This window comes from Oreochromis aureus, linkage group 19, assembly GCF_013358895.1.
Source record: "Oreochromis aureus strain Israel breed Guangdong linkage group 19, ZZ_aureus, whole genome shotgun sequence".
Taxonomy (NCBI): Eukaryota; Metazoa; Chordata; class Actinopteri; order Cichliformes; family Cichlidae; genus Oreochromis; species Oreochromis aureus.
The window spans coordinates 4102675-4332301 of record NC_052960.1 but is presented as its reverse complement, the minus strand read 5'-3'; the positions used below and the strand labels follow the sequence as shown (position 1 = coordinate 4332301).

The 229627-nt window shown below is 41.7% G+C and overlaps 5 protein-coding genes, 1 long non-coding RNA gene and 1 other non-coding gene across 15 annotated transcripts; 2 read left to right on the top strand and 5 right to left on the bottom strand.

The window, feature by feature from the left end:
* Nucleotides 1-19386: 19386 nt before the first annotated feature.
* sdsl (serine dehydratase-like) lies at nucleotides 19387-25072 on the bottom strand. 2 transcript variants are annotated; one of them, XM_039603469.1, is made up of 9 exons: nucleotides 24951-25072; nucleotides 22820-22973; nucleotides 22696-22732; nucleotides 22467-22606; nucleotides 22290-22378; nucleotides 21970-22203; nucleotides 21753-21883; nucleotides 20223-20309; nucleotides 19387-20116 (listed from the first exon to the last, which is right to left on the bottom strand). In XM_039603469.1, exons 2-9 carry the CDS (start codon nucleotides 22964-22966, stop codon nucleotides 20013-20015), a joined length of 969 nt encoding a protein of 322 aa, XP_039459403.1. In that variant the 5' UTR covers nucleotides 22967-22973; nucleotides 24951-25072; the 3' UTR covers nucleotides 19387-20012. The 2 variants fall into 2 exon arrangements, with proteins under 2 accessions (XP_039459403.1, XP_031583928.1); XM_031728068.2 differs by lacking the exon at nucleotides 24951-25072 and adding an exon at nucleotides 24163-24315.
* Nucleotides 25073-25131: 59 nt separating this feature from the next.
* LOC116311097 (apoptosis-stimulating of p53 protein 1-like) lies at nucleotides 25132-84722 on the bottom strand. Of its 5 annotated transcripts, none has more exons than XM_031728126.2 (24): nucleotides 74378-74579; nucleotides 69132-69279; nucleotides 67162-67269; nucleotides 62862-62926; nucleotides 49849-49944; nucleotides 45408-45464; nucleotides 44703-44823; nucleotides 44354-44433; nucleotides 44092-44259; nucleotides 43520-43660; nucleotides 43236-43431; nucleotides 42765-42890; nucleotides 34599-34666; nucleotides 34133-34331; nucleotides 33809-34036; nucleotides 33498-33716; nucleotides 32118-32268; nucleotides 31978-32015; nucleotides 31530-31897; nucleotides 31285-31422; nucleotides 29756-29889; nucleotides 27923-28089; nucleotides 27642-27841; nucleotides 25132-26715 (listed from the first exon to the last, which is right to left on the bottom strand). In XM_031728126.2, exons 1-24 carry the CDS (start codon nucleotides 74504-74506, stop codon nucleotides 26674-26676), a joined length of 3387 nt encoding a protein of 1128 aa, XP_031583986.2. In that variant the 5' UTR covers nucleotides 74507-74579; the 3' UTR covers nucleotides 25132-26673. The 5 variants fall into 5 exon arrangements, with proteins under 5 accessions (XP_031583986.2, XP_031583985.1, XP_039459400.1 ...); XM_031728125.2 differs by lacking the exon at nucleotides 74378-74579 and adding an exon at nucleotides 84234-84722 and having other exon boundaries at nucleotides 25133-26715; XM_039603466.1 differs by lacking the exon at nucleotides 42765-42890 and having other exon boundaries at nucleotides 25133-26715; nucleotides 74378-74577.
* A 3410-nt stretch (nucleotides 84723-88132) lies between these two features.
* LOC116311095 (protein tyrosine phosphatase type IVA 2-like) lies at nucleotides 88133-97065 on the bottom strand. 3 transcript variants are annotated; one of them, XM_031728120.2, is made up of 8 exons: nucleotides 96925-97065; nucleotides 96235-96380; nucleotides 94849-94974; nucleotides 92983-93608; nucleotides 92801-92893; nucleotides 91376-91506; nucleotides 89515-89589; nucleotides 88133-89430 (listed from the first exon to the last, which is right to left on the bottom strand). In XM_031728120.2, exons 4-8 carry the CDS (start codon nucleotides 93076-93078, stop codon nucleotides 89319-89321), a joined length of 507 nt encoding a protein of 168 aa, XP_031583980.1. In that variant the 5' UTR covers nucleotides 93079-93608; nucleotides 94849-94974; nucleotides 96235-96380; nucleotides 96925-97065; the 3' UTR covers nucleotides 88133-89318. The 3 variants fall into 3 exon arrangements, with proteins under 3 accessions (XP_031583980.1, XP_031583983.1, XP_039459519.1); XM_031728123.2 differs by lacking the exon at nucleotides 96925-97065 and adding an exon at nucleotides 96811-96829; XM_039603585.1 differs by lacking the exon at nucleotides 96925-97065 and adding an exon at nucleotides 96711-96729.
* Nucleotides 97066-102243: 5178 nt separating this feature from the next.
* On the top strand, nucleotides 102244-111407 carry LOC116311057 (gap junction beta-4 protein-like). The gene is made up of 4 exons (XM_031728067.2): nucleotides 102244-102577; nucleotides 106996-107203; nucleotides 109919-110220; nucleotides 110303-111407. Exons 2-4 carry the CDS (start codon nucleotides 107033-107035, stop codon nucleotides 110634-110636), a joined length of 807 nt encoding a protein of 268 aa, XP_031583927.1. The 5' UTR covers nucleotides 102244-102577; nucleotides 106996-107032; the 3' UTR covers nucleotides 110637-111407.
* A 2528-nt stretch (nucleotides 111408-113935) lies between these two features.
* trnas-gcu lies at nucleotides 113936-114017 on the bottom strand. Its single transcript has one exon. It is a non-coding gene; the product is annotated as a tRNA-Ser (tRNA).
* Nucleotides 114018-114976: 959 nt separating this feature from the next.
* On the bottom strand, nucleotides 114977-117789 carry marcksl1a (MARCKS-like 1a). Its single transcript, XM_031728119.2, has 2 exons — nucleotides 117488-117789; nucleotides 114977-116344 (listed from the first exon to the last, which is right to left on the bottom strand). Exons 1-2 carry the CDS (start codon nucleotides 117566-117568, stop codon nucleotides 115820-115822), a joined length of 606 nt encoding a protein of 201 aa, XP_031583979.1. The 5' UTR covers nucleotides 117569-117789; the 3' UTR covers nucleotides 114977-115819.
* Nucleotides 117790-143053: 25264 nt separating this feature from the next.
* Nucleotides 143054-146938, top strand: LOC120435010. 2 transcript variants are annotated; one of them, XR_005609463.1, is made up of 4 exons: nucleotides 143054-143076; nucleotides 145556-145671; nucleotides 145747-145850; nucleotides 146052-146938. It is a non-coding gene; the product is annotated as an uncharacterized LOC120435010 (long non-coding RNA). The 2 variants fall into 2 exon arrangements; XR_005609462.1 differs by lacking the exon at nucleotides 143054-143076 and having other exon boundaries at nucleotides 145413-145671.
* Nucleotides 146939-229627: the final 82689 nt, after the last annotated feature.

Sequence of the window (229627 nt, the reverse complement as noted above, 5' to 3'; positions counted from 1 at the left end):
TTTAAAACATCCTTAAATCCATCTGACTGCAGCTCGCTGGCTCACTAAACATGGATTGAAAATGGATCTGACTGCACAAAGCACCACTGATCCTTATCCATGAGAAAAAACTGGAAGCTCAGGGTGCCTTTTAATCCCTCTGCATATCCTGGAATAAACCACACAGTCGTGTATCACAGTTTGATTGTTGCATAAATAGTACAGTATCTCATAATAAAAATGAGAACCAAACAAATAGTTAAGGGAGTTTGATCTGAAAGTCTGGCATCAGACAACAGTTCAGCTGCTGACGTCCTTTGTCGGTCTGAGTTTTATCAACACTCTGTCAGCCCAGCGGGCCGAACTCGATGGATGGCAGCTCCACGGTGAGCTCAGCAGTGGGCATCCACCTAAGCTTCAGTATATCATGAGGTAGACACCCAGTCACCGTTTTTCAAACTCTTTACAGAGAGTTCACAGCAGCTTTCTGCCGCAGACGGCCTTCCAGACGGTGACTGTAATTCAGAACTATTACTCACACTTGTGAGGGCCTCCCGGTCTCTGAGCTCAACGGCTGCCTCTGGGATCTGCCTACAGGTTGAGCAGCTCTGGCTGAATTCAGACAGTGTAGTGGTTTGTACAGGGCTGAACAAAGGCAACAAAAGGCTGAAAGCACTGAAACAAAAGGCATCACAGCGGTGTAAAGCCAAAGAGTCTGGACCTTTACTTCACAGCATTACTTGTACCAAGCTAACAGTTGGGACACGGTGGAAAGTCCAGGTCAGTTTGTCAGTGAAAAAAAAAAAGAAAAAGATGTGAAACTATCAAAACTCATAAAATTAAATCCAACAAATGAGAAAAAAAGGATACTTTAAAATGGGATGCCAAAATTATAAAATATAAAAGTGTACAAACCACAGAAAATATAGAAAATGGGTTTAACCTCCTAAGACCTGAACTCTTTCATGGCATGCATTTTCTCTTCATTATTTGGACCGATTGGGACCTGATGAATTTAAAAACAAAGGATTACCTGATTTTCTTTTCAACTGATTTTTGTTTCTGGGAAAAATGAGATCCACATAAGAGGCCATTCGTTTTAAATCTCGATAGAACAGTGGCAGTATAACGTCTACGTAAGTGGATATCAGGTCCTTGTAGAGCAAAATTTAGTATTTCGGTCTAGACAACCCAAAATGTGATGTTCACATATGTGGACGCCAGGTCCGAGGAGGTTTAAGGGTCTAAACAGAGAGGCCAACATTGAACTACCTTAAACCTGCCTTCCCTTTGATGGCCAGCAGAGGGTCAGAGTCAAAGCTCGCCAGGTCAAAAACAACTTTATTTATATATTACTACAGTGGCTCTTTGACAGTCTTGCTGACCAAAGGGCCAAAAGCAGTGCTGTAGAGCTGCACAGTGCTTTTCCCCCTCACACACAGAGCACTGCTTTGTCTGCAGCAGCTGTGTTGCTTTCCTGTCTGTATGACACATTTACCATCTTCATATTGCTCCCATAATACAATTTCATTTTCCTTACAAAAGAAAAACATTGTTCATTGTACAGAGAAATGCTTTTTCTTTGCACACATGACAATAAACGCTTTGAATCTTGAAAGGTAAGTGAATTCAAATAGCATCGAGATAACCTGGCTATGTTGAAATCGCTTCACAGTAAAGACCTCAGGCTTCCTAACACGGCCACATCCAGCTCTCACACTGTTACAGCTAACACGCAGCATCATTAGCACCACCATCAGTTTTCAGTGAACATGAAAGCAACTCAGCGCTGCTCAAACAGCCTCAGGAAGTGCTATCAATCCATTAATCCAACGCCACAGAAAACCTGATAAAACCTGAAGACCTGAGCCGGTGTGTGACAGATAGTTACTGCATGTAAACACAGACTCTTAAGGAAGTTGCGCCTGAAATCTTTCCTGCCAAACAAGCAGCCGAGGACGGATCTGCTGTTCGATTTGGCAGCTGTGTGTGGGAGGATGCTCCTTTTTCATTCCTCCTTCACTCATCTCACACACAAACACACACACAGACTTCATGTTTGTCAAAAATAACATTTTCCCCGTTGCCAGTCCGCAGTGCTGGTTGCTCGTATCGCTCTACCAGCCAAATATTTAGCTGATAAAAACTTGAAACAGCCATTTCATTTGGCATTGTTGCATTCTTATGCTCATGTCACAAAACTGACTAGTCTCTCTATGACAAAGCAAAACCTTTACAAACCAACTACAAAGCAGATTATGGGAATCCACTGTGCATCCACTGGTGTTTCAATGTTTCTGTGATACATTAAAAGTGACTTAATAGCTTCGATAAAGCTCTGCATTAATGTGTGTTTGTGAATTTGGGTTGTAGTCCAACAGCACTTGGAAGTATTCAGAAGAAGCAAAAAAACCAAAGCAGCATATTAACAGGCTACCAGTCCATTTACTATCTCCCCTTTCCTGTCACAACTATGATGAGCACAGTCGGTAATATAAACGATGGATGATGTAGCTACAGAGTTCTTGAGGAAATCCATCCCCAGTTCTTTAAATACAATCAGACGTATGTGAAGAACCGAGATAAGAGACTCCAGATAAGCTTCAGTGTGTAAACTTCACTTTTAATATTGCAATTCAGAAATGAGAAGAAAAACCTGATCTATGCAGTAAGTTTACAGGTGTATGTCAGCTGATGATGCAAACGGACAGACAGGCTTTTGTCATCACATGGAGTCTCGCATGATCACATGATCTCCAAGCAAACTGCCGCTGTCATTAATACACAGCATGAAGATTTGGGTTCTTGTTTATCCCCCTTGCTTTCACCAGGGAGCATTTCTTCCTACTGCAAACTAAATCAAGGTGAAGTCTGTGGCTTCCCAGTCTTTCCTCATTCAGACGTCTGGGGCCAGACTAGGAGCATTTATAGAGTTTGTCCCAGATTTTTTAAGGAATCTCCTCGACCTGCCTCCTGTAATCAGGCTGCCGAGGCGTACGTGTCTGGTCGGGAGAGATGGATGGACTCAGGCTGCGGCACAGAAAGTTCAGCTAAAACAAAAACGGACAGATAATTTTTCCTGTTTGAGGTCGGTGCAGAAAAGGAAGTGTTATGAAAAGAAAACTCGGGGAGACAAACTTATTGTGTTTCTCTTGTTAACAATCAAAGTTATATTTGGTATGCCTGATACAAAAATGTTTTAAATTAAACAAGTAGCCAAAAAGTGTATTTTCTTTTTATTCACCAGAAATCCCTGACTTTTTAATGTGTATGTGAAAAAAATGCTGAATGACTAATTGAAACGATCTCTTTCGGTTTGTTTATTAATAAATTATATTAAACAAATAGCCAAAAATAGGCAAGTACAACTGAGTGTACATAGGGAACTGAGCCACGTGCAGGAAAATCACTAAATGTCTGTCTTGAAGCTGCAGGAGGGAAAGTTGTGCTACATCAGGCTGTTCATGAAACATGTCTGTGCTGCGATGAGTTCAGAATAAGCTCCAGCTAAGCCAATTAGCTGCTGGATGATACAGTATAATAAAGATTAGCCTGCTTTACCAACAGCTCAGCTCTAAGATGGCAAAGCAGCACCAGTTTCCTTCATACCTATATCTCCACAGCACCGTCTGCTGAACTGGATTTCCTTCCTTTCCTTCCCGGTGTGAAATCACAGCTAACCACTGCTCCGTAATACAGCAGCATCCAACATCCCAGCCGATGGAAACATTTCTTTAAACATACTGAAGTTCATTCTTTATTTTTAGACCGGATTTGCCTAATTTAGTGTCACTCATAGATGTTAATAGCTTGATCATGAAATTAAGATGACAGACAATTAACTCCAAATCAACCCAAAGCTGTTCTATTTAAACCTCAATCTGTCTCTGGATGTTGCTGCTGGAACAAAGTCTGTCGATGTCACAATGAGCTATGAATTAACATTTGCTCTACTCGCTTATAATCGGTTTAATTTTTTTGCCAGTCTCCCTCGTTGGTCCTATGCCAAGTGGACAGCCAATCAGTCGCTAAACTGCACAAAATCCTCCCAGTAACAAATCCCTCAGTCTGCCTCAAATGGATAACAAGCGCTGAAATGACAGGAACATCAAATATACAGCAAAAGCATTGTTGATGATGCGCCACAGCGCTGCTGTAAATTCATCTTTTGTTGTGCCAATGGGTAAAAAACACAGACCACGTGAGTGCGTCCAAGGGAAACGTACACTCTGGAGAAAACCTGCTTGCTCATTAAAAGCTTCACATCCCGCGAGAGATAAACAGTTAAAGACAAGAGTCTGAAACAACGCAGAAGAGTGAGGTCTGTGTCCACATTTCATCTTCATCTTACAATATAAACAAGTCAAAGTTTTTCTGTGGAAACCTTTAGAGACTTTCCTTTTAGTCCAGGATTAATCGTGTCTTGGAAGCTGATAATGACACCTGACAGTGTTCTTAATCAAACCAGTGAGTTTAATTTAGTTAATCTGTTAAACAGATTTAACAGAAAGTCCTTTCAGGCTCCTCTCAGCCTGTCTCAGTCCAGATAGACTATTTCTGTTAGCTCATTAACAATTTTAACTTTTGTTTACATACCATGACTGACAAAACCAGTCACCATCAAAGTTCAAATATATAATGCTGAATACTCCAACAATGGAGATGACAATTTAACATTAATACAACGTCATTGCTCGGTCAATTGATCTGGCAGTTTAGGTGATGTTTTCTTTTTCTCACTAGCTGGAAATAGGTAGATAAAGTACATACATTCACTGACCACTTCAGTCAGTACACCATTCAACTGCTTTGGCGCAAATATCCGATCAGCCAATCACATGGCAGCTAATCAGAAAATTTAGATTTGTAGATTTGTAGATTTGGTCAACATGACCTGCTGAAGTTCAAAGCAAAGGAGGAAAAAAAGGTGCTTTAGTCAGCAGTCCCCAGCCTTTTTTGCACCACGGACCGGTTTATGTCCGACAAGATTTTCATGGACCGGCCTTTAAGGTGTTGTGGATAAATACAACAAAATAAAACCAGTACCAATACCAAACAAAAAGAAGATTTATAACACACGGGAAAAGACCCAGGGAAACTGAGTTAATGATAAAAACGGTTTAAAAACTAACGACAAAAAACAATAAAAACCCTAAAAACCATAAATGTCACACCCGAGCCTCAACTCTGGCAGCCCGGTACCAAATGACACACAGACCGGTACCAGATCATGGCCCGGGGGTTGGGGACCGCTCCTTTAAGTAACGTTGAATGTGGTGCCAGATGGACTGGTCTGAGTGTTTTGCATCAATGAGTTTCACATCATGGATGAGCAGCTGACAAATGTGCAGTATCTGTGTGACGCTATTATGTCAATATGGACCAAAAAACTTCATTTTGGACTCTACCAGCTGTTGGGGGAGATATTTTTAGCTGGTAATGCTGAGTTGTGTTAACCAGAGATATGTTCAAATGTTTGTGGACACAACAGAAATCCTCGTGCCGTTAGATTTATACACTACGTCTTAAAGTTGACCTGAAAACCAACCAATTAGCAAAAACAGCTAAAGCAAATCTACAGGTGAAATTTGTCCACAGGTTTCTCACTCCAACACCACACATGATCAGTTCATCCAGTTTTGTTTTAGATATATGGGATGAACTTTAATTGGAGCATCATATAATCAATTAACAATAATAACTGCTTTCCAAGTAACGTGCTCTTTTCCAGCTACACTGTCTCACAGCTTGTTTCATCTCAAATGGTCGGCAGATACTGGCAATCATCGCCTCACATCCTGTTTCTCGCTCTGCAATAACAAACAGTGACATGTCATGAAGATGGAGAGGAAAATGGAGATGGAGTCTCCAGTCCAGAGGAAGCACGGGCTTAATGTTTTCAGATGTTTTGTCTATCGGATCTAAAATGACATATGGGACAACCATATATTTCTAACTGGCAAAACCGGTGGAAAAAAGGTGCCAGAAGCAAAGTGACCTGGCAGGCATTTCACTTCGATTTGGAAGTCTAAATGTCAGCACGAAGAGCTCCACTTAACACATAATATTTCCACAGCTCAACACATCCCGGCCTGCCTACTCTGCACTTGGCTCTGGCTCAGGATTCGACAAGTCTTCATGCACGCCGTGCAGACAGAACAGCACGCACGCGAGCAGCCCGCTTTCGATCTGCCAGCCAGAGAGCCGGACTAAACCAGGATATGTGAAATCCATTTGGGGTGGCAGTCGATTTGAGTACAGCTTGTTGCAGGAGCCGATGCATGCAGTGGAGCCCGTCGACATAACATTTGGTTTCTGTAAAATTGGTCTCTTTTAAGCAAATTAAAGAGTGCTTTCAGAGATTTTTAAAATTTCACAAGCTCCTTTAAACTGCTCAGCGATCTTTTCACAAACAGCATGCTGGGCATGTCCAAATGTGATGCTTTAGGAGCTCTAACATTTGAGAAGCAGCAGGCTTTGATAATGGTGGTTTAAGACGATTCAGCGGCGCATTAGTAAAATAAACAGAGCTGATCACACAGCTGAATGTCACTGAATACATTATTAAAGTCTCCCAATACTCTCTAAAGTAGCCTTTAGACATCAAGGTAGGTGAAACTGGAGAGCCGCACTTCACTCAAGCCTTCAGGCTAAAAATGAAAAAATTAACAATGCTTATAATGTTCCTGCCAGTTTCTTTTTAAAACTCATCTTAAATTTTAAGCACGCAAAAGCTTCTGCAAACTGACTCCCTCCGGCTTCTTAAATGTGAGAATTTGCTGCTTTTCCCACAGATTCCTATTGTGTTTATAGATGAAGAGATGGGTGTATGAGAAGCTTTCTAAAATGAAAGATTTAAAAATAACTGATTCTCCTCTGCAACGTGCAACATGTGCATCCTTGCTTTGCTCTGGTAAAACTGGTGGAGCAGCATATGAACCAGTTCTCCACCTGCAGCAGGTCATGGTTAGACTGACCCTCCTCCTTAATGCACATCATGAGAGGAGAAACAGTAATGCCAGTCAGCTGCAGGCCAAGACAGAGGATTACCCAGTGATTAATCATTGAAATAAAAAGCTAACATGAGCTGCAAAATATACCTGGATAGGTGTTAATACCCAAAGACAGGCTGCCCAAGTAAAGTTGGTGATATCCCTTCGTTTCTTTTCTTTTTAGACTTTTAACTGAAAATAAATTAAAATTTGTCATTTTTTTTATTTCACCACTTTTTCTAATATTTAATTCAATAAACGCAAGAGATGATAAATATTATCTTCCTCAAGAGTGAAACCATTCACGTTGCACCTTTGCATGTCTTTGCGGTTTCTTGATATTAAGAGTTGTGCATCACTCCTCGAGCAGTTTAAACACTGCTCTACTATCTTGCACCAGAAATAACAGTTGGTTGAAGAAATCTTTCCTATATTATTGAAGCGCAGCAGCCTTGATTGCCTTTTAGTTCTAAGATGTTACACCATCTCCTGCCATTAGCTGGAGCCGCTGTCCCAACAGGCGACTGACACGTCCTCCCTGAGGAGGGCTGAAAAGTAGATAACAGCTGTGCAAACCGGTACACTTTTATGCAGAAAATGAGCGACTGTTTGTTGGTAATGTAAAGTAAAACTTGCATAATGTGAGCGGAGAGACAAGTAACCACAGTCTGCACAGGTGACTGAACACCAGTCTGCAAACGTAGCTGACATTGTGCACGTGTAAGTTGATAAACAGCACCAATGCCGCAAGTTTCAGAGATTACTGAAAACGTTCATCTAAAATACACATGCAATATTAGCATGGCCAGTGTTTAATCTGGTCCATTAGCTTGTGCTCAGTTTTAAGTGGTTTCTTACTGAGAGACTAATTCTCGTTTAAAAAGGTCATAAATTATTCATCAGAAATATCCCTACTTTAAATTAGATGATGTGCTGTGATCTAAACAACGCCTTCCCCACAGCTCAATTCGTTGCCTTGAAATGAATCGACTTGTGTTTTCAACACCTCGTGACGTTCACCCAACCTAACATCACAAGTACAGACAGAAACACAGCCTCCCACTGGTGCCGAGAGACCGATCCCTGGATGCTGCAGGTGTCAGTCAGCCCCACAGCTGCTCCATAAATCTCAGCGGGGCCGACTAGTTCCAGCAAACTGCTACTCTTCAGGAAACGGCACTTTGCTGACTAATGCTAGTGAGGAAGTTGAGGTAAGCGGGTGTGGTTGAATAAAGCTCATATGGCATCAAGGAGACATGATGTTGTTATGTTATTCAAAGTGAAATCTGACATGTTTCATCCACATGACTGTTTTGTTTAAAGTCTTGAACCTGTTGTTAAAATTTTAGACATAAAAAAGCAAACTGAAAGACAAAGCTGCAGCAGCAAATTTTGCTCTTCCATCACACATGAATGACTCTCACGCTTAAAGTGTTTCTTTACTTTATGTGCTGATCAAAGCCCGAAGGCCCAAAGAGAATGGATGGTCTATTTGCCTAGATTACAGCTGGAGTTCACGTCACTGTGCTGTTTTCTAGAGGTGATCTCTGCTGTCCTGTATTCCTCATGACCTATTATTTTATCACCTCCCTCCAAAGACTAGCAAGAACTTTAAACTTTTACAGGTTCAGATGGTAAGATATATGTTTATTTTTATAGATATAATATTAGAAAGATAAAAAGCACCCGGCTTCTTATCTTCTGTGCACTGTGCAAAGAATCAAGAATCGATAAGCTCAGATACTGCCCGGGTAGGTGGGCAACATTTCTGAATTTCCATCCCCAACTCTCATATTCTACATACTAAACAAAAGGGAAACATAGCAGGAGAGCATACTGTATCAAACATATTAAATTACCTAAACTGAAATCAATCCTTCAGCATATGTCTGTGAAGGTTCTCAGTCATCCAGGTCATCGTAGTCTAAGGAGCTTGGAAAGAAAAGCGTCTGGACTTCTTTGAGTTGCTTGAAGACGTTTCACCTCTCATCCGAGAAGCTTCTTCAGTTCTAAGGGTCAATGGTGGAGAGTCCCAGATTTAAACCCAGTGGGAGTTTCCCTCCAAAGAGGGACAAAAGGACCCCCGATGATCCTCTACCTAATCACATGGGCCAAGGTGTGAAAGTGGATGTGGGTCCCAATCAGCCAGGGTTTCGGGCCAGGTTTCTCGTTGTGAAACCTGGCTCCACCCTATCATGTGATTTCCTGAGGTCAGATGGCCCAGGATGTGAGTGGGCGTTAAGGCGTCTGGGAAGGGATCTCAAAGCTGGATTATAGATGGCAGACAGTTGGTGTCGTAAACCACCGCCTCTGTTCAAAGATGGTCGCTCACAGTGGATGTAAATGGCTTCTTTCACTCCTCTTTCAAACCATCTGTCCTCTCTGTCCAAAATGTGAACGTTTCATCCTCGAAAGAGTGACCTTTGTCCTTTAGATGCAGATGGACTGCTGAGTCTTGTCCTGTGGAGGTGGCTCTTCTATGTCGTGCCATGCGCTTGTGAAGTGGCTGTTTGGTCTCTCCGATGTAGAGGTCTGGGCATTCCTCACTGCACTGTACAGCATACACCACATTGTTAAGTTTGGGTTTAGGAGTTTTGTCTTTCGGGTGAACCAGTTTCTGTCTGAGTGTGTTGCTGGGTCTGAAGTACACTGGGATGTCGTGCTTGGAGAAAACTCTCCTGAGTTTCTCTGATACACCGGCTACATAGGGGATGACAACGTTGTTGCGTCTGTCTTTCTTATCCTCCCTCGCTGGTGTCTGATCTTCTTTTCTGTGCATCTTTGCTGACTTTATAAACGCCCAATTAGGATAGCCACATGTTTTACATGTGTGTCCTTTACATGTGTGTACTGGTCAACATATCTGCTGATTTGTGGCAGTAATAACCAGCTATAAAAAAAATCTCTGCATGTCTACATACTTAATTATATTGCATCTTTAGTGCAGACTCTAGCTTTTCACTCTTATTGGTCCATAACTTGATAGAATAAAGAAAAGGCTCTGTGTTATCCACACAAAAAAGGGAATACTGTATATTATGTATATTATGTATATTATGGCATGTCCTCCTTCCTGTGACATTTAATGTATCGCAGCACTGTCATCATGGGATCCAAAGTGATCAAACAAACTAAGCACCAAAGCTGCTTACAACCTGCAAAGTTACATAATCGGAGTAAGGTGAGCAGTAAAAGCACACGGTGGACACTGGAATAGAAATCACGGCATTCATTATCCGCATTAATAGTGCGTTAATGTGGTTTGTGTGAGCTCTGCTCCGAGTTGTTAAGTACAGACGTGCAGCAGCGAGACTGCAAACCAAATGACAGCTCGAGTTCCGTGAAATTAAAACACACACACACACACACACACACACACACACAGACACACACACACACACACACACACACGCTCGGTCTGAATGAATGTCATGCAGTTTAAAGAGCGGAGTGCAGCTTTCCTTTCAGCACCACCTTTGCAAACAGAGCAAGCGCCGCTTCCAGCTTCCTCCTGCCTCTCTTCTATCACACTGCAAAGGAAAATTACCGACTAAAAGAAAATTAGAAAAGCAACTTTCACTGCTTCCAGCCGAACCAAGCACTCATCTCTTGAGCTCACGAACACTTTTAAGCGGAGGCAAATCACCGCTGACACGTATAATTTCCAGCTGAAGTTAATTAAAAGGAGAGGAGAGCCGTTATTGGCCTACTTACCATCAATCGCCATGATGTTCTGTTTTGGCTTCAACCAAAGTGGGCGGTAAAGAAGGGGGAGCGGCCCACTGCAAGGGTGAGGGAAGGGGGGAACTCACGGTGTGGTACAGTCCGTGAGATGCCCGGGGAGGAAGCTGAATGTCTGCTGCACAAATACCACACACAGCTGAGAGGATACAGGCTGAATCATATGATCAGGACTTCTATTACTTATCAGATTTTTGCTAGTCCGCTTAACATGACTAATTACATTATATATATTAATACTATTCAGATCCTGACACATCTGAATCTAAAATCTATTGTGTTAATATAAATTATTCTGGTTCACAAGACATTATAGCGGCTAAAATGGTAGAATGGGATCATTTAATTGCTCTGTTTGTTTATCATACCCATATTAATTCCTTTGCTTCTATGCAGATATACTAAAATGTTCATCATCAGTCATTTTTATGTGAAAGGAGCTAATTCCTTTCACATAAAAATGACTGACTGCCTTATCGTCACTTTGGGCATCAAGTATCTGCCTCAAGGCTTCTGCAGGAAGAAATCTCTCTCCTCTGCGTCTGTTAGCCACGGTTCACTGCAGAGCATTTATTTCAAAGCAGCTATTACAATAAAATCACAGACTGACAAATATATGGTAGAAAACATTTTTGCGATTGAAAATATCAAAGCAGCACAGGTCGCACGAGAGTGCCGACAGGGACTTTGGCTCAGTCGCAGTTCAATTCAGTTTATTTATATGGCACAAAATCAAAATAACAGTCATCTCAAGGTGTTTTATTTTGTAAGGTAAAGACACTAAATAGTACAGAGAAAACCCACTAATCAGATGACCCTCTATGAACAAGCACTTGCGAGAGTGGGCTGGAAAAACTCTCTTTTAACAGGAAGAAACCTCCAGCAGAACCAGGCTCAGCAAAGGTAAGTTTGCCGTGACTGGATGGAGGTGAGGGGAGGAAGACAGGACAACAGAAACACTGTGGAAAAGAACCAGATATTAATAATAACTGATGATGAAATGCAAAGCAGTGTATATAACAAAAATGGTCCCAAGTTAAATCCAGAATATAATGTAATCTCCTTCTTCCTTAACCATCTCTGTCATGGGGACAGGGTTACGGGATCGCCTTTCTTCCAGCTTGTCCGGGAGAAGACCAAGGCGTTTCCAGGCCAGCGGAGAGCCACTTGGGTACACCGAGAAATTCTGTCCAAAAAAACTAAGAACAGAATAATTGTCACTGATTCTTTTACTTTTGAACAAACAGTCCTGAACAATTTCAGAATTTCTTCTCTCATATTTTATGTTCTGTTGTCCTTGCCTCTCTATGCTTCTCTTTTGTCTTTTTTCCCCCTCAACTGGTTCCAATTTGAGTGTGGCTCTGTTAAAAGGGAGTTCTTCCCACTGTTGCCATAGTGCTGTTCACATGGGATAGTTTGATCACTGAGACTTTCTCACTTTGATTTGAAGGGTCTATTTTATAGATACAGTATATATAAAAACTGATATATACACCTCTAGTAATAACTCCAGTGATATCAGTCTCTCACTCACCCTCATGTTTTCATGTAACAGACACACCAGCTTGTTTAAGCTTCTTAAAAAATACCTCAAAATGGAAAGACATTTTTCCATAGCATCCAGCTTGACCAATAACTTTCTTTGATTGCAGCTGAAGGCCCAGTTCCAGTCCATCTCCTACACCCTCCCACTCCATGTGGAGTCCCACATGCAGCCGCTGGAGAGTCTTAAAAGGTATTGTGGTAGAAATACAGAGGCACGCTTTGGGATGTCCTCGCCTTTCTATGATGGAAACAGAAACTTTCTCTGCAGCTTCAGTAGTTTAGACTATCAGATGGTGCACTGAGATCATCAGTTACTGAAAATGTATCTATTGCAATTAAGTTTCATTCATACCCTGCTTTATCTTAATTTTATCTTTAGTAATAGCATTTGTAACATTTAAAATAAACTAGAAATTAGATTAAAACTAGCTCTTTTTTATAAATATTAAAAGTTGGTTCATTTTGTGCATTGCTGAGACATGAAAGCAATGTCAGTTTTGTGAGCTTATTCTAGTAAGCCTTGATGCAGACTGGTTGCTGGAGGGCTTTTATAACCCACTTCCGTTTAAAGCTAGTTGGCTTGGAACAGCACTTAATGTGATGGACCCTCCATGGCGATGGAAATGCAGTGAACGTAGGGAGGTGCTGTAGTGGCAGCAGCAGAATTTAGTTAAACAGTAAAAAGAAAAAAATCCCACCTACATCTTTTCTTAAGCAGTGCTGCTTACCCTCAGTAGAAAATTACATAAGGTCAATAAAAATGAGAAGCAGAACTCCAAAATAGAAAAGAATGCAGTGCAGCAGATCCCAATGACACAGACAGGCTGTTTAATGGGACAGATATTGCAGATGTGGCTCTGCAGTGCGTTCTACATGTTTTGGTCAATTTGTTCCATTTTATGCAACACTTCCAATCCTGGTAAATAGATTATCCACTTTAACTTTTGCCTTTAAGGCTTTCAATATCTATAAAGTAAAAAAGAAGCTGGCAGTACAGCAGTGCTCAGAATGAGGACCCAGATATAAACTTCACTTTGATCATTTTAATGTATTTCATCACCTCGGTTTAAAGAACATTTTTCTATTGCATGTTCCAGTGCGCTTCACCCCTTTTTCTTTTTTTTCTTTTCTTTTTTTAAGGTAGTGCAAACAGTAAATGAGCCATTATTAGTACAATGCTTGGGTAACAGGATCGTCAGTGCATTCAGTGCAATGGAAAACCTAATTGGTAGCGCTGAAAGGGGACAGGAGGGGGGTTCACTCTGAAATACTGCACTGGCACATGGTTATAAACAGAATTGCAGTCCTGTTTAGTCCAGAATTTAATTTCATATCCTTCTTCCTGAATTATCAGGCCCTTTCATACATTTAAGACAATTTGGTAATTTTGACCCTAAAATATGTGAAAGATTCAGGAAATCCAGAGAAAACTACACAGAGACAAAGCTGAAAAGCAGCATTGAATGTCTGTTTAAAGCTTCACAGTCCAAAGACAAAAGATGGATATTCAAAAACCTGTGCTTTGGTCTGATCAAATATTAATTCAACTGAACCTTCATGCTAATTATCCATATTTTATTGTCACTGCACATCAAAAAGCCAGCATGTGTATAAAGGAATTACATATAGCATAGAATATGCTGCGATGCTGCAGACAGTGCTATTGCTTATTTCTTCATTCTGCACACATTCACATCCATGCCTCTGTATCGAGGGACTATACTCATCTGCCTGCAGTCCTGAGCTGTCACTAAATGAAAACACGTCGGCATGAAAAGCACAGGAGACCCTGATCTGTTGAGAGCTGAAATCCTGACTCAAACAAGCTTGAACAGTAATTTTGCTTTCAAAAGCTGCAGCATGTGCTTTTAGCTCCCAAACTGAAGAAGCGTGTAATTAAGGGCCTCTTCATTAACTCAGTAAAACATGTCACAGATTTTCATTTTAGTAATTTATAAATCTAATTGGTAATGTATAATTGGAAGCACAGATTAAAGATTATGTTCATTTAGCATTTCTCTGCTGAGATCTGATTTCTTGCCACTAGATGTTCAGCTGATGCTGATGGAGGCCAGGCCTGTGGGAGGAAGGAAGCACAGATTAGTTTAGATGGTTTAGGTAGGAAGTATTTTGAATAGTTCAGCCCCTGAAGTGATTAACCTAAAGACTGATTATTTGTGGGTCAGGCTCCACCTGCTGAATGGTGTGGCTTACAGGTCAGTAAGTGGAAATCAATAAAAAGGTGTCAGCTGTAGGTGATTGTAATGTACCTCTAAGCTGGTTTGACAGCTGCTAATTATTGCATGCCATTTACTTAAATTTTATGTAAAGTGTAAGGAATAGATATTAGTATTCTGCATTTTAAATATTTAGGTGTTGTTTTTTTTCCTGATACATCTGGTAAATTGATTTTCAGTTCAGCAGTGCTTCTCTGTCGTGCTTCACATGACTCAGTGCTGCTTCACCCACCAACTCAGATGTTATCACCAATTGCTGACGGTTGAAAAATAAAGCAGGAGGGCTCTGGTTCAGACTGCCACTTTAAAAAAAATCAACATGAAGTGTTTGTCTTAGCTCTTCAGATACAAAGAACGAGCTTCTTTCAACACACAGCCCACTGACATCCCTCACCTGAGTGGCAGGTATCAGTATCATCACTGGTGTCACAGCAGTCGCGGAGCAATAAGTTATTTCCAGTGTTTTTATGCAAGCTGATCGTTTCTGTTATCGTGGTTAAAAAGCACTTTTGAGTTTCCAGGAGATATCAGAACACCTGAACTGTTCTCGATTTACCGACAATTACACAGTGTAGTGTAGTGTGAAATCATTGCCCCCCTGCAGTGTGAATCTTAAAGGTCAGGTATTAAATACAGCACTGAGATTAAATATTCATACAGCATGCATTATTGAAATGAAAACCACTGCTGCCTGGGGTGTGGTGGGTATACTGTAATTTTCTATTGTACTACAATCCTACAAGCCACAAATACCCTGCTTTAAACAGCTTCTGTGTATAAACAACAACGTCTGGAGCTCAAAATTGAAAACCACAAGCATCGTTACTCACCATGTCCATCCCTTTATGACCACAGTGTACTCATCACCTTCTAAACACACCATGGCACTTGAAACTCAGATCATCTCAAACTGATGTTAACTCTAATGAAATGGCCTTCACAGATCCAATTTGCATTGTGAATGTGCAGCTGAAAAATCTGGGGCAACAGTGTGACGCTGTCATGTCAATATGTACCAAAATCCCAGAGGAGGCTTGAATGTATGCCATGAAGACTTAAGGCAGCTCTGAAGGCAGAAGAGATCCAATCTTTTACTAACAAGGTGTACCTAATAAAGTGGCCAGAGTATTTGACCTAACCTGAGCTCACTGTGTGGCTTCCATCACCCCATTTACTGATGAAGCTCAACCAACCTTTATTCATTTTTAATCAAAATTAAACTGTAGTTAAAATCATCCTGTAAAAAATTAAAATGCAAATGTATAAAGTATCTGAGTTTTCCTAAAGCCCCTGAAACCGAGCAGCTGTTGAATAACAAGTATTTTAATAGGAACCTGTTGCCATGATGAAATCCTAAACTCATCAAGCTTCATTTTAAGATTCAATATATGCTCCTATGGCGTCATCAGGTTGCCTTGGATACGCACAGCAGCTGCTGAGCTCTACCTTGTGATTCCCTGTCAAAAAACATGAGCAAACATTCCCAAATCGAGGCATCAATAACACGCTGTCTCTGCATCCTCATTCTGCTCCTCTTACTAATTTTAGAAACACAGTTTTTCAGTAAAAAAGGAGCGGTGGCTCATGCCGTGTGGCATGAGTTAAAAGCAGCATGTTCGCAGGACGCCGCGCACTTTGAGATGAATATCAATTACAGTGCATTCACTGCAGTGAGCCTGTGCATGTAGGGTACATTCAACAATGGGAAAACAAAGGGGATGAAAAATGTTGATCACTGGCCGGCTCAGCCGAGCAGGACTGACCACTCACTGTGACCTTTACACTGCCACATGCAGTACGTGACAAACAGGCTGCAAGACCTTTGTAAAGTAACAGAGCCCAAACATAAATCATTAATCAGTAGACAAATAAAATGTCAAGCTTCCTTTCTTTGTGTGTAATCTGCAATTAAAAATATATTTTGTCTCTTTTATTTTTATTATTTCATTTGTCTGAATGCTGCAAAACACCTTCATCCCAGTGAGAAAGGATTAAATAATTTCTTTTAGAGTCAGTGGAAGTGAAGTCACCTCGAAGTAAATAGTTATATTATCTGTACATTTCTATAAATGTAAGTTTGCTGATGTGGTGAGTATATACTGTAAGAATACTTCTACACTGACTTTGTTCACATGTGGTAAACTGTGTTCATAAGGTGGGATAAAACCTAACATCAAATGCTTGTTTTCCAAGAGTTTCACAGGGTGGAAAATGGAGGGGATTAATGGACAGGATAAATGGGACATTAATCGCATAAATAAATATGTGCAAATTACATGTACATATGTAGAGACGTGCATAACACATAAACACAGACATGCACCGCTCTCGACACCTCCTCTGCTCATACTTGTTTACTTGTTCTATTTATAGCCGCAGCTCTGTTCAAATGCCCTCTGCTGGGCTCATCAAAGCTTTCTGTTGTCATAGAAATGGGCTGCTGCGTCCATTAGCTCCTCTGTCAGCCCGCTTCCCAGATCACATCCACCAGAGGTGGGAGCACAGCTGCAGGTCAGGTAGATGGATGATGCAGACCAGGAATCTTTAATCATGTGGGAACAGAGCGGAAAACTGCTCAGCCATTAACAGAGCAGGTGGGCAGGTGAGACGACACGTACCGGTTTCTCCCAGTCTTGTGAATGGACTGTGAGGCTGTTGTGTCACAGTGAGCAGCGTTTACAACACAATCATGTCCGCACGATGTGTGACCTTGAAGTGCGAAGTGTCGACTGCGCTCCTGGGATTTACCTAGTCTAACCAGACTGCTCAGGGTTACTGCTGGAATAAACTGGTTTCTGCTTTCAACCAGCGACTGCAGCTGAATGAGAAGCATATACATTAATGCTGTCTGAGCTAATCCTGAGATAACCTGCTTTTATATTTGCTCCTTTGTTACTGAATTAGATCCGATAGGGACGACGTGATGACAGATTTCAACCTCTTTAAAATTTTCAGCAACAGATGTCCTTGAAAACCAAGCAGAGTGTTGATCAGAGGAGCATAACAGGAAGACGATTTTCACTATTTCACATTCAAAAATAAAAACACAGTACTGATTAGTTTTTTGCTGTGTTGCACAATTTTGAGTAATGCACCAAATGAAAAGGGCAATGAGCACTTTTGGTCCTGCACCCACCCTGCTTTGAGGGTCATTATACATGCGTAAGAGCTGCGATCTGGGACCGAGCTCCAGCTATAGCTTGTTTTGAGCAGCCATCTAACCCACAGGATGATATGACCTTTGAATGTTTACCCAAAATGCAGTTTTTGCCAGTGAATTTCCAGAAACAGATCCCCCCCTCCAGAGCACCAACGTTTGTTTGTGTTCTTCTACACTGTGGACATTGTGTTTTGCCACCAGAACTATGATTCAGTCATGCAAAGCAGTCTTTTAAAAAATTAAGTACACGCCTACTTCTTCTAAGGGAATCAATAAGAGCAGCAGCAGGCAGGTGCTGGTCACCAAATGCACTTGATTAACTGATCATCATCAAGCATGATCATCTCTGTAAAAAGAGCAGTTTTGCTGGCCTGTAGCACACAGATGTTTCAATAATACAATGCCACAGCCTTCTAATCTTCCAGGCTTTTCTTCTGTCTATGCAGATTGCATAAGTCTTTATTAATATTGCCAGTAATTCTGCAAAGGAAACTATCTAATATTTTCATTATAAAACTATAACAAATGCCTCAAAGGCTGTCTGAAATGCAGATTGAACCAGAACCCACATTGCAACATGCACCTCTGTCATAAATATCATTTTATCATCACAAAAAACTCCCATTTTCACCTCCACAAGATTACACGTGGAGCTGTTCTTATTTTAAAATTCAATCTTTTGTCGCTCGGGCTGCTTCTGAACAGACAATGCAGAGGAATACACTGGATTATGCAAGTGTTCGCATCAAGTCCATTATCTGCCAGTGCTCTTTGTGAAGAACCTGACATCTTATGCAACTGTCTGAGAGCTGAGCAGGCAAACACTATCTACAAGTTGTTAAAATGAACTCTGCACAGAGCAGCGAGGAGCTGTTTCCATAGTAATAGCCGCCTACACACAACATAAAGTGACCTGACTGCTAATTTTAATGTGACATGAAACAATCCAGAAGCAAAAGTCTGTTGTTTTCACTTAAAACACATCAAAGCAACAGCCTGGGAGTTAATACTGGGGTGTGTGTGTGTGTGTGTGTGTGGGTGGGGGGCATGTGTTTAACCACCCTGCAACCCACCTTAAATTAAAAATTGTATGTAAACTATAGTAAATCCTGGCCTTTAAATTATCTAAAAAAGGTAAAACAAACTTCTTTTACTGCTTATCTACTTCAGGATTGTGGCAGGCTGGACCGGATCCCAGCTGTCGGGGTTAGAGGTAAGAGTTAAACCAAACCAATCCAATTGCAAAAACAACCTGACCAGCAGATTTTTCATTTGCAGTAACACGTGCATGAAAATTCAGCAGAGCATCACAAAATGCACGGGGGAGTGTCGGAAATGCACATCAGAGGAAGGCAATAAAGCTGATTTGGTGGTTAGCACCACTACCTCACAGCAAGTTCCTGGGTTTGAATGCACCGACTGGGGCCTTACAGTGCGAGTTGTGAGGCCTGCGAAAGACTGACCTCTCTGAGGTGTCCCCCACCCTCACCCTATGACAAGCTCCACCTCAACCACTACCCTGACCTGGATAAGCAGAAGAATATGGATGGATGGGTATTTATTTACAATATGAAAAATTTCCAGTCCTCTCTTTGCAATTTATTGCTATTTTGGCAGTTCTCTTTAGATAGCACTTTACTAAACTGTGACACCTCAGTGCAGTGTAGTGTCCTTATCAGCTGCTTCTGGGGGAACAAGGCAGTGATGGATATTTCAATGAATGACCCACGAGTTCAGTTACGCATGGCACACACTTTATTTTTATCTTGTTGCTTTGCTCTGGGTTTTATACTGTTTTTTTCATTGCATGTAATCAAAACTGCCCATATTTGATGCTCTCTCCTTTCACTCTGAACACCACAGGGATCACAGCAGAGATATTATCAGTGCTCTTTCTTGCTATAACCAATACTCATTTTGTTGTCAACACACATGTGGGTAAACACAGTGACTGGCACTTCACTCAGACTTACTGCGGACTTTCTGACAAATACAACGGAATAAAGATAAGCTAACACTTGTCTGTAGTGTTTCTAACTGTGGGGCACTTTTGATTAGAGAGCTGTGACACCACCATGTGACAAAACTGTGTCACTGCATGCTAAGCAATAATTACTCAAAATGACATTTAAATTAAAACACTTAATAATTTATAGAGATTTATCTTAGTTACTTAACATATAATCACACTAAAATATTATAAACTTTCTTTTAAATTATACAAAAAGAGACTTTTGCTTTTAAATTTACAGTAAAACTGCACATTTCTTTATTTTTCAGCTCATCCTTCCATTCACTGAAGTTTTTTCATCGTTATACACACCCTGCCCACACACACACCTGCACGCATACAAAAGTTTAGCTCTGCAGTTTGTGCTTCAGGTAGGTCAGTTGCTCCATGTTGATGGTGGAGCCACCGCATACAATCACCACCAGAGGGCCCAAGAGAGCTGGCAGACGGCCTAAAATGAGGAGAAGCAGTAACTGATGTAAGTCATTTCTCTGAACTGAGAAGGTCTCAACCGTCTCAGCCTGTATGAAGAAAACAGAAGGAAGGTGAGGACTTACCTTCATTTTGTAATCTGACTATGACACCGCTGTAGACAGCTGCCAGCGCTGCTCCACACGCCATCTCCACCAGCACGCGCTCCTCATCTGCAACCGGCGTACCATCACATTAACTCCGGTACAATTTCCACTTAGTTGTGGATAATTTTTCAAACATTTTCCACCATTTGGCAAAGCCACAAAGCAGCACGCTTAAAAGTTATTGATGAAAAAGTTTTGTCATGGCGTGAACATTGCCATAGTTACTGGAGGTAGAGGTATTCAGACCCTTCACCTAAATTCTTTGCATGCGTGAATCATTCAAAAAACAACTAAAGCTTTGTACAATTCACATTTCCTCTGTAGAAGCCAGTCAAGGTGGCTCGGGCATCTGGTTAGGATGCCTCCCGAGTTCCTCTCTTTGCAGGTGTCCAGTCACAGTAACTGGGAGGAGATCCCAGAGGAGACCCAGAAATGGCTAGAGAGACTATACATCTCATCTGGCCTGGGAATACCTCAGGATCTCCAGGAGGAATAGAAAGTGTTGCTAGTCTTTAAAGCCTAAACTGTCCTCTGAGTGGCTGGCCCATGCAAACAGAAGGTCTGACCAGCAGGTGGGTGGGGCTCCTGACTTCATACAGATATGAAGTTCAAATAAACCAGCAGCAAAACGTTTCTTAAAGTCTCAATGGAGAAGTGTTTATTCTGTTATAAAATGGTAAATTAGCACGTTTAGGGGCTTTTGTGACACTGCATCATTTTCTGAGGGAAATTTAGGCAGGATTTTACTGCAAACCACAGAGGCCAGGCTGCTCTGGAGGTAGCCAGATAAATCTGAGAAGATTAATGTGCGAGGGAAGAATTAAAAGTGTTGCTGCACAGATCTGTGTTCTTTAGTTACATATTTAAGTTTATAGTGCAAAGCAACCCTAGTCTAATATTTCACAAAGTGCTGTGCTATATAAGATTAGTATGTGTTTTGTTGTATTAGATAAATTAACTACAACTAATGTTGTTCAGTATAAGTTAATAATAAGTACCAACAAGTATAGTGCTTGAATAAATGTGCTAATAAATTACTGCCTTCCCAGGCTGTAGCTCTGTCATTAATCATTAGACTTTCTCTGCCCACAAGAATCCCACAAGAGGGCAGAAAATGGCTTCCAGAGGCCTGTATGGTTTGCAGTTAATTTCATTCATTCTGGGGCATAAAGACATGCTTGTCCAGCAGCTCAAAGTGAAGAAAAACATTGTACGGGGAAGCAAAACTGGTTATGAAAGCATTTATGTATAGGAAGTCTTTTACAGAGTAAAACCTTCTAATTTTCTGCAAAAACTCTTCTTTATACTCCTTATTATCAAAGTAACCGTGGAAGCCGGAGGTATTAGGACACACAGCATAGAAACAAAAGTCTACCATGCTGATTTGGACACCAACTTAATAGGATTTGGTGAGAATAAATGTGATGCAATATGAAGAAAACCAATTAAAGATTCATTAACTGACACTCATCACCAAGCTTAAAGGCAAATTCAGAGAAACACACTCACCCAGGAATGTTTGGATAGCGTGCAGAGCCTGCTGGTCGGTCACCAGCTCAGAGATGATCGTCAGCTCGCTGCTCTGGCTGTAGTCGAAGACTTGTTTACAGGCCGTCTTCGCTCCAAGACATTTAGCCTCGCTGTGGAGAGGCAGTAGGTGGGACGGATGAGGATACGTTCGAAACACTTCACTGCAAAAAACTTTGAAACTCCTTTAAACTCAAACCTGGTGATGTCATCTAAAGTGACCAACTTCCCCGCTTTAACTGCAGCATTGAAACAGTCTGCCCCCACCGTCTCCATCGCGACGATGGGCACGTCTGTCCAGCCCACATCCTTGAGGCCCTGGATGACCCCACACAGGAGGCCCCCTCCGCCCACAGACACCACCACAGCTCCGGGCTTCACGCTGGGACCCAGAGATGCAGTGACCTCTGCAATCATACTGGCGTGGCCTTTCCTGTATGGGTGAGTGTGTGGACACAGGTACAGTTTGAAAGTGAGTCGTTTTAAAGTGCTCTGTGCTTTAATGAGGAGGTTTTCTACCATAGCAAGGGGTGATCGAATGGAGGAACATAAGCAAGCCCTTCAGTTTCTGCCAGTTTGAGAGCCTCTGTGTTGGCATCATCCCACACCTGCAAAGATAAGAGTCTTAGTCTTCTTTAAAAAAGATAAAATAAATCTAAATTCTGGATTTTAAACCACCATATCAGTGAGCTTCACCTTGCCTACAATTTTGACAGTAGCACCCTGATCCTGGAGTCTCTGGACCACCAATGGAGGAGTGGAGGAGGGAACTATGATGGTAGCTGGCACGCCCATTTTTTGGGCTGCATATGCTGCAGCCATACCTGCATTACCACCTGAAAAAACACCACCTTCAATACTAAAGAAAAGCACTAACGACACTGAATTGTAATGAGAATATGATGTGTAACAGGACAGGGGTCACCTGAAGAGCAGACTACTCCTTTGGAGTGTCTGGCGAGCTGCAACGACACATTAAACAGTCACTGTCTGGCACTGTGGATCTGAAGGAAGGGAGCATGTGTGAGGGGGGCTGTAAAGATTCCCACCTGCTGGCAGAGGTGCCCGATGCCGCGGATCTTGAAGGAACCAGAGGGCTGTGTGTTCTCCATTTTTAGATAGACAGTGGTTCCCACCCTCTTGGACATGTTGATGCTCTCCAGCAGCGGTGTGTTCAGGTGGAAAACCTCTGCCATGGTGCACCTGGATGCCAATGAAAAAGAACCAGTAAAAGCTCCACAGAGTCCAAGTGGGTGGTAGAGTGGAAAAGTTCTTCATCTTTTATACACATTTTCATCTTCTGTTACGTTTATTGGTAGTCAGAGCATAACCATCACCAGCTCTCAGATTGCAGTGCTGAAGAAAGAGGAGAAACAAAGAAGTTGCCTCTGCAGAATTTGTATTAGTTTAAGACACTGAACTCTTATCGAGTCATTTTTCATTGGTAGACTGTCTTTCATGTGTAATTTCACTTTAATCTTTCTGATGTTTAAAATCAACTGTGGGCATCATATTTTATCAGTAACCGTGAGAATATCATCCCCCCCTCCTTCTCTGTCTCTTCTGTTTCTTACTGCACAAATCATTTCTCCCACTTTCCACCGAACTCTGTAAAACTACCATCCTTCACTTTCTTCCTTCCTTCCATTTTTTTGCCACCTTCAGTTTCTGCTTCTTTCCTGATAAAACCGAGTGTTAAATTATTTTCTTTGGCTTCCTTCGAAACCTAATCTGACATTTTCCACTGATACCAAATGTGCAAGGGCACATAAAAACACCCCAATGTGTGAATTCTTGAGTATTTCTCTGAAAGTGCCCCGTCTATTGCCTGAATAACTACACTGAACATGGGTTCGTTTTTAATAATAACTACTATCACCGTTTGAATTATGTGACCAAGCATGGGCAGTGCGGCTTTCAGCAATAAAATAAAATGTCCAAAGTGGAAAATCAGGTATTTATATTCTTCACTTTAATCTTCTGCGGCTCTCTTTAGGGGTCGCCACAGCGGATCACCTGCCTTCATCTCACGCCTTTTCTAGAACTATTTCACAATAAATAAATAATAAATAAATAAAATAATAATTTAAAAAAAGGTCAAGGGTCAAAACAAAACCAATGCAATTTAATAAAGAAAAATACTGAAAATATCTTTTTTGTTGCTAAAAGAATATTTTTGACATATAGTTCCCTTTGGGAAAGAAAAAAAATGTGTAATTGTTGATATAAATATTTGGGAGAAATCCAATCTTCTCGCCTCTGCGACAGCAAAACCTGTCTGCCAGCGGGACTTTATTAACACAACAAAGCAATAATTAACATAAAGCGTCCGAAATGCTACGTTGTACTTCGGGATATCAAATACAAACCATTATATAAACCTCTGACTTACGTTCGGTCACAATGTCTTCGTGAATGAGCCCCGCAACAAAAATTAATTAACTGTTTACTTCTGGAAAATGTATTACAGTTTCACCTGACGCTACAATGTGCTAGGAATGTAACACATTGTACCGGAAAAGCATCCAATAGTAACAAGACTACTTCCGGTCACTGCTTCAAAATAAAGGTAAGTGCTTCTGTTAAAACCAATGACTGAAGAAACTTAAAGTGAATTTACTGCTGGAAACAAGATTATATTACTTTTACCTAAAATAAACTTAAACTAAGCGTGAAAAAAGCATTTTAGTCAAATAAAATTACAAGATAACATAACTAAATAACATAATTTATCTAAAAAATGTCTTAACAATTCATCAGTTTCGCCAACTATGTCATCGCACCCACTCTAAGCCAGCTTTGGTACGCATGTAAACTGGGCTTTTACATGAGTACAAGTATGTGTGTTAGTAGTGTTTTGTAATTTTGTACAGTTCTGAACTCATCAAATAACGCCCATTTCACAATGAATACAATCTAAACTCCAACTAATAAAACTAACTGAAGTGAACAGTTTAACAATAAGAACTAAACTGGAAAACTGCCCACTAACTCTACTGATTTCGAACTAATACATTCCCAACAGATCGGTTTGCCAAGTGTTTTTATTTTGAAATTTCAAAATAAAAGGTTGGCAGTTTTCTGTAGTTCACCTGTAGGTAAGCATTAGAGTTTAGTTAAATTACATAACAAACTCCACAGTGTGATTGCATTTAGGATTTTAATCTAGAAAAAACTTACGAGTGAAGAGCTTTCTGTCGGTGCTGGCTCTCCTGAATGACCTTTGAACTTTAATTCCCCTCTAAAGTCCACGGTTTATTACTTGTGGCTTGTAATTATGTAAGTTCACGTGTGTCTGCCTGTAACTAACTGTTCCAGCTGTGCATTGTTTGAAAAAAAAAACGAGCTGAGTCATTGTTTTTTTTCTCTGTAGGGATTATAATTTCTTTATTAATATTGTACAGTAGCTGTATAGTTACAGTTTGCATATACACAAAGTGATGGTAAGCACTTCTTAGAACAATATCTCACTCTCACACCAAACATCACTCATCTTATTGCTTCATATTTTACACAGCACGTGCTGAAGGAAACGGCGCTTTATTTTGTGTCAAACCTTTCCTGTACATTAGGTGGCAGCAGTGAGCAGCACCAGCACTGACACATGAAAAGAAACAGGAGCAGCGTGTGCTAGTAATGAGGAAAATAATAATAGAAAGCAATGTTTTGTTTTAAATAAAGCAATATAAATCAGGGACTGTGACCACAGCAGCAGTGGAAGCAGTTCTTCCTCCACTAGCGGCTAATTTAGCCCCATTTTAACACTGACACAGGTTATCTTTCCCAGGCCAGAATTAGGCTGGGTTTGCCTTGAAGCCACCTTTCTGGGCAGCCACAGGAGCTTAACAGCAGATTGACGGAGTAGCTTTTAGTTGATGGGTTATTGTCAGTTTTACATGAGGGCTGGTATCTTTAGTCTGAAGAAAAATATGCAACAACTAGCAGCATTTTTTTTTTTACCTCCTCTAAATAAAAGTATCATCCATCCTTCACTTTCACACCCTTTTTCTCCTCTTTCTTGTTTTCCTTCCTCTTTTCCTCCTTTCTCCTCCTTTACCCTCAACAACCATTTTGGCAGTTGAACAAATGTACATGTGAGAATGTGCATTCATCCCATAATAGTTGACAAATGCTTGAATATCAGATTAGGAACTCAGAAACAGCCCATTATTCTGACTTGACTTCAAACCTTTTTGCTTCACCGTGCGTGGGTGGATGCAGATCCCAGCTTCCACGTGTCACAGTCTTGTGGTTGCACTTCCAACTCTTTTCCTCTGATTCATTTTCTGCCGAAACCCGACTCCCGTTAACGTTGCTTACTCTCCCCTCACTTTCCTCTTTCCAGCTCCACTTTCACATTTCACATCTCACACGTACTTTCAGCCTGTAAATTTACTGCATTTACAAATCTTCACGCCGTGCAGCGTGAAGGTGTCCACTGTAGCTGAGAAAGAGCGCATTCCTTTGCTATGTCGCTGATGAGGCTGGCATTATAAACATCCATCTGGGTGTTGTGTTTTTCTTTAAATTAACACAGTACAAAAATAAAGCGACATTTAAAGAATATTTAGAGAATATCAGACAGAGCTTTATAACTCCAAGCTCATGGTTTCATATTTTAAGCTGGGTGGAGCTTAAAAAAAGCTTAAATTGCTTTTTTAATGCTCTTTTTTTATTCAGCATCTCTCATGCAGCTGAACACTTTTGAGTTATGAATTTACGTCAGCTCTGCAACATCTCGGTGAAAATACACACTGCATCTATCACGATGTGGCTCTGTTGCATCCACACAAATAGAAGAAAGTGGCTCCATCTTTGTCCTCCCCTCATTCTGCTCCTTCTTCTGCCTTTTCTTTCCCGCATGCATGCCCCCTCTGCGAGCATGAGGCTCCTGATCTGGGCTTTATGCCAGTGAGCGTTGTCTGGGTTTGATCCTTGGATACAGCTGCAGAGAAAACAAGACAGACACAGAGAGCTAGAAAGAGCAAGCAAGGATGTAGGTGAGGTCACAACATCATGTCAACATGTTCTCAAGGCGCCTGAACATCTGAAGGCCAGCAGACTGAGGGGCATTGTGTGGGAAGAAGGTCTTCCTGCATTTGCATGTTTTCTGTGTGGCATAAACTGAACAGAAGATAGGACAGACAGGTACTTGACATAGTCTTGCTGCTCTTTTACACCATCTATGTTGGATGGGGCAAACTTTTCTGCAGTTAAATAGCTCAAAATCAGAAATCTCATCTTTTCTAAGCGTCCTTGCTGTCTTATATGCTAACATGAAGCCAGCCGCTTGAAACTTCAGAGCAGAATTTCAGTCAGCCCCAACCTTTGAATAAAACTGGGCTATTCTTTGAAATAAAATCCTTGTCAAACTTAAACCATTGTTCTAAAAATCTGACTTGGAACAAGTCGTCCACACTTCTGTTTTCTCTTGATCAATTTACTGCAACTCTGCTCTTTGTGGTTCACATGAAAAGTTTCTCTCTTGCCTCCCAGAGAGCAGCATCTCCACTTCCTACTTTCACATAAACCCTCATCTGGCTTCTCTCCACTGGCTCTCTGTATGTCTTAGAGTTGATTTTAAGATTTGCTGCTACATAGCACAACTGTTGCCACCATATGAATATGTTTACAGGCTTCGATCCTCAGCTGGGTCCTCCTAAAGTAAGGTGATCGTGTTTATATGATCAGGGTCACTCTACTCTGCCTGAGGAGATAAAACTCACAGTATCATCGACTCCTTTGAAGTCTTTCTCTCTCTTTTGTTCTTATCCCTCTTTTTGTCCTTGAGTTGTACCTGTTCTTATACTAATGTCTAACTTTCTCACTGTAACATTTTCAGAGTTGCTGTTTTGGTTTTGGTTCTCTCACCCCCAGCAGATTCCTGGGCACGTATCCCTCGCGGTCATTCAGGCGCGCCCACCACCACTCTGTCTCAGTGTCGTCATGGCGACGCACCACAGTGATAGCATCACCTTCGCTGAAGGAGAGCTCATCAGACTGCTGGGCTGTGTAGTCCCACAGGGCATAGACTAAACCTTTGTTCATCACACCCAACTTTTCTTGCACACCTGCGAGAGACACAACGATGACTTTAGACGTTTACTTGTGCGATGATGGTAATTCAGATGAGTGCGTCTGTATCTTCCTACCGTAAAGGAACTGGGAACACTGGGTGTAGCCCTCTTCCATTTCTTCACATTTGTCCGCAGCTGTTTCCACGTCACTGATCGTTGTGGCAAAAATGGCCGCCCCTGACTCCACCAACATCTTACAGAGGTGGACGCTGTTACATGAAGCTGCACAGTGCAGCGGGGTCCTGCGAAGGCAACAACATTAAATGGGACCTTGCATGCTAGTTTACAACTCCATGTTTCATTCTTTTGCTCTGTTATAGGAGATCAAAATAAAACCTAATTTTTTTGCATTGATCGCCTGTCAGCTCAGTGTCAGACTATGCCGAATGTCCCTGCCGTCACTTTGACTGCACCGCCTCACGTATACGCGAGGAAGAAAAAAAGTAAATTTGATGATATGTTATGTTACTGTAATCGCAATAAAGATCTTTCGTATGTGACAACCCAAAAGGAAAAGCAGAGTCAGCTGAGCATTTTAGTCGCCTTAACCCTTAACTTAATCAAATTTTGTATGACTGGCACAGTTTGTGACTTAACAACAACAAGTAAAAGCTGTTAGCGTAGCAGATACCAAACTGCTGTCCCTTTGCTGTTAGCTTCCTTCACAAATAGATCCACCCATAGGTGGGTCTGATCCAGCTTTATTAGCCAGTATTGGGCTCATAAATTCCCCTTATTATTAGGGCTATCCCCTCTTTTTGATATTATGTAAAAGTAGAAAAAACTGCATATACCAAGCATTTAGAGCAGTATCTGAAACTTTACCTGAGTTTAATATGAGCATCGCAATTGGGTCAGTATATGCAGTCCTATGAAAAATGAGGTACACCATTACCGTTTCCATAGGAATCAGGAGGGTAAGTGTAAGCACCTTTATAAAAACAGAAGTTTTGGTAGTTTGTTATTCTCAAGCATTCAGGTGTGTTATCACAATCTACTCAGGAATTGTTTTGTTTGGAAGTGTTGCCAAGAGAAAGCCTCTTCTTTATAAAGCTAATAGCATGGCTTAGGTCTGCAAAGATTCCAGACGCCAGCATATCAGCACAAACTCCTCGTACCAGTTCTCAAGCACGGTGGTGGAAGGATGATGATTTGGGCACCTTGTAGGCATTGAGTCGCCACTTCTGTATACCAAAGTATTCTAGAGTCAAATGTGACAGATAAAGCTTGACTGAAACTAGGTCATGCAGCGGGATGATGATCATAAGCACAGCAGGAAATCTACAACAGCTGCAATGGCCCATTCAAAGTCCAGACCTCCAAAAAAGGTTGGGTTAAATTTCCTCCACACTGATGTGAGAGAGTGATGAAATCCTACAGAAAATGATTTCTCCAAGTTACTTAGTTTAACTGCTATAGGTGGTTCTGCAAGCCACTGAATCGTGGGCTATATTTTTTCACAGCACTGCGCACATTCCATGTGAGAGGAAATAAAGAAAAGGATTAGGTCCTCCTTCAACATGAATATTTCTCTTTTTACCAAAGTTCATTCACTTCCAATCAAAGAAAGAAAAAAAAGATGTTCCTGTAATGTACTTTAAAACAACTACAGTTTAAATTAAACTGACCATGAAGGAGTCAAACGCATCAGTAATTAAATCAAGTAACTTGTGGATACAGACCCTAATTGCATATGCTAATCTCCTCCTTCAATACTGCTAAGGCAGCTGAGTCAAAATGAAATTGGAGTCAATTATCTCTGCTACTGCTGCCTCTGAGCCGAGCTCCAGCATCGCCACCACAAAGCGTGCTCATTACTCAAACTCTCTCAAGTCCTTCATACAGCCGCTGCTCTGTTATTAGTCTCTGTATTACTGCATGATGCACAGACCGAATGAAGGCACTGACCATCCGTCACTGTCGGCTGCGTTCACGTTAACTCCAAAGTCCAGCAGGAACTTCACAATATGGTGATGACCAGCGCAGACGGCATTATGAAGAGGTGTTATGCCTTCGTCGTTGGGCATACTGGGGTTTTCCACCTGAAATAAAAAGAGATGCGTATAAAGAAATATTAGACTTGAAGAACGCCGGAATAAGTTATTAGCTGCTCACCTCCACAACGGTGATATCAGCCTGGAGAAGCTGAGAATGATCTCAGTGCAAAAGTCAGGAAACAACATGTTTTGAGCAGGTTGAAAACTGTTGAGTCTCACAGCCTCAGAGTGTAATACTATCAAACTGAGCTTGTCGTGGATCTGACTGTTTCCTTGAGAACATTAACTTCAGTTTGAAGCCTAAGAAGTCAGTAAGGACTCTCTTCTCCCGTGAGTGATGGCAGGGTTTCCATCGAAAGATGTAAGGCTCTGTTTTCTCTGCTGCTATAAAGTGCATCCCCGACTATAACTTGTACAGTTCCCTGCTGAGACTTCGTCTCTACCGGCACAGATTAAAGGGAAGTATTGTCAGGAAGGTACTGAAAATGCTTTAAAACTGCCTGGTAAATGGCAAATTTGTTGCAGCAGTCTGCATGTGGGTGTAATTACTGGCATGTAAAAATATTACACTGTTGCATAACCCAATGTTTTTTTTAATGCAACACAGAAAAGCAACCTTTACAAGTGTAACCACATTGTGTGATGATTTTCAGCTCTGCTTAAAAGCTATCTCAAAATCTGAAGGCTCTGCAGAAGTTTCCCTTGTCTTCTAAAAAGGCCAACTTTCCATAGTTGACCAGCTGCTACCTCGCACTTCAGAGACTATTTGTTCAACAGGACTAAACAAAATATCATTAGGACAATTTCTGAGTTCAAATGCACTGGTTATTTTTTCAGGTTTACTGTTGTATGACACAAGATTTTTGTGGTTTAGGTCATTCTCCAGATGCAGATCATATCTCTCTTGATGATAACCACCAACGACGTATCTCAAGCCTTGTCACTCATTCTGACACATTTCAGTGTCTTCACTACAATAAGTTTCTTCTTCTGCTCTCAGCCGGATGCTGGGTATCGGCTTCTGGCCCAAATCCTAAATGATAGCGATCCATTTCTGTCTCATCGGTGTTCCAACCTGATCACAGTCTGTGTGCTTCTGCTTTTTAATCACTGACCACATGAAAAATGTCCTCAAAGACCTGTCTTGATGCCTGCTCATTCATCCAGGTAAGAGCATCATCCAAACCGACGACCAAACTGAGGTCACTTTGATGAGTGATGAAACCAAAACAGTGCTTTCAGATGTCTGTGAGTCAGTTTTCTTGTTTTAGCTTCAGCGTTTAGGAATCATTTGGAACTATGGTTGATGTAGTTATAGAAATAAACTACATTTAACTTAATTTTACCTTTGCAAAAACAACAGAGTAATCTTTGCAAGTATGAAAAGTGAGACTGTGTTATACGAGCACTATAATTGCACAACATCATGTTCTGATTTACCTCATATATGATTCTCTGCACCAGGTCAAACTCTCCCTCCAGTGACGCATCCAGCAGAAGAGCCAGAGGGTTAAACTTGACTCTCAGGCCGTGACCCGTTCGCTCTGATGACGGCTTCTTCAGATTGGTTCGCTTTACCTGCAGCAAACAGCGTGAGAGAAACGGGAAAGGAAATGAACCTGGTGTATTGTTGTGTGACAGAAGCCCAGGTTTAATGTGTATGCTTTGTGTCGTTTTATACATACCTTAGGCAGAGTGGGCGGGGCAGGAGGAGATGGTGAAGGAGAGATGTGGCCAACTGAGTTTTGAGCAGGACTAGAGCCTCTCTGGTTGTTATTATTTTGGTCCTCTGGTCTCTCAGGTGCAGGAATCGGGCTTGATTGGGTCGATGGTGAGACACCGTTGCCAGTCTCTGCCGCTGCTGTTGTCTCTTTGGATAATTCTGTTGCAACTGTGGGAGGAGACGAACGGCGGGAATCTGAATTCAGGTTTTGGGCTTCACTCTCCGCGGCTGCTGCAGCGACCTGTTTATCTCCAGGTTCTACGTTTCCATTAGCTGAATGAATGTTGTCCATATCTCCCAAAAGGCAGTCAGGTTGGTAGAAAGTGTTGCCTGGAATAAAAAAAGAAACTTAAATCTATATCTATTTAGGCACACAGATATCACGTGACCATCACATGTCGGTGTCTTACCTGAGCTTCCCTCCATGCCTCCTGCTAATGTGTTGAACCTGCAAAAAAACGGCAAAAACAAATTACATTTTTCTGTTTTGATTCTGTTTCTGAAAGTTTTTTGCTTGTCCTGGTCCAGTTAAACATGTGGTAGCGCCAACCTCTGGTAGAGCAGTTTTTGGATGTTTGGCCCCTGAGGGCCTTCAGGTTCAGTGATCGAGCTCCGTTTCTTGAGGGGCCGCGGCGCGTTGCTGAAGCGTCGGCGGAGAACCTCCAGGTCTGCATCACTCTGGTATCGGAGCTGAGAGTGGGCTGTGGGGGACAAAGCTTTAAAGCTACTTTCTTCTTTTGTCATTTGTTCTTTGTAAAATGTATTTTTTTCTGCTCCTGTTTCCGAGATTGTATCTTTTATCTTTTGCTAAAATTCCCAAAAGCTCTTCAGGATAATGTGATCTATGACTGATAAGCACACTACGATAACGTAATGAGAACTTTCTTTAAGACTTACAGTATAAAAAGATCTAAATGTAATATTCTGGGATTTAAAAATCTAGTCCTGTTTTTAGTATTTCCTTTTAATGATTTCCAAGGTGTGGGCTACAATTCAAGTGGGCCAAGAGAGATTGATTTTTTAAATGTCTTTTTTTAACATGTTCTCGCATCTTATTTTTGTCATCAGGGGACAAAAGTAAAGTACAAAAAGATCTAAATGTATCATTGGAAAAACAAAGAATGAAATATATTTTATTTGGCTCACGTGATTAAAGGTTTGGGTGTGTTTCAGGAGATTTGGAAACAGGCTGCAGTTTGGCTGATTTAGCTCTTTCTAAGGAATGTCCTCTGACTTAATTCTAGGGCTGCTCCCAGGAAATCAACGCTTGACTGCACAACTGACTAAGATTCATAACATTTGTGGTTAAATGATGAAGGAGGCTGGAACTTGCTTTAGTAAGAATAAAAAGCTAATAAGAAGAGTATCACTCAAAGAGACCAGTGAAGACACGGGAAATTTATGAACCTATGAGAGCAAGTAATATTTCTGCAGCCAGTGTGACTGAGTGACTGGGTTACTGTAATAAACTATAAAGTGTGTAGACATGCATTTCAGAGTAACACCCAAACAGAAAATAAACAAATGCATTTTTTATAGTTCAAAGAGCGTTAATTTATAGGCTTCTTTTGCATATCTAGATTGCTTGAAATGCACTTTTTCAATCCTTAGTTTAGTACAAGCAGGTTTATATCTACAAAGTTTGGCCTAAAATGTGACAGTGCATTAAGTGCTGCTCCATCATCTGCCTCCATCCTATCCCTGGCTATCATCTGTCACACCAACCCTCTGCATGTCCTCTTTCATTACATCTGTGAATCTTTTCTCTGGTCTTTCTCGTTTCCTCCTGTCTGGCAGCTCCAGCGTTCAGCATCCTTTATCACTCTTCTTAATTTAACATGAAATGTGTTTTCTGGTATTAAACACATACACGAAGTAGAAACATTTGAACAAAGAAAGTTCACATTTATTGGTGACTGGTTGCACCTACCAACTGGGGTGAGCTTAGTGGGACTGAGGGGACGAGGGATGTTGTCCACACTGGGTGGAGGTTGAATTTGGCCCTCGCCGCTCTCTCCTCCTTCTCCTTTTCCTCCATCTTTATCTGGAGCTTCCTCCCCTGATACTTTTACTCCTCCTCCTCCCCCCTGCAGGAAAGAGACAGGGGATGGAGAAGTGGAGGAGGAGGGGAGGATGGGTTTACCGTAGACTGTGGAGAGACAGGAAAAAGGATGGGTTATGATTTGTTTTCACCTGCAGACACTGTCAAACTGTCTAAACAGGTAATTGCTGTTTAATCACCTGCTTTGACAGTAGCCCTGTTGCTCAGAGATCCATAGTTTTTGGCCTGAGGCTGCTGGAGGTACATGCTGTAGATGGAGCTGCTGTTCATAGTAGCAGGGCCCTTCCTGGGGGACTGTGGCCTGGAGGGATGGTCCGGGACGTAGGGACGTACGGCCACCGCTGGAGGGGGATCTGTCCGCTCTGTTTGTGGGGACAGTGGGGAGGGCTGGGAGGTGGTGGCAGAACCTAAGCGCAGAAACAGAAAAACAAAGTTATACCTTCAACAGGACTGAAAGAAGAAGAAGATAAGCTTTTATTTTAATAAATAAAACTTTTTATTACCTTGGCTTGAGTTAGGAGGGACAGAAATACGTTGCTGTATTTGCTGTGAAGAGCAGGATGATGAATGGGGGGATGAGGCGGCACCGGATCGAGGCCAACCCAGTGTACCAGGGGCAGAACGAGGCAGGGAGCTCGTGGCGCAGTGATGCGCAGCTGCCTGGTGGGTGGCACTGGGGTACGTACCATAACCAGAGGGAAGCTGGTGGGAGGGAGACACAGATATGAAGTATAACTGCATAACCTATTCTTTTTTCTTCTTACACAAAAACATTCAGGATTGCTTTCCATGGAGATTTTCCTCCTTAGACAGTTTGAGTTGAAAAGTTCACACCATCACTTCACTGCTAAGCAGAAGCCTCAAGCGTGCCTTAATGCCTCTATAACATCGCTTACAGTGCAATAAATCACTTATTATGGTCACAGAATTCATGAGAATAGCTAATATAACTGAGAATTACAACAGTACCTGTTCTGGACTGTTGGTCCTCCAGTCTGGTACGCTCTTAGTGATAGTTGGCCACGGTGCTTCATTGGCTGAAGGGAGAAAGCGGCAGAGAGTCAGAGAGCCGAGGAAGGGATCAAAACAGGAAAGGAAATTAAAGTGAGAAAGAAGCAAATAAATCCAAATGGAAAAGACAGATGAAAAAAGATACTATGAATGGTTAAGTAACTAAAAAATTGATTGGTTAAAGGGAGTGTATATAATGTGTATATGTTACATATACATGTATATTTTAATGCTGCTAAAATAGCATACACAGAGCATGTCTGTAGTTTACTCAGCAACATAAATCCAAGTGGACAATGCACTGATTCCCAACCAGGCGTACTCCAGGCGCTTACACCTTTCACTTTTCAAGAGTTAAAATTTGCAATTAAATTAAAAAGAAAAAAAGAAAAAATGGGTTCTTAGCAAGAAAAGGTGAGAAAATTAAGAATGAATGGTTGAAAAGGACATCTAAAATAACATCCATCCATCCATCCATCCATCCATCTTCATCCGCTTTATCCGAGGCCGGGTCGCGGGGGCAGCAGCCTAAGCAGAGAAGCCCAGACCTCCCTCTCCCCAGCCACCTCCTCCAGCTTATCCGGGGAACACCAAAGCGTTCCCAGGCCAGCCGAGAGATATAATCTCTCCAGCGTGTCCTGGGTCTGCCCGGGGCCTCCTCCGGTGGGACATGCCCGAACACCTCACCCAGGAGGTGCCCAGGAGGCATCCTTGTCAGATGCCCGAACCACCTCAACTGGCTCCTTTCGATGTGGAGGAGCAGCGGCTCTACTCTGAGCCCCTCCCGGATGGCCGAACTTCTCACCCTATCTCTAAGGGAGAGGCCAGCCACCCTTCGGAGGAAGCTCATTTCTGCCGCTTGTATCCGCGATCTCGTTCTTTCGGTCACTACCCACAGCTCGTGGCCATAGGTGAGGGTAGGGACGTAAATCGACCGGTAAATTGAGAGCTTCGCTTTTACACTCAGCTCCCTCTTCACCACGACGGACCGGTGCAGCGTCCGCATCACTGCAGCCGCAGCACCAATCCGTCTGTCGATCTCCGGCTCCCTTCTCCCATCACTCGCGAACAAGACCCCGAGATACTTGAACTCCTCCACTTGGGGCAGGAACTCATCCCGACCGGAGTGGGCACTCCACCCTTTTCGGCTGAGAACCATGGCCTCAGATTTGGAGGTGCTGATCCTCATTCCCGCTGCTTCACACTCGGCTGCGAACCGTTCCAGTCTGCGAGCTGGAGGCCTTCACCGATGAAGCCAACAGAACCACATCATCCGCAAAAGCAGAGATGAGATTCTGAGGCCACCGGCGAAAGCCCTCCGCCACTTGGCTGCACCTAGAAATCCTGTCCATAAAAATTATGAACAGAACCGGTGACAAAGGGCAGCCCTGGCGGAGCCCATCACCCACCGAACGAGTCCGACTTATTGCCGGCAATGCGAACCAAACTCTTGCAACGGTTGTATAGGGATCGAATGGCCCGTAGCAATGGGCCAGACACCCCATACTCCCATAACACCTCCCACAGGACACCCGAGGGACACGGTCGAATGCCTTCTCCAAGTCCACAAAACACATGTAGACTGGTTGGGCAAACTCCCATGCACCCTCGAGTATCCTTGAGAGGATAAAGAGCTGGTCCAGTGTTCCGCGACCAGGACGAAAACCGCATTGTTCCTCCTGTATCCGAGGTTCGACTAGCGGACGAACTCTCCTTTCCAGCACCCTGGCATAGACTTTCCCAGGGAGGCTGAGGAGTGTGATCCCCTGTGGTTGGAACACACCTCCGGTCTCCCTTCTTAAAGATGGGGACCACCACCCGGTCTGCCAGTCCAGGGTACTGCCCCTGATCTCCACGCAACATTGTAGAGGCGTGTCAACCAGGACAGCCCTACAACGTCCAGAGCCTTCAGGAACTCGGGCGGACCTCATCAACACTAGGGGCTCTGCCACCAAGGAGTTGTTTAACTGCCTCAGTGACCTCTCCCGGAAATTGGCGGGTCATTCCCTCATCCCCAGACTCTGCTTCCTCCTCGGAAGACATGTCAGTGGGATTAAGGAGGTCCTCGAAGTATTCCTTCCACCGCCTGACAATTTTCTCAGTCGACGTCAGCAGCGCTCCGCCAGCACTATACACAGTGCAGGTAGAGCACCGCTTTCCCCTCCTGAGACGCCTGACGGTTTGCCAGAATCTCTTGAGGCAGTCCGAAAGTCTTTTTCATGGCCTCTCCGAACTCCTCCCACACCCGAGTTTTTGCTTCAGCCACTGCCCGAGCCGCATTCCGCTTGGCCTGTCGATACCTGTCGGCTGCTTCCGGAGTCCCACAGGCTAACCAAGCCCGATGGGACTCCTTCTTCAGCCTGGTGGCTCCCTTCACCTCTGGTGTCCACCATTTGGTTCGGGGGTTACCACCACGGCAGGCACCAACCACCTTGCAGCCGCAGCTCACTGCAGCAGCCCGGCAATGGAGACGCTGAACATGGTCCATTCGGACTCAATGTCCCCAGTCTCCCTCGGAATGCTGTTGAAGCTCTGCCGGAGGTGTGCGTTGAAGATCTCACGGACTGGGGCCTCTGCTAGACGTTCCCAGCACACCCTCACTACACGTTTAGGTGCACCGGGTCTGTCCAGCGTCCTCCCCGCCACCTGATCCAACTCACCACCAGGTGGTGATCAGTTGACAGCTCAGCCCCTCTCTTTACCCGAGTGTCCAGAACATATGGTCGCAGGTCTGGTGATACGATTACAAAATCGATCATCGACCTGTGGCCTAGAGCATCCTGGTGCCACGTGCACTTATGGACACTCTTATGTTCGAACAAGGTGTTCGTTATGGCCAAACTGTGATTTGCACAGAAGTCCAATAACAAAACACCGCTCGGTTCAGATCAGGGAGGCCGTTCCTCCCAATCACGCCCCTCAGGTCTCGCTGTTGTTACCCACATGAGCATTGAAGTCTCCCAGCAGGACAACAGAGTCTCCAGATGGGGCACCTTCCAGCACCCCAGGGACTCTAAGAAGGCTGGGTACTCTGAACTGCCACTCGGCGCATAAGCGCAGATGACAGTCAGGACCCGTTCCCCGACCCTAAGGCGCAGGGAACAAACCCTCTCATCCACCGGAAAAACCCCAACGTACCAGCAGCAAGCCGAGGGATATTAGAATACCCACCCCAGCCCGCCGCCTCTCACCAGGGGCAACTCCAGACTGAGACAGAGTCCAGCCCCTCTCCAGGAGACTGGTTCCAGAGCCCAAGCCATGTGTAGAGGTGAGCCCGACTATATCTAGCCGGTACCTCTCAACCTCACGCACTAACTCAGGCTCCTTCCCCACCAGAGAGGTGACATTCCATGTCCCTATTGCCAGTCTTGGCAGCCGGGATCAGTCCGCCAGGGCCTTACGCTCCTGGCCGCCGCCCAGCACACAATGCACCCGACCCCTATGGCGCCTCCTGCGGGTGGTGGGTCTGCGGGAGGATGGGCCCATGTCTCCTCTTCGGGCTGTGCCCGGCCGGGCCCCATGGACTAAGGCCCGCCACCAGACGCTTCGCCTCGGGCACCCTCCCCGGGCCTGGCTCCAGGGCGGGGCCCCGGTAACCCTATCCCGGGCAGGGTAAACTGTTCCCTCGATATTCTCTTCATAAGGGTTCATAACAATACTAAATAAAGGTAACTCATCAATACTTAACCAATATAATGTAAGTTGTAATAACGCACAGTGACTGACAATAGCAGTCACAGAAAATGACTCGTGGCTGCTGTTAAACTATTTTTACTAGAAGAATAAAACCTCTAAAAAAAACAGGAAGCTGCTACAATGAAGGTTTAAAACAGAACAAAACTCTACAATGTGGAGTTTAACTCAGCCTCTGTCTCTGCAGAGGTGTTGTTACATAATAAACTGGCTCAGTTCAGTGCTCCAGAGTCACAGTAGTAAATCTTCAGCCACTGTTGTCTGTGACAGCTAAGGTCAACAGCCTCGCTCAGTGCTTTGGAATTTCATGGCAACTTGGCCACACCCTTGAAGACATTTAACAGGAAATAGCTTTGTGAAGAAGTCAGGTGATCTTCCAAGGTATTGCAGAAGTGGAGGAGAAATGACTGATGGAGATTCGGCATCAAAGCCGTGGTGCTAAAATGGCTAAATAAGTGGTGCTTATTAAGATTCCACATAATGTTAAACTCCAGCATCCATTTCCAAACTGTTACCTAACCATTTCGCCCAGTCACGTCACAGTCCTGGCTCATACCAGACTAATACTGATTAACTCTTCAACCCAGGAGCCACGCAGTCTGTACAGTAAGTAGTGCTGTGAAACCTGTTGGCTGCTTTAACCTGCTGACCTCAGGAAGAAAACAGTCAGACAGGAAACAAGCAGTCAGTTCTGTGAGAGGTGGAAACTTGGCCGCCTGCCCCTGAGAGCCCAGATTAGAAGCAGTCACTCAGTGTTATAGAGGAAAGACAGTTTACAGCACTAGCACAGTCACGGTACGTCCTGGTGCAAACGACAAACGGGGTCATGCAGGAAAGCGTTTCCGCCTCATCACCACTCAAGTCTCTTTAGTTCGCCATTTTTGAGCGTTTGAGTTTGATATTCTGTCTGTAAAATATGATGTTGCAACAATCAGCTGCTTAGCTTATCATGTAAGCCACAGCATTTAATGCAAACAAATGATTAAATGCAGTGCTCTGCTGAGAAATCTCTCCTCCTGGCTTTGACGTAGACAACAGCCCAGCTCTGAGACTGTATCTGAACAGCGTGATGGTGGCTCTGTGGTTCCAGGCAGACCATCCTGTGAGCTCCAGTTTCTCTCTCCATTGAAAATTTAATGGTGTGAGGATGCTTTCACAAGAGAGATTTCACTTCCTGTTTAAATTAAGGTTTGACTGAAAAACTGGATGCTCATACAGTAATGAAATCAATAGGCACACATGCTAAAGCATAACCTGATTTATAGTCTATTTTTCTTTAAATGCAAACATGTTTTACAAGATAAAATCATTTTGTATTAAAAACAGACAAAACTGCAAAAGTAAAAGAGAATTCATGACAATGTTTTTCAAACGTGAAGCATAGTTTTGATTTTCTTTTGCTGGTTCAGTGAATTTTGGTCAGAGAGTGACGAAACCTGCTGTTTCAGAATCTGTGAGATGTTGAGTTTCAGCCCTGACGGCGTGTCTGTGTCCATGGACGTGCCGTCAGGTCAACGATCCGCGCTTTGTGTTTACATCTTTTTTGCGGAATCCGTTTATCTGCTCTTTAATCGTTTTGCTGGTTGTTGAAATAGTTTTGTGAGCTTTAACCTAAGATTCTGGCATTTCTGGCAAAATACATTTATATTCAAAAATCGATTCAGGATTTAATGAATCAATATCGCATTTTTCCAAACTAAAATCGATTTGAATCGGAAAAAAATCGATTTTTTAAACCCATCCCTATTATTGAGGTCATAAATAAGAGAGGATCGCGATCATTTTCTCTCAGACTTTTGAGCCCGTTCTCACTCCCGAGGCGTAACATCCTGATGTTTTGTCACGTCCCGCGGCGTTCCTGAGGAACGCCAAAGGTGACCTTCCACGTTGTTATGGTACGCGGCGGGTTCCAGCCCTGTATTGCAGCCCTAAACCTAACCTTATCCCTAAGCCTAACCATAACCTTATTTGTAACCTTAACCATAACCTTACGCCTAACCATAACCTTATACCTAACCTTAACCAGCACTTTAATGACGTGAAATAGTGTTTTCCCAAGCGATTTTAAGGGAAAGAGCGAAGATGTGTAGATTGAGTCCAAACAGTTCTCATGTGTCCGCAGTTTTCCGATGTCCTCATGTAGGAACGCGTTGGGTGCCCGAAAACGTAATATGTTGACGATTTGTCACCTAGTGTAAAATGTTACGCTTTGGGAGTGAGAACGTGTTGGACTTTTATATAATCTGACTTCTATTTACAACCGGAGGAGTCGCCATGGCCATGAATAAAACTGCAGTTTTAAAACTTTTCAGAGCCAGAGTCAACAGCCACCTTTTACATACAGTCACACTACAAAAACTGCTTACAAATGGTCTCGTGTAATGAGAAGGAACTGAAGGAGTTCACCAGAAACAGATCCGACTGAGCATCTTCCACCCAACCATCAGGATGCACAACAGAAAGGCGGTGGCTTTAGATCCAAATATAAAATTATTATAAAAAGTTGTGTAATAAATATCCATCGTTTCAGCACTTTCTAGCAAATATGGGCCAGTTTTGTTCAACATATTTTAAACAAATAAATGATTCCTTGCTTTGCTTCTTTTTTTTTGTTCTGGACTAATCTCCTCGATGACATCACCCTCTCACCTAAAACCTCTTGTTATCCGACTCCCTCACACACTCATCACACATAGTATAGATAGCTACCATTCAGGCTTTCTCTCATTCATGTGCTATGGCCCCCTGCCCAGTAGACTGTTGATTTGATTTACAACTACAAATTTTCCGCATTACATAAGCAGCGACATTAATAGAACTGTGGCATTTGCTTTGGGATTCAAGCACACAATGGGTGTTGAAACAAAGCTGGTTCAAGACTCTTCATTTTACTTCAGTGTAAGTGAAAAAAATAGATATCAGCAGTTTAAATTGTGTTTTTCCACACTGTGTAGGAAGACATGGCGGAATAAATAAACTTGAGTCTAAAGCCAGACTTTGGTTTATTTTCTGAGGCTGTGCTTCTTAACCCTGAGCAGCTGTTGGCTATCAGATGGCATGTCTGCGCCCTTGTACACTCGACCTTTACAATTTAGGGTCGTTTTGAGCAGCTGATTCAATTATGTTTTGTCTCTTTACCATCTGGTCTGCATAGCAGTTTAAACACGAGTGTGCTCGGTTTGAATGCATCCACCCTGGGAGTCAGATTAAGAAAATGTGTGCTGTGAATGCCGTTTTCTATTTTGGGTCTTTGCAGCTGGCTCCAAAAGTGAGTCAGTCCCTATAAACTCCCATGTTAAAATGTTCAAGTTTACAGCAGAAATAAACACGTTTAGAACCACATACACAGAAATTTTAAGCTCTCTGTATTAAATTTCCCCTTCATGACAATAAAGGAGGTCAATTTTTAGTAAATTCAGTTCCTTAAACTGAACTGCTCAACTACATCTGTGGCATTTTGGAACATACTGGAATCTTTTTTAAATCCATTATCTGATAATGACAGTGATCGCTATGTAGTCTGCTGGACTAACCTCCTAATTAACTTGCACTAATTAGCAGGAATACAGTCTATGATAACGGCTCATGAACATGTCTTTCTGACACACACACACACACACACACACACACACACACACACACACACACACACACACCTTGGACAGAAAAATAACTTGCTGGACTGGGATGGTTTATAAATCGAATAAAACATCTTGCTCTGAATGAGCACCATCACTGGATCTTTCTAAATAGTGTCATACCTAGTGTCATACCTAGATTTATTTCCCACATATTCAAGCTTTAATTTGAAACCTCTGACCTGATTTGAACCGATTTAACGAATCTTATGTGCCTTGTGTATGAGGAGCTGTAAACAAAATCTCAGTCCCCTACCTGCAAAACTGTGTTTTCTACAAGGCTCCAAATCTGCTGTCTCAGATCACACGTCTGACATTAACTTTCTATGTCAACTCAAGCTGCGTGTCTCCAGTTACTCTCAAGAGCTGCAACCCGACCTCCATAGAGGCCACATTTACAGAGCCATACTACCAAATATTCACCCTAAAAAACTCGCACAAGTAGTTTCTAGATAACAGAATGTTTAAACGTCCACTCAAAAAATCTATTAAGAAGTGAATCTTTCCCATGGTCATCCCATTCTTTGAGAACGACTCAATTTTTTTTTCCACATAAACATGTGGTGCTATGTTGAAACAATATTATAACCTATAAACATCTAAGTTTCACTAATATCCCATACCCTGTTTTGATACTTTACATTTGGATTTGTATGAGGTGACTTTTGGCAACTGAGCAACTTGTTTTTTGTATAAAAATGAGGAGTTAAGGCTCAAGGTGCTGCTAGTATTGTGCTATCACCAATAAACCCAACGGTGAGTAAGTTTGTTTAGTGGTTTCTCCTGGACTCACTGTTACTGTCGCCCCCCTGAGGGGACAGAGGCCCCTCCCACCGCTCAGTGGGCTCTGACAGGACGATGTCTAAATCTGACTCTTTCCATTGGCTGGGAGGCTTCCTGATGGCACTCCTCTCTCCCTCTGTAAGGCCACACCCACCACCACAGACAACACCAACCACGAGACAGCAACCAAACAACAGCACAGACGTAAACATCACCACCATGACATCAGAATGACGAAAACAACAGCGAGACCCACACCAGCACCACAACACGTTACAAAACAGCAATCACAGAACCACCACATTAAATCATTGAACATTGGAGAGAACACCAACACCGACAGAGAAGGGGAAGAGGAAAAAAAACAGGACAGGAGAAAGAAATGGAAGGAGAGCAAGTTAGAGGTCAGACGGCAATAAAGACAAACCAAGTCTGGTAAAGCACGGAGACTTAAAATGAAAAAAACAAAACATCCACCAACCTGAGAGGGAGCGAATATGGCTGAGAGGGGTGGGTTTGGGCGGTGGGTCAGCTGGGAGCGGGTACCCTGGCTCTTGTCTCCCCTCGGATGGAACCTGGATGTAGGGGCAGACAGCTGCCACTCGACCCGAAACTCCAGCACCAGGGTGGGAAGAGCTTTGAGGGGAGGACAGAGTGCCTCCATTCATACGACTCAACTGAAGTGGACACACACAGACACCCAGAATGAGACTCATATTACATGATAAAAGAAACAGACCAGACTTTTTTTTTTGCGCACTGCACCTCTGCTCTCTTCTTATGCAGGCGTTCTCTCAGGTCACCGATTCGTTGATCCATCACGGTCACCTGGGCGTTCCTCTTGTTCAGCAGCTCCTTATTCTGGGCCAACTTGCTGCTCTGCTCCAGATTGTGCCGGTTACGAGCCTGAAAAAAATTATTTTTACTCACATTTGTGACTTTTGACACCGAAAGCAGGCAGGAGAAGGAGGTATCCCACTAAACACCAATCTTTTTTTCTGCAACATTTTATTATGTTTTTGATTGGTTATAAAATAGCTGTGATCAGACAAGCCACAGGATATCCACTGTAGGTACCCAAACTAGTATTACCTCATGGCATTTACATAGTGTTTATGGCATTGCTTGTTTGCATGAACGTCTAGACAGTTAAAACATATTGTTCCCACATGCTTAGATGGCGTGGTGGTGCAGCGGAGGTGTTGGTAGATAATGAGGAAGAACAGGTGTCCTTTATCTTTCCAACCAGATTGAGACAAACATTTACTACACATCTCTTTAATTAGCCGTAAAGACTGCTTGGCAAAGGCCAAGTGTTTGCTCGGGGTATAGTTTACCTGCAGCTCCTGGTAAAGTTTCCTCAGCTCCAGAGCTGCAGGGCCTGAAAGAGGCGATCCTTTATGACCAGTGCCTGCACCCTGGGGTCCCGTGGGTGCCCCATGACCTGGTGCACCAGAGTGTAGCTGCAGGCGCCCTCTCCTCAAATCCTCCAGCTGCTGAGTCAACTGTTAGACCAAAATTAAATACATATATGTGCACATATATCTTATCAAATGAAATCTGCTTCAAAGTTTATAGAAACCAAATGAATTTTCGTACCTGGTCGACTCTGATCACCGCAGACTGCAGCTCCGCCTGCTTCTCCTGAAACAGGCTGCTCACATGGTCAATCTCTGCAGCTGCACACAGAGAGCAGGAAGTCAGATTGAAATTACATCGCTGCTATTCTCTGTAGTTATTAATATTTTAGTGCTCACATTCTACAGAAATGCATATAAACACCGAACACACTGTAAGTCATGAGTAAACGGTCAAAAAAAATCCCTCAGGCTGCAGCATCAAGGTTATATGAGATCGAATTCATGGTCTTTTAATATGCACTCGTTTACTTCAGGGCCTGTAATCCACAGTCACCAACTCTACAGTGTTACAGAGTGTTTAGGCTTACAGAGGTTTCCGTTGATCAGTTTGCTGTAGTCGACTTGGCCTCTCATGGCTCGGATCTTCTTCAGCTTTGCTTCCTGAGTCTCCACTCGCTCTTTGAGCCGCTGCAGCTTCTCAGCTTCAGACTGAAAAAGAGAAGTCAGCGTTTAAAATGGTTAAAAACTCCCCATGCACTCAGGTGGTGGCAGTTCCAGTCATTTAGGTATACTGAAAGGATACCTGCTCTGTAATTTAACTAAACTGTGACCCAAGATGCAGAAAAATACACGTTTTAGTTGATTATGTACTGTCTCAGTTTCAGGAATAAATGGCTACAACGTGTTTAATTTGAAGATGCTCAAATGAATTCTGAAGGTTATCCAATGAAAGCGTAGGTATTTGCTTTACTTGGAAAAGACTTGCAGACAGCAGTAATCAACAGACAGAGCTTCAGCACCTGTTAACATTTAGCCCTCCTACAGACAAACAGGGAACTTAACCTTCAACGAACTGGCCTGTAGGTTAGACCACAGTCACATTATTAGATATAAACCACATAAGGGAAGCAGTATGCAGATTATTGTATTTTAAACTGTATTAGTTTGATGAAAATATTGCTACCGTGATCACTCACACTATTGTGTGTGAGTAAAGCATGGAGCTTAACTTTAAATAGGGTGTCCTTGTGCTGTATAGACTCAAAGAAGACCAACAGAGGTGTGGATCGCACCTGTGACTGTCCCTGGTTGGATCTGCCTCCTTGCTGAAGATACCTCAGTCTCTGTTCCTGCAGGAAACAGAAGTACAGTGAAAGTAGAATCATTTCCAGACTTTCATTCATTTCATTTGAAAAGTGGCACGGCATTTTCAGTTTTAAAGAAACTAAATCATGTTTTGCAAACCCAGCCAGAAAAAAACTGCTATAGAAATAAGATTATCTGGTATACCAACTAAACTCAGCGAGGTCGAGCCCTTTTTCACTTCGAGAACCTGAAAGCCTGTTTTCTAAATCTGCTCACTGACTGAGGAGGATCCCACACAAACAGAGGAGCAACAGTGGGATTTGTTCTTTTATGTCTGCGCTTCAAGGGCGATCGTGGCTCAAGAGTTGGCAGTTTGTCTTGTAATCAGAAGGTTGCCGGTTCGAGCCCCGGCTTGGACAGTCTTGGTCGTTGTGTCCTTGGGTAAGATGCTTCACCTGCCGCCAGAGGGGCCTATGGTGCGATATGGCAGGCTTGCTTCTGTCAGTCTGCCACAGGGCAGCTGTGGCTATAACTGTTGTAGCAGTTTGCCTCCACCAGTGTGAGAATGAATGAATAGTGGAGTTGTACAGTGCTTTGAGGGTCTTGAAAAGCACTATATAAATGCAACCCATTATCAATCAGCAGAATTCAAATTTGATAAATGTGTTGGTGTTATTCGGTTACATTTTCAGCACTGCCTGTTAAATCAAACTAAATGACTATATATATGAAAACTACTTTTCAAGTGGTTTTTGGGTCTTTGATGAATTCAGGCTGGTGCTGTCGACTGATTGGCCAGTTTGCTGTCTGGCTCATTATTTGTCAAGCTGTCATTCAAAATTTTGACGAGTTCTCAGTGAAAAACAAATCCCATTCAGTTTATGCACCGATAATAGAATTATTTCACGGTGCTCATGAATTTGAGTTCCTCTGTGACCTTTCCAGGGAGTGCCCTACGTTTCGCCCTGTGACAGATGAAATAGGCTCCAGCTCCCAACTGCACCCCTGAATTGGTTGAGTGATTAAGAAGATTAATGGAAAGATGGATAATATTTCCTGGTTTTTAGTACTTTGAGAACACATGCATGGGTTTTCACATTGTTCCCTCTCATTTTGCACACCTGCATGTTAATCTTATTTTTCATAAATAAAATCTTCTTTCAAATGCTGCTGAAATAGATGCATGTACCACTTCAGACCATGCATCATGTTGTACACACATAATATCAGATTATATATATCAGCAGCACTAGCACCAGCTGCTTATTGCAGTGTTTAAGTGTTTATCTTTACTCTACATAAAACATGCATTTTCTGGACCAGCACATCTGCAACTTCACACAGCCGTCATCTATCTCAACCTCAACTTTTACCTTAGCATTAAGATCTTAATAAAGCTGAAACTGTAAACCAAACTTGGAGACACCAGTTACCCCACTCATCTACCATTTTACCAAAGAACAGAATGTTAGATTCCTCATTAATGAGGAATTAATTAAAGGCTGGCATTGCTTTACCAGGAGCAACAGTGAACTGGAGTACTTAATGACTTCAGTACAATTTCTACAACTTGTAGAGCAATCCAGTGGGATAAACTGGGCCCTTTGGTGTGCAAGTACTGGTCCCTGGTCCACATGTTGGATGCCCATGTGTTAGACCTAACAGTCAGCTGGTCTCATGCATTCATAAAATATGAATTATTCATTTAAACGAGAAGTGTTTTCAGTGCTGAATAGCGAGGGCAGGAACACTTAATCATCTAGCCGTGCACATCCTTAGTCAACAGCATAATACTATAATAACTGCCATGCATGCAGTTTATTTTCACCCGATCATCACATCCAACTCTGAAAACCATCAGCTGCTATTGATTTTCATTTAAGCTTGTGTGTATCTATGTATCTGACACACACAATAAACTACAGTAAAGAGAGAGAGAAAGGCTGTGATGTGTGATGCTGACTGAAGCAGTTTACTCCACTCACTCTGCATTTTGCAGGCTGACCTGTGTGTGTGTGTCTGTGTGTATGCGCGCGCAAGTGTTTGTGTGTCTCTCTCTTTCACACACACACAAGGGAAGGAGGAAAAGGGCATGTTGGCAGGAAGCCGCCCTGCTAACACATTACATAACAGGAGGGTGTTTAATTACAGACGTAGTGCAGGAATAAAAGTTATTATGTTTTCGACTTTTTATTTTCCAGGAAGTCATCAATCTACGTTTTGTTATATTAATGTTGAGAAGACAGAAAATGCTTCTACATCAGCGCCTGGGAATTTTTTTCATCCAGCAAGGAAATGCTTGAGCAAGCTGGAAGGAAACACTTAATAGCTGTCAAATTACAGAAGCAGTTAAACTGCTGCTTTCAAAAAAAAAAAAAGCTGAATATCAGCGTAAAACTGACAGGCAAAAAAAATCACTTCCACAGCAGTCTTGAAAACTCAAAATGGCCAACTAAAAGTTTGTGGTTGATGCATTTTATCAAAAACTTTACCAAATAAATCCTGTTTGGCTCACTTTCCTGACTCCTTCCTGGAGTACAATACTGGGTAAACTTCCCAGCAGCTGTAGGTCCCTGCTGAACTCATTTCCTGCTAACTCAGAAGGCCACTTCCTGAATCTGGGGACGGGGACGAATGACCATGATCTGTGTCTCCAGATATTTTCTCACATGTGTTGCAGCCCTGAAGCCTTGTAAACATCAGCCAACAGAGGCAAAAGTGAGAAAAAGTCGAGCTAAAGACCTCTGTTCTGAGTCCAGGCAGTATTTGTTCAGTGTGTTTGTGGTTGCTCTTAGACAGATGGGCTAGTTTAGGTATTTGAGAAACTGCTGATCGACTGAGATTTTCCCATACAACCATCTCATTTACAGAGAATGATCTGAAAAAAAGAAACTATCCAGTTAGCTGCAGTTCTTTAAGTGAAAATGCCTTGTTGATAGAAGACAACCATAACAGAAATAACCACTCCTTACAACCAAGGCAGGCAGAAGAGCCTCTCTGAATGCACAACACATCAAACCTTGAAGTAGATGGACTACATCGACAGAAAGCCACACTGGATGGTCTGATGAGTTTTGACCTGTTTTTGCAGAATTTGGCATGAAGAACATGAAAGCATGGATCTATACTGCCTTTTATCAATGCTTCATGCTTGTGGTGGTGGTTTCATGGTGCAGGAGATATTTTCCTGGCACCCTTTTGCCCCACTAGTACCAACTTAGCATTGTTTAAATGCCACAGCCTACTTGAGCATGTCCATCCCTCTATGACCACAGTGTACTTATCTCACACTCAATTTAATCTCAAATTAGTTTCTTTTACATGACAATGAGTTCACTTTCAGTGCAGTACAGCATGCTTGGGATGTATTGGAATGGGAGATCTGCATCATGGTTGTTCAGCTGATAAATCTGCAGCAGCTGTGTGAGGCTATCACGTCAATATGGGCCAAAATCTCAGCACTAGCAAGGTCCACCAAATAAATTTCTACAAGTCTAAATTCTTTTTTATGGTCAGGCTAGCTAAAAATTATCATAAAATAATCACAATATTGTCAACTTTACAGCTGAGTCTTCTGCAACAAAGCCGGCTGCAAGGAAAAGCAAAACTTTGAAATGGGCTAGAGCAAACTCAGTCTGTGGTGCTGTAGTTGGATTCCTATTTTTAAGTTCAGCTCCTATGTGAAGGCTTTCCAACTGTCCAAACGACCCAAATTATGTTCTTCTAAAACAGAAACTCTCTCATGACAAAACGGACGCACTATGTAAAGACCTACACTGTCCAGTCTCTCAAATCTGCTCAAACTGTCTCCCTTCAACATCAACAACGTGTGCACATCTACAACTGACTGGGTATATATTTATTTGGAAGAAAAACCCAACTTTATCTGGGCATAGCAATATTTTGACCGATGTCACCTTGGGCTTAAGGGGTTAACGTGCAAACTCCCCAGCACAAACTTACTGTGACCTTCAACTGTGCGAGTTTTCATCGATTTGTGCTGATGTGAGAAGAGCGCTGGTAATAGTCCAGAGAGCAGCTGTCATGTGCCCTTCCTCCTGCACGCTCCACCCATGCAGCTCCCTCAGGTAAACCTCACTGAGTATTTCTGAACCAGACTATCTCCTGTGTGGTGCATGTAAGAAACTGCAGCCTCTGAAAAAGTCTTAACTCAATTCTCCCCAGCCTACGTCTGAAAACGACATCTGTCCTCCAGAGCCAATCTTTCACGTCATTCCTCAAACCCTGAACTCGATCACAAAAAAGAAAAAGATGCATGTGCTGTGATGCACACACACATTCATCTGAGGCTCCAGGGGCCTCAAAGCTGACCTTTTCAGACAGACTCTAATGTAGCTAACCTTACATTAACTGACAGGCAATCCATCCAGCAGCTGTGTGTGCGTGTACAGTATGTGTGTGTTTTACCTTGGCGAGCAACATCTGTTGCTGAGCCTCTATTTGTTGTTGTTGTCTTGTGGCCATTTCTTGGAGCTCAGAGAGGGTCAGCTCCACACGGGGAACCTACACCGGCACACAGGGGTTATACATTAATACATTATGTACATAGAGACAGGCAGTGTTTTCCCACAGTTTCCATCCATTACACGTCTCACTGTTGCTGTCGAGATGAAAACCCAAACAGTGACAGGAGATAAAGCACAGCTGCACACGTATATCACCTCACATTTTAGGTCACTGAGCAGCTTCACTGAATGTTATTAGGCAGGCAGCCGGTGGCTTTGGAAGAGCGACAGAATTATAGTTTAGGGTTAAGGAGAAAAGAAAAATCACCAGAATCTTCCCCTTTTCCTCACAGCATTTCCTTACAGATATCAACATCTCTGGGAGAGTGCTTTGTTCAGGAATATCTTTCTTGAGACTGATGTGTGTTTGCGTGTACGTGTGAGGGTGGGAAACGGGGAGGAATGCCTTTAGCAGACAACAGCGGAAGGTTTCAACCCAGCTACATCCTACTATTGTGCACATTCACTTATGAACACACACAGACACACACTGCACCTGGTGTGTTATATTCATTTCCAGTTCACAGTGAAGTCAGACAAGCTGGATATGACTACATCTGTCCTTTAATAACCAGGTTATCAGAACGTGGCTCCACGATTACAATACTTTTCAACAGACTGCGGTGCAGTATCATAATATTTAATAATTATTGTTTGACAGTTTGACTCCCACAACATCAGAAAGGTCTGGCCTTACAGGGGAGATATTTTACTATCAGTGTGTGAATGACTGATTATGATATAATACACTACATCAACTTAAGCCATCCTAGGACAGAGAAAAAGGAGTTTCAACCTGGGATTAAAAATGCGATCATACTATTAAACCTCAGACAGGCTTACAGCTTCATTTAGTTTAACCCCCGATCCAGAGTAACACTGATGTATGAATATCATCCATCACTCCCATTTGGGCTGAACAAACTCCACCTATTGTGCTGCAACTGTATTCTTATGTGAAGTTAATCTAAAATCTGAAGGTTTTCCAAATGTCAAAATGACTCCGATGATGTTCCTCAAAAGCAGAAACTGTCTTATGGGCAAATGAATACGTGAGCATTAAAGATGAAGACTCGGTACACTGGTATCTATTGAAATTTGCTCCCATCAACATCTTCCATTTTAAGACTCACTGTGTGGCTGTTGTTTCCTATTTTGAACAGATGAGCCATCTGCCCACATCACCAGGCGAGAATGTGTGTTGTGAATAATTTTTAAAACTGTGAAACATATTATAAACAATTAGTTTTAACTGCAGCTGCTTTTATGGTATTGCCTTTATAAGCTGCTTGTTTTTAAGTTATGCTTAGTTTATTGCATTACATCACCAAGATGTATTTATGTCCTTGGTCAGCCGAAGAAACACTATATGATTAGTATAGCAGATTACTTATATGGCACAGATATGTATTAGGGCAATTTGATAATCTAAAAGGAATCAGTCGAGGCCTCAGATGAAACCCTGAGGAATGCCAGAGTTAACAGATTGTGGTGGGACAACATCATAAGCAATATAAAAGAGTATGGCAAAATCTGAGATGGTTATTAGTATAAATGATATACTCACAAACAGTGAGTATCAGAGTATCAGTAACAGAGGTCTAAACAGTAAAACCAGTGCAGAAGGGCCTTAAATGGGAATCCCTTGTAAAGGCCAGCAGGAGGCGGTTGCTCAAGAAAAAGACAGATTGGATAAAATTCTTGGCAACTTGACTTTAGTAAACCCTTTTCTCCTGAGTTTATGGGTTCAATCACTTGTTTCAAGTCCAATTTAATAAAACATGATGTTCATTTTATAAGTTATGGTCCTTATTAGTGACCCTGAGACCTTGAGTATGCAATGTCCTTCTGTTTCTTTGTCACATGATTTCAATCGTGTCATCTGGTTTCAAAGAGCTGAAATGGTAACGGCCAAAATGCTTCAGAAACCAGCAATTACAATGTTATTGGCTGACATTACAGTGGCTACTTCCTTCTTATACTCAGTCTATGGATACACAGTTTTAAAGGGTCAGTTCATCTATGTTCAGTGCACGAAAATCATTTTTACTTATGTGAGTTCTGCTCATTGCAGGTTTTTGCTGGATGTCTGCTTGAAACCATGGATGGGTTTTTTTTAATGGCGCTCAAGGAAAAAAAAAAAAATCCCAAATCAGTCTTTTTATCGAAATAATCTACAGTCTTCTCTGCGAGAGCTACATTGATTAGAGCTACATTGGTGTCTATTTGACTTGAATATGATTATTGACAGTACTTCAGTGGCCTGAATTTGGGGACTGCTCCGATTATCGGACATAGAAACTGAAGACAGAAGAGTCTGTTGTTACTGGCATTTAATGGGACTTGGATTAAGGGTTGAGTAGTTTAAATAAAAATGATTTTTTTCCCCAGTGATAAGACAGAAATGTGTGAAAAACTATTCATGTCTAAGTGGAGACTTAGATGTGCCATGACTAAGGGAGGCGCTGATGAAAAACTCCATTACCCTGAACGGCGCCCTTGGGTTATGACACAAGATATGAAATCAGTGAAACAAATTAAAATCATCATCAATTTAACTACTGGAAGCTGTAACTCTGGCAGCACTAGTGCTATGCGAAATATCAGTATTGATGATTAACAGCCCTGACAGCCACACTGCGCTATAGACGGCGGACTGACTTACGGAAATCTACGTAAAACATAATGCACACATAGTGTATTCCACTGTAATACATCATGTGTTAGACAGTGACATTATGCACATTACACAAGGTTTTCCAGCCAGTGTCGCCACATAACATTAGCTAATTGCTGACTTTTGGGATCCTGCGGTTCCTCACTTTGATGTGCATTATGGGGAGATCTCCTGCTAGTGCCATCTTAAAGGAGATGTTACATAGTTTGCATTATTGGGATATGAACAAATTTGCAACAATAATTGCATTGTTTTCTCATATCTCAAGAGCACAGATACATTAGTAATATCAGAGCCAATCAGCATAAGACACTATTAAGATTTTTTTTTTATTTTTTAAGCCCTTTCAGGCTGATATCCCTTTAAAATGTATATAATGCATAGATGGAACTACGAGGTGGGGCTTCAGACAAGCAGCAAAAAGTACAGAAGTTTTTATGTTTCCATGCAGTAACCATACGTGGTTGATGAAGAATGCAGTCAGACTAGGCACACTTGTCTTGTGCCATGCCTGAGCCTAATAGCCTCCCCTCCACACTGACGAAACTAAAACTGCGCAACAGCATGCTTCAGTCTTTTCTGTCCACTGCTGAAACCACTGCTCCTTTCTCTCTTTCCTCTCAGTTCCTCGTTCTTTTTCTCATTGCTCTTTTTTCTCATGAAGAAAAGTGCTTTTGCAGAGCATCGTGAGGTTCATGAGTTTATGTATTTGTGCTTTAATTGGTGTCGTTTCACATCGGCCTTTCTCGTCGCCTTATTGATTTATGAATTTGTTAACATGGCGATTTTCAGTTAAACTTTAGAAATGCTTTTGTTGGTGCCAAAATGTTGAAGTTCTACATAGTTACAACATGTTAAACATGTCCTCCTGGACCCACCTGTTAAAGTCAGACAGGGCAGAACGGATGGATGGTCTGATCTGGGGGTCAAACATGCTCAGGCACAGCACTGATCACCTAAAGGGAGTATACGCTTCATTTTTACTAAGCTATAAAGCCGTCCAGACACCATATATAGATTTCAAGCACCTAGTGACATAATGTGGGCAGGACCTAAGATAAATTCTCTCAACTTCCACAGAGTGCAGGATGCCTCTGATTGACATATGACCTCATGGTAAATACATTAGTGGCTTACCAAGGCAGCCAGAGCCTAAAATGCCCACTAGTGACCAGCAGTCAGTTTCAAAGTCATGCATGATGATGGACTCGTTTCCAGTTGCAGTTTAATGCCCGTACAGTCACCTGGATGAATTTTCAGCATTCTTCCTCCATGCATATCAATCCTACTACTGCCATATTATATATTGTCATCTTTTTCTGTCTCTGCTCTCCATCACAGCAGAGCCTGCTCCTAAGCAAAAAAAGTAATTGTTTTTTTTCTATTGCTTTTGTATCAAGAGTACAGTCTTTTGTACAGGAGTACACGTGTGTGTTATTTGAAGATGTACTAAACTAAAACCCTGCAATGCATCAGCACTTTTCACATTTTGGAGACATCACAAATACATTTTGGAAGCATCTAGAAAAAGCTCTGAAGATTCAACTATAGCTGGTTTCACAAAAGCAAACATGATACGTATTGCTCTGTAAACACCCTGCGCAGTTTTGCTGACTTCCTCAGTTTAAAAACCTCCGTTTGCAGGACTGAGGCTGAGGATCGCTTGTCAGTCAAAGCAGTGTGTGAGACAGTTTTCCTGGGATTTCCTGCCACTGACGTCCTCTAAATGCTTCAGCTTCTAGCTTTCCACTGATTCAAATGAGAACATGCACTCCAGCTACAGGAAAGTTAAAAATTCACCTGACACTTAACCACAGTGTCATGCTGCTAAGACACTCTAACACATCCTGCAGACTGTGTTGCTGCGAGCCCCCCGCTGACGTTAACATGCGGTTCCTACCAGCATCCCGCTGTGCTGTATTTACCTGCAGGCTGTCCCATGTGATCCTGCAGGAGCGGACTTTAATTTTGCTGCATTGTCCTTCAACAGTAAATTCCTGCACCAAATCTACCTCATTCCACTCCATCCTTACAAGCGTCTCAGAGACACGCCGGACCTTAATGGTTTCTGATGGAAAAGCGTTGCCAGAGGCTCGCACGAGAACCGCTTAAAGAGGAGGAAATGAGAGCGATCCTTATCACAACTTTCCCTCTCGTCCGCCTGGTGATGTGCTGAGATTTACGACACTCGCTCTCCCTCACTCGCTCGGCCCACACACCCTCCCTTCTCCTCCTTTCTCTCTCGCTCTCTCTCTCTCAGAAACTCTCTCGATTATTAGTGCGTTCTCATGTGACGTTTTTACAGAGAGCAAATCCCACCGATGTGACACCGCTTTCAACTGCCACAGTAAACATGAAAAAACACAAATAGGTGCAAAACAAGAGAAGGGAACTCATCACCTCCCTCGTTTTCTCTGTTTTCTTTCAGTATCACCCTCTTTTTCTGTTATTGCTCTCAGTTTCCAGTCTCTTCGACCTCAACCTTTTTCTTCATCTATTCGTCTCCACTCCTCCTCCACTTTTCTCTCTGCTTATTAAGTCCCATCTTTCTCCATATCTGTATTCTTTCATCTCTCTTTCTCTCAGTCCTTGTCATTTCTCTGCAGCTGGCTTTTTGCTGCAGCGACATCCTCTCTCACTCTCTTTCCCTCTCTCTCCTCTCACACCTCCCTTTTTCTTTCTCCTACTTTCTCTCAGAAGGAAAATCACTGCACCACAGCCTGATGGGGCACTAGCTGCTCTCATCAACCTCTGCCTCCCGCTCCAGATGTGTGGTGTAAAAAAGGTGAAGATGATCAATGGCTGTGGTAGTATGCATGGCGCACACACTATACAGTTAACAGCTGACTGCTGCTGCGTCACATTTTCATTCTCTCTTTCTCAATTTTGCTGTCTGCAACACACACACACACACACACACACACACACACACACACACACACACACACACACACACACACACACACACACACACACACACACACACACACACACACACACACACACACACACACACACACACACACACACACACACAGAGTGACATGTGACTTAAATGCTGCATCACACATTTTTATCTTTCACACAGACAAACACACATTAGTTATTCCTCCTGTTCTGGGTGCAGCCCTCCATGGGTGTGACTGTGCCGTGTGTATAGTATGTTGAGCTACGTAAGCCATTTATAACCAGTAACACTGATTTTAACATGTTGTACTTTAGGATGTGAATGTTATTTCTTTATAACGGATGGAAACTTTGTATCATTTTCACTGCAACAGTATGCTTGAACATTTAGGTTTTATTGTTCTTTCAGGCTCATGAAACAACATCAAAGACATGAAAACTCTCACAACAACCTCCAGCTTTTAATGGAAACCACAGCCAACAGATATGTTGCCAGAACAACACTAAAGTCATTTTAATTGTTTAGATATGACAATTTTGCACATATCCAAGAAGAAATAGCAAAAATGTTAATTTTAACATTTTAATAGTTGAAGCTCAGATCTCCCAACTAATCTAATTCTTACAATGTTTTTACAAACTTGACTAAAACGTGACCTCTTTTCTATGAGTGACTCCTGGTATGATGGGAAGCTTGGCACAAAGCTTGGGTTTTTAAGGAAATGGAAATCTTGACGCTAGTATCTGCAGGCTGCAATGGAAACACCAAGAACATTAGCTGTTACACCGGTGCCATCAATGAGTTCAGTCTGCAGCCACTTAAAGAAGAGGATCACAGGGCAGTGATCTAAGTTGGGTAAGTTTAAGGGAGATAACAGAGGTTTTAACTTAGTTACTTCTGTAACTAAACATCAATTACATTTAAAGTGTTTTCTTGTTGTGGCCTGAATTGTTGCTCTAAATGTTTTATAGCATGTACACGAAAGGCGAATAGTCCGTTTCAGGTTTGCATCACTCATTTAACAATGTATAACACAAAGATTTCAATAAAGAGCTTCAATATTTTTGTAGATCCAGTGTTATAGATGCAACATGAGGATGTTCAAAGATCCATATTTGGACTTTGCTTTTAGATGGAGGTGTTCTGGTGCTTTGTTTGGCTCCAGGATCCACATTTTGGCTGTAGAAACCCTCTTCCACCAACACTTTGCTGTGCCAGTGTAGAGCCAGTTCTGTCTTGGTGTCTTTTCAGAAACAGCCCACATTTACAGAATACCGAGAACAAAATATTTACTAATAGAAGTTTGGATCCACTTATCTGTCCTGATTTTCATTTCATTGAAGTTACCCAACTTTTTGTTTTTGGTGAGAACATGTGGAACCAGTTCTAGACTGGAAAAGAGCAATTTGTGCCGTGGACTCCTGATAGACAGAGGAGCTGCTTTCTCACTCATGGTCCAGGTGGAAAACAGCGATCTGAAGGTGACTGAAGTTTCTGACGTGCTTTTTATGCTGTGCCACGTTTCCTTCTTGAAAAATATGATTAAACGTCCACATGCCTGGATGGCAGTAGAGTGTGTGATCTGGGTTTTGATCTCAACCATGTGGGTGCTCACCTGCTTTGCTCAGTTGTCAGTTTTGTTGGCTCTAACTGGTGGGGAAGCCCCAGTTTAGGGCAAACAGAATTGGGCTACTTTGATGACTGCTAGGGTTACCAGACAAACCTGGCAACCCTAGCAGTGTGCGTTTTTCAGCCGTAAACTACTTTCTCATGGTGCGATCGTGCCCATAATCTGAAGCACATGGAGATATTTGACCTTCTTAGTGTGTGCACACTGCCTTTCTCAACAGTGCTCAAAGTTATGCATACAAACACACACATTGTTCTGATCATAGGTCCCTCCAGTAATAAAACCCATCCCCTGCCCATCTGCTGTGCACCTCCAGTAAAAATATTTCTCTAAATCTACAATAACAGCCTTCAGACATTCCTGAAGCCCCAGGCCAGACCAAAGGGGAAAGCTCTGTTATCAGAAGAGCTTCAGTAACCAACATCCACACAGCAGGGTGGCCTGGTGGGCGCAAACATCCTATAACTGAAAGAGCTCATCTTTGAACTTGTCCATCATGTGTCCTTGGGCAAAGCAGTTAACGGCATTTAATTTAAGAGTATAGGAAGCTCCGGCACAGCAGCACCTGGACTTGCGTCACAGGAGGCAATTCAAGTCCGCAGACGCCCCTGACCCTGGACTTTGAAAGCCTTCATATTAATTTAAATCAACACATCCCCTGATGTGTGTTTGGTCAAGAGCGCTCAGACACACCTGACTGCTTAATATATCCCACAGCAGCGCTCCCACATGCAGCTGGATGGGGTTGAGTTACACAGAGCAGGATCAGCAAAATGAATTCTGTGCCTTAACTCAAAGTGTGTGACGGCCCTCGTGGTTACTCTGAGGTCAGGGGCGAGGTTTGTAAGAGGGTGTGCTGCAAAAGGAAAGGTCTGCAAGACACCAGCATTAAGTAGTAACAGCTACTCATTTATTGAGCAACTAGCACAGTGTCAGTCAGATGAGAAACTATATGCTAACATGTTTTTCCTAAACAGAATAAAGTGAAACAACACAGTGACCATCTCTAATTTAGAGTTCGTGTCAGTCTTCAAAGAGCGGCACAGTTTGAGGACACAGAAGGCTCCCTGATGCAGTTAATGTTAGCATGAAAATTTAACTTCATCTGTAATTTATTATGCATCAGCACTATTGGCTAACAGCAGGACAGTATATGCTAACAAAATACACCACTTAGAGCCATGCCAAACGTGTCAGAGGGAATCCTCTCGATTTGTTTTTTCGCTGAGATGCCAGCATAAAAACATGACACATTTCCCAACCAGCCCCATCTGGACTGTTCATTAGACAGCCATGCCCTCCTTTCTCTAATATTGTTAAAAACTAGCTGGGTCATGTCCTGCTCAGTATGTGCTAATAGGTAATTATATGCTACCAGCAAACAGACTTAATACTTCAAAAACTTTCAGTTTACAATTAAATTTCTATCAAATTTTTTTTTACTTGTGGCTCCGTGTTGCAGTAGTTAAGGCTTCAGGCCACCAAAGATTACTGGGGAAAACTGTGAAATTCGCTAACCAGCGAGTGGCTACAGGAGGTTGCTGGCCAGGTGAAATCGATCCATAATCCACATTGATCCACACGCTGACCTGTCTGCAAACACTCGCCATTTACTCTCCGAGCTCCAGAGAAAGGTGTGGTTCTGCTACAACCAACACAATTCAAAAGGTACACACACCTTTCACAGTTTCACTACTGCTTGGCGAGTAATGTTTTTGTGTTTCAAACTGTGGGTAACCAGGTCAATCTGCTAGTGGCCAAAACAACTGCAAAGAGGTTTTCATTGCTGTACTACAAACCTTTTTGCAACCAATTTCACTTAGCGACTGATAGCAAAGTCCAGTGCCAAAATCCAGTTGAGGAATACATATTTATCCCTCATGACTGGTGATTGTCAAGGCGACACTGGCTGGTCTCTAGACTGCTGTGATTGGGGCCTAATATATATGCCTTACACACAAAAGATTACCAGTCTGAGACCAGCAAGAGACACAAACCCAGCCTCACAAGCCAGTCATCTTCTATTGCTGGTCCCAAATTCAGATAAATGAAAAGGCTGCGTCAGATTGGCATCCAACATTAAAAAAATATAACAATAAATCTGTGCCAAATCAAACATGTGGATCCATCTGTTGTGGTAACATCCTTAGAAATATACTTAATAAAATCTGAGCAGTTTGAGGCATAAATGAAACTCTTCATGATTTTCTCTGTAGCTGTGCACACACGTAATGATGGATAGACTGAAGATCTTGTGGTGTAGATGAAAATATCACAACTAAAATCATCATCCAGGAACCACAAATACAGGTAAAAAATGTCACTACAATCTATAAAATATAAGCATCAAATATAAATTAGTCAACTAAAATGATCGACTCGACTGACTTTACTAGGCTGCTCCTGCAGCTCATGTATTTGTACTTTTTTGTCAGAGAATGACAAAGTCTGGTCTACTTTTTAAAGAAAACAGGGAATACTCACTTATCCTGGATTGTTGTTGTCAAAAATTAAAGAGATGAATCACTGTAATTAGTGAATAACAATTCTAAAAACTACTACACGCCGATCTCTTTCACACATCGCTGTCATCTTTACATCATCCTGTGGCAAGAAACAGCATCTGGTGTGTGTTTGTGTGCGTAAGTGAGTGAGCGCCTTTGGATATGATTACACAGCGCCAACAGCTACACCCCGACTCGGAGACACGCTTCCAAATCCCAAAGTAAGGCTGACACACACACACACACACACACACACACACACACACACACACACACACACACACACACACACACACACAAATAACACAGTCAAGCAAGAAGAAGCCACACCCTGTTTTCACAAGATGTAAACCACACTGATTCACTGACACACAGAGAGACACACAGCCAAACGCTCCACCCTGACACATAGACAAACTGCTCGTAAAGCACCCAGCCAATGTGTGTGAGTGCAACCAGAGTCAGAGAATATCTCTCAGAGGTTTAAGGAGTAGAAAACAAGCTTATACACAATTATTCACTTGCTCAAAGTCACCTTTAGATTGGCTTCTGTTTGGTGGAGTTATTCTACTGTTTCACCTAAAGTGAAAAGGTCAAAAAAAGTGGAAATCAACGTAGCTTCAAACACACACACGCACCCATATAAAAAGAAATGGACCAAAACTCACCCCCTCTGTCTCGTTGTGCCTCAGATCTTTTTGCTTTAAAGTAAATGTTCAAGGATGAGGACGAAGAAACACGGAGACCTTAAGAGTGTGAAGGAGTGTGTGAGGTGAAAGGAAGAAGAGAAGAGGGAGGAGGAGCTGTTTGGCTCACTAGCAATCCTCTTAGCCTGGTTATGTCATGGGACCAAGCTAATCCTACCTTCACTGACTGACCCACACACACACACAGGCTGACCATCCAGCAGACTGACCAACACTGGTACGCACAAAAACAGTCTGTGACTGGCTAACCGAGGTCTAACCCTGCTATACAAAGCAAATGTGCAGTTTGGGCTGAAACACAATGGCTTGCATGGTTCAAAATAGCTGTTAGTGACAAATTAAAAGCACCAAACATGAGGTCAGCTGCTCTTTTTACTGCATGACCTCAAGATGACAGGATAAGGCAGGCTGGCAAAGCAAAACATGGTTAGCTGAAGCACTGACTCAGGCTGGTGACAAAAGACTAATTACCCTTTTTTCTCTTTGTGAATTTATAAACAGCAATTACAGTGTGCATGTGCTGTGTTTGTGTGCTCGCATGGTTGTTCCTGGTAGAACAGTTCAATCATCACTGTCACTAATCCCCGGGCTAATCCGCTGCACTACACACACAGACAAATACATACACGCAAACGTGCACATGCATTGTGCTGTACGTGTGGGAATACTGGCTCACAAAGACACACTCATACAATTACTTCGCTGTGACTACGGGGTTTATTTTGTATTCCTCAAATTAAATGCTATTAAAGAGCCAGATGTCTTTTATCCTGTCGTCGACTGGGATTATTTCTTGCACTTATTTTGAAAGTCAAACCCAAAAGCTATCAAAATAAATTACAGGAACATTTCTGCAAACAGAGGGTATGACTAACCAAATCCACCTGTAAAGCTCACCAATAAACACTTAGTGTATCTCTACTGGTCCATGCATGAAACACCAATATGTGTGGTGCAAACAAGCTTGGTTAACCCCTCAGATTGCCAGATATCACTTTAGTTTATCAGTCACATTCAGTCCAATCTGATCTCAAGAGGGCCGGACCTGTAAAACTGCTGCACGATAACCTACCTTTATTTGAATGCTTTCATCATTTCATCATCATTTTACAAAAACAGCCCGAGTTCTCTTTTTAAGGACAATTTCAGCAGCATGTCTCATTACATTTGCAAATCACAACAAATCTACAAAAGCAAAAACATGTTGACTTTGAATATTGAGCTCTAACAGTTGTCAGAATTGACTTTCCAGATATTTCTATTTATGCAAAAGACTGCTGACATGACATCACCAGGAGCAGCAGTGCGACTTATTAAAAAAACAAAACAAATGAGAATTAACTGCATTTTCCATCCTCGCAAAGACATCCGGGTGACCTCTTGACCCCCGGGCTGCATGTTTGTCACCTCTGTGCTGGTATACTTTACCTTTACAGGCTACAATTTCCCTCCTTTTCCAGTCTTTGCTCTTGCCACAGTTTCTAGCAGTAAGCAGAATCCAAATGCAGGACTCACAGACAAAACAAAGTAAATGAAAACTGACCTTCAATTAAGTCAACAAAAATAACACTCCAAACTCTTGGAAAGAGCACACACAGGGCACTAACACACACAAAAACAACAGGAAACTGAGGCGATATACAAACACACAGACACGCAATCAATGGAAGAGGAAACAGGTGGGAAATGGGGCACAGCTAAAACTAATCACACACAAAAGAAATAAAACTAAATACAAAACACAAGAGACTAATGATGACGACGAAGCAGATACGGGAGGATTAATAACTCAAAGAATGCAAAATCCAAGCAAAACACAAAACCTTAAACAGAAGCTAAACCAGGAGAAATAACCTAAACCTCACAATTACAAAAACCACAGGCCATGACGGCGCTCAGCCAAACTGGCTGCAGGTTCACATTTAACCACAGACAGCCCAAAGCTGAGGCCTGAGGAGGCCGTGTGTTATCTGGAATCAAGGAAGTCATAACTGACATGGAAGGTCTCAAAGCTGTGGGTGTTTGTTTGTGTGCTGCAGCTCTTCACCGAGTCCTCATCTTCAAATTTTAGAACAGAGGTGTTTAGATGAAATTTTACAAATCTGAACCTAACGTGGAGCTTCAGAGGAACAGAAACAATCCCAGTTTAATAAATCAGAATATTCTTTTGGTGCATGCACATCTGTATGAATCCTGCATCCTTTATCAATAAAACCTCTGAGCTGATATGCATGCTTAAATATTTGCATGATATATTTTTTTGTAGTTACATATACAAAGCAGCACTGTGTGTATAAACATGCTGTAACTCGTGTGTGTGTGCGTGTGTGTGTGTGCGTGCGTGTGCATGTGTGTGCGTGTGCGTGCGTGTGTGTGCGTGTAGGTGCGTGTGCGCGTGTGTGTGTGCGTTTGCGCGCGTGTGTGTGCGTGTGTGTGTGTGCGTGTGCGTGTGTGTGTGTGTGTGCGTGTGTGTGTGCGTGTGTACCAACCTTGTCATTAGCACTTTCTGCTGTTGCTGCTGTGGTCCAGCTCTGCTCCAAAGGCTGCTGACTTCCTTCATATAAATGAACAATGAAAAGAAATGTGAGCAGAGATATTGAAACAGCATATTAAAACTGGACCTGGGTGTGCTGAGCCCTGTGACCTGGCAGACATGTGACTGACACACACAGAAACAGAGCCTCGGCCTTAATTAACCACTGAACCGCGCGTGTTCGCCTTATCGCAAGGATAAATGGACAGGATGTGAAAATCTGCTTTCTTTTCCCATACACTGCATACTAATCATTCTTATTACTTTAACACTTTATTTTCAAAACAGAGAATATTTACTGGCGTTCACAAAAAGAACAATAACAACAATACAGTAAAAAAAAAAGACAGAAAAGCCTTTCTTGCACTCAAAAAGAAAAAATGGGGGGTGGGGGTGGGGGGTGGTATTATGACATATTAATATATTCTGTTGAATGTAAGCTCTCCTTTAAGGATGTCAGCACATAGATCACTGGGCAGCCCCAATAAAAATTGCCCAGGATCTTTACAAACTTTACTTTTTACAACTGCACTTATTTTTTAACTACATATTTCCAAAACTTGGAAATACAAGGGCATTCCCAAAAACAGTGAATATACATTCCTCGGGTGACCTGTTGGAATGTATTTTATTTAGCACAGGACACCATATTTTCCATCTATTATCTTATAATGAATTCCTTTTCATTTATTTATTAGTCAGAAACAAAGAATGGGATCATTTACAACAAATCTCCCAAATCTCCTCACCATAGGCTTTCTGCAAGTCATCCTGAGAACATTCCCAGCATTGTGATTATATTATTTCTGCAGGATGTCGTAAAAACCCAAAATAAAACCTTTATTTAAAGTAAACTTCACAAGGAAGTTTTCTATGGACCCTGGAAGTGAGCAGGAATCCTGCGACGTCACGTAGTGACAAATTTAAAGATATGCTTAAAAATCTTTCTGAGGAAGGCCAAAGGTATTTTGAAACTGGACAAAGGTCATAAGTTTGTTATTTTCATCAAACAGGTCTGCTGTTATTTTGATACCTTTTCTGTGCCAGGATCCAAATACAAGCAAATCACAGCAGGGAGAAAATCTCTCTTGTTGATAGGAGGTGTAATGTAGGTAACTAAATCCTTCCTACCTATTTATATCTGTTTATATCTCACCAGCTTTTCATTGTATTTAGAAGAATTGGATTGTCGTTTTCGTTATCGTTTTCAAGCTGGGTTTATTTCTACATGTAAGCTCTCCTAAAGGCATTACATCCCCATTTCTCAAAAGGAGTTTAAGATAACAGTAAAGCCACTCATGGATGAGCCTGCCATGACATGCCCAATTATAATGTCTAATGCTAGGGAAGGACAAACCTCTGCAGAGAGCTGCACAGTCTTTTCTCTTGCCAAATAAATTTAGAAAAGTCTCTTTCAGTCTCTTTTGCTATCTTAGAAAGAATAGTGGTAACAACTGAACAGAATAAAGTAATCTTGACAGGATATTCGTCTTTATAAGACTTATTCTACCATCCATGAAGCTGTCAGATTCATCCATCTTGTAAGGTCCTTCCTTTTTTTTTTCTTTTTGCACTCTGGTCAAATTGTGCCTCAAGAAGGCGTCTAATCCAGAATCAGTCCAGAAGAAAGGGGAAATAGATGGATGTGAAGTTTTACTATAAAACCAACTGGCATTGCTCTTGATTTTATCAAAGTTAATTTTATAGCCTGAGATCCAAAAATGATAAACCCCCTGACGAGTGTGGCTCTTATCGCCCAACTAGCTTAAACAATGTTGAAGGCAAAATTTTCCCCAAATTCCTGGTTAAAAGATTGGAGAACTATCTCCCTCTCTTAGTTAAATCAGACCAGACTGGTTTTGTCAAAAAACAGAACACCTCTTACAAACATGAGAAAATTACTTACAATTATCCAGTTTTCTACAGTGAATAAGATACAGGATTATTATTTCCTTGAATGCAGGGAAGGCTTTTGATCTGGTAGAGTTGCCTTATTCATTTGAGGTCTTAGGAGAGTTTGGACTTGGAGAGGTCTTTATAAGTTTTGCCAATTTGGGCCATAAGAAGCCATAATAGTACAACAGGACTTCAAACAGATTCTGTGCCCTACAAGATATTTTTGTATGCTGATGATGTGCCTCTCTTCATCTCAAAATTGGAAAAATCTATACTCATGTTAATGTTGATCATTCAACATTTTTGGATCTCTTACTGCATACTATTTCATTAATTCCTTAATACCTTAAAATAACTTAATTACATGCTCTTTGTAGCTCTTTATTTATCTGTTTTTACTCTATTAATTGCATGATTCATCTTAGATGTACTAAGATGAGACAGGTTCAATCTGGGCTAATCCCAGGCAGCTCCAACTTTCACCTCCAGCCAATAAAGCAGCCACAGCAGCACTCCCCATTCAATAAACCAGTTAAAATTGTATTTAAGCACCAGCAGAGAGAAAGTTCACATCAAGCTGCTCTATAACTAAAAATACTGCACTTTGGTTTTCACCGTGGGACATCGATCCATCAATCCATCCATATTCTGACTCTTATCGCGGAGGAAGCGGTCAAGAAGAAATGCTCAGATCTTCCTTTTGATGTAATCACTCCAGAAGTGTCAGGATTTCCTACCCAGCAGACATGCTCAAACACCTCACCTCAGAGGGATCCAGGAGGTATCCTAGTCTAATGATGAGCTACGGTTCCCTTTGAGGTGAAGAGCTAGCAGCTCTGGGTTGGGGATGAATGACTGCACCAAGTGGTGGAGATTAATACAGATATCTAAAAACAATTTGGTTTTCTAACTGACTGCTCAATGAAATTCTAGTTGTGCGTGTGTGATGCACACAGCCTGTGCATGCATCTCGCAAACATTAGGCTGTATCCTTCTTTCAAACATAGTTTTCTGGAACAAAACTAAAAGGCAGCAGCTAAAATAATAGAACTGAAACTCACATTGGTTACATCCATCATTCATATACAGTCTGTGCTGTGGGCCATATTACCTCTATTAAGTTACCTCTGTTCCATTCAAATAAGACCAGTTTGCTCTCCATGGAAGGACACATAATTTTTAGGTAATGTGGATTAATTACAGAAGTCTTGATGATGGAAAGTGATGTCCTTGCACAGGAAGTGCAAACTCACCACAGGCACCTTCAATAAGGCACTGAGGGCAGATGAAGCTAAATTAGCCTAGGAGCAGGTAATGCATTAGGGTAATGTGATGCTCCGGTCCCTGGAGAGCTATTGGCTCATTTAAGAAGCTGTTTTATTGTATTAGGTGCAGAGCCAAACACAAGCTGGCAGCAGAAGTGCGGGGACAGTGTGGCTGCCGCAGGGGCTGCACCAACAAATCCATCCTTTACAAGCACAGATGATGTTACTCTTTCTGTAGCTACGTGCGCTCACAGCTCAAAACCACATCTGTACTAAAGAAGCAGGCAGACCACAGGGAGAGAGAAGCACTCCACAGCAGCAGACCAAATGAGCTGCTGTTCTTTTTATGTTACCACAGATCTCCAGGCATATGAACTGTGACTGGATAAAATCTAAGATCCAGACACCATAATGAAAAAATCTCAACAGACACGAGAAAGCTTTAATGGGCTGGGCCAAAATGAAAAAAAAACTTGGTGGTGATTAATTCATTTTTCTGAAAAGACTTCACAGCTCGCTAACAGACGACAATAATGAGATTCTAATGAATGATAATTGAGCTTTTTAATGACTGAGGGGCAAGACGGGAACCAGCAGGTGGTGAGGTTGTCCCGTCCCTGTGGGGAGCACCAGACGCAGGCACAAAAACACACCAGCGCTACAGTGACGCCAGTACACGCCTGCTGATGAATGCTTTGGCCGGTAACGCTCAACAAACGTTACACAATCGCTCATTCGTTGACGAAGTTTACGGGGAAAAATGGGTCATTTCGCCTGCCTGGTTTCACAAAGTTCTTCTTTATGGCTGCCAGCACATCAAAGAGTTGTTTTGGCAGAATATCGCCTGGCGTTTCAGCAGCATTCGTCTGTCCCCTCGCCGTCACACCCCTGCCATTATGTAACTCTAATCATCTTATCTGGCTAATTACTGACCGAGGCCCTGAACTCACCTCTAAACCTCATGCACAGCACTTATACCGGGTTTTTCCCACGTTCTCTTCAAATAATACCCCCAAATCCTTTTTTTTTGTTTAACTTAGTTTTTACTGAGAGCTTTAATGAATTCAGTGTGTATGTGTATTTGTTTTGCTGTACCTTGTGTCCAGGAAGGGCAGTGTCTGAGGTAGAAGCTGACCTCGGGCCTCCTGGCTCCCCACTGCTGAAGGAGATCCAACAATAACAACTCCTGAGGGAGAACTCGCTCTGAGAACAGACGAAGGGTGAGAAAACATTTGACAAAGATCCCACTAATTACATAACGTCACACTATTGTGTTATAGAGCTAGAAAGAGATCATTCAGAATTCTTATTTTGTTAAAAAGCACATTTACAATTTTATCAGGTCGACATGTATAATCTGACTTACTAGTTTCAAAAAATTACCTGTGCACGTCTACAGCCAAAATTGTCTATAAACATATCCTCCACACGTAAAATATGTCTTTTTTACAAACTGTGCAAAAGCTCCTTATAAGAAAATGAATAATCTTTGCTTTGGAATAATTAATAAGAATTCAAAATTGCAGCTGTAATGTTGCTGGCTGTGCATCAAGCCACACATGTAGGATTGAAAGGTTTGCAACATATATGCAACATATGCAAGACAGCAACCTATCACCATCTGCACAGTGACAATGCAATGTGCAAAACCCCAAACCTCTTTCTGAGTGGAGGGGGGCTTTAAGCATTTATTTTTACCCTTTTTTGCAAATGTTAGTGTGGAAAAATGAAGCCAGAAAAAAATCCAGAGAATCAATATTTTCACAGTGAAGTAAGCCAGCTGTGCCCTTGAGGCACAGCCTGTTGTCACGCACCAACACTCGGCACACAATTTATGCCGCCATCTATTATGTGCTGCTTTACACAGTCACTCACTAAGACATGGTGTAGTATTAGAGCTGTTTATATCCTGTCTGGCCGCTCAGTCACATCACAAAGCCACACAAACGCACTCCCGTTACTGCGCGGGCATCACCGCGTCGACAGCTATGACTGAATGAATGTGGGCCACGCTTTAATGGACGCCCTCAGTGTGTGAATGAGATGGGCTGGTCTATTCATATAGTAAACTTGGAGCATTTAGCACTCTTGATTTCACAAGCTGAAGCCGCAACATACTGTAGGTCTGACTCGGTTTATAATTAGCTTCACAGCAAGCGACCCAGATCTGAGTTACGCCGTGTCGATTATCCTGTCACTTAATGCAAGATTATAATCATGCAAGTGCTCCGATGCTCCAAAGACAGACTGTCAATAGTAATTATATGAGCTGGACTCTTTATGATTAATGAGTGTATGCATAAAGAGATACACTGTGAGAATAGTCCAGTCCTGTTCAGCTAATTTTCTAGATGTAATATCCTGTCTTGTCCTGGCTGACTTCTAATTTGGTCAAGATTTCTTACTGATTATGATTATAAGTCTGGGTGCCTCCACGGTGAGGTGTTCTGGGCATGTCCCACTGAGAGGAGGCCCGGGGCAGACCCAGGGCATGCTGGAGAGATTATATCTCTTGGGTGGCCTGGGAACGCCTTGTTGTTCCCTCGAACAAGCTGGAGGTGGCCGGAGAGAGGGAGGTCTGGGCTTCTTGCTTAGGCTGCTGCCCCCATGACCCAGCCCCAGATAAGTGGAAGATGAATGGATGGATTATGATTATAAGTCAACAGAAGATATGAATATATTAGGGATATCCCCCCTTGACATCACTGAGGTGAGAGCAGAAAACCTGACTTAAACAGAGCAGAACTGAGCTTTACAGCTTACTGGGGTTATTTGTACTTACACTGACCTGCTTATTTGAAAGTTTGGTTTTAATATGAGCATTCACCACCGGACCAGAGATGTGACAGAAGATAGTCTGATTTTAAGCACCTAAAAGGGCGACTGACACTGAACAAATTAAGCCACTTTTCAGCTCCGTGTGTGAATCTGCAGCTGCTGAATAATGCATTTGGCGTCTCCACTTTAAGGCTTTCATGAAGTTAATGTCTTACATTTGCAGCATGTGCTGCTTCCCTTAAGTAACTTCTAATCAATAAGCATTATCAGCCAATGAATGGACTCACCATGCCCGTTCCATACTTCAGCTAGGTGACACTCCCCCTCACCGGCCTCTTTGCAGTACTCCACCACATCTATAACTCTGGTCGCTGGAGTGACAGGGACCTCAGTTAGCATCTGCTGGGTGTCATTGAGGTAAACTGTCAGGATCACCTGCAATCAAAGAAAAATCATGTTAATATCACTTATATATTATTTTACATGGACCCCCAAACTCAGTAAGATTCTTTCCTATGGCTCACTGGCTGAAATCAGATCACCAACCTCCAAATGCTGATTAAATAACTAATTTATCAGCCATATTTAAACTCTTATTTTGAAGGAGTTATTGTGGCTGGTAGCGATGATGATATTCAAAGCTAAAAATCCCAGTATGAAGTCAAGACCACCTCTGCAGCTGGGTTTCATTATGTGCAGACAACAGGTGAGTCAGCTGTGATATTCAAGTGAAAAATGAGTTTAATACAAAAGTAATGTATTAAAAAAACAACACATGTTAATGTTGGGCGATATGAAGGTGACCAAGGAGCAGGGGCAGATTTTGTTCAACAAAAACATGATACAGTCCTTCATCCATGTTATCACAACACCGATCTCAGCTGAAACACCTCACAAAATCAATACTGTGAGGGCTCACTGTGAATCCTGAGTTATTGTTTTTCTTTGTTGTCTTTTTCTTGTTTCATTTTGGTGTTTCTTTTCTTTAATTTTTAATGTGAGTTTAATGTGTGTCTTCCCCTCTTTCAGTGCCAGATTCTCTTTGTACTCCATGTGAAGTTTTTTTTTGTGTTATAATTCTGTTTTCTGGTTTTTGCCTCTGAATACTCTTTGTTGGGTTTGCTTGTCTGATTTTTATGGACATCCTCTTCACTTTTTGGCCCAGTAAAGACTGATTAATTTGTTTTTGAATCTTGTCCTACTTTATTAGTTGTGACACATAACTGGTTGTACACAGAGTAACACACACGGCCAGTTCTCTCTATGACAATGGCAAACCCAGCCTAATCCATCCATCCATCAATCCTGCTTATCCGGGTCTGTGTCACCGGGGCAGCAGTCAAAGAAGAGGCATCTCCTCCATCTTTGCCCATGGGTCTCCCCGAGTTGGGACCTGCCTGAAACACCTTGCTACATCGGGTCAGATGAATCACCTCAACGGGCTCTTTTTAATGTGGAGTAGCTGCTCTACTCTGAGCCCCTCCAGACTGATTGAGCACCTCACCCTATCTCTAAGGGAGAACCCAGACATTCCCTGTAAAAAGCTGATTTCTGCTGCTTGTATCTATGATCTCATTCTTCTGGTCACAATTGAAAACTTGTGGATAGGTGAGGGCAAGATCATCTTTACTACCACTGCACCAATCTGCCACTCCCTCCCCAGGTCACCAATCAACAAGACTCCAGATCACTTGAACTCCAACCGGGGGGGCACTCCACTCTGTTCCAGCTGAGAACCGTGGGCTCACTCTCATTTTAGTGTCCGTTTATTTCTGTTAACATAAACGGAAAAAGCACTTTAGGATTTTAAAGGTGATCTGCGGAGTACTGATCCTCCTCTCAATAATTTTGTTATCAAATCCTGTAAATTCTGCAGCCAAAAGATTAAAATGTCAATCAGAAAAGGACATCCTGTGTTATCATCAGTGATGTCACTGGTGATGTCACGCCAGTTAGTCAGCCAGCAGTCGAAAGATAAATTTAGGGTAATCTGGGATAGGAGTGCATCGACACACCACAGCGCTCACGGATACAGATACACTTTTTAATCTCAGTGTTGCTTTTTCTTTTTCTCTCTCTCATACACACACGCAAACACACACGCACGCACACACGCACGCACGCACGCACGCACGCACACACACACACACTTCCTGTGCAGATACTACAGTATGCACACACTCAAAGTATACTCTGTACACTAATCCTCAGTATTCTATATACCTGTCCCAGATCATATCAAGTAATCTCTGGCTGCATGCAGACGGACAGAGCAGGGACACGGGCTCTAAAGCTTGGATTAGAGACACACACACACACACGAGCAAACTCCTAAACCCTGCAAACACACCAGGGGTTTTACTCGTCCACAAATCGTTCAAAGTAGGCTAATTGTGGCCTCAGAAGCGCTGTTATGTTTTTCACGTGGTCAGAAACATCATTTGTTACACTCACGGGGTGCCGGCTGTGATAAAAGAACTTTTTGTAATCAAATCATCCAGTGTGCTTTTCTCCTTTAAGTGATTTAATAAAAAAGACTATCCAAAGCAGACAAAGACGAATGCAGCGCAAACACGCTGTCGGGGAATTTCACTAATAATAAATGCTGTATTTAAAACACAGTCTGCAAAGGTTTCGATATCTGACAAAGATGCAAATGCAGGTTACTGTGACACCAGAGAAAAAAGTGCCCAAAAATAACACTTCACTCATTTTGACTTTATCAGAAAAACTCATTTTAGTGGCCCTGAGCAGTCTAAGGAGACAAAACACAGCAAACTTTCAGCTTGTTTCATTTTCACCTCATTTCTTTTCTAAATGCAGCACATTTTCTTGTATTTTGACCTTCGAGTGACTGAGTGTGATCACTTATTTATTTACATGTGGCCCTGTAATGTTTTTAATTGTAAAACTGGAAAATTCGTGGTGTGAGACAATCTGTTTCTCCTAAAACTTTGGCCTGTGAGGGATCATTTATTTCCCAGCATGGCCTTTGCTTTCAATGTCATTTATTGGTAATTAATCAGGCGTCTCATATTAACAGTTACATCTTTCACATCTTTCAGCAATCTAAATATTTTAAGTGCATCTCGAGAAATTGTTTCAATTATTACACATCTACAGTCTTGATGTACAAAGGAAAGTCAAACGAGGGACGGTGCCAAGTGATATAACACAAACATTAAAAAAAAATGAGGCAGGCTTTTATTGTGGCAGATCAAAAGTCTCAAATGAAATACAAAAGTCCAACCAGAACCAGAATCCAAAGAACACTGAATATGCAGAAAAAGCAAACAGGAACAAAGCAGCAAACACAGAGAGGAACATAACAGATGCTTTGATAAAAGACAAAGAGAAGATGAATTGATTGATGAGCCTTTCTGGAACTAAAACCTCACTGTTGCTCATCTGAACTCAGACTTTCTTGAGAAGGGATGCAAAGAAACCAAAATGCAAAGACAAAAGACAGAGTGAGGAACAGAGAGGAAAACACTGAGGGAACCAAGTCTACAGCAAAGAATAAAAATCAAGGCACGAACACATCAACACCAGAATAACCATAATGTAAAAACAGTAAAATACTGTAGCTTCACTGGCTTCACTGTAGGTGAGCTTCCACCAGCTCATCTAAGGTGCTAGCATCCTGCAATATATGATTCACTCAAACATAATTTAAAGGTTTAAATGAAACTGTATTTTCTATTAAACAATCAGACCAGGCTGGTCTAAGTAAGTAAGTTGTATGATTTGTACTTTGTATCAAAATTATTTGAAACCATAAAAATAAAAGGAGATCTCAAATTACTGGAATCGATCAGTTTCTTTGCTGAAGCAGTTCAATCACATGAAGGTAAAGCTGAGCTCTCAGATCCCCCACAGGCTGCCACGTTAAACAGCTGTGTTAGACCTGAAGGCTTGGGCACGATGTCTGAGAAGAAAACAAACACTGTTTTGCACTTCGCTGATGGCGTCCTGCATTAAACTTTCCAAAAGCTTCTTCTGGGTTATTATCAACACTGCGTACAAACACGAGCTGACACGTACAATAGAAAGCTTTTTACCTGCAAATTCTGTCCCAGCTCTCTCTAACATACTGTCCTCACAGAATTCCTGCATCCCCGTCCAAACTAAAAAGTCTTCTTTTACAGTTTACCGGGAATTGAAAACATTATTATGGTGTCAAACTGAAGCATGAAAAAAAAAGATTTTGTGAGCCACTTTGTTAAGTACACTTACTCAACAGCTCGTTGAGAAATATCTAAGTTCGTGATGTCGTTTCACCTCCCATGTAGGAGGCTTCTTCAGTTCTAAAACCAAATGGTGGAAAGTCCCAGGTACCATATATTATACCTACAGCTATATTATAATAATAGTGCTGTATTGGATGGTAGATTCACCATTTGGTATAAACAAAATGAAAGCATGGCTAAAAGCACAATCTGGGCACCTGTTGCTGACCATGTCCATCCCTGTATGACCACAGTGCTTCAGCAGGATGATGCACCATCAATCTGTCTGTCTGTCAATCTTGTAAACATGGAGAAAAATCTTTGGGGAATTTTCTGGTACCTTATTGAATCTATGCCACAGAGAATTAGGAAAGTTTGGAAGAAAAAAAAGGAGCCGGTCCAACTCAGTACAAGCAAAGAGTACCCAGTGAAGTTACAGGTAAATGTGTATCAGTGACACAAAGCAAAAGATCACAAACTGGAAATTCCAATTTTCTTTTTTGCAGCAGCACATTTATGTCCTAACTCTAACTCTGTACTTTGCGCACATGCAGACCTCTAAAGTTAACAAACCTTCAGTGTCTTTCCTAATGTCAGCAATGCCAATGTCATTTAAAGCAGAGTCAGCCTGAAACCAAAACAACTGACAGTCAACTTATGGATAATAATAAAGTTCACGGGGACCAGAATACAGAACCCTGAAACTGAATCCCGTTACTAGGAAAACCACAAAGTAAAGATCAGGAATAAAAGCTTTAGTAACAGAACTCATCGTTAGAATAATAACATAAACCCAAACTAAAGAAACGTTCATCAAGAATCTGAAACTCAGAAGTACCGTGACATAGACGCCATGTTATGATCAGTAAAATCACTTGTACTAGTGCTCACTGATAATGTGAACATAATGACCTCACAGTAATGACAGTTCCTTCCTGGCTATCAGTGACTGAGACACACAGAGGCAGATTGAGCTGTAGTTCCTGAAATGCCTGTGGGGCTGAATGGAGTGACTCGGGCTATTTTCAGCATTAGAGAAGGAAAAAAGTCAGATAGAGGAAGAGTGAGCCAGGGTGACCAACAGCCTGTGTTAGTGTCTGCAGGAAACAATCAATGCTCATTTTATTAGTCATTTTATAACAACATGTTAGCCTCTATCAGGGTCCAAAACTCAAGTACAGACAACTCCGTCCAGACCTTTTCTAGCAAAAACTAAATAAAACTCACACAACTAACTTCATCTTGTTAGACTGAGAAGAACATATATGAAAAAGCAAAGCAGAGCTCTTCTCTCACTCACTCACCCATTGTTTGCTTTTCCTGGTTTGGAGCTGCTTCTTCTTCTTCTTCTTCTGTTTCCTGCAATTACTCAGTTTGAAGTTTTCAGACAGAAACACCAGCCGCTCCAAAACCAGCCCCAAAAACCGCCTCATTGGAAAATGACTGAGCAGAAGCACACACACCAGCGTGTGTACACGTGTGTGTGTGCGTGCATGTGTGTGTTTGAGAGAGAAAGTGAGATATATAATTGGTGGTGTCAGACAGAGAAGGTGGTGTGTCTGTAGGTGAGAGTGTTTGAAATGTACGTGAAGCAGGGAATACAAATATGAGAGAGGGTGTCAGTGAGGGAGGAGGGAAGGGAGTCGGCTTTCAGTAAATATAAGGAGAGGGGGTGAGGAGGATGAGCTATAAGAAAGGAAAGGCCAGACACTGTTCGTGTCTGTTGGTGGGAGCAGACTGTGAGCCGGAGCTGATATTGTTACAAGTTCATCATACATCTGGCATGACGGGGGCGGTTCTATTTTTTTGTCGCTGACTGAGTCAAAGGTTTGACTGTAAAACTCGGACGCTTGTCTCCAATCAGTTTTAGGTAAAAGTTTAGTTCTTCATGATAAAACTAAACCAACTTTCAGCTGCTGTGAAAGACTGAAGTTGGTTTAAATACAACTAAACCTGACGGAAACAAAACAGAGCTTTATTTTAAAGAACATCTGTTAACCACAGTCATATAAAGGTGATGTTAAAACAACAAAAACAAATCAAGTAGCTAGATGCAGAGGACAGGAAGCACAGGAACATAGATCCTGAATTCAAGAAGGAAAACAGACGACAAAGATGGAGGGAAATATAAGACCATCCCTGATTCTTGTCCCTCTCATCATGGATGCGGGTGGAGGAGGGGAGCAAAGTACGAGCAGGGAGGATTCGAGACATCGAGATGGTGGTATTTGGTACAGCTGCATCACAGATAGTTTTGTTTTAGATTAATTACAATACAGCTGAATTTTGTAATCTCAGTTGTTGCAGTATGAATGACATGTTTTCTATTTAGGGCAGTGTGATCAAACCTTTTTTTTAATCATGCGCTCAGAAGCAGAGCAAAGCAGAAGAGGAGGAAAGGATGAGGTCACTATGTGACTTTGTTCCACGTTGTAAATTGTTCATTTATGAGCTTTTAATTTGACTTAATTGCTGTAATTGCAGTAATTCTCATGTCTAACGAGTAAATTATTGTGTATTAGGGAAGCATAAATACTATCACTGACTGTACTTTTCAGCTAACTGGTTGTAAAAGAACAGTGCATATCTGAATGCAGCTGGAACTGCAGAAGAGCACACAGGGTGCAGTTCCTCTCAGCCAAGAACTGGAAACTGGGGCTACAAACTGTACCAGAGAAGACAGCCTGGTCGTTTCAGTCTTGATTTCTGCTCCAACATTTGGATAATTTTCAAAATTTGGCATAAATGACTTGAAAGCATGGCTCTATACTGCTTTGTATCAGCTGTTCAGATTGCTGGTGTGGTAATGGTATGATATTTTTGACAGACTTTGGTCCCCTTGATACCACTGAGCGTCATTTAAACTCCACAGCTTACAGGAGTACTGTTGCTAACCATGTTAATCCCTTTGTGGCCACAGTTATCCTGGTTCTGGGTTATCTAGGATAACACGCCATTTCACAAAGCTCAAATTATCTTGAACACGTGTAAATCATGGATCATGGATGTGTGGCTAATTCATCTGCAGCAGCTGTGTGATCCTATCACCTTGTTGAGTCTATGCCATGAAGAATCAAGGCAGCTCTAAGGCAAAAAAAAGGTAAACGTTGGTAATAGCAGGGTGTAACTAATAAAGTGGGCAGTCAGTTTAATGTTTAATGGACTGCAATTACTGCAAAGTGAAATTTTTAAAAAACCTAAGCTTAAGAGAAACAAATAAATATAACAATGAAAGCACACTACCTCCTAATAAACCACAAATCTGCAGAAATATGAGCATATCTGTATTATTTGAGCTGTGGTGTGGATTGAAGCTGTCCAGCAGCAGCAGTGGCAAAGCTGGAGGGCAGAGATTAGAGAGGCTGCACTGATATGCTGCAGCATGACTGCACTGTCACACACACACAGATAGGACACAGAAGGTACACTGGCAGAAGAGCTTCGCCCCTCGCTCTCTCTTCCTGTCACACAAGGTCACATGTTGGGTGCATGTGCTCAAACACACACAGATACCCTCTGTCTCTGCAGCAGCTATTGGCAGAAACTCAGCACACAGTTCAGTAGGAAAGAGACGTTACATTAACATGCACTGTGACTAAATCTACTGTTCCTCCTGTTCTCGCACACGCATAATCAGAAATCTTCAACACAGATTATTTATCATGTGACTCTGACTGATATTTACGTCCCACAATCCTTTGCAGCTGCTGCCTGGAGACACTTGAGCCAGACAGTGATGAGTGAGAAGGACTTTTCTTGATTAAAGAGTTATATTCAGAGATACTCGAATTAAACTGGAGAGCATCATTAAGAGGTTTCATCAGTCACACGTGTCATTAATAGATAAATGGAAAGATTAATTTTTAGTCACGTAGCAGGCAGTGTTTTCTTATAAATGATAGCAGTCTGCAACTGCCACGTTTATTATCAGGGCCTTCAGACCAACGAACATCTACTCTGCGTTTGGAGGAACTGGATTTAATACACAAAATGTTTGTCCAAGTTCCTAAAGAGGACAGTGATGTACAACCACCTACAACATACAATACAGCCACAGAACAGAGACAACCAGGCTCTTTCACACCTTACAGCTTCTCTACAGGAAGTACGCTGACCGCAGTGTGCATGTTTGCGCGTCACACTATGAGAAACCACTGAGGCGTGTTTATCAGCTGTCACCAGCTGTCCACGAGAAGGACAAGTGCTTACAATTAGTTCCTAAACAGCTCCAATCATTCAGTGAGCTAAACGCCGTGTAAAAACAAACTTGTGTCTATTTGCAAGTACTGCACGCTTTCAGGACTGAGTGTGTAAATATCAGAATATTTTAGTATGCTTGTTTAAATAATTTTATGAACGTACACACATCCAGCCACAGGTTCACCTTCATTTCAGCCTCTAGATGATCTAATGCTCTAATGTGTTTCTTTAAAACATACAAAAAAGTCTTAAACCTCATTATTTCTTTGTTTAAAATAACAAGGAAAAAGTAAAACTCATGATACTAGGATAACAATAACCCAAAACAGGGAATTCCATCCTCCGTTACCTCTCGGTTATCCAAAGTCAGGTTGGGGTTGCAGCAATGCTTTTCAGTTCCTCCTCGGGGAATCCCAAGGCTTTCTCAGGACAGATGAGATATATAATCTTTTCACCAGGTTCTGGGTTCACCCAGGGGTGTCCTCCCAGATGTGTATGCACAGATAGGAGGCACCCAGGAGGCATGTACGTGCTACCTCAGCTCCTTTCAATATGGAGCAGTGGCTCTAATCCCTCCAGATGTTCCTGACCCAATGTCTCAGGCTGATCCCAGCCAGACAACAGAGGAAACTGCTCAGAGTGGACTGCTAAGAAGAAATCGTCACCTTCCAGCTCAGCTCTCGCTTCACCACAGCAGGCCAGTACAATGCCTGCATTTCCGCCTACGCCGCACTAATCCATCGGTCCACCTCATGCTCCCCCTCCCCATTAATCATGAATAGGATTCTGAGTTACTTGAAATCCAGCCTGTCTTCCCCCAAAAATCTCTAAAGGATCAAACTCACTTTGGGAATATTTAATCAAACTTGGAATCCACCACTTGAGACAATAAAACAGACCTCACACTGCAGCTGATTTAGTTTTGGGGCCATCAGTCTATGACCAAGCTATTGGTGGTGAGGAAGCATGACTTCTTTGCATGCCAACAGCCAGGAAATAGCCTGGTCCACAATCCATATAATCCTCCTCATCATCTTTTTCAAAGAAGCTGAAAGTTCGTATTTCATTTGAATCTAGGCCTCGATGATTCAGAATGCCTACGACATATAAAGTTTCTACAAAGACAGCCTTGTATTTACAGATTGAGAGTCTGTCTTTCACCACATTAGTTGTATAACCAAGCATAATGGCAGTGTCAGGAAGTGTGTCGTTTTCCTGTGAATTATGTAACGGATATGATTGGATGATGTTTGGGCTGCTGTTGCGTTGCTGTTTTAAATGATGATGGACTGTCTTGGGGATGTGGGAGTGTAGTGTTCCTATACCTGCTCTACCAGTCAGTCATGGAGAGAAGTTCTCCAGGGAGTGAAATGGTTTGCAGGCGGTTCCTTTTTTCAAAGTGTTGCAGCATTTTCCACTTTTTTTTTTTTTGCATGTCCTGCGACTGCTTCTGCTCTTACATCGTTGCCTCCACCTTAGATCTTTCTGGTCTAGGAGCTTAAATTAAATCAGGAAGAAGATCTGAGAGCAGCTGGTCGCAGCAGCCCACACAACTTAAATTAAATTTCTGTGATATTTCAAACGACAGTGCGTTCACTTGTTAATCATGAATCATGAAAGGATAAATCAGCCAACGTGGGTGGGGAGAAAATTTGGAAAGTATTGCACACTGAGTAGAAAATAGCTCTGCCCCTCCAGAGAGGCAGCTTCAAGGAACACCTGCTGTTAAACTGGAGGGATTTAAAGCTTAAACAAGGAGATATGGAGCAGCACTGACTGAGGGCAGACTGCTGACATATTTTAAGCTCACTCAAAAATACAATTAAGCAAACCGTTAAAAATGCTCCAAAAAGTACCCACAGCACAAAAAAGACATAAAGATCTAGTTCAATGACTTCAATTAGCAATGTGAAATCTAACAGACAGCAATCAGCTACAGCTGCCTGTGTCAGGACACCACGCCCTTAAATCCAATATCCAGGTGAATGAAACCATGTAAACAGATGATGTAAAGATGGAAGTCGCTTCCAGGTCTGTATTCTCTTTAAAGGCCAGCAGGGGGCGACTCTTCTGCTTAAAAAAGTGATTTCTGTTTGGATACATAGATATGCTCATTGAGTAATAAAAAAATCAGTCACAATTTGAAAAGCTGAGAACACTGCACACTCAAATCTGTCAACTCTAAGCACCATAACGTCAATAAACAGCGAAGTGATGGTGTGATGTCCATCTATCATACAATTTATGGTTCTAAAGTCCTTCAGCCACCTCTAGACTTATTAGACAGATAGGAAACTATCTGCAGAGGCAAAAACCTCTGCAGATAAAACATTTTTGTTGTAAAGTTGGAGATTTTAACGACAGAGCAGATAAAAGAAGCTCCACAAAGCATCGTGGTGGGTTTCCTTTGTTCTTTTTTAGCCAGAAGTTACCTTATATGGATGAATGGCTGGAGTGTTAATTTGTCGACCAATGTGAGCATTCATAAACTGTCTGGGTAACTTAAGTAGAAGACTAATACAATGCTAGGATTTCACTCACTAAAACTGAAGCATGCTTCAGTGCTTCAGTAAGCCATGAAATTGGTCAGATAATTCCATTCAAAAAATGATTTTAAAGACACTAACACCATGAATATAGTGAGGAAGTCCAGTTTTAGGATTCAAAGTAGTGAAGATGAAGCCAAGAAATTGCTGATCAGCTCCAGCTGCCTGTCAATCAATGTGGCCACGCCTCTAATGCAAATATCCAGGTGAAGGAGTGATATTAAGAAGTGGCCTTTATGGATAGGATTGATCTGACTGTAAAGGCCAAAACCGTTTGTGGTACCACCTGTAAATGTGCTTGATATGGGTTAAATATGTAAATTTGGGTGGGGGACTCACTCTGGAGCCAGCCTCAAGTGGCCACTACAGGAACTGCATGTTTTGGTATTTTAACTCAGGCTGTTCTTTAGCTCTGGAGGTTGCTGCTTGGTTTCACTGCATCCAAAAATGTTTCAACTGGTTATTGAAGGTGTGTTGCGCTTAAATGAATAAAGTTTCTGAATAAAAAAAAAACAAGAACAAAAAAACCCCCAATCCCAGTCACACCAGCCTCCCTACTGGCAGATCTTGGCCTCTGTGTGTGAGGGGGCAAAAGTAGTCCACAGTGACAGCTGAAGGTGATTTGTGTTTCAGACACCCTACTCTCACTATCCACACCCCCTCACCCACTCACCCACACACACACAGAACAGTCAGTACCGTCTCTATAGGAACTGTGTGCATCGAGTAAAACACGAGCTATCAGCTCAATGAGAAGGAAACAATCCTCACACTTGGGGGACAATACACTGTATCTGCTGCTGTATCGATAAATCATTTATTTTCATAGACTTTCTTTAGTCTTTCTTTTTCTACAAAGTCTATGCATAACAACGTTTCACAAAATAGTTATTAAAAAAGTTATCAAAAAAGTTATTTGACTAAAATAAATAAATACTCCAAAGCAAAAAGCCACTTGATCCATTCACAAATATTTTCACCAAGCTTAAAACTTTGTTTTTTCCAATCCAGACGTGATGTATTACAGACGTTAGCGACGGACAATGCTAAATTTGCTACTGGTAAAAATACACGAATAAAGTTAAAATAATGTTTAGAGTCTAGATCATTTCAGGTGTCTCTGGGTCTTAAATTACATCTAGCAGCACTTTGAGTTAAATTCTAACATAAACGTCCTAAACCAATAGAAATGACTCTGCTCCATGACGTTTACATGTAACTTCTGTCACCAGCATGGCACACCTACAACATGACACGCCCCCTCTGTATTTACAATTACATTTTAAGTGAAGACATGTTTTTAAAGGGAAGCTATTGAGCTTTTTCTTATACTCTGTCCTCCAAAGTTTTATATTATAAGGTAAACAAAAGCGCCAATGGTCACTGTGTCAATATACGAGTCTGAATCATGCAAAGCTACTCTAGTAGCAGCGTTAGAGCAAAAATATGGAGCTGTAAATTAGTCTTTTAAGCTGTGAGTAAGTTTTCTGTGCGAGCAAGCTAAAGCTTTGAACAAAAATTCTGAGGAAGATGCTAAAGTTTTCACAAAGTTCAATATATAATAAAGTAAATGAGAGATTGTACGGCATCTGTAATATTTCTGTAGCTTTCTCTATTCATGGAAAAAGAAGATACTGACGGCAGCGCTGCCGGCTCTGTACCCGGGAAAATATGTGCCGGCTGATCAACATTTCAGAAGAAGTTGCCAGATGATATCATGCTCTGTTTTGAATTTGTTGTGTCAGTCCTCCGAGCTGCCCCTGTTTGGAGACATGAGGGCAAAAGAGCTTTAATTGTCAAAACAATACAGTGAACAGTGGCTGGTTTCCAGAACAAGCTAGGAGATGGTGTACTTTGGATCAAAGGTTAGAGAAAGTGTCTGAACTGAGGTGGAGGACTGGAAATTCGGGGTGAGGTCAAAAGTCAAGGTAGCGGGCTTCTATGCGTCTCTTTCTCTGCCTTGCTCTATAGAGTAAACACTTCTGTATATCTTCAGAGTATTGTCTGGAGCTGACAGCAGCCACAAAGAGGTGTAGTGTTTTCTGCCATGTGTCAGAGGGAGAGAGAGAGATAAAGAGAAACGGGAATAGAGGAGGGAAGGACGGAAGGGAAACAGGAATACTAATGTCCACCGATTTCAGGGTTGGTAATTTGAGACTTTTCCTCCAACTGGACCTAAAAGCTGCAGATCAACACAAGCACAAACGCAGACGTATATACATTAACTCTACTGTTTGAAACATAACATTGGTCGGGACCTTCAGCAAAGTAGATGAAGCAGATGATTTTTATAGACAGTGAATGGAGGTGGCTACTGTCACATCACCCATTAAGTTTGCGAAGTCCCACTTTCAAGCCTCGAGATGGCCGTTTTCGCCATCACTATCTATCTCATACCAAAAGCAAAGGGTGGATCTCATTGGCTAACGGCTTGTGCCACTGTCGTGATGTTTGAAGTGCAAATACAAATGCAAATGCAAGAAGTACAATGCTATCAGTGGACCAGAAAAGAGCAGGATGATGAGAAGACTCTAATATTACGCCCCTCGTTAGCACACGCCCTCTGTAGAGCACTACCAGCTCCAAAATTCACTTTTTCCCACTTTTTTATCTTTTCACGGATTATATGTTCTAGAACAAAATGTGAAAATGTGTCAAGCTGGTACTAAACACAGACCCCGCTTCAGGCACCTAACCAAAAACCAACACAAATGGACCTGGCAGTACAAAAACACTTCAGGCACTCTGCGTTTGACTGCAAATATTTCCTGTGTGTACATACAGAGAACCTCCAGTGTCTGCTGCATAACCCACATTATGATAAGGCTGTTCATAAAGGGTTAACGAGATGTAGTTAATGCTTTATAAATGGTTAAAAGACTTTTGCTTAAACACCAACTAGAAGCCATTGATAGGAGTTAATTTGGGACAACTGTGGAAAATCTCAACACAAAACCACTGAACCACTGTTTATTTTGTCGTCATGTCCATTAGACATTTTTCCTCCAAGTCACAGAAACTTGATTCTGTTCATCTGGATGGAAAGTTTTTAGTGTGAAAAACATCTTCAACATCATCTGACCGCATTTTTCGCCAATATTATAAACAGTACAGCTGCATCACGATGTCAGTTTCATATTTGTTAATGCTGTCATGACCATTAATAAATGACCGTGAGTGCCATTCACAGAGAGTTGGAAAATGGCTGCAATCACAGCATTGTAAGATGGTGAAAGATGTGACCTCAGGCCCCCTCAGAGATGGTCGTTCCCTTTTTACGTTTCAGCATTTGTTCCTGTTCAGGATCTGCACCTCCTCATCACTGAAAGAGCGGCCACTGCTCTTTCATTCAAGGCATTAGAAAGAAAATCTAAAATTACATGAATTAATTGCACTGAGTCACTTTGCAGTCATCTGGCTAAAACAGACTAAATGAAGCTCGCTGTAAAAATGTTTCCCACAATTCCAAACGAATGTGTAAATATTAGGAAAAAAACATGGTGAAAAATATCAGGATACAGCCACAAAATCAGCTGTCTTGCTGATTATGGCTGATGATTGGCTGTTGTGTGACATGCACTCACTAAAGTTGAAGGAATGTGAGATGTGCTGAGCAGTTTAGTTATTTCTTTGTTTCCTTGTCTCTGAATGAAAATTCACTGCTAACATTCCTGGGGATGAGATGGGAACTGCTCAAAGCGTTTCCTAAACTGTGTGTTGGTTTCCAAGTTGGTGCTGCTCTTGAAAATTAAACAATTAAGTGGAAAACAAGGGTAAAAATTGGACTGTCACAACACTTTACATGCTGAGCTTCTTGCGTATTAGAAAACTACAGTTTTACTGAGTCTGACTATAGAGCCACTTTGTTGCATTGAAATAAAACTTTACATAGCTTTATATATTTTTTTATTAATTTTTATTTTATTTTAGCCTTTAACCCACTGAATCTGATTTCTTTTTTCTATTTCAGGTATCAATACCTGAATGACCTATTACTGCCTTATTTCAACTATTTTGTTAGAGGTAGTATTTAATATTTTGGCAGCTGTGTTACAGGAAAATCCAAACTTTTAGAATAAATAAATTCAATCCCAGCCTATCTTATCTTATCCTTATCCTGTCTATCAGTAGTTGCACTTGCACAAGCAAGTTAAAGCTCAGCATGCATTTATATTGAGGTTTGGCACATTTAAATTAATGCACACAGTACGTTTAAAAATGTTTAATTAGTAAGTGAACTGAAACAAACTATACCCTCATTCAGACATAGATTGCAGGAGTGAAGTGAGCTTATTTCTAAGGGTTTGACGTGTGTTTGAAGCTGTAGGCTCCAGGCTGCTGCCTCAGCTCGACTCTTCAGTTCAGAAGTTGCATATCCATAAACTCCTGGAACCTTTCATGAATGAAAACTCACCGGTAACATTCCTGCTGCTCGCTGCGATGCTGCACCCGTCCCGCTGGAAAAACAACTTTCTCCTCCTTATTTTCCTCTTCTCTCCCCTCTGCGCGTGCTTTTTCTGCCTTTTTCCTTTGCTTCGAGACACTTTTCCATAAATCCGAGCTCTATTCCTTTTCCTTTTTTCGTCTCTCCCTGCCAGGCATCCAGATGCTTGGGAAACCTAAAACTCCAGCTCCTCTCTACTCCTCAGTCCCTCCCTCTTCCTTCCTTCCTTCCTCTCTCTCTCTCTCTCTCTCTCTCTCTCTCTCTCTCTATCTCTCTACAGAAGGAAATGCAGCTGGATGTTTTTATAAACTGGAATCACCCTTAAAATCTCACTAATTGCATCCTTTGATCAGCTGTGGGCGGTCGTCCGGTTCGGTTTGCGGGGTGAACTGGGTCACCGTCCTGATCATCCCTCCCATCTGACCCCTGCTCTCCTCCTCCTCTTCCTCCTCCTCTTCTAGTAGTCCTGTAGTAAGAATCGGTGGCTGAACAATCGTTAAAGTAATGCTCAATATCATTTTGTGTTAATTCATCTGATTTTTGAGTACGAGCGCCCTCTGCCGGCCTCGTGAGCAACAAAAAAAGTTACACACTACAAACAGAGCGCGTTGTTCCCGCAAACTCGCCTAATTACGCAGAATATGTGGAGGTATATTCACGGTGACTCGGACTTTTCAGTGCCTGTATTTCCACAGAACATACAGTGCTGAATGAAGCACTGTGGTACTTAAAAGTACTCACATTAAACTGTAAAATACTATTATAGCTGGTTTAGCTGAGCTTTAAATGACCTGAAGTAAAAATACTTCTTGAAGCCAGTGTCATCATTATAAGAAACGCTTGTTTGGGAAGGTATTGTAAAGTATTTTCTAACTTTAAATTTAATGATCACCAGAACATCAAAACTGCATGTAAAGAACCAATAGTCAAATTAAATGTTAAGTTTTTATTTTAAGCTTTGGTATTCTAGGTTTCTGCCATAAAATAAGCCTTTAAAAGGTTTATCTCTTTCTTAAAATGTCTCTGCTTTATTAGTCAAAACAAAATTATTCACTTCTTCATGTTTACACTATAAAATGTGTGATGGGCTCAACATTTTAAAGTTGAGTCTGACATGGAACTATACTAGTAAATTTGCAGATATATGTACTATGTCATATAGCGTAACGTTTTCTAGCTGAGAGCAGAAATATGGCAGAAACCTGGATTTAAAATGAACCAATCACGATTCAGATGACATGCAGACCCAGAAACCGTGCCTGTCTGACAGAAAGTGATGTAGGCTTCAGATCTTTTGGCCTTTTATTTAATTTTTTTCTCTCTGATTTCATCTTAATCTGATTTTCAGCCATTAAAAGAACTTCTGGCTCCATTTCTTTTTCTGCTCTTGCGGCTGATGAATCACTTGTGTTTTCTTTCATCTTCACAGTAGGCGTGCATCAAGATATGCCTGCCACCTGAAGAGTGCTCTAGCTTGGTTGCTGTGAAAAGGGTTATTTATTGATTTTTCAATCATGGAAAGGATCCTGCGATCATCCACTAGAGCCATCTTCTGTGCACATGTAGCCACTTTTAGTCAAACCACTGACTTGGTGGCTCTTGCTGCTGCAGCCCAACGATGGCCGGTTTCACATTTCTCCTTTGATCACACTTTGGTGTCGGTTCAGCATCAGAATACCAGACGTCCCGCTCAGAATAGAAGCCAGACTGTTTAATTAATTAATGTAAGAAATAACATGTCCATTATACACCTCAGGAGTCAGTTTTCCTGGTCCTTTAAAAGAGAGCACATGGATACAGAATAAAGAGTCTCAATTCCAAAGTCTGAATGTGAAAGCTGAGATTCTTTAAGCTCATTCTGTGGACCTAACCAAAAAAAAAAAAACATTTAGGTAAACATTTTTAAAATGTAAGCATCAATTAATATATTGAATAAACTTTATAGTTTTGCAAAATTATAGTTTTCTATAACAGCAGAATTGTTGGGCAAGATAATTTTTTTCAATCCAAGATCCGTCTTTAATTTTCTATCCCCTTTTAATAAACGGGAAGAAGTAAAAACGACGATATAGGACACCGTGGACTCACACACAGGGTTTATATAGCTTACACTGAGCTTAGAGATGCTCAGCTGTCATAAATTCAGCAGATTATCACAGAGCTGTCCTCTGCTGCCAAGGACGATTTGTCTGCCTGTGTGTATTTATGTCCTCAATGAGCCATGATGCTCCTTTTAAAGTCATAAAGGACTAAATTACTGCCCTAAGTTTATTGTAATGCTTCCTCTGACACGCTGTAGGCCTGTTATTACTGTGATGTGGTCAATCACTTGTAAACAGAAATTACCTTCATGTTCAAAGCTTTAAATGCATTTGAAGGTTTACAAAGTGCAGCTTGTGTTTTTTTTTTTTTTTTAATCTCAGTGAAAATGACTCAATTATTTTTCTTTATTTATGTTTTTTAAATCCTGTCTGGCAGCTTTTGCAATCAGAATTATGATCTGAGCCAAACATATTTTGCTTTTCCAAGATTAGCTCTATAAATTCTCTATAGGCTTCTCTTGTACCACATTATATGTGGTATACAGTATGACAATGTCTAAGCCAGGACAGACAGAGTGTGTGCGTGTGTGTGAGAGAGAGAAAGAGAGTGTGTGAGTGTGTCTTTGTTATGAAACATACTTGAGAATGAATGTAGGTAGCTGTAATAGCGTCCTCCAGGAGCCAGAGGCAGGAAGAGATGGGTCCGGGAGAACCGGGCCATCCACAGCACCCAAGAGTACTGAAGACATAAGGCCACACACCTCTGCGCGCTCATCCCATCAGGAGGAGGGAGGTCCCAGATGGGGCGCCCACAGCCAAGGAGTGGTAGTCCCAGAGGAGACAGGCAGTCAACCCTGGTACAGGCCGCCCACCCCGGTGCGAGTGGAGATCAGGGTCCCAGCGCTCCAGGCACGCGAGAACCACCACGGCTCCAGTGTTCAAACGGTAGGATCCATGTTTTCATGTTGTTTAAGACAAACAACATGAAAGCATGGATCCCTCCCACGTCCCACTTTATGAGCACACTTTGAGAGTGTTCATACCATCTGAGAGTACAGGGCCATTAGAGTACAGTTCTTAGACTGTACTCTAATGGCTCCCACTGTCACCAGATCTCAGTCACACAGAGCATATTTGGAACATGAAGAATTGAGGCAGTCCTGAAGGTCAAAGTCCAGTCCAACTAGTTACTAGTAAACTGTACCTAATAAATCGGCCCTCACGGTTGGTGGATTATTATCAATCAGCTGCAGCTCATCAGTTCAAGGTCAGTTCCTGTGCATGTTTTTTCTTTTTGTAGGTCAGTCAATAAACCCAATCAACCTTCAGCCATCCACAGGGTCCACGTGATGCTGCGATTCCACTCCGACAAGCACCACCACAGCCGGAGGCCGGCTCGCTTTGTGCAATGGCGAGTTCACTGAAATCAGGTGTGGGTAACAGTCCAACCGCTGAACTGATGCAGAAGATGGCCAGAGCTTTGTGGGGATAAATTATTAATACGTCTGAAAATTTTAAACCCGTACAATGCAGGGATTTTCTGCATATCATTTTGATTAAGGGATTCATTTAATTAAACTTAAATATATTTGTGCCAGAAACAAACAAACAAACAAAACAATAGGTGTGGCTGAAATGATCAGGAACACAGCATGCCCCCGGATAATTTGGTCTAACTACAGTTTCCTTTATGTGGCTATCTAAATATTTGTCAATTTTATGAATTGATACCAAAGACAATTTAAAAAATATATTTTCTTAAGTCGCAATAACACTGGGACTGCCAAAATTGCCTCATTTTGCATCAAAACATACAAAAACCAACAGTTAAGATTACTAAACACTTTAATTTTCCAAGACTAAGATTTCCCCCCCATCCATCAGACAAACATCTCACAAAGAAACAATAAATAACAGATACAAACAGATACAAGGTACAGGAAGGAACAAATAAAATCAAATCTATAATAACGGCACAAAGACCAGATACATCTTACAAACACTGACTGAAGAGCTAAGTGGACCCAGAGATTGATGAGAACTATGGCCATTAATGCTGCAGTGGCAGCCATTGTGGCTCCACAGTGCCGTTACATGGTTGTTGCAACAGGAACACATAAAGTATTTGAGAAATTATCCTATTGATCAGAGAGATGAGAAGAACTTTGGCTGTAAAATCATCTGAACGATTGTGTTGCTAACTTATTCCCTAAGGTCTAATAGCGAACATTAATGCGTCTGAATGGACCCCAGAGTGGATCACAGACTTTCATCAAGCAGATTATCCATGCTTTAGTGTTAGCGGGCAGATTAATACCCGATACGGTTTACTGGCTCTCAAACGAGTATGATGCTGTGGAAGAAATGAGAATATTTGGATGATTTTAATTATGTTCTTAATGCTTGTCAGTTACTAGGATAATCTACCAAAGCCTTTACATGTTCCTTTGTTAATACATTCACCAACTGTTCTTCCACATGTTAGTTCACTTCCATGGAGGTCAGCGCCAAATATTTATAGCCAACACAATTTTGTTCTACAGAAGCTTATGACTGATTTGGGACATAAAAGGAAAGTAGATAATCTCACATTTGCATCACACTGAGAACACGTCATCATATGTTTTCATCTTAAATATTGTGTGTTTTCAAACTCTTCTTCTGGCATTCTGGTTGCAGGACATTGATTTGATCAGTGAGGACAGACTCATAAATAAATCACTCTCAGTCACTGTGTGGATTGATGTGCAATAAACCAACAAGCCTCTATTTATTCAGCATTTAGCTTAGAGCAAATATCAAGCTGCAGACTATAGAACACGGTCAAACATACTGCCAGCTGCATTATTCATCACATCTTATTGGGTTTTTTTATTTTTACATTACAGACAAACAAGCTTTTAAATCTGTGTTTAAGTATTTGTGGGTTTTTGCTACATGTTCGGGGGAGGTTTGAAACCAAAGAAACGGAAATAAAAACTTCAAAACCTCCAATTTCTTTTTGCAAAGAGTCCTACTGTACACAGCAGCTTTGCCCGTTGGCATCTTTGGAGCGCAGACACAGTTTAGGCTTGTAGTTCTCCAGGTAATGCAGCTGCTTGGCGTTTAAAGCTCCACGGCGCTTCCTGGCAAAATGAAGGAGACGTTAGGCTCAGTTTCCGAAATACGATGCAAGAAAAGGAGTAGCAGAATCAAAGCTTAGTACTCACTGTCTTATTAGGTGCACCGCATCCTCGTATTCCATCCCACACTCAATTAGAGCCAGAGCCACCAACACGGGCGCTCTGAGGACAAACAACAACAAGCCTCAGTTAAACTTTAACCCCGTATGTGACTGGTAGATTATAACAGGTGACTCAGTTGCATTTGCTGGGGGTGACATTTTCATAGTTTAATGCTTTGCCTCAAAGAGAATTCAACTCAGTAACTTTTAAGAGCCTACACTTGTAGCCTTCACAAGTGGACAATGCCTTTGCCAATATTTCTACTTTTGTTTAGTCTGCATGTTGTCTGCCTAAACAGTGGCTAAGAGTGGGGTGGGATTTGTTCTTCTGGTTGTGTTACTTCTTCTGATACCCTTTCAGTCAAATACACAATGTGTATTACATTTGGATGTCAGATTATGGCAGCTAAGACAACTACTGACGGACGATTTGGAGCTTTGAGTCACCAAGGGCAGCCTGCAGCTAAAAAACACTGTCATATGTTTAGACTCACACTTACACACTTGTACAAACCAGCCAATCGTAAAGGTTTCCAGAGCTCTGATTTATTTGACACCTGTGTGACTTACTTGGCAGGGTTTTTGTGGGAAATAATTGAAGCTACCACAACGAGAGCAAAATGAATGCTTTTGTCAGCTGTCACTTTATTGCAGTCATCCTTAAAGTGTGTTAAGGTGTGTTAAACTGCACAGTCACTGTTTATATTATGCTCATTACCAAAATAGGAGCTACAATCTTGAAGTGTCAGCACAGTGGCTGCTGTCTGTTTAACCCTTTAAGACCTACCATAGAACCAAGTCCGCCAGAGCTTATATTATATTTTTACATGCTGTAGTGCCATTTTTGGGAGCATTTCAAGTTGATATACATCAATACAACCATTATAACCCAAATTTTAATAATATGTATGCATTAAGTGCATAGTAAGTACATAAATTGCAAAAAAGTGCAATAAACTACAAAAAAAATTGAAAATTGTTTTTGTTTTTTTAACATACATTTCTAGTTAGAGAAATTTAAGAGGCTTATCCCTCAAAACTGTAAATACAAAAAAGTTGCACAAACTAGTTTCCCACCACAGGAAATTTATTTTAAGTGTCTTCATAGTTTTATTTTTGAAATACACCAATTTTCATATACTGCAGGAAAAACGAAAATAAATATTATAATGCAAATTTGCAAAAAAACAGCATATGCATCAAAATAAACTATTTCCAGCAGTGCAATATGAGTCCTAAGCATCCCAGAAATGACACATAAAGTCATAAAGTCAAACACAACTTTTAAAAACACAAGTATAGGCTCATAAGCCCCTGATGGTAAAAAAAAAAACTGCATTTCCGCAAAATGACGTCACTTCCGGTTTCGGGCAGATCACGGCGGACATGCGATAGTTCGCACTGATGGACGTAGGAAGTGTTACGAACAGCTGATCGGACCGGCAAAGCGTGTTTCTGGAATATTATGTTTTTGTTGCTGCAAGCGCTTTTTATGCAGTTTTTGCAAAGCTATATGTGGAAGAAAACCGTGACCTAGGACAAGCTGATGGCATAAAATGTAAGTACAACTCCTCCGGTTTCATATGCAAAAAAAATTATTGCGCTAGCTTACGTGGTTGCAGAGCTACCGGGATTTAAAAATAGTTACACACAACGGAGCGTGCCCGCTCCGACCGGCTTTAAAGGGTTAATAAGGCTTAGAAGTAGGAAAGATCAAGCAGACACACACTAACCAAACAAAACCTGAAGAGTAAACGCAGGTGAAAACACACACAACACATTGTGCCATGTATAAAATTATTGTGTCCTAAACATCAGAATAAATCACGTGTCAGCTTCATACTCACCGTCCCAATCCAGCTACACAGTGCACAGCCACACAGGAGCCGGGCTCGTCTCGAAACTTTGTCTGCAGAAGGCTCAGCCAATCATCGACCACCTGGTCCGGAGGGGCGGATCCATCATCAAACGGCCAATCCTGAAAAACAGCATAGCATTAACTGGAGCTCAGTTTTACTGCAGACCAGCCAGCGTTCATATGTTTTTAAATTACCTTTAAATTATTTTATTGCCCCTTAATGCTCGAGACGTTTCTATAGTTATAGTTCTATAGTGTATTTGATGATAATGTGCTATGTGTGAAAACCCAGTACTCTGCTGAAAACCAAACTGCTTTAGTGACTAAAATGACCAAGTGTTCTCAGGTCTTGTAAGCGAGATATAACATATTGATTTTCTTGTGCTTTAAAGACCCAACTAGGAACGATCTTTGCAAACCAGCTAAAGCTGTAAACCCTGTGATATAAGACTAAAGTAAAGTAAACTAACATAAACAGGGTCTGAAAAGTGAAGCCAAGGTAGAAGAGCCTAACACTTGCATTCTTTTTTATATGGCCAGAAGGGGGCGGTAGATGTTGGAGAATTAAAACAAAAAAACAAAACAAAAAAAACAAAAAGACTTCAGACTGTGAACTCACTGACACCTCAATAAAAACCTTCCTGATGAGTTTATGCCCTCGGTCACACGTTTTACATCATACCAAACAGAACATTATACCAATTTTGGAAACTGTAATATTTTTTAAAGCTGATGAGCGCATCTACATCCATCTTTAACACCATCTGCAGTTTGTTAAGTCTGCTCTGGCTGCTTGAGTGTCAAAGAACAGGTTCTTTAGGATATCTTTCAATACTGGTCAAGCCACATTTCACCAGAAAACATCAGGATGTAGCGATGAGAAGTGGGACATTACAAAAAAATCCAAGTCTATGAAGTGTATAATATTTAAAAAAAAAATATATACCCACACTTTTGCATAACTCTCTTACACCAGAACATGTAAAAAACCATGAAAAGCTGTAGGAAAAATAGACTGAGAGATTCGTAGTCTGCTGGGATAGACTCCAACTCAACCACAACCTGAACCAGATAAGAGGGAGAACAGATTCATGGATGCACGGAAAATATCACAGCAGGACAGTGAAATGCATAACTCAGTCACCTGAAGGTTAATTTTCTTCTTTCAGCTCATTAATCCTTTAACTACCCTGCAGATCAAGTTCTTACTCCTCACTTTGTGGGTGACGTTCACTGTTCAGCCCACTTTATTGTTTGATTTAGGTTCTGTGTGTTTTTAGACTTTGGAACTGTAAGCTGGCACAATCCTTTAATGACAGCAGCTGCATTAAACTCAACGTGTGAGTCTCTCTTCACAAATTGCCCTTGTCATTATTTACAGCCACCTAAGTACCGTTTGCTACGCATCACCTACCAGAACCTGGATGCCTTCTTGTTCCACCGGTGTCTTGTCATACGTGGCAGCGCACACTCTCACTAGGGTGTTTACTCCGAATGCTTTCAGATCCTACACATCAAATCACACATTTTAACACAACATCCTGCTTCTGTGTCTTCCAAAGGAGAAAACATGCAGAGATCTTAAACACGTGTTACCTCTATAAACCTTCCGAGTTGTGCATTGGTGGGATTGTGCGTGATGAGGAATCTCAGACAGTCATAGGAGATCTCCACTGGAGCCGGCCGGTTCATTTTTATACCCAGAGAAGCTTAATTATAAAGAATAAAAGTCTGGAAAGTACTGTGCTTCAAAGAGTGGAGTAACAGAGTCTGAGGGAAAACCCTTCTGACTGTTAAAAAACAAAATGCAAAGCAAACAAACAAAATCTCACCACTTAAAGAAAAAAACAATTGTGTTTTTGGTGAATGTTACTAAATCAATCTGACAAAAATACAAAATTTTGGTCAAGAAATAGAAAAAAAATTGCCTTGGCAATAAAGTAAAAGTAAAATTGGCTTGGCAAGAGTTAAACTCTGGCGGATTGAATCAAGACTGAAAAAGATCAGATCTCTCCTCCTTCTTTAAACTCTATTAGCCCATTCAGAGAAGACTTGTACAAATCACAGCAGAAGAAGAAGAGGAGGAGAGGAAAAGCTGGAAAGAAGAAGAGCAGAGAGGAAACTCCCAGGCTGAAACCAATGCTTGCCCCTCTCTCTGAGACAGCTCACAGACTGCAGGGTGGCTCTTCTTCATAAGGGTTGAACGGGATGGCAGTAGGGACCTGCGAGGACAGGAAGGGTCGGCCATTTTAGGTCACTTTAAAAAAAAAAAGCTTTATTGTGACTTTTTACTTACTGGTAAACTTTAAATGTAATTCTCATCTAAATGAGACGCTTTTTTTATCATGATGAAATGGTTTTTAAAGTCTCTATAAATTCACGTTTTGTTGTGTCTACCAGTGAATTTTCTGTCATTTCAGGACTTTTGAGACAAACAGATTTAATCTGAGTGATAAGAGGAAATGTGAAGGGACTGCAGTGCAATCCCAGACATGTTACTGCAAGTACTGAAGTGCCAGCTGATGGAACACGTCCGTATCGCTCACTGAAGGAATTTGTGACTGTTATCTGAAGCAGTCTGAAACAACGCGCTGTTTGGATTCCTACATCAGCTGATGGAGACGTCATCCTAGGACTGTGGCTGTGGATAATTAGCTTGACTGTCCTGTTCACATTATACTGGACATGCAGCTGAACACCTTCTTTAAGAGTGGTTTCAGCTCCACTGCCACACAGACAGATACAGAAAATCTTTACCACCTCATCATTTATAGTTAAGCTCCTTATTGTAACATAATCAGGTTATTCATGATATCCTGTTTAACTGAGCTCCTTTGTGAGTGTCATTTTTTTACTTTTCTGAACTGTTTTACTGTGTGATAATTGTGTATTTTATTGACATTGAGCCAAGTTATTTTTAAGCTCTGGCTGCATAACAGGTTTGTTTGTTTTTTTTTAAATTCGGGACATCGAGTTCCACAGTTTTCCTGACAGGAAGAGGGACAGAGCTTGTTTTTGTGACTGGGTGGGACTTCACTGCCACATCTGTCATGAAAAATATGTTATGCATTCACTTGAGAAGCATAAAATTTGTGGAGATAAGTTGGGAGTTCAGGAAGGGATTGCATATGAATTCATGCTGTGCATGCAGCTGATTCTCTTTCACCTTCAGGAGAAACTTACTGGTTTGGAAAAATAAGCATTCCTTAAATCATGGTTAGTACATTCGGTTTGGAATCACAGTCAGTTTCTAAAGAATGTGCATGATGATCATCACCACAGAAGACTGAAGTGAAGACTTTAAGCTTTAATATGGTACGTTTAACAAAAGCACTAAAATGGAGCCACGGGTGCCAGGCTGTAGAAGTAAAGCTTTTGATGCCGTAGAGATAACACATCAAGGACTAGACTTTATCCTCAAAGTTTAAAATGAAGGCACCGCTTGCCTTTATGCTCACTCACCTGTGTGCGTGAATGGCAGTGAGTGTGCCTAGCTGACGTCTCCTTTTCACTTGTCCACAATAAGCAGCAGGTGCTGGGCTTGGCAAAACTCCCCTCCAAGCCTCGCAAACGCCATACATGTGCAGCCTGAGAGTGAGACATGAAGAAGAGGATGAAGTCATGAGACCAGAGTGCACAACATTTTCACCCTTTGTCCTCCTGTAACCATTTAATGGTTTATAAATGTGAACACAAAAAACACGTGGCTCATAAAAGAATAAAGTGATGCATAGACGCATCCCTACTAAAACCCAGCAAAGATACGAGAGAGAGGAGCAACTGAAAAAGAACAAAGAGAGAACACACAACCATGCAAACACTAGGGTGAAATCTGTGATCTCGGTCTTGAGTGTTTTTACAGTTTGGTATTTCCTCAGTGCATCAAGATATTCGTGCTGTGTTTTACAAGCAGGTGGATAAACCCCGAGCCCACTGAGTTCACGTAGCATCTCCTATTCAGCTTGGTCATGTTTTGAACTTTTTGCAAAATCTATTCCAGTATATCTGAGTATTTAACTATCAAATATAGTAAAATATATTAATTCATTTGTGTGAAAACCTTAAAGAATATTGTTATGCTCCTGTAGAGAAACATCTAGAACTAAGGCACTTTTGGGAGCTTTCCTTCAACCTCATAAAAGTACAGAAAAAATGTAGCTTCCTTTTCTATTTAGAAGGCTGGGAAAGAAAATACAGGATATTTATCCTTCATATGATCAAGCAGACTGATAGGTGAACTGCCACTGTTAATACTGAAGGATTATAGTCGGAGATATAGTCTTAACATAGTCATAACAAGCTTAATGACATGAATAAAGCTTAATGACTACCTAATAAAGCTACCTGTGCATGATAGCTGATATCTGGATAACTGTTTGGGATGACAAATAATCTGGGGAAGAGTTCTTAGTTTGTTTATCTTTGCAAACCAAAACCACATCTCCTTTAGAGCTGTCCTAAATTGCATTGCACATTAGACATATGAAATACTCAGTGGTGTAGGTGTCTTGGTCTGACCTTCCTACCTGACCCAAAATCTCATGGTACATCTGTGTTACTCTTACAGAGAACAAATGATTCAGCCTGTAAAACCGCAAACCTAAAACACAGACATGTGTTGTTTATTCTGTTTACCATTGTCAGAGATCATTCTGACATTCACGTCAGAGATACCAGCACCTGAACAGAGACTCAAACAGGTTACCAGCTGGATGCGCTAATCTCCCGTCCTTCTCCAAGCTGCCCACATAATGTTTCTAGCCGGCTCTAAACTTATCCCAGATGTAATTTATCTGGAAATATGGTCACCCGAGTCCAACACGAACTGCAGCGTGGTGATATACTCACCGTGATGAGAGCTGAGGAGATGGTTCATTGAGCGGACACAGGAAAATGTGACGGCTCCGGGATGTAGACACACCATTGATGATGCTGCTGCTGCTGTTGTTTTTCTGGGTCCTGGCTGTCTAACGGCCCGTTAGCTTAGTGCTAACCTGCAGCGAATAAGAAGAAAACACGTCGATATTTATCGATGACTTCAGCTGCTGCGTTTTAGCTTATATGTTGATATTCCAATAACCAAACGCAATATGACTTTAAAAAAAAACGCAAAATAGCATGACACTTAACTAGGCTAATCACTTAAATACCTGTACGAGAGTATCCATGTTTAACATTAATCTACTCGGCTGTTACAGTTAAATTACCGAGAAGCCAGCTGGCTTTTTTTTAAGGCACATATAGTGCGATTATGACACATGTAGATTAAAACAAAATGTCAGCACATTATTTACAAACTGTCTTACTGGACTAAACAACAGCACCTTCTTCTGTCATTAAATGCTCAGCAAGCCAGGTCAGTTAAAAACCAGGTCAACAAGCAGAATAAAAAGCAGGCTAACACTTCCAGGCTAAAACGCTCACCGGCTTTAAATAACAGCGAGTACAGTGACCTTGCTAACACACGAAACATTAGCTGGACAATAGCGACGGCTATAGCGTAGATTTGAAACGCACAGCGTGAACAAAAGCACTTACAAAACGAAGCAGTTTCACGAAATATCCAGAAGCTTCTAATAATGGACGAGAGTCTGCGAGGGAGACATGTTGAAAAGAAACGTCAAATTAGCAACGTAGGACATGATGACTTCCGGTCACCATCTTTCCAAAATAAAAGTGATGATGACGCATGTTCCGGTTTAAGTTAGCCTGTTTAAAAAAAAAGAAAAAAGAAAAGAAAGAACATTATTCGCAAGCTTAAAGACACTATGTTGTTTTATATGAAAGTTTTGCTTAATAATAATAATAATAATAATAATAATAATAATAATAATAATAATAATTAATAAAAATCACTCACTCAAAACTGAACAGCACCTGTTGTGTTTGAAGAAATGTTCTCATTTCCAATTTGGCCACCTTGTGAATTAGGAAAAAAATGTGATGTATCTGATGTATCTTGAAATTTAGAAATAGTCAGTAAGTGAAAAATTTGAAAGAACTCAAAATTTCAACTTCCCCCTTTCTCTGCAATTTTTATTTATTTATTTAATTGTTAGAAACAAGTTTCCATTTTCTCGTCCTCCTTTACCTTGATGTTATGGTTTGGATATTTATCCATAAGAAACACAAACTCAATTACATTACAGACCATTAATTACAAACCATTATAATGGCTAACTGGTTTGATTTTATATGACGACTTTCTCTTTTTGCATATTTAATTTAAGTTTCCTCCTGTGCAGAGCAACACAGTACAAATATATAGGAGTTAGCTCATCGCTCAGATGAACAAATGGTCGCTTTAATATCCGGCATAACCAAATGTAGATTGTTTAATATTTATTTCTTCAGTATGTTTTCTTATGCTTATCATCCACAAAGGGATGCTCATGTATTACAGACTAAATCTACCCACTGATACAAAAAAATAACCTGAACCTGAACAGCTGAAGTATGTCAACTTTTAACAGCCAAAGGATAAGTGAATGTTTTTTGTATTGGTGTTTTTTTTTTTGGTGTATTTTGTCACATAGGCCATCAACAGTCACCTCAAGTCACTTTATATTGTAGGGGAAAGACTAGGGATGTAGCTAGCTATTATTTTAGTAAACGATGAATCTATAGATTATTCCATCAATTCACTGAGTAATCCAGTAAGAAATATTTTTGTCTTATTAATGAGCAGTCACAAACATTCAAAAGAGAAAAAACACAGGTCTTTCAAAATGAACTGCTCATTGTTTTCCATTTTAGAAATTGCAATGTTTTCACGTTTAACTACATATAACATCTGTCAAAAAACACAAAAAACAACTAAACCCCTTTGATTGTATGTACATGTCATATTAAATTATATATATTTTTAAAAGAAAACATTTTCTTAAATTGTAAAATGTATAAATAATCTCAAGTACAGTCAAAAGTCACAAATAAAATAAGATATATATTGCAAACTAAACTAAGGCATAGAAATGCACCTTTTCTCTGTCTTCTTGGAAGGCTTTCTGGCTTTAATAGGAGGCAAGTGCTGCTGAAAACAGATGCTATGTTAGTGTAGATATTAATAATTAATATTAATAATAATTCAGTGTCCAACCTAGTGTAAAAAAAAAAAAAAAAAACTTACAGTGTTAAAAATGTTACAAAAGCCTTGAAATTAATAAGGTCTAGTCACCCAATGCCCCCCTTTATACTCACCCCTGTTTGCTGCAGGTATCACTTTCATGTAAAATAGGACAGCTACCGTCAGCATTCAGCCCGCTGTATGATTAACAGTTCATCTGCATATTTTAATACAACTTCTGGACCCTTACTGCAGATTTTGACTGTGTAAAACAAACGGAGCAGCGGTGAATGGAGCAGCTACAGAGTTTGCTTTTGGTCGTGTCAGAGTTTGTTGATCAGGTGCTTTGACAAAGGACTCCACTCGCTTTTTCCCAGTAAAGGTTTTAATGGTGATCACAGGAACAGCTGCTGTTTTTTTCACTCTACCTGAGCTCACCGTCTCAGTAACAGCTCCGCCTTTTTGCTCTTCGCGGTGTGTAAACAGACTCCAGCTCCACGTTAAACTGTGCCAGCGTCATCAATTCTACTGCTGTTGTGTTATCAGTGAGTGTGGCCTCAATATGGTCAGACTTATTATTCACTGATAATAAATACATTTTGATTGCAGGTCTGTTTTAGTGGGTGTGCGTGGGAAAGTGGGGGAAGACCCTACAATAATACAGAGAGAATTTCAACAATCAGATGACCACTTTGAGCAAGTACTTCACCATCATCATCATATGTCCCTTTCTAGAGATTTTGACTCCTTAGAGTATGTCTATGGTCTCCAATAGATGCTAAAAAGTTGTCGTATATCATCATTCTCCATATCTGCGGGGCATCTATCCCCAACAGTCGGATGACTTGTAACAGTGGGATTATAAAACTGAAACAGATCATTTTTTATAAATCCTTAGGACTATGGTTGGATAACAGACTCACCTTTGCCAAGAAAACTGAAGGTAAAAAGTGGATTTCTGTTCAGAAGCAAATCTTGCTTTTCTTCTGTTAGTGATACTGTATGCATGCATGCTTCTCGCTCCATCCATACTTTTCCGTTCACATTCTACTGTGTTTCATCACAACTGATACCTTTCTACCTCAACATTGCATCTTATACAAAACAATACATAACAAATTTTAACTTAGTCCAGGTAAATTGGTGCTTCATATTGTAAGGTTAAAAACCAGATCAGAGAGCAATCAAACATCCCTGTTTGGCGATGCTGGGTAGGAAGAACTCTACTTTCTAAGAGGAACTGACCTTCAGCAGAACCATGCTCAGGGAGGGGCAGCCATCTGCCTCAACTGGTTGGGTGGTGAGGAGAAAGAAAGAAGGAAAAAGTTAATGGCAGGTAGACTATGAACACAACGAGGACAAAACTCTACAGAGTGATGGCATGCAGAAGTGGGATATAAATAGGTCAGAGAAAATAAAGGAGCAGAAAGGTTAAGTGCATCATGGGAAGCCCTCCTGCAGCCCCAGTCTGTAGCAGCACAACTAAGGGTTGGTTCAGAATCACCTGATCAACCCTAACTATAAATCTGAAGCTAATCTTAAGAGTAGAGTGGTGTCTGTCTCCTGAACTAAAACTGGTAGCCAGTTCCAAAGAAGAGCAGTCTCCTGAACTAAAGGCTCTGCCTTTTAGAAAGTAAGCCAGTAATCTGAGAACAAAATGCTCTATTAAGATAATTTTGTACTATGTGGTCTTTGACAAATGATAAGGCTTAATTATTTAAGACTTTATATGTATGGTCTTTAATTCAGTTCTGGATTTAACTGGAATAAAGTTAATATTTTTAATACATGAGTCTTACGGTGAATTCTTCCTACATGATCCAGAGTTGAGCAGCCAAACTTGCCAAACAGGTAAATTTGTCAGGTCTCAGGTCTCTGAGGGTTCTTATCTGTATTATGAAATCATTGTTGCATAACAATCACCTGACAATAGGCAAAAATTACCCAGCCTTAGCATTTCTGCACCTATAACACCTTACAAAAGCGTCCATCCATCCAGCCGACATGGGGCAAAAGGCAGGATACACCGTGGACAGATCACCAGTCTATCACTGGGCTAACACATAGAAACAGACAAGCATTCACGTCTATGGCCAGTTTAGAATAGCCCATTAACTTAACCCCATGCAGGCCGTTGGACTATGGTAGGAAGCCGGACTGCATGTAGAGAACCCACAAAGAAAAACCGCAGACTGTATTCAAACCTGGGACCACCTTGCTGTTGCAGTGGTGCTAACCACCTCAACCCCCTTTGCATCAAAACATCACATTATTTTAATTTCACAACAACAACATCGAATTTATGCCACCTATGCTATCATGCAGCCTTCCTGCCATCTATCAACTGACCTGCAGAAAACCAGCATTCAGACAAAACCATAAATAAACATGTGAACATTTACACTGTTTTTTACTTTTAAATTAACTTATTAGAGAAAAAACATGTATTTTAACTTCCTCTGGTTTTTGATTTTTATGTTTTTCCATTTTTTCCCCCAAACCTAAACGTCCTGCTATTCGTTTTGTTATTTATAGGGTATTTCATATAAAATCAGTCAAATCAGAAAAAGGTTTCCACTCCAGCCCCTCAGAATCGATTTCCCTCTGATAATCTCAACATAAGTAATACAACCATGTACATTTTTACATTTATACTATATTTTCCAAGATACAGTACCTACATAGGGTTGCACAAAAAATGTGGCACCTTTTTCAAGAAGCGTACCTTTTCCAGCATCTTTCAGCCCTCACAATGTCTTAAAGAAAAAAATTAACATTTTTGTTCTGTTGTGAGAATATTAATTTTACCTTTAGTCCAAATCTTTGTTTGGTTTGTTCAACATGGAGAAAACCTGCAGTGAATATGGGTTCCCGGCACTGTTGCTTGTAATCTGATAATAGAGGGAGGCAGAAAATACAAACTGTTTTTATGTTTTTATCTTCTATTAAGCACACTGAGTTTGCATGTAATGCAATGTGCTATAGGAATAAAATTACGATTGCCAGTGACAGAAGAGAAATCTAAGGAGCTTGGAAAGAAAAGCGTCCGGACTTCTTTAAGTTTCTTGAAGACGTTTTACATCTCATCCAAGAAGCTTCTTCAGTTCTAAGAGTAATTGGTGGAGAGTTCCATATTTAAGCCCTATGGGAGTGTCTCTCCACCAATTACTCTTAGAACTGAAGAAGCTTCTTGGATGAGATGCAAAGTCCAGACGCTTTTCTTTCTAAGCGCCTTAGATTACGATTACCTGGATGACTGAGAACCTTCACAGACAGACCGAACAGAAAGTTAACACTTATTATGGAAAACTACAAATTCATGAAAACATTTATTCATTAAAACATGTTTATCTTAGAAAATTCTTTTGAGACAGAAGGAATCAACACTGGAGGATGAGACAGGCAAAAAGCAGGCTTTTCCTATACTGTAAACTGTTTTGATTAGCCACCTATCACACATGGTTACACAAACTTTAAAGGTTTATCCAGTTTTCTCCTGTGAATTATGAGAAAACAGATCAAAGATCCAGGCTGTCAGCGCTCGTTTCTGTTAATCTACTGTGTGTCACAATCATTAAACAGGTTGAGATAAACTGCTGCAATCTGCTCCCAACACTGTTCAATATACTATGATTCTGCAAAGCTGTTTGCATCTGAGGATATTTGCATTAGTTTCCACAAGCTGTCCACATTGAGGGTGTGGTGTTTTCTCTCTTGGTTACTCTCTTCAACCCCCAAACACACAAACACACATACACACACATACACAACAGGCTTTCTGGTTGACATAGCTGGATGTTCTGTCTTCTTTCTCAGTGAAGAATTTGTGTCTGTTTCTTTACTTATTTATAACGTGTTAGGTTACATGTTTTCTAGGGAGTGGAGTCTCCATGTTTCCCAACAAGACAGGGCATGCATACACAGCCTATGTTCATGTGTGTGTCTGTCATGACGTCGCAGCTGCTGAATCTGGTTTGGCAGGCGTTCTGAGGAAAGAATGAGTAGACACAGGCAGCAGGGGAAAGAAAAGGAGCTGAAAAGCTGAAAGTAGCTTTTCCCTTCAGTGCTTAGTCTTCGCCTGCTGGTGTCGGCACACGGGGTGTTTAAGTGGCGTTTCACTTTCAAGTAAGTTCCTTTCTTTGTTTGGTTTTCATTAATTTCACTGTATCCTAAAGTCAGGAGTGAGCGGTAAACAAAGAAACTAAAGCCAGGAGTCTGTCATTTTTTCCCCAGGCCAAGCTACAGTATGTTTTTGTTCTCTTTAAAAGTAATGCAAAAGGTGAACACGAGTTGTTTATATGCTAGAAAAATAGGGAAACTCATTTAAAATAATAAGCAGCTATGGAACAAACGTTTCCTTTTGTAATGACTAAGTGTTAGAATATGAGGGGAAAAAATGGTGGTTAACTCTAGATTCATTACAAAGACCGAGGCGTGGTGGATCAGGGTTCACATAACAGTAAAAACTTTCCATGTAGCCACTGATGGTACATAAAGTTTCTATTAAAGTGCCTCCTTTATGTCTAGGTTTTCTCTTTGCTTTAGTCTCTTACATAACCGTAACCAAATATATGTCTATAGTACAAAACACTGCTGCTGAGGATCCTGGGATGGCACGTTTGTCTTTCTTTTGGTTCTTACCTGCATCACTAACAAACTGTCAGAATGCCCGCCACCAATGATCAGCTGCTTCTCAGTCCACTACTGTTAAATTTAACTGTAAAAGCTATGAGCAAAGCACGGCCAATTACGGTGGTGGCTTTAGTAGAAGATAATTGTCCCACAATAACCGGGAAATCCCTTTAAGTTTAGTCTTAGCACAGAGCACGGCTAACGTTACAGGCTGTTTGCTTCTGCTCTGTTCTCATTTATGTTTTTCTGCTTCTGTTGTCCAACAGCACAACAGGTGCCAAAAAGTACTTTCAAACCATTCTTCACTTCTGTTCTGCACAGCTAAAATACTGATAACAATGATTTTGTATTACAAAAATTAAGAGTGTTAAATAAATTGTGTCATTTTGGCTACAATTACATGTGAAATGATCTCTTGGAGAAAAAAGAAGTAACAGAATTTTATAAAAAGTTAAAAAAGTTTTCACTCTGGGGATGAAATTTGGCTACTCTCCATGTCGTAACCCTACTGGACCCTCAAAAAGTCAGAGCAATGGTTTAGCTAATAATGGCTGTGTGTTGGTCCTACGTAGAGCCTACGGACAGCTTTGCAGATTGTCACCTACATGCTATAATTGATTACTGTCACCAGGGGGCAGCATCACAAACAGCTGCATGTCGGCTGCTCTCTTATGCTGTTGTTGATCGTTTAGCTAACTGTGCAGATGACAGAAATAATAACATACAAATAGCTCAAGTGAAACATGTCCACAGAAGAGCTGTGTGTGCTTTTCGTGCTGTGTTTTTTCCCCACCATTTCTTGTTTCTGCCCACTTTGCTGCTCTGAACCCCTTTAGTTGCACCCCTGCATTCCCATGCATGCCACTCCCATCCACCAGGAGTAAACCGTTGGTGTTAAAGTGGCTGAACTGGTAGTTTTGGTGAAGGTGTCTTAGTGGCATTTTACCTGTCAAAGGTTTGTAAGCAGTGCTGAGCATACAAAATAATGGCCATACCTGAGTTCATGGTCTTAGTTGGGTCTGCTGGTCTGTGCTTGTCAGAGCTCGACCATAATATACACTCCCAATGACAACGTGATCTACACATGCATATTATCAACCTTTTTTTGCTTAGTTTGAATCTTAAACTACTTTTCCCCTGCACACACGTTTCTACAAAGATTTAGATTAGATTAGATGAAACTTTATTAATCCATCGGGTGGGTTCCTCCGGGAAATTCAGTTCATTTAACAGTTTATCTATTTTTAAAACAATATTTAATTTTTCTTAAAAAAAAAATTCATCCTGAAATACTGCCTTCAATTTAAAAATACTGACCCCAACATAAACATAAAATGAGCCTATAAATGAATATTATAGGGACATTTAACATTGACAGTTATTTAAAAGGGAAAGAGCATTAAATAATAATTCCCTGAAAGTTTGTATTTGTACATAATTGGCAATTTTCCAGTGTCCTTGTATTTATTTTCCAGTTTTTCCATTTTTTTCCGTTCTAAGCAGCTATCTAAGCCACATGCTGAATAAAAGCACAGTCTCTGAACAATAAGCCCCCCTGTTGAAACCTACAGTATGTTATTTAGCCTCTGCTGCAGGAGTTAATCTGGAGTTTAAAGTGTTAACAGAGAAAACTCCCCCAAACTGAGCCAACGCTCTATCGTGAATTCCAAATATTTAACTCTTTTCTAAACACTGACTGACCTTCTATTGCACCAGAAACCACAGAGGCCTGTGTGTGTTACAGAAACCATATGGATTTTATTTCCTTTTTTTTCTACTGAAGTAGAGGGGAGTATAAACGACTGCAGTACTTTGAAAGTTCATCCTTTTCTCTTCTCCCACACCTTCCATTTAAGCTTCTTCTTCTATATTTCTGCATTTAACATTTGGCTACAGCACATAAAAAAATAAGCAGAAATATAGTAAAAGCATCAGTGTTTTTGTCTTTGCAAGCTTTGGAAACTGAGAGTTCAGAAAACTTCAGTTTGATTGCACACACTGCACAGTATTTAGAAACCATAACCTCGTAGAGAAGCTATATTTATACTGGGGTGCATGTCATTAGGGTGTTCATTGATAAATGTCATTCAGCAGCAGCAAACATGCAGACAGTCAATACTGACAGATAACTCACACAGCAGCTGTGAGCACATGGGATCCAAGGTGGAGTGGAGTGTTAAAAAAAGACTCTATAGGTGTTAAAATCACACAGACATTCAGTCATGCTGTGTTCAGATTATATGTGTACATGTTTAAGAAGCACATTTTATTATTTACAGCTTCATATTTCTATTCTTGGACTGTAGAGTAACTTTGGAGGATTCATAGCTCTAAAATAAGTCTTATTTGGTTTATCCCAAGCCTTAGGCAGCCTCTGAATTGATCCTCTATCTGAAACAAGCCATTTCATCTGCCTTTAAGGTTTTAATGCCAGAGCAGTGTGTCTGTGATGATCGTATTGGGTATATCCACTGCCACTGACATCATACAGAGTCAAACATGAGTCTTTTTCTAATATGAGAAGCTAAAATGTCGATAATAAAAAAGCATTAGCACAATAATTCTAAAACAATTCAAGATTTTCACAAGCTTCCCTGCACATTTGTGTGTGATGCTTTGTTTTGTCCTTAAGAATGATGTAATAATCCATTTTGCAAGAAAGAAACGTGCTGGTTGTATTTCAGGGGGTAAAGCAGGTCAAAGATTAACTGGATGGTTGGTGGTTTGATCCCTCGCTCCTCCAGTCTGCATGCCAAATGTCCTTGGGCAAGATACAAACCCCAAGTCGCTCTTGTGATGCATCGATCGGAGTATGAATGTGTGTGAATGTTAGCTAGTAACCCAAAAAATGCTTGTGTGAATGAGGTATGTTATATAAAACACTTTGAGTGCTCAGGTGGAAGAATCACCCTATTTACATTTTGTAAGGTAAAGAAGTGGTTAGAAGCTCTAACAAGCTTAAAAAAATAGCTGAAGGACATGTGACCATATTGCTTTAGCACTCGCTTCATTAGCAAGCTGCTTCTGTCGACTGCATGCATTCAGAATCAGACACTTGTTCTGATACTAGAATTCCAATGACCAATAAAACTGGAGCACAGACTTGTCAGCTTCAAAAGGCACCAATATGACAAACGCCATTTTGAGATAAAGAGCGTTAGCCACTTGTGCAGGAACCCATCTGTCAACCAAGGGGACCACGCCCACAATAATACATAACTTTAAACCTTGTATACACTGCAAATGGGTGCGTTAAACAAAAATTAATCTCCTGTACACTTGTTATGAAAAGGAAAAAATGAGCTGGCTTTAAGTGTGCTTGTTTCTGCTCTAAATTTGGGTTTTTAAACTAAGTCCACAGGCCTGACTTGTTTCTGGGGCTGGTTTTTGGCACTTTCACCCAGATTTAATGCTTCAATCTCAGAGGATGTCAGCTGGCACAGCTAATTTAAACTGACATTAAACTGTGGCGGTCACATTTTTCGACATGTAGACAAATGCAAACAAACGGTAGATTTGTTTTATTCATCAGCTGTTCATTTTATGGCCCTTGTTTTATCTTATTTTACCTGTGTACATTTTGTTACAGTTACTGAAGCATGCAGTTTCATTAGTGAGGAGCCAGATAAGATGAATAAGCCTAAATAATGATTTATTGGGCATTGAAGGGAATCAGCAGTTGTACTGTTGTGCAAACCTACAGTGTTTCTAAATGTGCACTCTCTCCTGTTTGGCTGGTACAAATGAATTCATGTGAGCCCAAACATGTGTTTAAGTAACCCACATGTATGTGTTAAAGTGGGCGAGTTGCAGCTGATCCTTAACGATAGCAAGATTAAATTTGACAATTAGAATGGAATGCAAAGTTAAATCTAAGGGAAGGTAACTTGTATTTTTGTTTTCCTTCACAGGGCATTTATCTCCAAGGCCAGTGCAGCAGCGACAGGGATGAACTGGTCAGGATTGGAGAATCTGCTGAGCGGAGTCAATAAGTACTCCACAGCGTTTGGGCGGATTTGGCTGTCCATGGTGTTCGTGTTCCGGGTGTTGGTGTTCGTGGTGGCAGCTCAGCGGGTGTGGGGTGACGAAAACAAAGACTTTGTGTGTAACACCCGACAGGTAAGGCCGTCACTAACCCCACCTTCCAATGTTTTTCAGTGACAGGGAGAAATAAGAGTTGTCGAGAATGTTACAGCACTGGTTCATAAGCCCTTCAGTCCACTGATTTTCCACATTTACACTCAATATAGAGACGTTTTTAAAACTGGAAAGTTAACTTGCCCGAGTCATTTCAGAGGTGGTGATGGTGGTTGTGGTCTTGGTTTGAAAGAAAATGCTTTACAGTCCAAAGCACAGAATGGGTTGAAAATTAATGTCAACTGTCCTCAAAAGTTGAATTTGTGTTGGTTAATGATACAGAAACTATTACCAACCAGCGGTCCTCTCTAATAAATAAGATCCTGATTAAAGAAAAAGATTCAGGTACCAAATTACTTACTTACACATACAGTGCCTTTGGATGGTCTAATTGGGTCATTTTGGATTACAATAAAGCCTCAGTGAAGAAATTTAACTGAAAACAAAGATGTTAGCCCAGAACAGCTTCACTCCTCCTCAGGTTTGATCCACCAAGTCTTCCACATACAAGCTTGTTTTCCACCCACATAAACATTGTCCCTGACAGTTACTTACCTGCCAAAACATCCTGATGTTCAGCCAGAGTGCTTCTGAAACCGATGTAGCCAACACATCTCAAAGTGGCAGAACATGTCTGTGAGTCATGGGCCCAGCTTACCATCATATGACACGTTAAGGTCACACAAATCGAGGTGTGACTGCATAGCACACATGACATCGCTCAGCTCGCTCTCAGCTGTTTTGTCTTCGGGACGAACTTGTTTTTTTCTGTCCTTTCATCTCCTGACGACTCACAAACATACGCTGACATGCCCTTGCATGTCGGGAGCACATCCAGGGTTAATTACCCCGTCACCTGTATGCACTGAAGAAACCTTCCTGATTTTCAGACGGCCTCTCTGCTCTTCATCCAAGTTTAATGAAATTTAAAACATATTAAGCATCATCATAAATCTAATGAAGCCTCTATTTCACCTCTACACTGACCTTGTATTTGACCTTCTCGGTAGCAGGAAATCTGTAATCCTGCATGTTTTTAAAGGATACAAAATTTTATTTAATTATATTATCCCATAAGTTGAACTTTTAATTCTTTCATAATGCTGTTAAAGTACTATTACTCACTGAATGCATCTAACTTTTGGTGCCCTATAATGTTAAGTAATTAAATATGTTTGGCTCAGTGATTCGAGTGATAACAAAGGTAACTGCAAAAGACGAAACTCCCTCTTAGACACAATATGTTGGCAGGCTGGGATCTACATAAATTCAGTACATCTTTCTGATATAATGTTTCAGTCTTCTCTATACACAGCTTTTTATTCTAAATTTGAAATTGTTATATAATGAAGAATGCTGAAACTTTGTCATATGAACTAAAAAGATGAAAAATTGCCCAGCAGTGACTTCGGTCTGTCAGTGCAGCTTTACCTCTGTGGTCTCGTGTTGTGAGCGCTCTGTTTTGCATGTAGTCTTTATGTCATTTGACTGTGTTGCTCTGTGTGTGATGTGCAGCACGACACAGTCGAACACTGCGATGAAAGTCAGAACAACAGACAGGTCTCACATCGAGACAACACGGTCGAACCGAACATCAAGAAGACACTAACGAAGTGATCATAAAAAGGTTCCGTCGATATGAACGGCGGTCGTGAACAAAACAAATATAATCTCATAAATATGACTCACATCATTTTCATACTGTTAATCCATCCCTTGTGTTCCAAGAATCACCGGACGCCACTCCCATCACAATGGAAATGTTACATCATAAGATAATGTAGTGATTTGATCAGGTGCGCTGAAAAATGGCACCAATAGGACGGGTTTATGAACCTTCAGCTTGTGGTCTGTTTATCTTTACCGTTCACACTAATGCACGAGCATCACAGCCACTGAACGTGACCACAAAATAATTATTGATGACTTTTCCACACATCATAAAGGCAAACCTTCCTTTGCTCACTGTTCCTATTAAAACAGGAGCCAGTTTTGCAGCTTTTGTGCACTACGATTTATTTGTCTTCCATTTAATCAGTGGGATCTTCTCCTCTCACGATCGATACGGGACCTACCCAGCATTTCCAATGCATGCCTTAAACCTCGACCGAATGTTAATTCAGTTTTGCACTTAGGTGATAGCCTCTGCAGCCACTCGTTTATTTGAGCTTTTCCTTTAATTTGTCATGTATTTACCAAATTAGATTGTAAGACTAAATTAGTGTTGGCGTTAAATTAAAAGCCTTGTATTAAAAGCATATTGTGTACAGCATATTATAATTATAGGATGAGTATCTTCTCAAATAAATAAAAGCAAGCAAAAGGTAAAGAAAAGCAAAATACTTCATGTGTCACTAACCTGGTTCTTTTTGTATCTTTTGTCTTAAACTTTGTTTTTGTTTTATATTTATGCCTTAAAAGCAGCGACTGTTTCAAAGCATCGTCTGTTTTTAGCGTCATATAGAGGCATTAAAACCTTCTGCATCAGCTTCTCATTCTGACACCACAATAGTCCCTCTGTTTGTATTTATCATCATAAGACATCTGCATTAGCTGTTCTCTAAAATAAAAATCCAGCCACTTTCTTTTCTCCAAGTTTCTCTGTAATGCAAAAATCCTTTGCTCTTGCTGATTTTCTCCATCTGAGATGTGAGACGAGCAACTTAAGCGAGTTATGACCCCGACTTTGTTTTGCAGCCCGGCTGTACCAATGTCTGCTACGACCACATCTTCCCCATCTCCCACATCCGCCTGTGGGCGCTGCAGCTCATCTTTGTCACCTGCCCTTCTCTGATGGTGATGGCTCACGTGAAACTCCGTGAAGGAAAGGACAGGAAATACGTCGAGCTGCACCAGGGCTCGCACCTCTACGCCAACCCTGGCAAGAAGAGAGGAGGCCTATGGTGGACGTATCTGCTGAGTTTGATCTTCAAAGCTGGATTCGACTCAGCTTTTCTCTATATCCTGTATCGGTTATATCATGGATATGACCTGCCCAGGTAATGCTGGTAACTTACTGTTATGAAAATCAACCAGTGTTGTTCTGAACTCGTTAAAACCTGCTGTACTCTTTTCTGTCAGGTTGTCCAAGTGTCAGCTGTCCCCGTGCCCCAACACCGTTGACTGCTTTATCAGCCGTCCAACAGAGAAAAAGATCTTCATGCTGTTCATGGTCATCTCCAGTGCGGTTTGCATCCTCATGTGTATCCTCGAAATGATTTACCTCATCGGCAAGCGCATCATGAAAATATTAAAGGTCCGACATGAGAACGAGAGGCTCGTCTTCGCTGACCAGCACGAGCTCAGTACCATTGCTCCGCCCCGCTCTCAGTGCAGAAGCAGGAGAGATCCCACAGTAACCGACAGCGAGCTGGAGTTAAGCAAGAGGAAGGATGCTAAAACTACAGTACTCTAGCATCCTGCAAGCTGCAATCATGGCTCGCCAACAGGAACAGAAAGTACCCAATAAGACTACTGAAACTGATCAAAAAGGGTTGTTCCTGTGGATTATGATCCTCTCATCCAGCTGCATATGAAATGTTCATGACATCAGCTGGGTTAAAGAAATGGCACCTAGAGCTGCTGACCAGAAAACACTGCTGAAGAAGAGGACTGTCAGCGGTCCGACGTCGCGTTTTTTCACTGTTTATGTCACAGAGACGCGAGGACAAACATTCAGGTTATTACGTATCTACAAGATAAATTAAATAGAATTTAATTTTAGGTTATTGATTTAAGAATCTGCAGCAAACGACTATTTAATTAATTGTCTCACATCATTGTAAATATTGCAGATTACAACACTTGCTATCTAAAACTGCACTGTTGAAACTGCACTGTGTAGTTTAACATCTTTACACTGACAGAAAGGGGTGTTTGGCTGGTTCGGCCACTTAAGATGTGTCACAGGATGTGAAATGAGTTTGACATTCCTGCTTTACACTAAGATACACCCTGGCTTGTTCTGATCTGAGGTCTATGGTGCATTTAATGCACAGATTTTGCAGTAAAACTGCAACCCTGACAAAGATTAAAATAATATTCAATGAAAAGTGTGCTAATTGGATGATCTGATATCGTCGTGTTGGTGTTGTTCCCAGATCATCATGAAAATGTTGTTCCAGGTTCAACATTGCAAGTGACCAATCACATTGTTGTGACGTTATTCTTTTGTGCGCCAAGCCATTCGTGCATTTATGAAATTCCAGTGTTGCAAGGACAATATCAATTCTGCTTACCGTTCATTAAAGGGTTAGGGTTAGGATTAGGGTCAGGGTCCGTTGATCGGCGGACAGAGGCGGTTTCTCGCAGCTTAAGTACAGTTTTTTGTTTTACGGCGGTTTTTCCCGAAGTCGCAAAAGTATGACGTCACAACATTCTGATTGGTCACTTGCAATGTTGATCCTGGAACAACATTTAGTATGATGATCTGGGAACAACACCAACACGACGATATCAGATTGTGCGTGTTAACTATAGACAAATCTAATTTTTATTGTTTTGTTAGCGCCATCATCTGGTGGTTGAATCCTGTGCTTTAATAAGGCCACTGTAATGTCACAGGGCAGCCATGGAGGCAGGAGGTCTGTCCTCAGTTTAAAACATCAGGTGTGGTTTTTATTTCTGAGAGGCTTTTCTGATGCCTAAACAGGAAAATATGCCAAATGTAAACAAAGCTGTTGATTTACTGATCGATCTACACTCCCACCATCATGTATGGTCTCATCTATGCCCAAAAAATTAGATCGTGGATAAGGTGTCTGGTCTCTCCATTAGACTAAAGTGCCAAGTAGGTGCCTCGTAGGTGAGCATGAGATAACACCTTGTGGCACACTGGTGAGATTAGACCAAAGGCAGGGACAGGATGGGCCCCTCTGGTTAGCCTGGAGAAGCAGATGGATGGATGGATGGATGGATGGATGGATGGATGGATGGATGAAACAGGCCATCCTTCAATTTTTTTCTGTGCTTGCTCTTGATTAACAAATCTGGTGGTACCTAAATGGCAGCAGACGGGTGTAAAAACTGTGCCTTGGGCCCTTTGACCTTCAGGCAAAAATGCCAGAGTGCGATATCCAAATTGTGGGCAGTGGTCCCCCTGCTGGACCCTGCAGGTACTGCAGTTGAGTCCAAGAATTTCGTTAAAGCCACAGAATTTAAAAATTTTACATTTATGCCCAACTTTATGATCCTTAAGTCATTTTTTTAATCCCACTTTTGGAAAGAAGTCGATCGCAGTGGCTATCAGGTGGTGGAAGTAAAGTTTTAGAGCAAAGAAGAAAATATCTGACTCTCACAAACTGTTATCAGAGCTGAAGTTTGGGAATGGTTAGAAAGCAAACACTAGTGATCTCCTGGACACCTGGGAGACATGTTTTAGACACATTTTTGCTGTGTGGCTTGTTAAGACAAGCTTTAGTCATCAGGTTTTAAAATTTACCTTTAATTACGGTTATTAGATTTTTACTATTTAAACTGGAGAGTGTGAACCTTAAGCTACAGTCTTTGTGTGACTTTTACGAGACATGTCTACTTTAATCTCTAGTTTAATCTTCGCACTCACTTCTGCTCTGACTAAGAGTCAGCTGCAATGACATGCTGTGGTCCAAGATTATTTTTTATATAAATAACAGGCTGTTGTTGACATTACAGTGATATATTTATCTGCTTGTAATAAAAAAGAAAACTGATTATAAACTGTTTGTGTAGACTGTCTTTTCTTTGCAGGAATGAATGTGCGGTATTATCCTACAAAGCTGCTGCTGCGTTGTTGCTTAAACAGCAAATAAAGGTTTCATTTTTCAGACTGGGCCATTAAAAACACAGAGTACTTCACAAAGGCACCATAGTTGAGGCGGAGATTTTGATTTATCATATTTATCTGACTGAAACCGGAGGAAAAAAAGTCAAAATGTAGACCAATAATAGTTTAAACATGTTACCACTAGATAGCAGCATTCTCAAAATTTAACAAATGTGACATTTATTTGCATATTTGCACACTTTATGGCCATTTAAGTTAAAGTAAGTAATATCAATAATGCTTCAAATTTGTTTGAACTACATACAGTTTTATTTGTATGTCAGGCAATGCTTCAATATAATTGCCCGAATAAGTGACTAGAGGCATTTCATGATGATTGTGAGACTTTTAATTCTAATTCATGAAACACGAACAGCTCATGAAGTTAAAAACTAAATTTAACATCTTTTATATTGTTTACTTTCAGTATTTAATATCATTGCATGCATGAAAATCGACACATTACATTTTTTATAACTAAACACATGTCAGGATTTAGAAATACTTTTAAATTTACTAAGTTTTTGCTTGTCTTTAATGTCGCCAGACCTAATAAAAGGAAAGCAATGCATTAAAAAAAACAAAGAGTAAGACATGACTTCACTATAGTTTTTAACACATTGCTAAGACATCCAGGTGGCCAAATTAGACCCTTTGGTCGGCCAGTTCTGCCCCACAACCCTGATGTTTGACACCCATGTTGCACAAGGACTTGAAAAGACAGGAGTAATGTGGTTTTCATCCAATTTTCCAAAGCAGTTTAACAAAAAAGCCAAAAAGGGCGACTGATCTTTTAAAAAATTAAAATGTCTCTTTACTTCAAGGCGGGATATGTTGTTAAAAACGGATCCGAGTTGAACTGTCACATGGAATAACACCCATTTCAGGTTTTACCTACAAAACATTCGCTGCGACGAGGATGGGATTCGAACCCACGCGTGCAGAGCACAATGGATTAGCAGTCCATCGCCTTAACCACTCGGCCACCTCGTCTGTGAACGTGCGTGAATATCACTGAGTCTGCACATCAGCGGGACCAGTGTGCAAACATGATACATTGATAAGTGGTGGCAGCGAAAGCGTTTGACGCCATGTTCGCTTTTGTTTCTGCGCCACTCTAACAGTAAATACGGCCTTCACTGTAAAAAGTCTGCAAAAAAACAAAAACGTAAACGTAACAAAGTGGGCTGAGTTAAACTTATCTCAACTTAGCAACTACCAATAGGAGCGAAGGATAATCTTGATTGACATATGAGTGGGTGGTAGCCACTGTGTGGACTCGTCGATGTTCGACGAGCTGATCGACTTAAATCTGTGTGTGTGTGTTTAAAGGCTTACCGAAGCTGTGAGGAAACGGAGGCTAAAACTGCGACTAATCATCAAACACCAACAGCGTGTAAACGAAACGTTCGTGATGTCGGTTAGCATAATTAACCGGAAGGCAACAGGCGGCACACGCACTTGCAGTACAGCCGTCTGTCCAGCAGAGGGGGATAAAGACCACCAATTACAACTAGAGGGTCGCCAAATAAATGGCATCGAGTGCCTGCGTGTCCCATATGTTGCGTCCTCAATTAATTATGTAAAGATAGATATATATGCTTTGCTTTGCTGCACGTGACTCAGCATGCTTTATGACCACAAACTCATGACATGATGGGATGCGGTCATGCAACCCTTGCATTAAGGTTAAGTTTGCATGACACTGATGCTTTAAATCTTTCATTTTGTTAATAATTTAATTTCTCAGGGTGTCTACTGCTGTCATGACCTGTACATGCACACCTGATTTTTATTCATGTGGTGTCAATATGACATTTAACTACCATCATGTGTTTGAATCCAGTTTATAGTATCCCATCTATATGTGGTACTGCAATCAGCCCAGATTGCAGGTTTATTAAGCAGCCAGATTTTCCAGTCTTGGCGAATCACAAGGCAAAAGACAGACAGAGGGGATCGAACATTTATTTACCCTTATTAAAAGTTACAGTAAAACCATTAACATCTTCAAACGATAGCAAAATAAAGAGAACCAAAAATATTGGCCAAAACATATTTACAGAGACAGTTTGCAGATAAAAAGCTCACATTTTTTTGTACACAATCCCAACCCCTGCGCCATAAATTCTGAAATGTGAACACTGCAACACTCAAGAAGCTCGAATGTGGTTTTAGCCAGAAAAAGAACCAAAATGCACGAACAAAGACATCTTTTTCCACCTCCCCTCCTCGATGTTCTCCTCCCTATACATGACAAAATACTTGAAATTTGGGGGTAAAACATAGGAATGTAGAATTCTAAAAATTAATAAGATGATCTGAAAGGTTTATGTGTCCATATATCAGTCATTTCGAGTGAAGGAGATGGTCTGCCCCGCTCCGCCGACGGTGACAATTTTTAGATCCCAAAAAAAGATGAGAAAGAAAAATAAGATGTTATAGGGCTGCCACGCTGTTTAAAAGGATGCTTCTCCATGAATTGGGAAAATAAGTCAGTATTCCTGATTCGCTCCACATCCAATCCATTACCTTCGCCGCACGTCAGTCCCTGTGTGTACCATGAGGGGGGACGCCAGCCAAAGCTTTCATCATGAGAGGGCCCGGTGAGTTTCCGTCTGTCGAAGAACTAATAAAAGGCAGTGAACTGGTGGTTGAATCAGCAAACGTGATATATCCTTTCTCTTCTTTTGTAGTTTTGTTTATAACTTTAAGAACGTGGCACGAGTCTCTCATATATATTTTTATATACTTTAATCTTGGAAAATCAGTTCAGGTGCCGTGCTGGAGTGCAGTCACTCTGCCTTGGCCTCGCCCTCAGAGGCTGCGGGTGTCGTGTCCTCGGCGGGGGCCTCCTCGGCGGGTGCGGCCTCTGTCGGTGGGGCCTCCTCGGCGGCCTTGGCCTCTTCCTCAGGTGCAGGAGCGGCCTCTGCGGCCTCGCCCTCTTTGGCCTCGGCGGCCGGCGTCTCCTCTTTGGTTTCCTTGGCTGCGTGGCCGTTCTCCTCGGGCTTGTCCTCGGTCGTAGGGGAGGTGGCCTCCTCCTTGCCCTCCTCGCTGCCCTTCTTGTTCTTCTTCAGCGAGATGCCCTTGAACTTGAAGGAGTTCTTCAGGGAGAACTTCTTCTTCTTCTTGCCCTCCTTGGCAGCCTCACCCTCCGCTTTGGCCGCCTCGCCCTCGGCCGCAGGAGCGGGCTCGATTGCGTCTCCGGTGCTGGGCTCGCCCTCCTTGGCTGGCTCCGCGGTTCCATTTCCATCCGCAGCCGCTGCTTCCCCATCGGGCTTGGCTGAAACGTCGCCGTTGGTTTTGACATGGCCGTTCTCCTGCAGAGAGAGAGAGAGTCACGGATTAAAATACTGGAGGTGGGTCAAAGCAAACACACTGCCTGTGGAATTATTTATGCATAATGAGATGAGCGCACTGTAAACACATAAGCATTAGCCCATTTATGCCTACAGTTAATCCATGTTATTCTTCAGGAGAGCAGCTCTGACTGTGGCGGGAGGGGGGGGGAAGAGATCAACAGCTGTCTGCATTACTCTGAGCTGGCACACGGGGGCAGTAGTGCCACATCAAAAACATCAACACTACCAGCAAGTTGGGGAACAAAGGAATCCCCGTGAAACCTGCTCTGCGCTCTCATCCTACATCTACCAGCTCCACGCAAGAGCGCAGACAGCTCACATCGGCTCCAGCTCAGACAAAGCCACAATCAGTCCACGCACTCACCAACAGCAGCAACAGGGGCATTTTTACAAGTCTCGAAGTGGGTCACATGTGTTCATCTGGGCATCGCTGTAGTAACGCGTATCCTCACCGGATCAGTCACACACCAGTAATCGAAACGCACAATTTACTTCTAACATATTTAAATTGTTCAAAGTTTACGCGGAAACCCACTTCACAGTATGTGTGTGTGTGTGTGTGTGTGTGTGAGTGTGTGAGAGAGAGAGAGAGAGACTGTATGTGGGTAACAGCCGGGGGGGAAATGGGGTCAGAACTGGCGCCTGCACGCGCTTTGTTTGCAACTCCGCAAAATGCGCCTCCAGCAGAGCGCATTTGCATCCTTTGCACCGCTCGCCTCGCATCTTTTGTTCGACGCTCAGAGCGACTATCCGCCCAACTCATGACAGAAAACACGCTCAAAACTCACACGGGGACCCAAATCCGACGCTCTCGGGTGAAATGTGCGCGTAAATCTCCCCAGTGGGACAGCAGACGGAATTAACAAAGGCAGGCGAGCAACCGCGCGCTGCTCGACGGCTGCTCAGCTGGAGGTCTCCTGATGCCCTCATTTTAGGCTAAATACAAAACAGTTTTAAGTGTTTTCCCCCACAGCTATGAACGAACCCTGACACCAAGGAGCGACCGCCACCCCCCCACCGCGGCACCCATGCCGCCAGTGGGCGTCGGGTGCCATGTGGCTCCCCGCTGATGCTCGGGCGCACCGGGGCCGGTTTACTCACCTGGCCGTTGGCTTTAGCAGCAGCAGGGTCGGCGGCTTTGCCCTCAACAGCTACTCCACCCTTGGACAACTGGGCTCCCATTTTTGTCTTTCCTTTAGGTTTTTTGAACAAAAAATAAAATCGAAAAAGAAAACCCTCGAGGAGTTTTTGAGATTTAAAAATCCAGCTCTAGGATAGGTGAGAGCGTTCCCCCTAAAAAAAGAGGTGCAAATCCGACAGGATCTCCTTTACAAAGGTTTATCGACGAGAAGACCCCCCCTTAAGCGAGTGTGAACCCCACGGAGGCTGAGCTCAAATTAAACGATGTCAGGGAGACGGCTGTGAGTATTTCAACCGCGCCTCAAAATCGACCAGAGACCCCTCCCCTGGGCGTGGCGACCGGGCTTTGTCCAATCTGCAGCGGGGGGATGGGCCTCCTTCTCCGGGCTGTCACTGCAACAGTCTGCCACTCAGCTGGAGCATCAGCAAGACTTTATTTTCCAGCTGCTTCAGATGTCTGGAAGATTGTGAACACATTTTAAACTTTGTTCACTTGTCAATTGTTTATAATTTGGCACAAATGGAAAAATTAATTCATTTGTTCTGGAAAACAAGACAAGTTTTAGAGGTTTGATCAGAACAGGTGAGCAGAAAAGTTAAGTGAAGGTAAGAACAAGCAGTGGAAATATACTTTTAATAAAAGTCCTGAGTATATGCACAGCATCACTGCTATACTTAAAGGAGTTTAAAGATGTGCATCAAAGCATTTTAAAGCAGATTTTAGGATTAAAACAACATTTTATCTTTTATCTGAAATCTTTATTTTTCCTCAGTGAAAAAGTAAATATGTGTCTCTTGTTTTGATTAAAAAGTCTAATATATGGCACCTGTTGGATAGAAAATTGTATTCTCCTCAAATAAATAATGTCTAAGACGTGATCAGTAAATCATAACTATTCAATAAACTGTGAGGAAAAATAGAGGTAGCATAAAAGTCAGCACTAAAAGTATTTTTATCAGTGTGTGTGTGCCTGAAGATGAAAAATGAACATAAAATATGTCTTAAGACAAAACACATGACAAACAGATTCAGCTTTAACAGTTAGATGAAAGAAGAAACGAGCAAACATATAAGCATGAATATTTATACGCACGGTATTTCAATGATTTTATTCCATCAACAGCAAGTAAAACTATTCCTTTTCATCTGTGGTGATGAGTAGTTACAGTTGTAGCTAAAATGCAGATGTTTAACCAAAGTCATGGCTAACAGTGGATGTTGTCAGTTAAAGATATGAATTTGGAGTTGAAGCCGTTGTGTTCACTAGCATACGGAATATCTGGTAAACAGAGTTGTCGCCGAATGGTTGAAGTAGTAAGCCATCAGTTATGGATGAATATTCTGAATCCCTCTAAAAGAGTTCGATTATTCCAAGCCTAGGACTTGCAGCTCTCTGAGGTGTCCCATGTTAATCTGCTGTTCAGCCTCCCAGCAACATCCTTTATCTCAATGAGGCCCTCCGCAGAACTCGATGATCGCAGAACAACAGCACATCAATGAGAAGTGAGGAATTTTAATGGCCTCCTCTGGAATTTGAGCGACAGGGCCCGGCTTTCCAAGAGAAAACCCGTTACATAACATGCAGCGCACTCAGAGGAGACTTTGAGATAGCACTGGGGCCGCTTTGTCACCAACACAGACAGCGAGACAGTGAATCAGACTGTCGGCCATTAATGAGGTCTTGTTGGCTAGAACAGTGCATCCCACGGTCGCAGCAGTGACACTGCTTTTTTTTTTTCACTGAGAGGTCAGGGGTCATGTGTTTTAAGAGTTATGAGAGCCAGTGGAAGGCTTCTATATCCTGCATACATGCTTTTGTATACCAGCTTCTTCCTTTTAAACCCAATTGTCAAATTTCCTTACCCATCATTTATCCCTCATGTGACCCCACGTTAACAAAAACACGGCGCCGAGTCCCCTTCTCCTGCTTCATTAAGTGCAATTTATGATTTCCTCTTTCTTTTAGAGCATCCCTACGTGGGTCCATCTCTTTCCCCCTGTTCACCCACGAGAACAACCCCCCTCCACACAAACACACACACATGTCACAGATGTGGTATGCAAGGCATGCATACGGCACCCAGAGAATGATCCCCAGCCATTTGCGGGCCAAGCTTCCCAGAGTGGAATACACCCCGAGGGGTTCAACATCTACACCTCCCCACCCCTCCTAACCAACCTCCACACATTCTCCCAAACTGAGTCAAGAAAGAGAAACACATGATGTTTTTAAAACCCCCCAGTCTCACCTTTCATTGGATGCATGGCTCAATTATGGTTGTGGGGTTCATTTCAGTGCTCTGATATGGAACACCAGACTCTTGCTCCAATGACCAACACAGTCCTACTTGGCTGTGACTTTCTGTGATACTAAATTTTTATGTAAAACTTTTAATTGTCTTCCAACTTAATTTTCCACATATAGGATGAGACACATACAATAAAGGCACAGAAACAAACACTAGGATAGGTGTTGTGAGGTTGTGCTGTGGGAATTATGTTCAGTCTGGCATCAAGCATTTGGAACCAAAGGGAGTAAAAATTATATTAACAATAAGAAAATTTCTTAGGTAAGAATATTAAAAATAAGAAAGACACTGGGAAGAGGCCCAGAGTCCTCGGCACAGGAACGATATCAAACAAGTCCCTGTCAGGCAGCTTAGTGGGGCGAGGTCAGCCCAGATTTATTTCAACAGCAGTGAAGGTCAATAAGTCACTGGCTGGAGAAAAAGTGTTTTACTGGGTGACAAACTTAACGGTCAACTTTAATTTAAAAAAACTCAAACCTAAAATTTCCATATTCTTCTGGCCTGATTTTTGCATGCAGGCTTTCTGAGTACGCAGGAATGCTTCAAACTTTGGGGATTCTTTGATCTGAAAACTTTCAAAGAAGGTGGGGCAGGGGCGTAAAGTAGGCAGGTTAATTGGCCCTTTGGGCCTCCTGCTGTCACACCCCCTCGCAGTCTTGCCTACATCAGATTGATAACGTGTCTTATCAGCAGTGGAAGCAACAACTATTACAGCTACTCCCATTATTGTAATGATTATTTTAATTAACATTTATTTAACCTTCTTTTCTCTCATAGAGGACACGTGCACCTTAATGAGTATTTTCTTTCCAAGTATGAGACGTTACTCAGTATGTAGTACACAATGTAATCTTGTTCACTATTTATAGAATCAATATCCAATATCTGAACATTTTGTCTGCATTTCTGTAGCTAATAAGATTATGTAACTGCAAACTGTTAAAGGAAAATAAAACAAAGCCGTACTTAATAGAGGTTGAATGCTTTCAATGTTGTTTGTTAAACAGAAATATGATCACAAACCAGCTTCTGTTTCAATCCAATGCTTTTGAGGTGGTTTTCTGATCCCTTGAAGCGTTTCCCAGCAGATTTTGCATATCACAATACAGAGATCTTTCTACTTGTATGTAGATGTACACTGGACATGCATGTGCAGGTGAAAAACAGGAAGCAGACTGTTGGTCAGCAGTATTGGAAGTGAGATAAAATTGTAAGGTGCTCTGTACTGACTGGGAGGCTTTTCACAGACTGCAAAGCGACATCTTAGAGCTGCACTGGGAGTGTAATTGTTTACCAGAGAAAGCCTTGGCGATGAGAAAGAAGAACCCACACAAAACGGCTGAAATCACTAAAGGTTCTTGAGAGTAGTTGTAATTTTTTGGCTCCTAGTCAGGAACCAAACATGAGCATTATTGCTTTGAAAAGACTTAGCGGGTCTTATAACACCAGGGTTCAGCTTTAAAAGAAATAGTTTTCTCCCTCTAAAATCCTCTGCATGCTTTCTTTTACACCTACTTGGCCTCGTTGCCCCCTTAGCACTTAAGCACCTTTGCTTAGCCTACATCTATACCTTTGTCCAAAGGTAAAGGTCCCTGCACCCACTCACAAATGAAAGAAACAATAGCTGCGGTTGCATGATGAGAGTTTAAGGATGTGGGTCCTTATGAAACCACTTGTGCAGAGGTTAAACAGGACATAAGTTATTAGGCAAATTTAAAAGTGACGTTGGAGTGTTTTCACGGTGAAGAGAGCTGCGCTGGCTGTTTCCCCACTTTTTAAAGTGCTCGTCGCTCTATATTTGTTCACAGGTTTGAATGTGGAATCAATCGTCTCATCTCATTCTCAGCAAACGGCGAAGAGATACAACTAATAGGTGCAATGGCCTTCTCCAGCCACCCATTTAAAAATGAAAAATGGTGCCTTTAAGAGTGCAATAAGCACAAAAAAAGCCAAGGCACTGACATGGAGGCCTTACTATTTATTTACTATGCAAAGCACACACACACTTGTAGGATGCACACTGTGATGATAACAAGTCCTGATTTCCTTGAGAAAAACGAGAATGTGGCTGAAGAAGTACCCCTGGTCTCGACCTGTCTGCTTATTTCTGTCACATTTAACGTGGTGCCGCCCCCAATGAGCCGGTCAATGCCCCTGTTTGTGCTGCTGGCCATTTTTCATGCCCTGACATGGGATGAGTTCTCACCAAAAAGCCCCCATTGTCTCTCTCGCTCCCTGCGAGCCAACTGCGCATTACAAGTAGAAAGAGAGAGGGATAAAAAAATAAAAGAGAGAGGAGGGCTGGAGCGAGGGAGCAGCATCAGAAACACGTCTCTGGAGTTCCTTTTGCTTCTGGGAGGAGAAAAAGTTATCTTTACGACAGTCACCTTGAACAGATTACTTTAGCAGATCAGCATGATGAATATGTAATTTCCCAAGGTTCCTCAGCTTGTCAGCAATTCATGCATACACAATCACAAAAACAAGAGTGCAGGCTGTTTCCTGTGTGCTTTCCTTTGGTTTTACTTCAAGTTTGTCTCACAGCTGAGTGCGCGAGTACCCAAATAACTGATGCAATCGTACAGTACCTTTCAGGGTAGAAAATAATATTATTTAAAGCATTGAAAATGCTAATGCAACACTGAATTTTGCTCAAAAGTGGCGTCCAAGCGGCTTTGTTTATACGCTGAGATGTAAATGCGATTTTATGTCTCGCCTAAACACAGCATTTGCATTGCCAAGCACCTAATTACAAGGACAATCAGGTGCACAGCCCTCTTCACTGCCATGAATAGAAGCGCGTCGACTTAAAAGAAAGCCCATTGTAATGCTAATTATTTCGATCAACTAGCTTATTGACTGCAAAAAGGCCCTCACCAGCAGGCAGCCACAAAGCTGCACATGGCAGCCATCTTGGCCAGGGGCTTGTGCAGGGTCTGGCAGCGGCTCTCAGAGGAGACGGAGGAGGAGGAAGGGATGCAGGAGGGATGTCCAGTGCTCAGCCAGGCTTGCATGTTTGACTCGCCTCATTGATAAAACAGTCGTTCACATCGCAGGGGGAGCCTGGACAACAACACAAGCTCTAAAAATGGAGGGAAAGAAACAGTGGATGTGTTTACTGTAGATTTCCCTTCACACACTCACACACACACCTCTCTGCCTAAGGTGGCAGACATGACGCGACAACCCCCCCCCCTTCCCAACCCACCCTACATTTCTGCATGCGTGCAGACAGGGCACAGAGTCGGTTACCATGGCAACTGCAGCTTCTATCAACATTTCTGGCCGATGTTACAGAGGTACGCGGTTCAGTGGAAAGGCAGGAGAAGGGAAGGCCTTGGCGTTCTGTTTGTTTGTTTGCCTTATCATTTTTGCCGAGGTTTGCTTATCTGAGATGACTCGAACAGTTTAAGCAGGCAAGATTCTCAGCCTCTCTGTGACCGCAGGGAAATTAAGCGTGGTTCCCTTTTAACCTTTACCCTCTCCACCTCCCCATCAGGCTTTATTTTGGTTTTCCTCATCATAAATTCTTTCTGTCTTTGTTGACTCCTGTTCATTGTCTCCCCATGCTTGTCTCTGATCTCGAGGCTTGAACAGTTCTTGGCAAATTCCACCAACGGTGCCTTGTTTCTGTCTGTTGTCATAACATGCAGGGCAGGTACGACGGGAGCGAGAGATAAAACAGATGGCAAGACAAGTAAGAGGAAAGGGTGAGAGGTTAAGGAGAGCAGAAAGGCTTGATGAGTGAGGCAGAGGGAAACATGGCTGTGTGTGTGTATCAGACAGGGGCGTACAGTAGTAGTAGGGCAGCTTACCCCCACTGGCAATGAAGCTGCTGCATTACTAGGTCAGTGTGCCATCATCTCATTCATCATTATCACAGCCTGCTCTTCCTCCTCCACTCTGCCTCTTCATCCTTCCCACATTATGGTGGAGTTGTTCTCCTCGTCCAAGCTTCAGACACAAAAGGAAAATCAGCCTAAACAGCCAAGGTTGATAATTTTAGAGTCTGCAATGACATTTTTTGTTAATAATTTACAAAAGCAGGATATACAACTAATACACCATGAAGAATATGTTTTGGTTTTTATATATTCATATTTATGCTTAAGCTGGCTAACTTCAAAGAAATGTGCACATAGGAAGCATGCACATTGCTTTGTCACTCACAGTTGGTGCTAGCAAATAATCCAGGCTCCGGTTGCCAAGTTTACCCTCTGGTGTTTTTGCCTCCCTGTCACATGTCCATCAGCATGACCTCTTATTGGTAGTTGCTTAAACTGTTCAGGAGCCGCAGAGTTAACTGGTTATTCATTAAGATGCTGAATGTCATTGACATTTGATGGTCTCTAAATATTACATCAGCACCTGGATGGTTTACCGTTAAATCTTTGCAGTCAACTTAACCAGATCCATCCATCCAGGTGGGCTGGTGCCTATCCCAGCTGTCACAGGGCGAGCAGCAGGGTTCATCCTGGACAGGTCTGCAATCTCTTGCAGGGCTCAAATTTGTCAGTTTGTATGCTACTGTGTTCTGATAAGAAATAAATCTTAGCAGTGCTATCAATGCAAACTTGAACATATGGGCATGCTAGCGTTATATTTTAGAGTATATTGGTAAATGCTGTGTTTGCTTATACTCCTGATTCTGAACTGAATAGACAAAAGCACCTCCCCAAAAACTACTCAGTGATCATTCTTGTCCTCCTCACCTATAGAACTATGCATGTATCTTTAAGCTGTTTTTAAAACTTTCAAAAGATTTCTTTAAGTTTGGGATCTGGAGTAACCCAAACAATGCAGGGACATATTAGTTTGTTCCATCTTCATTGTTTTATTCTTTCCATATGATGGTGTTTGTCCTTACCACAGATGTTAGCTGAGAGCAGTTTAACCCTCATCCTGCATCACTGTCTCTGTGCTAACATGTTTATATTAGCCTAACCATAGACCTGTAGCTTATCACTGTGTAGCAGATAATATATCAGCTAACCCTGTTGTTTAATGCCACTTTATCAGGTGTCTCCTGTGGATACTCATTGCACCCAAGGTTTCCTATGGTGTGCATGCTTCGACCACAGCTGTATCAGCTGCTGAGAGATCTCAGCTACATGAAGTCCACATAAGGAGCTTGGACGGGTGGTCGTGAGACCCTTTCCAGACTTTCCTTAGTTGATTTTTTTCTTTTGGTTTTTTTCCCCATGATCTTTTGTGATGTGTGTTGCACTCGGAGTGACTGATCACTTTAATTTATGCCATAATCCAGTGCATCACGGCACACACTCCAAACAATTCCTTCTGCATAAATTATCCATGCCAGCGGCCCTATTTGATGCTGTGGATATGTGCATAATCAGCACTTCTGTGACTGATTGTGGCTTGTTTGTCACATAACCTAATCATTGTTTTAGTGCCCAAGTTGGACCCAGTGCCATTCTCATGTCTCCTTTGGCTTTCTTGCAATTATTTTAATGCAATCCGAACCTTTGTTATGACTTCAGCAACATTTATATTTACCCTGTATCAGCGACTTACATACTTAAACTTAAAAGTGGGCTTTCTTAGAAAGCTGAAACCCCTTTTCAAGCAGTAATCAGCATGAAAATAGGAAATAAAGTTCAGACATGAAAACCATTTCAGCTGAGCTGACAACCATTTAATGTGTCAGCCTCAAGTGTGAATAAACACCATCCATCCATCCATCCTCATCCGCTTTATCCGAAGTCGGGTCGCGGGGGCAGCAGCCTAAGCAGAGAAGCCCAGACCTCCCTCTCCCCAGCCACCTCCTCCAGCTCATCCGGGGAACACCAAAGGCGTTCCCAGGCCAGCCGAGAGATATAATCTCTCAGCGCGTCCTGGGTCTGCCCCGGGCCTCCTCCCGGTGGGACATGCCCGAACACCTCACCCAGGAGGCGCCCAGGGGCATCCTTGTCAGATGCCCGAACCACCTCAACTGGCTCCTTTCGATGTGGAGGAGCAGCGGCTCTACTCTGAGCCCCTCCCGGATGGCCGAACTTCTCACCCCTATCTCTAAGGGAGAGGCCAGCCACCCTTCGGAGGAAGCTCATTTCTGCCGCTTGTATCCGCGATCTCGTTCTTTTCGGTCACTACCCACAGCTCGTGGCCATAGGTGAGGGTCGGGACGTGGATCGACCGGTAAATTGAGAGCTTCGCTTTTACACTCAGCTCCCTCTTCACCACGACGGACCGGTGCAGCGTCCGCATCACTGCAGCCGCAGCACCAATCCGTCTGTCGATCTCCGGCTCCCTTCTCCCATCACTCGCGAACAAGACCCGAGATACTTGAACTCCTCCACTTGGGGCAGGAACTCATCCCGACCCGGAGTGGGCACTCCACCCTTTTCCGGCTGAGAACCATGGCCTCAGATTTGGAGGTGCTGATCCTCATTCCTGCTGCTTCACACTCGGCTGCGAACCGTTCCAGTGCGAGCTGGAGGCCCCACCGATGAAGCCATCAGAACCACATCATCCGCAAAAAGCAGAGATGAGATTCTGAGGCCACCGGTGGAAGCCCTCCGCCACTTGGCTGCGCCTAGAAATCCTGTCCATAAAATTATGAACAGAATCGGTGATAAAGGGCAGCCCTGGCGGAGCCCATCACCCACCGGAAACAAGTCCGACTTATTGCCGGCAATGCGAACCAAACTCTTACAACGGTTGTATAGGGATCGAATGGCCCGTAGCAGTGGGCCAGACACCCCATACTCCCGCAACACCTCCCACAGGACACCCCGAGGGACACGGTCGAATGCCTTCTCCAAGTCCACAAAACACATGTAGACTGGTTGGGCAAACTCCCATGCACCCTCAAGTATCCTCGAGAGGATAAAGAGCTGGTCCAGTGTTCCGCGACCAGGACGAAAACCGCATTGTTCCTCCTGTATCCGAGGTTCGACTAACGGACGAACTCTCCTTTCCAGCACCCTGGCATAGACTTTCCCAGGAGGCTGAGGAGTGTGATCCCCTGTAGTTGGAACACACCTCCGGTCTCCCCTCTTAAAGATGGGGACCACCACCCGGTCTGCCAGTCCAGGGTACTGCCCCTGATCTCCACGCAACATTGTAGAGGCGTGTCAACCAGGACAGCCCTACAACGTCCAGAGCCTTCAGGAACTCGGGCGGACCTCATCAACACCAGGGGCTCTGCCACCGAGGAGTTGTTTAACTGCCTCAGTGACCTCGACCCCAGAAATTGGCGGGTCATTCCCTCATCCCCAGACTCTGCTTCCTCCTCGGAAGGCGTGTCAGTGGGATTAAGGAGGTCCTCAGTATTCCTTCCACCGCCTGACAATTTTCTCAGTCGACGTCAGCAGCGCACCGCCAGCACTATACACAGTGCAGGTAGAGCACCGCTTTCCCCTCCTGAGGCGCCTGACGGTTTGCCAGAATCTCTTGAGGCAGTCCGAAAGTCTTTTTCCATGGCCTCTCGAACTCCTCCCACACCCGAGTTTTTGCTTCAGCCACTGCCCGAGCCGCATTCCGCTTGGCCTGTCGATACCTGTCAGCTGCCTCTGGAGTCCCACAGGCTAACCAAGCCCGATAGGGACTCCTTCTTCAGCCTGGTGGCTCCCTTCACCTCTGGTGTCCACCATTTGGTTCGGGATTACCACCACGGCAGGCACCAACCACCTTGCGGCGCAGCTCAATGCAGCAGCTTGGCAATGGAGACGCTGAACATGGTCCATTCGGACTCAATGTCCCCGTCTCCCTCGGAATGTTGTTGAAGCTCTGCCGGAGGTGTGCGTTGAAGATCTCGCGGACTGGGGCCTCTGCTAGACGTTCCCAGCACACCCTCACTCACGCGTTTAGGTGCACCGGGTCTGTCCAGCGTCCTCCCCGCCACCTGATCCAACTCACCACCAGGTGGTGATCAGTTGACAGCTCAGCCCCTCTCTTTACCCGAGTGTCCAGAACATATGGTCGCAAGTCTGGTGATACGATTACAAAATCGATCATCGACCTGCGGCCTAGAGCATCCTGGTGCCACGTGCACTTATGGACACTCTTATGTTCGAACAAGGTGTTCGTTATGGCCAAACTGTGATTTGCACAGAAGTCCAATAACAAAACACCACTGGGGTTCAGATCAGGGAGGCCGTTCCTCCCAATCACGCCTCCAGGTCTCGCTGTCGTTACCCACGTGAGCATTGAAGTCTCCCAGTAGGACAACAGAGTCTCCAGGTGGGGCACCTTCCAGCACCCCCAGGGACTCTAAGAAGGCTGGGTACTCTGAACTGCTACTCGGCGCGCATAAGCGCAGATGACAGTCAGGACCCGTTCCCCGACCCTGAGGCGCGGGGAACAAACCCTCTCATCCACTGGGAAAAACCCCAGCGTACCGGCAGCAAGCCGGGGATATTAGAATACCCACCCCAGCCCGCCGCCTCTCACCAGGGGCAACTCCAGACTGAGACAGAGTCCAGCCCCTCTCCAGGAGACTAGTTCCAGAGCCCAAGCCATGCGTGAGGTGAGCCCGACTATATCTAGCCGGTACTTCTCAACCTCACGCACTAACTCAGGCTCCTTCCCCACCAGAGAGGTGACATTCCATGTCCCTATTGCCAGTCTTGGCAGCCGGGATCGGTCCGCCAGGGCCTCCGCTCCTGGCCGCCGCCCGACACACATTGCACCCGACCCCTATGGCGCCTCCTGCGGGTGGTGGGCCTGCGGGAGGATGGGCCCATGTCTCCTCTTCGGGCTGTGCCCGGCGGGCCCCATGGACTAAGGCCCGGCCACCAGACGCCGCCCTCGGGCACCCTCCCGGGCCTGGCTCCAGGGCGGGCCCCGGTAACCCTATCCCGGGCAGGGTAAACTGTTCCCTCGATGTTCTTTTCATACGGGTCTTCTGAATCGCTCTTTGTCTGGTCCCTCACCCAGGACCAATTTGCCATGGGAGACCCTACCAGGGAGCAAAAGCCCCCAGACAACATAGCCCCTGGGATCCCTGTGACACACAAACCCCTCCACCACGATAAGGTAGCGATTCACGGAGAGGAATAAACACCCTGCTCTATAAATGTCACAGTGCAGATCTTATTAGAAGGTCTCACCTACTAACATCAATTTATCACTTTAAACACTAAACAATTCAGAATAAATGAAGTTCTAGTGACAGGCATGTAAAATTATTATGTATTAAAGCTTTGACAGCATTACATGTGATCTTTCGCAGTATAGGGATTACATATAACTTCCTGTGTCTAGGCTTGTGTGTTAGATGTTAAACAATTGGGCGTATTGTTTTTTTATTCCCGTAATGGCCCTAGTGTGTCTCAAAAAAGCTGTCAGTGGAAAATAGGCAGAAGGCAGCTCGATGAAGCTTTTGAAAAGTCAAATCCACATCTCCTCCTGTCAAAACTGCAAAATGTCAGCTGACCTGTGACACTCAGAAATCCTTTGAGCACAAGCATAGACATGCTGACACACTTCACGCTGCTAAAAGTGGATAAATAAAACATGATAAGCTATATTACATGACAGCTTTGCATTCGTGCATATCATAAAAAAGGGCTGCTTTTGATACAAAATCAAACAGACATCTTCCCTGCTGCTCAGGAATAGCTGACAGCACAAGTGCCATTTGTTTGCTGTACACAAAGAAATATATACGACAACAACCACTTGCGTGCAGCCGCATGCAAATGAATCTACCCCCCAACTGCTAGAAACCCAACACACACACACAGATACACTCATTAGCTCAGTTTTGGGTTAACCACTCTGTGGGGCTTTTTTTCGACCAATCTGTGAGATCATCACTCTCTCTGAGCCCACCGTCAGTTTTTTTCTCTTCGCCGGCTGCTCAAACCACCCCCACCTCCTCCTTTCCTCTCTACCATCTTCATTGTAATGCAGATTTAAGAATCGGGTGGGGGATGGTGAGAGAGGAGGTTTGTGGAGAAGCTGTGGTTGGTGTTAAGTATGACCTGGCAGCCCGCTGAGGCACAGCGGGCTGCCCGGCGTGGGCTGGGGGGAGGGGAGCCCAAGAGAAGAGAGAGAAAAGAGATGAAGAAAGAACTTCCAGGGTTTCCCCCTCAGCCTCTACGCATGACTCAGACTTTAGATATCATCATTTGGAAATAAAAGATGGCAGACACACCCCTCCTCGTATCTCCATGCAACACTAATCTCATCCAGAGAAAAATAGGATGTTCAGCGGCGTTTAGTTCTGTCTAGACATAATGAGCTTAATGTCACTGAGGTCATGTTGTTGTTCTCTCTGTCATGGACTAATACCATGTCAAACTAACTGGAAAATTAATCGTGATCGTTATTTGCAAATTGCTCTTTATTAATCTGTGTGGAAGCCGTAAAACATCAAGCTCATCAATGTCCCCACAAAAACTGAGTACAGAGTCTGCTATGTTTTTCTGCAAGTTTGCCAAGTGTGTGTGTGTGTGTGTGCATGTGTGTGTGTAGATGTTGTTACTGCAGGTTCAACTATGGCCACGCTCATCCCAGCTGTCGCAGTGCAATCCTGTCTCTCTCAGAGCACAGGGGCAAAAAGTCAAATCGTGCCCTGCCCGCTTCTAACAATGTACCGCACCCTTCTTACCAACCACACACGCACACACACACACACACACACACACACACACACACACACACACACACACACACACACACACACACACACACACACACAGCAGGAATGAATGGTAGCGATGGCTGAGTGCAGAAAAAGGCCTGCAGCAAAACTAAATAAATGTCTAGAGTCGACCCTGGGCCATTGTGCTTTAATGAGCCGCGTGTGGTCGGATTCATTGACTTTGCACCTCTTAAAATAAAAGCAGCTCACTTCTGTTGTTGACTCCTCATTCGCCGTTTGATCACAATCAACTACGCTCTTAACCCATAAGAGGAGGTTTGCCAATTGAGGATTATTACCACTGTTAACTTTTATAAGCCAACATTTGTAAAAACAGAATTAATTATGTGAAAATGTGCCTCTCCCGTCTGCCCACCCATCGCAGACATCTAAGTGTGGGTTCAGTTACGGTGACTTGGTGGCATGCTTTCCTCCTCTTTTGCTTGCTTGTCCCACTTTGGCACGGTTCATTATTTGGTTGTCATTTTGCTCCACTTTTTCATTTTATCCATCTGCCATTGCAGCTGGGTTGTCATGGAGCATCATTGCGGCGTATTTGTGAGTGACCTATTTATAACCCGCCCCCTTTATCTCTTGCCCCCAATTCCCTCTCTTGTCCCCGTCCAGTTTATCAAAACACGGTTACATAAATGCACATCCCTGTGAACCGCGAAAATCTTTGGGAGTTATTAAATAATTCAGGAGAAGAAGTGAGTTGTCGAGTCTGAGTTATTCACATTTCGGTCTTAGTTTATTCTGAGCATATGACTGAGTTTTTCCTGGTACGTACACGTGCGTTTGAATTATTCCACTCAAACAGAAGCCAGAGCGATGATGCCTTTTATCTTCTGTTGTTATGTGCTTCTGAAATCAAAGATAGGAAGCTTAAGACCTGAACATACGCCTCCTACAGTTTGATGTTGTTCTAATGGCTGCTTCAGTGTGTCAGCTTCTGCTACAATGATGGAGGCTCATCTTTAAACTAACGAGGTGACGACACGCGCAACTAATCCCTGTGAATTAAAAGCTCTGGCTTCATACTGATCTCAATGACCAATTTCATAAATTTTTTTCTGCTCTCAGCTCTGTATGATCTCACTAAAAACAGATGTGACCATCTCAGACACAGGTAACACACATGCTGTTTAAACCTGTTTGTGAGGGGTAGCTAACCAAAAACAAAATTGGCTTGAAGGGAGAGGAGCTAAAACAGTCTGAATGAACTGAAAAGGTGCACCAAGGCTCAGTGTAAGCCAGAGAACAATGTCTAATGGAGTCCAAGAATAGAAATATGGAGCTGGAGATGATTACATTAAAACCAGTTTAAATGTCTTCTCTATCTGTAGGTTTGAGCGATTGCTCTTAAGACCTCAGATGTGAGTTGTGTAAATGAGGTTAGAAGTCTCCAGCTTGAAGGGTGTAACAGTGTACGGCTCCCTCTCCTAATTAGATTAACGACTCCGAGGCTACAAAGACAACGGCTGCCACTTGTCAAAATCTCACCCTGCCTTTTTGCTTTGACCTCAAGCCAGCCTTCACAGCTCTATCATCAGACTGGAAATCTGTTGCATTAGCTTCCGATATATCAGCGCACCTCTCCCCCCTCTTATCGGCTCAAGAATTAATCTAGAGCCGCCTGGCTGTGTGTGCTGATCTCATCTGCACTGGCCTGCTGAGGCAGGTAGCATTGATCTGTGCTAGCTTGACCAAACTGTCCAGTTGAATCTGCATTAACTGTCTGACAGCCTGGTTAGCCCGTAACTCTTTGCTCGTCCTGTGACAGCGATCGCATGTGATTGATCGGGGACTGATTGGTTGAAAGAGGGGACAGGGAGGAAAGTGTAGTGAGGTAAGAGAGTAGGTGCAGTGGGTCATTATTTAAGTTTGGGTATCATTGGGAAATGAGCGAAAGGCTGAGCAAGATTTACTGTTACTGTCTGTATTATTCTCTCATACATTCACTCGCTGTCAGAGGCTGAGATACCATCCTGTCAGAAAGAGACATTAAAAACAAAATGGTGTAAGTATATCTCCTCATGACAAGCACAATATGAAAGACACCTGCTTCAACAACAGCAGAGGGAAGAAAAGAGCATTTGACTCCCCCAAAGGGAGATCCTGTCTTTGTGTGATGTCCCTCTGGGGCTTACTAACTAGGTTATTATTGGTCAGTGATGAGCTGGGAGTGGAGATCAATGGTTAAGCATTTAGAAGACCCTGAGCGTCTGTCCACAATAAAGCTCTTAGCATCAGGAGAGACAGGGGTGACAGCAGGTGTGGTATTTGGGCCAAGGGCACCAACTGCACCATTTGATCAGGTGCTGTGTAACATCCTCAAAAACCCAACATATAAGCAGATCGGGCATCACTCGGGACTGTCAGAGATATAATCTGCTTGAACACAATAAAAATGATTGACACCTTTATATACGTATACCTACAGAGGCTGAGATAGAGATAGAAAAAAGCTCATAATTTGATGAGATTGTCAGCTCTTCATTGATGTCACGGTTGGATTTTGGCCTCTAGATGCCTGCAGCGATAAGCACATGTCACAAGGAGATGATCAGACAGCAGGGGGGATTTGATCGCCATGCATTGTGCTCTGATTTTTGGCATATAGCACCCTCAGGGCCAGTTGAACTGCTAAGGCTATTTGATGATGGATGCCACTCTGGCTAATGGTGGAGCGGCTCCTCTTTCATACGCTTAAGAATTTGCCCTGGAGGGACTAATTCCTGAAACATTCCATGGTGTCAGATTATCTCCCTGAATTTAAAAGTAACCAAAACCATAATACTTTTATGATGCAGTTGTGTGAGAGTGGGCAGAGAAAGGAAATCAAGCTGACTGACACCAGTTGCCAAGTTATGTTTAGCAGACAGTTAGAAGCCTCTTCAGTGCAGCGGAGCCTGGGTTTATGCTCTCTGGGATTCTTTTAGGGAGATTTATGGGGGTGTCATGGGAAAGTTGCCTGGGTGGAGGCGAGTCGCTCCTCCTAATGGGCTGTGTGACCCTGGTCTCGTCAAGGTCAGCGTGATTCGAAGTAATTAACGACCGGCAGCAAAGCGCTTTGACTGGCTTTATCTCAGTCCCAGTGCTATCATTAAACTCCTCAAATCTTCAGAGGGTCCTGCTCGGATCCAAGTCAATACAAAGACTCACTGCGCACCTGTGTGTACCCCCCTCACACATCACTGCACTAACACAGACACACTCAAGGTTGGCCAAGGACACTTTCTTCAGCTTGATCGATGAGCGTGTCATTTGCACGGGTGTTTCTGAATTTGCTGTGTCAGAGTGTAACAAGAGGGTGTTTCAGAGCCATAATGGCTCGCCTATGGGGAGAAATAAAACTTAACGAGCTGAATGTCTCAGCATTTAGAGCTGGACACAAACAAGAGCTCTCGGTGATGGGTGTCTTTCTAACGTCCCAACCTATAGACTCATCTTCTTCCCTGTCCGACCAGAGACTGAATCACCTTATAAGGGCTGAGAGAGTTTGGAGTCTCGAGCAGTTTGGCAGCAAGCTAGTGACTGTTGGGCCTGATGTATGGCCTTGTTATTCCAAATAGAGAAGAGGGAAACGGCTGATTATTGATATCTGCTAAGTGTCCAGGATGAGTAATGTGGCTGTCCAACTGAGCAGCTGTTCGCCAAGCTTTTGGCAGGTGGGAGAAATCAATAGCAAGATGCACCTTTCAGATGAGGATAACGAATGAGAGCAGAGCGCCGTAATGGAAAGATACCTGTCTTTGCTTTGGCCCGAGCCTCTCGTGCAGTTACGCAGACAGTCATGTGGCAGTGCTGATGAAAGCCAGTGTGGGAGTTGTGGGATTTTAAACAGACTACATGTTTGATCAGTGGTGTTTGTAATGGTGTTGAGGTTTGGAAACAGACGCAGCGGTTTTACATACTGTCTTAAACCCAGAGTGTCAAACTTGGTTTGAGTAAGGGCCACACTGGGAAATGAGAATCACATCAAGGGCCAGACGTAGTACACTGCAGTTTAATGACAAGAAAATCCATTTCACACTTAACCTTTGCATATATAATGAAGTCCACAGAAAGCTCTCAGCCAATCAACAAAGCTGCAAATCCATCATAACTTTGGTTTTGACTGTCTGAATATGACAGTTACGGCCTTTTCATCAACAAAGTTATAAATTTTGAACTTTGATCTTGTATAAAAGTCTTAAAAATTAACATAACAAATATTAGATAATGATGTAAAAAAGGCAAGGCCAAGTCACTCCATAATACGGCCAGCTCCCCAAAAAGTACCGTGCACGTACAACGCGAGATTGGGAAATATTGTTTGTGTTTCTGGTAAATTTCTAGTAAAATAGTAATATAGTAATAGTAATAGTCATGGGCCATATTACAAAGTGTTACCTAAAAACATAAAAAGGAGAAATTTGCCTGTCTCATACATCCTGGCCTTTTGCCATAAAATTTACTGCACATAAAAATCCCTTTGAGCTCCATCACTGTGAGATTTAGCTTGCTGTAGCTGCATGCCTCTTTAGTTCAGTGACTTTTTTAGTCTCTGTTCAGTGTTTATGGCTCTATATCTTGGCATAAATTCCCTTCTTGGAAAACAGATATCTTGTGGGTCCCACTTTACACTCTCTAATCAAATACTCAGTCTCAAATCGCTCTTGAGATTGTCTCCCTTCAGCATCAGCTTTTTGGTGGCATTCTGGGTTAATAGGCATGTTAACTTGCAGGTATGTTTGAAGTGTGCCTGTCATTTTGGTGCATGGGACCTATGTCACTGTGTGCTGACAGCTAGACAGGCAAACTTTACAGTGAACCTAAATTGAAGGGCTGGCTGGAAGGAAATTTTTAAAGGGTGTATTTGACCCACAGGCCTCGAGTTTGACACGTGCCAAAACCCAGACACTGTCTGAAGTGCAGCATCAGTGTTCGGCTTATAGGTTAGTTTCATAGTAAGAGAGAAGCCTGTGATGCAAAATGAAGCCAGAGCCCTTTAAAGCGTTTTTCTAGCCAACACAATTAAAAGCTACCACCTACATGATGTGACCAACCAGTCAGTTATATTACAAGGCAGATAGAGACGTTACGTAGGCAATGCTAATGAGGGCATTTTCTGTGCAGCTTTAAAAAGTCACAAAACTCACAATTAAAGTCCATTGATGTGGACATTATTGGAACATCACCAACACAGGCAATAGGTCATGGCACTAACAACTAATTTCAAGCTAATGTTTTGGTTATTAATTGCTCGTTTACTTCCACACTTCATCCTGACACTACAATATGGCGTGCAGGAAGACAGTGTGTGGGATAAGCGTCTGATATTTGCTTCATACCCCCAGGTCTCTTTGGAATTAGAAAGAAGTCATTCATTAGTTCATTCTTCCTAGCGTGTCATGAGTTCATATATCCATTTGTGCACCTTGACAGGTTTTTTACTCTTTGCTGTTTTGTAACTATTGCGACATTAAATGATGAGCATGGCGGTTTTAAATGGTTATGCATTACAGGCTGTTAATTGGGCTTAAGGGGTCTTTGTTTATGCTTTAATTTGTTGTGTAACCTGTGAAAGTGTACAAGCTTAGATTAATTATATAGAAATGTCTCCTGCTTTGCTAACTTCATTGCAAATTATTGTGCATCTTATTTATAATCTCTGGTTTACTGGCGTGGAAATGCAAGCACAAATGTGTACTTAACTATGCTCTTGTATTTATGCCATATGCAAGTCACATAGCTGTTATTACTTTTATAATCAGCTATAATTAATTTGGTTCAAATGCCTCTCTGTTATAGCTGATTCCTTTTTATCTGGCGCTGACCCCACTGAGGTGACAACCCAATTAAACTCCTCAAAATCGAATCAGCCAGTGTAACTTTTTCTCTCCAGCAGCCTCATATAGAAAAAGACAGCTCTCATCACCCTTGACGAGCTCCCTGCAGGCATGAAGCACATTCGTGTTTCACGTTTTCATCAGCTTGCATCATTACGTCTTATATCATCCACTGATTCATCAAAGAGCAGAGGCCATGCAGGCCTTTGCACACACAAACATCTTACTTATTTTGCAAATACTGAGTTCATAATTGTTTGTGTGTAGAACATTTATGAGCTACGTCTTTATTTCTGACCGGGTGCACCTTACTCTCTCACAGCCCTTTTCCTTTCCTCTTTCTCTAGATGTTGGTCCCTCTGGTCGCTCCTCTCTCCCCTCTGCTGCTGTGCAAATGGATTACTCTTGTAGCTCCCAGTCTGAGGGGAGGGCAGAGTGGCGTTCTTATGTCACGACACGAGTGAAATATGCATATGAATGTGTAGCTACATTTGTGAGCTGTCAAAAAACTAAAACAAAGCCAAAAAATTAATATAAAAGAGATTTGTTTCATTATGAGATTGTATGAGTAAGAACTGGGCACTGGGGAAATGCAAAGAAGTGACAGGAAAGACAATTTGGCTATAAGAGCGAGCAAAATTTGCATCTGTTCATGTTTCTGCATTATGAACGATGAGAAGGAGAAGAATGAAGCCCATGTAACCTGCATGGTATAAGGTGAAGTCCATGATCTGGACATTTCTGCCCTCTGAGGCAATCTTTCTTCACATAGAGTCCAAAAATAGAGTCATAATCATTAATAAACCATGTACCTGCTGTGCATCCCAGCTTTTTTCCAGTATCCCTGCAGGGGAGAGAGGTGGGGACAGCGTTCACGTGAACAGAACAGGATCTGCATAAGTCACTAGCATGTCAGCCAGTGCTCGCAGGCTCCCTACATTATTGAAAATGTTTTAATGGTCAGCTCGCATCAAATATTTACTCTCATCTTGTCATTTACTGTAAATCTCCCAGAGTTATTTCCGACTCCACATTTTCCCCTTTCGACCTCCTCCTGCCCTCCTTTTGCGTTTCCCCCAACCTCAACTCTCTGTCTTGCTCTCACTTTCCCTGTTGACTGAGCAGCAGCGTCATTGACAGGCATTTAAGTGGTTGCCAGGACAACACCATGACGACAGTGATGGAATTCATTCGGCATGGGGATCACATGAATGGAGAAGTTTGAACCTGATGAACTTCATGTCTGCTGGCTTTGTATAGATGGGGAAAGTAGACCAGCGCTCTTCCAAACAAACGCACACAGATCTCCATCATGAAACTTCCAAGCTGAGGTTGACTCACAGTCGGCTACTGAGTCACAGAGTCGGCATTTTAACTTTCAAACTTTCTGTGGCTTTTCACTGCAGGAAGGCCCGCTTTTACCGACCCAAACACCAACCTGTAATCAGCACTCAGAGTGATTTTTTACAATAGCACAGTATCTATTCCGTTCATCTGTTGTAGGCTTAACTGCATCTTCATCTGGAGCCACAGAAGGTTTCACACTTTTTTTTTCTAGCAAAAAAAGTGTCTTTTTGGCAGAAGATTGTTTTTAGTGTTGGAGTCTTCCAGCATCTGTTAGCAATATTGGAAGCTGAGTGCTAATGGTCCATTTTTCCTGCATAAGAAACTTTGTCTCCCATCTGTGCAGATAGCGGTGGTAGTATCATGGTTTGGGCCTGTTTTACTACATATGGGCCAAGATGGCTCAAGATAAGTAATAGAGCTACAGATTTTGAATAGACCTGCAAATTCAAAAGGAAAGTATCAAAATATTTGGCTGTGAAATAAACAGTGGTTCACGAAGAGAGACAGCCGCACTGAGCACACAAGAAAAATAATGAGCTCCCTTCCTCGGGTGTAGTATAACTCTGTTTCGTCAGATGCCTCCTTTTTATGCACAAAGTGTCCTTTCGTGTTGGTGTCATGACACAGCAGCTACAGCAGTAATGGAGAGATATCTGTCCTGTTAAAGGACAGGAATGCCACTGGCATTTTGGAGATTCAACACCAACACCTTCAGGTTTTGTAGATTTTCACATTTTCATTTTTCAATCTATTTTTACTCCACCAAACTTGAATAGTTTGGTGGTTTGGGGAGAAACACACCATTTTCGCTGAAGTTAAAGGTGCTTGTTGGGTGCTCCAGGGTCCAAGAGTAACCTCTGGAGTGGAAAAAAATAAGCCCGCTGTTCCTCTACGTAACAAAAAAGAGACATTCCTGTTGCCCCCTGTGAATAGGTTCGTTCTTTATAATAACTCAGTGATGCTTGTTGTTTTAATATTAATATAGGGAGTGGTTTGCTTGCTATGTAAAAGGTTGCAGGTTTGATACCAGACGGAAAAACAGATCCGCCTTGGGGTAACCAAACTAACTATCTAACTACTAGCTATGTTGCAGCTTCAAAATGCGGAGTCTAATGTCTGACTTCCATCATTTATTTTGTTCATGGTCAGCACAGAGACCAGGTGACACTTTCTGGATAAATTAAGAAAACATGGCAGCAAAATGACAACCTAGGAAAGAGAGCTGAGTGGGATAAAGATGTTTTAGAATAGTCAAATCAAAGTGTTGACCTCAATCTAACACAAAAGGTCAGGAAGAATCCTAAACAAACAGTTCTGTACAGAGAAATTGGACTCATTACCTGCTGCTGAAAACATTTAGTTGCATTAGGCAACTGGGTCCAATCCAATACATAACATTGCATCACTTCCCTTCATGGTTTGCGTGGAGCCTATAAGTCATGGGCTGCGTGGCAGGGTACACTTATTAACCTTACCCTAACCATGCATGTCTTTGGACTGTGGGAGGAAGCTGGAGCACCCAGACAAAACATCCAAACTCCACAGCTGGATTTGAACCCAGGACCTTCTTGCTGTGACGTAATAGAGCTAACCAGCCCACCGCACAACCACGCGCCAACATACCACTTACACTTCATGTTCATTCATTAATATAGGAAATTCCACTTGCGACTTTATGCAGTAGTACAAAGTATTTGATGTGTAAAATTAGTGCACCCCACCTTAAAACAAAGTAACAAATCTGCTTGGCTGTGGTCACAGTAACATGAACATGTCAGTCAAATATTTCTGTACATTATGATGAGCAGAACTCTTTACTTTGAATACAAATTGTGATTTAGGATTTTCTATGATGACAGTGTCAGGCTTAAATATGAAAGACATGATGAATGCTGGCAAAGAGACACTGAATGGGACAGTTATGGTGTTGTGTTCTTGTTAAACAAACAAATAAATAAATAAAAGAAGAGGCAGAACGCTGTGGATGATATCTACACTGCAGACACTCACCACTCATACTGCCACCCTCCCTACTCTCCTGCAGCCGACAACAGATGAGGAATCATGGGAGGTTAGAGTGGGCGGGAACTGTGATATGATATCATATCCATTATGGCCGCCACAGGCTCCAGCTGCCGCCAGCTGTTGTACATTAAGCAAAGTGCAGCAGGCGGATTTGGCTGAGCCTGTTATGGGATAACTCAATAACATTACTGTGTTAGTGGCTGCCTTTAGCTCTTTATTTCATAATGCATTGTGGTTTTACCGCGCAGCCCGCCATTTGACTCTCAGGCGCTGTCACAAACTTCTAAGCTGATTAACGCACCCCGCGCTACGTTTATGGCTCATTATGCCTGGCTTCTGCGCATCAGTCAAGTCTTACCACACCTCTGAAAACAGTACTGACAGTATACTATTGTAGGCATGGAAATCCTGCATCTCATCAAGCAGGACCAAAACTCAAACCTGGTTTTCCCTGGCCTCTGGCTTTTTCGGGACTCCGCTTTAATATATTCATGAAAGTAGGTTTAAGTGCCACACAGCATGCCTGCAATTATCAGCGCTGCCACAAGTGCCACACAAGTGCGCCTCGCTAAATCGATGGAGTTTACAGAAGGTTTCCTGGGCTACAGTGAAAGAGGGTTACAAAAGTCAGCAGTTTATAAAATGTGCGGCTTCTTCTAGAAATGACAGGAAGAATCCTGAATGGAAAACTATGGGAAAATTATGTAATGCCAAACTGGTTGATGCATAACACAAAAGTCATTTCTACCCCCCCAAAAACCCAACAGGGAAGCATCAAGCCAAGCATGTTACTACTTAGTGTAACAGTGAACCTTACTTTGGGGCAAAGTTACTATACTTTAAACATTTTTTTATTTATAAATTGACTGGTGACTCTATAAATGCATGTTTTATGATCCGGGAACCCTTGAAATTGCAGTTATGGCTGTCTCGCCATTCTTTTAAAAAAGGCCTTGGTTTTGTGTTTGGCCAGGGGCGTTACAAAAGTGGCTGCCAAGTGGTAAAACTGCTTATGAGAGTTGCTTTTTCTAGAAATGCCAACATCTTTCCATCCTCTACTGGTTTGTTCTTGGTCTGGGTTTGTGCTTGATGAGTGTGAGCAAGAAAGGGTGTGCAGTAAGTTACATGGCCTTCTGACAGTAATTGTTTAGGATGGAGGTGGCAGCTGTGGGAGAGCCTGGGGGCAGAAAAAGGTGATAGTTTGACCCTCTCCCCCCTCTGAGCTCTGCTGAAGCCGTGTCAACAATAATGGAGATAAATTGGAAACAGCATCTTTTTCTCTGCAGTTTGGCCTCCATCCATGCAAAACAGACCTCCACCACCACCAAATACACAGCCTCTCAGAAAGATTCACCACAGGGAATGCATTAAAAAAACCACTGTACACAAGGAAACCTTAACTTCTTGAAAATACTTACTTATATTCTGAAACCATCACAGACATTGCTGTATCTGTCTGCATAGCAATCAAGCTGCCTTGCAAACTTTGTGTCCTCTCGAGCCCTCGCTTATTAAATCCAACCAGGCTTATCTTAATGCGTGCTAATACGCTGTCAGATATTTCTCTAAGAGCCCCACATGAAGATCAAACAAAATCAATCCCTCAAAGCCACAATAATGACACAACTTTACATATTTGACATTATTTTTGACTTATTCTGTCAAATTCTTATAGCTATACTAAATGTAGAGCTCCCTATATTCTCCAGCGAATGGGTTTTTGTTGTTATTTGCTGTCGCAGTAGTCAAACACCAGCAGTAAATCAGCTGGGGAGGTGTGATTGGAATGCAGAAACTTGTGAGTAGTGTTTAAATAACACGAAAGGTAACACCTACTAGGAATTAGGGCTAATAGTAGCAAAAACACTCCCAAAATAATGCTATTGCAAGGGGCAGACAGCATCTTGGGAGCAGCGCCACATTTCCAGGACATTGGCCTGAGGGTCATTGTGGTGTCCTGTGACAAGCAATAGTAGAGCAAGCAGGATTGAGTCGAAGCAATCCATGCATCGCGTCTACTCCTCCTTATAAATATAGTCGTTTGAACATCTAATTCTGCCGTTTATTTTATTTCTAAAATGTGCGGGATAAGTTAGTTTTAGTCAGTTTATGCTTGTATGTTATATAATTATAGATGTGTCCCCAGTAACCTTTTGTGAAAGCACCCATAACTTTAGCTTATGAGAGAGAAAGTTTGAAACTTTGATACAGGCACACACTGAAGAAGAAATATGCTGTATTTCATTTGAATTCAAGTTTTTCAACTTCTTATAAGAATGAATGGAGGTTACAGTTTGTTTTTATCATCACCAGATATTCATTTATACCTTTTATTCATTGCAGTGACTTCTATCGGTTATTTGAGACTCTGTTTTTGTGTTAATCATCTTTGGGTATCAATAAGGATTCATGCATAGATGGGCTCATGTCCTCTGGAACCACAGCTGAGCAGATTTTCAACCTACAAAAAACAGGGGCATCTATACACAAACAGAGTTAGTGTGCTTAAAATGTGATTTCACTACTGAAAGGACTGCATTTAGATGAGCGTGCTGCCTGGATAGAGCATGAAGGAGGCAGGAGACATGGTGACTGCTCCGCTGTTGTGAGGAGCAGTCACTAAAAAATGATCAGCACTACTGTCACGTGGAGCTGGCAGGTTAAACAACTTTTAATGTCCAATCACATGATGTCAGCCTGACCAATGAGCAGTGTTGGTCAAGTTACTTGAAAAAAGTAATCAGTTACTAATTACTGATTACTTCCCCCAAAAAGTAATCCCGTTACTTTACTGATTACTTATTTTCAAAAGTAATCGATTACTTAGTTACTTAGTTACTTTTTAAAAACACGATTTACAACCTGAATAGGTGATAAAGCGATAGATCTTTCAGCCCAATTCTACTTTTTCTGCATAATCCATCATACAAAATGTAATCAAATGGAAAAGTCTCTTTTTAAAACTTGTTTTATTAGTTTTAATCTTTTAACTTTATGCATCAAGCAAAAATTAAATTATATGCAACATTCTCTGACTGGAAGAAATTTGTTTAACATTTAAACCTATTTTCTGCACATTCCAGCACATAAAATAAAATATTTTTTTGTGTTTACACTCACTCTTTCAAATAGATGCAAGTAAAACACAGCAGAAAATAAATAAAATCAAAGACTAGCGGTCCTGTTGCTCTATTTTCACCTGTAAAGCAGGACTGGGGTAGGCGGAGGAGGTTTACCCTGGTGCAGGTGTGCCGCAGCGGTCAGTGGAAGAATCCATGAGTTTCTCTGTGAATTTCACATTACGTCGTAGTACACTCGGTGCTTGCTTGGAAGTTTAGGGTTTTTTCGCTGTAAAAGAAGTTTTCTTCCACGCACAACGGACACTAATGTTTTTGTCACTTTTATGGAATCAAACTCAAAATAAGGTCAGTACTTCCACGCTTTAAACGCTGCATGCTACACTCTGTCCCTTTTCGATATATTATGATCTGCAGACAGCTGTTGTCACGAACGTCGCACTCGCTTACGTCACTGTCATGAGACGTTCTCGCAAAAAATCACGGTTTTAGTAACGCAGTAACGCAGCGTTCCTACGTGAAAGTAACGGTAATCTAATTACCGTTTTTGCAATAGTAATCCCTTACATTACTCGTTACTTGAAAAAAGTAATCAGATTACAGTAACGCGTTACAAGTAACGCGTTACTGCCCATCTCTGCCAATGAGCCTGTTTGTTGGTCAGACCCAGTTCATGACCATGAGCTTTCCTCTCAGATAAACATTTGGCTAAGTGTATAAGATAGCCTGGTTCCCCTCACATATATACAGATACATTCTGTATCCCCCGCCTGAATTATTGTTCAAGTCTACCTCTAGCTATCACTCACCTGGAGGCTTTTCAGGTGCAGTTTATGTTTCATCATTCAAACACAAAAAATGTATGTTTCAGTTCAACTAGAACTAATTGCAGTTTTCATTCAGCATGTGTGAAGGGAGCCTGGAGTGATACAGGAGTAGTTTGTTGTGAATTGTACTGTTTTTGTTGCTTTCACTCTTCTGTGATCGTCTGCAGCGTCCTCATTGGTTTCAGCTTTCTTTGATTGTTTCCACCTGTGTCAGATTACCTTTTCCATCTGCGTGTGTCTGTCTCTCATTTCTCATGCTTCTCTCGCTCTGTGTTTGGATTTTTATTTTGTTTTACTTTTATTCCCCTTTTTCATTGATTTATAAAAAGTCACTATTCATTTAGTTCGTCCTGCCTGTGTGTTCAGCATTTAAGTCTCTTTTCCAGCATGCCTTAATCACAACCTATCCATTTCATTAATTGCTTATCATTGTCATAATCTTCTCCTTTAAAATACAATACGCAGTAGAAAATATAATGACTGAAAGTGCTTGTGTTAATTATAGATGCAAAATTCTGATAAATAGACTCCCCCTCTTTCTATCCTAGTTACTTCACTCTGCAAAGGATTCTAATCCTCCCAAACTCTACCACCTAATAAAATAATGCATATTTACCTCTCTAACCAAAATACATGTTGTCACCTCTTTCACCTTGCAGTTAGAATTTGTGCATCAATGTGGCTGCCATATTGTTAGAAGGCAGACATGCAAGTTCATGCATGCTTGAGGTCTGTCTGAGTGATAATCATGACATGCTGAAATTTTTTCACACTCTTTCCTGTTTCCTTCGCACTCCCCTCGCCAAACAGTTCTTGATCCCCCACTGTGCCACCCCATTTAGAAAATCCTTAAAACACCCCTGCTGAAAATTTGAAAGCAGGGCTTCATCTCACAGGGCTTGGATGCTGGTTGTTACTCATTATTGCCATCTACTCAGAAGAAGAGCTCCTTCTGTTAACTCTCAGCCTCCCTCCACTCTGTATCAGACAGCCTTTACTTGCCCTTTGCTGCCAGCCATTACATGATGCCTCTCTTTGCTTTAAGATCACAAAAGCTTCTTCAGGTGCCTAAAAATTTCACCCTTGGATGTTTCCATCTCCACTTTTGATTGCATACCGTCTGGTTCAGCCACCTGGCTTAATACCTCTGCCTCGTTAATGGCTGAATGCTTGTTAGTGTGCCTCGCTGTCTGTCTCTTGACTCAATAGGAGGGTATAAATACCTTCTCCAGGCTTCCTCCAAGTATCTTTCTTTCCTTTTCCCTCATCCTGTTCTTCACATCCTTCCCTGAACTCGATTCTTCTTTTTTGTCTGGTTTCCTTCCTTTCAGGTCTCTTTTTATGCAAGGGGTTGCACAAAGGATAATAAACATGCTATATATATTACATGGCATGTTTTTGTGTGTGTGCATCCTCAGAAGCAGACTGCACAGGTTGACATTTATGTGGTGCACACAAGCGTAGCATGGTGTAGCAGCCATGTGCTGATGACATTAGTGGTTACGGTTAGTCGTGGACAGTGGAGTAGTGCACAGTGAGGGTTTCACAGTGATAAACCCACTATAGCAGGGGTCCCCAATCTCAGTCCACGAGGGCCGGTGTCCCTGCAGGTTTTAGATGTGTCCTTGATCCATCACAGCTGATTTAAATGGATAAATTACCTTCTCAACATGTCTTGAAGTTCTCCAGAGGCCTGGTAATGAGCTAATCATGTGATTCAGGTGTGTTGACCCAGGGTGAGATCTAAAACCTGCAGGGACACCGGCCCTCGTGGACTGAGATTGGGGACCCCTGCACTATAGGAACAAGTAAAAAGAGGCGAGTGTGCGGCTCACATGTGGGCCTGGGGGCCACAATCCCTCCATGGGGGTGGAGTGGTTTTAGGGGTTGGGCCAGAATCTGCTTAGGCCGTTACAGCAATCTGGGTCACTCGGCTGGGAGAGAAAGAGCCCCTTTAACTGGATGACCTCATTGCTCCTGCATTATCATTATTTTCCCAGTCAGTCACTACGCTGAGATACATGGAGACTGTGCACCAGGAAGTACATCCGATTCCCCCACGACGCACACACAAACACTAACCCAAGGGAGAGGAAACGTAGTTACGACAGCTCAGGTCAGAGGTTACCATTACAAATGGCTCACTCTCACGTTCCACAGGCAAACTAATCACATTCTCTATTACACACAGACATATGTGACCCTGAAACCCTCTCTGCTTCCATGCTACAAGATCAAACATCTCATGGGTGGAATTTCATTTGTGCTGCGAAGAGGGCCCCATTTTCTCACCATGTAAGTGTTTCCACTCTGCTCTCTCTTTGCTCTGTATCAGCAAAACCCCACAGCCATCAGCGAGAGAAGAAAAGGAATGTGCTATATAATCTAAAGCATGTCAGCTTAGATTTCTAGGACACGAACTAGCAACCTTTTCCTCTTTGATTCACTCACTCACTCTCTCCCTTTCCTTTTTTTGCTACCTCCATTTCTCCCCAGTCCATCTCTGCCTTCAGAGCCCGGAGCTCCTGCCAATGGCTGTTAGAGGAATCTGATTTGTGTTGATTACATTAACATTCTCCAGATGTTCATAGTCAGAGATCTGACGCTTCTGTCGCACAACTGTCTCATCTTGGAGAGCAAAGAGATGCAGGGCTACATCGTGTGAGCGCTGTGAGGGAATGCTGTATGTCAACAGAGTGTGAGCAGACACATGAGATGAACGTGGAGTGGGTTCAAAGGAAATGAGGTGTGAGCTTTAAGGAGAAATATAGCTGCAGTGGACGAGAAGGAAAAGACAGAAGGAAACTGGATACAAGTGAGGCAGAAAATAAATGAACCTCATGAAACAAGCATATCAAGCTGGACAGAAATGGTGAAGTGAAACTTTGATTGAAGGAAGTGTGAGTCTGCAAAGAAGAACAGCAGAAGAGCTTCAGTTACAGCGGAGAGTCATTTTCCTGAGCAGTGTCCAGTCCATCTGTTTGATTTGGCCTTTACAGGGTTTGGTGTTTTTGGTGCTTGCTGGATGGCCACAGGAAGTGGTCCACCCCCCCTTCCCCTGTCCCCTGGGTCATCAGAAGGAAACACGATCCCCTTAATATGGTCTGATGTCGTCCTCCACCGAGTGCTGGTCCTGAGCACTACATGGGGGCTCAACAGGGGAGCTGAAGTCAGCACTGGAAACAAAGATAAAATTTAAGTGTTAGAAGCTGCAAAATACGATTGATAGCTGCAAGATCAGCAGTTTAGTATACTGCATGGTTAAAAAAAACCTTATTAATAGATAGAAACATTAAACTATTCCAACCTAAAATAGATATTCTTTTAATGTGTTTGTGTAATATTCATTCTAGTATAGGAAGTGTATTTACAGAGTGTTCAGAATAAACTTCACTTACTCGTTTGCAAATTTCATTTTTATTCCAGTAGCTGTTGGAACATTTCACTCAGAACCACAAAATGACTATCTCATCGTGGCACCGAAGGTCATTCAAAGTCACCAGCCTCATCTGATAAAGCACTAAATTCTGGCTAAAATTTTGTGCCATTGTTTAGTGTTCAGAAATGTCACAGAATTAATGAAAACCTTGAGATGCTATTAGAGAAAAGGTTAGAGGATCACCAGATACAATAAATTTTATTCTCCGAGTGGAAGAAAGTCATGTACAGAATTTCACAGCTCCCCAGTAGCAGCTGAGAGATCTCTGGAGCACAGACCGTGTATAAAAAATGAACACAGCCACCTTGATGTCACCAATTGGTTTAATATTCCACACTTTCAGACACAAAATGTTTAACAGACTAATAAAGAAATTCACCCACCAAAACTGGGGCACAAACTTCATGGAGGGGCTGTTACCACACTTAACCACCATATTATCTGTCAGATAATAACATTTAAAATGCTCGAGAAAGCATCAACAGCATAGGCGGCCCAGTTTAGTTCAGTGGAGGTGAGGCTCCAGCAGCCTGTGTTCAGACAAATGATAAGTGCCAGTATCCATTATCCTGACAGGTAAATCCCATCTTGTAGATTTCTTATAAAGCTGAAGATATCCACAGTTTTTTTTTTTAGTTTTTTTTTTTTAGCAGGCTTTAAAAATGCCTTTTAATGCTATAAAGTTGGCCAGCCACAAGTGGCCACTAAAGGAACTACAGTTTATTAAACTGCAAAGGCTTCACTTGTTGGAGGTGTTGCTCATTGTTCTGAACCAAAGCCAGTGTTGGCACACCAAGAGCATTTCTCCTACGTAAGGAGGAGATGAGACTGACCACTCCACATAATCGTAATAAAACCACTTTCACTGTTTTCTTGGACAGAGATGCAGGTGAGAATGAAGATGTTTGATGAAATCAGATCACGTTGGATAGCTCAAATATATGAATGTTGCAGATAATAGTTCAGTGAGTTTACTGTTAGCTTGGGGTGCATCATGTGGAAAATATCCTGACTAGGAAAAGCAAAGGTTTATGAGAAAATAGCTAATTTCCTCTTTTTCTAAAGTCTCTGCAGGGGCAGTATAAAAAAGGGAAAATAACTATGGTTGGCAGACAGTTCACTGCATAGTCCAGCGACTGCATGCATCACCCTCACTGCTGCAGCGTGCAACAATGTCAAATTTGTTCTAAGCAAGAAGCTAAATTTAGATTCGGATACAGATGCATTATGTAAATACGCAAATCACCAGATGTTCTTTAAAAGGAACTTTTAATGTAGATGTGACACTGATGGAAATGTTTATTCTTCCATTACTGAGCTGGTGGTTTCATTTTTCATCATATTCAAGTGGAAAAAAAATTGTCAGGCTGTAGCGTGACATTACATGCACCATCCTTAATGACATTTGGCATTTGTATAAAATGAGGGGGAGACCACTGTTTTAGAAGCTCAGCATCTTTTACATGTTAAGTTCCAGATCAGAGATTTAGTCTCCCCAAAAGGTGTCACATAGTCACAGTCCGTCATTTGTCCCGTATGCTACACAATCTTTTTTTGTAAAATGGAGTTCAGTGTGAAAGAAATTGGTAACAATTTGAATGCATTACTGGGAAAAGATACGAGCAGAGCTAGAATATGATATGATACACCGAAGCCCAGAGTTTCTGTCATACTCATGAGTATTTTGGAAGATACTGCTCTAAATATGATTTTTTTGGGCCATTGGGATTTCAAGCAGCTTATCTAATGGTGAGAGGGAACAATTACGCCCATTTAAAGCTTCTCTTTTCCATCTTGGATTGGACACAAACATGTATATGGGTTTCTGTGGAGTCCTGTGAGCTTTAGCTAAAACAGTTTTACTCCCCCCTGTGCACAGAGAATCATAAAGAAGCAAAACTTAAAAGAGGTTAATGATGGAGAGATGACGATTAGAGAATGTCTTTGAGAAGGGAATGAAGAAAAAACTTTTTTTTTCTGTTAAATGTCTTCACTATCCAAATCCCAGCATTCCTCCAGCTTCATCTCAGGATGGAGGAGGACAAGCGGAATCTCTATCAGCTGTTTGTAAACATGCAAAATCTGAGGAATCTGAGCTATGAGAGGTATGAACGAGGTGCTGTTTAAACATGCACGCAATACTCGCACAAACTCACCACACCACGTGAACACACTGATAACATTGTAGTGCAAACAATCCGACACTTTTTCCGGGTACCATTTTTCATAGAGGGCATGTGCGTGCCTGACTGCATTCTTCCTCGGGTTTGTGCCAGAATGAGGGTCATTTGTGGCACTTCCTCGCTAAGATTGGAAATCTATAATCTTCACTTACTCGGTGAGGATTTTCCTTCACAGCAAAGAGGAGTAACCATGTAGTAATTATACTGTCCATCTGTAAGTGCATTCTTTCTTTCTTTGGAGTTGCTGTAGATGACGCCTGAATGAAACACTCACAGTTTGTAAACAGTGGAAAGTGGAAACTCCCCTGACAACCCTGAAATCCTACATCCTACTCTTAATCCCACGAGTGTGCAAAAAATCACCTTCTTCATTTATTAGTTAGCGACCTATACCAAAGAAGAAGAACGTGAGGGACAGACCTCGAATCAGTCGGTGACTTTGGGAGCTTCTAGTTTTGTCTACAGGTGGTTTGGTTTCTTTTCCTATAGAAAAGCAAACCGTAATGTGTCATTATAAGCCACATGGGCATGTTCAGTGTGCTTACTGGTCAGATGTGTCTGTGTGGGGATCAAGTAAAGTAAATACAGGAAGAAGGTGCTGTGCTCGAGGCTGTTGGAGAACATGGAAAATGTATCTTTATTTCACTGCTAGTTACTGGACCTTAATGATCTTTGCATATTCGTGGTACCCTGCCAAAGAATGCAACATTTATCTGGCTATGGGACGGTGTATAGCTTAAACTTGCAATGTACACCTGGTAGTTGGGTTGGATCACGTTCACACCATAAACAAACTGCAAAGAGAACCTTTAGAGGAGGAGCTCTCGGTGCAGTTATTTTGGTCCAGTGCAATTGCCATGTTCACACCTGCACACTGAACTGCACCAAATTCAGTTAAACGCACCGATCATCGCAGGTATAAAAACTCCCTTTGAATCAAGCCAGGATATGGATCCAGGAATTCGTGAAAGGATCTTTTTTACATTTGGTGCCACATCTACATACAGATACAGACAGTTAAACTCAGCTCAACTTTCCTTACGCAGGTACTGAGAATCCTCCAGGTTCATTAAAAGTGGGATAAGAATAGTCAGCGTTTGTTCAGACAGGTTACAGAGACAAACGCAGCCCACAGTACTAGTTAACATCAATGATTACTTGGAGCAAAGTATATAAGCTTCTTTATCTCAGAGTTAGAGTTGTTGCTGTTTCTAGACGCTGCTTTGCAACCCAGTTCCTCCTTCTTATGAGTTTGACTAAATCAGTGTTACGTCTGCTGTCACTGATGCTGTCTTGCTGGGTCTTGGGTCGGCCATTTTTGAACAGTCAGCAGGAAGTCAAATATAAGTTCCTGTTAAAAAATAATTAGTCTTCTTCAAATGAAACTAAATAGAGGTCTAGAGTTAACAAACTTGAGTGAGCAGTTGCTGTTTATTAATTTAGACAAAAGGCACTGATGCATTTTTATTTTAAAATATATCTATATGTATGTTATTACTTCATTTCCCAGTGCTTCCTCTGGTAATGGATAACAATCCCACCCAGTGCTGCTCTAATATGACGCACTGTATTAGAGCAGCCTGTTTTCCACTGTGATTATAATCTTCTGTTAAACAGTTTCACCTAATCGTCACTCCAGCCAGTTACATTTCTGTTCTTTTTTTCATTGCTGAACTTCAGCTAATCCTTTGCTTCCCGTTTACAACTTTCTGTTTATCTTCTGATATTTGCCTCCTGCTTCACACAGACTTCAGTCTGACAATCAGTTATCAAGTTATGAGAAAAATAATAAAGCTCTAAATCACTTACAACCAGAGATTAGATGAGAGAGCACTATAACATTGTTTATTGTTCTGTTAAAGAAGTTGTCCCGATTTTTATTAGGTTTTTATTAGGTTCTCAGGAACACCCCCTGTGCTCATTTTTGATTTATTTAATTTAAGAGAACGAGGAGCTGACACAGTCACTAGGGAACTGAGGCAGTTTTTTCCCTCAATCTTTGCCAAACATAATGGCTGCAGCTGGAGACATGCAAGTAAAGTTTGAGGCTGGTTCTGACTAAGCAGGGGAAAGGCCTCAGCAGGATGTTTCAGCCACTGATTTTCTGCAAACATGAATTTCATTCCTGGTGTAAATGTTCATCCTGCTGAATAACTATCAGCAGTACACAAACAAAGTTCTCCAAGCAGAAACTAAAATCCCAGCCTTTTAAACAACACAACATAATTACTCCAACTTCCTGGATCATTTTTCATTGTTTAGACACCAAGCTCATAAAAAGCCTTCCACCATATTTGCTACTATTGAACTTATTGTGCTGTTTCTCTCTGATGATGTAAACACAGTTAAAACACTTCAGTAAACTCTCTCCAAATCCTTTAATGGGGCCTGTTATGTTAATTTCCAAGTCAAGATATTTGTTTTTGTCAGAGTATTTTTGCAGTCTTGGCGTAGCACTTTAGTTCATCCTTAAGCCATTATATCCCCTCTTTTTTCAAGCTAACCTTCTCCCCATTGCTTGTAGAAACCTGCTTGCTCACTTGATCATCAAGGAAAACTGTATCTCTCAGCCAGTGGCGGCAAAGAGGTTGGCAGTAAGCTACACAACCCCCCTTGCGATGTCTGGTCGTTAGCATTGTTGCTTTGTAGTGAAACCTGAAAAGCTGAAGGTAAATGGTCTGGTTTGCATCACAAAGTAAAAGTTGCAAAAGAGCAAGACGTTGGTTACACCAAGCATGACAATTTCTTGAAGTTTCACAAAATCTCACAAAGTAGTTGGCAAGTGTTTGGAGATAAGTCAGCATCTTCCATGCAAACTATGGGTGAGCTGCTTTCACAAGAAGGGTTTTGATTCAGCACCCACAGAAATGCAACCAGGTGAAATTGCTTACAACCCTGTCAGAGGAAACACATTTTTTTCCAGTGACCCATGATTGCCAGGGGGTTGCCAACTCATCTGTAGGCCTGGGTGAATGAGGCCTTAGAAATATCCGCCCTCTCTGACATCACAAAGCACTCAGATTTGGAAACAGCTGTTTGAACCCAAGCATTCAGGGTGACTGAGCTTTTTGCTCACAGTTATTACATGTACGTATGCTGGCCTCATTATTTAAAACATCGGTCATGTTTCATTTAAGGATACGCCAATGCAACAGTATGCATAAGACAGATAATAAGAAACTGTATAAAAGGTCCAGGCGAGGCTTTATCATCTGTTTGTCTCTATAAGTCACGCCCCCACTATAGATATAGACATACTGGATCTGCAAAGCACATTGCGATGTTATTTCAACCCCTGAATGTGGAATTACTTTATTATATTTTCATTTTAACTGGTTATAGCACATTAAGAGGGTACTTAGTCAATTATTACTTGCTATAATTAGTATTTTTGCTTCAGCAGGAAGCACGTTCTTTCCATTTTAAAATAGCTTCACTGCAGCTACAAAGTGGGACAAAAGCTTTGGATCTGTTCCTGAATGAAAATGAACGACTAATGAGCCACTGCATACTCATTATTTTCCCTCTCAGCCTCTTTGGGGATTTTAAAATGATCCCTTCATCATGTCATAACGAAGATTTATATTTAGGCGCGCACAACACCTGGAATGCTGCTCAAACTTTGAATCACATTTAGATTTTCTTTTACCCTGTCAGACACTTTTGGTTCACTTCAGCCCTCCGTGCCCTCAGGTCATGCAGGAAGTGACAGTAACCCGCTGGGCGGTGGAGCACACACAGGATGCTGGGTCAGTCATCTCACAGGAAGTGCCTTTAATGTTTTCCCCAGAGACGTGACTGGATGACACATGTGTAAAAGATTGTCAGAGTGAGACAGGGAGAGATTTAAAGAGTTGGAACGTCACGCTGATAAACTCTCAAAGAATTCACAACATCGGCAGAATCTGGGAAGACCAGAGAATATTGGGTAATAGTGGATGTGCTGAAGCTGAGTCACAAACTGATGAGACTCTGAAGAGCAAACACTGATAGCAGGCCATTTATTCTCAGTGACAAAACACATTAACCACCCAGACAAGTAGGGTCAGTGAAGTTGGAGATATGAAAGATGAGGGTATGTGGCTGAGATTGGAGACGCTGCGGCTCCTTAGAGGAAATCCTTTCATGACCAGTGAGCTTCCACTTAAGACTAACAACACAGTCTCATACCTGAATGGCAGATTAATCATCTTTCATCACCATTCCTGAGTTTGCAGAGTTACATAAAGCACACAGAACATACAGACCATCCTAGTTTGGATGCTTTCTTGTCCGTATTTTTTTACAGGATATTGACTTTTGTCCCTTCAGGTTTAACACCTCATATAAATCTAGATATTTTTGTGAAAGTGTTAATGGCCCTGCGACACACTCCTCCTGGAGGAGAAGACCAGTCAGTGTGTTTGTCTGCTCCTGCCCCATTAACCCACCCCCAGGAGAGATCAGAGGAGTCTGCGTCATGAATTCGACCCCATCCCGGCTGCCTCCTAAAGGGAGCCTTCAGCCAATTAGGACCTCGTAAATAAGAAGAGGACAGAGGATGGGGGATTGTTAGTATTTAACACAGCGTGTTAAGGTCCTAGCATGGTACATTTGTAGTCTATAGTTGCTACCAATGACCCAACTCTGCATGTTGTAGCTGTTTACTTTCACTGATCCTGCTCTTGCTTGTTGTTGATCCCTAAATTTATAAGATGAGAAGTTTTTTTACCTTCTTCCTCTTCATGGTGAACTCCAGTGTTATTCTCTTTTCTGTTCAACCAGTCAGCCTTCAACCTACTTTTGGAGGGCTTCTCTAAAGCCTCTCTGGTGGTTGAATCTACATAATCCTTCTCTCTGTGTCGTATAAAATATGGGGAATGAATTTCTTCCACTTATCCGTTTCAGGGTAGCAGGACCCAATCCCAGCTGTCATAGGGCAAGATGCAGGGTATACCCCGAACTAGTTTCCAGTCAATGTCAGAGCTTAAACAGAGCGACAGGCAACCATTTAAAACCAGAAGCAACTTAGAATTGCAAGTTAGCCTAACATGCATGTATTTAGACTGAGGAAGACTTGGGGAGAGCCCATCCAGACACAGCTAAAACATGCTATCCTCACCCAGCCAACCACTGGATTTGAAAACTGAACCTTCTTGCTGTGAGGCAACAGTTCTAACTACCATGTCTCCCAAATCCAGCATGAGACTATATTCAAATAATCTAAATTTTATCACTTGTTTCCATTAAACTGATAATATCTGAAGACGCTGACTTAATGTAACGCTTGAAAATCATAAGAGAAAGACTGCACAAGCAAGAAAACCCCAACACTCAGATGATCTGATATAATTTTACCCCGTGGTAATTTATTTTTCACATTTTTAAAATCAGTGTAATTTTTACTTTACTTTTCATTATAGTTGTTAGGCTTTAGTTTATGTGGGTTTTTGTGTTTTGTATTTGTGCTTTTAGACACCTGGAATGTCAACATGTTTGTGTTAATTTTAAATCACTTTGGGTCAGATACTGTTGTTTTAAATGTGCTTAATAAATAAATGTGACGTGATCTGACTCATTTAGCTACAACCCCGTCATCATAATCAAGTCAACCAGAAGTATTCTTGACCCCTGTTGGAAGTCGCTCCAGTCTCTCTCCTGAAAGCTGAGAACTCGGGACTCACCCACTTTATGTCTGTAGCAGTTATTTTGACCACAAGTTGCTGAATGTTACCAAATGGCTGCTAATCTCTAACCATGTGGATGCGCTTTTTATTCTTACACATAACCTTAAATACAGCACTGGTCTGAACTGCATGCTGCTGCATTGATTATGCATTTCTCTTTTTTTCTGATCAGTTCCATTTTTTATTTTATAATAACAAGACATTAATTTATGATACAATATAACTGTTCCTAATGCACAAAAAGCCTGGGCATGCACGCACACGCTGGTGTAGAGATCTAAATGTTCAAATATCTGGTCATGCGTCACGGCACTCTGTGCTAACAACACTCTGAATCACAAGGTCTGTTGCACGTACTGCAACAAATGCATGCGTAACTTGGCTCTTCATCAGCGTAACGTAAAAGTGACATCTGAATAACAGATACCACCACTATATGATTGATAAAGCCACTAATGCTGCACATGAAATGCCTGAAAAATGCTTTTATATCAAAACCAAGAAGCACGTAGTGCAAAGATAGTCATCTGATCTTTCATAGCTATCTACAATCTTTAAAAGGCCGCTGTTCATTCTTTCACAGTGAAAATGAGATGACTATCACTCCAGCTATCTCAACACATATACACATCATGTTCTTCGAGCGGGAGCTGCATTTTTTCCTGAAGACAAACTCTGGGGGAAAGGTCAGGGGGCTGTTTAGTTTAACAGAAGGCTCAAACAAAACGACAGTGCAGCTGATATTTTTTATATATTGATATTGGACATATCCATTTTAATTTCTGGAAATTGAGTGGTGTGAAGCTTTGTTGCTTCATATTGAGCTGTTAAGAGAACTGATGCATTTAAGCCATCTCCATCGTTCATCCTGTGTGTCTTTACATTCCTGGAAAGCTTCAGTACACCAACGAATGCCATGTGCTTTTGAGAACGCTCTGTCTCATTTGTCACGTATCTCCAGGAGTTCCAGCAACACATGGAAAACAAGCAGGGTCTTGAAAACAGAATTAAATGAGGTATCTTTATTTCCTCCTCGTGAAGGCTTTCTTCAGAACAGGAATGTCAAACTTCATCATATCAAGTGAGTGATTTTTAGCTTCCTGTTAGTATTCCCTATGGCAGAGGGTGTTTTCCCAGATTGCCTCACAGCCCAGCTGTGTGAGCATGGGAGATCACACATCTTTTCACAGGAAGTTCCAGCCACACACACACACACCAGCGAGACAGGAAACTCTGCCAGGCTTTGGCCCACCAATTCATTCATAAATCTTGCAAACACACAAGAGCAGAGCAACCAGAGAGCTGAGCAGATGAAGCGCAGTGTTTCAGAGATAGAACAACTTCTGGAAGGATATGTGAAGGTCAGAGGTCAACAGAGCGCTGAGTGTAAGTCAGGATCTGTGCGGCTGTTTTTAAAGCTCGACAAAAATAAGTACTGGATCATTCTTTGACTTCGGATGAATCCTCTTCATCTTCAGACGGAGCTGAGATAGGCTGTAAGATGGGGAGGAATTTCCTGGAAAGATGCGGATCAGATTCTGGGTATCTCAGTTTTTCCTCTTCTTCTGTTCACTCGTACACACAGAGAGAGAGAGTAAATGCTTAAGGTGACCCTGAAGATAAAATACATTTTACTGCACATACAGGGCAGTTGATTGTAATAATAAAAAGATTCTTATCGCAAGGGCCCTTTCAAAGTTATAGCACATTCGGGAACTCTTTGGCAATTATATTTTGACCAGAATTTGACCGGCTGTTAAGAGAGTCCATAAAGGACACAATAACCTCCAATGTTAGTGAAGAAATATCTTTGAAGAAGTCATGAACCTGCTGCCTTGTTCATCAACACCCACACAGAACATCGTTAAAGCTGACACAATGTGTTTCACAGAGTTTTGTCCCTGAAGGGAAGAAGCGTAACACAGACAGCGAGAAGTGTAGCAGCAACATCAAATGAGAGGCCTGCCCGGGCTCGTGCCTCACATTGCCTGTGGGTAATGAACGGGTTAGTGTATGTGTCAGTAGATACAGTATGTGATCATACATGAGTCACATCTGTTCTCTGTCACCAGTTTCCAACTGGCAGCTTCCAGGTAAGAAGGGAAGTTTGCTGTCAGTTGGAAACCATGTGACAGAGTTAACGACGGGAAACAAACAGGAAGGTTCACTTCATCATCGTCCTGCCTCATGACCTTTACTCATCCTGACGGGGTTATAGACTGTGGCTGTTCCTAAAGGATTCCAGTCATTTCTGGTTATTCAAGAAGTCCTGTGCTGATTCATCATTGCACTTACTGTCATTATCTCTTAGTGTCTGCAATAGTGAAAGAAAAATGAACATTTGAATGTTTTACTAGTAGTGGCTAATGTAACATGGACCCAGTGGCCTTATTCAGGAAGAAAGGTATATAGTATAAAAGCCTCAAGCTGCCCCACCTCACATTATATTTTGCTTGGAAAATATGAAATAAATTCAGTGGTTTAGTGAAACATATTATAAAAATTTTTAAAAAATGGAAATAAAGTATAAAAGGCAAAAACTGAGTTTGCACAATTCTAATGAGCTTGGTTAAAAGTCAGTATTTGGTACGACCACCTTTACTCTTCAGTTGTGTTGAACTCTCTTAGGCAGCTTTCTTGTAATTTCTTTAAGTAGTCTTTAGGAATAGTTCCTGAAGAACATTCAAAGCTCTTATTTGGATGTTGTCTTTTTTCTGTTCTCTGTCAAGATGATCCCTCACTGCTTCAATAATGTTGAGCTCCGGCTTCTGGGAAGTCAATCCATGATCGATAGTGTGTGCAGGTGTTAGCTGTTGCCACTCTGATGCTTTCTAGATCTTTTTGCATGGTGGATCAAAATCTGAGCTGACCTCATGATAGAGCCTCCACCGTGTTTTACAGATGGTTGTAGACACTCACTGTTGTACCACTCTCCTGATCTCCTCCATCTGTATTGGGAGTGAAATTTCTCATTTCATGCCATCAGGTCTGTTGCCACTGATTTCCAGTCCAGTTCTTGTGTAATTTGGTGTACCAAATTATCTTTTCCCCCTGATTCCCTTCCTTTGGTGGCTTTGGTGAAAAGTAGATGAAGGGCCATATCCATCTGTCAGATTCTTTGTCAGATCATTGCTCACTTTTTTCTTTTCCAACATTTCATAAGAACACGACTTTCAGATCAGTTATGCTCTTCATCTGCTATCAGTAGTTTCTGCTTAGGCCTGCAGCTTCTTTATTTGTCCAGTCTCCCCAATTTTTAAAAGGATACGCTGCACACAATGCTGAGATATTTCAAATCTTCAGCTAATAGGTCTTCATAGAAATGAAATCAACATGTAAGCAGGCGGTTAAAGACACATTTAAAGGTTTTATCTATCTGGACATAGACATTGGGAACAAAAAAGTATTACAATGACGTCAGCTTAACGGTGTCGGCAGGCACAGTACGTGGTTAGGTCACCTTTATTTAAGCCTTTGTGTTAAGCTAAGTTAACAAATTTCATATTTACACAGACCTGGCAATGATATCTGGTCTTTTAGGCCTAAAACGGGAGAAAGCAATGGCTTAGCAAAATTAACTATTTGAATATATAAAAAATGGGGTTCTTTTGTTCTTTTTTTACCCACAGCTTTTTAAAAAAATCACATAAGATATTCACTCTTATGCAAACAAGCCCTGATTGGGTCTCTCCACTTATCTGAGGTCCTCTCCACTATTTCCAGGGTCATCACCCCCTTCTTCCACCTCACCCAGCTCTTTGTGACCCTTCCCGCCCTGGATGCTCATCCTGTTTCCTATAGTTTCCTCTTCCCTGCGGACACAGGAAATGGCTGGAGCCCATGAATACGCACACAACGGGGAGTCGGCAGGAAGTGATCTCACAGCAGCACCTGCAACCAGGAAACAGAACAGCCCCAGCAGGGAGATGGAGGAACAGGCCACGTACGCTCACACACATGCAGGTTGTGTATATATACACAGACAAGTGCCGAAGCCACAAACACCCTCTGACTTCCCCTACAGCTGTTGGCATTGGAACCACAACACAGGAAACAGAATGTGAGCACATTTCTCAGACGCATAAGCACAGCTCCTCATCACCAGAGTCTGTTAAACATTCACACACAGGAACTAAGATAAGTAAAGAGGCTGTGGTGCATCTTTACGTCTGCTTTGTCTTTGCCTGGCTTTCTCAGAGTTAGACAGACTAGAGGTAAATAACTTCTTCATTAAAGTTCTAATTCAATTTGAGGCAACGGGGAGGTCTGGGGGCGGGGAGCGTGCGCATATGCCGGTAATTGTGTTTGTGCTGGGGGGATATTCCCCCAAGTGCTGTTGATAATCTAAAAAGTTTTAAATTTCATTACCTATTGAGGAAATACATTCCAAGGTCTCATTGATCGCACAGACGGCCGGATAATTGGTGGTAACGAGGAGTGGCGTCCCATCTCTGAATCTATGAAGTGGGGATGAATGTCCCCTCTGGCTCCAGTGTCAGTGTACAACAGGATGCTCCTTGTTTTTCAATATCCGCTTTGAAATCTGCTCAAGGGGTTGGAACAGTTTGGGAATAAAAATGACCTGAAAATGAAGGAAATTTTGTTATCTTAGCATAAATAATGCTTGCATGGCTTTCTGTATATAACTTTTTTGCTTCTTGTTGTTAGAGTAACATAGTAGCTGCTGCTGGTCAGGAAAAGAGACAAAGCATTGACCTGTTAATGTGTGGCGGTCCCTCAACTGTGTGCTATAACAAAAAACATAAAAAGTAAGAAATGCCTATAAGTTGGGGCCAGTGCATTAAAGAACCCAGAACTTGAGTTTCAGAATTCCTTCAGTTTTCAGTAGCTAGCAGACAGAAAAACCGAGCTTTTAATTTGACGGGACTAAGAATGGGCCAAACTGGGCCACCAAAAGACCGTCATTCTTCGCGGTATGTGGGTCATGTGTAAGTTGTGTGCAGCCACGGGCCAGTTGTAGACACACTGCTGGCCGAGAACAGTTTCAGCTCTGGCCCCAGATGTCAGCCTAATGTGTACCTTAATCAAGCCATGTAATAACAACATGTGCCAGAACATGCAAAACTCTGTTCAGACAGTGAATGGACTGACTCTTATATAGCACTTTAGTCTTCCAGATTGCTCAAAGTGCTTTCTATAATGTCACATTCACCCAATCAGACACACTTTCTCTAAACTCAGTGCTTCCTAACTACATTCATGCACATTCACACTCTTGACATGGAGACTCGAGGAGCCAGGGATCGAACCACTAACCTTCCGATCAGTAGGTGACCGGCTCTAACTCCTGAGCTACAGCCACCCAATAGCAAAGATGAGTAAACTGTCACTAGGATTTGGATAAAGTGTACACTCACAAACCTGTCAAACCTGCATTTGAAACATTGGCTACTATAGCAGTATAGTATTGCAACATGGCATTTGGGTCTTCCAACTAAAATAGGTAAATAGGAACATAAATATTGCCATCGTTGCCAGACCTGGCACACATCTGGTTGACATACACTCTGCCATGACACCAGTCAGTCAGAAATGCCAGCTTGATGCCAGATCCGGGCCAGACCTGTTTTGTATGAGCCTGGGCCACATAAACCAAACCACAGTCCAGCCAGATATGGCATGCCATCACATAGACAGTGCCATCTGACAGGCCTAGCCCATATCTGGATGTCATACGTCTTATCATGGCAGAAATCAGCCAGCAGTGTCTGCTTGATACCAGATACAGGCCAGACCTCCTTGCTATGTGGGAAGATGCTGGAAACATTTCTCAGAGATTTTCTCTGTATGGACATGAGAGCATCACACAGTTCCTCCAGAATTGTGTTGTCCACCACATCCCAACGGTTCTCTATTGGAGTGAGATCTGGCTTTCATGCTGTTTATGCCAAAACCTGAGCCTCTGAATGTTGAATCGGAACTTTCTTCCCCAACCTCATGTTGTTAAATTTTGGTGACAATGTGTGATTTAGTTGCCTTCCCTTTCTGAGCTGATAGGATTGCATATACAGCAGTAACAGGCTGTTGAGCAGGTGTACCTAAAAAAGTGGCAGATGAGTGTATTTATAACCCTTCTAGAATAAATGTTCTTGACATTACAGCATATGCTACTTATTATGCACTTCACTTAGCGTTAGAGTACATGAAAAAACTGTTCCAGTGCACAGCGACTTTAATGATGTGCCGCCCAGATAGACCTCTTCAATTTATCCATTAGCCAGTCGATGTGAGCGTGCAGTGTGAGCTGTGCAACAGTGTGGAGTACGCACTCTGAATATGAATTGGCTGCATTGGCAACAGACTACTGTACTTCACTGCACTGAATCAGTCTTTCTCACAAAGGCTTAGAAAGTGGAAGGGAGAGATGTGGGCCAGGCTGATAGTGCAGCCTACTGACATACATTCTCCAGATGGAAAAAAATGGAGATTTACTCCTTTTTTCTCTCTCTTTTTCGCTCTCTGCCTGCCTGCCTCCCCCATCATTTAATCAGACTTACTACAGCCTGCTCATTCCTGAGTGTGAGTGAACCGTTTAGTATTCTGCGCAGGGAAAGCTTCATCTCTCTTGAGTGTTATTGCTTGTCGTGTATGTTGGAGAACCTCAGTGGAAACAAATCCCGGACTCTTCTTTTTTCTAATTTCTTTCTCCCCGCACGATCTGCTGCTTATCTTTCCGATAAATCTCTTCCTGCAGCATATTTATTTTCACCACACAGTATTAAAAAGTGCAACAACAATCCTTCTTCATTGCTGGAATACTGCATTCTGGTTTCATCCCACCCTCCAAACTCCTCATATCCCCTCTGCAGTCCTCTCCTCTGTTATCTCAGGAAGGAACCATGTGATTCCTGAGATTCCTGCATGCCAAATACAGAAATATTTTTCCACTAGAGCTCTCGTATATTGGTATGTATATATTATAAACATGCCACTGTTGTCTTTAAACTGCAGGCAGAGGAGGGAGAGAGTACTTTTGTGCTGCCAAATAAACACACTGCAAAATATTTATAAGATGGGTCACCCAGTGTGTTCCCCTTGACGTCGTACGCGGGATTAAATACAAACACACGAGCGATGCTGCATCAGGAGAGTGGGCGATGTACTAATCTGCTGCCTTTGAAGGCTTAGCACGCTGGGCCTCTACTTTACAACACTGTAAATTTGTATTAACTGCAGTTTTTCTCACAACTGTTTAAATTTAATATCTACTCTTGTTTTGCCGTACTAGCTTATGTAAACATATATTGCAGCTCGGCATCAAAGTCTTGCTACTTGATACTTTGGGTGAGACCACCCGAAAGCCCACCCGAGCCTGCTGGAGTCTGTCTTTCAGCAGAATGTTGAGTGAAGCAATGCATCTTGGGACTTCTCTTGCAAACCACTCCATGTAATGAAGACTGTCCTCTCAGGAAAACGGGTGTACATCTATAAGTCTGCAACTGGTACTGAGTTATTCAACACATACATGGAAACACAGCTAGTAATTTCAAATAAAATGCTCATGTTTATACATCCACGACAACCATACATTTGATACAGAATTATATGAAAAACAATATGGCTAACTGTCAGGTACAAACCATCCAAAGAGTGATTTTGTTTTCAGTTTACTACCGAGCACTAACAGGTTTGTGGATGCGCCTTGCTAACCAAACATGCTAGCATCCCCTTATTCAAATATAATCACTTCTAGCTCCATAAAAACAACCATGGTGATGGTCTCAGTGGCGTAGTCAAGGTTCGAAATACCTCCCTTCTTCAACTACTTCGAGTGAGTTTGTAGGAATAGGCGGATCGATCCAAATATTGATAGTATTGATACCTGTGCTGGTACGGGTATTGGACTGATATTAGGATCAATACTTTGTTTCTCTTCTCTAACTTCAGTGTGTTGCTCTTGTTTGTCAGAAAGTAGACATGTCTGTGCAAACATGCATGCACACTTTGCTCCACCCCCTCTTTCATGCTCTGCTGTGTTTAGTTGTCCTGCAGTCACATGACTCAGCAGCAAAAAGAAACGAACTGATGAGGAAGTAAATCCCTTAGACACACCCAGAGCCCCAGCACAGAGGTAGAGGTCAGTGTTACAGAGATCCAAAGATTGACCTCTCCGAAGATATTCTCTGAGAAGAAGAATAATGCTTTTTATAATTTGAAAGTACTGTATTGGTATCTGCAATTCTGGCCCTGTATTTACTTGGTATCGGTGCCAAAGATTGCAGCATCAACCACCACTAGTAGTGAGTGGTTGTCTTTTTTCATTTTTCTTTGGTCTTTATTCTTCATGTGAAGCAGTAAACTGTAGCACCATGCCCTGAAAATGCAAACAGCTGGTTCACATGATCATTACACCTGAACCTGAATTATCACCATTTATCACTAAATATAGTAATGGCTCTGGAAAAGTGCCAGCAGTACATATCGTTTAATTGGGGGGACTTGTTTTGGGGATAATGACTTAAATTGAAGGCTCATGCTGTAGTTTTGGACACAAAATCCATCCGGTGATTATTTTATTCTTCCTGTAAACAAACAAAGGTCAATAAAACAGAGCAGTGGACTCAGAGACTCTTGACCACCTCTCTGAGTGTCATGAAACAGGGCTGCCTGCCAAAAGAAGGCAGGGAAAGGGACAGAGGGGCATATGACTTCTTTAAACCACTTCCAGTGTGGCCAAAGGCAAAGGAACTGAATACTGTGAAAAACAGAAAAGAAGTAAAAGTAATGTCTCAAAAGCGAAAGGACGAAAGGTTGCCTGGCACACACTTGCTCATGCAGTTGCTGCATGTTGCTCCTCCACTCCTTAATGTTATTTATCTGTCACTATTATTGATTTCTTTTGCAACTTCTGCAATGTTGTGCGCAGTCAGAAAGGTGATATTGGAATTTTTGACTTGTGTTGATATGTATCGACCCCCACTCTGCTCGCCCTCCCTCCCTCTCTCCCCGCCGCCATTTATTTTCCCCTCTCTTTCTCTCTCCCAGCTGTCAGCATTGGCAGAGGGCCACACAGACGCTTGCCGCTCGGCTAGTGACAGATGCAGCAGCAGTCAGGCAAAGAGGAGAAAAGGAACAAGAGTTAAAACAGACAGAGATCGAAAAAGAAAGATGGAAAAAGGGCGAGGTGGATGGGTGGGAGGGGAGCGAGCAAAGAAAAGAGGTAGAAGAAGAGGGATGAGTGACACAATAGAGAACTGGCCCTCCCCATTGTGTGAAAAAGGGACACGGTGCAGGATTAGGCCACGGCCAATAATCACAGCCAGATGGGCTGTAGAGGGGCGTGGATGGAGGGGGAGATTGAAAAACAAGATAGCCTGGGACATTTTCAGAGTTGGGTTACAGAACAACTTTATTCTGACATTTCCATTCACAGCATTGTGTACAGTCAGGACACAGAGTGAACAGCTTCCAACACAGCCCTGCGGTTGAGAGCGCTACAACTCATTTCCTTGCAAGATTGCATCACCGATAGGCCACATCTGTGTGGCATTTAAATCATGTTGCCCTTTTTCTCCCTTATTAACATTCCTGAGCCCATTCCTGAAGCACTCACACTGTGGGATTACCTTGACCAAAACATGGCTGTTTCTCCCCAGCTCCAACACAAAGGACTGCACTTATTTCTGTTTTTCTAAAGAGTGATCTGCCACTCGTATAATGTTTACGTATCAAGTATCTGGGCGCTAGGGTCACTCTGAGCCTTCAAGAACCCTCACAAGACAAGAAAGTTTGCAAAGTGGGATCAGAGGGGAAAAACGTGATATTAGAAACAGGTTTTGGGTGAAGACCAATGCGGTTGTTATTTCTTACTCTCTTCCTTTAAGCACATGAGGCACCCTCTCCCTGAGTTTTTGCCAGCAGTATCTCCACCTTTTCAAACAGAAAACAAAACACAGTTTAGCATGTTTGACCAGCTTTGCTTTGCACAACACATGTAACATTACCATGAAAATGAGAGGTGTTACACATGAGATCTGGACTCTAAATGAGTCCCCGAATGGGTGTAATCACAGTTGACAGGCTCGTGAACTTGGCCAAGCTCTGCATTGGCCCAACAAAGGCTAAAACACCCACAAGCAAACAAACAAATGAGCCCAGAAAAACTCCTCACTGCCCCAACCCCCTACCCCTCGCTGCCTTTATGCCATTGTTTTCTCCCCCTGTTTCTTTGTCTCTCCTTCTACCCCCATCTGGTGCATGTGGACGAGGCATCTCGGTGCTAATTCACTTCCTTGGACACCATCTGCCGTGTGACTTTCTTCAGTAAACTGAGCCTGACTGGCCATCTAAGGGAGGGGCCAGGCAGTGTTGTCACCTGTTCTCCACACCGCCTTCTGCCACCCGGCATCATTTTTCAGTGAGCAACATTAGAGGGTGTGACGAAAAGGGTGTTTGTCAAGCATTATCACTTGACTAATCAGATTTTTTTTTTTTGTCTTTAATGATTACCTCATTTGTCACAGTCAGCGTCATTTATTAGTGTAAGCTGATATCTTTTCTACTCCTGCATGGACTCTGACTTTAGAGATAAACTTTGGTATAATCGGTCTCATGGGGAGATAAACTACAACTGGCAGTTCTGTAATTAATGACCCTCTTTACCTGCAGGTGCCACCAATCTCGGGCAAACAAAGAGATTGCATCTGACTAATCAGTAACTAATTCAGACATTCAGAAATGACATTTGGCATGTACATAAACATTTTCATCCATTTATGTTACAAAGTTTGATAATAACAGCCTAATAAACATAATGCTATGATATTTGTTATTTAATAGATACACTGACTAAGTCAGTGTATCTATTAAATAGATACACTGACACTTAGAATGGAATGACAGTTTTTCTTGCTCGCAAGGAAGGTCCTATCCTGTTTTCACTCCAGGGTGACCGAGCAATTAGAGTGAGAAAGAGACTTTGTGAGACTCTCTTGGTGCAGCAATTATTGGAGCTCCTGGAGAAAACCCACACAAGCACCATCAGAAGAACCCTGCCTGGGTTTGAACCCACTAACCTCTTGCTGTGAGGCAACAGTGCTAATCACTGAACCACTGTTCTGCCAAAAAGCTGCATGTACACGCTCAACATAAATTGTAATGGTGCTTTCAGAAGTGAAATTTTAACTTTGGAGAAGTCCAGCCAACGGATGGAGTCAAGTTACAGCAACATATTTTCAAAATGTACCATGAAATCACGCTTCTCCGAGCTCTCTCCATTTTTCCTTTCACTATGTCTCCGCCCACATGTACATGGATATTTTGTTAAAGTGTTTCTATGACTTTTGTCCGCATGCAAACTTTTTTTTCAGCTTTTAAAAAACTCCTTCCAGGGTAAAGAGTGTCAGAAACTGCATCTCTGTGTGTGGGATGCCATTTTTATCTTCTTTTTTGACATCAGATTGTGTTCCGTGTTACTGTGTGAAGGCTTCTTATCAGCCAAGATTGCAGTTAGGGTTACTTTGACGTCGTCTTGGTAGAGCCTCACATAGTTTTTGTTTTCATTTGGAGGGAAATACTTATTAAAACAAAGGTGGAAAATCCTTCATTCAAGCAATACCAGTGCCCTTGTGAACCTATAGCTTATTTAAAAGCACAGTTGAATTATTCGCCTCCAGCTGCCCTTCATGCCAACAGTGAAGTTTTCCAAATTCACCTCATCTAAAAACTTATATGTGAACGTACTGTAACATGGAGAGGGGAGGTTTTGGAGCTGATGGCACTGAAAAGTAATGTAGAAACTTTTATTATAACTTCCCCAATTTATTGGTTAATTCACTCACCCAGGCGTGAGACTGGCCAGACTTTTGACTGGCAGGGTAACTTACTGCTAACACGGCTCAGCATCCTGCCTTTCTTGGATTGTTATGCTTGATTCTAACACCTGGCAAAACAGCTACACTAATCACTCTGTTGGAGATGAAAGAATTAAGACACTTTTTAATCCTTAGCGGTGCCTCGGTGTTTGTTTACTTTTGGGATCTGAAGGAGTCTTTGGCTCCAGAAATGGCTCTTACTTCAAACTTAACAAGCAGATACTGAGGGGCCACAGATTAAGACCAAAAGGGATAACAATGAAATTGAGATATTCCTCTCGACTATTCTCTGAGAATTTAATTATATATCAGGTCCCTAATCAGCTGACTTAATTAACAAAGACTTCATTATTAAGCATGTCAGCCTCTCGAAGGTGAACCAGGATAATAATAGAAGAACAGAGACTTTCAATTACTGAGCTCAGCAGGTGATTTTCTCACAGCGTAAAGAGGCCAGACTTTAGTTTTAAAAATGTCAGTGGATTAGATGCTTTTCCCCCTCAAAGGTGCTTTTCATTGCTAAGAAAGATATCTCGTCTAGGAACGTTTTGATCTTAGCACCACACATCACTGCAAAGTCAACACTGTCAAAACTTGAGCCTGGAAATTATGAATATGCATGAAAATGAATATGCTTTGAAAGAATACCTCATGATCTGCAAAGCAATAAAGATTCTCGCCTAATCCTAATGGATGTGTTCCAGTGTGTGAGCGCTGGGTTGTGGAAACAAACGGCCTGTCTCTGCTCCGTTTCCTCACACATTTCTAACCAGATCCATTTCTTTTTCCCCTCTCTCTGCCTTTTTGACCTTCTAGCTCTCCAGCCCTGAACAGAGTTGGATTTCTCCAAATCACGGCCCAAGTTCTGCCATCTGTGGCTTGTGCTTTGACCCTTTTCCATGGCTCAGGAAGCAAAGGATCCGAGCCATAGCTTCGTCTGGGGGAAGAATACTGTTGCTGCTTCGCCGGCTGACTGACTGGCTCTCTGTTGACGTGACAGCTGGGTGAGGAAAACAGAGCTGTTCCCTGGCGAAAGGGCTGGCTAAGGACAGACCAGACAGTGTGCTGGATTGTATGATTTGGTACACAGAGCGAAAATGTGAGTGGCACATGCATATGTTCAGAAATGAATGTATATGCAGTTGCAAACGAGCAGACAGTAGCAACTGGAGTCTTGCAGCTGTTGACACTGCTGCATAAGAAGCTTGTGTGTCTGGAAGCATGACCCAGTGGCAACATCCCTGCTGATAGTGAGGACAGAAAGTGACTGTCTGCTGAATATCTATCAGTGGAGGCCTCAGCACTGTTCCCCTAATCCTCTCTCCCTCCTGCTGTCTTTCAGGAGTTGATAGCAGCCCTCCATCCAACCCTTGTCCAAGCAGCCTGTCGCTGGATTGCACTTCTTTTCCCTTTAATCTTTTTTTATTGGGGCCAGCAGAGTGCAATTTATGACGCTGCCGTCTTGTTTGGCACTGCTTTGGGCTCTGGCTTGGTTTAAGGACGGGATTGTGAACAACTTCTAATGATGAAGCAATACTTTTGATGCTGTGGATTAAATTGAAATATTTCATTGGCAGTTGCGCTCTGAACTGCTGTGTTTTTATAAGGGACAGTAAAAGTGTGTAGAGTTGTCTTCTCCATCATATGGTACATCTGTATATAAAAGATGGCTGTAGCCACTGTGAAGTCACTGTCGTAGTCCTAGGGTTTTGTATGTATCCTAGGGCCTTATATGAGACCACAAAGACAGTCAAGCTATCAATTTCAGGCAATTTAGCAGAAATGAGGTCTCACAGACAGCTGCCTGTGTTGAAACCAAAATGGCCACAAGCCTATATTGCATGACTCTTAATACAATTTAAACAGATATGAATGAGAGTGTTGGCTAGAAAGCAAAGCCTTTAGTTTTTTGTGTTGTATCAGGCTGTAAACATGTTTATTTCTCATTTTAACACAGCAGTCTGGAGATTGACTCACTGTTGGAGTCAATAGATGAAAAGCAGTTTTTGGCCCTTCAACGTTGGCTTCATTTTTCAGCAACAGTTTGAATATCATAGTATAAAACACTCTTAAGTATTATTGGTTGAACTTCCACAAACCTCGTGCATTTACAAAGAACCACAGCATTCTGAGGATCTTTAAATAACATCCATTTTCCCTTTTTTTCCACTCATTATCCTGCTGTCCATTTCTGTCCACAAGCTGTGGGTTTGCACAGCGATGTGGAAAAAGTGCGTCTTTCTTGCTGTGGTAGCACGTGACTGATTTACACAGTAGTCTTGAATAAATGGGAACACTCTTGTCTCTCTTTCTGCTCACTGAGAACAAGTGTACAAAAGTACCACGTGGCTGGCCACATGAGTAATAACTCATTTACCATACCCTCCTCCTGTCGCCAGCGATCGATCCCAGTGCTCATTTAGCCCAATCAGTTGTTATGGAGAATCAATCGACAACTGATGCTGCACTGATTCAAACTCATGCATGTCAGGAATAACAGTAAGGATTCTTGATATGGCCATTTCTCACACATTAAATGGATCGGCTGATCTGACAGACGCTAGCTGGGCCGAGTGCGCCTCCGTATGTGTGTTGAATTTGCGTGATGTTACATGCCCTCTGGGGGGGTGAGGCTTGTTAGGGTTGGGGGGTTCTGATGTGCCCTGGTGTGGTGAGTTAGGAGTCAGGGGAGAGTTAAAGCAGAGGGATGGTCTCCATCTGTCAGCTTGGCTCTCTCCAAAGTGGCCATCACTCAGGATTGATTAGCCACAAGCCCATTAGCCCCCTGGCTTTTTCTCTCTTTTCACTTCTTTCCTTTTTTCACGCCATTTTCTCCCCTGTAACCATCTACTGTTCTCCCTTTCATTCAAAATCATCTATTTCTATTTTAAATATCTCTCTTTATCTTTCCCCTTTGCTTCCTAAAGTCTCTTGGTTCACAGTGGTGCCAGGCCACTTTGTTCATCTGCTCAAGGTTCCAACTTTCTCCCCTTTTCTCACGTTTTCATTTTCACTCCCTGTGTCTGTTCCTCTGTCTGTCTGTCTCGCTGTGCTGCAGGGAAATGCTTCTCAATGATTTAGTGTTCACCTCACTTGTTTCATTTTCTCTCTTTAAACCCACTGGTGCCATCGCACCTCTTTTCACCCCTCCCTTCTTCTGCTTTTACATCAATTGCCTCAATCAGTTCAGCAGGCAGACACCCCGATAGTCACAACCATTCCGCTGTCATGACAACAAGATGCTGTGGGGCATGGAGACCATTACTAAGCCCACCCATTTAGGTCATGTCCTCTAGGTCGCGGAGGGCTGTGGTAGCTGGAGGGGTAGAGGATATTTATATAAACAGAATATTGGGTTGGCGATGGGGGGATTGATGATAAAAAGTGATAAAAAAAATGGGTATGGGGGTCAGTGTGGTACTGCATGTGTGGTTATACAACAAGGCTACGTGACTGTAAACATTTCCTTTACAGTCTACAAGATTAAAATACTAATTTTAGCTGCATGCATGTACACCTTTGGGTTAATACGCCCTCACTTGGTCCACCACGCTGTGCCACACTCAAATATCTCAGCAAATACGATCGACTACCTTATGACTTTTTTATATTTCATAGTCCACTTGGGATTAACCGCTTCTAGCTTTTGCTGTTGTTCCTAAATAACTGCAGTGAAGATCAGTACTGCGGTTTGTGGTCAGATTCTTGCAAAACTACAGACACAGCCTCTGAAAAATGACGCCAATGTTGAAGCATTTTTGAAAGCAAGTATCCACAGAATACCCACCCCCATAATTGTATTAAGGCCTTATTAGTCAGTTTAGCAGAAATGAGGCCTCACAGACAGCTGACTAGGGTGTAGTTGCTTTGAATGAGGTGGATGTCTGCTGGGTGTCACCTCTGCTTTTTGAAGATGTGACTGGACTTCTTGATTGAGTTTTAGGAAAGAGTACAGTAACCTCAGTTAAAAAAATTAGAGGCCACCCAGGCCTTTATGTCTTTAAGACATGCCAGTAGCTTAGCTAATTGGATAAATATAGCAGGGTATCATCTGCATAGCAATGAAGAATGTATGCTATGTTTTTTTCATAATTTTGCCTAAGGGACCAGTACTCTGTGAATAACTTTCATGTGGGAAAAAAGCTGCCCATGAGCCCAAAGTGCTGAAAAGAAAACTGGGATTGTCCCTGTCAGTGACAAATCATAAGATGTCCTAACTTTAGAAATTGATTTTTCATAGAGTGAAAAACTCTGTTTTCAGGCCAAAGATCTTCTAAATTTGTGAAATCCCAATTTCTTTGCAACGGATTAAAATGCTTTGAAGTGTGCATATATCTCATTTACTGTTTGTTAAAAGTCAGTTGAGTCTAATAATAAATCAAATGCAGTGTTGAGGTTATTATTTTCAACATCTACATGAAAGGTCAAATCACTCACTATGATTATTTTATCTGAACTAATCTGATTTGAAAAGTCAGATGTATTAGATAGAAACTTTGAGTAAGGGCCAGGTGGACGATCGATAACGACAAACATAACCAGCTTTCAAATAAATTAAAACCTCTGTCTGGGTCTTTGGTTGATTAATAAGCAGGAGTGAAAGATCGCTGCCTCTCCTCCTTGATCTGTGCTTCAGGGATTCTGACAGCATGACTCAGGGACATTCATTACAGGGAGTTAGAAGAGAGAGAGACCTAATGTTTAATAATCCACATTTAGCTTGTTTTCTCCTCGGTGTTGTTGAGGTTGTTATGTTACTCTCTTTATGAATACTTCCACAAAATGTTTTTTAGGTTTGTTTTTTATGGTCTGGTAGTAGATGCAGTCGCTATGGTTTTGGGGAGAAGAGAGAGCTGTGTAAAACGGGTTTTATACTTTTTGAATGAATCTTATGTCACTGGGACCCTAGCGGACCACGACTCATTTGTGGAGAATTTCCATTAGAATGCAGAAACTATGCATGTGCCCAGGCAGTGGACTTCAAAGAAGTATAACAGGACTGACTACTCGGCTGTGGTGTCTCCAGCTATCCTTGTCCATGTCTGCAATCCAGGCTTTAGACTGCAACTCTACTTCCAGGTCTCAACTCTGGAGAGTTACATTTTGAAAGTTACTGTAGCAGTAGAGAGGCATGTAGTAACTATCAAACTGGAATATTTTTAAAACTGTATCTTAGGGCAGTCCTTTTTTGTTTTTGTGGGTTACTGATGACACTGAGAGTGATTCATGCAATCTTATCAGTTAGTGATAACCACAATAATGACAGAAGGTGGTCAGTGCGGTCACAGATAAGGTGATCCTGTGCACACAGGCTTTCTAAGAGAAGATGTGGCCTTGGTGTCATGCAAGCAGGCTGACAGCATGAGGAGAGCTCCTGACTGTGGCTCCACACCAGGCCTCTGATAAGCTGGCAGAGTGCTGATTGAGTCCTTACTGATCTGTCGTCTACTTCTGCTGGAGTGCTGACGGCCAGCTTCAACTTAAGAAGAAGCTCTTCAAAATCAGACCTTTCAAGCGCATTGTAAAACAATGGCAGCAGACACACATAAATATACACACACTCCCCATCATCAACATTCTACTCACACCAGTGTGGAGGCGGCAGTAGTCTGCGTTTAGACTCGAGGGCACGTCCGAAAAGCCAGTGTTTCCAGGAAAGACCACACTGTGTCGACGGTGTTCCTGCAGGCAGCTTCCACTTCCCGGTACCTCTGAGGACTCCACCAGTAGCCTCCCTTCCCCTGGTGTGGGGTGGAGAAGCTGTGCAGCTCTGGCCACCAGAAACGCCTCACGTACAGGGGCTCATACAGGCTCAGCTGAGGCTTCCTTGATTGGGAGGTGGTGGTAGAGAAGAGCAGAAAGAGAGGAAGGCAGACAGAAAATCAATACAGCCACAGCATTACCCAGTGTACTCATTTCCTAGCTGTGTGGCCGTATTTAATCACAGACATGAAGGCAAAGAGCACACATACTGATCAGTCTGTACATATTTCAGTCTAGTTTAAAGAGATGGGATATAGATATTTTTTGTTTTTGTATGTAAGTGTGCCCACAGAAAGCCAAAAATTAATTAAACTAACCCCTTTCCCCACCACCCTACGCTTCACTTTTTACTGTTTGTTAGCAGCTTTGTCACAGTTTGAACTCAGCCAAGTGATGAGTGATTTACCTTGTTGCCACCTCACATTTCTCATTAACCACAGTGGAACTGTAATAACCTAGTCTGCGCTCTGGCATGGGAAAGAGGATTAGAGGTGGTAAAAGGAGCTCAAGGAGAAGAGGTGCAAGGATACACAAAGAGGAAGAGTGTATTTGTGTGACTGACAGAGTATGCATGTTGACCAAAATATGACAGCAATGCAGGACCAGTTAAGGCTATCTAGTTACAGAGAGCCTTTTGTGAATATAGTGATGTGAGACCTGCTGGCTGCAGTCACAGACAGTGGGTAACTTTAGAGGGGCCGCTGGGGATAAAATGGCATGGAAGGGGCCCCAGACTCGACACCCACTCACCCCCACTCCATCTTAACACCTAGAGGCCTGCATGGCATTAGCCTCAGTACGTTGTTACACTCTCACACACACACACACACACATATTCTTTCCTCCATCTCGTCCTGATGAGAGATGCTTAATTTATCCACTGAAGGCAAAACAAAAAAGCCCCCATAAAACCTCCTTCAAAACGGAAATAAATAAAGAGTGCGGTTTTAACATGAGTAAGTCGTAGATAGAAGTGTCGAAAAGTGAAGCCTTAAAACGTTTTCTAATGGCCAGCAGGGGGCAACTTCCCTGGTTGTAAGAAATGCCACATTGCATAGAAATGCATTAGAAAAAGACTATACCGCTAACTTGATTTATGTCCTCTGCCAACACGTTCCTAATGAGTTTATGGTCTCAATCATTAGGTTTAACCCTAATTAAATACATCATGCTTATTTTGTAAATTATGACCCCTGTTTAGGGAAAAAAAAAAAGAGTCCACAAACCGAGCTGGTGATGTCACATAGCTTTAAAATGTTGCCACTTGACAAGCACAGACATACACGTCTCTAGTTGATTTGTCTCTGTGGCGGTTATAGCCTATTTTTTTATTTTCTAGCGCTCGTGACCCAGTCCCAACCAGCCAGCTATTGGATTTCAGCAGCCTTCCGATGAACTCGCTGATGTGTGCGTAGGTTTTAGTGGGAGAACGTCTCAGCCCTTCCCTCCAGCAGCAGCTGTAATCAGACAGCAATCAAACATACTCTGCAGAGCATCCGTCCTTCTTTTCTCTCCCTCTTCTTTGCTACCTGTGCCCCCTCTCTTCCTCCGTCTCACACAAGGTGAAAATGACAGACACTTTCAGAGACAACGTGATGAGCTGCATTTTTTTTTCATTTCACACACTAAGACTGGAAAAAGAAACAGGTATTGACAAGACTGAAGAAAGAAATTGTGTCACGAAGGAGACTTTTTATGCAGCAGTGCTGGTTTGTCGTTACATTTTCAAGGAGGAATTTGAGACACAGAAGCAAAACAATCCCATCAAAAGCCCAAAAGAAACACATGGTGAGCTTATTGTGCTAGCAATGATTAAAATCTGCTCTTAATTTGTGGTCTTCTAAAAAATGTAAACTTGTTTTTTTTTAAATTCTTTTTTTATTTGAATCAATGTCACCGTGACCACAAACCAAAATGTCACACCGTGATTCCTCGCAGCAAGAATGCGAACAAACAAAAACCTGCTTACTGACATCCAATAAGCAAACATTTGAGTCACCTCGCCACACGCCGCTCCCTGGATCAGTAAAACACGGCGTCCTTGTTCAAAACAACCCATGTCCTCAATTACAGACACAATGACTTGGTGTAGTGCTAGCATAAAGCATGAGGCTGCAAGTGGTAAATAAGGTCTTGTGTGGGGGAAGGACAAATATGAGTTCTGACCTACCTTAAGATGTAATTAGCCACATATTCAGCTGTTTCTGGATACATGGCTGCCTGTTTTGTCTTGGTTCTGGTGAGTGCTGCCTGCTTGGTAAGTATGTGCATTTGCTGTGAAGTATTTACATTTGTGCCTTTTTGCATGTGGGTGTGTTCCTTAGCCATACCAAAGGGACATAAGTATCTGTTTTAGCATCCAGATTCTCCTCAGGTGAAATCAGCCTGAGCACATCTCTTCTAAAACAGAGTCTCATTCAGAGCTGCATCAGAAAAAGCCATGCAGGGGCTAGCACCACAGATCCTCAGGCTGGTTCACCCTGAGGCCTAATGACCATCAAAAACCCCCCAAAACTTCTTCTTTGTCACTTTTGTGCTTTATGCTAATTTTAGCCTTTTTCCTACATCCCAGTGCAAGATTTTTTCCTCTTGTTTTCCAGATATGAGGAGAATTCTTCAGTTAATGATCTCTGAATAATTGTCAGCGAAAAATAGCATTGTGACTCGAACTAATGCACTTCGGAAATGAAAAGCGGGCTTTGAGATTTAATGCAGGGTAAGCCCACTCAATGGGATTACATTCTAAAAACGATCAAACATGATTGCTGTGACATGCAGTAGATGGGACTCATTTCTCTGGCCTTCATCCCGCTGTTAAGTATCCACAAAATCCACCATGTTTTACAATTGAAAGAAATCGGACGGGTTTGTCTTTTGAAGAGAGTATAGCTGTGCTGGAGGAGCAAACATAAGCTTGTCATACAGCGCTTTTTTGGGGGGGGCTCATTAAATCTGCAGACGTGCCCTACTTTCCTCTTCCTCCTCCAATGGACTCCCGTGGTAGTGAGCAGATTTGGTGGAGGATGAGAGTGGGGGTGTTTCATTAAATATCCATACACCCCGAGCCTTTCTGCAGTGTTACTTGACATTATGCGAGCATGTGTGTAAGAGAGAAGCCTGGCAAGAAGGTGCGGTACATATTATGTGTTTATCTCCATGAGCTCCTGCCCTTTGGAGTATTTCCCCATCCTGTTGTGGTTCAGACATCCAGCCTGCTCCCATCTATCTCCACAAACATCCTGATAAGCATGTCCTTCTAACCTTCCCCCATCCTCCTTTTATTTCCCTGCAGCCCTCCTTCGTGTGACATTGAACAGCCAGGATTCCTTCTCTGCCACACCCACCCACCTCCCCACACTCCTCTATTCCTTTCCCATCCCCCTCCCCTTTCTTTCCATCATACTCTAAAAGCTGTCAAAACACTGTGTTGCCTTCTCAATATCAAAGCCTGCTGAAAAATATAGGCCCATGTTACTGGAGCTCAAACTGAATTCCAGAAACACGCAGTTATGTTTTGACTCTCAACTAAAGTTAATATAAATTATTCACAGAATAACCACACATAAAACGCTGTCACTCTCCAGTATCATGCTCTGCACAGGGCGTGTGTGAGAGTATCATATGGAGTGAGCAAAGAGATGGTCAAATCCAGGAAAGTGCATGGAAACCCCACAGATTTTTCTCTTCTTTCATCATAGTTCAGAATAATTGAAATTCCTAAATTGTGCCGTGACTAGTGACCCGGACTTTTTGTAATGAAACTGAAGAACGGAAAGAGGAAGTACCAAGGTCATTTTCTTTTTGCGTATTTCAAAAATGAAAGAAACCACAGAAATTGTCATCATGTGTCAACACAGCAAGTGTTGAGACACAGTTTTGTTTTGTCGGTTGTATTTCCCTTTCTTTTCTCTTTCTCTTGAATTTCAAAGGGGCATCGATACTGGTTTACATGAAATCCAAACTTCACAGATGGAACTGGATTTTACTTGATTTTACATTTGCAGTTTTGATCAGTTGCATCCCAGAAGGAGGAGAGGGCATCGACTTAGTTTGATTCAAAAGACCCCTATGATGAAAGCTCCAACAAAGCTAAGACACTGGGGCCCCACCCTGGAGCCAAGCCTGGGCTCGGGGCATTTTTGAGAGCACCTTAACCTATGGTGCCAAAATCAGGCATTCCTTGAGGCTCACTGCTTGGAGCTGTAGAGGTCTGGTGTATTGTGGATTGGACAGAGGTCAAAGGCTGAGGCCTTTGTGGTTCGAACCCTGTCTGTTTAAACCGGCTTTGGTAACATGGAACCTCACCTCTCTGATCTTTCAGTACTGTTCACGAGTGAGAAAGTAGTTGGTTATAGAGTTTCAAAACCTGTTTCTTGTTTATCACCAGTGAAAATCAATGGCACAGTTGCTAAACAGGAAGTGAGGTCATATCTGTGCCAATAATTCATGTGCTGACACCATATTAAGTGTGATTTGATCAAGCTGTCAGGATGCCTCTGTCCTGATAAACTGCTTGGTTGTTTCACTGCCTTATATATATATATATATATATATATATATATATATACCTGAACTGTAGTCACATGTGTAGAACAAATACTTTTTAAAGCTTAAATTTACTGGTCCTCCTCTCTTATTTTTTGGCATAGGTAGAAAACTGTAGTGCTTCATCAACACAAAAAAAATGCTGGGGCTGCTGTAAGTGAGTGCAGCCTCACAGATTTCTTATGGTACATTTGTAGACTCCACTATTTCAAGAAGTTTGACAAAAGGAAATGACAGAGCAGATTTTCAGTTGTAGCCTGAGGCCACCTAACAAGGCCCACATATCCATCCTGTCATGGAGAAAGAAAAAAAAAATCACACTGGCAAGACTCCTGCACTAGACTGAAACCCATGAATGACTGCTAGTGTGATTTTTGCTCAGACTTGATGCACATGCTGGTAGATTCAGAGCCTCTGCAGACCGCAGACCCTTTTTCAATAGTACTAGGAAAAAAAACAGCATACCTAAGAAAAATCCATCACTCTCTTGACTTAAAGAGCATTTGAGGTGAGCGATGACTGTGGTGTATTCTAATAAATTTATACAGTGAAGCTTCACCATGCAGTTAATCTTGGTGGGCAAAATTGTATTAAGGCAGAGATTTTTATCACCAAACAGATAAAAAAGTTTATTGTACTTGGAGCCAAAAACATCAGGTGCACCAACCAGTTTGTAATTTAATGGCCAGCGGAGGGTGGAGGCTATTCCAGTGCTTTATACAACTCTGGTAAAACAAGTTTTGATAAATGACAGATACTGGGGAAAGTTTTTGGCGTGATTACAGATCATTATCAATAAGGAAACTATCACACTCTGAAAGTATCATAAACAAAAAGTTGCAACCAAAATCTGCCAACTACTGTCTGCACTGCAGGTTTGTTTTGAACCAAGGAGCCTGCATATTGTTAAAAAGCCCATTAAAACAGATGACAGAGACACAGTGCTGGTCTAACAGATGCCATCCATCATATTCCACCAGGACTTTACTGAGCTGCTAATTATCACACTTAATAGAACTACTTTTTCATTTTCAGTTAGGCCTCGCGCTGTTACAGTTTTGGTGGCAGCAACGAGGCGTAGCGATACATAAAACAGGTGATGTGCAGTAACTTGTTCATTTCTGGCAGAATGAAGCTGCTGTTGACAGGAATATAACTGCAATCAATGCTGCCTTACAGAGTGACATTGGGGAGGGTGAGAAGAACAAATTGAGTTGCCTCATTTATAGTGATTGATAACGTTCACCCATGTCTCTGCAGGTCTCTTTAAAATGAAACAATGTCTCTGTTTACCAGGAAATAGTGTGCACCTTTAAAATTCCTCGCATTGTGTTTTTCCATCCATCCAACTGGATACCATTGTATCCATCCAGCTATAACCCTGCATCCATATTATTAAGATTATGCGAAGTCTAAGCCACAAAGACCTCAAGTAAAGCAACACATAACCTCTGCCACTTATTGCAGAGACGTCACTGTTTTACTGGTAATAATAGAAACATGCAGGCTTCGCGTTGTCAGAGGAACTTCCTCAAAGGAGCCACCACCAGCTAGATAACTGAGTCAAAGCCCATTCGCCATGCAGACAAGACGGCAGACAGACACCTCCCCCAGCGCTTATCTATCACCAGGCAAACCAGCCTGCATGAGAAGGGCACAGGTTGTGTGTAACTACGGCATGACTGTATTTATCTATGAGTGTGTGTGAGACATAATTGTACACTCTGGTGGGATTTCACGCTGATTCTCGTACAGTGGTTTCAGTGCCAGGTTGTCAGATGCATTAACTGTAATGTACAATGACTAACACAAGCCTGTTCTTATGCCCTGTCACCGACTTACCACACGTGGTGCTTCCCTCAGCCGTCAACAATGACTTCTCTTGTGAAATGTGGGGCAGAACGTCAGTCACCACCTCAATAACAAAGTGTCTTTCACTTTAAAGGTTTGATTTACACTCACTCGTTGTGTAACGCACTACTAGACCAGGGGGAAAAACGGAAACTGAAAGCAAAAATGAAGAAGTGCTTTTCTTTTCCACCTTTACTGAGGAATTTACAAATAGGTGAAGTAAAAGGCACTAAAAAAATCCCCTACCTTTCCCAGCCTCACAGAGAAAAGGAATTGGGTAATCCACAAACGTCTATGAGTAAAAAGTCCCTAATTTAACAAAGATTTATAGACAATTTACTCTTTCTTTGTTGTATGAAAAGAGGGGACAGACAAGGACAAAAAAGCACACAGTGGCTTACGAAAATCCCCAAATCCCAAATGCCACTTTTTTTTTAACACAACAGCCGAAAGGTCTGGTGTTAGAAGGACTTAAGGATTTCCTCACTCTCAGGTCACCGATGTCACAATTTAAAAATGAGAATCTCAGGCACAGAAAATGATGATCCTCTCTTTGCATTCAAGTACAAGCTTCATATAGCAAACAGTAGATTATAGACTTAAGCCACGCTCCCATCATCATCATCAGTCAGTAAAACGGTGTAGCTGAGCAGCATCAGGGGTCTTTGTTCCAAACACAGTCAAGTTTAGGGAAGGTTTAAGCCCACGAGTGTATGTGGAGTCTTACAGCTGCTGGGACCAGCTTTTATCCACTTCGCTAAATGAGTAAATGTGGCCTCCTGTTGTGCTCCCTGTGAGTCTTTGTGGGAAGCTCTACAGGAGTCTGGTTAGTCAAAGATTGTTAAACATAGTTTCAAAGCTAACTGATTCATCAGTGTCATGTTGAGGGGAAGTTTAAGTTTTTTGTTTCCTAATGAAAAATCAAACGCAATGACTGGGAAACAGACCTACTTTGTGCTGATAAAGGACTTTCTTCCTGGAACTGGCTTGTAGGGACCAAAGCTACACGGAGGGCAGTCCATCAAGAAGTGACTCACTTATAAAGCTTCTCTTGGAGATTTTGGCTTTTTTCAATCAGTTGGAGCACACTGGACACACACACACACACACAAACACAAATCTGCATATGTGGTGTTTTTATGGATAAACCCCCCCAAAACAAAACAGATAATGTAATAATTTGGAGCTGTCACGTGTATCGGCTGATATTTATGACATAAATCCGGCTAGTTAATTTATAAGCACATTTAAAAACTGCAAGAGTTGACCAAAGTATTACACAACTAAAAGAAAAGGAATAAAAGCAAAACAGTCAAAATAACACACTATAAATAAACAGACACAAATAAAAAGCAGAAGCCGACACTCCGTCTGGTTTAAATGCCAAATAATAAAAATGAGTTTTCAGGCAGGTTTTGAAAATGTCGAGTATTGATGAGGTCCTAATGTGAAGGAGCTGCTTGTTCCAAAGTTTAGGGTTAGCTACAGCAAAGGCCCGATTTCCTCTGTGCCATATTCTGCTTCTCGGTACATCCATAAGCATCTGGTCAGCTGATCTTTCAGTGAGTTAAAAGATCAAAAAGGTAAGATGGTGATTACCAATTTCGTGACTTAAGAATAAACGTTGAAGTCTTATAATTAATTCTAAAATGCACTGGGAGCCAGTGCAAACAAGCAAAACCGATGAATTATGGTTTCCCTTGTGTGTGTCTGGTGTTGGAGTTTAGCTGCAGCATTTTGGACAAGTTGCATTTGAGAAAGCAGAGCCCAAATAGATACCATTACAATAACCAGGACGAACCAGGACAAAATGAAGTCCATCCATCCATCGTCACGGGGCAGGAGCCTATCCCACCGCTGTAGGCCAAGAGGTGGTGTACCTGTCAGGGCCTATGCTTCTTTTCCACCAGTACCCACTCGGCTCAACTTGACTCTACTTGGTGTGCGATATTATAGCAACATAGATAAAAGTTCAATAACATCATTTGTATGCACTACAAACACAACAATGAGAGACGCTGAGGCGGTGATAGACCTGCTGTGAAGTCTGTGGCTTTTTGTCGGACTCTGGACCATGGTGTTGGTTTTCTGGAGTCATTTCTCTCATCGCCAGGTTTCAAAAATAGCAGTTTGGATGTTTGTGAAGGAGTTGCTCTCATGACTCATTGAGTGACACCACTTACAGGCCAAGTGGTCGCATCTGGTCTGCTGATGTGACATTTTTTGATTGACCAACATCGCTTGGAAACCTGGCTGAGTAAGTACTAAACAAGTTCCTACCACCTAATGGAAACCCCAAAAAACCGAGTTGAGTTGAACGGAGCTGAGCCAAGCAGGTACTGGGATGCACTCAACTTGGGAATGACGTCATGCCCAGCTTCAGCATCTGACTTCCAAGACAAAAGGAACGCACCATTAACCTTCACAAGGACCATCGGCTGGGAGAAACTGGCTTTGACAACAGCATTTATTTGTTTATCAAATATGAAGGTGTCAAAAATCACCCCTAGGGTGTTATAAAACTTTCCAAAGGGCCAAGATCACTGTTAAGGCAGGCGTGAAGGTCAAAGGGTCTGAAATGGACAACTTCAGTTTTTAAAAAAAAATTCAGGCTCAGAAAATTTAACACCATTTGTGACTTTATATCATCAGAGGGGTTCTAGTTTTACAGTGCTGACTTTCTGTGGCAAGTAGGTTGTGGTTTGACTCGTTTTGTAGCGACACATCTAAATTCTCTGTAAAAGATCCTAGGACATAGCTCCAGCATCTTGGAGAGTAGCACACGTGTCCCAAATTTCATACATGTATGTGAAACAGTGGTGAGGCTCCTTTAGTGCAATTTTGTAAGAGGCGTTATGGAGTTTTTCACACCCCTGTGTGCAGTACCCATAATGTATATACATTTTAATCATGCCTGACATGTGTTCAAGATTTAATTAATTTTTTTAGCATCAGGCCATAAAAAGCATAAAAGCTCCTTTTAAAAGGAGCCAGGTGATGTGATTCAACATCTGACTTTGTGGTTGGCTCCTCGCTGTGGTGTTTTGGGCATGTCCAACAGGGAGGACCCCCCAGGTCTGTCCCAGGACACGCTTGAGAGATTAAATCTTTCAGATAATTTGGGAACATATGGATGGGAGGTCTGAGTGTCATTGCTTTGATAGCGACCCTGACGACAACAAAAAATGAATGGATGGATGAATGAAGATGGATAATAAAAAGGAATTCTAACAGGCCCTTTGCATTGTCATTACTGTGGCCCTGGAAAACAGTACGTGAATATAACAGTAGTCAGTTGCGATTCACAAGTACATCTGATGAGACAAATTACAACACACTTCATGCATTATTAGTCACCAGTTTTTAATGTGCATAAAGGAGAGACACACAAAAGTCTGTTAAGGGGGGGAAGCAGATTCCACATCTATTGTCAAGTCATCACAAACGGTGCATGTGTGATTCAGTAAGAAACAGCGATCCAAAGCACAACCACAGCACATTTTTTGATTTACCACACACTTAATCTCAGCTGCTTCACATCCTTTTCATCCGCTGGATGGAATGAAGGTCCACATCGTATGTTGTGTGTTGTTTTAGAGTCCAACAGGCATCTCTCGGTCACTGGCTAAGCTCCACACGCTGATGTCACCTCTTGGCACTACTTTGTGATCTTTGGACCCGATCAGCAATTTTGCTGCAGCTGACCAATCGGCTGGAGGGGTTTTGACCCCAGGTGGTGATGTCATGCAGCAGGCAACGCAAACAAATTGTGCGGTGGGGTGCACGAGCTGGGGCAGTACAGAGGCATTGTTTATAGAGCCTGACGGTTGTCTGGGCAGCGCAAACAGCCTGCCAGCTGTGACACTGTTGATTTTGCACTGGACAGGCTGTATATTTAGTGCACTCACCGGTGGCTGTGTGTGAAGTTATTGTGCCAAAGTTTGTTATGGTTACTGTCAAAGCTCTTCAAACTCTCCTGGATCTTATCTCTCATTCATTGCCCAGTTAAATTACGTTTTTCAAAAAATTATAATTCTAAAGAAGCTTCTGTGCATGATAAAAATCTCCACAGTAAAAATATCAGTGAAGCGTAAACACCAATAAACTTTATTACACTTTAAGTAAGCGCTGAGTACGCTGCCACTTCCTGTCTCGAAGCTGTTGCACGAATGTGAGTCACTTGCTCAGCAGCAATGCAAAGCGGCATGAAGTGGCATAGTTCTGAGCTGAATGTGTGAAACATCCCCTGTGTCCTGAGGGTGGGTGGGAGATTGGATGTAGATGAAAGGTGGAAGAAGTGAAGTAATTTGAAGATTAAAACTGTTGATATCGAGCCGCTGACATCGCGAACCTGGCGGGGGAAAGCACTTCTCAAGTTACGCTGTTTATCTAATGGCTTCTTTATACGTGACACCCTGTGTGTGTGTTGACTCGTGGCTAAACAAACGAGCTGTGAGGTAGGGAAACCAAGCCACTGAGGTAACCAGATGACAGAGGAGGACTCAGGGAAACACCCAAATAAAATAGAAGAACCATATGTTGTTTGTATGTAATCTCTTCACACAGAAACCACTTCACTTTATTTTTCCTGCCTGCTTTGGGTTACTTGAGGTTACAATAAATGAAAAAAATGCTTCCTGACAAAGCCGCGGTCTCCCCCCTACACTTCTCAAAAAGAATAATTAGCTCTGTGAGTAATCACTCTTGTTATGCATCATAAAGTACAAGCTATTCATCACAGCTCTACACTGAGAATTTGCAGCTTCTTGGAGGGAGCAGAGATTAGCGGGGTGGGGTTGCAAAATGGGACCCCAGGGCCTCTGAGCCCCTCAGGAGACAGACGAGAACCACAGTCTTTGGGTTTGAACACCAAGACTGTCTGTACCCTCTCCTCCTTTATGGCTATTCTGTGTAAGTGGCGCTCAGCTTTGGAAAGTCCTGCTGCCTGCAGTCTTTGATTCTTGGAAGGATTAGTAGACCAGAATCATGTGACCTCCAGTTTGTGTTGGTTGGCAGTTGCAGCGTGCTATCTGTGGTATTCAAAGTACAGCTTTATAGGCTGTGCTGTATTTAACAAAGTGCTTGTAAAAGCTGTGGATCACAGTAAACATTAATAGCACTGCATTCATATTCAATACACACTCAGGTGCCAGTTTATTAGAAACAGTGTTGCTTCATTCGTGTATAGAGCTGTGGTGCTATTAAATCAACCTGAATAGTCCTCTACTGAAGCCAAGGAGACTACAATAGGGGTCCACAGACTCCTTGGTGAATGGACTTACTCCCCATGGGTGTTCGACTCTACCAAGGCTGCCCTTTGGCACCAAATTGAACAAAATATTAGTGGGAATTAGTGCTAATTTTACTACCACTGGTCTGAAGTATAGATGAAGGACAGATGTTCGAAATCCTCAAATGAACAATAGTTGAGTAGAAAGTAAGAAAGTAAAGTTTGACTTCACTTTTTGTATCAGTTAGCAAATGGAATTTAGGATTCTTGTGACGTTAGCAGCGCTGTAGGGTAAAAAGGGCAAAAATAAATATTTTATGACATAAATTAAGTAGAAAGTAAAAAGAATGGAAAAGAAGAGAGAGAAATTCATATGCATCAGTCAAAAGGAAAACCCCGCTAGTGTCAGATGATCAATGGGACTTCTGGAGTTAGAGGGACTGATTCGTTCTGCAGTGGGCCGCAGACATTTCCTCTGTTTGTATGAAATGTGGCATTCAAAGCAGTCGAAGTCATCTGATATTCTGATGTAAATCACATTTTATAGTTGATGAAATTATATGACTTATGGATAACCTTAAAAGCAGAAATGAAGGAGTTTGAATCTTTTAATTAGATTGTACACAATATCACTTAGCGACGTTCCAATTATGCCTGAGCGACTAGTTACACAAAGCAGTCACGGCTATATTGGAGCTGATTAGGCCAAATTTAATGGGCATCTAAACCTGGCTGTGCAGTGACTTCTCCTACTGCATTCAACAGTGACCCAAAGAGAACAGGCCCAGGCAAGTCAAAGGGGAATATGCATACCAGGGAAGTTGGCACCTGGCAACCCAAATATTAAAAAGGTTATAAAGGTTTTATTTCTCCCTATAAAGATGCACGCTTCCTGTTTTTCCAACCATAGGAAAAGTATACTAATGATCACTTCGTGTTCTTCTCTCCTCTGTGTTTAAAAATGTCCTGAATCATTAGGATGAGCAAAGTGGCAATAAACTCATCGGCGTTTACAGCCTGTCTCTAAAAGCAGCAGGGACTGGACTCTTTTGTCGCTTTTATGGACTCCCTTTACCTCGTACACCCGACGGTTCAGCCGAGGGGAAAGCGCTGACTGTTAGTGCATTTTTAAAAAGCTGCCATCGATTGTGCTTTTATAATGGATACTTACAGGGTCAGAGATATCCAAAAGAACAGGGAGCCATTATGGTTAGAGACTACCACTACCATCGAATCAAACATGCGCTGAGCGCTAAGTAAAATATCTATAAAAACTGTCATAAACCAAATAGCATGCATGAAATGAATAATACATGCACAGTCCAAACACCTAGATAGGTGACTGATTGAAATCTGGTGAATGCCAAAATGCACAGAAAAAGCTGTTCTGGTGGAACATATACCCATTTTCACTTTCCTTTCTCCTAAGAGACTAAATATTACAATGTGAAAGTAGAATAAACACCAAATATTACCTCAAAGATGAAAAAAACATGCAACAAAATCACTCACACTTCCTCTTAAAGATATGAAACTCAGATAATGCTATCTGGTCCAGCAGAAGAAAGAAAACAATTTTGAGCAACCCCAGTTTGATGTAACTGATCATTGTGGCCTCTTTCATCGGCAAATAAAAGCCCTATTTATTCGATTAGACCTCCTAGTCAAACAGATTTCCACTTTCTCCAAAGACATACTTTAAATAACAACTTTTGGTTTAAATAAGTTGCTCCAAAATAGCTTCTGAAGTAGTAGTTCTCTTTTCTCATTAACTGAAAATATAACTAGAAAAATTTGCATTTCCTGCGAAAATGCAGTGTGGATGCTGTAACGCTGAAGCTGTCTGCTTAAAATAGCTGAAAAAGCTGAAAAGTTGCAGAAATTGTAAAAACTTTGCAGAAGCAAAGGAACTTTGCTAAAATGTAGTAACTTAGCAGAAATGCAATATCTTAGAGGAAACATAATACTTGGCAGAAATACAATAGCATAGCGGAACTTAGCAGAAACATTGTAACTTATCAGAAACACGATAACTTCTCAAAAATACAAGAATTTAGGAGAAATAGTATAAGATAACAGAAAGAATATATTTAGCCAAACATTCTTAAACATTACAGAAATACTATGATTTAGAAAAACAGTACAACATAGCAGAAATGCTGTGATTTACCAGAGACACTATAATATACTATGAATATTGTAATTTTAAATAAATACTATGTTTTAGCAAAAATACTCCAGTTTAGCACAAATATTATAACATAGCAGAAATACTACTCTATAGCAGAAATGCTATATTTAGAAAGAAAAATATAATATAGTAGAAATACTATGATTTAGCAGAAATCCTACAATATAGCTTAATATCAATGAATTACAACAGATACTATGATTGAGCAGAATAGTAATAACTTAAGTGAAAATATTGGAAAGGTAAAATGACAAGCTGAATAAAAAGGAACATGGTTAAGTTCGCTCAAAACTAATTTTTGTTCACCTGTGAAAAAATAAAATAAAAATACATTAAGAAAAAAAAAACAAATAACAATAGCCAACAGATACACACAAAATCAAATATGGATACACAAATGTACAGAGAGACACACACACCAGTCAACCAGTCTGAATATATATTTTATCCAACAATGAGATGCTACCCTAAAAGGGTCTTTGTGTGTGTGTCTTTCTTCTCTCTCTCTCTCTCCTACACACACACACACACACACACACACACACACACACACACACACACACAGCAGCAGCAGCAGTGAACAGGGGCTGTTAACAGCATGTTTCTAGGTCAGTCAAACAGCTGTGAGCTTCTCAATTTGAATCCACCAATCAGAGAGGCTGTGTGCTTTTTCCCGCCAAAACTGGTGCACCAAGTGCAGGCTTTTACACATGCAGCACAGAGAGAGACAGGATTTTTGCAGTGTATTTATCATAGTCAGGATTCCCCTCAAACAAACAGCCATAAATTCCTAACCGTAGGGGCTAGAACAGTCATTCTTAGACCGTTTTGTTCAGAAGACATGGGGAATCTTGAAATGTTGACCATTTAAAATAAAAATATGAAATATTATAGATATATGACATAGATGATTGGCTGGCTGGGAAGCCATGAATGCCCCAATATGCAAATTTGAATGTGCCAGCCCTCAGATATGATTGGCTGGCTGGGAAGCCATGAATGCCCCAATATGCAAATTTTAATGTGCCAGCCCTCAGATATGATTGGCTGGCTGGGAAGCCATGAAGGCAACAATATGCAAATTTGAATGTGCAAGCCCTGAGATATATGATTGGTTGTCTTAGAAGCCATATAAAAAGCAGTAAAACTGTACTATGATTTGGTAGAAAAACTATAATTAATCAAAAATACTATATTTGGCAGAAATACTATTTTTTTGGCAGAAACACTATATTCAGCACAAATCTTATGAAATAGCAGAAATAGTATGATTTAGCAGAAATGCTGTATTTAGCACAAATCCCATAAAATAGCAGAAATAGTATGATTTAGCAGAGGTGCTTTATTTAGCACAAATACTGAAAAGCAGCAGAAATGCTATGACCTAGCCTAGCACAATAGTAATAACTTAAATAGAAAAATTGGAAAAGCAAAATGGACAGCTGAAAAATCCTGAACATGCTAAGGGTCCCTCAAATTTAATTGTTAAATGAAAAAAATCAGCAAAAAAAAAGTATAACAGTCACACAATCACAAATATGTACACATATGGAAGCACACATGTACAGAGAGACACACACAGGATCAAATTCAGTCAACCAGTCTAAATATATTGAATTTAAATCATACAATAAGATGCTCCCATAAAAACTCTCTCTCTCGCCCTCTCTTTCTCTCTCTCTGTCACACACACACACACACACACACACACACACAAAAAATACTATGATTTTGCAGAAATACTATGCCTTAGTAGTAATACTATAACATCACAGATATATGATGATTTTGCAGACATTCTATGTTTTTGCACAAATACTACAATTTGGCAGTATAATATGTTTCAGCACAAATACTATGATTTGGCACATATACTATATTCAGCAGATACACTATAACAAAACAGAAAGTCTACGACTTAGTAGTAATACTATAACATAATAGATAGACTCTCTGCAAAATCATAGTATATGTTTTTGCACAACTAGCACAATATGGCAGAAATACTATGATTTGGCACAAGTACTATGATTTAGTACAAATACTCGTATTGGCAGAAATACTATGTTTCAGTACAAATATTACAATTTGGCAATAATACTGGGTTTTAGCACAACTACTGAGATTTGGGTGAAATACTATGATTTAGAAGAAATACTATGACTTCAGTACAAATACAATGTTTTACTTCAAATAATATGATTTGCAAAAATACTATGATTTGACACAAGTACCATGATTTAGTACAAATACTACGATTTCGCTCAAATACTATGAAATTGCAGTAATACTATGATTTTGAAGGAATACTATGATTTGGTAGAAATACTATGCCTTAGTAGTAATACTATAACATAGCAGATACACTGTGATTTTGCAGACATAGTATGTTTTTGCACAAATACTACGATTTTGCTCAAATACTATGAAACTGCAGTAATACTATGATTTTGAAGGAATACTATGATTTGGTAGAAATACTATGCCTTAGTAGTAATACTACAACATAACAGATATACTGTGATTTTGCAGACATTCTATGTTTTTGCACAAATACTACAATTTGGCAGAAATACTATGTTTTAGCACAAATACTATGGTTTGCTATAAATACTATGATTTGGCACATATACTGTATTCAGCAGATATAATTTAACAAAATAGAGAGTCTACGACTTAGTAGTAATACTATAACATAATAGATATGCTATGATTTTGCAGACAGTCTATGTTTTTGCACAACTAGCACAATGTGGCAGAAATACTATGAATTGGCACAAGTACTATGATTTAGTAGAAATACTCTTATTGGCAGAAATACTATGTTTCAGTACAAATACTATGATTTGGCAATAATACTGCGTTAAGCACAACTACTGAGATTTGAGTGAAATACTATGATTTAGAAGAAATACTATTACTTAGCACAAATACTACTATGTTTTGGTTCGAATACTATGATTTGCAAAAATACTATGATTTGGCACAAGTACCATGATTTAGTACAAATACTACGAATTGGCAGAAATACTGTGACTTAGTACTAATACTTTAACATAACAGATATACTGTGATTTAGCAGACATAGTATGTTTTTGCACAGATACTACGATTTCACTCAAATACTATGAAATTGCAGTAATACTATGATTTTGAAGGAATACTTTGATTTGGTAGAAATACTATGCCTTAGTAGTAATACTATAACATAACAGATATACTATGATTTTGCAGACATAGTATGTTTTTGCACAAATACTACAATTTGGCAAGAAATACTATGTTTGGGCACAAATACTATGATTTGCTATAAATACTATGATTTGGCACATATACTATAATCAGCAGATATATACTATAACATAACAGAAATTCTACGACTTAGTAGTAATACTATAACATAACAGATATACTGTGATTTTGCAGACATAGTATGTTTTTGCACAAATACTACAATTTGGCAAGAAATACTATGTTTGGGCACAAATACTATGATTTGCTATAAATACTATGATTTGGCACATATACTATAATCAGCAGATATACTATAACATAACAGAAATTCTACGACTTAGTAGTAATACTATAACATAACAGAAATTTTAATTGGGCAGAAATAATATGATTTGGCACAAATACCATGATTTGGCAAAAAAATACCATGATTTGGCGCAAATACAATGACATGGCAGAAATACTATGATTGGGTACAAATACTATGATTTGGCACAAATACTATGATTTAGCAGAAATAGTATGTTTTAACATAAATAATATCTTTTGACAGAAAGTTCTGCTAAAAGGTACTATTTCTGCTTTTTAGCAGAAATACTGTAATTTTGCATAAATACTATGATTTCCCAGAATTACTATGATTGAGCAGAAGTACTAAGATGTAGTAGAAGTACTTTGATTTAGCAGAAATACTATTATGGAGGAGTTATACTTTAACATGGGAGAAATACTGATACACACACACACACACAGAGCGCAAAGGGACAGTGGCTGTTAAGAGTCTGGGCTTGGTATATCTAGGTCAGCTAAATTAGCTGCACCTGCTCTAATCAGCACTTACACACACAGACAGAGAGAGCTCTGAGTTTTCTTTAGTGTATTTCTCACATTCAGGATTCCCCTCGAACAAATGGCCATAATTTCCTAACCGTAGGGGCTAGAACGCTCATTCTGACACCGTTTTGTTCAGAAGAGATGGGGAAATCTCCAGGTCTTCATAATTCAGAGATAAAATATAAATTATTAAAGCTATATGACTTGTAACACACTGCAACTGAGAAGAGGCGAAGCAAAACTGCCTTGACTTGCCCTCAAACAACGTTGTGTAACTCTAAATCTATATGGAGCATCAAAATCATTCTTTCACCGTAAGAAACAGCAGGCTTTGGTGAACAGTCATGGAAATTTTCAGGGCTCTGTTGAAATCCATCAAAAAGATATGACGAGAGAAAAAAAGTGCCTCATTTCCAGAGGTTGAAATCTGAAGAGATCTGAGCGAGAGACAAATTTCCTATCCTCAAACAAATGTAATTCATGGCCAAACGGTAATAGGTGAGGAAAATACTCTTGAATTGTGAGCATCAGGAGAGTCTGAAGATATATTGGCACAAGCGTCATGTCTCAACTTTGTTTCGTTAAGGAGATATGACGATTTGAAAATGCCTCTCATTAGAAAAATTCAGCGGTGATTTTGAACAAGCTCTCCATTGACTTTCTATGGAGAGTTTTCAGACCTTGTGTTGCTCTGAGGAGATTTGCAAAGAATCTGTAAATCCCACAAGAATGATAGTGACATTTTCTGAAAGCCAGCAAAAATACCTACGTTTTGATGTATAATTTGTGGGGTTGAGTGGAAATTGAGCGAGTAGCAAGAAGTTGTTCAGACATGAAGAGAAAATTCGAACAGACCAGCCCTCACTCTGAGTTAATTGCATAGCAACCATAGCAACGCATGTATTTTCTGAAAAATCACAATTTTGCAACTGAAAACTTAAAGAGGCATAAAATTAAAACGGTAGAAGATCTGAAACAGCTGAATCACACAGGAATAGCCCAATAATCTGAGAACATTTTAAAGTTTGAATGGAGTTTCTAGGTGAAAGTATAAGGAAGTAGTTAAGTTTCAAAAACAAGCAAGTTTTAGCAGAATTGTGGAAGTTTCCCATTCATTTCAATGGGACAAATTAAAGGAAAAAAGTGTAATATTTTAAAAAGTATAACAGTAATAAACACCAAAAGTCATAGCACCCATAAGCAGAAAGAGCAGAACAGTATAGAGTTTGAACGGAGAAAATCGGCTGAAAACTGAGGGAGTAGATAAAGTCCAAAAAACGTACGGAAGCAACTTGAAAAAGAAAAATAAAGAATAAAGAGAAACAGGAACTCAATAGTGTGGAAGCCCTTTGAGGGCATCCACACAATAATTAAAAGGCACATCCCCCCCAAGACCCAGATTCTTTTATTTGTTACCAAAAATACACAAACCCCCAACGGACTGGCCAATCCCAGGGAAATGCCCACTAGGATGCCCAAACGTCTCAGATTGTGGCAGCGAATCATACGGATCAGCGGAATACCTGGACCACTTCCGTTAAACACAGTAGCTATATCAAGGACACGAATGACTTCATTGAAAAAGTGAAATCCCTAACACAAATACCTGAATCATGTTTTCTGTTTTCCATGGATGGAGAAAATCTCTACACAAACATCGACACACACACAGGCATGGATAAACTCTGCAAAACAACCCAGATGAGAAAAGACCAGATGAACACATATTGGACCTGCTACACATGAATCTAACCTGTAATGACTTTGTATTCAACCAAAAGACCTACCTACCTACAGATCTAGGGAACGGCAAACGTTTCTCGCTGGCCTACGTATATACTTTTATGGCAGAATGGGAGGAATCTGCCTTTCTCAAATGTTCCAAACTCCCTCTAATCTACCTCAGATATCTGGATGATATCTGGGGCATCTGGACCCACTCTGCCAAGGACTTTGAGGGATTTGTCCAAACCCTAAACAACCACCACCCTTCAATCAAACTCAAACCAACCCTAGACCCAACAGAAATCAACTTCTTGGACACCACCACATTCAAAGGCCTGGACTTCAACAGAACAGGTAAATTGGACATCAAAATATACTTCAAACCCACAGACTCCCACGCACTATTACAAAAAACAAGCTTCCATCCGAAACATACATTCAAGGGCATTGTCTACTCTCAACTCAGAGTTCATTCTGAACATGGAATGAAGACTGAGAACAATCAACCACCAGATTGTTTCGAGCCCTAAGAAGCAGGGACTACCTCCCGGTCCCTACTGAGGCAGATAAAGAAAAAGTCTAACACAGAGAACGGTCAATGAATCCCGAATAAGGGACCCTAAGCAAAAACTAATCCCAATCATCTCAAATTATTCTTCCTACGCAGTGAAAGCACATCAGGTCTTGAAGCAGAACTTTGATAGGACACTTCAAGGGTCGGTCATGCAGGAAAACTGCAAAATAATTTCAGCATACAAGAAAAACCCTAATCTCCAGGATCTACTGGTAAGGGCCAAACTCCCGGGATGGGATAAGTAGATCCCAGCGACAAAATACCCTACAGTGGGAAAAAATTACCAAAACTGAACGACCTTCTTTCAACAGAGAGGGGGTAATCTATCCTCAGCAAACTATGTGTACCTGCTGCAATGTTGGAAATGACCCATAAGCGACATGTGTCAGCCAGTGCATTACATGGTAGCCCTCCACTCCAAACCAATATCTGGCTACTAGGCCGAATTTGGGGGGGTGTCAATGAAAATTCACCCCCCCAACCCTAACTCCAGTTGGATGGAGGGGTTAAAAATTGAAAGAATTGAAATTGATAGATTTGGAGAATATGTAGGGTTGATAAAATTGTTGGAGGGAATTAGAAATTTGGGCTGTTAAAAGTCTTTAAATATTCAAAATTTAGAATGAAAAATCTGCAATATTTACAAAGACAAATTTTTATAATTAAGAACTTTTCATGTAAATATGATGTGCGCAAAAACTGTACAAGTACAAAATACTTATTAAAACATGTAAAAATGTGGGATGAAAATTTTGCATATTAAAATTTTAATTACAAATTTGTAATGTCAATATGATGTGTAAACATGATGGGGTTTAAAAATGTACTGCAAATAAAAATATATCGTAATCCCTGTGGAATTTATTATTTAAAATTGAATGAAAGGGGGCACATACACAATGGGCTTCTGTGACTTGGGTATGTGTATGAGAAAGGAAAAAGGTGAAACTTAACTGAACAGAGGTTATAAAGGAACATGACAGAGAGCGAGGGCATTTTGCCTTGAGACACCGAAGCAGCAACACAGAGTAATTTTTTTCAAATTGTTTTTGTGACATAGCCTGAAGAAGTCTCTTTTCACAGCCGAAACATCACGGCGGCACAAATGTAAATTTAATTACATTTAATTCAGTTTTATTGACCTGTTTTCTGTAATTTTATTTCAATTTATTATACAAACAATTAAAAACATTTTATTTCTTTTAGACTGTTTTATTTATCATTACTAGATAATATAGGCGGAATTAAAAAATATTTAAAAAATCAACAGAATAAAAACTAAAAAACAACAATAAATAAGTTTGAAGTCATGAACACGGATGGGTTATTTTGATGATGAGGATGGATGGATATTGGTGCGTTATGGGAAATGCCAGCGTCGCCCAAGGCGCACCAACATCCAGCAGCAGCGGGTCACCTGGGGGATGGACTGTGCACGTCTTCCTGCCTTCGACTGAGGGGTGAGGAGTCAGTCTTCATTCCCTAACCAAATAATAAGCCTAACAAAAATTTATCTTAAAAAAAAAGTTTACCAAACCCACATAAAATCACAAATAACACTTATTTAAAAACCTTTTAGTAATAGGATAAAAACACTCAAAATACAAAATAAAAAAATAATAATAATATGGCAATTCTTTATAAACAATAACCATTTTACTTACAAACATCATTTAAAAAAATAGAATTCATGTAGGTAACAAAATATATATATACACACACACGAACACAGGCTAAAAATTCAGGCAGTATGGGGTTAACTGAACTTTTCAGCAACCCAAAACAAACAAGACCTAACGTTCAGGAGGCAGGTTATAAATACAGGGGAGGGTTGTTTTCAGCCTTGCTCTGTTTCAGACTTTTGAACGCAGCACTTCTCAATCGAGAGTTTCATGGCAGCCACAATCTCATGGTTTACTTTCCTTTGTGTGCTTTTCGCCTGAGGAAGGCCAGACCTTGGATGAAATGTTGCGGCATTGGACACAAATCACTGATTTATTAATTTGAGGAGTTTTATTTCTTTTATTGGATTTATTTGGTTGGTTTTATTATTAAATATTTTCCTTTCACAGTAAAACCATAAATTATATACTTATTAAATACATACCTTCATTGATTTCACAAATTATTACATCGAATAACAAGAGGGATGGACACTGTATTTCCTGTCTCTGCTTGGAGACAGGCTTAATTTTCCATCCCTAATCCTAACCCTGCCTTCAGCACGTCCTTCACTTCCCCTTCATCCAATTGCCTCCAAATCAAAACCTCTAACGCAAAACTAAGAACTACACTAGGAACCTACAAACAGGAACACAAGACAAACACACAGCATATTAAGGGTACGATGCAACACAGGGCAAGGAACACACAGGGCTTAAATACACACTGGAGTAATGAGGGAATGTGAGACAGGAGGTAAACACAGCTGGGAGAAATCAGACTTAACGAGACAAGGGAAGCAAAACTAGACACACTGACATGAGACACGGACTTTCATAGTAAAACAGGAAACATGGCAGGCACAGACTTACGAGGAGACACTGTGACATCACAGACATGGGAACAGAGGGAACACAGAGATGTGGGACAAGGCAGGCACAAAGACACAGAACAGGGGAGGCTCAAAATACAAAAACAGAAACCAAAACACAGAAAATAACAATACTCAACACAGCTCAACAAGAGAACCAGAACATAACCCATAACACAAAATCAACCCAAAACATAAGAAACTCGAAATGCTGGATCAAAATGACCCCGGACCATGAGAGGGTATGAGGAAAGGGGAGGAGAGGGGAAAAGGGGTTGAGGGGAAGAGGGTGGGGGTGGGATGGTTAGGGTTAGGGGATTCTCAGTGACCCCCCCCAATTTGGCCTATTAGCCAGATATTGGTTTGGATGAAAGTCAGGGCCCCTCCTTCAATTGGAGGTGGGCGGTGGGCGGTGCACGGTGAATCACTCGGCAAGAGGTTTGGACCCTGGATTGTCCACAGCATCTGCCATTACGCACCAGGGTCCAGTCATCAGTCCATCCAACCATTTAAAGTTGGATGGAGTCAACCTTCTTTTTTTTTTGGTTGGTAACCAAATTCAAAATTAAATTTGTATTTTTTAACTCAAATGTTTTTAACACTTTTTTTTTTAATGTTTAAGAAAGAGAAAAGAAATGAACTGTTCTTAAATGAAAATTAAAATAAAATTACATAAAAGCAAAAACAATATTTATGGGAAAATGTGAGCCTCCGCAGCGACGTTTCGACCTGCACAGTAAAATGCACTGTGACTGAGCAGAGGGAGATGTTGTCTCTTCGCTGGTCAAGTTGTGAATGTGCAGCTCTCTGCTGTGCACCTTTATATAACCTTGAGTTTTCTCCATTACTTTTCCAAATAGTTTTAAGCAAAGGTATTTTAGAGTTTGTGATATGATTCTGTCATAAGACTGAATGTGTATTTTAAAGGATTATAACAAAAAAGTATTTTTAAGAAAATAATTTATGGTTTTAATTTAAAAATTGTATGTTTTTACAGTTTTTTTAAACAGAAATATGTTTTTAAAGGGTTTTTAATAAAAATGTGTCATTTTAACAAGTAATTTTTGACGTTTGCCGCATTCGTGATTTTTAGTCCGTTGGGGGCCCAGCAGGTTCAAACTTTCCATCCACCAGTGCTCTCTCCTCTCATTTCTATGGCCCAGGAGATCTTGCTCTCCAAAACATTGGCTGTTAGGTTATGGAGTCCATGCTTTCGAAAGTGTATTTTTAGTGTGGTGTTCGTCTTTGCAAGCCGAAATTATCTTACAAATTTCTTGGATATTCGTCTCTTCGAGTATCTCCTGGAAGTTCTGCTTCAGCCTTTGGTGGGCCCTAACCGCGTAGGTAGAGTAGTTTGAGGTGATTGGGATCAATCTTGGGTCAGGCATTCCGAGGTTGTTCATTATCCCCCGTATTTGATTTTTTCCCGAGTTTCCCTGAGTAGGGAGCGTGAATAACCCCTGCCTCAGTGCTTGGAAGAGGGTGGTGGTTGCTTGTTCCAGGTCCTCTGTTTGTGTGCAAATTCTTCTGAATCTTGTGAGTTGTGAATGGACAAAGCCCTTAAATGTGTGTCTTGGATGGAAGCTGGTTTTTTGAAGAACTGCATGTCCTGCAGGTATTAAGTATACTCTTTCTAAATTTACCAGTTTTGTTGAAATCTGGCCCTTTGAATGTGGGTGGTAGCGAGAAAGTTAATTTCTGATGGGTGCAGGGTCTGTTTGAGTTTGATTGAAGGCTATTGATTGTTTAGGGTTTGGACAAACTCCTCAAATTCTTCAGTTGAGTGGGTCCAAATGCCCCAAATGTCATCCAGGTATCGGAGTAATAAATTGACTTTGATTCATATTACATATTAAAGCAACATATTAATGCCTTATCTTTCCCTGCTTTTATTAGTGTCCTTTTCACGGTCTTACAGCAAGAATGTTAAAAAATGTTGTTGTAAAAGGGAAATTCTTTAATCAAAGTACTTATATATGACATTTTTATAATTAAGTTTCTCTGAATGTCAGTTTTTGTTCAGAAAACATTTGACAAATGTTCAAATATTGTTGACTGTTTTTCTAGATCCCAAGTTTTAGTTCGTTTCAGTTTTAGTTAGTTCAAAATTCTCCCAAAATTTTTAATGTAGTGTTTTCAGCTTGTCCCCTACACACAGAGATTTCTATAGATTTCTAGATTAATGTAGCTGGAGACATATTTCATGTCTTCACAATTTTACTTTCAGCAACAATATCCTGAAAGTGTTTCAGGATATCTAAACTCATTTCTTCTGCAGACTGATAAACCCGAATGAGGGAAAGCAGAATAGTTAATAGTTAATCCTTAAGGAAACAAATATCTTTCCGTGTTTGCTTTCATCTTGCCTCTCTATACTCTTTTTATAACCAGTCATGTTACTGATCTGTTAATAATTAACTTAAATAGTTGCAAAATGTTACTCCTGCTTTTTTTTTAAAGCACTCATGTTTCCAGCTTTTTGCTGACTCTGTCCCAAAGTTTTTGAGACATACTGCTGCCGTTAAATTCAAAATGACTTCATCATTTCCAAGAAACAGTAAAATACGTTTGCTTAAACATTTGATTTGTTTTTTTTTTATGTTCTATTGTGAACAAAATACGGGTTTGTGAGATTTGTGAATCACTGGATTCTGTTTTCATTTTATTATTACTATAATTTTTAAATTTCAGCATCCCAACACTTTTGAAATTTGGGTTATATTCCCACAACTTCCTAAATTTCCCCTTAATGTTTCCCGAGTGCCAAGCTTTTTTGGAACATTACATGGTGACATCCTGAGAATGATGCAGTGTTTGTAGTGATGCAGATGGTGTACCGGTGTGAAAGTGAAGCTGTCAGTTTACCACCCCCACCTATGGCCAAAAGAATAAGATCAGAGATAAAGAGTGCAGAAATGAGTTTCCTTTGAAGCGTGCCTGGGCTCTCCCTGACAGATAGGGTGAGGAATTCTGTAATTCCGGAGAGACTTTGAGTAGAGCTGCTACTACTTCACATTGTCTTGGAGATGGAGAAGCACATCAACTGTCTCCTTTCAAAGTGTTTTGGGCATGTCCTACTCGGCGAACAAAGCCAGGACACGCTGGAGAGATTATATCTCTTGGCTCGCATAGGAACACCTCAGTGTCCCCCTGGAGGAGGCAGCTGGAGAGCAGGGATATGATGATATGAAGAAGGGGATGGGTGGATGGATGGGATAGCTTTCCATTATTTACAGTTTGAAATAATTGTTATTCATCTTTTACTGCCCCTCAGTTCATCCTGTCTTAAACAAGTCATTTTAGCTCTCTTTCCTCTCCCTTTTTTCCCATTTTCTTTTGTCCTTTATTTTAAGCTTTGGATTGGCTGTTCCTTACAAACAAAAGGATTAACAGGCATGGAGATGATAGAGTTTTCTGCTCTTCACCTCTTAGAGAGATACATTCGAAATGGCAGTTAGGGATTAACTGGACTTATGCCAATATTTCTAATTAAAATAATATATGAATTATGTTTGACTAAATTCAATTCAGTTTTATTTACACAGCGCCAAATCATAACAACAGTTTCCTCAAGGCACTTTTCATTGTAAGGTAGACCCTACAATAATACATACAGAGAAAAACCCAACAATCATATGACCCCGTATGAGCAAGCGCTTTGGTGACAGTGGGAAGGAAAAACTCCCTTTTAACAGGACCAGGCTCAGGGAGAGGCGGGGCCATCTGCTGCGACTGGTTAGGGTGAGAGAAGAAGAGAGGACTAAATAGGGAAAGCAGAGTAATTCTATTTGAAAGAAAGGTGATGGTCTTGTTAATAACGTTACTTAAGGCCAGTGTTGCCAACTTAGCGACTTTGTCGCTATATTTAGCGAGTTTTCAGACCCCTTAGTGACTTTTTTTTCTAAAAAGCGACTAGCGACAAATCTGGCGACTTTTTTTTGGTATTATTGGAGACTTATTTATGACGACTTTTTGACGTGAAAACGTGTATCGCTCTTACTCTCAACAAGCAGTGGGTGCTGCCGTGGGCACCTCACCCGTGCCAAAGCGCTCACAGGTGGAGGATAGTCCTCCCCCAGCTGCTATCAGGGTAGGAGATGTTCACACCTATGCGTCCAAACTGCAAATGAATCGCGCATGAGCGAAGCTGCTGCTCCCGCACTGACTGTAACGCAGTCAGTTCTTCTTTTACTGTTATGTTGTTTTGTGGATCACAAAGTTTAAAACTACTAATAAACACACACACAGAAAGTAGCTCCACCAGAGCGCCAATCTCGGGTCACTTTTGCGGTCCAAACCCGGGTGAAGGAGCAGGGTTGGAATTGTGACATTAAAAAACAATAATTGCTAAAAGAAATTTAATTTGTAGTTCTAAATGAATTCTAACTGCATTTAGGATGTTACGCACCAGGGTTTAGCACGATGTTATTTCTCTCTCCAACAACGTAGGTTACAATTATATTAGCATGACCAATTATGCAAATTAGGTGATGACGTCATTTAGCGACTTCTAGCGGCTTTTAGGACAGCCAATAGCGATTTTCCTTACTGAGGAGTTGGCAACACTCCTTAAGATTTAGAAAAACGTTTTCATGTGCCTTAAGCAAAGTAAACTATCTTTTGTGTTTGTTTTAAATCTGATTATTCCTTCTCAGGTTACCTGCATTTTCTCCTCTTGCCACCCACCTTGCCGACCTCGGGGTGACCACTTTAGAGTGTAATGTCATTCTAGCAGACTGGGTTACAGCCTAACCAGGTGACTCTTGCTTATGTCCACCAGTAAGGAAGTTTGCTTGTCGGTGTGGTAATTCAGCTGCCACCAGCAAACCTCTGCATTTGATCATTTTTTATCAAATAAAGTGTCTTTGGATCGAGCAGGTGATCTTATTCTTTCTGTTCTCTTTATAACATTAGACAGAAAGCGGAAAGAACATTGTAAGAACATTTGGAGTCAAAAGGAACTTAAAGCTGTAGCGAAACCTCAAACTAAAACATCAGGACTTCCACCCAACAGCATCCTTAATGCGTTCCTTCTCTTCCTTATTGTCTGCTCCTTTCTTCCCATGCACACTGACAATTTCTGTAAGGAGGCACCACAAAGCAGAAGAAAGAATCTTTCTGTAAAGTCTAATCCTGGGGAGCTGGAGAAAAGGGTCGGCTGAGGTTTCTCTCTCTTTCTCTCTTTGTGCCTGTCCAACAGCCCTGTTTCTTGATGAAAATGTCCCGCTGGATGAGAGCATTAGACGCCCGCTCTAATCCCGTGTAATTTCCCACAATCCCCTTTGCTTGCATCCTGCCAAGGAGGCCTTCGGCGCCCCGCTGAGCCCCTAGCTGTTGGCTTTGGCATTCCCACACCCCTGCTCAATCAGTTTCCTCCACTGGCAGAGAGGAAACAAGACACTCAGTCTCTCCTTCCCTCCTCCCTTTCATCTTTCTTTTCACCAGAGTCAAAGCAGAGGCAGAAACTAGCAGCCTACTGATGAGTGCGTCCTCAGATGGTGACCTTTGGCAGAAGCGAGCCATGCTAAAGAGACAGACAGATTTTAGTCATTAGCAGAATTAAAACCTTGGTCCACTGCTGGTTGACCCAAATCACATCTGCGTGTGTGTGATCTTGCGCCATTGTTCTCGTTCACTGCTAACCATGTGTTTATGTGCAAGGCTGTGTACATTTGCCATCGTCATAATCCTGCTCAATCTCTTTCTTACGTAAAATGCTTTATGATCATCTTTTTTTCTTTTTTTGTCGCAGCAGGGGAAAGAAGTGAGCGACACTCTGCTTGTGCTCTGAATGTCTATTTTAGAAATATGGAGCACTGGAGATGAATCTATTATACATGCTAGTAGTTGTGTAAGTTGGAGATGAAAGGGGCTTTGAACAAAAGCACATGACTGTGTAAATAGCACATTGGTTGCTCATCAATGACCCATTCAGGGGATGTTATCCATGCACGCTGCAGAGATTTCTACTTAAGCGCACTTATTAAAGTCAGCACTTTTAATCTAGTCCCAGACTGATGTGTCTGCTTGATGCTTAGTTACTGGATTTGGCATCCTATTGTGAACTTTGCTCTTACTAGTCATGGTTAAAAAAAAGCTCACTGTGAAATGACCCATTATTAAAGTGTGTGTGTACAGTGTACTACGGTGGGTTTATGCATTTATGCAAGTGTAGAAAAAGGCTGCACCCATGGAGCGGCTCAGTGTACCCGCTAAAAGGCAGCATCTTTATACCAGAGGCATTATTAGAGAGAGCCATGGGACATAAACAATCCTAAATTGAATTCTACAACAGCAAATATGGTGGTAGAATTACAACTTCCAACTTATTAAACTTAATTTATCCTGATTCTACACATGCAGCACCTCAGGATTCACATTCTGTGGCCAAAATGGAGCCAAATGTATTGGAAATAATCTAAAAACCACCTGTCTTATCAAGATATACGCTAAAAGCTTTTTGGGGTGCCCCAAAAAGATAAAGGGTGGGTGTTAAAGTCAAACCCTAACCCTCAAATAGGTTCCCAGTGAGCTGCTGGATGTCAAGAAGTTGAAAAGTTTAAAGAAAGCAAATGGATTAAAAAGGAAGGGCTCACAAATTAATGAGGGAAATTACTTCTCTAAATAACGTGGATATACAGTACAGATGATAATAAAATCCATCCATGTCTCTTCAACCTCATAGTGATGCAAACTGAAAACTGCTGGAATATAAAAACTGCGATGCAGGGATTGCTTTTATATCATTAATATAATCTTCTATTGGTTGGTTAGACGCAAGAACAAGCCTCTATTGTAAGAGCTCTCTGTGCATTTGTTTGTGATGCCTCATCATATGTGCGAATCCAACAAGAAGTGTGAACGCGTGAATGCGCTTTATGTAGTCTATTCTAATATAAATGCTGACACCTACATGCACACATGCACATTTATTTATTCTCATACTTCTCCAAAATATTATTTATTTTTCTAAATGCCTTTGGTGTGTTTTTCAAATGAGCATTGCTTTGTTGGTCCTAATTTTCAGTTGTGTGTCCCTCTCTATGTAAGCAAGGGGTTATTTGTGCATATGTTTTAATCTTGGTGACAGGAAGCGACACCTCTGCTGCCTCTCAGCTGCTCAGCTCCTGTAAACACAGGGGTGACTGCTTAGTGTCACACAGGAAAGGGGAAGGACACACACAGGCCAAACCCAACTTCCCATCAGCACTCTAGTCATCTACTAATGCATGCAGTGAGTGTTCGCACACACACACACACACACACATACACACATACACACCCATACACACAAACCCCCACAAAAGACCGTTAGCTTCCCTCCAGCTGTTTTCAGTACTGACTGAAAACAATGCTTTCAAAGCTCAGTGCAAACAGAAAAACAATGCCTGCAAGTTATTATTTGTCTCATATTCAGCTCATTCCAGTTCCTAATTAGTTCTTTAATCACAGAAAGTAATCCTGTGAATGTAATTAAGTAACTCTATACATCAGAATCCTTCCAAAGGCCTTCATTGCAGCTCTGTTAAACTTTTAACCTTCATTTAATTTTCAGCACCAGGCTGAGTGTAAATAAACTGCAAGAAATAGTTGAAATGATGTTGCTGGTGAGTGTTGACGTACCAGTGTGTAGCCTTCTGTTTCCCATGGATATGAAGTTTTAATTATGGTAGCAAAATTAAACAAAATAGTGGGTACTGAGTTTAAAAAGTCTGCTAACTGTTTCTCTCCTTTGTGGCACTGGGGTTTTGTTTGACACTGGAAATTTATTACAAGAGCTGGGACAGGAATGATTCACTATTGTTAAGAACGTGTGGTTGCTGGTGTTTGTTTTGATCAAAACTGTAATTAAATGAGGTGGAGAAGTAGGTTTGATTTATTTTACGGCTGTGAAAGCGCCCCAAATTTCCACACACTAATTTGTTATGTTGACACGATGTCTGCATGGGTACCAAAATGTTTGTAACCAAAGTTGCTTCAGTTCATTCACAGCAGAATTTAACCAGGTGGTCGTTAGCTTGGTTCATCAGGTTTTACACTCAGGTTGCTGTGTCTGTTAACCAGTTTTCAGCCATTAGGAGGTCAGGTTTTTATTGGGTAGATAGGTCTTGTGGGTGGGGGGTGGGGGGGACAAATAACCAAAAGCATCTTATTCTTTCTCCCCCTGTCCCACATATTAACATGATGTCCCACATTTAAAATCAACCTGCAGGTAATTCCCTGTCCTAAAGTCTTCTTTTCTTCTTCTGGATGGTTGGCAGGGGAGGTCGTCCACTGTGGGTGCCATAGGGTTTCCATCTTGGTCAACGATGCACTTCCAGGCCTTGCGATCTGTGGCCTTGACCTTTGCTTGCTCGAGGGTTTAAGATCATCTTGAGTTTGCTTGATCCAAGTCTTCTTGGGCGCGTCATGCTTGATTCTCTAGTGGGCGGGGTGCTGCTGCAGCAGAAGGTGGTATGGCAGGCATTGGTTGCTCATGCGGCAGACGTGGCCAAACCATTGCAGTCGTTGCTTCTGGATCAACTCTTCCATTGAGGGCTGTTGGTGACACTGACTACGTATCGTGCCCTAAAGTCTGGCACATATGAAGTTCCAAACAAAATGAAGTGACAGTATTTGACAAATAAGTTTTATCTTTTCTGGCTGAATTTTTCTTTTTCTTTTTTAGACACAGGGAATACAATATGGCATTAAGTATGTGTGTATGAAGACACTAAAAACTGTTAAAATTGCACCAAACTATGGATGAATCCCAACTGGAACCCAAAGATGATTACAAGACTGAACAGCACCTTAAATAACAGCTACCATCAGCTTAAGGGCCTTTATACACTGGGTGCATCGTGAAGAAGTGACATGAAATTCAGAATTTTTCAGTTCCAAACTTTGGTGTGTATGTGCGTTATACAACAAAGTGTTGAATTGTTATAGAAAATGTGTCCTCAGAAAACGCTCAGTTGAAAAAAATGAAGTCGGCATTGAGCCATGAGGAGCCTGTCCTGATGTGTCTGAACAAGAAAGGGAAGAAACAGAAACTCTGGGTTCATCCAATTCTCAGGAGATGACAGCACAAGGGAGAATTTCATGGTTTGATCCAGGAGTTAAAGACGTATCACAAACACTTTCATACATATTTCAGGATGTCAGGGGGGCAGTTTGAGCTCCTGTAAGCAGAATTGGGACCACAACTGAGGAGGCAGACAAATAATTTTAGAGCTGACTGACCTGGAACAGAGTCTAGCTGTGTCTCCATATCACTGCATATTCAGTACTGGTGCACGTTTTGAGGCACTTGTTGCCAAATGCAATGATCTAAATGATCAGATGTGTGGATTCGCATCAAAAAAAGGGAAAAATGAAGCTTGGTTTGAAAAAATAAATGCCTCAAATTTATTCAGCAACATGACGTGATTTGTGTGAACGGCTGCACTGAGTCTGAACGCTTGAAATAGAGCTTACACATTCACAACATGACTACATGATGTGATACCCTAAGGACTAGCTTTTGACCTTAAAATGACTCGTTAAATAGTTTTACATCTTCATAAGGCCTTTTTTAGTTACAGGAGATGAGAGTTCTGAAGGCTCATTGGAGGAAATTACTTTAAAGTCTCTTTTCATGCATCTGTACCATCAGCCCTCTGGCCAGTGGTGCACAGGGTGGGAAGAGTATTTCATTACTTTGCTTGCCCTGCTGAGACACCAGGAGCTGCCCACCGCCCTGCTGATGGATCTCTGGGTGGAGTCAGTGACCCTGTGCGCAGCTTTCCTGCCTGGCACTGAGCAGCTGGCAAAACACTCACAATGGTGGCCAACAACAGCTTCTGCTAAATTTGATTTCCCAGAAAATCTAGTCTCTGTTGGACTTTTTTACTTATTTATCTATTTCTGTTATCACCGCCTTTGGAAGGAGGAAGCCCTCCTGATGTTGTCTCCATTGATGTACAGTAGCGCAACTCTTGTAGGCAATCTCCTTGGTTTCACCGGTGTTGAGAATCTAGTTAACCTAGTTTTTATGGACATTCATGCAAACAGTGTATGATAATTAGGGATGGGTATCATTTAGGTTTTATCCGATACCGGTGCCAAACCGGTACTTTTGAAACGGTGCCGGTGCTTAAACGGTGCTCAAACCGGTGCTTAAAGAATGGAGAACACAAAATTGGCCCAAAAACCTCTCATGTTCAGCTGTTTTTTTGTAAAAAGATAACAATGTTAGCCTTTTCTGCAGCTATAGGGCATATATGGTCTCACTCTTGGCTGGAAGCAGTGATTAAACAATGGAAAAAGCACAAACTTTGTCCAAAAACCTCTCATGTTTAACTGTTTTCCAGCTAAACATGAGGCACCTTTGGTCATTTTAGCCTTTTTGGCCAGGGTGAAGGGAGTATCTGCCATCAAACAAGAAGACAGCCGCATGTAACTACGACGGTGTTTGCTAGTTCACCTTACATGCATTAATTTAATAATGTGGTTAGCGTCACGCAGAGGAGAACGGCTGCTGCTGCCATCATCATCATCCGTCATCATTTCTGCTACACTGGCAGGGCTAGGGGCCAGGACTCTCCTCTTCGGGTTTTTGGGGGATGTTGCTAACTCCGGGTCTGATAACAGGCACCACACCTGCAGTCGATGTGCACGGCGTGAGGTCTCGCAGCAAGCTATCAAACACGGCGCATTTCTCGGCTTTAAAAAAAACGCTATGCGTCGCCAGGTGTTTCGTCAGATTTGAGGTGTTACCTCCTTTGCACAGTATCACAGTATCAGCTTAAAGCACTTGTTGCAGGCTGCTGAGTTTGCATCTTTTGCTGTGAAGTACAGCCAGACTTTTGACCGCTTCGCCTTGGGCATTTTTAATCTGTAGCTCTGCTCTAAAAGAACGTACGTACCTGGCCCCGCCTACTATCCTCCGAAACGTAAAATGATTGGCTAGAATTGGCTCAGGAAAAAAAAAGCACCGAAATGTGCGCTGCTTTTCGGTCTGGTTACTACCGTTTATGTCAGAACCGGTGCCATCATGGCACCGGATACCGGTACCCATCCCTAATGATAATTCATACTTTTTAGAACTATTGACCCTACACAAATGATAGTAAATATAGTAAATATAGTCGTACATCTGGAAACACTGAAAAGACCAGTGAGTAGTAAGAATTGTGCTATAAACTTGCTGGATTAATGCAACAGTAGGAAAGTAGCATTAATTGTTTGCTAAGATGATGATGTTAAAAGCCCAGTGTGTTAGTTCACAGTGTTAGTTCTGCTATGCAGAGACGTGCATGCATATTTTGCTTTACTGCTCTTGATATTGTTTTGCATTGCTGACACTCCTTTGAATTTTATGAAATTTATGAAACGTTAAAAAAGGAAAAAGGATTTATATCGTGAACCAGTGAAAAGCTATTTCCTTTTAACTTTTAAAAGTTGCATGTAGTCACTTTCAAGAATTGTTCAGTACATTAATGAAGAGCTTGATTTTAAAAAGCTAAATGCCTCCCCTGTGCTTGGATGCATTGAACAGCCCTACATGATAGCAATCTGTAGATCAATAGAGGATAACTGTGTCTCGTCTGGACTCTCTCTGCAATACCAATCAACACAGCCAGGCCGGGCAAAGCGAGGACAGTCAAAAATGGATAACACTCAGTGGATATTCACTCAAATGGTGCTGCACTGGCTGAGCCAGGCAAAGAAAGTTTACTATAGAGCAAGCTCACTGTCATCACTTCCCTCTTATCTTGAGATTCTGTTTCTTTCTTTAGAAGTGTTGGAAAATCATGAGCTCAGCAAAAACTAAATTCGGCGCTCTCATTTCCTTTGAGACAGAGTGCAATGGTCGAACAGGACTGCAACACAGGGCCCTGGTGGTTTGAGAGTCAGTATTTTAATACTGGTTTAATACTGGGCAGGCGATTCAGGTGTACGCAGTTAAAAAAAAAAAAGTTTAATTACTAAAAAATGTATTTGATTTACAGCTGAAGTAAGGACCATTTGAGTGTTTTCACCATGTAAAATAGATTTTTCTCCACCTGAAACTTCCAGCCGTATGTGCCAGCTGCTAATGGGGATATTCCAGTGCTGCGTGAGACTTCAACCCCGTGAGATAACTCGGAGCGCTCTTGGAAGAAGATCTAATCACACAGCCGTCGAGTCTACTGTGTGACTCAAATCACTGAAACCATCTGAGAATTGTGACTGTATTAGGCTCCACATGTGGCTCTTTCTCAGTGACAGTGGCACAGCGAGCGACTGGAAGTCCCTAAACACGTTTGCACTCGTGCACTCCACTGCAGCCTGAATGTTTTTAGATGTGAGAATGCAAATGTCTGAATGAGTAAGAGCTGGATATTAAATGGTCTTTATCCTGCCAGCTTCCTAGTACACAGCTTATGTAATTTCTAATTGAACCACTGTGTGAATAGCAGAGGAAACAGCCAAGCGTGTGCCCTGCCTCTCGTGTGCTCTACCTAAATGTACAGCTATAAGTTATTTTACTGGGTATTTTGTATTCTTGTACAGCACTTTGGTCAAAGTTCCTGTTGTCATTAATGTGCTATATAAATAAATAAACTAAACTATAAGCACTATACCAAGGCATTATCCTGATGAAACATCTGAACATCTAAAGATTAGGCATGCAGTGCGACATCTTTCACTACAAATTGGTCATACAAGGACGTATGTCTAGGAAACGCTAACTGTCCTTTCATTTTATGAATGGGCATACCTTAACCCAAAATCAGAGTCTCTTGGAAATTATAAATAAAGTGAAAAAGAAAGAGAAACAAAAAAAATGGTACACAAACCTCACCGCCTGGTTGACGGACTTCTTCCTGTTACCACCTCACTCGTAAGGTCAGGACAGAAAGGCAGACACATCGCCCTCGTGTGATGCTGTTGGTTCATGATGCAGAGAAGAGCAAAATTATAGCATGCAAAGTGATGACTTGAACCAAGTGTTAAAAACAATCAAAATGATCCACTGCAGACATTGTCTGTACCTTTCATTCTGTCTTTTTTGATCTTTAAAGTTTTTGTGTGACTCTTAGATTCCTAATGAACTCGACTGTTGCTCCCTTCACTATTTCGGACCGTGCGTCAGTTGTGCAGCGTTTGGCAGATGCATAAGGCACGCCCCCACTCCATCCTAAACTTGCTGCTCCCGTGGCTCATACATCAAGCTAGCAGCCCTAAAAGAGACTTTGTGTGTGCATGTATGAAGCCAGAAGGAACCCTAACGCCCTGAGATGGGAATGCATTTCTGTTTCATCCAGCACTGAAGGTGAGTTTGTGAAAATGGCCGGATTAACAGTGGTCTGTGCAGGGTTGCATGGGAACCTTTTCCCAGAGGAGAGGGAGTAGGATAGTAGCACTGGTGCTCTGTGATCATGACTCCTCTGTGTCCCAATTATGTTTTCCTGTGGAATGCATTATGGTGGCAGTTGGGACGGAGGCCACCATGGGGCTGTCTCTGTGGTATGCCGCAGCGAGATCAACAGAGAAACATTATGAAACATGAGCTGGTCACATCAACACATCTCGAGGGGTGGCTGCTTTTCCTCCAGCATCTGATCCGAATGGACAAACAGCATTTGGTGGGATTTCGCTGTGACCAGCACTCTGTGTTATGAGAAACGCTCTGGCAGCTGGAGTGGCTGTAGATTGATTGAAGATCACTTAATCAGTATCACATTTTAGAGTAAATCCCAGCATCTGTCATAACGCCACCTTTTATCTTCTCCACCACTTCGTTTCAGTCAGTCATCCTCCTCCAATTTTTCATCCCTTCATCTGGTCGCCCTCTCAGGGCAGTTGCTCCTACCTGAGCCTATAGAGAACAGCTGAATTAAATTGGTGATTCTTGTCCCAAAGCTCTGAGATGCTGTTTGCTGTCTGAGCTGCTCCCCCTTCTGTGAGTCGGACTGTAAGAGGTCACTGAGTTCATAAAGCTCTCAGCAGCATCATCCATTACCTGGCTCCTGGCTGCCAGGCTTAGAGCGTGATCAATGGACTCTGCACACACATGGGAACATGCAAATGCTAAAACACTCCTCCAGCAACCTCATCATGGCCCCACTGTAACCTCATAAAACACACATGTGTCAAAGTGTTAGGACACATCAGTGCAGCAAAGATCTGTCTGATTTCCTTTTGGAGGAGATGAATTCTTAAAAACAATCACACGCTAAATATTTACTGAACTATACTTGCAGTGGAATGAAAAGGTCTCTCCTCTGAACAGTGCCATCTCTTTACAGGGAGACCCAGTGTTTTCATTATGATGAATCAATGCCTGCCAGAGAGGATTCCTCCTCTCTGAAAACATCAAGGACACAGTGATAGTGTGCTGTAACAGCTATTAAAATGCCAATGCTTCAAACGGTTAGCACTGTAACCATTATTTAACATAACCCTTTTTTTAACCATCTAAAGCTGTAAATGTCCTCAGATAATGTGTTTGCATCACTGTGAATGAGGGATGTTGTTCTGTTGGCACACAGTTGCACACAAGCTGTTATTTAACGTGTGCGCCTTGGTGCACAGACCATCCTGGTCAATAAAAATACAGCAACTTCTCATCGTTAACCCTTCACGATGTATGCTAACAGCTCCCTAGTATCTATAACTTTGACCTCACTATTGCCATAACACAGCCATAGGACACACTGTGTATATCTGTGAGTTACCAGCAGCTTTGACAGAACATTTTCCAGCTGTTTATCATGTCGAACATGTTTACAGCTACAAGGAAAAAGCCGTTTGGTTTAGGCGAGGCGTGGTGCACACCTGAGGAAAGTGTGCAGGATGCCACACACATCTGCTCACTGTGGAAATCTCAGTTTAACCTTTTGCTGCTCACTCTTACACTATACGTGGACTAAAGATGATCTTTGGTGCCTCACATATATTTTTTTACCTCAAAAATATATAACTGCCACCTGGGAAATGAGAAGAAGCGGAGCTAGTTAATGACAAAAAAGATAATACTATTAAAATGTTCATTTTATTTTATTTATGCAGTACATTATACTCTTTATGTTTTGCCCGCTATTGTTCTCTGAAAATGAACCTGTGCTGTTAAAGTTTCACTTAACTTTTTTTAATTTATTGCAGAGGAGAGGCAGCTGCAGGATAAGTCCACTAACAGAAGCCAAACTGTCTGCAGGAAAACTAATAGCATATTTCAAGGCTGAATTTTGGTGGCTTCAGAGAGGGCTGAGATTAATAGCACTTCAGGAAGGAGAAATAAGTGCCCCTGAATTTCAATTTCAAGAAATAATGACATTCATATCCAAAGCACCGTACTGTACATCCATTCAATTTTTTAAAATTGGGAAGTATCTAATTCTGCTCAGACGCTTATAAGAGAGAGTGCAAAAAGTTCACTGATTTTGGTTTTGAGGGATTTTGGAACTGCTGTTTCACTCAGTTTTTTGTGCTCCATCCAAACGATCATATAACACCAGACTTCAGGTTTTTACCAAGTCTGCAGCTGGAATAATGCTTCAGACATATGGACTCACATTTATTTAGCACTCTACTTTTACCTACCACTCAAAACACCTTATGCTGCAAGAGAGCAACATTTAATTCTGTGCATTCACACCTATGGTCAGTGTGGAATCACCAAACCGAGCATGCATGTTTTTGGACTGTGGGAGGAAGCTGGAGTCGCTGGTGAAACCCGACGTAGGTACAAGGAGAGCATGCAAACTCACCACAGAAACTAACCTAACAACATATCAGAGAATGAAAATAGAATCTGTTTTTCAATAAAAGTTAAATGGTGTCTGTGAGTCATAAGATAATAAAGATTTTGTGTTTAATTTTAGAAATGGCATCATTTCTAAGCTTACAGCAAACAGCCTGCTTGTGTTTGTTTGCAAAGAAACTTTGAAGAGTGTGAAAGAGCACAGCTACATCCCAGGGTAGAAAACATCCACCTAATAACACCTGATGATATTACATGTTTATTACATGTTTTGGCTGCGCGCAGTGCCCAGGTAGCCAGCAGATAGTTCCCAGTAAGCAAATAATCCAAACAGAAACCATCATTCAAATAAGCATTTTTAACTAAAATTAAATAGTTTCCTTTTGCATCCACAGAAGTACAAATTTAAGAATATATATATATATCATGCGCACACATATAAACTCTTAAAAGGTTGCAGACTTTTTATATTAGGAAGTTTACCTAATGATGATTGTCCCAGGCAGATTTGGAAATTACTGGCTAAATTGACTCTATCATGATTGAATTTGCAGTTTTCCATTGGATGAGCTCAGACTCTGTTCATGGAAACACGTGACATGCTATCTTTTTATTGGCCTCATTACTATTTATTTATTATAACCTATTAATTCTCAGCCATTTATCAAATCTCATTTCACCCCCAACCAGTGCAAAAGTGCTTTGGCCTTCCTCCATGTTGGGGCCTGATCTTAATTGGAAACTGCTGTAAGGGCGATGGGAGAGTGAGAGAAATAAAAGGGGAGAAGAGAGGGGAGGGAAAGACAGAGAAAACAGAGAGTCAGATAGACGGAGAGATGACAACACAATAAATCAAATGTGAAAATCCCGTGTTAAAATCAGACAAGCAGCAAATCATTCAGTCCCCAGCTCTCTCTGCTTTCAGTCCTTCTATTATTTTCCTCTTTAGCACGACTGCAGCTGCATCCTGGACTGCACAACAGATTGTCAAGGTGGAGTTCTGGTCTGGTGTCGGAGTGTGAACGCATATATGGAAGGCCAAAGGTCATCCAGTCACAGAAGGTCAGAGAGGAATCCCTGTTTCTTGACATGGCAGGGGCTGGAACCAGGGCAAACTGAGACAGACGGCAATGTAAACACAGATTAAAGAGGGGAGAGGCCCCCACAGCATGATAGCAGGAAACCAAGGGTAAGCAAGCACACACGACACGGTGGGTAACGAGGCCTGGAATTTCATGCTGGAATGCTTTGATTTGGGCTGATAGCCGTCTTTTAATCCATATCTGGAATTTTAGCTTTAAAGTTCTATTCAGAAAAAATATCGCAGATGTTTATGAACAGTGGTAGGAAACCAGCTACGACTTCAAAACTGTCAGGGATGTTCTCATATATGTTCGTTCAAACTTCAGTAGTAGTTTTTTTGCAATGTTAAACCGCTGGCAGATATTTAACTCATGCAGCAGATAAAAAGCAATATTTGCATGCATTTGAAGCTGTATGTCTGTTCCCCAAACGTATCTATGGCTGCTTTTTGGTATCTACCACCTCCTAAAGAAAATATAGAAGTTTGGCTTTTGCTAAGGGCTGTGTGATCATCTGGGGCTGAAAACGAAGCCCAAGAGTCGAAACCTGCTGTTCCTAGGAGGGAAACAACAAATGCCAAATGCCTTCTTTCATATACAGGCTATATGTGCTCAAAAATCTTTCATGTACGTATTTATGCATCTGAAGAGTCAAACTCATTTTTGTCTATTTTGTGTAATTTAATTCAAAAGATAAACCTTGAAATATTCCTATTTAAAGCTTAATACATCTCATTATACCTTTAATATATTAAAGATGGTGGCTTCTGTTGGAGCTCATTAAAATCTTAAATCCAATATTTCAGAATGTCAGCTTGCTTAGATACCAGCCTTCAGCTCCTCTGGATTCTGGATTCCTCAAAAAGTCTCTTTGGGCTTCATGTCAGGTGAATTGACGAGCTGATTGCATTTGGCAGCAGCTTTGGACACTGGACAGGTGCTCAGTCCTGCTGGGGAAGGAAATCAGGAAATCTCCATAAAACTTGTCATCAGATGGGAGCATGAAATGCTCTAAAATGGATTTTGGACTTGATAAAACACACTGGACCAACCGACATCAGCACCAGCAGATGACACGGCACAACAGATCATCACAGACTGGTGAAACGTCACACCAAACTTCAAATATCTCAGATTTTCTGCCTCTGCCCTGTTTGTCTTGGCTCTAGGATCTTGATTTCTATGAAATACAAAATTTATTTTCATCTAAAAGGAGGAATTTGGACGACTGAGCAACAGTCCAGTTCTTTTTCTCCTTGCGCCACGTCAAACCCTTCTGATGCTGGTCCCTGGATCAGAACTGCTTTATTATTAGTAAAGTGACAGTTGCAGCTCCTCTCCTGAAGACATCTGTGTGTGACATGGCTCTTGATGCACTGACACCAGCAGCCAGTCATCCCTGATGCTTGTGGGCCTTTTCCTTATAATACACTTCAATAAAATAACTTATGGAGCCTTTCAATGAACTTCTGCGGCTTCCTCTCCTTGGGGATGTCGATGATCATTATCTGAACCTCTGTCAAGTCAGCGGTCTTTCGTATTGTGCACACTGACCAGGACTGTGAGATGCTCTTATTTATTCTGTCTGAATAATAATTTACCGAAACTGGAAATGAAATATTCTATATTTCTTATGATACTGTTGTTTTAGTTGGTTGCTGAGCTTTAACAATGTAACAGTGACAGAAAGAAAAGAAAAGAAGCACACCTGCTCTTCATCAGACAGAGCTCACAGCAGCATCTTAAAGCACCTACAACCTGCCGCATGGATGTTATTTCCAGAACATGAGGACTGAGCTGCAAATAAATCTGCCTGACAACAGAGAACCTGCCTCGTTTTTGGTGTGGATTCTAGTTTGGATTCTAGTTCTTCAACAGTGAGTGAGTGAGTGTCAAAAAAGACTGCAGTGAATTCACAAAGACTGTCACTGTGCACAGCTGAGGTGTTCACAGTTGTTGCTTGGAGGTGCAACAACTGAAGAACAAGCAAAAAAACAAGTGGAAGCTCTTTAATTTCTGTGAACTAAAAATATTTAAACAGCAATAGAAATCAAATAAAAAAGGTGCCAAAGGAACACTGGCCCACAATACTTTAAAGTGAAGAGAAAAATAAACCTTTATCTTGTATAATCAACAAAAGAGGCCTCGGAGAAAACATTCGAGACATAAAATGAAGTGTTTTATGAGTGTGTGACATGTTGTGATCCTTGTCTTTGGATTGTGCGGGTGTAATGATGTGTGTTTTAAGGGAGGGGTCTCATCAGTCTTCTGTTTCATATTCTGTTTCTCGGACCTTTATGAGATCATGCCTCAGTCACGCCGCAGATATAATCCTGACTGACACTTTTTGCTGCGCGAAAGGAAAACAGCATTTAGGATCAATGTTTTTAAATCAAACGATTATTCCGGTATATGAGCTTCAGCTCGGCTTAACAGCCGCTGACATTCCGTCACGCTCCCTTTAATGGAAGAGAATTTGCGAGCTAGCTAACACGGGCTCATCTTGTCTCGGTGCGCTCACACTGCAACAGCTTCAGACGGCAGCTTTGGCCCACGCTAGCCACCATCTGCTTTGAATTGTTGAGACAGGGTCGGTCAGAAGGAGGAGGCCTGGGTCTCATCTGGATCTAATAGGTGATAAGATGAAACAGCCATCTTGAAAAGCCCCAGAGGGCACCTTGCCAGAAACGGTCAGCGGAGGAAGGAAAACAGAGAGTTATTTTCATAACATGAGCCCATGCCTGATATGTTTCTATATAAAATATTAAAACCACAGAATTCCTCTTTAATGTCACGGCCCGAAGCTCGGCAAATATTGGTAATCGAGTGTATTGTCAACTCATATAAAAGGAGACTTCTGTTTGCATCCGATATTGCTTTTCAGTCATCTCATTAAGAAAGCGCTTACTGCAGGAAAAACAATCTCGCTGCTACAATGAGGTAAATACATCCACAAATTAATTTGCTGTCTGGTTTATACAGTCTAATAGATTCACACTTTAATAGCTGGCGAGCATATACACTCTCCCCTTCCATTCAACAACAACTTATCTACAGCTCTATGCCAACTAATTTTCCCTTTAATGGTCATTGCTGTGAAAATGAACAAATAAGCATCAGCAAACGGGGACAGTGGCTGTTGCTGAGCCTCATCGGCGGGGTATACTATTCATCAGCTGAAAAGTTAATCTCCATTAGTCAGCATTACCCTGCTGCCTCAGCTGAGTCCATAGAGTAATGGCCCGTAGATACAGCCCATTCACAGTCATTACCAAAGGCAGCTCACCCACAGCTGTAGTGCAATACCTCACTCTGGAGCTGGCAGCGGGCCACGGGGACAGATAGGCCTCTCTTTGAGCCTGCCAGGCTCTGTGTCACATCAAATCATAGGCGTCCTCTTTCTGACTTTTGTTAACATTTTGTGAGAGGATGCACACAGCGAGTTATGTGATTAGATCAGAAATTGCATGGAGATAAAAATGAGGCATTTCTCTGTAAACCGCACACAGGGGCGTGTAAGCGGATGGATGGGCAGGGCAAGAGGTGACGGTGTTGTTTCACAGGCTCCACTCTATCAGCTTGTGACGGGCTTGACCGTCAGGGGCGACTGGGACGGAGGAGGAAAACATTCCTGACAGGTCAAAGGGCACACGCCCCATTTCCTGCCACAAGGAATGATGGGACTGGAGGAGTGTGAAGAGGAAGGGGGAGTCAGGGGGAAAGGGAGGAACACTGGCATTCTTTCAGTCCTCCCCACCCATCCTGCAGTTGCTGTTTTCTTTTCCCCTTCTTCTAAGGGTAAGGTGAGTACCCTGCACCTCTTCCAGCATCCCTCGCTAAATCCATTTTCACACATGCAGCGCAGCTCTGAACTTTTCTGGACATATCCTGGTGAGCTGTATGTGAGGACGCGTGCGCTGGCATCAGTTGGGCTGAAAATCAAACAGTCAAATGTTCAAAATCCATGTAATGGCCAATCTCGCTCCCGCGGTGTGAGTTAATGCTGTTTTGTCGCAGCATGGCTCATTTACAGTTTCCTTTGGCAGAAGGGCTCAACACTTCGAGTTATGGCATTGGTGAGACGGCCCATCAATCCCAGCCCATCTTTTTTCAGTGTGCGCGTTTCAACATAACCACACTTGTGTTTTCCAAATCCTGAGTAGGTTTTTTTTTAATTCTGAGTGAAAGTAAAATGAAACAGATCATTGGGTGAAATCAAAGTGAAACACTGGAAAACACTAAGGTCTCAGTGAGATACAAACCACCGTCACCTGGCTCACAAAACTCTCTGTCAAACCTCCAAACAGGTCTTGAAAATGGGACAGGTGTGTCTGGGCTGCCAATATTTCCAACGAGAATAGGGTGACACAGGTGGCATCCAGCAAAATGGCATTATATTACACCCTGGGATGAGAACATATTGGGTTAGAGCAAGTCATTGTCCTGGGAATTCACAGTGAGCCAGTGGGTGTCGTGTCGTATCACCCACTGCCAAAACTAAAAGGATTATTTCCAGCAGTGAGACTGCAGAAAATCCCATGTTGTGTGAAACAGGGAGGTCCACAAATTTGGGATTTTTATTTTGTAATTTTGCCTCTGTACACATCCATGGCGGATTTTAAAACCATAAATTACAGTTATCTTTATATGTAACTGTGATTTTCAGAGGCACCAAATAAACCAAACTAATTAACATTATTTTATATGTAAGGATTGTTTTTAATATTGATGAAAGTCCTTTGGCTCATCCCATTCCGGCCCTGCACTGGAGCCACCTGTATTCACAGCTTGTTTGTGGGTCTCTCTGCCTTCAGTTTGGTCTCCAGTAACTAAAAGCGTGCTCGGTCAGACTGACATCAGGTGACTGATTTGGCTATGGAACATCCCATTTCTCCACCTTGAGAAACTTGGTTTGTTTTTGCAGTTTGCTTTGGGTCATTATGCATTTGCAAGGTGAGGCAATGCCTGATCAGTTTGCAGCATTTGTCTGAGTCTGAGCAGAGAGCATTGCCCTGCACACCTCACAATTCATCCTCCTTCTATCAGCAGTCACATCATCACCAGGCCCCTCCACTTACGTCAGCAACTTAAAAGATACTGATGGACCGTGCAACTTCAACACATTTAACCAACTTCAGATCTTTTATCTGTTTAGTTTGCCATGAGATAATTGTTCAATTACTTTTCTGTCTCTGAAAATGGGAGGCTTTGTCTAAAAAAGGTTATATTGCCGTAAACAGTTTTGTTAAACGCCTTGAAATATTAAGGTTTGGACTTCAGTTGCATCTTGGCTGTTTTAAAATCCACTTTCATGGTGTACAGATGCAAAACTATAAAAACTGTCCAAATATTTATGGACTGAACACGCAGGAAAAGCTAACATCTGACAACAAGCCCCCCCCCCATTTCCCAACACTGCAGATTTTGTGGGACTGATTATCAGCACTGTGCCTCCTCACAGAGCCTCCCAGTAACACACAGTTGTGGATGGAGGTGATTTAATGCTGACCCCTCTGTTTGTTTTCCCTTCTTCTGCTGTTGGTTCAGCTAAGTGCCTGGTTAGCTATTTAGCTGCCATTTTGAGTGAATGTATGTGCACGAATGTGTCTATGCTGCACGGCTATTCCACCCATGAGGAAACCTTTTGGGTACATGTCACTAATGTGCAATAAACTTAAGCACCGGTTTTTCCAGAACGGCCACGGTGGGAGGTACTCAGGTTTTATTGAAATAGCCTGTTATAATAGAAGATCCATGGAGCGCAACAAATTTGATTTAGCTGACAAAGCTGGCTCACACACACACTCTGACAGCGCAGACCTAAGGCTGTGTATCTGTTATAGAGTGCCAGGGCTCTAATAAAACTCCTAATGTCATAATTTGACACAGGCTGCCCTAAAAACGTTCCCGGAGCAGGTGGTGAGGGCTTGGCCTCCATCAGGGTGAGCAAAAATAAAGCACACACACACACAAGAATACGAACGTAACCATCCTATCTATTATCCAGATGAACAACGCCAATGCAGTCATTACCTAGTGTTCATCTAATTGGCAACGTAGCCAGAGGGGAGGGGCCGTGAGGTCACGCTTCTCTCGCCAGGCGGCCATTATTCGCTCAGTTAAGCCCGGCTCCACGTGGCATGGCCTGGGAAGGATGCATATACACTTGTCACTGAGACAGTTTAATTAGAAGCAGCCATCCAGCGCCCGACCCCCCCGACACCACCTGAGAGACAGCGCTCGGACCCACCTGTTCCCCGTGGACGCCCGTCAAGAATTAACAGCTCTTCTGTCTCTCTGAGTCTGACTCATTATTATTCACCATGCTCAAAGTCAGGTTGATGTATTCACACTGAGAACTTTTTTTTAAATGAGTCATTCTTTGTGAAGACTTGTTTTGAATGTGATACGCTTCATAGATGAGTAATGACAGGTTGCATGAGTCACTGTGTTTCGTATCAGCTGTTTGATAAGTCTTAATTGCCTATCACGAACAGTGATGATCTAATGTGCTACAAAGTTACCAGGTTTTTTTGCTGTTGGTGTTTTTTAACCATATTTTTCAGTTTCTTTTGCTGCAACAGGTCAAAAAGTAACATTTGTACCAGTGCATACTAGCATTTCTATAGTTGTATACAGTGGTAGTCAGATGTTTCCAACCAGGCATGAACGTCATGGTAATTTTGAGCTTTTAATGATTTATTTGAACTGTTCTTTTTCCAGGATGGAATGATTAAAAAGCACAAATGTTGACTTTAAAATGACAATAAAAAACAAAGTTTGAGGGCACAAGTCTGAATTTATTTTGGATTTTCATGGCTGAGTTGCTGTGGTTCCCAAAGGGTAGCATTTGTAGTAGTTTCTATTCCTGTCTTCCTCCGCTTCATTTCTGTGTTTGTGTCTAGGCTCAGTTTTAGTTTAGTTCTGATTGTAGTGTCCTGCATTTGGTTTCTCTACTCAACTCCACATCATAGCAGGATGCATGCAGGGAACTGTGGCCAATTGGATGTTATCAGTCCACTGATAACATTTGCAGAATTGTGAGGGCTGTTCACTTGTGGTAGAGAAAAATAACTTTAATGGGCTGCTTGTCTCAACTGGTAATCCTCAGAAATAATGGATTCAATAATGGATTCAATATACTTGTAATTTAAGTTAATTTTAAGGTTTTTAAAGGTAACTTGACCCAAAATGTTCCGAAAGTGAAAATATGATGTCATTTTAATTACCAATTTATTGATTTCAAGGTAAAACAACATCAATTTACTGGTTTTTACACATCAGCTGATTTTTCTCTGTTTAATATTGGCTGAATAGCTTTCCATTTCGGACTGATCAGGAGAAGAAAAACAAGGTGAGGATATGTCCTGGGTTGTCTTTGACATTTCAGACTAATGATCAGAGTGTCAGTAAATACTGAGAATAATAATATTACAAACTATACAGACAATTAGTTTCTGGTATCATCAGTCATCAGAGAGTTTAAAGATTAGTAAATCATTAATAATGCACCCTTCCTGTGCAACTTATTTTTTAGATCACCAACTTAATCTCTAAATGAAATATCAACTAGTAATGCTATAACTAAACTAATTAATTTAAGCTGAAATTGGAAGGTCATTTGCTTTAGGTTTAACTTTTTAAGCTAACATGATAAAGAAGATTGTGTTGGATGTTTAGAAGCTCCTGAAGTGCTACCCATGAGATTCTTTTGCCAGCTGTTTACAGCTGAACTTGTACTTGATCAATACAATGTTTTATTCAGTATTCAGTAACAGAATATAGGAACCATTTTTTTTCTTTTGGGATTTAAAGCTTTCATGTTCTCCTCTGAGTTTATTACAAAAGCCAACTTTGCCTGACAAACTTTGCACATGCAGCCCTTCAGTCTGCGATGATAGTGCAGCAGCACACTCCCAAGCATTGTTTTCTGCGATACATCATATGGGGCACAATCGGTCAAACTCGCCGCCGCCACAGAGCCACGCTCTGAGGACTGCCAATTACTGATGCATGGGTTATTTCTAAAGGAGCACTTTGACACAATGCCAAACATGAAAACTTTCCCCTGCTCAGTGGAGCGCACTCGTCACAGAGCCAGTGATGCGTGCGCGGTTAAACTTGTCTCTGTTCATACATTAGATGCGCCGCACACCGGAGGCTGCTGGCGACATGTGCTCACATACCTGCAGACATACATAAAGTGGAAGGAATCAGACGTGAATGCACACTTATCACTCTAACGCTTGTTATGCCATGTGTAAGCTCAGAAAGAGACCTGCACATTTGACCTTGTTACTTCTTATGTGTGGGCTTTTCTTTTTCTACTTCTTATCTAGTTGCCAAACTGCAACATTCAAGATCTCACCTCCTCCACCATTCTTTGCATCATCACCCGCCTCTTTAAAAGGGCGACACATAAGCATTTCAGGTTGCTTGTGTTTTACACGTGAACTTCTGAATTAGACATAGGGGTTAAAACGTCTTCAGTGGTGCCACACAGGAATATCAGACAGTAAAAGGTAAAACATGGGAGAAGCCAAAGAGGAAGAGGACCTAACTCTTCTGCTCTCTGATGTAGTTTTACTTCAAGGTAAGGCAGACACAACTGGGTAAGGCAGGGGACCTTTGGTGTGCCCCCTCTCCTCTTTCTCGCTTTTCTTTTGCATCCGTCTGCTCCACCGACACTGCGCTGCCTGATGTGATGTGACATTTATGAAAGGACTTCTGCTTGATGGAGAGAAAGCTGGTAAGGATGCGGGAAAGCAGAGGATGTGTTAGGGAGTAAAGAAGGCGAGATGTTGAATGTATTAGAGGCAGCTGTGGATGCTAAAAAGAAACAGCTGAAAAATAAAAAATAAAAAAATTGATTCTTGAATCTAAAAATCTCCCCTGGCTGCAGCTGCTTGTGTGTTCAAGCCTCCTTGAGTTATTGATGAGCCTGTCAAAGCTGCTCTTCATCAGGTTGTAGGAAGCAGAGGTGTGTGTGTGGAGTTGAATGGAGTGGATGGGGATGGAAAAAGGGAGGATTGGAGTCGAAGGATGGGTTCGACTGGAGGTCTGCTGAGCCGAAAACAGGTTCCCTTGATAATGGTGAGTAATGACCAGAAACAGAACAGACGGTGACAGAGGAGCGAAAGCCAGACAGAAAACTAGGCTTAACGGTGGAGCGAGAGCTCCAGGAGCAGGGAGAATTAAATGAGAAAATAATAATGGAGTTGAGGGATTTGAAAATAACTGAGGGAAAAACTGATATCCTCTAATGTGGTTCATCCCGTTTTAATGCCCTGGACATCTCAGCCGTAATGTAATGTCTTTCTGTTCATGCTGTTTATTTTTATGTGTAAACTCATTTTTGCACCAACCAAGCTGAAGACCGTGGACGACGTCCCTGTGATTTTCTGCTGTCTGAGGTTACAACCGAGCCAAAATGGAGTGTGCAACTCCACCGAAGCTTGCCACAGAAAACTGAGTCATCCCTTCAGCCAGTTGGCTCGTCCTAGATGACCGAGGAGGGGGGGGGGGGCAATCCGCCTGTCAGATTCAAACATGACCGTGATTATTCCTCCTCAGCACAATCCAATCCTGTGGAGTGGAACTGGGAAATATGTGACCTATTTTGTATGGTTTGGTTTTGTTTTACCCCCCACCTCTCTTCTTTAGCTTGATATTTAGGTCACAAGGGGACAGCGTTTTCCAGGCAGAAGCCAGGAGCTTACTGTCCACTTGTTCCATAGCCGCCGATATGTAATTGAAAACATACAAATGGATTAGCTGGAGAGAGTTCAATGCCAGTGGGTCTACTGCGGCGGCCAGTGCATTCGGACCCTCTAATACCACAGAGAGGGGTGGGAGAGAGAGAGAGACAGACAAAGACAGAGAGAGAGGGATTTAGGTTCTTGATCAGCTGGAACATGGCAGGACTGGTATTAAAATCAACATGCGCCAGAGGAAAACATGCAAACACACATATATAAGATATACCCACTGCTCCAGCCTGCAGTGCACGATACACAGGCTACAGCAGCAACAATGGATGCTCTGCTTAGTGGGGAAAAAAAGCTTCAGTGTGTTTAGATGATGGAGAACAAAGCTGCTTTCAATACAAATTAGACCAACAGAGACCAGAAAGTAACCATCCTATTAAATTATCAATAATTACAGTATGTAATTATTGATCATTTACTTCTTACCTAAGGAAAAATGTTTTCTTTCGTTAAAAAAAATCTCAAAAGTTGCTATGAAAACTGAAAATGTTTAGGCTGACTTATTAAAATGCCTTAATTTATCTGCAAACAAGCACTAAATGCAGCATTTATCCAAAGAACGTTTGAATTCCAAAAACTTTTCCTAATCGGCTTAAACTAATTAAGGCAATCAGCAGCCTTTTTTTAAGTAATTCCATTTCTGGTTTATTAGTTAACTAAAAGTGAAAAAATAAGATTTTTGTCAAAAATGAGAGAAGATAATAGACTGAAGTAAAAATGAATTATATTTATATAACTATACAAAAAATGTCCACAGTTTTAGTGTTCGTCATTGTTGCCATATTATGCTAATAAAAAAAACTAAAGCTTACACTGAAACTATTGAACACTAAACTGAAACTTTATTTTAATTTAACCACAAAGATCCCATTGAGATCTGGCCAAGATAGGCAGCAGCAAGTATCTCACAGTTACAACAATTACACAATTGAACACAGGCAACAAGAACAACAACACACACAAAGACAACTAAAATTGAATTTCAGTTAAAATGACAAGAAATCTAACAGTTGCATGTTGTGGAATTGGCCTCAAGAATTCATAGTTTTGATTTAAAAGCACTAAATGAAATGAATTCTGTCATTTTCCAGTCGTTCTACAGTTCGTTCCAGGCCAAAGGTGCAACAAAGACAAAAGCTCTTTTGCCAAGTTCAGTTGGAACAAAAAGCAACAGGTAACCTTGCGGATAAAGAGAATAACATCCAGCATGTTTCACTGCTAGCAGGGAACATATCTAGAAAGGCAGCAATCCGAGTACTGCCTTATTTGGCGCTGGCAAGGCTGGCAGCTTAACCCAATTTCCCTCAGGATGAATAAAGTATTATCAATCAATCAATATATAAAACTGTATAAATGAGAGTTCCTCTGACTGGCCAAAGCAGGCCATCCTCACAGTGGTGAGTCTGAAATTTACGGTTAGTGAGAATATCTCCATAATCACGCACAAGTAAAAATGTTGCAGCAACAAGCCGCTTCTTTGCATTAAAAGTCAAATGTAACATTTTCAAAGATTCGTTTTTAATCAGAAACAAGTAAAACTAAACTGGACACTTAGCTGAAACTAAATTGTGTTTAAAACAAAAATTTAAAACAAAAGGTTTACAGGCTAACTTCTGGGTGATGGCTCCAAACGTTCTTGCAATTAACTGGACATATTTTCTGTCTGACATTATGGAAAAAATCATTTATAATCCACATTTCCATCTTACTCAATATGTCATTACTTATCAGGGTCACCTATTTTTTCCCCTGTCGGTCACAGACAGTAAAAAGAATGGTCATAGCTACCAGGGCACCTCAATTTAACAGTCACCATTTTTGTGTTTTCAAATCGGGAAGTGAACGTGGGGGGAAGCTGACAGTGGAACCACACTCTCATTGGCTAACGACATCAGTTATGTTATCAGCCAGCGAGCATATCCTGGATTATCCCTCCTCCTTACTTAGACCAAAAACTGCAAACTGGATTTAGTGCTTTATTTAGTTGGACTTGAAGTGAGTGACTGAGCCCATACAGTCATCAGCGAAGCATTTAGAGAGGTCATGTCGAAGGTGGTTTTCTCATAGACATCTATAGGGTCAAAAGACTTCTTGTATCACGTCTATCGCCCTCTAGTGGGCATTTAAAAAAATACAAGTAAAAAATGAAGGTTTCCTCCATCTTTTATACTGATGGTGATATCAGCCAGCACTCTTCTCAAATCGGATTTTAAGAATAATCTCTACCAAGAGCATCCACACCTTTTAGGTGTTTATCAGAATTACCACTTCACTCTTGGATTAAGCCACCGAGTAAAAAGGGACATTTTCATAAATGCATTTGAAATTACGAGTAGTCCGATGATAAGAATCTCAAATAAACATCTGCATGTTGAACTTTCTCATCTACTGCTTACTGCTTATTAACCTGTGATGGCATAAGGCTTGTTTTAAATGGTTCATTGCTTTGTGTTCTCAGTCTGGGGTGTCAGATACCGCCATTCTGTCAGATGTTTGGCAGATGTGTCACACAGATACACACAATCTTAAAGAGCTCCCAAGTGTGCATCAGGAGGTTGGATGGATGGCTGTGCGGCTGGTCACATGGTTGTCTGCACTTTCTGTGTGATTTAGGATATCGATAAGGTGCCAGAAATCTGCAGGATTTTGGTGTTTTGAATAAAAAAGCCACCCTTGTATATACTAGCATAATATATGCATGAAACTGAGTTACAGATAATAATGATGATCCAGCTCAAGACTGGATTTTCTTTTTTTTTTGAGGAACAGTAAAAAATTCCTTCATTTTAATTTTGCATCCCTCTCTTCCCGATCTTCCTGCTGGCATCTGTTCTGTCTTCACTGACATTGTGGACACGCTCACAAGGTCACTCTCTGCTAATGTGGTGCTCAGAGCACCACAGTTGGCTTGGAGATGGTTGTAAAAGGCACTGACAGCATGACCTTCTCCTTGACTGATGATGATCAAGGGGGGCATTAGTAGCTTATCTACTGGCTAAGGTATGTACAGCTGTGGTTAAACATGACTGCAGGTGTGTTTTTAGTCATATGTAAAAATAATCAGAATCACAAGTTGTAAAATGTGGGACAAGAAAAGGGAAAAAAATATGGTTCTAAGATTGGGAAGGATGCAGACAGAGAGGAGATGTGGAGAGATGAGAAAGCAGAAGATGTAAGGAGAAAGGGAGTAGAGGAATACAAATGAGAGGCGAGGAGGGGGGCGAAGAGGAGCGAGAATAGTGGAGGAAAGAGGGGAAGGAAAGCTAGCTGAGAAGACAAAGAGGAGAGAGAAAAAGAGACTCGGTGAAGCCGCCGTCTCAGAGACTCTGTGACCTAGATTCTCCGTCTCTCCCTAGATCCCTCTCCCTCATGAATGTTTGATTATGCCTCCAACAATAGCAGTATTCACACCAAACGCTTTTTAAATTACAATTCAGCTCTGGTGGAGGAGGAGAAGGAAAAAAATCAAATCCGTTCGAGGTGGAGGGAGAGGAAAAAGAGAAATTGATTTGAGAATTCTCATTTCAGTCGAGAGGCAAGATTTGAGTCCCTTAAGACCAGACAGTGCTGATTGGTGCCCAGTCAACGCTGTTTCACACATGCTGTAGAAAAAGGATTTGGGAGGCTATTAAATACAACTGATTTAAATTAATCTATTAGTCAGAAAATGAAATATAAAAAAGTTATAACTCCACAGCGACCTGATCAACCTTGGTTGGTTTAATTACCTGTATTGATTATCTCTGCTGGACACGCTTTTTAATCCCATCTCTCTTTAATCTCCTTGATAAGTGATGATGTGCAGAACACCTTTAAGCTAGGGTATAGGCACTGAAAGCCAAAATGCAGTTAAACAACTGCACATTGTCATGGAAGATCCATGAAAGGTTCATTTTACCATGCAGAGTTTGTGATGAACCTCGTTTTTGACAGTTGTAGTCATCTCTGGCTTTGCACCTTTCTCTTATTCGTACAGCAACTTCTTATCTTAGCGCAAAATAAAAAGTATCTTTTGGGTCTAAAAAGAGAAGCCCATTCAGAAAGGCCTTAAAACTGCATTCTATTAAATGGCCACCTGGGGTGATACCTGTGGTTACAAAAAGATTTGCTATCCTATAGAAGTCAATAGAGAAATGGCCATGTTATAAATTATGGTCTTTGTGAGCACGTGGAATCATTGGTGGAGAATTTACATCACAACACACCAGCTACACGTGTTCCCAGCCAGTGTACTGAGCAAGAACAACAGTCATTGGGTCTTACACTGTCCATGTTCGCAATGAGTATAACCTGCGCTTCAGATGTGCAGCAGACGATAAAAGATGGAAGAGCATGCAATTAGACACAGGTTTTAAAAACTGATTATGTATGTTTAGCCGTTGTCTTTCTGGCCATGTTTAATTTTGTTGTGAAGAAGTCGACCCTCTGCTACGGTCGCTGGAACTTTTGTTTTTGAAGTTTGGATCCTTGTTTCGTCTTTGTTTTGTGATTCCTTTAGGTTATTATGATTCTTGCCTCTCCAGTGTGAGTTTTTTTTGTTATTTCTGTCCTCATTTGATGTTTTTCTTACTAATAGATTGTCCTTTCTTAGAGTTTTGTCTTGATTATGTTCAGCTGTGTCTTCTTCTCCTCCTGTATCCAACCTCGAAACAGGTTTTGGAGGCTGGACATGTTGTTTCTCTTAAATATGAGTAACATGGTTAACTATCACAAATCAAATGTATTTCATTCTGTTCTTTGGCCTGTCTTCACTGACTAATGTTTTAGAAATGGTCTACGTTTTTGTTTATGTCGTTGTGGCCTAGCTTAGCACTGTCACAGTGACTGCGTGGGCTGGAGAATAGAGGACCCAAATGACAAAACACAGTGTGGAAACAAACTTAATATTAACTGAAGTCGAGCTGTTTATTAAAGGCTGGTTTTAATTTTATAAAACAAGGGGCAAAGGTTAAACTAAAGACTAACCTAAACTGGGTGAACTAAGGCTAAACACACAAAAACAAAAACCCTGAACATGAACACCTGAACTGTGAGGACTCGGCATAAGTACATGAAAATCCTGGAAAACATGACATGAGCATAGCAGATGATTGGACAAGGAATGATTGAAAACACAGAGACTAAATGCACACAGGAGGTGATCAGAGGAAGTGGAAACACATGGGGAAACAGCTGTTTAGAATGAACATAATGACGCCACAGGGGAAGTGAAACTAAACACAATGAACATGGGACACCAGACCTCTTCAAAATAAAACAGGAAACATAACGGGATGCATGACATGAGCAGACACGCAGACTCAACATGACCAACCGACAAGTGAGACTTAAACACAGGGGCTGATAACACAACTATAACTGAGAAACGTAGGAGCTTAAGATGACTAAATAAACTTCAACATAAACATCAAACTATATTATAATTCAAAGCCCTGGGTCAAACGGCCCAGGATCGTGACAAGCACCAGCTTGTCGCTAGTGTCGTAAACCCTCCTTTCCATTGATGTCTGAAGACTCTGCATCATTGTAACAGCTCAGTGTTTGTTTCCTTTTGGGAACTGGGAACTTTGCACCCAGAGAAGGCTAAAGCATACTCACTGTTTACTAAAAGGGGAGAAAAATAATAATAATTAAAAAGCTGTTAAGGGAAATTCAATCCCAGCTCAGTGACTCACTGCTATATTTATTTCTAATATCAAAATTATTGCAGGGTATGTGCAGAGAGACATGGCTAACAAATTCTGCACCCTCGCAGTTGAGAGCTAATATTAGTCTCTATTTATATGTACTTGCACAGTGAATTCAGAGATGTTCCTTTGGAGATTTATTGCTGTTAAATTTAAGCACTCTTTACTCAGAATGTGGTGGAATAAAAATTAAAATGTATACATTAAAATGTATGAGGTCCTATAGGTTTGATTTTTACAGGGCAGGATTAATGAGTTTGTCTGGCACACAGCCAGGAAAGGACAAAATAAATCACCTCCACTCACGCATGCATGTCCCTGCTGATGCGTAGAAATAAACCACACAGACCACCTTAAAACTGAGCTTTCAGTGTCTGGCCACCTTCTTCACCAAGGTGTGGCTGCCCCCCGCCTCCGCCGTTTGCTCCGACTCCCCCCAACTCCACCGCATCCCCTAACCACAGCAAGCCACCTCACAGTGCATCAGCCGTCGCCATGACCACTGATAAACCTCTGTCAGTGTTGCCATGGTTACCATGCTGGGTAGTTAAGCCCGCCGCTACACGTATGACTGCCATGAGAGAGAGAGATAGAGGGAAGAGCCATAGACGGCACCAAACAACAAAATGGCGGCAAGATTAAACAGACGATTCTGGGCTAAGCCACATTTATCAGGCCAGACAACAAAGGATGCTGGGAAAGCACAAACACACACATGGCTGGCCTCTCTCCATGTCTCCCTTTTCTTTTTTCACTTGCTCTCCAGCTTTGTCACACATGCACATATGTGCATGCATGCATAAACATACAAACCTCAGGCACACACACACACACACACACACACACACACACACACACACACACACACACACACACACACACACACACACACACACACACACACAGCAGCAGCAGTAGCAGCAGCAGCAGTTAATCCCGTTCCAGTAACCAGAGAGAACTGGTTCAGAGTCAGTAATCTCCAAAAAGCCTGGTTTTTGGAAGCTGGATGACATCCGGCTCCAAGTAGAACAATCCAGACAGCCAGCTCGTTCGCCATCGCTGCCCTGTTTTTATTCGATTTGTTCAAAAAAACGAGATGAATTTTACTGTAACGCCAACACTTTCTGATGGCGGTACTGAAAAACGCACTTTTACTACAATGGTAGTTTCTCCTATTTAACCTCTTACAGATGGCGTACCGGGTCCAGGCCTTATCTATTAGAAACACGTCACCAGTGGAGACTTTTAAGAGAGATATGCGCCACTCAAGGAATTCTGAATTAAAAATCTGTGGCTGAAATACAGCTACAGCTTTTTGTAAAAACTTTAGATTTGATGGGTAATTCTGTACATTCAGTTTTTATGTCCTGGTGACCAATGAAAACCATTTAAGGTTACTTTGATAATGCATAAAAAAATACCACAAAAGGTTTTTCCTGATTGATCAAAGTGGCAACACTTGCTTCTAGATGAACTGTGCAATCACTACATGACTCGAAATAGATGTAACATTTTTTGTGCTCTACAGTTATTTCATAGAACCCCATTTCAGTGAATATACTTGCTGTTTTTTGCCAGAGTTTTCAAGTTCTCCCAAATGTCTCTTATCCTTCGAGCCCATTTTGGCCTCACACTTTAATTTTTAATTTGGAGCTGTTTTTCAGCTGTATGTGCCGAACAGTAGTCTAGAGTTTAAGAGGTCAGTTCTGATTTAAAATGCCCTTTGAGATTGAAATCCTCATTTTGGAAACTGCGAGTCGACAGAAATGAATTACGTGGGTGTTGTGTATGTATTCTAACATTTAAACTGACCCCAAATCATTCCCTTATTAAACCTCTCGCCTCTGCTTTTTCTCTATCATGAACCAGTAGCGCCACCCCCACCACCACAGAGGTGGTGGAGGCCTCGTCCCCTCATCACCATAGTCTGGCTCGCTCCATAGACCGAATCATTCTGTCTACCCCCTGCACCACAGTTTCCACGGAAACCGTATGTGTGTGTGTGAGTGTGTGTGTGTGTGTGTTGCTGCTGGGGGATTGGTTGCTGGGGGCTAGATGCTTTCCAATCAAACCTGTTACTGGGGTGTGCCGAACCCCCTCCATGAAAAACACAGAGACAGAGAGAGTGGAGGAGGGATGGTGCCGCCTGTTGGGGCAGACTGTTATCATGATACAGTGATGTTGGACGGCGTAGCGCACAGCATGCAGGCAGACATCACATC

Coding starts and splice junctions, on each gene's coding strand:
- sdsl (XM_039603469.1), bottom strand. CDS start 22,966: ATGGCAGAGGTTTTCCACCTGAACACACCGCTGCTGGAGAGCATCAAC. Junction 22,607..22,695: donor AGGAGTAGTCTGCTCTTCAG/GTGACCCCTGTC, acceptor GTGTTTTTTCAG/GTGGTAATGCAGGTATGGCT. Junction 21,884..21,969: donor ACTTTAGATGACATCACCAG/GTTTGAGTTTAA, acceptor GCCTCTCCACAG/CGAGGCTAAATGTCTTGGAG.
- LOC116311097 (XM_031728126.2), bottom strand. CDS start 74,506: ATGAGGCGGTTTTTGGGGCTGGTTTTGGAGCGGCTGGTGTTTCTGTCT. Junction 43,432..43,519: donor TGCATAAGAAGAGAGCAGAG/GTGCAGTGCGCA, acceptor TGTCCACTTCAG/TTGAGTCGTATGAATGGAGG. Junction 34,037..34,132: donor CCCTCCTAACTCAAGCCAAG/GTAATAAAAAGT, acceptor TTCTGCGCTTAG/GTTCTGCCACCACCTCCCAG.
- LOC116311095 (XM_031728120.2), bottom strand. CDS start 93,078: ATGAACCGGCCGGCTCCAGTGGAGATCTCCTATGACTGTCTGAGATTC. Junction 92,894..92,982: donor AACTCGGAAGGTTTATAGAG/GTAACACGTGTT, acceptor TTTGATGTGTAG/GATCTGAAAGCATTCGGAGT. Junction 91,507..92,800: donor AAGAAGGCATCCAGGTTCTG/GTAGGTGATGCG, acceptor GCTGTTTTTCAG/GATTGGCCGTTTGATGATGG.
- LOC116311057 (XM_031728067.2), top strand. CDS start 107,033: ATGAACTGGTCAGGATTGGAGAATCTGCTGAGCGGAGTCAATAAGTAC. Junction 107,204..109,918: donor TTGTGTGTAACACCCGACAG/GTAAGGCCGTCA, acceptor TTTGTTTTGCAG/CCCGGCTGTACCAATGTCTG. Junction 110,221..110,302: donor CATGGATATGACCTGCCCAG/GTAATGCTGGTA, acceptor CTTTTCTGTCAG/GTTGTCCAAGTGTCAGCTGT.
- marcksl1a (XM_031728119.2), bottom strand. CDS start 117,568: ATGGGAGCCCAGTTGTCCAAGGGTGGAGTAGCTGTTGAGGGCAAAGCC. Junction 116,345..117,487: donor CTGCTAAAGCCAACGGCCAG/GTGAGTAAACCG, acceptor CTCTCTCTGCAG/GAGAACGGCCATGTCAAAAC.